The following is a 288358-nucleotide window of genomic DNA, read 5'->3' on the forward strand; positions in this document are numbered from 1 at the left end:
TATCCAGAGCTCAAAAACAAGTACACACGATATGCTTTGTATTTTAATTAATAAAGGGTGTTTTCATTCAGTGTTCGCACGTATGCAGAAGTTAGTGGAAGTTTAGGTATTCGAATAAACCTCAAATTTTGTGATGTAAAAAAAATAACAAGCGTTTATACAATTATAACACAGATGCATATGTTATTTTATGGTTTCTACAAAGTATACATTTTTCTGAAGAACCATTAACATGTTTTGACTTGAAATGATCGCAAACCCTAGTAACATTATTATGGCTTTTATACTGACCGGGCCTTTAAAAGTACGTGTTAGTTTTTGGTCTCACAAATTACCAACTTTTCTCAAACCTTCTGCGGGCCCGGTGTGAGGTATCTTATCCAGTCTATTTATTTCCTTGCTCAGACTTCGTTATTTTAGCTAAGTACAAAATAATTTAATAACATGTCATACTAATATTTTTTATCAAGCATGATGCGTGCTACCACATATTATTCTAGGAAATCAATTTAACCTGATGATACTACATCGATTCATCAAGCTAAACTGTAAGATATGGATTTGTGCATGTTTTGGGTTCGTAGGATCGGTAATCTAAATAAAGATAGATCATGTTGTCCATTACATATTATACTTTATTTCGGACTAGTCTTCAGTTTGATACATTATACGTTACGTATTGCTATCTCAAATAACCGGAAATTTGAATATGAGCTTAGTAGTTAATTAAATTTGTGTTATTTGCCAATAAGATTGATACATACGGTTTATTTTTATAACATAAATATATTTTAAAATAGAAATATAAAATCAATACAATTTATAATAACGGTTATTACTAACAGTTATTACAAATGATGGTTTATATATAACAGTTTTACAAACAGTACTGAATCTTACATATAGTCTGAACTAAATATTTCATCGACGATCCTAGCCTACGACGAGTAACTTAATTCTGAGTTGATATTGTTGCACCTCACTTGAGCTAACGACATCTTACTTTACTAGTCTCAGTTCATTTCTTACTAAAGAAGATATTACACGTTAATCACAGGTATTACTTCCTAGGCCTATAGCATATTGACCGTAGCTGTCCAATACTCACCTCATGATGCGTTACTTTTATATAAGTCACGCTAGCCTCTAGAACCTTTACCAAAGTTCGCTTGGTGACAATGATCCAAAGCGTTTTGTAAATAAATATTGTTGCTTCTCAGTTTCAAGAATTATCGAAAAATTTCGAAAACAGGCGGGACTTGTGCAATAAACAGTCAAGAATGAACGTCATATGTAAAAAAGAAAACTATACAAAAACAGAAGTAGGCACTAAAATAAATGTACAACAGTAAATCTGTTACATATCAGTCGTTATTAATACATATCAGTTTCTATAATTCCACTGACCTTGATAACCACCCTGAAAATATACAAACGATTTTGCACAGAATTAAATATATATATATTTATTATGCGCTAAGTTATAACTTTTCTAATTTGTTAGCGTCAATAACTTGCCAATTTCACGACATCTGTTGGTCATTTGTTGAACTTTATACTTACATGATCATTTTGTCGTTTACACGCTGCATTTAAAAGATGATGACGTGTAGAGAATCAGCTTTTAAATATTTAGAATAATGTTCATTGTGTGTTAAAGGTAATTTTTCGTTGTAAGTTAACGTAAAAAAATAACTATTCAAGAATATTGAAGAAAATTCCTAAGTTAAAAAAAATTGAATTTACCAATGACCTGTATCTGCTATCCAACATGGCAGATGATAATACCCTTAACGAATCATACGAGCTTGTAGTAAGCAGCGACTGTAGCAGTAGTACTAGTAGTAGTATAATCGTCACATCGGCGTGTGTTGGGAGTTTAAACAGTGTAACTGTTAGCTCTAGCGATACGTTAGGAATTAAACATGAGAGTAACCAGGTTCAATCTGAGATTACTGAAGCAGATATTCTGCAACAGGCCTTTCAAGAGGCATCTGGAGAATTTGAACAAATTACCGTAACTTATGAAAATGAACAAAATGTTCTTGGAAATAACCAAGGACAATTTTCAAGAAATGACGAACTCTCTATGATTGCGAGTGTGGCAGATTCTTCAATAAACTCTGACGTGAATGTTAATCAACAGTCTAATGTACATTTACAAGTAGGTTCGATGAGCAGACCAAATTTCAGTACCAATAGTAATAATGCTATTTCTAATATCAGTACTAGTAACACTGGTGACAGTGACAAAAAAGGAACTCCTTTAGACATCCCAGCGTCAGTACTGTCGATTGGAAATAAAAGTGTAAATACGGTATATCCAGAACTAGTTAATCAAATAGTAGCTATTGATGGAAGCTCTGGAGTGAGATTCATTAGTAGCAGTGGTGATATCCTAAATGCAAGCAATGATGTTCATTCTTATGGACTACAGAGCTTTATTGTTACTATTCCTGAGGTATCTGATAGTTTTGTGGACAACCTATCTTTGGTTGCACCTAATTTGTCTGAAAATCATTCCTTCATTAACCAACTGCCTGTAATCACGCAAGGATTTTCTGAAAGTTCAACCACAGAATCTTTGTCCGATGTTTCATATACAACTGTGCCTGTTAGTTCTATATTTTCCACATGTTGTGTTAGCAGTAGGCACACAAATACAATATCAGAAACAACCAGTATACCGCTACCAGTGTCATCCTCAGAAGTTTTTACTATTTTAACTCAGAGTTTGCCAGAGAATACACAGTCATTATCTGGGATTTCTCCAGGATTGACTCAGCCTGTAGGTTTATCAGTGACACAAAAATCATTGTCAGAAGTTGCTCCAAAACAGATTGAAAGTTTTCCCCTTTCAAAAGATGTACATAGAGTGTCTCTACCAGAGGCTTCAGCCATTCAGCAGTTAACTGGCCATGTAGCCTTGCCGTTACAAAATTCTAATAACATTTCAAACACTGTTAGTGCTGACAGTCAAAACTTAACTATAGCTAGTGTATTAAATGGGACATCAAATTTAATAGTAAATCAGGGTGGTACATTGTCAGTTCCACTACCAGTTTTAACAAACAGTAGTAATAGTTTATCTAATGATGTCATTGTAGTCAATACTTCAGATAATGTTGAGAAAATTTTAGTATCATCAGTTAATACAACCACCTCAGCGTTCAAACCTTCGGTAACAACAAAACCAAATGTTCATAAATTAACCTTCACTTCAAAAACCGATTCAAATATATCAGCTACTCAGTCTTTAACAAATAACGTAAAAGTAGTGCAGGGTCTAAATCAGAAATCTCTAACATCCTTAAAACTGAAGGCAAGGAGTGCACCTTTAGGTTCCAGTGAAAATCCAATCCAAATAATTCAGCAGGGGAACACTTATCATTCAACTCAAGTCCTAACACAGGAACAGTTACAACAGATAGCACACGTTTTGCAGCAACAGCACGTCTCGAAAGCTTCGGAAGGTGGTGGAAGTTCGGTTCTTTATAATCCTGCCACAAACACTCGTATTGTATATCGTGTTATTTACCCATCCGAGTTCCAAGAAAAGAGCAGTAACAACAGTAAAGATGTTTCTGTCAGAGGAGGGATAAAAAGAGGAAGAGGAAGACCACGAAAAATATGGAATATTAAAAAAACTCCAGATGCTCCTGATGATGAAACGGAAAGTCAAGAGATTAGCAGGGAAGAAAAAGAAATAAAGAAAAAGCATCGTCCACGAACTAGGTCAGGACGTATTTCCAAACCTCCATCTTACATGGTTCAGGATTATAAGAGGATTCATCATTTGGATTTTAATGAAGACCCTCATGATGACACTGATGGAGGGTATTCTGATTTTCAGATGAGTGATGAAGATCCGGAAATGTGAATCACGGACCCAAATATTTATCCCCAGGTAATAACTTGTACAGTATCAGGAGATTTGATGATCTCTGTTAACACTGAAGTTATTTCATTTGAGTAAGTTAGCTGAATTTTAATTAGATATTAAATTTATGGACAAGTTTAGAAGAGACAAAAAATTGTCATATGAAATTGTCAAATATGATGAAATATAAAGACAAAAGCTGTTGTAAAATTCTATTTTGTCTTTGCAACAGAAACACCTTTATTCTGATATTAACATGAGAGGCTTACCAGGGTGTTATAACAAAAACATACAGGCTAACACGAATAAAACCTTTAATAGTAACAAGGTTGCTCTGAGGTACATGGTATGAATACATGGCTTGAGGTATTCCATTTGATGACCCCACGACTGTATTTATGTAAAATAATCATTATTACAATTCATTTTCTCATTTAATTCACTTTTACAGTTAATTAATACAAAATTTTGTGACAATTAATAATTACAGAAGAATTTTAAAGTTATAATTAAGTTCCACAGCTTTGTGTGCATCTAGAAAACCTGTTCAGATAATGAGATGTAATATAAATAAGTGTATTACAGAATGAAATCCAGATTTACATAAAGGTTAATAATTTTATTTAGGGTTCAGGTCAATGAAGAGAGGATTCATATCAAGACTGACTAAATAAATGTCATTATAAAACCTCAAGTTTCTAACATTATCAGTGAAATCATAGATGTCTTTTACTGTGTAGATATCAGAATCACATTCACTGAGAAACATGGTCACCAATAACGTTTCCCTCTCACAACCGCCCCCCCTGGTACAGTGGTAAGTCTACAATTTACAACACTAAAATCAGGGGTTTGATTTCCCTCTGTGGACTCAGCAGATAGCCCTTTGTGGCTTTGTTACAAGAAAAACACACCCTCTAAGAACTATTCAGGATTACTGCTTAAATTTTTATTTGTAAAAACTGATGAAAAGTAGAAATTAGTAAGCTATGTATCTCATGATCATGAGATATGTGTGACATTATCATTCCTATCCTAACAATTTGCTTCCCTTCGATGTATTTGAAGAGACCTGTAATGTTATGTTTTACATTTTCAGTTTTCAGTTGGCTAATGCCTTTTTTAGGTCTTTTGTGATTCTCTAAGTATGTCATCGTAGCAAACAGTTTAAACTTTAAAAATTTATAAAACATTTCTTTAATTCTGTGACTTATAGTTTTAATGAAGCAACCTAGTCTTTTATGTGCAGCCATGTTTTCTTCTTAAGTAACATGTCTATCTTATATACGTAAATACTTCATTCTGAACATTGTTACCTTTAATTCAGTAACTTGGTTTACAACAGATGTTTAATGTAGATCCTTTCATAGTTTACTTTTGTAACATTTGTGACAAACATCCCTGAGCTACATGTGTGATAAAATATCAATCCTAAGTGAACATTTATCACCCGCTTTCAGATCTTCCCCATTCTCAACTCTTTCCATATTAGAAGTTAAGAGTAAATCTAAAATAGCATTATCTCTGATAAACTTTCTGAGCACTTGATGAAGAAAACTACCCTGATTGTTTCTAAAAAACTATCTATCTCATAGTTCAACCATAAAATATCTCAACCTGTATCCTCAGATTCAAATCCTCTGTAATTGTAACCGGGTTATCACCTGTAATCATTATCTCACCGTAAAGTTTCTCAGCAATTTTTTTCACTTTCATCTGCTGGTCTGCAACAAATTTCAACCAAAAACCTGCTACTCCTGTGCCCACTAGGAGAAACCTAAGTATATTCAACCTCTTTAATATCCTGAACTTTAATAACTTGTAAACTCACACTGTACATTTAAAGTCACACTTCCTTCTTTTTGAAGAATGCATAATTCTTTATTAAAAATTGTCTACATTTAACTAAGTCTTAGTAACATCCATAATATCAACATTTTTCATTGTGATAAGTGTACTTGTTAAAATTAGAATGTTTTTAATTAACACTAAATGCCATAGTTTCACTGAGTAATTTTACCATTTAGCACAAAATAATATCTTCTAAGGGCTTTGTTAGAATATTGAGCAGTTTTAAGCCTACATTGCAGAACTACAGGCATGAGTCAGAAAGGGCCTCCAGAATATGAAGAAACCTTGTGCTGATTTTTAATAGGAAAACAGTTCAATTGGTGCTAAAATGAAAGCTGAATATGTTTGTGTGTGTTGAAAAGGTAAACCAGTTTTGTCCTAATGAAACAGAGTGAGCAGGAATGGTTGAAAGAGATTTTTCAAGTTCAATCTTATTACAAAATTGCTTAAAGTCATGATTTGCATTTGAAATTGTTTTAGTCCAGGAACTTGATTTTGAAAGTCATTTGAAGACTTTTGATATGATTTTGAAATGTTTTTATTTAAAACTACATGAGAACTTGACTAAATCAGTGATATTTCACACTACATATACACAATGCCATAAAATAATAAAAGGCTTGAATAATGACATGAAAAATACTGAATATTTTGTTGCACATTTTATTTATTTTTTAAATTTTTTTCACTTTCCATAAAATTGACAGGTTTGTGTGTTCTTTTAACCCTTAAACAGTGGTAGTGTTGTAGGTAGCAGTATCAATTAATGATGGCTGCCATTTAAGGGTTAACTCATTTCCAGATAATGACTAATGAATCATGGGATGTGTAGAACATCATATTTGTTTATCTTTGACTCGTGCACTTGAAATGATATATTTCATTACTAGTTTCACTAACTGTTATGAGTAAGCTTAGGTTTTGTATATTATAATTTAAAATCCTATTTGAAATTAATTTAAGTTGTTTTTAAAAGTTGAAGGTTTTGTTTTCAGTTGAGACTGATTAAATACCATTGTAAGTGCCCTTTTTGCAACAGTGTCAATAAAAGTATTGCATATCACCTATGATTGCTAAGGAACTCACCTGCTAAATAAACTATTGGATCACAAAGAAAAGAATTCCATATACCCCTTATTATATAAAGAAGTCACTACTGATAGAGTTGTGAAGCAGTTGGATGTATTTGTAAGATATTGTTCCAATATACAAAATCAGGTTACTTGGAAATACCTTTTGATTTTCCTTATTAACCATATCTAAGGAAAGAATATAAGAAAACAAATTTATGCATTTCTTGAAGGAAAAAAATTGTCATCCCTCTGAGGTTTTATAAGTGTATTATGTGTTGGTTTAAATCTGAACAAAGTAATTTGGAATTAGATCACTGGTGTCCCTGAATGAAGATAACTGTACAGGTTTTCTCTCTGTAATTTTCTACAAACTTTGTGGTGTATGATACATCGGGAACTGGCCTAGATGCACTATAGAATTTCATGTGGAAACCTTAATGCTTTTCAATGAGATGAGTTACAAAAATAGAAGATTTCCAAAAAAATTGAACCAAAATTTGATTTGAATCTGTGTCTCTTTATGAGAGGCACGTGAATTGCAGCTGATTGACCACAGTAGAAAATCTGGTGCCTACTATCAAGAAGTGGAATGCCACAAAGGAATATTTCATAGTAAAAGTTCCAGAAGAGGACAGGACAAAGCAAATGCTGTTCAAAAGTGAAAGGTACTAGAATACATGCTTGGCTGTTAGAGATGAAACTGTATTGGTTGATCAGAAATGTTTTATATATAAATGTTCCTCAAACTCTTCCAAAGTGATGCTCCTCTTGTGTTATACTTAGTGAGGTTAAAGAATGTGGGTCAAGTATAATGAAAAAGCTTCTGAAACAAGATATTCTAAGAATAAAAACATGTAGGGGAAATCCTAAAGACTTGAAACAAGAAAATCAAGATTTTCAGTGATATAGTTACAGAACCGTCATCTTTATTCTGTCTATAAAGTATCCACAGAACTGGTTGTCTAGGGCTCCTTACGTTTAGGAGACATGCATAAATATTTCTGAGTGATTGTTAAAGTTGATTCATTAACAAATTTGTCACATTATCAAGTTTTATAATTTCTTTCACTTTATTTTTTGCCAAATGTTATGAGAGGCCTTGAAAGTTGTATTTTAACTACATGTAGGGCTCTGTGGTGGTTGAGGCTGGATCTGAGTATCTAAACATTATTAATTATAATAGTTTGTATACTGCTTGTATTCATTTTATTTTGTTTTGTGAATAAAGTGCTCTGTATGCATTTCAAGTTATATACATGTACCATATATTATTAAACACAATTTCCCTATAATTTACCATAATGTTTGGCCAAAACCTGGTGGGAGATTTTCCAGTGAATGTGTCAGGAGATTTCTGATGTATATTAACCTTGAAACTTGTAACCATTATTGTAGTTCTTCTCTGAACAATGTCCAAGAATGCAATACCTTATTTATAAGGTGTCCAAAGCCTTAATTTCATTTTAATACATGTACTCAGTCCACAACCAAAGATCCTATTTGTTTTATTAGGTACATTGTTTAGGTGGCTTTAAAGATTTTATAATAGCTGTTCATAAGGTATAGGTGTGGGGTTTATGAAATCATTTATAGTCTTAATTTATAGTCTTGTTTTTTACCCTTAGTGAAAAAAGATGTAACCATAAAAACCTACAAAGTTTGATACTGTGTTTGCAACAAAAACTTATATGAACATAATGCAACTGTAGCTTTACTGAAGAAAAGGATAGTGGCATAGCAACTACCACGAACCATCAAAGGTAGTATTTGTTGCTAGTAGCAAAGCTGATAAAACTGTAGAATGTATTTCCTGACATGATGACTATACATCAGAAGAGATACTCATCTCTATGCAAATCAGCAGTTTGACCTTACTTGGAATATTGTAGTCTCCTTGTCTAAAAAAGAATGTAATTGGAAAGGGTTCAGAGGAGATCACTTGGATGATGCCATGGATCTAAAGGTTATCTAAAAGGGATAGGTTAAGGTAATCTATTTTCTCTCTGGAAAAGAAGATTCAGAGGTTGAGCTGGCCAATTAATTGAATTTGTAAACACAGGCTTGTGAATTTAAACTTCATAAAAGTTGTTTTGGCTTCAATAATGGATTTTCCATAATTCTGCTACACAGATTTAAAAATGACATACATTTTTTTTATCATGTAAGGAGTGTTTTTTACAAATCTGGAAGAAAAAAGTCCTTACTTGGATCAAATTATTATTTATTTTAGCACAATGAACATTTTTTACAAGAATGTTTTTTAACAGAAATACAAATAAACTGAATGAAAGGGAAAAACATTCGTTGTGATATTTTTTGTGTGAAATTGACATCTTTTTGTCTCAAAACTGTGTTATGGTCTTTATATATTATGAAAACTCTGTACACGATGGAGAAAAATGGATATTTTTGGATTCAGCATACAGGAATTACTGTTGGACTTGTAAAAACTTTAAGACATAATCAAGTAATTATCAGAAACATTAATTGACCTGAATGACCTTTATTTAATCGAAAATGATAATAAAAATCATAATGGCAGTATTTTCATTACTTAAATAGTTGAAATAATTAAAAAAAGGATAATTTGATGTATTAATTTTCATTAGTTATTTATGTGATATTAAGTGGTACAACTGATGCTTGTAGATAACTGATTAATGGAAGTAATTGTTCATCTAACACTTTTTCTTTTTTGATGGGGGGGGAGGATAAAGGCTTCCTATTTGTTTGTGTTATATTCTGAAGATAATTGACTTTATTGACTTATGGAATAACTTGCCATAGAAATTTAAAGTGTTTACAAGAGTTTAAAAGAGGAATCCATGATTTGGTAAGATGGGTTTCAGTTTTTACTTAAGGGTGGGTGTATACCAATGATAATTTTAAATAGCCAATGGCCCTGTGTTTTTCATGCGTTAGTTATGTTGTACATGCAGATGTAAAATGCATGAACTGCAGACCACAGTGGAATATGGAATACATACTGTTTGCATACATTTTAACATAATGTTTGTACAGGCCAATTTTTTTTCAGAGTTTCAGTTGCAGTGTTGTTTATTTACTGTACCCAAATCAATCTTTTGGTTAGAATTAACAACAGTTGTACTATATTATAAACAAAGATTAATGCTAGCTAAAAAAAATTAAATTTCCATGTTTTTTTTTACAGTGTGGAAAAATTATTCCTTTTATATTAATTACTTTTTACTTTCATTGTAGGTGCAAACACAATCCGCCCAAGAAACCATAAATGTACAAGTTGTGATAAAGCTTACATTGGCCAAGGAGGCTTGGCTCGTCATTATCGACAGTATCCGTCACACGGCAGTCTCCCCGACACAGAAGAGAATAGTGTATACGATGGTAATGTTATAACACTGCCAACTGTTATTAATGTCATTGTATAGTTATTACTTATGTTAAGTACTTTATGATAAAGCTATTTTGCGAGGTATTTCTAAAATGGAATAAGAATATTTGGTAAGTTCCGTCAGAAAACGATTTTTTTATGCAAGCACTTTCATATGATCATAAAATTTTTTTAAAGCATTTGTGATTGAAATGTTCTGTATTAAGCTGAATAGATGCAATACATCTTAATACTAAAAGCAAAATACATAATACAGTGCTGCTCCCTGGTTATTATGAGGGTTTTGGGGGGTGGCATGGCAACCTGTATTATAAGACCTCCAAGGAAATGGACTGGCTGCATTACCTAATACAGTAGTTACGTACAACTTTTTAAAAAAATCCATAATTGCTATAAAGCTCAAAGAAAACTATGTATCGACATAAATATAAAGTCATGTAATAGAAAACTATGTATCGACATAAATATAAAGTCATGTACTTTTTTATCATTTCTTTTTAGTTGTTTTTCACCAGAGAGGTTTTTTTTGTTTTTTGTACAAGACTATTTTTCTTGGAGATTGTTGAAAATTTAGTTTTTTGAGTATACATATACTATATATATGTATAATAAGTTAAATATATAGGTGTGTTGGACTAACCATTTTTCTACACTGTCTGTGACTTGTTGGCAGTAAATTTGATGATAAATGAACAGCATACACTCCACTTATTTTAAGAAAATATATTCAAAACAACTTAAACATATGTACAAAACTTCTTTACATTGTATATCATAGTTGTATTTTAAACAATACAGAGTTGTTTTTGTGTTGTCAAAAGTCCACTTAGGCCAATTCAGTTATTTTAGGGTTCAGTTGAGAGGCTCAATTATATTTCTCTGTTTTTATCTCAAACTTTCAGTGTGTAATTCACTATTCCTTTGTTTCTGTCTCTTTTGTTTCTTTTGTCATGACAGTTTTGGTGTATAATTCACTTATGCTGCTCCTTGAGTTACTACAGTTGTATCCTGAAATTTGATACTCATCTGTTTTTTTCATATTTAGGCCAACTTCCAATAAACGTGCTTTTTGCATATAGGCCTACTTCCAAATGCTTCAGAACACCCTTTGACAAAACATAGTATTTTCATTAACAGTCAGAAAACTGTTAATCTTGGTTTAACATATCAACTATTTGCTCCTATAAGTGTTAACTTTATCTTGTCTAATTTTCATCTGACTGAAGCTCTCTTTCTCTTGGTGTTACTTTTTGCTCTCTTCCCAGTCTGTGATCTCATCTGGTTCCCACTATTTATATCTTTCACTGAGGAGTTCTAGAAATCTCTGTAACCTCAACAAATAACTTACAAATGCAACGTCCAACAGTCATCTGCTTTTCACTCTCTTATTGTAAAAACAAAACTAAACAATTATTAAATATTACCTCAGAAAATTAATTAATTAATACTACCTACACTTTGTACCTGACAAAGATGCTAACTTAAAAAGTTTCACTGACTCAGCTATCTCTTAGTTATACTTACCATCACCCATAAAAGAACTCTAATACCATAGCACAGAATAGTTCTGTAACTGTGAACTTTGGACAATAATCAGACAATCAAAACACTTAAGGCTAAACTAGAGACAAGAAAGCAATGGTGTTGTATGTGGGGAGCACTGCATAATTAGCCATTTTATATTTTTAGAGTAAAGGCCATCACATTTTGAGTATCTTAAATGTTATGTATTACTTTCAGTATAACAATAATCTGAGACTCTTCATGTTAACATAGGTCACTCCTTCACATGTTGAACCACCAAAGACTAATAATATATATAACTATATATGTTACACATTTTAACTCTGGAGAAATGTTGGTTTAAGTAAAAATATATTCTTTTATATTTATTTGGAGTACAAAGATAATTTTTTCTTGACTCTTTATCTGCACATTGGTGATTTTGCTACCACTAGTGTTATGATAGAGAAAGTAAGATATAAAATATAAAATTTTACCTGAAAATGCTTCTGATATTCATTTTGAAAATTCTAGATATTATGCAAATGGAATATGAAAGTCTTAAGACTAAAATAAGTTTGTTCTCCTTATAAAAATCACCTGGTGCTGTGACTGACCTACTGAAAGCTTGTTTGGTTTCACTAAGATTCTTGGTAAATTTAGAGTTATGGCATGTATAGTTTGTTTTCTTCTCTTGAAATGAAGAAAATTGGCACAGTTTGTACTTAGTCTTAAATGTAACATTTAACCAAAGTTAATTTGTTTATATTTTTGGTGTGGTAAACATTATTTTCATTGCAAGTCAGTTGTTAGAAACACAGTGAAACTGGATGTAGTGTTTTTAAATCAAAACGAAGACATATTTACAGTTTCTTGGAGTAGTCACTATTGTATAGCATTACAAGGATCTTATAAAGACACAAAACTCAGTAACTGAAACCTACAAGAAAGATAAGAATTGTATTTCTTAAAAATATTTCACAAAAACATCTTTGTATTTCAAGATAAGTTTAGTGTGTCAAGTCAATGCACCCAGGTATTTAAAAGATATGAAATCCACAAATATGTTGTAATGTCTGTATATATCTCCTTTTGTATGGTTAGTGGTTCAGGAGTAAGTTTGAAGGCTTATAATGATACAAACTGGGTTTCAATACACATGGTAGTCACAACAGGTGTAGCTTTGTTTTATTTTTACTATACTACTACTATTTTATCTTAAATGGGTTTAGTTCTCTTTACTACTTTCTGTTTGTATTAAGTGCTTCACAGTAATAGTAACTGGTGTAAAAAAGGCCTAACACATTGTTTTATTATTTATTACATTCACTCTGAAATGAGTTAAGTTTTAACTTGACCTTTATGATAATTTATGTTTTATAAATATGTTGGGTGCATGAACCACAGTTCTGAAATTAAACACTACTTTGATTTTGTTTTATATGTACAGACTACAGTGATTAAATTGTGTTGTGTATAACATGAAAATATTATATTGTAACTTGTAACTATATAAAGATTAGCTTGATTGTAGTGTAACTTGATTCAGAATAGTGCAAAAATGTTTAATATCAGTATTCAGTTATTATACATCATATCTATCACTTAAAAATATTTCTGTAGGCTTCTGACACGTTTGTTAGATACCTATAGTTCAGGCTAAAATCGTATATTTAGCTCACATAATAAATGTGTTGCCCTAATAAATTTAATATGGGATGAATTTGTCTTCAGGTACAGTTTAAATTCTTTATCTTTTTCACAGATGAATATTCCAACACATCTGCCATTTCTAACAGTACAACACCCAGTGGACAGACTACTTCAATCACCGAAACCATGACCAGTGAAAAACTTGACCCTTTATCAGAAGATAAACCCACTTCATCGAAAACAGAAGCTGAAAATTTGAGCAAGGACCCTCAGAGTTTGTTACACACACAAAGTTCAACCACAAACCCTCAACCGGTGGAGAAACCAAAAAGGCGTGTTAATATTGCAAAAATTAGAAGAAGGAATAAGCTTAAAGATGTATGTGTTATTAAAGATGTGTGTGTTATTCCTGTTTCTTATTTGATCTTTCTCTTCATTTGTAGATGTAAGTTTATAATTTTGTAAATTAAAGATGTTTTTTCTTTTTCTTTTTTGATCTGTCTCTCCATGTACAGTGATGTGTGTATAATATAGTGAATAAAACTGTACAAGAGATCAATTAGTCATTGGGGTTTTTATTTTGCATTCTGCAAGTGTGAAAACATTTATGGTTACTAATGGAGTATGTATAATCGTGAAGTACAGTTACATCAGTGACCTCTGAACTGTCTTCTTTGTCTGTATACGTTATTTTCTCTTTCTATTGAATGAACTTGTACCATATGTACATATGCCGCTTCTTTGTTATTACTTCCTTTGAATGGGGCCCGGCATGGCCAGGTGGGTTAAGGCATTTGACTCGTAGTCTGAGGGTCACGGGGTTTGAATCCCCATTGCACCGAACGTGCTTGTCCTTACAGCCATGGTGGCATAATAATGTGAAGGTCAATCGCATTATTCGATGGTAAAAGAGTAGCCCAAGAGTTAGTGGTGGGTGGTGATGACTAGCTGCCTTCCCTCTAGTCTTACACTACTAAATTAGGGATGGCTAATGCAGATAGCACTTGTGTAGCTTTCCTCAAAATTCAAAAACAAACTTTTTTGAAGATTTGCTTTCTTTATTTATTGTCTGGATTTAACTATTTATGTACATTATTTATTTCTGAACAATGATTAGCCATCTTTTGTTTTAGTTACTTATAATCTTCAGGAATACATAGGTTTTGTTATCATTGCATTTATCAGCATCTTATTCTAATCAACATCCATCTATATATGTAGCTTCTTTGTCATTGCTGTGATTAATATCTCATTGTAATTACCAACCCTCTGTATGTATATATGTAAGTTCTTTGCCATTGCTCTGATTAGCATCTTATTGTAATTACTGTCCCTGTATTTGTGTAGGTTCTTCGTCATTGCACTGATGAAGATTTGTTGGAGATAGTTTTACCACGACTTGTCAGAGTGATCTCTCTGTGGGAATTCCTGTTGAAGAAGTTTCAGAAAGAAGATGCTGGTGAACTGGACATTGTCGAAATGTTTGACCAGCTAACTGCTCTGATCACATATGTTCGCAAGTTAGCACAAGATTGTCTCAAACCTTCATTAGAGGACATCAGTGTAGAAAATAGTAACTCAAGCATCAAGGTAATGTTTACAGTAAATGAAAGAGAACTAAATGCCTTTATTTTTCCTGTTATGAAGCCTAACTCTTTAATTATTATCAAATAAAGAACTTTCCCAGTACCAGATTTATTTTAAGGTGCATAATAAAATCCAAATATACACATGTTGATATTTAATTATGTATCTGACAGTGGTAAACTTGAAAAGGTTGAAAGGGGAATAAATTTTTTCCATGTTGGTACAAAATATCAAATTTTCATGGCACCTTCCTAATGTGAGAACTGAATATTTACTGTTTGAAATGCTTGAACAGTGTAAGTTTTAAACCGATGTAGATGTGTGTGTATATTTTTTTTTGGATGGTATATTTGATTACGTAGTACTGGGAAGTATGTCATAACTGGAAACCCAAATTTAAATTATTTTGATGTTAGGAAACTATTCTGATTTTTAAATTAATTTAAATAAATACTATATAATGCAGTGTTAAAACAAGTGAGATTATCGTAAACAACTGTTGTTTTTCCAGTTGTTAATATGCATGAGTAATGAACTATGTTACGCTGACAAATTGAAAAAACAAATTCAACGTTGTTGTTTCTGATAATGCAAAATTAACGGGTGATAAGATACAATGAAGTTTAATGCCTATACATGAATTACAAATGTCTTACCCCGGCTACACAATAATGCTAAGTTCTTTTTGTTTGTTTGTATGTAAAGCATTAAATTATGACACAGTTTAATGTTATTACTATTATTATCTTTTTTAGCTATGACAGTGTTAGTAGGAACTTGTACATTAAAAGGTTTAACTGATGTCAGATTTTGGTTTTGCACAGAGTTGGGATGATGTAAGAAACTTATAATAAAAATTGTAATTAAGTTTGTAACTTTCCCCTCAGTAATCACACTTGAAATCCTAGTGAAAGACTGACAGAATATGTTAATGGTAACTTCACAGACTGTCAGATTTTGTTTTTGTGTTAATGTTTTCAACCAAGAATTGAACAGTGGTTGTATTATATTCTCTTTCAAGTCAAAATTCACTTTCAGCAAAAAAAATTAGCCTGTTGGTTAAAGCAGTTGATTTGCAATCGGTGGGATTGAAACCCACTGCCTAACTTGCAAGCCATTTGTCCATTGCATCATAATGTGAGTGTCAATTCCTTTATTTGTTGGTAAAAGAATAATTTAAGTGTTGTGGTGGATGTTACTAGCTGGTCAACTTCCCTTGTATTGGCAGTCCAAAATTAGGGATTGTGGCAAATATTCATAGTAACCTTGAGTAAAAACAAAACAGATTAACTTGACATTCAGAATGCTCTGTAGGGTTCTAAAGCCTACACTTACTATGCATTAGGCTTGGCTTGTGAAGTGTACATATTATATAAACATTGTTCTATTATCTCTTTTGGCATCTTAGTGGCTGTTGTAGGAATTTTTTTCTTTAATGCAGTCCAAACTGGGAACTTCTGAAAGCAGGCAAATTTTAAAATTATTAGCTTCTTAGGAGAGCATTCTTTAGGGATTTTTTTATGGCTTTTCAAATGCAGTTTCTATGGTATAAGTATGGTAAAATTCATTTCATGATATTCTATATAGTGTTTGCTATCAATGTTACATCTATCTTCCCATGTTCAGTTTCTTTCAACAGTATAAAACTACAATTTGTCCCATATTTTGCTTTGTAACTTGGATGACAATATAAAAACACAACAGTGAATGAACAGACAGAGATATTCGATGCTATTTAATCTTTAGAATTTATACAATCTACTTCAAATCAAGAAACAAAAAAAAAAAAAGGGTGATATGGTGCAGGTTAGATTTTCAAAGAAAAATTAGAATATTCTCAATTGCACAAGTATTCAGCTCTCTTTTCTGGAGCAACTCTTAATCAATTCAGGTGCAACAAAATTAGTTTCAAAGAATGCAAAATTAATGTAACGGTCTCAGTCTGTGTGTAATTAAAGTGGTTTAATTTGACGTAAGTGTAAATGCATCTGTTTGAGCTACAATTCACACTGTGATACTTTAAACCCACCAAGTAAAGTAGTAGAGAAGCACAAATCAAGAAATGGTTGCAAGAAAATTTCAAAGTCACTGATTATCTCTTTGAATACAATGAAGACCATCATTAAGAAGTGTGATGTACTTCATACTAACCAGTCATTACCCATATCAGGCCATCCTTCCAAATGAAGCAGCCAGACAAGCAGGAAACTGGTTAGGAATGCAACTGTTAAGTCAACAGTGGTTTTGAAAGATCTGCAAAGTTCCATATCTGAGAAATATCTGTGTTCATACATCACCAGTATCCCATTCCCTATCAAAAACTAGTTTGTATAGGTAAGAGGTAAGAAACAAGCCATTACTGAAAAAGAATCATCTTAAATCTTGTATGGAGTTTGAGATAAAACATTTAAATGATACAGCAGACATGCAGCAGAAGGTTTTGCAGTCAGATGAGACAAAAATTGAGCTTTTCAGTTTAAATTCAAGGCATTACATCTGGTGCCAACCAAACAGCACATCACCCAGTCACCATCATTCCCACTGCCAAGCATGGTGGTGGAAGCATCATGTTATGGGATGATTCTCATCAGCAGAGACTTGGATAAAGTCCAGACTTGAATTCAATGTAAAATTTATGACTTGAAGATTGCAGTCCATCAATGATCCCTAATGAACTTGTCAGAATTGGAGAATTTTGCCAGAGAGAATGGGCAAACATTACACCATCCCTTTGTGTAAAGCTGTTAGAGACTTATCCAAAAGATTCACAGTAGTAATTGCTGTCAAAGGAGCTTCCACCTCTAAAGAAAGTACTTTTGGTGGAAGCACCTTTGGCAGCAATTACTGCTGTGAATCTTTTTGGATGCTTCCACCAAGTACTTTGGAGGCTGAATACTTCTGCAATCAGCAAGCTTCAATCTATATATATTCTTTGTATGTGTTGCTGACATTCAACTTCCTTTACACATAACAGTGTTAAGTTTGATCACTAAAGTTCTGAATAAAAACAAGTTAATTAGAATAGAAATTGTTTACATTTTTGTATCTCGCCAAAATGTGACATTGATGGTAGGAGGTAAGTACTTTTGTGAGACATTATATTTTCCAGTATACTTGTAATGAATTTAACGAAAAAGGTTATTTTTTGTTTTTTTACTTCAACATTTGTGTCCAGTTTACTATTGTATATTTGTCAACAGTCATCATATTGTATTCTGCTTTTAAGTATTTATTAATGGTGTTTTGTGTGTTACTTTTCTTTATCAGAAGATTCAAGTTAAAAAGAAGTACACTGTATAGATTTCTTATTGTTTTCTGTCATTCAGTAATGGTTTTTGACACACCAAGATTAATATTATCTTGAATATTTATTTTTACATATTTCATGAATTTTAGAAATTTGTTTTTTACTAGATTCATAGTGAAGAACTTGCTCAATTACTTGGAGTATCAGTGGGAGTCTATCAGACCAAGCCCTGGAAGAACCCTCATCAAACAGAGACTTCTGTCGAAAAAACAAACTTTATTTCTGATCAAAAATGCACAAAAGACTTTGGAGATGCCTCGAATAATCCCAATATTGTTGCTGTTTCTGATTCATGTGATTCAAATCGTGATAGTGCTATATCATCCTGCTTGTTACTACCTAAAAGTAGTTCAAATAACAGCATCACTGTGTGTGCTTCTGAATTAGAAAACACTTCAGTTTCTCTTGCAGACTGTCAACATGCTGATGTTCCAGTCTTTGAACAGTCTACGAGAGACATTTTTGAGGTTGTTGAAGGCAATGTTGCTTCTCCTCCTCATAAGAAACCACGGCTAGAAAATCCCACAGGTTTAAGCAAAGAGGTTAATGTTGTGTCTAGTCTTCCTTATGAGGTTTTAAATGCTAATTGTAGAATCAGTGATGTTACAGATGTTGAGAATAGTGGTAACAAAGACACTGTGAGCATGTTATCTGAAACTGTTTCCTTAAACCTAGAAATAAAAAGTAACCCTTCATGTTCAAGAGAAACTGTAATGAAAGATAGAGTAAGAGACAAAGAAACTTGCCAGAATTTAAGAGAAGTAGGGTTTGGAGTAAACAACTCTAATAAACCTTCTCATCAAGCAAAATTTCACAATAATATAACTAATACTGTAACAAATGACAAACTTACTACATTTGCTAGCAGAGCAGAGCAGTTATGCACCATTTCTGTAAAAAATGTACAACTTCCATCCATGGTTAACCAAGTAATCCCAGTCTCAGAGGGTTGTTTTTCCAAAGAAGGTTATGATAAAAAGAAAGACACTGCTCGTGTGCACCTGACTAGTTCTAAGTCTCAGGAAACCTCTGTACAAGACCTTAAATCAGGTAGTTTTCTTAACATACCAAACAGTAATAAAAGTGAATGTCAGAAAAGCTTGCAACAAGCAAATACTAACGACAATCATCAAAAGACATCAACTTACAATCACCAGCACAATGAAACAATGGTTAATGAAAATCAACACCAGGAAGTTCAAGAAGAAGAACTCATTGGTGAGAGAAGTTACCAGGAAGTTCAAGAAGAAGAACTCATTGGTGAGGGAAGTTACCAGGAAGAGAGACAGAATGAAAATCAACAGCAAGAACTACCAGTACAGGTGTACAGTCCTAATTACCATCAACAGGTTACCAGTAGTATTAATTATCAGTGCTTATTGTTAGAATATATATAGTCTCTCCCTCTTGGATAAGAAATTAATTAAACCAAATTAACAAATCAAGTAAATCAAAAAAATAAAATATTTTAATACCCTTAAGATTTATTATTTAACAGTGAATAGAATGGTCAAAAATCTAGCTACAACTTAATTATGTTAGAGATAACATTTGTTATTACTTAAATGTATTTTGGCTTGTGTAATTTAGCTACTGAATATTTTTTAATTGTGGAATATATGTGGCAATACTTTTTTTTTCATTCCATTCTTCATTATGTTACTGTATAATTTTTTTTCAAATTTTAATATTGGATTTCATTTGGGTTGTTAAAATCTGAGATGAACTAGTTGTAAAAGGCATGGTATAGTGTCAGGTTGAAAACTAATTATGATCTCCTGGTTTTGTATTGAATATTTGAAATCAGACTCATTGCAGGGTTAACAGAAATTTGACATGCACTGTTGGACTTGGTTCAGTTAGAGTCGCTTATCTGTAATGCAGGCTTGTTGACCAATATAAATTGAAAGAAAATGTTTAAATATTTTAAGAAAAAGAACATAATAAGATAAAAAAAACATTCTTCAATTGATTGGTTTGTAGTTTTGGTAGTTTTTAATAATGAAACTAAATTTAAGAAACTATGTTATTAAAGATTGTTGAACTAACATTCTATACTTGTGCCATCAAAAGTAAGTGGTTGGTCTTTAACAGTTAATGTTTTCTTTGATAAGTAGTTTGTAAATTTTTGTTTCTGGTCTAATAGTGTTTAGATGAGATAAGAAGGTTATAATTATAATTAGTTTGACAACTTGTTAAATTGTTTTAATTTGTTGATATAGTGAATGATAACTAGGACTCTGTAGCAGTTTATTCTTATTGTAAGGTAGCAGAAGAGGGTTCGATAAAATGTTTTGTTTTGTTGAACATTTCAGATGAAATGATTGCTGCTAGTATATGTAATACCTTTATCTTTTGCTAAGAGAACTGTTTATGTTTGTTTTTATAGATTGGAAATTCAGGAGAATTGCTGTCCTTGGTCAGTTCACAGAACTCTTCTTCCCTGATCAGACAGGTGATGCTTCCAGATGAACAGGTAGACGAGTTAAACAATAATGAACCAGAAGTAAGAGAAATCGGTGAACATCAAGTGTTACCTGGCAATGTGATAATTGTTCAAAATCCTGATGGAACCACCACATTACAAATCCCTAGTGATCAGGCGATCCCCTTGGAGACATTACAAGCTTTGCTAGCAATGGATCAGAACTTATCAGAATTTCTGGGAGGAAACCTAAAGCAACAAGAACAACAAAGTTCATAAATTATTTAAACTGTGAAATAGCTTTTTTGTCTATATAAGAAAAACAGGTCTATGTATAGCACTAATTTTCTGACATTAATCAGTGTGTATAAACATTTGTTGTTTTATAATTTATGTATGTATTATATTCTTTTGAGGCAAAGTTCTTTTGTACTTCAAAAACAATAGTATATTTCTATTGATTAAAACTTAACTGATCTTCAACTAATACCAAGTTGGTCATTCACTATCTTATTAGAATGTTTTATAGTTAAAAGTAGTGTATATTCATATTAATAACAGAGAACTGACTATTTTTTAGCTCTTACGTTTTGTATGAGGCTGAAGTATCGGTGAATTTAATATTACTAGAGTCTGTGGATGGTGCACCCGAGCTGATGGTTGAATTTTTTTTTATTACTATCTTGTTGCTGTTATGTGTTCCTAGTATTTTATTTTTAAAAAAAAATACTACTTGAAAAAAATAATGTGTGGTATTATTTGTACATGAAACATTGGAAACAGTTATAAAATATTGTGGTTACCAAAACGTTTGGTGACTAGTATGCAAAATACTTGGGGGAAAAAAAAAGGTTTATTTTTATTTTTGCATAGAATAGAAAGAAACTAGGATTTTTTTCACACTTTGGGGGATTTGAATACTTCCAAAGAAGGGTGGTCAAATCCCATCTGCTTCATTACAGCAGTCCACAAGTTGGTAATATGTAATGTTGACTACTTGTTTCACTTTTAGTTTACAACTTCAAAGTTACTGATGGCTAAAACAGGTAGCTCAGTAACATTTAGTTTCTGTAGTGCATGTTAGTGTATATAATACGTTATAATGAAATACCTTATAACACCAAAATGACTGTCAGTTTCATTTGTTTAAGTGAACGTTTCTGAAGAAGCTGTAGGACGAAACGTTGAGTGTTTAATTAAATAAAAACATTTTGGTGTTATAAGGTCGTTTGTTTCTGGTATTAAAAACGATATTTATATATTTTCCCTTTTTAGTTAGCAGTGGATAAAACACCTTTGGTTAAAAAACAATATTTATATGCAAACATAATATGACTGTTAATGTCTTTTTAACATGGTCTGTTTTATCGATATAACAATACTGTTTCCTTTTTCTTGGTGGGTGACAGTGAAGGCACTGTTGATGGAGACCGTGATTTCCTGTTACGCTAAATTATCCACTTGTATCATGTGACAGGATGACTTAATGAACAGCCCCAGTGATAAAATTGGACTGTCAAATTTGGCCGAGGGAAACTCATAGTAAATACATTCAATATACTTTTCACGTCATTAAGATAATACAAACAGAAACTTGGCTTATTCAGACAACTTAATAGGTTAAAAAAGTTAATCCATTTCAATTTTTTTGGCTTCATTTTGATACGTCTGAAGGACCGAGGTTTACATCTCGTGAAAGTATTTTTATAAAGAAGCATGCACGTTGATATTTTCAAGCGAGAGTAGGCCTACAACCTGCGAACACGATTATAGTATCATATCCGAACGTTATTTACATTGTTAAGAGAGAAAAAAACAACAACAATAAAAAGGTGTTTTATCGCTGTAACAATAGCATCATCTTTATATAATTCTATATTGTAAAAGAGCTCAATATTTGTGTTCGTTTATTTTTGTAACTGAAGATTCAAACCTCAATTATCGATTTAATATTCGAGTCCTAACTTACCTGGCACCCTCAAACAACACAAGCTTCTGTAACTTCCTAAACATTTTGTTGAAACTTATTCAACAACTTCCCAGTTTCTATTTACAAAGTAATGTTCCAGTATTAAATTATTTTTATTAAACGGGTGGTGTGTGAATACTAGGATGCTGTTTACATTTCTTGAGGCAGAGGGGGACAAATTTCATCGATTGTGACATCTTTAATTCATTCGACTAAGTACAATGTCGTACTGGTGGTTAATGTTGACATGAAGTATTAAAATAGTGACTGAAACAGAGGGCAGCCGATCTGAGAGAACTTTATACATTTGTGTGTGTTTCTAACTAAATTCAAGATAGATTTTATTTATGGAATTACGTGTAAAACTGCTTGGAGACTATATACGCTTACAGTTCGACATTGTAAAATGTTACACGGATAAAGGCCTGGCATGGCCAGGTGGTAAAAGCACTCGACTCGTAACCTGAGGGTTACGGCTTCGAATCCCCCTCACATCAAACATGCTCGCCCTTTCAGCCGAGGGAGTGTTATAATGTGATGGTAAATCCCACTATTCGTTGGTAAAAGACAAGCCCAAGAGTTGGCGGTGAGTGATGATAACTAGCTGCCTTCCTACTAGTCTAACACTGCTAAATTTTGGACGGCAAGCACATATAGCCCTCGTGTAGCTTTGCGCAAAATTAAAAAAAAAAAAAGAACAAATACACGAATAAAACTGACCAAACATGTTGTGATTACATGACTTAAACATAGAACAGGAATCCTGGTTCTCAATTTTCCAATTGGATGCTGATACACATTTTAATCGATATCAATATGCTATTTCTAACCATTACAATTTACCTGTTTTTCCTAATATTAAATTACACAGAAATAAACTTGTATCGATACACGAATATCAAACGATAAACTATCAATGTTCTTCATCACTTTAAAAATAAATAAATTATCATTTTCAACGTAAAAAACAAGCACGAATTATTTTTCAGGTTACTGTTTTAATAACATTTCTTAGGCCTACAGATGTAAAATATCGTATCGACGTTTATATAACATTGCATGCGTGTGTACGAATCGTTTCCAATTGCAAAAATGAATAAATAAATAAAAACGATCGTGAACTCCAGAGAATTGCGGTTATTTCATATTTATTTCTAATAAAGTATTGTCTGGTAAGTATTACGTAAATAAATAATCTTTGTCTCTCGTCGGCCAGACCAACAGATGAGTTCTGGTATTTAAGGAAATCTTATTAGCATCTATTTTGAGAGAGTCGAAGTATAGATCTGAAATATTTTTTCACGAACTCTTTTAATTTTGAAAAACAATGGACGAAGGAATGCGAAACCCAAAGAAATATCCGCAGTTTGATTTTTATAAAACATTTTAGGCTTATCGATTTCTAATATCTTGTCGACTCAAACACACCAAACAATCTGGCCATGCCGGGCCTATTTCTTTTTGAATAGCTTATTTGCTTTTGTGAATAAAACTACATTGGGCTAACTGTTGTGTTTATCGCGGGGAATCGAATCCTAGATTTTAGCGTTGCAAGTTCGCAAAACTTGCTATTATGTCACGGAGGAAAAATGGTTTTTCCTAAATGGAAAATTTATTTTGCATAAAGTGGACGGTGAAATAAAAATTAACTCAAATTGCTACAGAATAAGCACAATGTGCTTGTTATCCTATTCTCCAACCAGTGTGACCGTAAAATCACCTGTCTGCCCACCCAGGGACTTTTGAATATTTGGTGAGCTTAAACGGGTGATTTGTGGAAAGGTTGCTAGGATTCGAGTCTAAACTAGCCTTGTCATTCTTCATAGAATTATTTTGTAACGGCAGTTGCTGTTTCGAGTAATGATACGTAATCATATTCATCAGATGAATGCAACAGTACGCAACCATCATCACCAGACAGATGCTTGTTTGTTTTTGAATTTCGCGCAAAGCTATACGGGGGCTATCTGTGCTAGCCGTCCTTAATTTAGGAGTGTAAGACTAGAGGGAAGGCATCACCACCTACCGCCAACTCTTGGGCTACTCTTTTACCAACGAATAGTGGGATTACCGTCACATTATAACACCCCCACGCCTGAAAGGGCGAGCATGTTTGGTGCGACAGGGATTCGAACTCACGACCCTCAGATTACGAGTCGAACGCTTTAACCCACCTGGCAATGCCGAGCACAGACAGTATTTAATCATGGACATCTGACCGATGCTGTAATGTTACTATTATTGTTATTGTTACTAGGTGCCCTTAATAGCGCAGTATTCGGTTCCTGAACTCTCTGGCCCAGCTCACTGGGTGTACAAGTAAAGTATTTTATTTTAGTAGAATAAAATTAATAGGAATAATGTAGACACCTTGAGAAAGTGGGTGGTTTGAAAACAATGATATGTTAACATCTAGGTATTGGCAACACGTAGCATATAATTTATTATCAAATATAAAACATTGGCTACCTTTATAGCATAAGCAAGAAACGTTAGGATAGAGTTTACGAGGGTACAGTTATTTCGTATTGTTTTATTGAAATGGATAAGTATACAATTAAAAATATATCTTACAGAAAATTCAGTATTTTGTGAGTATTTCTGTGCATATCATTAATGAGCACAAAATATAACCATTGGTATATCATCAGTGAAAATTTGTTTGAGATCATGTGTGGGGTACTTAACAATTGTATTATTCACCACAATCAACAGATGGCGGCACAGTAGATGTAATTTTTGAATCTGTATTCTTTCTGCAACCTGTCAAAATGAATGTCGATTGAGGCATCACGTTCGATTTTACACCTAATCCATTCCATGTATCTTAAAGCATATGATTCTCAGGTTAACTTACCTTTTATAAAGAACTAATAGTTTCTCACAGTTCAGTGATCAAAAACTTGTCACATCTAACAAAAACCTCTTTTCTGCGCATTTTGCTTTCACGGTTCTATTCCTTTTTCCGTCTGTTACCATGGCGGATTCAACTACTCCATTATGCTCCATGTACTTATAAAAACTTTATCGACAGCTGCTGCGGTCCACATTCGGTATTTCAACTTTTTTTTTCATCCATAAGTACGTATAAAGGAGATTAGGAAAATCTGTTTCATTCACAGCCTTTTTTTTCCCTTTCTTAGAACGGAAGCGCCCTCTTGAGACCTAATACTCATGGTTTAACTTTGATTTATTTACAAAGGCATGAAAACATTCAGATTCTGACCCAGTTAATTTTCCCAGTATCCCCTCCAACATTCTTTTGATTTTTAATCGTATCAGACCCCATTTTTACCTTCTTCATCTGAATGAAAAGTATTAGGAATGTCTGCTCCACCTGTACGACTGGGGAACTTTATTCTCTGTATTGTGATCGTTAGGCTTACGGTATTCCTGTATCTTACTTTTTGAAACTGCATTGAAGTTTTTTGTACCTAAATATATATTTGTGTGATCAGAATTCTTTACTTACTTATTTTGACAAAGGATCATGTTAATTTAAAAAATGTCTTATTAATAATGACGTTTTAGAAAATAGATTATCATTGTCAAATAAATATACCATAAGTTTAAGATGCTGAGACACTATGTATCAACTTTTTACATTTGAAAACAACTACTTTGAAGTACCCAGTATCTAGAACATCTTTACAAAGTGTATTGGATAGGTGGTTAAGGTACTCGATTCGAGGGTCGCGGGCTCGAATCCCCGTCATACTAAACATGCTCGCCATTTCAGCTATGGGGGCGTTATAATATTACGATCAATCCCACTCTTCGTTGATAAAAGAGTAGCCCAAGAGTTGGCGTTGGTTGGTAATGACTAACTGCCTTCCCTCTAGTTTTACACTGCTAAATTAGGGACAACTAGCGCAGCTAGCCCTCGAGTAGCTTTGCGCGAAGTTCAAAACAAACCAAACAAAGCGTATTAGTAGCCATAGCAACATAAAATATCTCATTCCGGATTATTTAGCTCGAATTATCGCATTAAGCATCTAAGCATCCGTTTGGACTTTGTGTGCTAAATTTTCCAATCTAAGAACAAGTAATGGCAGCGCTATTTAAAAGCGTTCTGTCATCCTAATTTTGACTTGACAAGCTAGAGAGAAAGCAAACACTCAACAGCACACACCGTAGGTTCATGTATTGATATTGTCTGGCCGAAAAATGCCGTTTCGCTTTCATTCATGTAGAGCATTCTCGGCCTCATAGTGTAGAGCGAGGGGCCTCGAACGTTGAATCCTCGGATTCACAGTCCAAATACACTAAACCAAAGGATCTGTTCATTTTTCACTTCCTCATAACTTTAATATTGTTTGTATGCCAAAACTATTCAAAAATAGAAATTAAAATTATCTTACAAGTTTTGTTCCAACAATACAAACATCGCTGTTTTGCCCCAATGATATAAATGCGTTTATCTGTTGGCTGAGCATCAGTAGGATACAATTTATACACGGAAAAGTTTAGATGTTATTTTGAGATGTCGATGAAGTTTATTTTTGTTTTATTTTGTTTTCAAGGTGAATATTTGCATTAACTTTTATCCAAAAATAATTATAATTACTGTCAGTGTGGTCCAATTCTGTTTTGAATAATAAATGAATTGACAGAAATTGGTTTAGAGGATTGTTTTCGAGGACTTTGTAGAAACTTGTAATTTCGATGACGAATGTGAAATTATTTGTTTGCTTTTGAATTTTGCGCTAAGCTACTCGAGGGCTATCTGAACTAGCCGTCCTTAATTTTGCAGTGTAAGAATAGAGGGAAGGCAGCTAGTAATCACCACCCACCGCCAACTCTTGGACTACTCTTTTACCAACGAATAGTGGGATTAACCATCACATTATAACGCACCCACGGCTGAAAGGGCGACGATGTTTGGTGCGAGATGCGAACCCGCGACCCTCAGATTACGAGTCGAACGCCTTAACCCACCTGGCCATGCCGCGCTCCAGAGTATGTCCAATATTAGTTCAACTGAATGTTATATGTTATTGAAAACACTTGTAACTGGTAAGTAATGAGACTGCAATCTATGATAGGCCATTTTTACTTGACCCTAAGCTAACCTCTTGCCTTAACCCATCACTTTTGTCTTGGAAGACGAATGGGGATTTTTCAAAATATTTTTGAAGAAAAAAGTGTGTTTTGTAAAGCCTAAAATACGACAGATATTCATATAAAAATGATATAAAAATAGGAAAAATATGTTTATTTTATAGTCTTTCACTGTCTCATTATTGTATACATACAAAAAATCAAACAAGCACACATCAGGCAGATGGCATAACTTCATGCTTTCAAAGATGTACATCAATGTGCAAATTTAAGTTATTTTCTCATTTTATAATAGGCCCGGCATAACCAGGTGGTTCAGGCACTCGACTCGTAATCTAAGAGTCGCGGGTTCGAATCCCCGTCTCATAAAACATGGTCGCCCTTTCAGCTTTGGAGCGTTATAATGTGACGGTCAATCCCACTATTCAATGGTAAAAGAGTAGCTCAAGAGTTGGCGGTGGGTGGTGATGACTAGCTGCCTTCCCTCTAGTCTTACACTGCTAAATTGTGGACGGCTAGCGCAGATAGTCCTCGTGCAGCTTTGCGTGAGATTCAAACTTGTTTTTCCTGTTGTTACTTTTGCAACCGTCGTAAGTTTGTATAACATAGTTCTGTATTAGTTGGCAATAGTTTGAATTATATTTTTACTGAGCTAACACAGGGTGCTAATTAGAATAAGAGTGTGTCATCTACTCTACATGTTATTCGTCACTTCAAGCTTATCAGGTCGCCAGGGTTACAACATAAAAAGGATTTGAAACGTCGTCTGAGGAAGAGAGAACAACTACACAGGAACATTTTATAAAAATAAGACACGAGTGTGCTTTCAGAACTTTACCTTAACCATTTATTGCGCACATTGTGAAAATACAGTGTAAAAAAATAAAATTTTTATATGAATTTCTTACTTAATTAGGGTTGTACTGCACACACACAAAGTGTTTTGGTAAATTAGGGATTATGTACATTACCTAGATGTGACATTGTTCAATTGAGAAACCAACAAAAAATAATTCCGGGGTTTATTGAGACTCTTACATAAGACGCAAGAGCGTGCAGTTACAGAAGTGAAGCATTTGCATGTGCAATAAACAATAAAGATGATTTTATTAACCGTACGTTATAATGTGCAATAAACAATAAAGATAATTTTATTAGCCTACGTTATAATGTGCAATAAACAATAAAGATAATTTTATTAGCCTACGTTATAACGTGCAATAAACAATAAAAATAATTTTATTAGCCTACGTTATAATGTGCAATAAACAATAAAGATAATTTTATTAGCCTACGTTATAATGTGCAATAAACAATAAAGATAATTTTATTAGCCTACGTTATAATGTGCAATAAACAATAAAGATAATTTTATTAGCTGTACGTTACAATGTGCAATAGAATGTTAGCAAAGAATATAAAACCGTAGCTACTTTTTGAAAGATTAACAGTTATGACACATAGTAGCGATAATTACTATAATCATCTTGTGTATCACCTTTTGAAAACTTAGCCGTTACAATGCAATATTACTGGACAGATAAATAGTCCTTAAGTGTTGTATAAAGGTTTCGTATCATTTAAGGCTTACACAGTCCCAGAAACCAACAGGCCTAAAATTTGTTTCATGAATTACGTTAGCTGCATAATTTTTTCAATGTGCATAATTGTATATATAATCTAGTTTACATTAGTCTACAAATAATTCTATTTTATCGCTTGAATCGTCTACATTGTTATAAGCATAAAAATAGTTTCGTTTTGAGTTTACTTACTGATAAAGTTTATTATGACCTTAATATAATACCTAAATTAATTTTCAACCCTGGAATAAAAATTAAACTCATGTTAAGAAAATTGTATGGCGAACCCACCTAACCAGGAAACATTCATAAAATACAATTTAACGGTTGCCCAGACGTAAGCGAAACAGGACGTAATTTGACGATCAGGTTTAAACAACACACACGCACACACACAAAAAAAACTTTCTCAAGTCCGTGAGCATATGCGTAAAAACAAATAGTTTTTTTCTGACAGAACGTCACAGTATCAAAACACGAGCTGAGCACATGCGTAAAAACAAATAGTTTTTTTTCTGACAGAACGTCACAGTATCAAAACACGAGCTGAGCACATGCGTAAAAACAAATAGTTTTTTTTCTGACAGAACGTCACAGTATCAAAACACGAGCTGAGCACATGCGTAAAAATAAATAGTTTTTTCCTGACAGAACGTCACAGTATCAAAACACGAGCTGAGCACATGCGTAAAAACAAATTTATTTTTTTTTCTGACAGAACGCCACAGTATCAAAACACGAGCTGAGCACATGCGTAAAAACAAATAGTTTATTTTCTGACAGAACGTCACAGTATCAAAACACGAGCTGAGCACATGCGTAAAAACAAATAGTTTTTTTTCTGACAGAACGTCACAGTATCAAAACACGAGCTGAGCACATGCGTAAAACAAATAGTTTTTTTCTGACAGAACGTCACAGCATCAAAACACGAGCTGAGCACATGCGTAAAATAAATAGTTTTTTCTGACAGAACGTCACAGTATCAAAACACGAGCTGAGCACATGCGTAAAAACAAATTTTTTTTTTTTTCTGACAGAACGCCACAGTATCAAAACACGAGCTGAGCACATGCGTAAAAACAAATACTTTATTTTCTGACAGAACGTCACAGTATCAAAACACGAGCTGAGCACATGCGTAAAAACAAATAGTTTTTTCTGACAGAACGTCACAGTATCAAAACACGAGCTGAGCACATGCGTAAAAACAAATTTTTTTTTCTGACAGAACGTCACAGTATCAAAACACGAGCTGAGCACACGCGTAAAAACAAATAGTTTTTTTCTGACAGAACGCCACAGTATCAAAACACGAGCTGAACACATGCGTAAAAACAAATAGTTTTTTTCTGACAGAACGTCACAGTATCAAAACACAAGCTGAGCACATGGGTAAAAACAAATAGTTTTTTTCTGACAGAACGTCACAGTATCAAAACACGAGCTGAGTACACGAGTAAAAACAAATAGTTTTTTTCTGACAGAACGTCACAGTATCAAAACACGAGCTGAGCACATGCGTAAAAACAAATAGTTTTTTTCTGACAGAACGTCACAGTATCAAAACACGAGCTGAGCACACGCGTAAAAACAAATAGTTTTTTCTGACAGAACGTCACAGTATCAAAACACGAGTTGAGCACATGCGTAAAAACAAATAGTTTTTTCTGACAGAACGTCACAGTATCAAAACACGAGCTGAGCACATGCGTAAAAACAAATAGTTTGTTTCTGACAGAACGTCACAGTATCAAAACACGAGCTGAGCACATGCGTAAAAACAAATTTTTTTTTTCTGACAGAACGTCACAGTATCAAAACACGAGCTGAGCACATGCGTAAAAACAAATAGTTTTTTTCTGACAGAACGCCACAGTATCAAAACACGAGCTGAGCACACGCGTAAAAACAAATAGTTTTTTTCTGACAGAACGTCACAGTATCAAAACACGAGCTGAACACACGCGTAAAACAAATAGTTTTTTCTGACAGAACGTCACAGTATCAAAACACGAGCTGAGCACATGCGTAAAACAAATAGTTTGTTTCTGACAGAACGTCACAGTATCAAAACACGAGCTGAGCACATGCGTAAAACAAATAGTTTGTTTCTGACAGAACGTCACAGTATCAAAACACGAGCTGAGCACATGCGTAAAAACAAATTTTTTTTTTCTGACAGAACGCCACAGTATCAAAACACGAGCTGAGCACATGCGTAAAAACAAATAGTTTTTTTCTGACAGAACGTCACAGTATCAAAACACGAGCTGAGCACATGCGTAAAACAAATAGTTTGTTTCTGACAGAACGTCACAGTATCAAAACACGAGCTGAGCACATGCGTAAAACAAATAGTTTTTTTTTTCTGACAGAACGTCACAGTATCAAAACACGAGCTGAACACACGCGTAAAACAAATAGTTTTTTCTGACAGAACGTCACAGTATCAAAACACGAGCTGAACACACGCGTAAAAACAAATAGTTTTTTTCTGACAGAACGTCACAGTATCAAAACACGAGCTGAACACACGCGTAAAAACAAATAGTTTTTTCTGACAGAACGTCACAGTATCAAAACACGAGTTGAGCACATGCGTAAAACAAATTTTTTTTTCTGACAGAACGCCACAGTATCAAAACACGAGCTGAGCACATGCGTAAAAACAAATAGTTTTTTTCTGACAGAACGTCACAGTATCAAAACACGAGCTGAGCACATGCGTAAAAACAAATAGTTTGTTTCTGACAGAACGTCACAGTATCAAAACACGAGCTGAGCACATGCGTAAAAACAAATAGTTTTTTCTGACAGAACGTCACAGTATCAAAACACGAGCTGAACACACGCGTAAAAACAAATAGTTTTTTTCTGACAGAACGTCACAGTATCAAAACACGAGCTGAGCACATGCGTAAAAACAAATAGTTTTTTTTCTGACAGAACGTCACAGTATCAAAACACGAGCTGAGCACATGCGTAAAAACAAATTTTTTTTTCTGACAGAACGTCACAGTATCAAAACACGAGCTGAGCACACGCGTAAAAACAAATAGTTTTTTTCTGACAGAACGCCACAGTATCAAAACACGAGCTGAACACATGCGTAAAAACAAATAGTTTTTTTCTGACAGAACGTCACAGTATCAAAACACAAGCTGAGCACATGGGTAAAAACAAATAGTTTTTTTCTGACAGAACGTCACAGTATCAAAACACGAGCTGAGTACACGAGTAAAAACAAATAGTTTTTTTCTGACAGAACGTCACAGTATCAAAACACGAGCTGAGCACATGCGTAAAAACAAATAGTTTTTTCTGACAGAACGTCACAGTATCAAAACACGAGCTGAGCACACGCGTAAAACAAATAGTTTTTCTGACAGAACGTCACAGTATCAAAACACGAGTTGAGCACATGCGTAAAAACAAATAGTTTTTTCTGACAGAACGTCACAGTATCAAAACACGAGCTGAGCACATGCGTAAAAACAAATAGTTTGTTTCTGACAGAACGTCACAGTATCAAAACACGAGCTGAGCACATGCGTAAAACAAATTTTTTTTTCTGACAGAACGTCACAGTATCAAAACACGAGCTGAGCACATGCGTAAAACAAATAGTTTTTTTTTCTGACAGAACGCCACAGTATCAAAACACGAGCTGAGCACACGCGTAAAAACAAATAGTTTTTTTCTGACAGAACGTCACAGTATCAAAACACGAGCTGAACACACGCGTAAAAACAAATAGTTTTTTCTGACAGAACGTCACAGTATCAAAACACGAGCTGAGCACATGCGTAAAAACAAATAGTTTGTTTCTGACAGAACGTCACAGTATCAAAACACGAGCTGAGCACATGCGTAAAAACAAATAGTTTGTTTCTGACAGAACGTCACAGTATCAAAACACGAGCTGAGCACATGCGTAAAAACAAATTTTTTTTTTTCTGACAGAACGCCACAGTATCAAAACACGAGCTGAGCACATGCGTAAAAACAAATAGTTTTTTTCTGACAGAACGTCACAGTATCAAAACACGAGCTGAGCACATGCGTAAAAACAAATAGTTTGTTTCTGACAGAACGTCACAGTATCAAAACACGAGCTGAGCACATGCGTAAAAACAAATAGTTTTTTTCTGACAGAACGTCACAGTATCAAAACACGAGCTGAACACACGCGTAAAAACAAATAGTTTTTTTCTGACAGAACGTCACAGTATCAAAACACGAGCTGAACACACGCGTAAAACAAATAGTTTTTTCTGACAGAACGTCACAGTATCAAAACACGAGCTGAACACACGCGTAAAACAAATAGTTTTTTCTGACAGAACGTCACAGTATCAAAACACGAGTTGAGCACATGCGTAAAACAAATTTTTTTTTTTTCTGACAGAACGCCACAGTATCAAAACACGAGCTGAGCACATGCGTAAAACAAATAGTTTTTTTCTGACAGAACGTCACAGTATCAAAACACGAGCTGAGCACATGCGTAAAACAAATAGTTTGTTTCTGACAGAACGTCACAGTATCAAAACACGAGCTGAGCACATGCGTAAAACAAATAGTTTTTTCTGACAGAACGTCACAGTATCAAAACACGAGCTGAACACACGCGTAAAACAAATAGTTTTTTCTGACAGAACGTCACAGTATCAAAACACGAGCTGAACACACGCGTAAAAACAAATAGTTTTTTTCTGACAGAACGTCACAGTATCAAAACACGAGCTGAACACACGCGTAAAACAAATAGTTTTTTCTGACAGAACGTCACAGTATCAAAACACGAGTTGAGCACATGCGTAAAACAAATAGTTTTTCTGACAGAACGTCACAGTATCAAAACACGAGCTGAGCACATGCGTAAAACAAATAGTTTGTTTCTGACAGAACGTCACAGTATCAAAACACGAGCTGAGCACATGCGTAAAACAAATAGTTTGTTTCTGACAGAACGTCACAGTATCAAAACACGAGCTGAGCACATGCGTAAAAACAAATAGTTTTTTTCTGACAGAACGCCACAGTATCAAAACACGAGCTGAGCACACGCGTAAAAACAAATAGTTTTTTTCTGACAGAACGTCACAGTATCAAAACACGAGCTGAACACACGCGTAAAAACAAATAGTTTTTTTCTGACAGAACGTCACAGTATCAAAACACGAGCTGAGCACATGCGTAAAAACAAATAGTTTGTTTCTGACAGAACGTCACAGTATCAAAACACGAGCTGAGCACATGCGTAAAAACAATTTTTTTTTCTGACAGAACGCCACAGTATCAAAACACGAGCTGAGCACATGCGTAAAAACAAATAGTTTTTTTCTGACAGAACGTCACAGTATCAAAACACGAGCTGAGCACATGCGTAAAAACAAATAGTTTGTTTCTGACAGAACGTCACAGTATCAAAACACGAGCTGAGCACATGCGTAAAAACAAATAGTTTTTTTCTGACAGAACGTCACAGTATCAAAACACGAGCTGAACACACGCGTAAAAACAAATAGTTTTTTTCTGACAGAACGTCACAGTATCAAAACACGAGCTGAACACATGCGTAAAAACAAATAGTTTTTTTCTGACAGAACGTCACAGTATCAAAACACGAGCTGAGCACATGCGTAAAAACAAATAGTTTTTTCTGACAGAACGTCACAGTATCAAAACACAAGCTGATCACATGCGTAAAAACAAATAGTTTTTTTTCTGACAGAACGTCACAGTATCAAAACACGAGCTGAGCACACGCGTAAAAACAAATAGTTTTTTTCTGACAGAACGTCACAGTATCAAAACACGAGCTGAGCACATGCGTAAAAACAAATAGTTTTTTTCTGACAGAACGTCACAGTATCAAAACACGAGCTGAGCACACGCGTAAAAACAAATAGTTTTTTCTGACAGAACGTCACAGTATCAAAACACGAGCTGAGCACACGCGTAAAACAAATAGTTTTTTTCTGACAGAACGCCACAGTATCAAAACACGAGCTGAGCACATGCGTAAAAACAAATAGTTTATTTTCTGACAGAACGTCACAGTATCAAAACACGAGCTGAGCACATGCGTAAAAACAAATAGTTTTTTTCTGACAGAACGTCACAGTATCAAAACACAAGCTGAGCACATGCGTAAAAACAAATAGTTTTTTGACAGAACGTCACAGTATCAAAACACGAGCTGAGCACACGCGTAAAAACAAATAGTTTTTTTCTGACAGAACGTCACAGTATCAAAACACGAGCTGAGCACACGCGTAAAAACAAATAGTTTTTTTCTGACAGAACGTCACAGTATCAAAACACGAGCCTGACACTAAAAGGAGAAGTTTTATTAATAATATCAAACCATTAACAAACGGTCATACAAATTAACATATTTCTATATATCTTTGATAGATTATTTCCCTACACATTCCTAAGTTTACGCAAATACTTTTCATAAATTATTCGGTAGTTTTTTGTTTTTGTTAAATATCTATTCATCTTTGAATCGTTTTTTAATTATACATAAATAATCTGTAAAAATTCACGAGGTCTAATATTTACAAGAATAAGTAACTCCAGTCAGTACTAGAATTTAAATGCATCGTTAGGTTTTCAATGTTAATTTAAATACTACAATGTTATTTACTGTAAAAAAAAAACAAAAATCTTGTATACTTGTCAGTTGTCGCACCAGTAATTGATACGTCGCACGTGTTTTTAAAACTAATCATACCTATTGTAACAGCTGTGAACTGTAATAAAAAATAACTTTAAAATGACAAACAATACGTAATCACAACCGATACTGTTAACTGAAGCGTATTTTCTAGTAGCCTTGCCTGAATTAAAAAAAAACACCAAAAGAAACAAACTTTTATAAAGTTATTAATTTCTTCACAATTATAATTTTTAAAGTGTGAAGATTTATAGTGGGGACTATTGAGTCGTTCTACGAAACGGGCCCGGCATGGCCAAGTGTGTTAAGGCGTTCGACTCGTATCGCGGGTTCGAATCCCGGTCGCACCAAACTTGCTCGCCCTTTCAGCAGTGGGGGCGTTATAATGTTACGGTCAATCCCACTATTCGTTGGTAATAGAGTAGCCCAATAGTTGGCGGTGGGTGGTGATGACTAGCTGCCTTCCCTCTAGTCTTACACTGCTAAATTAGGGACGGCTAACGCAGATAGCTCTTGTGTAGTTTTGCGCGAAATTCAAAACAAACAAACAAACACAATATATTACGCTTTCTTTATTTGTGTTTACTTTTCCTAATTTGTATTATTCACCTGTTCCTACACACGTTGGTCAGAACATAAGTGAAGCAAGTGAATAATTCTCTTCTTTTGTCTAAACGTTCCATCTTCACACAAGTGCGCACATCATATCATATTTACTAGAGAAATTGACGCATTCCCCTGCACGTGCACGGCCTCTCTTTAAACCTTCCTCACCGGATTCAGAATTGAGTGAACCGAAGTCCAACCTGCAATTAAGAAGTGTTTACACTGTCTGAAGAAGGTCACAATTTTGGGTTTTCACTATTATCTTAAAGCTTTACAGGAGCCGCTGGTCCAATTACCAATTACACAAATTGTTAGTGAAAGTTAACCTATGTATATATATGTGTAAGAAATTGTTACAGGTTTCTCCGTAAACAATAATTTAACGTTGTTGAATATTCTAATCAGAAGATTACAAGGATGTTAGCAATAAAACGAATAGTTTTAAAATATATTAATGGAAATTTGACATATAACTCTGTAGGATATGACCAATAGAGAATAAGTAGACACCGTTCTGGTCAACAAATACATCATTTTAACGGTTTTCTTTATTTCACTCAAAAGTGTAAGCTCAACCAATGATACAATTGTCATACAAGTCATTTCAATTATTATGAATCTAAATAAATTACAGTTTTCTCTTTACTAAGATATCAATAATTACATACTAAGTACCCTACAACGATTTATTGAAATTGAAATGACCTACAATAATATCCCAGGTAATAACATCACATATTTTGACATTTTTCGTTCAACTCTCATTGTTATACGAATTTAAAGACATCCCTCTATTGTAAATGGAACCCCGCTAGTACAGCGGTAAGTCTACGGAATTATGATGCTAATATCAGGGGTTCGATTCTCCTCGTTGGGCTCTGCAGATAGCCCGATGTGGCTTTGTCATAAGAACACACACCCACACATTTGTTCTAAATAGTTGTAGATTATTATTTTGTACAAGGTTTAATTGATATCTTTACATTTACACGCGTAAAAAAGAATCAGAAACGTTTTTCACAGAAAACGTGGTATGAAAGGTGAGAGACGAAACGGAAAAACACAAACGAAATGGCGCCATAATTTCAACATTAGTTCAACATTAAATTAGCGATGTGCTGACGAAAACTATCGCTTTTTGTCGCAACTTGAAGAAAGTACTTATTATGTTATTCTTTTAAGTTTTAGATAGTTACTTAATGTTCGAGATCTGATTCAGCCGGAAGAGTTTATGTTACATAAAAATCGTGAGAAGGTAAAATTTCAAAATTGTGTTCTGAGACATAATGGTACAAAAGCATAAAGTGCATAAAAAAATTAGTCATTGTAAATGGAGGGTCGAGCTTGTGTTTCTAAATAATGTCTTTGATACATTTGGTCAAACCACAAAGTAATTCAATAGGAAAGCGGCCCGGCATGGCCTGGTGGTTAAGATACCCGACTTGTAATCCGAGGGTCACGGGTTCAAATCCCCATAACAACCAAACATATTCGCCCTTTCAGTCGTGGGGGCGTTATAATGTGATGGTCAATCCCACTATTCGTTGGTTAAATACTAGCCCAAGAGTTGGAGGTGGGTGGTAATGACTAGCTGCCTTCCCTCTAGATTTACATGGCTAAAGTAGGTGACGGCTAACGCAAATAGCCATCGTGTAGCTTTGCGCAAAATTCAAAATACAAACAACAGAAAAAAAAACACATAAAATGTGTAAAAAAAAATCATTTCAAATAAACTTTAATCTTCAATAATGGGACCTGACTTTGAGATACACATTATTGTTTCGTGATCCTGTGAGGTTTCTCTATTTTGTAAAGTGGACACTAGTATATTGTTTAACTCTTACATGGAAGACAGATCTACCATACATTGTTTCACGATTTTTCGCTTTGCTTCATGTTTTGTCCATATCATTCTATCAGACAACATACCCCGAGGGTGAGGCCCGGCACGGCCAGGTGGGTTAAGGCATTCGTCTCGTAATCTGAGGGTTGCGGATTCGAATTCCCGTCGCATCAAACATGCTAGCCCTTTCAGCCGTGAGGGCGTTATAAAGTGACGGTCAATCTCACTATTCGTTGGTAAAAGAGTAGCCCAAGAGTTGGCGTTGGGTGGTAATGACTAGCTGCCCTCCCTCTAGTCTTACACTGCTGAATTAGGGAGAACTAGCGCAGCTAGCCCTCGAGTAGTTTTGCGCGAAATTAAAAACAAACAAACAAAACAAAAAACCCCGAGGGTACTCACCCAAGTTAAGATTTGAACTCTTCTACCCACCTCTGTTGTTTAGCAACAAGCTATCTTTTTACGGTTCTTAACGTATCGACGATGGGCGTGTTAGTCACTAGCTATCAGTGAGTAATATACAAAGATACAAGAGTGATTAATATTTGTGTACAATATGCCTGAATAATTATAAGGCAAAAACAAATTTATTTGCTTTTAAGCCATTTAGATAAGAACCTAAATTCATCGCAAAGACCCAATTATTTAAGTTAAATATGAAAACTAATATAGATATTCGTGTTATGTCAGTATGGAAATTAGACTTAAGTACATTTAAACTGATTTCTTTCCTCTTTCCCGATCTGCTACCCCTAGTACAGCGGTAAGTCTACGGATTTACAGCGCTAAAATCAGGTGTTTGACTCCCCTCGGTGGGCTCAGCAGATAGCCCGATGTGGTTTTGCTATAAAAAAACACACACATTTCCCGTTCTTAACATTAGCATAAATGGTTAACTTGATGTAAGACAGTTTGGTAATCTTTGTTAGGAATAAGGCAAAAGACAGCTTCTAGAAACTCCCATATAATCGAGGATCGGGGATTTTATTGGCAAGAATTAGTCGAAAAGCTAAAGTGACGAATTACACACTCAGCATTATGAAACACAAAATAAAATACAAGAATTACAAACAAACTAGTACTACCAACAAAAGTTTAATTTTAATAACTAACTGATTTGAACTAAGTAATGTAAGCTGGTGTAATGGAATTTGACAATCACAAGTTAAATAGAGTAAAACGTTTGACCATACATACTGGTCTAGCCGCATTTTGATGACGAGACAATGTATTACTAGGGAAACAGAGAAGAAAGACTAAGTCTAGACAAAGATAAACTCCTGTCAACAACTAAGAGAGATACTGGTTTCACTAGCCAAAACGCAGAAGAATAGCAAATTAGGTCATCCACCCGCGCCTGTCTGGGGAGGGGAAAGTAAAGATAGTATTTCTCCTTCTAGAGACAGACAAGATAATCATACTGTTATATAGAGTAATTCCACTTGAAACATAGAGTAAAAACCTATCGGTAAGAGACTTCAGCAACTAGGAGTCTGGATATTTATAGAACACAGAACTGTATTATACTTTAGGCAAGTTCAAGTACTACAAAGACCTGTTTATTTTTGTATTTCCTCTTTTAAATAACAAACTCCAAGCACAAAATATTAACCACTGGATAAATTAGTAGCATAACAAATAAAGGATATAAGTTATTTAAAAGCTACTAACTACAGCTCGTTTGTTTGTGATCTGTCCTCCTTGAGAAATCGAACCCTGGATTTTAGCGTTGGAAGTTTGTAATTTACCGCTGATCCGCTGGGGGATTTGATTTGGTGTGAATCTCGCGCAAAGCTATACCACCCACCGCCAACTCTTGGGCTACTGTTTTACCAACGAATAGTGCGATTGATTGTCACATTATAACGCCCGACATGGCTGAAAGGGCGAGCATGTTTGGTGTGACGAGGATTCGAACCCGCGACCCTCGGATTACGAGTCGAACGCCTTAACACACTTGGCCATGCCGGGCCGTCACAAAATATGGAGGTTCGGAATGGCCAGGTGGTTAAAAAACTCGACTCGTAATCTGTGGGTCGTGGGTTCGATTCCCCGTCACACCAAACATGCTCGTCCTTTCAGCCGTGGGAGCGTTATAGTGTGACGGTCAATCCCATTATTGACCTAATGGTAGTAGCCTAATAACTTGCGGTGAGTGGTGATGACTAGCTGGCTTCCCTCTAGTTTTACACTGCTGAATTAGGAACGGTTAGCGCAGATAGCCCTCGTGTAGCTTTGCGCGAAATTCAAAACAAACAAACAGTTACAAAATAATCGCAATGTTATAACTAATTAAGATATGTGTTCTTGTATGATAAGTGATTAAAACAAACCCACATACTCGAAAGAAATAAATAGGCAGATAGAATTTGAAATAAGGGAATTGTGTTACAGTATAATTTAATAAATCATTTTTAATTTTTATATTTTTATGCGCTTTTTGCTCGAAAATATGCCCGCCAAACTGCTTTATTATTGAATTCTCAGCTTGCAACGACAATAAAAAAAAAAAAAAAAACACACTCTCTTCACGTTTAGTGCACGTGCCAAGGGGATGCAACTTTACGAGGTTTCGTTTTAACATTTGATCGCACAGCTGCAAGTTGTCGGTTCTGCTAATCGTGAATGCAATTATATAATTTTCTATAAAGGTGTGCGCAGATAGCCAAGTTGCTTTGCGCCATAAAACAACAAACCACCAATCTGTTAAAGTGACCAAACGTCTCGTTTAAGAAAGATAGGTTTTTCTTTAAACGGTATTCTGTTCTCGATAAAGCAAATGCTATTAATTTTGCTTTGATTTACAAGGTTTACGCCCCTTGCGGCTCAGCGGTAAATATGTTGGCGTAAAACAATAAAAACTCGATTTAGATTCCTGTGGTGGACAGAACGTATTCACCCCCCCCCCCGTATAGCTTTGTGCTTAGTGGCAAATAAAGCACGGATAATATAACGGCTTTAGGCTTTTAATGCTCACTGACAGAATGGACACAGAACTTCCTTCTAATTTAAAATTAAAGTTTTTTTCGGTACTTCAAATCTAATCATCATACACTGTATTCTCTATTATCTACATACTGAATTGTTTCAGTTTTAATAACATTTCCTGAAATCAGAACGTGTAAAACAGGTTCGCCTCCTTCAGGAGAATTGAACAACTATCCGTATTTACGAAAACATTGTTTGTTACCTCGCTGAGCCACACAATAAGCTATCTGCGTTCCGTGCACCGCAGGAAGTCGAACCTCGTTTTTAGCGTTGTGAGGCTGTCAACTTACCACTGATCCAACAAGGGACTTACGAACGCATGGTTTTGGAGTCAGAGCTAGTTTTCCCATTTGATTGTACAGTTTTTTTTAAATCTTTAGAGAGGTCGTTTGATACGCTCGGCATGGCCAGGTGGTTAAGGCCCTCGACTCGTAATCTGAAGGTCGCAGGTTCGAGTCCCCACCACACCACGCATGTTCGTTCTGTCAGCTGTGGAGACTTTATAACGTGATGGTCATTCGACTATTCGTTAGTAAAAAAGTTGGCGGTGGGTGGTGATGACTATCTGTCTTCCTTCCAGTCTTACACTGCTGAAATACAGATTTTATTGTTGAGTTTAAACAAGTTATCACTTCTCCAAATTTACAAGTTTCATAACAAGTACGGAACCTTTCTGCTGAAAAATATAAATCGACCTTATTAGTTATAATAAACACTGTGTTATGACAATTAATTAATTTGCATTTGCAGGAAAATTTCATTTCTTCAATATTATCAACATGATATTGAACTAAATATTTTATTACGGGTTCCTATTTATGCTATATCACAACGTATTCTCCGATTTGTAAGTGTGGGTGCATTATAACGCGGACAGTCAATCACTTATTCTTGATGACGAGAAACCCACTTGAAATAAAAAGGATTTTTCTCTGCGTATCAACAAGAGTGTTAATAACCATACCAGATGTTCTGAGATAGTCAATCCTTTAGTGTATATGGAAGAAGGTAGGTGGTGCTGACTGGCTGCCATCCTTCTGAGGGTTTGTTTTTTTAATTTCGCGCAAAGCTACTCGAGGGCTAGCTGCGCTAGCCGTCCCTAAGTTAGCAGTATAAGATTAGATGGAAGGCAGCTAGTCATCACCACCCACCGCCAACTCTTGGGCTATTCTTTTACCAACGAATAGTGGGATTGACAGTCACATTATAACGCCCCGCGGCTGAAAGGGCGAGCATGTTTTGATGCGACCTGGATTCGAACCCGTGATCCTCGGGCCCTACTGAGGGACAGTGACAGATAACAAGTTTAACTTAACGTATAAAACTTAGAAAAATTAATCATATAGATACGTATATACAATAGAAATAAAAGGTAAAGGCATAAAACGTTATTGCCAAGTCAGACTTTAGTGTATTTTGGTAGTTATTAAACTTCTGTAATAAAACAATACAGTGTCGACCAGATGGGGAAGAAGAACATTGGAGTTTGCATGACCATGTGTTAGTTCCTCCAATATGCTAACAATATTCTGTGAATGTCGTCTAATGTGTTGTTGTTGTCTGGTGTGGTGATAAAATCTATAAATTAAGCACTGGCTGATAAAAAAAGCAGGTTGTACTTGCTTGAACAGTCATCTGTCTGACCACGGATGTTGTAACAGCGTTGTTCTTTGATACAAACATTTGGCTATTCGGGTTCCAGCGGAAATGGTCATTGGTTTAGCAACAGAGGCAGAAGTGATATAGACCAGCCAAATGATTGTGTTGTAGCCAGTGTATCACACTTGAGAATGAATGTGCAACTTCCAAGCATCTGAAGTTCCTAATTGACTGTCTAAGCTCAGACAACATTTGAAGTTCCTAATTGACTGTCTAAGCTCAGACAACATCTGAAGTTCCTAATTGACTGTCTAAGCTCAGACAACATCTGAAGTTCCTAATTGACTGTCTAAGCTCAGACAACATCTGAAGTTCCTAGTTGAGGACTGTGCAACCAATCTGAGGTCAGACAATATCTGAAATTCCTAGTTAAGAAGTGTGCAACAAGTCTTAGCTCAGACTACGCCTGAAGTTCATAGTTAAGAACTGTGCAACAAGTCTGAGCTCAGAAAACAATCACACTTCATTATATCGACACATACGACGCATGTCTGATAAAACTATCAACACGCAGAATACAGTCAGTGCTGCAACTAAGTTGATTTGGCACATTGGAATATTTGATCGTCTGCAGTGGTAAAGCTGAAAACATGTTAACGTCCTTTGCTATCTGCCTTAATCATCCTTAATTTAACAGTGATGGACTAGAGGGAAGGCAGATATCCAATACTACCCACCGCCAATTCTTGAATAGTTATTTTACTAACAAATGGTATAATGATTGACCGTCACATATAACGCCCACACGGCTGAAAGTGCTTTTTGTTTTGTTTTTGAATTTCGCACCAAGCTACACGAGGGCTATCTGCTCTAGTCGTCTCTAATTTAGCAGTGCAAGACTAAAAGTTAGGCAGCTAGTCATCACCGCCTACCGCCATCTCTTTTGCTACTCTTTTACCAACCAATAGCAGGACTGACCGTAACTTTATAACGCCCCCACGACTGATTGAGCGAGCATATTTGGGGTGATGGGGATTCGAACCCTAAACTAAGATTACGAGTCGAGTGCCCTCACCATCTGGCCATGCCAGGCCTGCTGAAAGAGCGAGCACATTCGGTGAAGGTGATTCGAAACCACCGCCCCTAAATTGCGAGATCAAAATTTCAGTGTTTATTGTGTTTCATTTCATGAAGTTATTGTAAAGATTTAGAAAGTCTTGAAATTAAATGAATTTTGTATTAAATATTTTGGTAGCAATATTCATCATTCTTTGGACAAAACTATCACTTTTCAGATAGTTTGTCTATTTTTCTTGAAGTTAGGCACAAAGCTATGCAATGGGTTATCTGTGCTCTGTCTACCATAGGTATCGAAACCCGGTTTCTTGTGATTTAAATCCATAGATAAGCCGCTGTGCCACTGGAGGCCGTCATAGATTGAAACGTTTAATGTCTCAAAGAAAACTGCAGTTTTTCTTGCACAGGGCAACACTGTATGATTACAATAAAACTTAACAACTGTTCTAGACAGAACCGAACTACAGTTTCTAGGAGTTTGTTGGATTTACCACTAGGTGTCACTCCAATTGGAATAAAATGTATCTTGTAACCTGGGGTAGCTCATCCCGTTCAAGTTTGATGTAATGTTGTGATTTCGATCTAAAAATTAACTACAGTGAGTAGGTGGAAGAATGGAAACACGTGTAGAATTTTCAAACCAGCAACAGATCAACAAACTGGGAGGTGCTTAATTTATTACGTACTAACAACGGCGTGTTGACAAAAGATCGTATTTTTGATGTAAATATAAAAGCAACGATATGAACGTTAGCGGTCTTTGTTTATTTTAATGGTTTTGTTTGTACATTGGTTGTTTTAAATATTAAACAGTTGTCGTTTATACACAGTATTTTGGTTATGTGAACTACAAAGCCGCTATTGCTTGCATTCGATAAGCGACACGATGTGTTGTTGATTGTGTGAACTACACAACTGTCACGTGTTGAAGATTCAGTGTAGTTCCTCCAGATGATTGGTTGTCAAGCGATAAACTTAAAATTCAAGAGTTAGCTTTTGGTTTCTTCTTTTGGAAGGAAGACAATTGTTTGGCTTTAGTTAGCTAAGCCTTGACGAAAAAGGTTTTATCTCACTGAAGAAAATCTGAGAATACAAACGTTTTTGAAACGAAAATAACTGTTTAATTCTAGCTAAGCCTTGACGAAAGAGGATTTCTCATAGTGAAGGAAATTTGACAACTTGAGAATGGCCAGGTGGTTCCGTAGTTCAACTCGCAAACTGAGGATCGCAGACTCGAATCTCTGTTACACCAAACATGCCCGTTCTTTCAGTGCCTGTCAATCCAATTATTCGTTGGTAAAAGGGTAGCCCCAGAGTTGACGGTTGGTGGTAATGAATAGTTGCCTTTTATTTATTTACTCTTTCACTGATAAATTAGGGACGGCTAGCGCAGGCAGTCCTCGTGTAACTTAGTGCGACATTCAAACCGAACTCGAAATGATAAAGTGGGATTGACCATAACATTATAATGCCCCCACGGCTGAAAGGCAGAGCATGTTTAGTGAGACCCGGATTCGAACCCGCGACCCTCAAATTACGAATTGAACGCCTTAACCCACCTGGCCATGCCGGGCCCGAAATGATAAAAAAAACAGCTTTTGATAATAATGCCTCCTCCGCCAGAGGGCGTCCAATAAGAAGCTCCTGTGAAACTAAAAAAATCAGTATGAAACTCCACCTTTACGTTGAGTGCCTCATATCTACATCACATTTTCAGAGTTTATTTTGCTTATGTAAAGAAATAACATTAAAGGTTCTCAAATATATATAAATAAAGGGGACAGGCAGTGCATGAATAAAAAAAACGTAGTGTACTTTCAAGAGAACGAGATTAATGACGTAATCAGAAAACGTGAAGTAATTTGGAACCGCACTCAAACTGTCATTGTAGAGAACCTTTCACACCCTTTAACGTATAGATTAAGACAAACAACTTTAGAGGCTTGTTTGTACTGATTAATAGTACTTGGAAATGAGAGATAAAATGCCTCACGTATGTATACCAAAATAATGAAAACAGTAGAAGTTGTATTTACGAAATAAAACCAACCGAGGAGTGGTTGATACAAATATAAGTAACATTTCATTTTCCGTTTTTGTCTTTCTTTAAGCGTGAGGTAAAGAAAAAAATCAAATAATTTTATATAGTAGTAGTATTTATATTTCTTGAATATACCTAAATATAAATTGTTTACTATGAATTATGCTTTACACCCATTTGTTTAAATAAACTTTACGGAGGGGATTTTTGTTGTTGTTCTGTTGCTGTCAACACTAAGTGATACTAGTACATAAAGTATTGGATTAGCTGCAACTTTGGAAAGACTTAATGAGAGTTATCATTATATACTTTTGGTTTGTCAAACAAAATATTAGAAAATAAAATAATTCCACCAGGGGGCTGCAAGGATTATTACTGATCATTTTCCTCAAGGTAAGCGAGACTTCTGATACATGACAGTCACTTGACTTATGGAAATGTCGGATTTCGAAATCAACCAAGTAAGTACATCATAGCTACAGGGAACTATTCCGCATTAATGATATATTCACAGATTTAAGCTCATTCTAAAGCACGTGAGTGGAAGAAACGATCAAAGAGTCGGTAGGGGGCAGTGCGTGGTTAGAATCCATGAATGATTCACAAGTTTTCTGGCACCACGTGGGGTCTCAGACGAACCATCAGCGAATGTTTGGTGATTGCAGTTTAAACAACGTTTGAGTAATATGTGACTCAAGCCACCAGAAACAACAACAAAAAAGTCTTTTTAGGCACAGAACTAGTATGCTTCCAAATTGTGTTTTGTTTTTTTCGTCGGTGTTAAACACAAAGCTCCATAATGGGCTATCTTTGCTTTGCTAACCACGTTCTGAGGTATATCTAACAACATTTAGTGTTATTTTGAAGTTTCTTTAGTTGTGATTGGTGTAACGACATTCCTAAAACAGTTGACGCCCAAAACATTGCTACACACTAAGCATCAGATCGACTGGTTATTTTGAATGATGAAGTCACAGCGTGTTTACTTTCATTTCTATAACGGCCAAACATGTAAAATCTCAAACAAGTGGACAACTCGAGCATGATCCTTCATACGAGGTTCTCATTTCACAAAGTTATCAGATATCGTGTGGTTTCACTACTTGCTGATCTCACGTGCTTTCTGGTGATTCTTTTGTTATCGCTTTTTCAATGAGGGCCTGTTGTCTATGAAGTAAAACGTCTTATAGCGATTAATAAAACAAAACAAATAAGTTAGCTAATCATGGAGGTGTTAGCTAAGTTTAGAACAGAAAATCCTTTGAAATGTTTATGGAAATTATATCGTTTTAGCATGTTGTTGTTTGTTTGTTTGTTTGTTGTCAAGTAAAAAGTTACAAAAAGTGCTCTGTCCACCACGGGTATCGAAACCCAGCTTCTAGCAGGATAAGTCCGCAGACACGCCGCTATGTGCGTCTACGTGGGTTATAACACTAACTATTGATCTTCTAGTACGTAAAAAAGACCGTGTGTCTACATGGGTTATAACATTAACTATTGATCTTACACATAAAATAGATCGTGTGTCTACATGGGTTATAACATTAACTATTGATCTTACACATAAAATAGACCGTGTGTCTACGTGGGTTATAATATTAACTATTGATCTTACACATAAAATAGATCGTGTGTCTACATGGGTTATAACATTAACTATTTATCTTACACATAAAATAGACCGTGTGTTTACGTGGGTTGTATTGATCTTTTAACAGACCATATCTTCTATGATGTATTACGTATGTTGCTTATTTCATTAGTAATTTACAAAAACTATTCACGTGTTATATCTCAGAACGGCTAGATGTTTTGTACCTATACTAATTAATGACCTAACATCCAACTACAGTAACGCCCCCTGCAATCCCGTACCCGTTTTTACTTTCGTCACTAAGACATGTGCCCGGCAATGGTCAGTAGCAAACTCTCTCTTTGTTAACCTGAAGAAGACCTAGGAAGGTCGAAACGTTGTTCTCTGCTTTAATAGTAAGTGTTAATGCCCATACCAGCCTTTGTGAGATACATTTTTTTATTTCAAATTGGGATTCTCGTCATCAAGAATTATTCACGTGATGTATGATTTTTGTAAAGGGAGTTTACAACTTGACCAAAAACATCTCTTTTGATCAGTAGGACTCGTCAGAATAGCAGAAGCTATTTAAGACAAGAAAGCCATATAAACGAAGTTTCAGGTTTGATATCTACATAAAACAGTTGTACTTAAATTTTCTACTTATTTTTTTCTTATCTACGGTCCGGCATGGCCAGGTGGATAAATGCGTACGACTCATAATCTGAGAGTCGCGGGTTCGAATCCCCTTCACACCAAACATGCTCGCTCTTTTAGCCGTGGTGGCGTTATAGTGTGACAGTCAATCCCACTATGCGTTGGTAAAAAAGTGCCACAGAGTCAGCGGTGAGTGGTGATGGCTAGCTGCTTTCCCTCTAGTCTTACACTGCTAAATTAGGGACGGCTAGCGCAGATAGCTTTGCGTGAAATTCCAAGCAAAAAAAACAAAAAAACACTTGGAGCGATGACAATAAATTAATACAAATGCTGATAACAAAACTGATATTTAGTCTGCAAATTATTATTTTTGGTGTAAATATTTAAAAAGTAAAAATATTTCAAATGCATTTAATTTATTTTAATATATATATATACATATCTTATTGATTGTTTAACTACAGTTCACAAACGATCCGGAGACATATTTCAGTACTCTCAAACGCAGACGATTATTTACGTTCTGATACCAGGAATGCTTAGAGCAAACAATAATGTGTACTTACAACTTGAACCTAAGTTACTGACTGCGAATTTTCATGTTGCGATAAACTTCCAAATCTGAGAAACAATTGTAAGCTTTTCCTTATGGCTTTTATGTTATTTTGTTGTGAAAATCAAACAAGACGTTGTCTACGACTTTCCTCGGTATGTCAAGTGGTTTACAAATGAAAGCTCTTTCTTTCGAAACGAACTCAAGACAAACTCTATCTCGTTTTACTTGTTAACATAACCATGAAACGTCAGTTAAACATCACTAAACCTACTTTCTCCCCTTCGTCTGTTTTATTAAACCTTATTTATTTTTTTTCCAACTTTATGGGAGTCTCCTTGACTACGCGAATCTAGTAAAACAGGTTGTCGGGTCTGTTTTTAATGGAGCTTTCTTAAGCAGTGTTTAGGTGGTTAAATGTTTTAGTACTTTCTTTGGGTCTCCTGTTGTGGGTTAGTCTATTCAAGAAGAGGGAGGGTATAACTAGGGACGTTTGAACTTTTTTTTTGTATAATGAGGGTATTAAGGGAAACTTTAATTTATATACAATAAAAAAAAATACTAACAAGTCTTTCTTTCTTTAGGAAGAAATGTCTTATGGCTTTTAAAACATAACAAATATTATTTTGTATTTTTAAAGTTCTTAACTGTTTTTGTTTTGTTTTTTGCAAATGCCCCAAAATGTAAAAATGCAATTAAGTTAAATTACAAAATATATAAAAATAAAATTATGAATTGTGTGAATAATCCACCAGAGTTCCACCACAAAGACCCAGGATCGAATCTTGGTCATTTCCAACTTCACCCTTTGTCTTTGTTAAGTGTTATGAGTATTCATTACTAAGCTATCCATTATTAAAGAGGAATGGATTGTTTTCATCTCTTAACAAGCATTGTTTACTCCTCTTACAAGACCCTATGTGGTACTTATCTTCTTTGCATTGTTGGGGATCATACCTGTGTATTTACAGTATCTGAGTTATGTATCAACGTAACCACCACGTCAAAGAATGAGAGTTTATCTTTTTTTATGTTTTTATTGTGAATTGTATCACAGAATGTTATCCATTCAGGTGGTTTATGGATTCTCCAATACTGTCTGTAGCATATGTCCATATTACAAAAGTACCATCATCGTGTCTCAGCCAAATTCTGGGGCGAAGACCAGTTATTCTGAGGGCTGTTAAGATGTTCCATATAGAGATTACTGTTTCAGTAGTTTGTACGATCACATTAAAAATTACACACACACACACACATATAGCTTTAGCTACCAGTTAATAACACCGGTCTACGATTGTTTTATTGTCTTCAAATTTGTGTATGTCGTACAATAATTCCTGTCCAAAAATAACGTCTATTTTTCTGTATCATTACAGATTCTTTACAAAATATCATAACACAAAACATAAAAGAAAGACCACAACACGTAGTATTGACACTAAAAGACAGAAATTTCACAAAAACTGAAGATGAATGGTTTGGTTTGCTATGAATTTTGAGCAAAGCTACACGAGGGCTACGTGTACTATCTAACCCTAATTTAGCAATGAAAGACTAGAGGGAAGGTAACTAGTCATCACCACTCACTTTTGGGCCACTCTTTACCAATGAAAAGTGTGAGTGATAGCTACATTATAACGCCTCACGGTTGAAAATTCGAGCATCTTTGATGTAACATGGATGCGAACCCGCTACCCGTAGATTACGTGTCGAACTCCCTAACCACTTGGTCATAGCGAGCCTTACCGTAAGAACATCTTCTAAGTTTAATGTGGAAGTTGGCTTGGTGGCAGTTTTTCTGTGTAACTCCAAAGCTTTTCTACTCTTTCCATACAAATAAATAGATCCAGAGTCTGTATCTTGGTAAATTGTGATGTGAAAACATTTCCTAAAAGGGAACGACTGGTGACCCTTTTACAAAATAAAGAACTAAAGGACTAGGAAGATGATATATTCTTAAACTTTACTTACGTCACTAGATGATCGTATTGATACAGAGAAAGCCCAACATATGGTTAGAGACTTTCATACAAAAGACACCAAAGCAATAATAACCATTAATTATTACATCTTTATTCACTTGTCGTAACAGTTCTGTTTATACTCTTAAAACTCCAAATTATAGTTTTTCGTCTGAGGTGAGTAAAATATTTTATATGAATCCTTGGACAAGAACAATAAAAATGAACAGTAAATGAATTTATCGTGAATAAGTTCATTCAATTGCACATGGGAGAAAATAGATATCTTATGTCATAATGAATAAAAACAAAATAATCTCCAACTGTAGAGCGGAAAGACCTGGTGGTGGGCATGCAAACTTTTCAGAACATACGATTATTGGACTGGTAAATAAGGAATGCTGGTCTTCATTGACATAAGTGCCCTTTATAAAGGTTCTTTTTCTCTACTCCCCAGAATAAGTTTGTTTAGTTTGTTTAGAATTAAGCACAAAGCTACACAATGGTCTATCTGTACTCTGTCCACCAAGGGTGTCGAAACCCGGTTTTTAGTGTGTAAATCCACAGACATACCACTGTGCCAATGGGGGGGGGGCAGAATAAGACTAAATCTCTGGATCATAACTGTGTCAACAGGATAGAAAACAGAATGCTCAAGTAGTTATTAAAAACTAAAACAACATTCAAGAACAGAATAATACAGTTTGTTCAAAAATACCAATAGATTAGAATAGATAAAAGACATGGGTAAAATGTATATATATTTTCTTTTCCATTACAAATAATTCATCAACTCGAGCATAACAACTGATGATGGAAAATCCCATCGTTCTTGAAACGAGTATGTTAAATCTCTCGAGAAAAAAAACAATAACACGTATATGTAATTACAATTCCTTAATGTGTATGTAATATCCCTTCGGGCGCGGCATGGCCATATGGGATAAGGCATTCGACTCGTAATCTGAGGGTCGCGGGTTCGAATCCCCGTCGCACCAAACATGCTCGCCCTTTAAGCCGCGGAGCGTTCTTATTTCCTATCTACACCAAAGGTAACGTTTGTAGACCATTTCAAGGTTTATTTCCCTATCTACACCTAAGGTAACGTTTCCAGACCATTTGAAGATTTATTTCCATATCTACACCTAAGGTAACGTTTGCAGACCATTTGAAGGTTTATTTCCCTATCTACACCTAAAGTAACGTTTCCAAAGCATTTGAAGGTTTATTTTCCTATCTACACCTAAGGTAACGTTTCCAAAGCATTTGAAGGTTTATTTCCCTATCTACACCTAAGGTAACGTTTCCAGACCATTTGAAGATTTATTTCCTATCTACACCTAAGGTAACGTTTCCAAACCATTTGAAGGTTTATTTCCTTATCTACACCAAAGGTAACGTTTCCAGACCATTTGAAGGTTTATTTCCATATCTACACCTAAGGTAACGTTTGCAGACCATTTGAAGGTTTATTTCCCTATCTACACCTAAGGTAACGTTTTCAGATCATTTGAAGGTTTATTTCCCTATCTGCACCTAAGGTAACGTTTCCAGACCATTTGAAGGTTTATTTCCCTATCTACACCTAAGGTAACGTTTTCAGATCATTTGAAGGTTTATTTCCCTATCTGCACCTAAGGTAACGTTTCCAGACCATTTGAAGGTTTATTTCCCTATCTACACCTAAGGTAACGTTTTCAGATCATTTGAAGGTTTATTTCCCTATCTACACTAAAGGTAACGTTTCCAAACCATTTCAAGGTTTATTTCCCTATCTACACCTAAGGTAACGTTTCCAGACCATTTGAAGATTTATTTCCATATCTACACCTAAGGTAACGTTTGCAGACCATTTGAAGGTTTATTTCTATATCTACACCTAAAGTAACGTTTCCAAAGCATTTGAAGGTTTATTTTCCTATCTACACCTAAGGTAACGTTTCCAAAGCATTTGAAGGTTTATTTCCCTATCTACACCTAAGGTAACGTTTCCAGACCATTTGAAGATTTATTTCCCTATCTACACCTAAGGTAACGTTTCCAAACCATTTGAAGGTTTATTTCCTTATCTACACCAAAGGTAACGTTTCCAGACCATTTGAAGGTTTATTTCCATATCTACACCTAAGGTAACGTTTGCAGACCATTTGAAGGTTTATTTCCCTATCTACACCTAAGGTAACGTTTTCAGATCATTTGAAGGTTTATTTCCCTATCTGCACCTAAGGTAACGTTTCCAGACCATTTGAAGGTTTATTTCCCTATCTACACCTAAGGTAACGTTTTCAGATCATTTGAAGGTTTATTTCCCTATCTACACTAAAGGTAACGTTTCCAAACCATTTGAAGGTTTATTTCCCTATCTACACCAAAAATAACGTTTCCAGACCATTTGAAGGTTTATTTCCCTATCTACACTAAAGGTAACGTTTCCAGACCATTTGAAGATTTATTTCCCTATCTACACCAAAGATAACGTTTCCAGACCATTTGAAGGTTCATTTCCATATCTACACCTAAGGTAACGTTTCCAGATCATTTAAAGATTTATTTCCCTATCTACACCTAAGGTAACGTTTCCAAACCATTTGAAGGTTTATTTCCCTATCTACACCTAAGGTGTTTCCAAAGCATTTGAAGGTTTATTTCCCTATCTACACTTAAGGTAACGTTTCCAAACCATTTGAAGGTTTATTTCCCTATCTACACCTAAGGTAACGTTTGCAGACCATTTTAAGGTTTATTTCCCTATCTACACCAAAAGTAACGTTTCCAAACCATTTGAAGGTTTATTTCCCTATCTACACTAAAGGTAACGTTTGCAGACCATTTGAAGGTTTATTTCCCTATCTACACTAAAGGTAACGTTTGCAGACCATTTGAAGATTTATTTCCCTATCTACACCAAAGGTAACGTTTCCAGGCCAGGATTTATATTCCTGTCATTTCAAAGGTAGAATTTCGAGCTTGCTTTAGGAAACGGAGAACATTTTAATAGGTTGTATACTCTAACTACAGAATTAAACCTAAAAAATAAAATTACAGTATAAACAAATAGTTTAGTCACTTAAGTTTCTTTATATACGTCATGCGCGTGATAATCTGTGCTTTACTACATGTTACATTGTGAAGAACGTGAGTCACGTGCAGCAGTATGGATGGGTTGACCTCGCTTCCTCTCTTTCCTTCAACTTCCTCAACCACATTAGGTCAAAGTTTCTACATTTCTTCACTATAACAAGGAACTTATATTAGTAATTAGGTTTCATTGGATCATAACCAAGCTGACTCATAAACAATATGGTAAGCTTTAGCATGTGACTATAACTCACATATCTCTTCCAGAGAACTAAAAGGCAGTCTGTATATTTCACACGTACAAATACATGCCAAATCTCACCTCAAGCAAACAATATATTATCTCTCCCTGTATGTAAAGATATAAATATTTTTACATTTCTGACCATTTAATATATTTAAAAGTATTTGTTTGAAAAAATGGTCCTCTTCGTTGTATAACGTCGGTCATTTGAGCTAATGAATATTTTTCAACAAGCTCTGAGTATATTCGACTTGTTACAATTTCTTATTTTATTGACTTACCAGTCAGTAGGTTTGTGTTCTCAAGATGGCTGGTATGGGTATTAAAACTTTAATTAAAATAAAGTACAGAACAACGTTTCGATCTTCTTAGGTCATCTTCAGGTTAACAGAAAGAGAGTTTGCCGGTCATTTGCAATCTCTCTTTTAATACCTATGCCAATGGTCTTGAGTAGATTTGGTTTGTGATTCAAAAGCCTGATTAAAAAACAAAAGAAAGACGAGTCAGTTGGTCTAGTTGACTTTAACTGAACACAAATAAATAAATGACCCCTAGCAAAGTTTAAAAGGCCTTTGGCGTATAGAAAGTCTTGTGGAGTGGACTCTGATATTTCAATATAGGATGAATGGATATTAGCAAAATGTATACAGCAGGTTATACATATATAGCTAGAGATATAATAACCTTTAAAGGTCATATCTTAAAGGTCGAGTTCAAAGTCATTGGTATATAGAAAACACATCCCAATCTTGTGGACATTATATTTGAAAACTGAATGGATGGATGGAATTTCATTAACTTACAGAACATATACTATGTAATTAAATTGGAAGGACTTAAAGATATATTATACTATTAGCGGATACATAGTTATACCATAAACACTATTTACACGTGTATATTTTACACCATATAGTTGAACTATATGGACATATCAGGATTGGTAACTTTCATTTCCTTCAACTCCTCTAGAATCATACGTATGCGATAAAGAAGATATTCATGTAATTATGTCGCCTGGTTAGGATAACAAGATTCTGTTCAAACCTGACGAACCCATGCGTTTGTTACTTATAAAACAATAAACAAAATAACTATTTAATTCTTTCATTAATAATATCACATTACAGTATTTCATCTTTCTTTAATATACTCTTATTTCTAGTTGGGTTGTATCTATGCATTCGCGGACCCTACATAATAAAACCTTTTAGTTTACCAGTAAATATATCTTTAACTGCACATGCAGGTGAGGGTAAGAGTGTATATTTGGGATATATGGAGTTTTCACAAGCATTTAAGAAGTTGCTACATGAAAGGTTTATTAAAACATTATATCTATATATGTAGGGGATAAATTAGAAAATTGTATAAAAGAGTGGCCGGATGGAAAAAGCAGAGGGTCGTTACAAATGAAGTTCAGTCAAGCTGTAATAATGCCACATGTGGGTACCTCAGGGCTCAGTCATAAGACCTTTGCCTTTTTTGATTTATATCAATTACACAGATGAAATAAATTACTTAAATTTAAAGATGATATTAAAGTCTTGAGTGATGTTAGCTGTGAAAAGGATCCTAGTGATGTTAGCTGTGAAGAGGATCCTAGTGATGTTAGCTGTGAAGAGGATCCTAGTAATATTAGCTGTGAAAAGGATTCAAGTGATGTTAGCTGTGAAGAGGATCCTAGTGATGTTCGCTGTGAAGAGGATCCTACTGATGTTCGCTGTGAAGAGGATCCTAGTGATATTCGCTGTGAAGAGGATCCTAGTGATGTTCGCTGTGAAGAGGATCCTAGTGATGTTCGCTGTGAAGAGGATCCTACTGATGTTCGCTGTGAAGAGGATCCTAGTGATGTTAGCTGTGAAGAGGATCCTACTGATTTATAAAAGGATTTAGATCATTTAGTGAGTTGAACAAATGAGTGACACACGGGGTTTAATTACATGTGAGTTTTCATAACTTGAATATAAGTATAATTTGGTTTGGAATAACCTTAACAGTGTTACGAAAGAAAAACATATTGATATATTAGTTGATCAGTTTCTGAAGCCATCTGAGCTTAAGTACAACAACAGTACACCTACTGTTGTTAATGCTAGAGCAAACTGAATTTTAAGGTTGTATCCTCAGAAATATTGAAAAGTCTAAAGAGGTTATAATTTCATTGTATATGTCACTGGTTAACCACATTTGGAGTATTTTATCCAGTTTTGGGCTCCTAGCCATAGGAAGGATATTTAATTGTTGGAAACGAGTTCAAAGAAAGATTACTAGAATATTGCTTGGGTAAAGCATTTGTCTTACGAGAAGAAATTAAGATATTTGAGTCTTTTTTCTCTTGATAAAAAAAAAGAAGTGTCATAGAGTATTTGACTGAGATGCTTGAGATCGTAAAGGAGTTAACAATGTTGATGTATCATTTTTCTTCATATTTAACAGCGAGAAGAGTAGGACTATGGTACACAAATATACATTTTGGCAAGGTGTGAATCATCTTCAGCTGAGACAGTTTCATTTCTCTAACAGGGTGGTTAGCCTTTGAAATGAATTACCTTCACATGTTGTGGAGGCAGAAAATTTAAGTGAGTATAAGAGAAAGCCTGACACTATATAAATGGTAAGGGCTCGTCTTAAGATTTCATTTTAATTTATTTATTTACTTAAAAGTATCTATTTGTTTGTTTTAGTTCGATTCAGAGGAGGAAACAGCCGAGATAGGCCAATAGGTCCCTTGTCGTCCTTAAATATTATGCCATGTTAACATATGCAGCAAATTATGCTTTTTGTTTATTCAGTATTCTAGGAGTCTGTGTATTAGTACGATGTATTAGTATTAGTGTATTATTATGATGTATTAGTATTAGGCAGTATGATAAGTCTTGTATTGTATGAAATGATTTATTACGTCATCACTGTTTAATTCAAGTTGAAACGTGTATTCGTTTGTTTGTTTGGAATTGAGCTACACAACTGTTTATCTGTGCTTTACCCACCGCGGGTATCAAAACTCGATGTTTACATTATTGATCTACGCCCACAACTGCAGCATAATCTACTTCGTTAGCTTTCGTAATCACAAGAAACGGTTAACATTTTATCTCCTTATTGATATTTTAAAGTGCATCAGTTTGGCTTTCTCCTTAAAGAATAACCCTGAAAGGAGAACATTTTGCGTATATTCCAATATACTGCCCACCAGTGGCACAGTGGAATGTCTCCTGATTCACAACACTAGAAACAGGGTTTCGATAGCTGTTGTGGTCAGAACACATTGTGTAGCTTTGTGCTTAATTCCAAATAAACCAATAAAAAACCCGATATACTCACAAAACATAAGGTAATTACTTATTCTATTCATCTGGATGGTAACTCTTTGGGGTTCTAAGAATTCCTTTAAAATCCGTTAAAATTTCAGCCAATCCAATGTGTTGCAGGCAAAAGACACTAGGATAGCTTCAAATGATTAAATTCTATAATTTAAAATCATGTTTTTGAAGAAAACGGGATAATAAGTTAATTTGTTACCAATCAGTAGGACATGCGTTATTTGTTTGAATAGTGTAAAACACAGTTACACGTGACAATTTCATTTTTTGTTGGGAGTAACTGATTGAAATGACTAATTTTCGAAGTTCACATTTCTCTTCCTCAGTTCCCTTTATGTACATTGTATGTATTCGTCTTTTCTTTCTCAGATTCTAACAGTTGTAATATTAACTTTGAAACGTTATCAGCTTCCTTTCGCCTATCAAGTGAATATGAAAGGATATTCATCCTTTTTATTACTATGTGTTATCTTGGAATCGTTCACGTCATTAGTCCAATATATCTGATAACAACTTCGTTAACTTCGCTGTAGGAACAGCAGTTGTGGCTTTAATGTTGATAATAACAAACATTCCTACAGCCGATGATTATTTAGAAAGTTCTGGAAGTTCGTCTGTTGCAAGTAACATCTTTTATATTGATTTAAATCGTCAACTGTTGTTTACAAATATCGTTTAGTGTTTCTAGTCAGTAGTTATACAGGGTTCATATCGTTTAGTGTTTCTAATCAGTAGTTATACAGGGTTCATATCGTTTAGTGTTTCTAATCAGTAGTTATACAGGGTTCATATCGTTTAGTGTTTCTAATCAGTAGTTATACAGGGTTCATATCGTTTAGTGTTTTTAGTCAGTAGTTATACAGGGGTCATATCGTTTAGTGTTTCTAGTCAATAGTTATACAGGGCTCATATCGTTTAGTATTTCTAGTCAGTAGTTATACAGGGTTCATATCGTTTAGTGTTTCTAGTCAGTAGTTATACAGGGCTCGTATCGTTTAGTGTTTCTAGTCAGTAGTTAGACAGGGCTCATATCGTTTAGTGTTTCTAATCAGTAGTTATACAGGGCTCATATCGTTTAGTGTTTCTAGTTAGTAGTTATACAGGGTTAATGTGTAAGACTATCTTTTCAAGTTGAATAAATTCTAGTTTATTTAATTAACTTGCTGTTTACCGGAAGCTCTTAATAACCAAGAGTAGCAAAATCAGATCTGAATGTGATAAAGCTCTGTTTACGGTGAATAGATAACTGCTTGTATGTGATAAAGCTCTGTTTATGGTTAATATATAACTGCTTGTATTGATAAAGCTTTGTTTATGGTGAATAGATAACTGCTTGTATTGATAAAGCTTTGTTTATGATGAATAGATAACTGCTTGTATGTGATAAAGCTCTGTTTATGGTGAATATATAACTGCTTGTATTGATAAAGCTTTGTTTATGGTGAATATATAACTGCTTGTATTGATAAAGCTTTGTTTATGGTGAATAGATAACTGCTTGTATTGATAAAGCTTTGTTTATGGTGAATAGATAACTGCTTGTATTGATAAAGCTTTGTTTATGATGAATAGATAACTGATTGTACGTGATAAAGCTCTGTTTATGGTGAATATATAACTGCTTGTATTGATAAAGCTTTGTTTATGGTGAATAGATAACTGCTTGTATTGATAAAGCTTTGTTTATGGTGAATAGATAACTGCTTGTATTGATAAAGCTTTGTTTATGGTGAATAGATAACTGCTTGTATTGATAAAGCTTTGTTTATGGTGAATAGATAACTGCTTGTACGTGATAAAGCTTTGTTTATGGTGAATATATAACTGCTTGTATTGATAAAGCTTTGTTTATGGTGAATAGATAACTGCTTGTATTGATAAAGCTTTGTTTATGGTGAATAGATAACTGCTTGTATGTGATAAAGCTTTGTTTATGGTGAATAGATAACTGCTTGTATTGATAAAGCTTTGTTTATGGTGAATAGATAACTGCTTGTATTGATAAAGCTTTGTTTATGGTGAATAGATAACTGCTTGTACGTGATAAAGCTTTGTTTATGGTGAATAGATAACTGCTTGTATTGATAAAGCTTTGTTTATGGTGAATAGATAACTGCTTGTATTGATAAAGCTTTGTTTATGGTGAATAGATAACTGCTTGTATGTGATAAAGCTTTGTTTATGGTGAATAGATAACTGCTTGTATTGATAAAGGCTTTGTTTATGGTGAATAGATAACTGCTTGTATGTGATAAAGCTTTGTTTATGGTGAATAGATAACTGCTTGTATGTGATAAAGCTTTGTTTATGGTGAATAGATAACTGCTTGTATTGATAAAGCTTTGTTTATGGTGAATAGATAACTGCTTGTATTGATAAAGCTTTGTTTATGGTGAATAGATAACTGCTTGCACGTGATAAAGCCTTGTTTATGGTGAATAGATAACTGCTTGTATTGATAAAGCTTTGTTTATGGTGAATATATAACTGCTTGTATTGATAAAGCTTTGTTTATGGTGAATAGATAACTGCTTGTATTGATAAAGCTTTGTTTATGGTGAATAGATAACTGCTTGTATTGATAAAGCTTTGTTTATGGTGAATAGATAACTGCTTGTATTGATAAAGCTTTGTTTATGGTGAATAGATAACTGCTTGTACGTGATAAAGCTTTGTTTATGGTGAATAGATAACTGCTTGTATTGATAAAGCTTTGTTTATGGTGAATAGATAACTGCTTGTATTGATAAAGCTTTGTTTATGGTGAATAGATAACTGCTTGTATTGATAAAGCTTTGTTTATGGTGAATAGATAACTGCTTGTACGTCATAAAGCTTTGTTTATGGTGAATAGATAACTGCTTGTACGTGATAAAGCTTTGTTTATGGTGAATAGATAACTGCTTGTATTGATAAAGCTTTGTTTATGGTTAATATATAACTGCTTGTATTGATAAAGCTTTGTTTATGGTGAATAGATAACTGCTTGTACGTGATAAAGCTTTGTTTATGGTGAATAGATAACTTCTTGTATCTGATAAAGCTCTGTTTATGGTGAATAGATAACTGCTTGTATTGATAAAGCTTTGTTTATGGTGAATAGATAAATGCTTGTATTGATAAAGCTTTGTTTATGATGAATAGATAACTGCTTGTATTGATAAAGCTTTGTTTATGGTGAATAGATAACTGCTTGTACGTGATAAAGCTTTGTTTATGGTGAATAGATAACTGCTTGTATTGATAAAGCTTTGTTTATGGTGAATATATAACTGCTTGTATGTAACAAAGCTTTGATTATGGTGAATATATAACTGCTTGTATGTGATAAAGCTTTGTTTACGGTGAATATATAACTGCTTCAATGTGATAAAGTCTTGTTTACGTTGAATATATAACTGCTTCAATGTGATAAAGCCTTGTTTACGGTGAATATATAACTACTATTTTTAACGGTGCTTTCATTTTAAGCAGCACACCAAAACAAAATGGTTGCTGACTTTATCATTATATTACAAGACAAACATTAATAAAGTGGCTTAGAACGGAGGAACAAATGACCTCATTTTTACCCCGCCCCATTACCAACAGTTTGAAATACCTCATTCAACCTCAAAGTGAAAGAACATCAGATTTGTAAAAAAAGTACGAATTCTAATGAAAAGTAAAATACACGTTTATTATGAAACAACCCAGCTGAAACTTGTTAGACATATGTATCGTCTTAGGCTTCACATGTGATTGCTTCATTTTATCTAGTGTCACCCGCTAGTTTGCCCAATGAGTTCATGCTGAACACGCGTATTGGTTGCCTTTATAGCGCCCGAGTCGCGCCAAAACATGCTCGCCCTCCCAGCCGTGGGGGCGTTATAATGTGACGGTCAATCCCACTATTCGTTGATAAAAGAGTAGCCCAAAAGTTGGCGGTGGGTGGTGATGATTAGCTGCCTCCCCTCTAGTCTTACACTGCTAAATTAGGGACGGCTAGCACAGATAGCCCTCGAGTTGCTTTGTGCGTAATTCCAAAACAAACAAACAAACAAACAAGCCTTTATAGATCCCATATGTAAAGACATAGATAGCTACGTGCAAGTTTGTTGTTTTTTTTTAGTTTTCGTTTTATCATTAGATATTATAATGAGGTGAGTGGTGTCTAGGTAAAGCTTTTTTTATTCTTAATTATCTGTGGCTATTTTTACAAAAGTAGAAATATTTTACTATCAAGTCTGGACCAGTGGAGCTGTTAGATCACTTGTATTTGTAAATATTAAACACAACTATTTCCGAGATAATTTCAATTTTTTCTGGCATGTCATCACAACTTTATTATTATTATTACTGTAAATTTATCCTGTTCACTTCCCACGGGACGTGTTCCAGAGCATTCTCAGAAACCTTTCAGTAGTGCACTTGGATCCCGGACCGTATATTAAAACGTGTACGTGGGAAGACATTTGGCTGTTCCTCTATGCCGTTAGAGGTATGAGACCGTGACTGTTTCGCTATCAGCAGAGATGTGTTATGTTTTTACAAATTGTTAGCAAAGGACCTATTCGGTTCCCTGTATCTTTTGGACCATGGTTGTTATTGACGCCACGTGATCGAGTGAATCAAAATGTTGAGATATTTAGCGATTTTTTTTAAAGGAACTTATCAAGCAGCACATTTATTTAAACTACTTTGACAAGTTTTCTTCATAACATATTTCTATAGTTATGCCAGCCGTGAGGGCGTTATAATGTGACGGTCAATCCCACTATTCGTTGGTAAAATATTAGCCCAAGAGTTGGCGGTGGGTGGTGATGACTAACTGCCTTCCCTCTAGTCTTACACTGCTAATTAGGGACGGCTAGCACAGATAGCCCTCGAGTAGCTTTGTGCGAAATTCAAAAAACAAACAAACAAAACAAACAAGCTTTGTGCAAAATTCCAAAAACAAACAAACAAAACAAACAAGCTTTGTGCAAAATTCCAAAAACAAACAAACAAATCTATAGTTATTTGTTTTTGTTTACTAGCACAAAATGAACTATTTACGTTTTGTCTTACAATTATTCACAGAGTGACCTATAGGTGTCACTAAAGCGCTTTCGCGTGGATTCTTTAAGTTCCGTGATATTATTCAAATTTAAACACACTAATCCAGACTGAAAGGTTCTGATGATGTGAGCGAAACAAGAAAACAAAAATTTAACACATGACACACAAACGATATGATGATGGAGGAACAGGAAGTTAAAAGCATCTGAAATATGTCATATGTTAAATGATGAAGCAAAGAGGATGTAAAAGGAAGGTAAGAGCATCCGAAATTCAACATGTGAAAGACGATAAGATAATAGAGGAACAGGAAGCTAGGAACATCCGACATATGACAAACAATAAGATGATAGAGGAACAGGAAGCTAAAAACATCCGACATGCGACAAACAATAAGATGATAGAGGAACAGGAAGCTAGGAACATCCGACATATGACAAACAATAAGATGATAGAGGAACAGGAAGCTAGGAACATCCGACATATGACAAACAATAAGATGATAGAGGAACAGGAAGCTAGGAACATCCGACATATGACAAACAATAAGATGATAGAGGAACAGGAAGCTAGAAACATCCGACATGCGACAAACAATAAAATGATAGAGGAACAGGAAGCTAGGAACATCCGGCATATGACAAACAATAAGATGGTGGAAGAACAGGAAGCTAGTAACATCCGGCATATGACAAACAATAAGATAATAGAGGAACAGGAAGCGAGGAACATCCGGCATATGACAAACAATAAGATGGTGGAAGAACAGGAAGCTAGGAACATCCAGAATCTGACATACGTTAAGTTGTGCGGACCTTATTAGCAAATAATAGCATTATTTATTAAAAGCTGACATCAGTAAAATGCCCAGTAAGGTCGTATAGTTTTAAACTGACCTGTTTCATATCTACAGAAATATTAAACACATATGATGTAAATGATGCACTTTGGCCTACCTCTTGGAGAAATTATACAAATAATTTAATACGAATTAAAGTTTTTACCTCCGTCATTGAAGGTGACGAAGGTTATATTTTCACATTTGTGTTCGTGTGTTTGTCAACAATATTTCTCAAAAACGGTTAAATTAATTTGGACAAAAGTAGGCATACATTTGGGTTATAAGCCAACTTAGAATTGATTAACTTTTGAGCGATTAAGGTCACGAAAATCTAAAAACGTTCCTACCTGTTAATAGGAGACAGATTTTTTTCCATTATTTTTATTATATAACTTAGTCAAAAATGACTAGATTTTGATCAAAGTTGGTGAACTTATGTAGAATATTATTCCACATTCTTCTGCCAAACATGATTCATGTTAACGACGGGCATAGGACACATTTTTCTATTTTTGAGGGTCGACCGAATAATACGACCAAGTTCATGGCGGAGGTGTGCTCTCCACTGAGTACTTCGAATGCTCCACTGGTTTTTCACGCAAATGTTCCACAAAAAAATAGGGAAAGCCAATCGTAATCGTTATTTTACTAATTATATTGATTGCTTGTTTGTTTAGAATTAAGCACAGTAGACTATTTGTGATCTGTCCATCAGGAGTGTTGAACTCAGTTTTTAGCGGTGTGAGTCTGCAGACATGCCGCTTTGCTACTGGGGTGCTAGTTATCATAACTGAAGTATACGTGCCGCTTTGCTACTGGGGCGCTAGTTATCATAACTGAAGTATACGTGTGTGTTTTTTTCTTATAGCAAAGCCGCATCAAAATATCTGCTGAGTCCACCGAGGGAAATCAAACCATTGATTCTAGCGTTGTGAGTCTGAAGGCTTAACGCTGTCCCAGCGGGGAACATTATAATTAAATTCTGATCAGAATCAGACCAAACATTATAACTAAAAATAACATAAAAATATGGTATTTAATAAATGAACCTGCCATATCCTAAGAGTTAAGCCGATCGACTCGCAATCTGCGGATTCGAATCCCTTTCACTGAAAGTTCTTCCCCTTTCAGCCGTGGGGGCGTTATAATGTGACTATTATTGTTACTTTTCGTTGACAAAAGAGTACTCTCAGGCTTGGCTGTGGTTCGTGTTGGCTAGCCGCGTTCCCTCTAAGTCTAATCTGTCTCTGCTAAGCTAGGGACGGCTAGCGGGGATAGTCCTCGTGTAGCTTTGTGCGAAATTCCAAATAAACTTTAATAAAGACGTTTCTGTTAAATACATAACATGCATGATCAAAAATAAAAGTCTGATATCTTTTAAGAAAGCACGGATTCACGTTTGATCTTTAAGTGCTAAGGCATAAGATGAAACTATAATAGAGTTTTGGAGTTTGGAGCTGTTGAACTCGGTTCAAGTGCAAGCGATAAACAAAATATTCCACACATTTTAAAAGTTTGGATTCGTCATAAAATGCGACAGCTGATTCCACGTTGCAGGTGGTCAGTGGCAGTGTGCTATTGACAAATTATCTTCTACCTGGTGAAAAATTCAAAAATAGGACCGGCGGCTTTAGTAGCTTTACCCTAAATATAAAATTTGTATTCGTCGTGTAGATGAGCAATAATAAGTTGTTGATTTCTTGTTATTGTTTAATGAATCTACTTGTGTAACAATATTTACCAAGTAGATGTTCGCCACAAGATACTTGTCTGAGTTAAAGCTTTAAATCATTACTGAACTGTTCACTTATTCTGGCTGCGAAATTTCAAAACCCGATTTTGTCGGGTGGTTAGGGCACTCGATTCGTAATTTGCGGTTGGCGGGTTCGAATCCCCCTCGCACCAAACATGCTCGCCTTTCCAGCAGTGAGGATGTTATAATGTACGGTCAATCCCACTATTCGTTGGTAAAAGAGTAGCCTAAGGGTTGAAGGTTGCTGGTGATGATTAGCTGCTTTCCTTCTAGTTTTTTACTGTACATTTAGGACGGTTAGCGCAAATGGATCTCGCATACTCTGCACGAAAATTAAAAAAAATAAAAATAAAATTTTAAAAGGAAGTGGGTGTTTCACATCTTCCGATATGAAATCCTTAAGTGAGTATTATGAAGACATAAGTTTCTTGTGACCTGCGATGTTTAGTTGATCTGAACTGTTGTTGGCACAGTGCTTGTATTTAAGCAACTAAAATAAACTAAAAACTGTTTTGTTTAAAATACGCTTAAGTTGTGACGTCGAATTAACATTTATTACAAGTAAGCGTTGAAATCTATATTGTGCCTTTTATAATAATTTTTTCGCGAATTAAACTTATGTTCAACGTGAAGAGCTTACGTATCATAATTGCTGTACAATACGTGAAGAGCTTATGTATCATAATTGCTATACAATACGTGAAGAGCTTATGTATCATAATTGCTGTGCAATACGTGAAGAGCTTATGTATCATAATTGCTGTACAATACGTGTATAGAATGTCGTTAAATGGATGGACGTTCGTCGTTACTTATATAATTACACAAATCATATTAAATATGTAGTTTTATAAATGAGCATAATAACAAAACATAAATAAAATATACATTTATTACATTTATAAGAAACACGTTTGATCACCAACATTTATGTCATACGATTTTTTCACCCAAAAAATCGGTCAAATGAGTCATAATTGAACTTTAGGCCTATTTTAAAACGGAAATTATTTTGCTATTGACCGAAAATGTTAAGAAAGATACTTATGTAGTAGTCATTGTAAACGTTCGGCAAGTCTAGAGTCAATAAGACCAACCAGTCTCTGCCCACCAGTAACCGTATAAATATGACTGTTTATAACAAATAATTATTACTTTTTTATTTATAGCGAAAGTAAGGACATCGAGTCCTAATTTAAATCTCACAATTGTTCTAAAAATAAATATTTTTCTTAACCACGGAACGAATCGAATCAGCCGTCATTACCAGATCGAAAATGTTCAGTCACCGAAAGAAATATTCTACAGTTAAATGAAATAAACATAAGTTACGTTCACATTATAATAAGTATTCCATAGTCTTGGTTTCACAAAGTAAACCTTATTGACGAAACGTCGGAAGATAAGTAGACAAAAGAAAAAAAAAACACAAATAAACTAGTTAGGGCAGTTGAACTTTATTATGATTGTTATCAGCACCAAGTAGTAGGCCTACAAACTGACATACTACACCATACTTATCGAAAGACATGTTTATTAATTAAAAATTCGTACAGTGCTAACTAAGCGTAGCGTGGTTAACGTACCATACAATAATATTAGTTGGTGTTATAAGTGAATAACATTCTATTAGAGTGGCTGGTTGAGTTAGAGTTTGTAACGAAAAACCAAACACACACAAGACGTACTCACTTACTGTATGGTACTTCGTCAGTCGGGTATAAAAAACAATTAACACATTGTTACTTTGGTTTGGTTTGTTTTGAATTTCGCGCAAAGCTACAAGAGGTCTATCTGCGCTAGCCGTCTCTAATTTAACAGTGTAAGACTAGAGGGAAGGCAGCTAGTCATCACCACCCACCGCCAACTCTTGGGCTACTATTTTACCAACGAATAGTGGGATTGACCGTTACGTTATAACGCCCTCACGGCTGAAAGGGCGAGCATGTTTGGTGTGACGGGGATTCGAGCCCGCGACCCTCGGATTATGAATCGAGTGCCTTAACCACCTGGCCATGCCGGACCCATATTTGAAGAGATTACAGCTGTCAGAGTTTTTCTCTGTTTGTTTGTTTTTGTTTTATTTTGTTTGTGGTTAAACACAAAGCTACACAATAGGCTCATAATCCGAGGGTCGCGAAAAGTCTGCGGTGCTATTGGATGGGGGGTTTTTTCTGGTAGATTTGTTTATTTTAATGGAGTCAGATGTTAGGGTGACAAGAAAAGAAACAATAATAAGTATTACTAAGTTAGCGTTTGAACAAAAATGTAAAAGAAACGAAACGAAAGTAATAAGAAACATTAGAAGGAAACGTAACAAAACTTGATGTGCCATTAACTTCAAACCAGTAGAGAGGCATTATTTAAGGTTCAACGTATCAGCGATTATCGCTTCCTGAACCGCGGCTGGTACTTTGTCATCGGGGTAGAAAGTTCCAGTGTTTATTATTGTCGTAGAGAGTTCCAGAGTCTAGGCTTACGAGGTTTGTTTGTTTTGGTATTAAGCACAAAGCTACACAAAGGGCTATCTGTGCTCTGCTCACCACGAATATGGACATCCAGTTTCTAGCAGTATAAGTTTGTAGAAGTACCACTCTGCCACTGTGAAGGGGGGGGGGTGACAGATTAACGAGGCGAGCATCTGGTGGGCATCATATAAACAAAGTAATTATGAGAAGAGTCCTTCCAAGAATTAATTGAAGGCCTAGAACAATATGATACTAATCGTCTGCTTTATCAGTATATCCAACTAAAGCAGACGATAAACATTTACGCTGTTTTTATGCAGAGGAGATCGCTTTAAATTTTTTTCGGATATTTTAGCAAAGCGCTGAAAGAGAATGCAGCTTACCAACAACACTCAGCGCCAACATTTGGGTTACCCTTGTATTATGGAATAATGAAATTTGACTGTCCTTTTCATAACGCATTCACTACCCCAAAACTGGCAAAGTGAGAAGTGCACTTTTGTTGATGTTTTGTTTGTGGTTACAGGATGCGAACGATAAATTGAATAGAGTTTCGTTAAATGAAAATCTATTTAGATTTGAAACAACAAAAACTCGTCCTGAAAAAACTTTTTAGTAAGGGATCCTACGTAGCAATAGCCATATACAACTGACATAGGGCATGCTTGTACAGCGATAAGTCTACGGATTTAAACACTAAAATCAGGGGTTCGATTCCCCTTGGTGGGCTCAGCAGATAACCCATTGTGGCTTTGCTATAAGAAAAACACACAAACACACGCTTTTACTAAAAGGTTTAAGGTTTTTAGGGGATAAAAATTCTGACAATTAGATATATCCTGTTACAACGATATGTCCTTACTGGAGAAAAATAGTGGTTTCTTGACTCATTTATTCAGTTGGACGTTGTTTTTGCTCAAAGCTTTCTGCGTAAAAATGATTTTCCATCACTGATAACTGATCTTAATCATTGGGATGTTTCTAAACAACGGAAAGAACAAACCAGATTTTAATTCGATCTGAAATCGAACACTAACGAGGCGTCTTGTAGAGACTTAGAGCTACCAGTGCGTTTTCAACTTTGAGAGACTTTATTTAGATGAAAGGTAATTTCCTGAAAATCACTGAAGTTTTATAAATGTTGTAATAAAAGAACAGTTGAGAATTGTGGAAACACTGAAAAAAGAAATGTAAACGGACTCACACACATACTGTGTGAATACGAATTTGTCACTCAGAATAGATGACAATGTTAGTTCCAATTGTTAAAGTAGATTCTTAAACAGATCACAGTGACACTTCTGGAACACATGGCAATGATAGTTTCTATTCTGAAAGTAGGTTCTGGAACAGACGAAAGTGATAGTTCTAGTTGTTAAAGTAGGTTCTGGAACACATGACAATGATATATCGAATTGTTGAAGAATGTCTTTGAACACGCGATAATGACAATTTCAACTGTTAAAGTAGGTTCTGGAACACGTGACAATGATAGTTACGATTGTTAAAGTCGTATCTGGAATTCGTTGAATCAAAAGAATGATAAATAAGGAGACAAGTCTTTAAGAACAAACAAACAAAGCTTAGTTCAGTGGATAAAGTTCTTACACTACAGGAAAATTCATTATACATGCCACTCGGTCAACCTATCTCACAGCAGTAATAATACAACGTTTTTTCTTGAAATGTATATATACATATATACTTTCTTTGAATAATTAAACAATATATATATATATATCCACATATGTTGTTATTCAAAGTGTCTTTTTTATGCCTCCTCACTGTTAAACAATACTCAAACATTCGAAAGACGCGTAGAATAGATGCTGTATTTTTTCTCTCAGGGTACAAAAGTATGTGTTTTTTTTTTTTTTGTAACTATAACGGAACATCCGTCACTTATTGGAGCTCATAGTACAAACAAAACATGTTTGTATCTTAAAGAAGAACCCGAAAACTTCAAATTCGTGTATTGACTGTAATTTTATGTTTCTTTGTTATGATAATGTAATAATATCTTTTGAGACTGTTATAATTGCAATTTCATTTGATTATTTATTAATGTGCTGTACAACGTTATGTTTCTTTGGTGTGGTAACTGACTAACATGTTTTTAGAGTGTTATAATTCTAATTTCATTTGATTATTTATTAATGTGCTGCACAACGTTATGTTTCTTTGGTGTGGTAACTGACTAACATGTTTTTAGACCGTTATAATTCTAATTTCATTCGATTATTTATTAATTGCTGTACAACGTTATGTTTCTTTGGTGTGGTAACTGACTAACATGTTTTTAGACTGTTATAATTCTAATTTCATTTGATTATTTATTAATGTGCTGTACAACGTTATGTTTCTTTGGTGTGGTAACTGACTAACATGTTTTTAGACTGTTATAATTCTAATTTCACTTGATTATTTATTAATTGCTGTACAACGTTATGTTTCTTTGGTGTGGTAACTGACTAACATGTTTTCAGACTGTTATAATTCTAATTTCATTTGATTATTTATTAATGTGCTGTACAACGTTATGTTTCTTTGGTGTGGTAACTGACTAACATGTTTTTAGACTGTTATAATTCTAATTTCAGTTGATTATTTATTAATGTGCTGTACAACGCCACGTTTGTTTAGTTTGTTAAGTCACTAACTTGTTGTACAATATTTGTCACTTTCTAAGTTACATAGTAAAGTCAGTTGCAATTATTTGTCAACATAGGTTTCGATATCGTATAAAGTACCAGTCAGGTGTGGTTATGTATTAACATTTTATACACTTTTTATATATCTCTGATACTACTACTGTACCTGGCCCGGCATGGCCAAGCGTGTTAAGGCGTGCGACTCGTAATCTGAGGATCACGGGTTAGCATCCCCGTCGCGCACCATGCTCGTCCTTTTAGTCGTGGGGGCGTTATAATGTGACGGTCAATCCCACTATTCGTTGGTAAAAGAGTAGCCCAAGAGTTGGCGGTGAGTGGTGATGACAAGCTGCCTTCCCTCTAGTCTTACACTTCTAAATTAGGGACGGCTAGCACAGATAGCCCTCGAGTAGCTTTGTGCGAAATTCAAAAACAAACAATACTACTGTACCACTGTACCGGTCAGATGTGGTTATGTACTAACATTCTATACAATTTTATATAAATCTGATACTACTACTGTACCAGTCAGATAAATCTGATACTACTACTGTCAGATAAATCTGATACTACTACTGTAAATCTGATACTACTGCTGTACCATTCAGATAAATCTGATACTACTACTGTGCCAGTCAGGTGTGGTTATGTACTAACGATTGGTTGTAGATTGTGAATAGCGGTTTGTTGTGGTTTCCAGTGAATGTGTTGTGTTTTTTTTTCAACATTATCAAGAGATGTTGTTCGTCTTTCCTTTTTTCCTTTATGATAAACGCAGAATATGAAAACAGAGAAATCGAACTGGAAACAAAACAATAAATAAATAAACTTTCGAAAACTTTTTTATTTTCAAATGCTTTAGATTACAACTCTTACAGTACATTATCTTAGCACATCTGCCATTTCAAGCAAATCGACAAGTATTATATTGATAAAGACTATAAGTAGCCTATTGCCAGGATAATTTATACGATGAAAATGAACGCATTCGTTTGTTGGACAGAGTTATAACCAACACAATATTAACATTCGTTTGGGTGTTAATTAACTCTCATTTCAATATTCGACGTTGACAGTAAAATATGTCGGGAACAATGGATGGAAGACGTTCAATATGTTTGCCAAACAATGAGAAACTTTGAAGCTATTACAGCTTAACCGCCGTTGTCGTGGTTATCACAAATCGAATATAATTATTAATTAGTAGCTAGACAGATTAGCAATGAGATAAACACGGAGAACAAGCAATAATAAATCCAAATCCAACACCCATGGCAGGTTTTTAGGTTTTGAGGAAAGGCAGCTAGTTATCACCACCCACCGCCAACTCTTTTACCAACGAATTGTGGGATTGGCCGTCACTTTTTAATGTCCCTACAGCTGAAAGGGCGAGCATGTTTGGTGTGATGGAGATTCGAACCCGCGACCAGATTACGAGTCGAGTGTCTTAACTACTTGGCCATGTATTATGGGTATACAAGAGTTGGTAACACATACGTATCCGCAATAACCCCCCATTCTATAGAAGATTATAGATAAACCGGAATAATACTAAAATAATAGAATATGGGATAAAAAATAACCCTTCTCGCTTAGTTCGTTCAAGTTCTGTGGGCAAAACTCATAGTTTTATCGAGAAGACCTACGACTGGTTTCCGAGTGCTACCTACCCAGAAATAGTTGCTCTCCTAACATTCCTAGCAACTAAAGCGTGTTATTAAAAACCACTTAATTATAATCTATTTCTGAAATGTGGGGATGAATTATTGTTTTATAGGCAGAATTGGGTGATCGTACAAGTTACGCACTATGACAACGATTGACATGCAATCTCCACAACTCTTTCCTAAGTACATAATTACTTTAATGAAAGACTCGTTTTCAGGCTAAATATGTTGTTTTGTTATGCGCGGGTAGCAATTTTAAGTGTACTTTTTTTCAGGGTTACCTTAGTTAAATATTGTACGTATACCGTAAGCATTAAAACTATGTCAAAACGTCTAGTGTATAAAATACTATTAGGGTACGCATATAAGAACAAATTACCGCAAGTGCCTATTATCTGTCTGCCAAAGCGGTTATTTAGTAATTACAGAGGTTTAGAGTACGTTACATTAAAACGATTTTGAAACCTCACTATGTCATTAATGTCCACATCGCTACGACTGGTCCTCCTCTGTCTGACGACCTTGCATATTTTTAATAGCCCTGAAGCGTAGTTTTCATTGCAGAATGTTCAGTTATAAGACAAGCTTTCCATGATCAATCAAACATACGAGAACGGTGGTTTCCTAGCGCCCGTTTCAACTGTCCAATCACACAGATATTCAAAGACGAGTTCATCTACGTGTATTCGTATGAAATAGCATAAATATATGTTTTATTCTCCAGTTTATTGAGGTATGTGACGATTGAATATGTCGTGGAAGTACCTTACGCATATGTGACTTGTATAATCATTTATGACTATGTTGTGTACTATTGCCTGGGGCACGTGGACGGCTTTGCCCACTGACATTCGTGTTCGTGGAATTTTCCTGTTACAAGACGTCGCACTGTGATTACTACAGCTGAGATACGACTGGTTGCAGGTCTCTTTTATTGACGGTACTGGAAGCCCAAGTTGATTCACATTGATTTGCTTTCCAATACCACTAGGTAGAAGTGACTCTCCCATTTTAGAAATTATAAATGTCAGATCTGAACACATCTCAATGAACTGACTGTATGGATATCTTGCGTAGTAAAGAGATGTTACATACCATTCCCAAAAGGACGAGCACGTTTGGCGGTGATATTCAAAACCGCGTTTTGCAGGTGGAGGGTCGATAACTGTAAGTACCAGACCTTATATTAAGTGGCCAGGAACGTCTGTGTCTGCACGTCCTATCTATCTTGAAATAATACATCTCTACAGGTAGAGAGCTGAATGCTGAATTCTGAAAATATGACGATACGAGTATTAATGTAGTTAGTTGCAAAATGTGCAAAATATAGGATTACGTAACGTGATGTAATGCGTGGACACGGCCAATAGTGAACAAGGTGAAAACAATTCGGTAAATTTAGGGTAAACAGGCAACGATGAAAAGTTTCTCCCTCGGGACGCACGTGTGTGAAATTGTCAAAACGTTTTCATGTATGAAAACATAAACTTGCGTTAACGTCTATAGCTCACGACATATGAAACATGAGTGTAGAAATCTATAAACTAATTTTTTATCACATGTCTGTCGTGTCGTTTATCATTTTTGGTGTGTTTTTTTCTCTATTTAAACGAATATAAATTATACAAGCTAAAGTCATGGCTGTAAACACACAAGTGATAAAGAAAAAACACTTCAAAACTAAAATTGTTCATCACAGAACTGAAGTTTTACGTTTTCCGTGTCTTCTTGGGTCACGTGAGAATTTAACTTCACAATCTTGAGATGACGTCACATACATAATATTAATCCTCTCGTGAGATGGAACAACTTCAACTAGAAACTGTACGAGTTGTAACTTAGTGGTAAGCAGCTGATATACAATAAACTGATTTTAAAATATCACCAATGAAACAACATGACGCACGTAAATAGGAAAATCAGAATTTCAAATAAAACAGTGTTCTAATGTAAGACTTACATCATACTAAAATACTCCCACTTTTAGTGTAAAAATAATAATGTTTTAATGTTAAGTCATACAGTCACATTAGAATATTTATGTTATTAAAACAGTGTTCTAATGTAAGACATACATTATACTAAAATACTCCCACTTTTAGTGTAAAAATAATAATGTTTTAATGTTAAGTCATACAGTCACATTAGAATATTTATGTTATTAAAACAGTGTTCTAATGTAAGACATACATTATACTAAAATACTCCCACTTTTAGTGTAAAAATAATAATGTTTTAATGTTAAGTCATACAGTCACATTAGAATATTTATGTTATTAAAACAGTGTTCTAATGTAAGACATACATTATACTAAAATACTCCCACTTTTAGTGTAAAAATAATAATGTTTTAATGTTAAGTCATACAGTCACATTAGAATATTTATGTTATTAAAACAGTGTTCTAATGTAAGACATACATTATACTAAAATACTCCCACTTTTAGTGTAAAAATAATAATGTTTTAATGTTAAGTCATACAGTCACATTAGAATATTTATGTTATTAAAACAGTGTTCTAATGTAAGACATACATTATACTAAAATACTCCCACTTTTAGTGTAAAAATAATAATGTTTTAATGTTAAGTCATACAGTCACATTAGAATATTTATGTTATTAAAACAGTGTTCTAATGTAAGACATACATTATACTAAAATACTCCCACTTTTAGTGTAAAAATAATAATGTTTTAATATTAAGTCATACAGTCACATTAGAATATTTATGTTATTAAAACAGTGTTCTAATGTAAGACTTACATTATACTAAAATACTCCCACTTTTAGTGTAAAAATAATAATGTTTTAATGTTAAGTCATACAGTCACATTAGAATATTTATGTTATTAAAACAGTGTTCTAATGTAAGACATACATTATACTAAAATACTCCCACTTTTAGTGTAAAAATAATAATGTTTTAATGTTAAGTCATACAGTCACATTAGAATATTTATGTTATTAAAACAGTGTTCTAATGTAAGACATACATTATACTAAAATACTCCCACTTTTAGTGTAAAAATAATAATGTTTTAATGTTAAGTCATACAGTCACATTAGAATATTTATGTTATTAAAACAGTGTTCTAATGTAAGACTTACATTATACTAAAATACTCCCACTTTTAGTGTAAAAATAATAATGTTTTAATGTTAAGTCATACAGTCACATTAGAATATTTATGTTATTAAAACAGTGTTCTAATGTAAGACATACATTATACTAAAATACTCCCACTTTTAGTGTAAAAATAATAATGTGTAAAAATAATAATGTTTTAATGTTAAGTCATACAGTCACATTAGAATATTTATGTTATTAAAACAGTGTTCTAATGTAAGACATACATTATACTAAAATACTCCCACTTTTAGTGTAAAAATAATAATGTTTTAATGTTAAGTCATACAGTCACATTAGAATATTTATGTTATTAAAACAGTGTTCTAATGTAAGACATACATTATACTAAAATACTCCCACTTTTAGTGTAAAAATAATAATGTTTTAATGTTAAGTCATACAGTCACATTAGAATATTTATGTTATTAAAACAGTGTTCTAATGTAAGACATACATTATACTAAAATACTCCCACTTTTAGTGTAAAAATAATAATGTTTTAATGTTAAGTCATACAGTCACATTAGAATATTTATGTTATTAAAACAGTGTTCTAATGTAAGACATACATTATACTAAAATACTCCCACTTTTAGTGTAAAAATAATAATGTTTTAATGTTAAGTCATACAGTCACATTAGAATATTTATGTTATTAAAACAGTGTTCTAATGTAAGACATACATTATACTAAAATACTCCCACTTTTAGTGTAAAAATAATAATGTTTTAATGTTAAGTCATACAGTCACATTAGAATATTTATGTTATTAAAACAGTGTTCTAATGTAAGACATACATTATACTAAAATACTCCCACTTTTAGTGTAAAAATAATAATGTTTTAATGTTAAGTCATACAGTCACATTAGAATATTTATGTTATTAAAACAGTGTTCTAATGTAAGACATACATTATACTAAAATACTCCCACTTTTAGTGTAAAAATAATAATGTTTTAATGTTAAGTCATACAGTCACATTAGAATATTTATGTTATTAAAACAGTGTTCTAATGTAAGACATACATTATACTAAAATACTCCCACTTTTAGTGTAAAAATAATAATGTTTTAATGTTAAGTCATACAGTCACATTAGAATATTTATGTTATTAAAACAGTGTTCTAATGTAAGACATACATTATACTAAAATACTCCCACTTTTAGTGTAAAAATAATAATGTTTTAATGTTAAGTCATACAGTCACATTAGAATATTTATGTTATTAAAACAGTGTTCTAATGTAAGACATACATTATACTAAAATACTCCCACTTTTAGTGTAAAAATAATAATGTTTTAATGTTAAGTCATACAGTCACATTAGAATATTTATGTTATTAAAACAGTGTTCTAATGTAAGACATACATTATACTAAAATACTCCCACTTTTAGTGTAAAAATAATAATGTTTTAATGTTAAGTCATACAGTCACATTAGAATATTTATGTTATTAAAACAGTGTTCTAATGTAAGACATACATTATACTAAAATACTCCCACTTTTAGTGTAAAAATAATAATGTTTTAATGTTAAGTCATACAGTCACATTAGAATATTTATGTTATTAAAACAGTGTTCTAATGTAAGACATACATTATACTAAAATACTCCCACTTTTAGTGTAAAAATAATAATGTTTTAATGTTAAGTCATACAGTCACATTAGAATATTTATGTTATTAAAACAGTGTTCTAATGTAAGACATACATTATACTAAAATACTCCCACTTTTAGTGTAAAATAATAATGTTTTAATGTTAAGTCATACAGTCACATTAGAATATTTATGTTATTAAAATAGTGTTCTAATGTAAGACATACATTATACTAAAATACTCCCACTTTTAGTGTAAAAATAATAATGTTTTAATGTTAAGTCATACAGTCACATTAGAATATTTATGTTATTAAAACAGTGTTCTAATGTAAGACATACATTATACTAAAATACTCCCACTTTTAGTGTAAAAATAATAATGTTTTAATGTTAAGTCATACAGTCACATTAGAATATTTATGTTATTAAAACAGTGTTCTAATGTAAGACATACATTATACTAAAATACTCCCACTTTTAGTGTAAAAATAATAATGTTTTAATATTAAGTCATACAGTCACATTAGAATATTTGTATTCTTAAAATAGTGTTCTAATGTAAGACTTACATGGTATTAAAATACTCACACTCTTAGTATAAAAGTAATATTCTATAAGCCATACAGTCACATTAAAATAATTGCACTTATAGAATTAGCTAGATAGCATGTAAACAAAAACAGCTGTTTATGCGTTCTTTATCTCTCCTTTTATCGATGCTGCGAGAGGTCCAGCACGTGCCTGTAATAAACAGACTTTTTTTCCCGCCCACATAAGAACCTGTGGGTAAATGATAGAATGACTGTATACTGACCTCTACAGGCCAAGGGCTTTCACAAGGTTTAATCGCTAAGGCTTAAGCTTTCTTATCGCTTGGCCTTGTACTTGGAACTAAGGTTTTCCATTTGCCCCTGCCTCATGATGGAACAGTGCCAGTTTTTCATATATCTAATCTGTCTTACAAAACCCGTCTTTCTTGATATGGTTGTCAGACACAGGGACAATCGATGGTCGTTGTTTATTGACATGTCTTCTGACATTTCAACTCCTTTCCCCCTCTTAGTTTTAGTGTCCATTTTTACAATTTAGTACTATTAACAGAGAGAGTTTTCGCTTCTTATTTTATGTATTTAACATAATAATTGTATTGTAGCTGTTTTATCCTTTATTTATTTGAATAAGAATATATGAAATGTCCCCCCAAATTTCAAAGATTAGTTACTTTACGTTAAAAAAAAACGTCTTTTTTTATTTTCAATATACCCATCAATTCTATGATTAAACTTTTAAAGTCATTTATTTATCTAGATAATACTTGTCACTGGTACATGATGCTTGTATAATCGTGGTCGTATTTTAGTAACAAATTATAATGTATCTATATGTTTATATATATATATATATATAGAGAGAGAGAGAGAGAGAGAATAGTAATACTGAATAAATAAGCAAAATAAACAAAATCCAAAGAACGGCTGAATCGGAAACAGCAATCAAAACCTCTTATTAATGTAGTTTGTTTTACACAAAAACAAAAAAAACACACTACAATCAAAAGGATCCTCAGGGTACAGGCTATAATGCGGGATATAAAATGTATCTTAAATGTTAGAGGTGAATGATGAAAAGAACCCACATTGCGGTGGAGATACACCATCTATGAGTCTTAACTTTGCCAGTCTCACATGACAAATAATCAAATACTAAAATAACCAAATGAATAGGGATAGAAATGAAAGAGAGATATACGTTTCGATAATTAGCTTAAACATTTATCATATAACTTGATTCATTAATAACATCAATAATAAACTTATTTTCAAAAAATAAAACTGTCTTTTTTCCCATTGCGAATCGATTTCGAATAATTTCATTAAGTGACAACTGGTGTTGCAATTTAGAGTTGAGTTTTATTGACAATTCTCTCTACAGAGATGCAAAACGAAACCAAAATTCCCATCCCCGTCGCGAAAAACGGACTCAAATTTAGAAGAAAACAAAATAAAAACGTTAGAGCCATAAAACCGTAATCCAATAATACAATCTAACAAAGAAAAGTTTTGATTCTGATTAAAAATAATATACACATAATTGAAATTTTTAAAATGCCTTGCCAGGAAAGAAAGAGATTGCTTTGTCTTTGACGTTTGTAGATGCTGCTTACCTTTGGATTCATGCTCGAATAAAACATATCATAGTAACTGAAAATGAAGAAATAATGTTGAAAGTAGAGAAGGAAGAGTAATAAGAAGGACAAGTGACCTCAGAGGTCATAATATAATTATATTAGAAGAAAGCAAGGTGTATGATACTGATCATGGAGAATATGGGAACGATGAAACCTCTAAAACCATTACTGCTATACACAGCTGTATATGCTTCATGGATTACAAATCTGAAAAAAAGATTCTGAATGGTTAAGTCAAGAAGTTTATTTCTATCACTAGCGCCTTGTGGGACATAATCTTGACGTGACGCCTAAAGAGGTCGCTTTTTAGTCATCGTTGGACTTAAACCAAGTAAATATGCTGGTGTCGGAAGATAGTGGTAAGAGACGAAGAAACCATTTTGAGGATTCGATTAGTGATATGCCTTTCTATATTTCATTTTAAGACTCCACCTGTTTTTCCCTCAGTGGCACAGTGGTATGTCTGCAGATTTATAATGTCATAAACTGGGTTGCGAAACCAATAAACATTGAAAATGCTTTAGGATAATTCACCAGCTTCTTATCATTGGGCTCTATGGTGATTCGTTAAGGCTTGAGAGCCCTTAAAAACAAAACGAACAAACATACAAAGCATATAAATCATCTTTTATTATCTTCAAGAAATTTGTTTAGTAAATTGAGCGCCTCCAAATAATTCAGCTATAAAAGTAAAGGCTTATAGCGCTAAAAATTGGGTTTTGATACCGTTGTTGTGTAGCTTTGTTCTTAATAACTACCAACCTTTTGTGTTGTTTTTTTTTATAAATGCATGCAGTGAATATTTAAATACACTTCAGAGTTTTAAAACCTTGAATAAAAACACATTTGAATAAAGAAATACATTTATCCATCCATATAATAAATATTCTATTTTAGACACAAATCATTAGATAATAGAAGCATTATTTTAAATAAACATTTAAGGATTGGATATTCTAGATCAAGATATGGGGCTAAGCTCGGAGTTAAATCCTTCGTTAGCTCAGTAGAATAGCTCAAAAAGTCCACAGTATGGAAAAGGTTAAATACTTTGTTAATTTAGGTTGCAAATACTATGAATGTGATGAGTTCGAACGAGATAGTACTTAGCTCGATAATGGTAACACAACAAACGATGTGGTTCAATCGGTTAAAGTATTTCGGCAGATTAGCTCGATGGAAGATTATGGCAGGTATTGAGCACCTAGTGAACTCAGTAGGATGATGTCATACATGATTATCATAGAGGTTAAGAATCTCTTTGATTCTGTAAGGTAACTCAAGACGTGAGGTTATGATGAGCGTTAAGATTCTATTGGATTTCTAAGAACAAAATGACACGAGAATATTATGGAGGCTAACTTTTGTTACTGTATGGTAGTTCAAAATGTGAGGCCGAGACAAGAGATAATTATATCTTTCATTCTATCAGATGATTCAACCATTTTATAGTTACTCGATTCCTCGCTAACTCAACATTGCCGTCCCAAAAGGTTAGGCTATATTAAAAGTTCAACATCTTTTGAACTTTGCAGGCTAATACAAAACGTGGGTTTTATATATTTAGGAACCTTTTATACGAAATGTAACAGTGCCGAAACTCTGCATCCATAAGTCACAAGGGCAAAATGTGGCCCAGTGGTTATCTGATCTATGGTTCGAGTCTTGTTACTGCCCCCATTCTTCCCAAAAAGAAAAAAATCGTACACCTCACTTTTAAGCCATTTCTGTGTTACAAGAGTAACAGGCAAATTCCACTACTTTGTAGGAGAAGAATGACCGAGTAGAAGTGGCATATTGACTAGCTGTCGTCCTTCTAACATATTGACTAGCTGTCGTCCTTCTAATATATTGACTAGCTGCCGTCCTTCTAACATATTGACTAGCTGCCGTCCTTCTAACATATTGACTAGCTGCCGTCCTTCTAACATATTAACTAGCTGCCGTCCTTCTAACATAATAACCAGCTGCAGTCCTTCTAACATATTGACTAGCTCCCGTCCCTCTAATATATCATTTAAAAATTAAGGATGGATATACAGTACTGCGCAAAATGTTAGAACAATAAAATGTTTTGTCATTCTTTCCATTTTATGGACTAATTCTTCCATGGTATTACATAATGTAAATTTCAACACTATGGTAACGCTCTGTTGATCCATGTTGACAACTGAATCAGCCAGGGTGAGAATACTTATCATTATTTAGAATTCCCGTATACTTCTACTAAGGACATGTCATGAGGGTTCTGCTTGAATGAATATACTGATCAAATTTAGGGTCTGAAATAACTGTCGTGGTACCCCATGTTGTGTCTTAACCATATAAAAAGAAGTTATCAAGCAGTTAGTATATGATACCGGTATATGTTAGAAGAAATCAATTTCATAGCACTCCACAAATAAATCTGGTTTGGTTTTTGGAATTTCGCACAAAGCTACTCGAGGGCTATCTGTGCTAGCCGTCCCTAATTTAGCAGTGTAAGACTAGAGGGAAAACAGCTAGTCATCACCACCCACCGCCAACTCTTGGGCTACTCTTTTACCAACGAATAGTGGGATTGACCATCACATTATAACGCCCCCACGGCTGGGAGGGCGAGCATGTTTGGCACGACTCGGAAGGATTATGGAAGGATAAGTCCAAGTCTAAAATATTTGGTTCAAAACGTAGACCGTAAGTCCGGCGGGAGAAAACGTAAAGATACTTATCTCAATGCATAGCACCTACCATGAAGCATAATAGGAACAATAGGGTGATTTGTGGGTGTTTTTCTCCTGAGATGATCGAAGGTATTTGCAAAATAGATGGAATAATGGACCAGCACAAGTACCATGAGATAATGATCCATCATGGTATACCCAGTGGTTTGTGTATTATTAGTAAAGGAATCCACTCCCAAAAAGATAAGAACCCTGTACACTCATCCAACCATTGAAGAAAAAACTGATGGAGTTATTCAAACAATGTAATGACCACAGAGACCCATCATATTCTAAGAGAGACGATATGGGATTTGATAGATTAAAATTTCACAAATAAAAGGTTACTCCCAAAGAAACTTTATGGGAGCTTATTAAATATATTTGGAATAAAATCCCAAAGGACACTTTGATTAAATATGTTGCAACAATATTTAAAAGACTGTCTGCAGTTACGAAAGCAAAAGAAAGACACACAAACTATTAACTGTTTGCTGAACTTAAACACTTCCACTGAGTTTCTATTGTACTAAATATGAAGATTAATAACATGTTGATGTTTCATCTGTTACGTACCTTCCATTGTGCTTTAAAAGTAGCCTTAAACCTAATTTTTGATTTTGTTCTAACCTTTTCGGACCGTACTATATCCCTGCTATAGATTTGTCTAACGTCAGAGAAAGAAGGCATGAGCTACAGTTTAAATAAAAGAGCGTTCCTGTATTTAACTTCTCTGATAACATGCATAACTCGTATATATCTGCTGCTTTCAGTCATTACTGATAGCAAGCTTTTCTGTAGATATTTTACCTTCAGGCTAAAAATAACCTTCAAACGTGTTCTTCCATTTTTCATTACCGTGTGAAATAATATGGCCAAATAAAACACCCTTGACGAAATGTTGCTGTTCGTTTTACGTCACTGTCAATCACGTGATCGGTTATCAACTGACAAGATTTACACCTTTACCTTGTCGTTAGATTAAAAAATACTGTTATCATATTTATATATATCTTTCTGAAAATAAGAGAAAGACATTGAGAAAGGTAACAAAGCAAAACGTTTGTAAAACTATTTGGTTAAATTCATGGAGACGAGGCATTTCCTACGTCTGTCTTCTTGCTTGATTTAGCAGTTAGTCTACGAATTAACAACTCTAAAATCAGAGGTTCGATTTTCCCTCGGTAGCCACAGCAGATAGTTATAAGTAACAAACACTTGAACAGTTTCCTTTAGGTTCTACACCACACATATTTGGTTAAATTCGTGAAGATGTAGCCTTCCACACGTCTGTCGTCTCCCTTGATTTCAACCAGTTTTCCTTCACGTACTTGAAAATAACTTAGACCGTGGTAATAACTACAGTTTTCTTTTTTTAGACTGTGCCACACTGAGCTCGTATAATTTGTTAAATAATGTTCATGGCAGTAGTATACACGTGCACACAATACGAATATATAACATTATAAACGGAAGTTATATGTTAACATTATAAACGGAAGTTATATGTTAACATTATAAACGGAAGTTATATGTTATCTCCTCTAGTACGTTTTTGTTTGTTTTCAGTTAAGTGAAAATTCTAAACAGATGGCTTTCTGCGCTGTGCTCATCATGGGTATCGAATTCCAAATTTTAGAGTTATAAGTCAGACTTACTACTGAGTTATTGGCAAGCTTCATTAATAACAAAGATTATCCATTAAAATGGGAAATCTCATTAGTTGAACACTGGAAAGCTAGGATGACGCCATGAGGTGCCAACTGAAATACAATACCATAGTTTGAAGAAAACCGTAATAAGTAAAGAATGAAAACATACAGATGAGTGAGCGTAAAAGTTACAAAATAAAGAGACCTGAATCGCAGTTTACAGAACTAAGTTGTTGATATAACTGATACACAGAAATATTGTGGTAATGTTGTCAGGCCTCTCTACTTAAAGCTTTTATGTGGCGCTTAACTGATGTATTAATGATAATTTAACACATACCTAAAGAGTAACTTTATGTAACCGGGCCTATAGATTCGTTCTCTCTTTCTTTGTTTGTTTTTTTTAAATTTCGCGCAAAGTCACACGAGGGCTATCTGCGCTAGCCGTCCCTAATTTAGCAGTGTAAGTTTGTTTGTTTTTTTAATTTCGCGCAAAGATACTCGAGAGCTATCTGCGCTAGCCGTCCCTAATTTAGCAGTGTAAGTATGTTTGTTTTTTTTAATTTCGCGCAAAGATACTCGAGAGCTATCTGCGCTAGCCGTCCCTAATTTAGCAGTATAAGACTAGAGGGAAGGCAGCTAGTCATCACCACCCACCGCCAACTCTTGGGCTATTCTTTTACCAACAAATAGTGGTATTGACCGTCACGTTATAACACCCCCACGGTTGGAAGGACGAGCACGGTTGGTGTGATGGGGATTTGAACCCGCGACCTTCGGATTACGAGTCGTGTGCCTTAGCCACCCATACCAATGTCGGGCTCTATCGATTTAGCTACCTGTGAATAGTGAAACGCTACCAAGGTTCTTATACCATTAACTAATTTATTTTTTCTTCCTAAAGAAGACCATTTTGGCATTGAAATCATATTGGGATTTAACCGTAGAAACAGAGTAAAACAAATAAAATGAACACTGTTTCTGAATCCTGTGTTTTGGTGCACACGTATTTCTGATCTCTTGGAATTTAATTAGGTTCACCTACGCATGAGTAATGTATAAAAATAATGATGAATAACACGCAGAATTCAGGAAAAAAATTTTCTGGAAATTTGTTTGTTTTATAGACAGCAGTTCTGCTGAAATTTTTCACCCCTTCGTGATGTTTCAGTGTTGTCTTCAAGGCTGAATACAACCATATGTGCTTAGCATGAATTGCGCAAACTCATTAAAAAAAAAGTGACAGCAAACCAGCAAATTCAATGGCTGAGAAACATTCACATTAACTACACTTGACCTCTGACGAATTTATTCTTTATGAGTCTCGTCTGAACCCAACAGAAACGGGATTTAGGTGGGCCGAAGAAGTGAGATGAATTACCATCCCCACAACCCCATCTTCAGCTATCAAGCTGTTTATCTACACACCGTTAAATTTTACTTCGAATATATTTATAAGTCGCAATATGTCTCGAAAACTACGTGACGAAGATAATAAAAGGCTTAACTTCTGTTTGTTGAAGTAATTTGTTGCTATGCTTAGCAGATATATATTTAACCTACATCCAGGTCAGTTGTTTTTTTTTTCTTAAGTAATAATACTGTCATACAATACAGTTTGTTTTCTTACAAAAAGTAATATTATGGGTTAGGAATGTTTTTTTCTGTTTCAGAATTTCGCGTAAAGTTACATAGGGGTTATTTGCGCATATGTCTTCTTTATTTTAAAATAATAAACTATAAGGAAGGCAACTATTCAACAGCTCCCACCACCAACTTTGAGGAAACTCTGGTCTTATCGAGAGGTGGGAATTGACTGTCACTTTTATAGTGCACCTATGTTCACAAAGTTAGAAGCAGATTTTTTTTTGGGGGGGGGCTACGAGTCGCGAGCCAAGAATCAGACGTTTCACAATCTTGGCACGCTCCTACCACAATCACTCGACTTTTATAATAAACAAAGCAAACTTTTTTTCTAATTTTCTTTGAAACGTTCTGTTTCAGCGAATTTATCTGTACTCAACAGCTTGCTCATGCCGTACTGAACGCAATACCTGAACGATAGCATTTATAAAAATAGTTTTCTAACGATTATTAAAAGAGTTTTAGTAAAAGATAAATGTCGAATGTGTGTATACATGTTTAGCTGTTTCGAAATGCTGCTATCTCGAGACTTGTTGGCAGTTTTCGTTGATCTCAAGAAAACCTTGCCAAAACGTCAGTCAATCTGGAAAGCTGTTGAACAGATCAGTAAATTTAGACTGTTTACCTGCGTTTAAGGTCAAGGGTTATCTTGTGTTCAAGATAAAAAGGTACATTGTATTTGCTATTTTTGTAGTTTCAAATAATATATATATATATATGTATTTTTCTACTACGTTCCTTTTTTTTACCACATAAGATCCTAAATGGCGTTTCCAGTAATACACAATTTAGGCTACTTTGTCTCGTACGTTTTTTACTTATAACTAGATGTGAAGACGTTCGATATATGTCTTCAGTCTCAGGTGAGACTTAGCCTAGCATTGTCTAGAGTTTAGGGTGTCTGAATGTAAGTCCGAAGCTCGCACATTATAAAAGTAAGGGCATAAATCTCAATGTTCGATTTAAAGAATCAGCATTGATTGCTGTCTTCCCTGTAGTCTGACAGCCCAAAATCTGGGACGTGCACATAAGAAGAAATAAAGTGTTGTTTCAAGATATAGACGCCTAACACGTAAGTCAAAAGGGACACGTGTTTCTCCTTTCCATTTTTTCCAATTCAAACGAAGCAAAAATCTGGCTTTAATGGATTCCTACTGCTTGCTTCTGGAGTAGAAGTGTGGCTCAACGTTTCGGCTCCTAAACTGAAGAAGAAATTAGGTACCCGTTTATTGAACACCTGTAGCATTTCTTTTGAAAAAAAGTATGAATTGGAGGGAATATTCTACCAGTATTCACCGGTACTGAATACCACTTGTTATATTTTCTAAGGTGGTACTAGTACTGGCACTTATTTGAGCTGCTTTGACGTTTTTCTATGTTTAAACGTATATATATATTTTTCTCAAAAACAGGTCCATTTCACTCAGTTGGGGACGGTGGTACTTTATTTATACTCAATATTATTTCTTCCTAGATTGTGTTTAGTGACATTTACATTGTCTCCCTTTTCTCCATGGAGCCCAGCATGGCCAGGTGATTAGGGCGCTCGACTGCGTATCCCAGTCACACCCCTAAATTAGAGACGGCTAGCGCAGATAGCCCTTGTAACTTTTCCCGAAATTCAGTAACAAACAAACAAACAAAGTTTTCTTTCTCAGAAGATGTATGAAAAAAGGCCTACAACTGCAAAAACAATTTAACAACAAATACGTTTAATACGCTTCCAAAATCATAGGCCGAGTTAACCTTTTATAGGCGTTAGTATAGTCTATATAGTGAATTTGTAAACTACAAACTAAAGGGTTTCGTTAAGCTCTCGTGTTAGAATAGAAGTTTCCAGGTTGCGTGAACCGTCAGTGCAATAACACGTATACGTGCATTAAGTTCGCATAATAAAGTTTATATGATCGATTAAAGTTAACCAGTTAAGTTATCAGTTGGTGTTTTTACATTGTTATTTACACTTTAGTGTAATCTCGTCGAAAGGTTAATGATGTAGTAGTAAGTTAACGACTGAAGTAATAATACGAGGTCTGTTAAAAAAATACGCGGACTGACGTCATAAAACAAATGTACTTTATTTAGAAGTTACAGGTCTGGGACCCCTTCAAAGTACTCTCCTCCCCAACGCACACACTTATCCCAACGGTGTTTCCACTTGTTGAAACAGTCCTGGTACGCTTCTTTTGTAATGTCCTCCAGCTCCTTCGTCGCATTTGCCTTAATCTCGGGAATCGTCTCAAATATTCTTCCTTTCAAGGGTCTTTTGAGTTTGGGGAACAAGAAAAAATCGCAAGGAGCAAGGTCAAGTGAGTAGGAGGGTGGGGAAGAACAGTGATCGAGTGTTTGGCCAAAAACTCACGAGTTCTGAGGGCTGAATTTCGCAGCAACGCGGTGCATCTTCAATTTATCGGTCAAAATCTCGTAACAAGATCCAACTGATATCCCACACTCTTCAGCAAGCTCTCTGACAGTCAGACGTCGATTTGCCCGCACCAGGGTGTTGATTTTGTCGACGTGTGGGTCGTCAGTTGACGTAAAAGGACGTCCAGGACGCTCATCATCTTCAATGGACTGTCGACCATCCTTAAAACGTTCATGCCACTTGAAACATGCCGTACCCTTCATAGCAACATCACCGTAAGCCGTGTTAAGCATAGCAAAAGTTTTAGTCGCAGATTTTCCAAGTTTAACACAAAATTTCACAGCAAGTCGTTGCTCCTTCAGGTCATTCATTCTGAAATCCGCCAAACGAAAAAATCGCACTTCACTTAAAACCGCGTAGCTAATACACAAATAAAGATATCTGCAATCGTGAAATGGCGTCATAATCAGCTGATCTGTGCGAACCTAGCGACACCAAGCGGATTCCCCTGGAACCAACTGGAGTTACACGCAATTCAATCAGTCCGCGTATTTTTTGAACAACCCTCGTATTTGGTAGAGGATTCAACGGTTTATATTATGGCGTTTGTAGAACGAATGGCTGTATTTCTAATATCTTACAGAAACTACTTACTTGTGTAATCTAGAAATTTAGTGTAGAGTATTAACGTCTACAGAATTGGTGCCCAATAAGGTAATAATAATTACACGATGAAAACGTCTTAGCGCATTGCAGTTATCCATTGAGTGTATTCATAAGTATCTTAATAGGTACAGTCTGTTTGATTGAGAGCACTCATAAGTATCTTAATAGGTACAGTCTGTTTGATTGAGAGCACTCATAAATACCTAAATAGGTACAGTCTGTTTGATTGAGAGCACTCATAAGTATCTTAATATATCAACACTTCGAACAACTTGCCTAACAAAACGTCTAACAAGTAACAGGACATCACTGTTACAATAGACAGAAACTTCCTAAAGCAGGGATTTGGAACCTAAATTAATATATGTGTGTGTTTTTTTTAGGAAAGCCTACCTTATATTCACATTAATATGTCTATAAAAAATTATATGTAAATAAATAATGTATATTCACTGTCAAACAGTTTCGTTTTTCAGGATAAATCAAGTCGAGATATGTTCAATGTATCTACATTCTTCGTATATTTTTGGAAAACAATTTACACATTTGGTCGTTTAGTGATTAATATTGTTACTGAAATAAGTCATAAATGGATGTGTCTTTCTTTTGTTTGTAGATGAAATCATAATAATGGGAATTTTACTTTGAAATTCGAGTTTCATCCAACGTATTATTTATAATTTTAGATACGTTGTGACGAAACGTTTTGTGGACAAAAAACATTAACAGTCAAACTTTTCTTCTTTTGTAACGTTTCTTTTTCGCTCATTTACTTTTTGGTACGGTTAACTCAGGATATGCTTAACAAAGAAATATTATTTGTACAATCCAATGCGTAACTGTATATCCGTTCATTTCAAGGCGTAACTGTATATCCGTTCATTTCAATGCGTAACAATGTGGCTTTATTCGCACTATTCAATGCTTAACACAAAATTGAAAACAATATACAAACTTTATTCTCTGCAAATAATCAAGAGATGAGGTTTTACAAGCTGGTTTTGTTGCTTCATTATCAAGATTAGGAAAGTTCAGGCTGGAAGGTTTCTCATGCGCGCGTGGACTAAACAGCGAAAGTAAAGAAAGGATGATTTGGTACCATCATCCCTAATCTTAAATGATTAACAAAAGATGGAAGTAAACATAAACGCTTTGTTTGGTTTTCTGAACCACTGTTTGTAAGTAGTGATTTCACACTTAAAATATGTGGACAATTTCCCCAAACCATGGACTCCTCGAAACTCAGACCGACATGCTGACCACTAAACCACTTAATGCCTTTTATTACAAATTTTCCTTATGGCTCGATTGACTTGTGCCTCTGTTATGCCTACCTTGACAGTATGGTTTCTTCTTGTTTCCAGTGTTTTTATCCAGTGAATTGCTGGTAGTTTTTATAATCATTTTTTAGTCCGGCATAGCCGGGCACTTGACTCGTAATTTAAGATCGCAGGTTCGAATCACCGTCACACCAAACGTGCTTGCCTTGGGAGAATTATATTTTGTGATGAGCAATCCCATTATTCTTTGGTAAAGGAGTAGCCCAAGAGTTGACGGTGAGTGGTGATGGTTAGGTGCCTTTACTCTAGTCTTACAGTGTTGTATTATGAATGGCAAGCGCAGACAGCTCTCGTGTAGCTTTGTGCGAAAATTAAAAAAAAATCCCTTTTAATAGCATATGAAGTATTTATTTTTGTAAAATAATTCTTATTAAATTAATTCTAATTTCGTTTGTTATCTATATTTTTTCTCCAATTTCCCTCTATTAACTATATAGTAAACTTCATGCCTTATAGCTCTAAGCTTAGATATTCGATACCTGCTAATGCAGCTCATGCAGATGTCTCATTATGCAGCTTTATATTTAAGAATCAAAACAAACACACGAGAACTACAACTGATTCCTTGCCGTGGTCAGAACCCTGACAGCCCATTTCGTAGCTTTCCAATAAAAAAATTGTATAGTAAACGTAGCTCCTTCCTGATGGCTCAACGATAAGGTCCAAAGGTATGGCAGTCAGCCAATAGGACGCAATGCCACAAAGGATTTACTTATCTCTTTGAACCACATAGATCGTCAGGTTTATAATTCGCTCACAGTTGAAGAGACAGAGTGGTTAAAGGGCATTACTTCTGGAATCTTGGACTTATCAGTCTGCAAACCGGCATGCAGTTTAACCACCAGGTCGTGCCCAGTTCATTTAAAGAGGAATGACTCCATCAAGTGTAACGAGCGATTATTTAAGGAAGAAACGTTAAAAATTATTCCCTAATAAACACCTCACGGTATCCAGAAATTTACTTTTAAATATCGAACTGAATGAAAAATTCAAATTTTAAGAGAATATAAACTATGCTTGCATCTAGAATATTAGCATATGCTTCTCAGGAAGATTGTACTTACAATTAATTCTACAGTAAATTAATATTTGTTTTACATTAATTTATGTTTGTTTTTGGTATAAGTTATATCCCGTCTTCAAGGTCCTCAGAATGTTTTTCCCCTCGTAAAATTAGGAAATTAGATTTTTTATTTTGTCTTTGTTGTTGTTTTTGAATTAAGCATAAAACTACACAATGGGATATCTGTGCTCTGCCCACCACGCGTATCGAAACCCGGATTTTAGCGTGTAAGTCCGCAGACATACCGCTGAGCCACTGGAGGGCTTTTATTTCGTCAAGTAATACATACGGAACAAAAGAAATTATTGTTCGTTTATAGCAAATAGAAAAGCTTTGATGTACCCATGAAACTACCTTCTGTTCATTATGATTCTAGCCACTCGTGAAATTTGTTTTCGAACATCGAAATGACCAAAATTTATAACATTAAAAGAATATTAGGTTGTACTCCCAAGTGGTACCGACTTCACTTCTTTTCTTGTTCTTGTTGTTTCTATTCACTAAAACATTATAATAGTACGACATTATAGTATTATTGTACATTATTATTTGAAACTTTACCGTAGCGATATATTCTATAAGCTCTCTAAATCCACAAGTGATAACGATACAAACTAATGGAATAATCGAGTGTAAGGGCTACGTTTAAAATATTCTGATTTGGAAATAAAAATGTTTTGATTATAATTATTTTGTCCACTTCATCAGGTAGAAACTACAAATATAATCCAGCCTTGTTATCGAAGTTGTCATTCTTAACCCAGTGACTTAGTAGATTATGTCTTAATTAATTAAACATAAATTTAAATACAAAATGGGATTCGGCCTAGTCATTTAAGTTATCTTTTAACCCGGTGAATCAGTAGATTATGTCCCAATTAATTAAGTATATATTTAACTACAAAATGGGATTCGGCCTAGTCATTTAAGTTATCTTTTAACCTAGTAAATCAGTAGATTATTTCCCAATTAATTAAACATAAATTTAAATACAAAATGGGATTCAGTCTAGTTATTTAAGTCGTTATCCTTTAACCCAGTGAACTGTGAGACAAGTATAAATGCTTAACTGACCAAGGTCTTGAACCCTTAGAAGTCCAGAACAACCATATAACGTGTGGAATTATGATACGTCAATGTTCACCTTTCTTGCCTATAGCCTGTAACTTCATTCTTCTTACATAAAAGCATAATTTCCTATTTGTATCATCCTTACGCCTGAAATTCAATGATGCTCGTGCAACATAAATAGAAAGAGATATCTAAGATCTTCACATTTACCGTGGAAGTAATGTTTGTTAAGATTAATATGTGCTTCTTAAACACATAATACACGGTCTGAAAGTTACACAATCTAAATACACAGCTTGTTTTAAAATGTCACCTCAAACAGTTGTCCAGACTGAGACTCGTCCAATTTCTTCTTTTTAAAAAAAATATTTGATAGGAATATTTTGCATATGGAAACGTTTTGACTGTTAAAATTTTCAATTTTCGTCTACTCGAAAGATCCGAACTCCGAAAATTTTGCATCTGGAACATGTCTATTGCTAAAGTGTATCCACGTGCGGGAAAAGCATTGTTTTACCCATTATTGTTCAACAACATTATATTGTTCCTGGTTGTTTTTATTAGCTTTTACCACCAGAAAGATATTCTTTGACCTTACATGTCACAGTGGATTTCATATCTCTTTTCTTTGTATGGCTAAAACAAGAGTGACAGTCAGTTCACACAGTTGATGGTGTGTAATGTTGACTACATACCAGTATACCAGTTCAACAGCTGGTTTGTTTAGGACAGAATCCCTTGAAAGAACCATGTTGACATCTTACATACCAGATTGAACCATGTTGATATCTTACATACCAGATTGAACCATGTTGATATCTTACATACCAGATTGAACCATGTTGACATCTTACATACGAGATTGAACCATGTTGATAGCCAATATCTAGTTTTGGAATTTTGTTTGTCATCCATATGAAGTTAGACGATTCTTCCAAAAGTAATTACATCATTGAAGTCACGAATATGTTGGATCTAATTATGAAATCAACGTCTCGTCTCTTACATTAGCTTCTGAAATGTTCATTAAATTTACTTTTGAAACTCGTATTTCCTAAAATACTTTTGAAAGTTTAAGCATGTTTTCTAACATCAAATTAATTACACAATATCGAAAACAGAGGGAGAGATTCATAGTTCGGAATGACAAAAGCTAATACATTTATAGTTAGAGGCGCGTTGTTCCTAAATAATTCTTTAGGTTAAATGTTTTTATTGTGCAAAATTCTAAAACAGTTAAACATTACAATAAAATAAATCAAAGTAAGACAGGGAAAAAATTTAAAATGTAAGTTTAAGATTGTATAGCTTGTGGTACAAAATAATACCCAAAATGAAACTAGTGCAGGAGGAGACACGTTATTCTGACAGTGGACATACGTTATTGTTCTGACAGTGGAAATACATACACGTTGTTCTGACAATAAAAACGTGTACACATTATAATGACAATGGAAATACATACACATCGTTCTGAAAATAAAAATGTGTACATATTCTGACAATGGAAATACATGGACGTCGTTCTGACAATAAAAATGTGTACACATTATAATGACAATGGAAATACTTACACGTCGTTCTGACAATAAAACTGTGTACACATTATAATGACAATGGAACTACATACACATCGTTCTGAAAATAAAAATGTGTACATATTCTGACAATGGAAATACATGGACGTCGTTCTGACAATAAAAATGTGCACACATTATAATGACAATGGAAATACTTACACGTCGTTCTGACAATAAAAATGTGCACACATTATAATGACAGTGGAAATACTTACACGTCGTTCTGACAATAAAACTGTGTACACATTATAATGACAATGGAACTACATGCACATCGTTCTGACAATAAAAATGTGTACACATTATTTTGTTAACAGAAGTATAACAACGTTGTTTTGCCAGTAGAGATGTGTGTGTGTACACATTAGTTTGACAGTGAAGGTATATATATACATCGTTCTGACAGTACAGTAGGGACTTCATGATTAAACGATTCACCGTGAGAGGTTAGATATTTTGTGTTAATCGCGAATATCCGGCAACAAATTTTGCTAACTGATTATTAATTAATTAATTAGGTTTGTAGAGTAAAGGGATATTCGAAACGTAGTTTGAGTTTTTTAGTTCCTGACAACATTTCCTTATAAATCGCTACTTCCGTTTGTGACAACCCTGTCTTTTGTATGGGTTGTAGTCTACACATTAGAGTGAACACGAATGATGAGTCTATGACGCTTTGTTCACAGGAGCTAGAAGCGAGTAAACATGAAGATGGAGGAAAAATACACGTAACGTATTTGAAATATTCTTTCAAAAACGTGGAAATAAAAAATAAACTAAGTGTAGTTAGGGATCGGAAAGTTTATCGTATAGTGGTGAAACCTCTAAGATGTGAAACCACATTGCACATGTGTCATAAAAGTGTATTGCCTTTAACTACGACCCAGCATGGCCAGGTGGTTAAGGCACTCGACTCGTAATCGTAGGGTCGTGTGTTCGAATTAACCGTCACACCAAATATACTCGCCCTTTTAGCCGTGGGGGAGTTATAATATGACAGTCAATCCCATTATTCGTTGGTAAAAGAGTAGTCCAACAGTTGGCGGTGGGTGGCGATGACTAGCTGCTTTCTTTTTAGTCTTACACAGCTACATTAGGGTCTAGCGCGGATAACCACCGCGCAGTTATACGCGAAATTTCGAAACAAACAATCCATCTAAGTAACCGGCAAACCCGACACGATGCTAAAACAAAATTGCTCGATAGAATGCCACAACTATCACAATATTTTATCTGCTGTACACCATATGTACGACGCTAATGAATATTTCATACTGTTCATGGCACGAATAAAAAAAGCGCTAGGTACGTTATATGAATCAACATTTTCTCTAATGATTCCAACATACGTTAACACTGGATTCTAAAATTCTTCATTTGATGTAATTACATCTTGTAAGATGGATGCTACATCGTGTAAGACGGACCTTAATTTTGGAAAGACAACACTAGGAAAAAAATATTTTGACTCACCAACCAACACTTTGATGCAGACTTGGCTTTTTATAAACCTACTGAGTACATACATCATATTATTCACAGTATATCGACAATATCAGTTCAACTGAATGTTTTATGTTATTCAAAATACTTGTAACTGGTAAGTAATGAGATTACAATCTCTATGATAGGTCGTTTTGACTTGACCCTAAGCTAACCTCTTGTCTTAACAAATCACTTTTGTCTTGGAAGACGAATGGGGATTTTTCAAAATATTTTTTTTTAAAAAGTGTGTCTTACAAGGCCTAAAATACGACAGATATTCATATAAAAATGATATAAAAATAGGAATAAATATATTATTGTATATGAACATTATGTTTATTTTATGGTCTTTCACTATCTCTTTATTGTATGTATACAAAAAAATCAGACGAACAAGCACACATAAACAAAACGTTCAGGCAGATGGCATAACTTCATGCCTTCAAAGATGTATATAAATATGTAAATTTAAGTTATTTCTTCGTCTTATAATAGGCCCGGCATAGCCAGGTGGTTCAGGCACTCGACTCTTAATATGGGGGTTGTGGGTTTGAATCCTTGTCACATCAAACATGCTCGGCCTTTCAGCCGTGGTGGCGTTATAATGTGTCGGTCAATCCCACTATTCGTTGATAAAAGAGTAGTCCAAGAGTTGGCGGTGGGTGATGATGACTAGTTGCCTTCCCTCTAGTTTTACACTGCTAAATTAGGGACGGCTAACGTCCTGAAGTAGCTTAGCACGAAATTCAAAACAAACAAACCAAAACCTTATAAAACTATGTAACAAAATTTTTACTTTTTCTTGTTCCTGGACAGAAAGTGTTATTTCCTAGTTGCTTATGCTTAAAGTAAATGTAAAAGACCTATTTTTCTCTTCAAACTTTCCTTTTGTGACCTGGAAGCGAATAACGAAAACATGATGGGAGACTATATTTGGGGCTGATATGTAAAAGTGATTTAAATTACAGTCGCAAATCTCGAAAAACTACTCACTTCTAAACATTTTTGTATAACTTTAGTATAAATACATGTAAATCTTGATTCATATGTTATTTTATTCAGACCTTATGTGAAAGAAAATGAACAAATTTGCTCATTTTTACATAGAAAATTGGTCAATTTCTAAATTTCATTATCCAGGTCACAAAAGCAAAGTTTCAAGGGAATAATGGCCATTTTCTGTACTTTAACAACATAAGCAATTAAAAAATAACACATACTATTCAGGAACAAAATTTGTGTTTCATAGTGTAATAAAACCATAACCTGTAATATACAAAGACTTTAAATAACATTAATTGATGTGTTGTAAGCAACAAATAAAGTAGAGATTAATATATAGGGGTCGCTTTCATTTGATAAGATTTTATTTGAAATGTTGGTTCAAAAATTGAAACTGGTTTTAATATGCTCCATGTGCAAATTATGTTCGCCATTTATTGTGATAGTCAACCAAACCGGAAGTTACCTTGAAAAAAAAAAGGGGAATTCTTAAAGAAAGTAAACCAGATCTAAAATGGATTGTGTATGTAATGAATGAAAGAAAAAAAGTTCGATTAACCGGTCACAATTCGGTTAATGAGCTAACAGGTTATACATGTTACTAATCATACAGAAGTTTGACAATAGATATATATACACAGTCTTCTGTCAATAGGGGGAGATAGAAACATTGTTAGATCAGTGGAGTTCTGTACACATCGTTCTGTAATGTGGGGGGTTGGGGGGTTTGTGAAGCACATTGTTTTTCGCTGGGGTTGTATACGCATCATTCTGTCGGTGGATGTAATCTCATTGTTTTAACAGTGGAAATGTTGTTACAATGATGTATTTGTGTTTAATTACACGTGGATTTGAAAGTGGTTGTCCATGTAGTGACGTATTCTACAGGGTGGCCCGTAAGTCCCTACCCATCCATATGTTATTATGCTATATTCAAGTATGCATCTATTATAAATGATGCGTTGAAGGCAGCTGTTACCGCGGCATTTGGAACAATAACCCCTGCTACGTTGAGGATAATGTCTCACAGAACATGGCGTCGCATAATATTATGCAGGGAGAATGAGGGACAGCACACAGATACACAGATATACATGGATGGGTAGGGACTTACGGGCCACCCTGTAGTTTCTTTTTATCCATTCTTTTACGAACACAGTAATTATTGTACCTGTACATTGCTTATATACTGTTTATCTCTTCGTGGGTGTAGTGACGTCATGAGTGAATCTCGCATACAAGTTTCATGTTACGTTTGATAAATAAAACTATTTATGATGCGCTCATTTACGTCTTAGTTAACGTATATCTAACACAAGCAGTATAACGAACCCCTAAGTAAAACAAATACGCCCCCGCAATTAACAGGTTGACTTACAAACCCATTTTTTCAATAGGTATTTTGATGTTTGAAAACATTAAGATCGTGTAACAACAACAGACGCTGAAAGTACAGAGTGCATATGCAATTTCTATCACGTTCGCTGTAAGCGAGACATTCTCAACCAGCATGTGTTAAGTTCGTCAAAAGACCAGTCTGTGTTTTGGGTCCCTCCTTAAACTTTGATGTTGTGTTTATTTTTTTAAAAGTTTCTTCTCAAAGATATAAAATGACATCTCATTCGCGAAGCTATTCTCTTTTTAAGAAATCTATTGATTTTTTAGCTTATATAAAGACTGGCTTCTTTTTTTCCCTTATCCTTAACTTTAGGGCTACGTGCATATCTCATGAAACGATGTGGTATGTGAATCAGCGATTGTTCTGAAGAGAGTTATTGTTATTGAATGTACTCTTAATAAAGAACGGGTATTGAAAAGAACTTTCGTGATAAGAGTATGTTTCGACTCACACGTAATCATTTTCTAAAAACAGTTAACGTTATTTTTGTAGTATTTTTTGTTTCCGAGAACAAATCCAGCGAAGTTACAGAATGACGATAATCACGTAGACGTTTTTGTTTTGTTTTTCTTGGAACGTTGTTCGTTGTTTTCGTTTTATTGTTGTTTGTTTGTTTTTGAATTTCGCGCAAAGCTACTCAAGGGCTATCTTCGCTAGCCGTCCCGAATTTAGCAGTGTAAGACGAGATGGAAGGCAGCTAGTCATCACCACACACCGCCAACTCTTGGGCTACTCTTTTACCAACAAATAGTGGGATTTACCGTCACATTATAACGCCCCTACGGCTGAAAGGGCGAGCATGTTTAGTGCGACGGGGATTTGAACCCGCGACCCTCAGATTACCCACCTGGCCATGCCGGGCCGTGGAAAATTGTTCATTGTTTTCCTTTTATTGTTGCTGTTGTTTTTGTGGTGCAAAGCTACACAATGGGGTATCTGCACTCTATTCACCATTAGGAATCGAACCTCAAATTTTAACGTTAAGGTTTATAAACTTATCGCTTACCTACGGAGGAACTACCTTCATAGACTCATTCAATTGTGTGTATCTGTTGTTGTTTTTTTCCTGTGCTTTTGTCGGTAAGTCAAAATTTAGCAACAGTTAACTTGAATAAAAAAATTTAAAAGTTTCGTCAGAAATTAGCTTTCTTAGAAAATAGAACGTGACTCACTTTGTTTTGAAAAGTCGCCAGAATATTACCAATTAAGTTGAGAAGACATTTTCGTCTGTTTCTTAGAAGATAGAATCCAAGTCGTTATCTTGATGTATTTCCTATCTAGGATCGCGTGTGGTTTAGTAGCTACCGTGACTAGACTCTTAAACAGAGGATTATAGATTCCCGACTCGTTGTGGCAAAAACACTCGCTCCACTATTTGAAACCATAGGTTGTTTATAAGAGTGAAATTACGTTATTCGATCACACGAAGTCTAAAAGTTGTCGATGAATGTTAACTAGTTTCCTAAGTATTAGTTTATGTTTAAGTATGACAATACGTGGATAATCCTTGGGTAGCTTCATGCGTAATACTGAAACAAAATAATTCACGTCTTGTCAAGTGTTTGTACAAAAACGGTTCTGTACTATCTAGAACTTTCTAGATTTTGTTGAAAGAGCTCGTATTAATCTTAGTTTTGAAAATAAAAGTTTTATTTTTAGAAAAATAAGTTAGACGTATCTAGAAAATAAACTAGATTTATTGTTGATTGGTTTGTTTTAAATTTCGCGCAAAGCTACTCGAGGGCTATCTGTGCTAGCAGTCCCTAATTTAGCAGTGTAAGACTAGAGAGAAGGCAGCTAGTCATCACCATCCACCGCCAACTCTTTGGCTACTCTTTCACTAACGAATAGCGGGATTGACCATCACATTATAACGCCACCACGATTGATAAGGGTGAGCACGTTTGGTGTGATGAGGATTGGAACCCGCGACCCTCGGATTACCAGTCGAATTATTGTTTAGAAACTAGTTAGGTTTACCTGTAAAATACAATCTAGATTTATCGTGGAAAACAAGTTAAGTTTATTTTTAAAATAAACTATTACTCGTTTAGAGAGTTTTTCCGGATATTTTTTTTTCCTATTTGAGTTGGCCCGGTATGGTTAAGTGGTTAAAGCATTCGACTCGTAATCCGAGGGTTCGAATCCCTGTCGCACCAAACATGTTCGCCCTTTCAACTATTCGTTGCTAAAAGAGTAGCCCAAGAGTTGGTGGTGAGTGATGATGACTAGTCGCTTTTCCTCTAGTCTTACACTGCTACATTGTGGACGGCAAGCACATATAGCCCTTGTGTAGCTTTGCGCGAAATTAAAAAAACAAACAAATACACAAATAAAACTGACCAAACATGTTATGATTACATGAGTTAAACATAGAACAGGAATCCTGGTTCTCAATTTTCCAACTACCTGGATGCGGATACACATTTTAATCGATATCAATATACTATTTCTAACCATTACAATTTACCTGTTTTTCCTAATATTAAATTACACATAAATAAACTTGTATCAATACACGAATATCAAACGATAAACTATCAATGTTCCTCATCACATTGTTCAACTTAATAATACTACACTAAACTGTCTTTTACATCTGACAGTACTCAACTTGCAATATGAGGATTGTGGGTTCGAATCCTCATGATCGAACATGTAACGGTCAATCCACTATTAGGTGATAAAAAAAGTTGCCCAAGAGTTAGCAGCGGATTGCTCTTAACTTGTTGTCTTCCCTCTCGTCTGTTATCACTACGAAATTAGGGACCGCTAAAGCAAATAGCTATTGTGTAGTTTTGCTCAAAATTCAAAATATACCAAACTAAACCAACTTGAGTTTCTTATAAAACGACACGACATCGTTAGTATTCTATTTTTATTAGTAAAAACTTACATTTCTGAAATATTTAATGTAAAACATACGCGTCTTTCTCTCTAATATTCTTCAAATGTCCTTCGCTTAGTGGTTGACCATTATAGTTTTAGTAGAACTGTCGTGGCTTCGATTCATATCAGGGAGGCCCGGCATGGCCAAGCGTGTTTAGGCGTGCGACTCGTAATCTGAGGGTCGCGGGTTCGCATCCCGATCGCGCCAAACATGCTCGCCCTTTCAGCCGTGGGGGCGTTATACCGTGACGGTCAGTCCCACTATTCGTTGGTAAAAGAGTAGCCCAAGATTTGGCGGTGGGTGGTGATGACTGGCTGCCTTCCCTCTAGTCTTACACTGCTATATTAGGGACGGCTAGCACAGATGGCCCTCGAGTAGCTTTGTGGGAAATTCTAAAACAAACAAACAAACAAACAAAAGATTCCTATTAGGGATGTCTTTGGTCAACTCAGCCAGCCATCCTTCCCAGATTGGTAAATGAGTATTACGTTTGGTTAGGAAATTTCAAACAGACTAATCTTGTGTGAGCAGAATTATTTATATTTCGTTTTCTTTTATCAGTACGTGTTTATTTCAGAGAGAAATATTGTCTCCTAAATATTTAATGATCGTTTATTTCGATTTCCTAGAACGAACTCCTTGAGCTTACAAAATGGCGATGAATACCAGATTGGTTTCTTGGAATAAAAAAAGAAATGTTTCTTCTTATAGATCATTATATTTGTTCATTTGATCTTTGCGTTGAATAAATGAAAATACATTCTTTCAACGTGTGAAGAAATATATCTTGTTTTCGTGCAGTTTACATATACCTTGTGCTGTATTAGATTTATATTTGAGAAAGTTGGAAAAGAACATTATAGGTGTTGGTGTTTACTTCCAATTAATGTTCTAAAGTAGAAATATTACAAACTTAAAAAAATAAAATAACAGGTTATGACGGTGATACTGTATGTACTGTAGGGGTCCTTTTTCTTGTGTAAATATAGTAGAATCTCCTAGACTAATGAGGAACGTCCTTCTGTTTAGTTTAGTACTTAAAGTCGACCTGAAGGCAAGGATGTTATAGCCCTTAGCCTAATGATTTCCTTGTGAATAAATATATTTTCTTAGTCATCAACTAAAATACAAATTCTTCCATAAAAGCCGGTGAATATTTATTTTTGAACCACGTGTAAGTATTTGTTCGTCATCCAAGAGTGTTTGGTTGTTTGTTGTTAAGCATAAAAAAGCTGTTGTGTGTTAAGATTTCTACATTAGCATCGGCCAGGTTCGCTAATAACAGTAGGTTCGAACGGGAGTTTATTGAGTTTGTAAATTTGACTGAGTTTTACGATGAGCGAGAAATAAACAAACTGTATACGTTTGAAATTAAGTGAAACTCTCTTTATTAGTTGTGTAACAGCAACAACAACAAAAAACAAACATGGTGACTATTTACGTAAACGTTCACCACAAACCCTGGCTGTCTATTAATATAATGCGTAGAACTGAAGTTTTTCTGCTCTTAAGACAAACAACCGCAGATCTAAAAATAAAAAAAATAAAAAGAACTCATCTAGTTAGAAAATAAAACAGTATATACTAGAAAAATAGATTTTCTGATTAAAAGAAAGTTTAGTTTTCTGTCTGTCACTATCACATGACCAGTGACACTTTCTTCACATTCGCTGCCTGGACAAACCTCTGTCTTCAACTCTGGCAACAAAAAGGACGTATTTACATTTTTATGGACAGAGTGGCTGACATCTGATGTGAATAATGCAGAGAGAGGCAAGTACACGAGGTCACGTGAGAACAAAAGTCCCTAACACTTGTCTGGACCAGTGCTTCCATGATGAAACTTCATAAAAACAAGCTAAACGAACATTTTATATGAATAAAAATGATGGAAAAAACACATGATATACAAAAAAAATGATATAGTCATATATCATAAAGCTGAATAAGGTGTGATCTTCCTAACGCGGGTATCGAAACCAGAGTTTATATAGCTACAGGCTCTCCGACTGACAGTTGACCCACTGGGGTGCTCATCCAAGAAGGATAAAGAAGGTAAAGTTGCCTTTACCTCATACCGACATTATGAAGACTTCTATCTCATTTACGTGTTTTGAAAATATACTTGTTTGATACTTAAACATTTATCTTACCTAACAGGAAAAGTATTGAAGTGGCTGCTTAGAGACTGTAGCACTGGATATCTTGTAAATAAAGACATTTCGGAAATTGTTAACGAAGCTTAAATACTGTAACTTTGGAATAATGAATACCAAAAGGTTGTGCTGCAGTTACGTATTATTATATTTTGCAAACTGAGATGGACGGATACTTTATTAATGTTTATCTCTAATTAATTTATTTCTTGTGTTATCGTGACAAGCATCTTATAACATATTAGTGAACCCGTGGGGCTATGACCCACATTTATAGGACCGCTATGATATAGATCTATTGGTTGATCTAATATTTCCAACCTATCAATTTAATTATCAACTTTTAATTTCTTTAAGTAACTTACGAACCATATTTAGTAAGCCTACTTATTTGTATTACCTATTGTAAATCTGATGTTTTATTGTCGCATGTCTATAATGAACTGACTCACTGTCTTATAGTTCAGACAGATGTGTGTCTTATTACAACATGTCTATAATGAACTGACTTACTGTCTTATAGTTCAAACAGATGGTTGTTTTATTGCATGTCTATAACGTAATGACTCACTATCTTATAGTTGAGAAAGATGTGTGTCTTATTACAACATGTCTATAATATAATGACTCACTGTCTTATAGTTGAGATATATGGTTGTTTTATTATAACATGTCTATAACGTAATGACTCACTGTTTTATAGTTGAGACAGATGTGTGTCTTATTACAACATCTCTATAATGAACTGACTCACTGTTTTATAGTTAAGACAGATGGGTGTCTTATCATTACATGTGTATAATATAATGACTCACTATCTTATAGTTGAGAAAGATGTGTGTCTTATTACAACATGTCTATAATATAATGACTCACTGTCTTATAGTTGAGATATATGGTTGTTTTATTATAACATGTCTATAACGTAATGACTCACTGTTTTATACTTGAGACAGATGTGTGTCTTATTACAACATCTCTATAATGAACTGACTCACTGTTTTATAGTTAAGACAGATGGGTGTCTTATCATTACATGTGTATAATATAATGACTCACTATCTTATAGTTGAGAAAGATGTGTGTCTTATTACAACATGTCTATAATGAACTGACTCACTGTCTTATAGTTGAGACAGATGGGTGTCTTGTTACAACATGTCCATAATATAATGACTCACTTTGTTATAGTTGAGATAGATGGTTGTTTTATTATAACATGTCTATAATGAACTGACTCACTGTTTTATAGTTGAGACAGATGTGTGTCTTATTACAACATGTCTATAATGAACTGACTCACTGTCTTATAGTTCAGACAGATGTGTGTCTTATTACAACATGTCTATAATGAACTGACTTACTGTCTTATAGTTCAAACAGATGGTTGTTTTATTGCATGTCTATAACGTAATGACTCACTATCTTATAGTTGAGAAAGATGTGTGTCTTATTACAACATGTCGATAATATAATGACTCACTGTGGTATAGTTGAGATAGATGGTTGTTTTATTATAACATGTCTATAATGAACTGACTCACTGTTTTATAGTTGAGACAGATGTGTGTCTTATTACAACATGTCTATAATGAACTGACTTACTGTCTTATAGTTCAAACAGATGGTTGTTTTATTGCATGTCTATAACGTAATGACTCACTATCTTATAGTTGAGAAAGATGTGTGTCTTATTACAACATGTCTATAATATAATGACTCACTGTCTTATAGTTGAGATATATGGTTGTTTTATTATAACATGTCTATAACGTAATGACTCACTGTTTTATAGTTGAGACAGATGTGTGTCTTATTACAACATCTCTATAATGAACTAACTCACTGTTTTATAGTTAAGACAGATGGGTGTCTTATCATTACATGTGTATAATATAATGACTCACTATCTTATAGTTGAGAAAGATGTGTGTCTTATTACAACATGTCTATAATGAACTGACATGTCTATAACGTAATGACTCATTGTTTTATAGTTGAGACAGATGGTTGCTTTATTATAACATGTTTATAATAATGCAATGACTCACTGTCTTATAGTTCAGATAGATGGGTGTCTTATTACAACATGCCTATAATGTAATGACTCACTGTCTTATAGTTAAGACAGATGGGTGTCTTATTATAACATGTGTATACTGTAATAACTCACTGTTTTATAGTTGAGACTGATGGGTGTCTCATTATAACATGTCTATAATGTAATGACTCACTGTTTTATAGTTAAGACAGATGGGTGTCTCATTATAACATGTCTATACTGTAATGACTCACTGTTTTATAGTTGAGACTGATGGGTGTCTCATTATAACATGTCTATACTGTAATAACTCACTGTTTTATAGTTGAGACTGATGGGTGTCTCATTATAACATGTCTATACTGTAATAACTCACTGTTTTATAGTTGAGACTGATGGGTGTCTCATTATAACATGTCTATACTGTAATAACTCACTGTTTTATAGTTGAGACTGATGGGTATCTCATTATAACATGTCTATAATGTAATGACTCACTGTTTTATAGTTGAGACTGATGGGTATCTCATTATAACATGTCTATACTGTAATAACTCACTGTTTTATAGTTGAGACAGATGGGTGTCTCATTATAACATGTGTATACTGTAATAACTCACTGTTTTATAGTTGAGACTGATGGGTATCTCATTATAACATGTCTATACTGTAATAACTCACTGTTTTATAGTTGAGACTGATGGGTATCTCATTATAACATGTCTATAATGTAATGACTCACTGTTTTATAGTTGAGACTGATGGGTATCTCATTATAACATGTCTATAAAGTAATGACTCACTGTCTTATAGTTAAGACTCATGGGTGTCTCATTATAACATGTCTATACTGTAATGACTCACTGTTTTATAGTTAAGACTGATGGGTGTCTCATTATAACATGTCTATACTGTAATAACTCACTGTTTTATAGTTGAGACTGATATGTCCATCATTATAACATGTCTATACTGTAATAACTCACTGTTTACCTATAGTTGAGACTCATGGGTGTAATAACTCACTGATATATAACATAACTCACTGTCTATACTGTAATAACTCACTGATTTTATAGTTGAGACTGATGGGTGTCTCATTATAACATGTCTATACTGTAATAACTCACTGTTTTATAGTTGAGACTGATGGGTACTGATATACCATCCTATATTATAACATGATATACCATACCTATACTGTAATAACTCACTGATATACTATACTGATATACCATAATGTAATAACTCACTGACTCACTGTTTACTGTAATAACTCACTGATATACCCTACTGATGATATACCATACCTATACTCTGTAATAACTCACTGATCTCATACCTACAACACTGATATACCATACCTATACTGTAATAACTCACTGATATACCATACTGTAATAACTCACTGATATACTGTAATAACTCACTGATATACCATACCTACTCTGTAATAACTCACTGATATACCATACCTACTCTGTAATAACTCACTGATATACCATACCTATACTGTAATAACTCACTGATATACCATACCTACTCTGTAATAACTCACTGATATACCATACCTATACTGTAATAACTCACTGATATACCATACCTATACTGTAATAACTCACTGATTACCATTATAGTTGATATACCATACCTGGGTGTAATCTCACTTATAACATGTCTATAATGTAATAACTCACTGATATACCATACCTATACTCACCGTCTTATTATTCAGAAAGATAAACATCTCATTACTTCATATCTGTAATCCACTATTTGTTTTCTATTGTTTGTTTGTTTGTTGGAAAGACAGGTAGGTATAATAGAAAAAAATGTCGAGAGCCGTTACTCATTTCATTTTTGTTGAGGGAGCCATTTTATGACAGTATATCTCTGACGTAATGGCTCGCTCTCGTCTTCAAACAGTAATCTTATTACGACATATCTCTAACACATTATCTCACCGCCATGTTGAGCCAGGCAGATGTTTTATTACAATTTATCACACTCTTTATATCGTAGTAACGCAAAGCTTCATTACGAGCTATCTGCACTCCATCCACCGCTTATGTACACGTGTAATCGAATCCCGGATCTTGACGCTATAACAAGTTGAACTTAGCGTCATTCTGTCATCAAATAATCCAATGAAGAGTTTCTGAGGGGGTGGATTTTTTTAGTTTTTTTTCAATTTCACGTCACTACTCAACACGTGCTTTTTAATTAAACACACACGGGCGACACCTGTGTCTTCCTTTTCTTCGTTTTTTTTAAATAAATCACAAAAAATAACGGATAAATTCGCCTTACTTTAAGAAAACGAAAAGAGAAAGAATTATGAGCTGTCTATATTCCAAATTACGTGACATTATTCGTATAGTTTTGTAGGAAAAATTACGTAATCATTTCATATATTCCTTCATGAGAATAACATACATTTCGTTAAATGAAAAACAAAAAAGTGTACAACATATATTTTTGGTTAACACTAAATATAAATCTTTCAAGTGAGATTAATAAACAAATGTTATGGTCAAATTAGAAGTTCAATACAAATGTCATTGTGTAACTTCATTTTGTTATGATACTTTGTTGGATTATCAAACATAAAAACTTCTGAATTGTTGCCATGCAGGTGATATTTTTAAGTAGCTGAAATATTCTTTATACAATTTGGGTTAAGGTGTTGTTAGCACAATTTTCAAAAGTAGCAGTTTGGCTCGGCGTGGCCAGATGGTTAAGGCACGCGACTCGTAATCTGAGGGTCGCGAGTTCGAATCCCCCTCACACCAAACATGCTCGCTCTTTCAGCCGTGGGGGCGTTATAATGTTACGGTCAATCCAATATTCGTTGGTAAAAGAGTAGCCCAAGAGTTGGCGTTGGGTGGTAATGACTAGCTGCCTTCCCTCTAGTCTTACACTGCTAAATTAGGTACGGCTAGCGCAGATAGCCCTCGAGGTAGCTGTGCGCGAAATTTAAAGAGAAACAAACAAGTAGCAGTTATTATTGTTAAAGAATTGCAATTGATTTCCACTAGATGGCAGCAGCGAAACCATTGTATCGTGAATTTTCTTCACGGAGTCCAAAAATTATAACAACAACAAAAAAAGCCATTGCATATAGCTGAGTTAGTTGTGTTACTGGTGTAACTCCGCACTAAAAACATAAAAATCCTCTACTTCGTGCGATAAGCTCGAGAACTTATAGCTCTAAAATTTGGGATTTGATCTCTTTGCTAGATACAATACAGTCTAAACCACATAGACGTTTTAGTTTAAGGTTTATGACGTTTTTGCGAAACATTAACCAATATAGTTATTAAATATCACACCAAACAGACAACAAGTGAAACTTAAAATGCTGAGGCAGCATTGTGCACAAACTCACATGGAATCGTCTCTCAGGTAACGGAAGTTAAGTCAATATTAATCTAATGGTGTGTTTATACATATGTGTGTGTGAATATATAGAACAGCCATAAACCTTTGTTAAAGTCTTAAACTGGAAGATACTTATTTATTATATCCCTTCATACCCTTAGTGACACAGCGGTATGTCTTCGGGCTCACATCGCTAGAAACCGGGTTTCGATACCCGTGGTGAGCACATCCCAGATAGCCCATTGCGTAGCTTTATGTTTAATTAAAAACAAAAATAATATCTCTTCATTAAGCAGTTATTCCAAGTTTACTGAATGTTTTAGCCCCATATAGAAAGCTTATTTCGAAGAGTTTTTGTTTTGTTTTTTAATTTCGCACAAAGCAACTCGAGGGCTATCTGTGCTAGCCGTTCCTGATTTAGCAGTGTAAGACTAGAGGGAAGGCAGCTAGTCATCACCACCCACCGCCAACTCTTGGGCTACTCTTTTACCAACGAATAGTGGGATTGAACGTCACATTATAACGCCCCACGGCTGGGAGAGCGAGCATGTTTGGTGCGACCGGGATTTGAACCCGCGACCCTCGGATTACGAGTTAACCCACGTGGCCATGCCGGGTCGTTTTATTCATTTCCTGTAAATGAAAAGGTGTTTTTCTAGTATTTATCCACAGAACTTATCGCTAACAGAATTCATACGTTTATGCAAGCAAAGACCAGTCAACCTCCAGTGTACAGATATCAAATTATCTATGAAATGCTTGATTTTAGAAATTTATTACATTCTTGCTTTTATAACACCGCTGTAGCAAAGTAACAATTGCGTTATGAATACCGAAATAGGTTTTGTTAGAAAAAACAACACATTTCGTTTCTGCAGTTAAATTTAAAACACTTTCATTTACAGTTATTATTTTAAACATAACATTTATCATGACGCGGCAAACAGCGATGCAACAAAACTAACTGGTCACTGTCCACATAAAGTTATGTATAAACTAACTGGTCACTGTCACATTAAGTTATGGAACAACAAACTGGTCACTGCTCGCATAAAGTTATGTATAAACTAACTGGTCACTGTCCACATTAAGTTATGGAACAACAAACTGGTCACTGCCCACATAAAGTTATGTATAAACTAACTGGTCACTGTCCATTAAGTTATGGAAAAACATGGTCAACATTAAGTTATGTATAAACTAACTGGTCACTGTCCACATTAAGTTATGGAACAACAAACTGGTCACTGCCCACATAAAGTTATGTATAAACTAACTGGTCACTGTCACATTAAGTTATGGAAAACAAACTGGTCACTGTCCACATAAAGTTATGTATAAACTAACTGGTCACTGTCCACATTAAGTTATGTATTTCAAAACGCATATAGTTATACAGGATAGAGCATTATCAAGGCACTCAACTCGTAAGCTGAGGGTCGCTGGTTGTAATCCCTGTCACACCAAACATGCTCGCCCTTTCAGCCGTGGAGGTTATAATGTTTCGGTTAGTCCCACTATTCGTTGGTAAAAGAGTAGCCCAAGAGTTGGCGGTGGGTGGTGATGACTAGCTGCCTTCCCTCTAGTCTTACACTGCTAGAGACGGCTAGCCCTTGTATAGCTTTGTGCGAAATTCAAAACAAACCAAACCATACTTAAAGCGAGCGCTACCTGACGAAGCACCTTCAAACTTCAATATACCAGGAAAACCCACGAGTTTAAGGTTTTAATGTTGAATGTAAGGTTACGCTTAGATATAAGATATTATTTATTTCATTGTTGTAAAACAATTTTCATCGTACTTATAAAATTCATTCAATTATGATTTCATTAATATTTCGAAATAGAATTCCACTGAGGCCTACTAACCCACTTGCGATACATTGTGACAGGAGTTTCACTGGCCCATTGATGGAAGCCATGTAACCCCAAGTAACACGTGTAAACAAACACTATAATTATGTTGCAGAGAGAGAGAAATAATACACGTATATAAATACAAACAAACTTCGGAATCAGTTTTCAGGACAGTGACCCCCGACACTGACACGAATTGTCACCACGTGCATGAAATGAGATAACGGCTTGCTGAATTACGAAAAATTATAAGTTAGTAAACAAACCCGTAAAAACCTACTGATTGTTGTTCTTCGGTCAAAACTCGACGAAAACAACCTCATATTCCTTCATAATGAGTTTGTTATCCGGTGACACGTAATAAACACAAAATGTCTTTTCTGTTTTATCCGCAAATTATCAATTTTAGGCTATAAGCTACTAGAGTTTATTTACGTTATCACAAATATTGGTGATTTATTTTTTATTTGAAATAATTAAATATCAGTAAACAAAAACTTATTTGTTTACAATTCAAAGTTACACAGTGTGTTGTCTACCACAGGTATCAAAACTTGATTTGTAGAGTTGTAAACATCGATGACTGTAGCGTATTGTTTTAGTTAGTTTGTTTGTTTTTTTTAAATTTCGCACAAAGCTACTCGAGGGCTATCTGTGCTAGCCCTCCTTAATTTAGCAGTGTAAGAGTAAAGGGAAGGCAGCTAGTCATCACCACCCACCGCCAACTCTTGGGCTACTCTTTTACCAACGAATAGTGGGATTGACTGTCACATTATAACGCCCCCACGGCTGAAAGGGCGAGCATGTTTGGCGCGACGGGGTATTGTTTAAGAAATCATGGGCAAAACATCATTGTGAATTTTAATCTAATGGTGGAATAGGGCTCTCTGTCCCAAATAACAAGAAAACGCAACATGAACACGGCTCTTCTGATTCGCGGATTGGTCACACTGACAACTGGCCACGCCTGGTTCTTTCAGTGTATGTATATGTTTATTTGTAGATGTGCGTGTCACCTTCTTCCGACGTATGTTATTCACTACGTTATTCGATATTTTCAGGACAAAGAGATGTACTTCTAGTTGGTCTCGCAGAATACAAGTTCATTACGGAACATGAAATACTTCCAGATTGGTCGATATTATTATTTAATATTTAATATTACTTATTTAAACATTTCGTGGTCTTAAGCCTAATATTTAAAAAACGGCAGTCATTCAGCAAACGACAACAGTTTTGGCAACAGTCAGATAACATAAAAACTAAAAAAGTCCTTCGAATATTATCTGTTTTTAACACTTAAGATTATGGTAGTTGTAAATTGATTTATGTTTATATATATAAGGCTTATCTGGCAAATTCTTATCTTATTGTAACTATTACCAGTAATTTATTACAAACTAACACGTGCATATAACCCGACTTTTAAAACGTCGCACTTTAACTACTTTCCCGCCCTGATTGACCAGTTACACAGTGTAAGTAACCCGTTACAACACATGAACAATAATTGGTCTAATTAATAACGTAGAAGCTCGGAATCTATCAAGAAATGGTGAATAAACAAAGTGTTAGGAAATGTGATGGTGCAAACATTCTGGTGCTACTAACTTGTTGGTGATAGTTCATTGATACAGGCCCAGTGATATAAAGCTTTGGTACATAGTCAGTGTACAGAGTTTGTACGTAATCTCATCGTGTAAGTTATTGGTACGTAATTGTTGGTACGCAGATATTGTTTCCGATGTTTTTGAATTCCGTGCAAAGCTACTTGAGGGCTCTCTGCACTAGCCGACCCTAATTTAACATTTTAAGACTAAAGACACCGCCAACTCATAGGCTACTCTTTTACCAACGAATAGTGGGATTGACCGTAGTTTATAACGTCCCCACGGCTGTAAGATGGGAGCATGTTTGATGTGACGAGACTTAGAACCAACAGTACTCGCATTCCGAGTCGAGCCCCCAAACTTCTTGGCCATGCTGGGCGGGAAACAGTTCTCATACGTTTGTTTGTTTATTTTAAATTTCGCGCAAAGCTATATGAAGGCTATCTGCGCTAGTCGTCCCTAATTTAGGAGTGTAAGACGAGAGGGAAGACAGCTAGTCATCATCACCCACCGCCAACTATTGGGCTACTTTTTTACAAACGAAGAGTGGGATTGACCGTCACATTATAACGCCACCACGGCTGAAAGGGTGAGCATATCTGGTATGACAGGGATTCGAACCCGCGATCCTTATATCACGAGTCGAGTGCCTTAACCCACCTGGCCATGCCGGGCCGTTCTTATAAAATCAAAAACTATTTAAATCAAACTCTTGGTTTATACTGAAAGAGCTTGGAACACGAATAAGAGATGTTGGATTAATAATATTCACAAAACTGGTGAAAATTAGAAAGGTATCTGAAAGTTGTATAAAATACTAATGTGAACAGACACAACGAGTGATTACAGACAAACTATTAGAAGACTGCTACAGAACTAAGTAATACAGAATGACTGGTGTAGAACTAATACTACAGAATGGTTGGTTTAGAACTATTAGTACAGAATGGCTGGTTTAGAACTATTAGTACAGAATGACTGGTATAATACTATTAGTAGAGAATAACTACTATAGAACTATTAGTACAGAATAACTAGTATAGAACTATTAGTACAGAATGGTTGGTTTAAAACTATTAGTACAAAATAACTGGTATAGAACTATTAGTACAGAATAACTGGTATAGAACTATTAGTACAGAATAACTAGTATAGAATTATTAGTACAAAATAACTAGTATAGAACTATTAGTAACTAGTATAGAACTAATAACTAGTATAGAACTATTAGTACAAAATAACTGGTATAGAACTATTAGTACAGAATAATTGGTATAGAACTATTACTACAAAATAACTAGTATAGAACTATTAGTACAGAATAACTATTAGTACAAAATAACTAGTATAGAACTATTAGTACAAAATAACTAGTATAAAACTATTACAAAATAACTGGTATAGAACTATTAGTACAGAATAATTGGTATAGAACTATTACTACAAAATAACTAGTATAGAACTATTAGTACAAAATAACTGGTATAGAACTATTAGTACAAAATAACTAGTATAGAACTATTAGTACAAGAATAACTAGTATAGAACTATTAGTACAGAATAACTAGTATAGAACTATTAGTACAAAATAACTGGTATAGAACTATTAGTACAAAATAACTAGTATAGAACTATTAGTACAGAATAACTAGTATAGAACTATTAGTACAGAATAACTAGTATAGAACTATTAGTACAAAAATAACTGGTATAGAACTATTAGTACAAAATAACTAGTATAGAACTATTAGTACAAAATAACTAGTATAGAACTATTAGTACAGAATAACTAGTATAGAACTATTAGTACAGAATAACTAGTATAGAACTATTAGTACAAAATAACTAGTATAGAACTATTAGTACAAAATAACTAGTATAGAACTATTAGTACAAAATAACTAGTATAGAACTATTAGTACAGAATAACTAGTATAGAACTATTAGTACAAAATAACTAGTATAGAACTATTAGTACAAAATAACTAGTATAGAACTATTAGTACAGAATAACTAGTATAGAACTATTAGTACAGAATAACTAGTATAGAACTATTAGTACAAAATAACTAGTATAGAACTATTAGTACAAAATAACTAGTATAGAACTATTAGTACAGAATAACTAGTATAGAACTATTAGTACAAAATAACTAGTATAGAACTATTAGTACAAATAAACTAGTATAGAACTATTAGTACAGAATAACTGGTATAGAACTATTAGTACAGAATAACTAGTATAGAACTATTAGTACAGAATAACTAGTATAGAACTATTAGTACAGAAAACTAGTGTAGAACTATTAGTACAAAATAACTAGTAGAACTAAGTACAAAATAACTAGTATAGAACTATTAGTACAAAATAACTGGTATAGAACTATTAGTACAGAATAACTAGTATAGAACTATTAGTACAAAATAACTGGAACTATTAGTACAAAATAACTAGTATAGAACTATTAGTACAGAAATAACTAGTATAGAACTATTAGTACAGAATATAGAACTATTAGTACAGAATAACTAGTATAGAACTATTAGTACAAAATAACTAGTATAGAACTATTAGTACAAAATAACTAGTATAGAACTATTAGTACAAAATAACTAGTATAGAACTATTAGTACAGAATAACTAGTATAGAACTATTAGTACAAAATAACTAGTATAGAACTATTAGTACAAAATAACTAGTATAGAACTATTAGTACAGAATAACTAACTAGTATAGAACTATTAGTACAAAATAACTAGTATAGAACTATTAGTACAAAATAACTAGTATAGAACTATTAGTACAGAATAACTAGTATAGAACTATTAGTACAGAATAACTAGTATAGAACTATTAGTACAGAAATAACTAGTATAGAACTATTAGTACAGAATAACTAGTATAGAACTATTAGTACACTATAGAACTAGTACAAAATAACTAGTATAGAACTATTAGTACAGAATAACTAGTATAGAACTATTAGTACAAAATAACTAGTATAGAACTATTAGTACAGAATAACTAGTATAGAACTATTAGTACAGAATAACTAGTATAGAACTATTAGTACAGAATAACTAGTATAGAACTATTAGTACAAAATAACTAGTATAGAACTATTAGTACAAAATAACTAGTATAGAACTATTAGTACAGAATAACTAGTATAGAACTATTAGTACAAAATAACTAGTATAGAACTATTAGTACAGAATAACTAGTATAGAACTATTAGTACAAAATAACTAGTATAGAACTATTAGTACAAAATAACTAGTATAGAACTATTAGTACAGAATAACTAGTATAGAACTATTAGTACAGAATAACTAGTAGAACTAGAACTATATAGAACTATTAGTAAAAAATAACTGGTATAGAACTATTAGTACAAAATAACTAGTATAGAACTATTAGTACAAAATAACTAGTATAGAACTATTAGTACAAAATAACTAGTATAGAACTATTAGTACAAAATAACTAGTATAGAACTATTAGTACAAAATAACTAGTATAGAACTATTAGTACAGAATAACTAGTATAGAACTATTAGTACAAAATAACTAGTATAGAACTATTAGTACAAAATAACTAGTATAGAACTATTAGTACAAAATAACTAGTATAGAACTATTAGTACAAAATAACTAGTACAAAATAACTAGTATAGAACTATTAGTACAGAATAACTAGTATAGAACTATTAGTACAAAATAACTAGTATAGAACTATTAGTACAGAATAACTAGTATAGAACTATTAGTACAAAATAACTAGTATAGAACTATTAGTACAGAATAACTAGTATAGAACTATTAGTACAAAATAACTAGTATAGAACTATTAGTACAGAATAACTAGTATAGAACTATTAGTACAGAATAACTAGTATAGAACTATTAGTACAAAATAACTAGTATAGAACTATTAGTACAGAATAACTAGTATAGAACTATTAGTACAAAATAACTAGTATAGAACTATTAGTACAAAATAACTAGTATAGAACTATTAGTACAAAATAACTAGTATAGAACTATTAGTACAAAATAACTAGTATAGAACTATTAGTACAAAATAACTAGTATAGAACTATTAGTACAGAATAACTAGTATAGAACTATTAGTACAAAATAACTGGTATAGAACTATTAGTACAAAATAACTAGTATAGAACTATTAGTACAAAATAACTAGTATAGAACTATTAGTACAAAATAACTAGTATAGAACTATTAGTACAAAATAACTAGTATAGAACTATTAGTACAAAATAACTGGTATAGAACTATTAGTACAAAATAACTAGTATAGAACTATTAGTACAAAATAACTAGTATAGAACTATTAGTACAGAATAACTGGTATAGAACTATTAGTACAAAATAACTAGTATAGAACTATTAGTACAAAATAACTAGTATAGAACTATTAGTACAAAATAACTAGTATAGAACTATTAGTACAAAATAACTGGTATAGAACTATTAGTACAAAATAACTAGTATAGAACTATTAATACAAAATAACTAGTATAGAACTATTAGTACAGAATAACTGGTATAGAACTATTAGTACAAAATAACTGGTAAAGAACTATTTGTACAAAATAACTGGTATAGAACTATTTGTACAAAATAACTGGTATAGAACTATTAGTACAAAATAACTGGTATAGAAATATTACTACAAAATAACTAGTATAGATCTATTAGTACAAAATAACTAGTATAGAACTATTAGTACAGAATAACTGGTATAGAACTATTAGTACAAAATAACTGGTATAGAACTATTTGTACAAAATAACTAGTATAGAACTATTAGTACAAAATAACTAGTATAGAACTATTAGTACAGAATAACTATAGAACTATTAGTACAGAATAACTAGTATAGAACTATTAGTACAAAATAACTAGTGTAGAACTATTAGTACGAAATAACTAGTATAGAACTATTAGTACAAAATAACTGGTATAGAACTATTAGTACAAAATAACTAGTATAGAACTATTACTACAAAATAACTAGTATAGAACTATTAGTACAGAATAACTGGTATAGAACTATTAGTACAGAATAACTAGTATAGAACTATTAGTACAGAATAATTTGTATAGAACTATTACTACAAAATAACTAGTATAGAATTATTAGTACAAAATAACTAGTATAGAACTATTAGTACAAAATAACTAGTATAGAACTATTAGTACAGAATAACTAGTATAGAACTATTAGTACAGAATAACTAGTATAGAACTATTAGTACAAAATAACTGGTATAGAACTATTAGTACAAAATAACTAGTATAGAACTATTAGTACAGAATAACTGGTATAGAACTATTAGTACAGAATAACTAGTATAGAACTATTAGTACAGAATAACTAGTATAGAACTATTAGTACAGAATAACTAGTATATAACTATTAGTACAAAATAACTAGTATAGAACTATTAGTACAGAATAACTAGTATAGAACTATTAGTACAAAATAACTAGTATAGAACTATTAGTACAGAATAACTGGTATATAACTATTAGTACAAAATAACTAGTGTAGAACTATTAGTACGAAATAACTAGTATAGAACTATCAGAACAAAATAACTAGTATAGAACTATTAGTACAGAATAACTAGTATAGAACTATTAGTACAAAATAACTAGTATAGAACTATTAGTACAAAATAACTAGTATAGAACTATTAGTACAGAATAACTAGTATAGAACTATTAGTACAAAATAACTAGTATAGAACTATTAGTACAGAATAACTAGTATAGAACTATTAGTACAGAATAACTAGTGTAGAACTATTAGTACAGAATAATTGGTATAGAACTATTAGTACAAAATAACTGGTATAGACTATTAGTACAAAATAACTGGTATAGAACTATTAGTACAAAATAACTGGTGTAGAACTATTAGTACAGAATAACTAGTGTAGAACTATTAGTACAAAATAACTAGTATAGAACTATTAGTACAGAATAACTAGTATAGAACTATTAGTACAAAATAACTAGTATAGAACTATTAGTACAAAATAACTAGTATAGAACTATTTGTACAAAATAACTAGTGTAGAACTATTAGTAGAAAATAACTAGTATAGAACTATTAGTACAGAATAACTGATATAGAACTATTAGTACAAAATAACTGGTATAGAACTATTAGTACAAAATAACTAGTATAGAACTATTAGTACAGAATAACTAGTATATAACTATTAGTACAAAATAACTAGTGTAGAACTATTAGTACGAAATAACTAGTATAGAACTATTAGTACAAAATAACTAGTATAGAACTATTAGTACAGAATAACTAGTATAGAACTATTAGTACAAAATAACTAGTATAGAACTATTAGTACAAAATAACTAGTATAGAACTATTAGTACAGAATAACTGGTATAGAACTATTAGTACAAAATAACTAGTATAGAACTATTAGTACAGAAAAACTAGTGTAGAACTATTAGTACAGAATAACTAGTGTAGAACTATTAGTACAGAATAATTGGTATAGAACTATTAGTACAAAATAACTGGTATAGATTATTAGTACAAAATAACTGGTATAGAACTATTAGTACAAAATAACTAGTGTAGAACTATTAGTACAGAATAACTAGTGTAGAACTATTAGTACAAAATAACTAGTATAGAACTATTAGTACAGAATAACTAGTATAGAACTATTAGTACAAAATAACTAGCATAGAACTATTAGTACAAAATAACTAGTATAGAACTATTTGTACAAAATAACTAGTGTAGAACTATTAGTACAAAATAACTAGTATAGAACTACTAGTACAAAATAACTAGTTTAGAACTATTAGTACAGAATAACTTGTATAGAACTATTAGTACAGAATAACTAGTATAGAACTATTAGTACAGAATAACTAGTATAGAACTATTAGTACAAAATAACTGGTATAAAACTATTTCTACAAAATAACTAGTATAGAACTATTTGTACAAAATAACTGGTATAGAACTATCAGTACAAAATAACTAGTATAGAACTACTAGTACAAAATAACTAGTATAGAACTATTAGTACAGAATAACTGGTATAGAACTATTAGTACAAAATAACTAGTATAGAACTATTAGTACAGAATAACTTGTATAGAACTATTAGTACAGAATAACTAGTATAGAACTATTAGTACAGAATAACTAGTATAGAACTATTAGTACAAAATAACTGGTATAGAACTATTTCTACAAAATAACTAGTATAGAACTATTTGTACAAAATAACTGGTATAGAACTATTAGTACAAAATAACTAGTATAGAACTATTAGTACAGAATAACTGGTATAAAACTATTAGTACAAAATAACTAGTATAGAACTATTATTACAAAATAACTATTATAGAACTATTAGTACAAAATAACTAGTATAGAACTATTAGTACAAAATAACTAGTATAGAACTATTAGTACAGAATAACTGGTATAGAACTATTAGTACAAAATAACTGGTATAGAACTATTAGTACAGAATAACTGGTATAGAACTATTAGTACAAAATAACTGGTATAGAACTATTTGTACAAAATAACTGGTATAGAACTATTTGTACAAAATAACTGGTATAGAACTATTTGTACAAAATAACTGGTATAGAACTATTAGTAAAAAATAACTGGTATAGAACTATTAGTACAAAATAACTAGTATAGAACTATTAGTACAAAATAACTAGTATAGAACTATTAGTACAGAATAACTGGTATAGAACTATTAGTACAAAATAACTGGTATAGAACTATTTGTACAAAATAACTAGTATAGAACTATTTGTACAAAATAACTAGTGTAGAACTATTAGTACAGAATAACTGGTATAGAACTATTAGTACAGAATAACTAGTATAGAACTATTAGTACAAAATAACTAGTGTAGAACTATTAGTAGAACTATTAGTACAAAATAACTAGTATAGAACTATTAGTACAAAATAACTAGTATAGAACTATTAGTACAAAATAACTGGTATAGAACTATTAGTACAAAATAACTAGTATAGAACTATTAGTACAAAATAACTAGTATAGAACTATTAGTACAAAATAACTGGTATAGAACTATTTGTACAAAATAACTAGTGTAGAACTATATGTACAAAATAACTAGTGTAGAACTATTAGTACAAAATAACTAGTATAGAACTATTAGTACAAAATAACTAGTGTATTACTATTAGTACAAAATAACTGGTATAGAACTATTAGTACAAAATAACTGGTATGGAACTATTAGTACAGAATAACTAGTATAGAACTATTAGTACAAAATAACTAGTATAGAACTATTAGTACAAAATAACTGGTATAGAACTATTAGTACAAAATAACTGGTATAGAACTATTAGTACAAAATAACTAGTATAGAACTATTAGTACAAAATAACTAGTATAGAACTATTAGTACAGAATAACTGGTATAGAACTATTAGTACAAAATAACTGGTATAGAACTATTTGTACAAAATAACTAGTGTAGAACTATTAGTACAGAATAACTGGTATAGAACTATTAGTACAGAATAACTAGTATAGAACTATTAGTACAAAATAACTAGTGTAGAACTATTAGTACAAAATAACTAGTATAGAACTATTAGTACAAAATAACTAGTATAGAACTATTAGTACAAAATAACTGGTATAGAACTATTAGTACAAAATAACTGGTATAGAACTATTAGTACAAAATAACTAGTATAGAACTATTAGTACAAAATAACTAGTATAGAACTATTAGTACAGAATAACTGGTATAGAACTATTAGTACAAAATAACTGGTATAGAACTATTTGTACAAAATAACTAGTATAGAACTATTTGTACAAAATAACTAGTGTAGAACTATTAGTACAGAATAACTGGTATAGAACTATTAGTACAGAATAACTAGTATAGAACTATTAGTACAAAATAACTAGTGTAGAACTATTAGTAGAACTATTAGTACAAAATAACTAGTATAGAACTATTAGTACAAAATAACTAGTATAGAACTATTAGTACAAAATAACTGGTATAGAACTATTAGTACAAAATAACTAGTATAGAACTATTAGTACAAAATAACTAGTATAGAACTATTAGTACAAAATAACTGGTATAGAACTATTTGTACAAAATAACTAGTGTAGAACTATATGTACAAAATAACTAGTGTAGAACTATTAGTACAAAATAACTAGTATAGAACTATTAGTACAAAATAACTAGTGTATTACTATTAGTACAAAATAACTGGTATAGAACTATTAGTACAAAATAACTGGTATAGAACTATTAGTACAGAATAACTAGTATAGAACTATTAGTACAAAATAACTAGTATAGAACTATTAGTACAAAATAACTGGTATAGAACTATTAGTACAAAATAACTAGTATAGAACTATTAGTACAGAATAACTAGTGTAGAACTATTAGTACAAAATAACTAGTATAGAACTATTAGTACAAAATAACTAGTATAGAACTATTTGTACAAAATAACTAGTGTAGAACTATTAGTACAGAATAACTAGTATAGAACTATTAGTACAAAATAACTAGTATAGAACTATTAGTACAAAATAACTGGTATAGAACTATTAGTACAAAATAACTAGTATAGAACTATTAGTACAGAATAACTAGTATAGAACTATTAGTACAAAATAACTAGTATAGAACTATTAGTACAAAATAACTAGTATAGAACTATTAGTACAGAATAACTAGTGTAGAACTATTAGTACAAAATAACTAGTATAGAACTATTAGTACAGAATAACTAGTATAGAACTATTAGTACAGAATAACTAGTATAGAACTATTAGTACAGAATAACTAGTATAGAACTATTAATATAGAATGGTTGGTTTAGAACTATTAGTACAAAATGACCGGTATAGAATTATTGATTCAGAGTTAATAATGCAGAATGACTGGTATAAAGCTTCCAGTAAAGACTTACTAGTATTTCCTGAGTGATATATAGCTACTGGGGTATACTTACTAGTAGAGAGTGGCTGGTATATCACTACTAGTGTAGACTTGCAGGATGAGAGTGGCTGGTTTATCACTACTAGTGTAGACTTGCAGGATGAGAGTGGCTGGTACATCACTACTAGTTTAGACTTGCAGGATGAGAGTGGCTGGTATATCACTACTAGTTTAGACTTGCAGGATGAGAGTGGCTGGTATATCACTACTAGTTTAGACTTGCTGGATGAGAGTGGCTGGTACATCACTACTAGTTTAGACTTGCTGGATGAGAGTGGCTGGTATATCACTACTAGTTTAGACTTACTGGTAGAGAGTAGTAGGTATATAACTATTAGCACCACTGACTGATGCAGAGCCAAGATTGTAATATTATTTCCAATCAATAATCTCTTTGTTCTACTTGACAAACGTTGTGAGAAAGTGACCAGTCACGTGGTGTTTGTATCGAGAAAAAACCCACAAACAAAACGAGTTTTCCTGGAAAATGAATTATTTTATTTCTGTCAGTTTTAATTGGCTTTCATCTGTTCAACAGATATTCATCTGGGAACTGACATCTGGATATATATCTGGTAGAAGCGATCGTCCACTTGTGTACGTCTATGTTGTGTCATAAGTAAAGTTCGTTTTCACTGCCATGAGGTGTGTCCAATCTGTTTATTTCTCATGCAATTTAAAATACATCGAATATTTTGATTCATGTTATTTACAGATTTTTTACTCAACTCTCCCTGAAAACACACTTATTCAATACCTGCTAGGAAGTCAGTTACACAGGAATCACATCAGTGGTGGCTGCATGGAAAAGATCAATCTATTAGAAGTCAAATAAAAGTTCAAGTTGGATTGTCTTCGGCCTCTCGTCTTCAGACGAAAGACTTTCGAAATGTTGTCCTCTACATTTGTGCCTCCACAACAGGAAGTTACTGTCCATTGTAAAAGTTTTATCATGAATACCCTGCCTAAACAATCTATCAAAGAATAAGCTGGATAGGATTTACAACGCCAGATTCCCTTTATTTCATGTCTCTCTCATCCAAGCCCAAAGGGTGGTTAGGGCAGAAGCCCAAAGGGTAGTCAGGGCACAAGACCAAAGGGTGGTTAAGGCACAAGACCAAAGGGTGGTTAGGGCACTCGACTTCAATCTGAAGATCACCGATTCGAATCCCTGTAGCATCGAACATGATCGCCCTTTCAGACATGGAGTGTAATAATGTGACGATCAATCCCACTAGTCGTTAGTAAATGAGTAGCCCGAGAATTAACAGTCAATAATGTTGGCCAGTTGACTTTCCTCTAGTCTACCACTGCTAAATTACAGCCTCTGGTGCAAATAGCCCTCGTTTAGCTTTGCACGAAGTTTTAAACAAACCAAATCAAAATCAAGCCAGACGTAACATTCATGTCAAAGAACCTCTGAGAATCCTTGTTAAGTCGTTGAGAAAAAAAAACAAAATCAAGCCAGATGTAGCAAGATGACTTGCTTGTGAACACTAATAATAAATTGTAACACTTATTTCTCTGGTTTTGTGAATATTACGGGAAAAAAATTATTGTTTCTTTGAATTTCACGCAAAGCAACACGAGGGCTATCTGCGCTAGCCGTCCCTAATTTAGTAGTGTAAGACTAGAGGGAAGGCAGCTAGCCATCATCAGCCAGTGCCAGCTTGTGGATTATTTTCTTACAAACGAATAATTACTTTATAACGCCCCTATGTCCAAAAGGACGAACATAGCTGGTGGGACAAAGATTCTAACTCACGACTCGCTGTTTGTGAGCTCTAACTACTTGGGCATGCCAGACCTAAGTGTCTAATGTGTATGTGTGTATTCTGTTCACTGATAGAAAGACACTAGCCAAGGTTAAAATGTAAATGTCTATTAAACTCATAGAAGTGAGAACTTAGGGATTTTATAATCCCAATATGGCATGCCAAAAGACCTATGAAAGTCATTCGCGACGTTAAAGCGGTATATCGAAATGGCTACCAAAACTCGAACCGATTAAACTTGATCTTTGGGACGTCCATCTAAGTTCGTTTGCAAAACTTGGTCAAAATTGTTTAAGCCAGCTCCGAATACTTGTTTTTATTAAACAGATAGATGGACATGCATCTCCCTACATAGATATTTCTTAACTTCCTAGAAGGTATTCAAACTTCTGCCCTAACGTCAGTAGCAGACTTTGTCTTTGGTGATAGTTCAAAAGGACTGAGGCGAAACTACGAACAGCTTTTTAAGTCAACAATAAATGTTAACATGCTGAGTACCTGTATATTTAACCTAGATGTTTCAAACCTCTTTCGAATGTTCGTACTAAAAATTCAACTCATCATTTTCTATTATGCTCGTAATGTATTCCTACATTTTTTTTTCAAAGATAAAACTATATATTTGATCAGTCTCCTATGTACATTATAGATATTGTCTATGTTTACTTCCCTTGATACAATAAGAAGTTAATTAAATCATGATTCACACGATTATTCTAAGAAATACTCATATAATTACACCCCTGTACGCATGCTTACTGGTCTGGTCAAATGCTGCAGAGAAAGATATAAAGACGTTTTCTGAGAAATATCATGTTTCTGATGCTTAAAAATACATCAAAAGAGGTATATATCTGACAGATAAAGTGGCTTAGAAAATGTTGAAATTTTCTCTTCTATGGCCATGGAACTTCTATTATTTCGCCTGTTGTCTCCTAACCTTAATGATGTTTATTTTGAAGGAATTACCACCAGATCACTGAAATTAATGGAAATAACTGGTTCGGAACCTGTTTTTCCAGCCTAATACGTAAACGTCAAGTTTCTAGATATACAGAAACCGGCGTGATATTTTATATTGTGACTGGACAGTATGAATACATGATAAAGTTTTTCTCTTTCAGATCAAACAGTGGAACACCATTTTATCTTATAGATTGCACAGCCATGCTAGGCTGGATATTAAACGTACTTGGTACGAGCTCTTTTCTTAGGATCAAACAGTGGAACACCAATCTATCTTATAGATTACACAGCGTTGCTAGGCTGGATATTAAACGTACTTGGTAAGAGCTCTTTTCTTAGATCAAACAGTGGAACACCAATCTATCTTATAGATTACACAGCGTTGCTAGGCTGATATTAAACGTACTTGGTACGAGCTCTTTTCTTAGGATCAAACAGTGGAACACCAATCTATCTTATAGATTACACAGCGTTGCTAGGCTGGATATTAAACGTACTTGGTAAGAGCTCTTTTCTTAGGATCAAACAGTGGAACACCAATCTATCTTATAGATTACACAGCGTTGCTAGGCTGGATATTAAACGTACTTGGTAAGAGCTCTTTTCTTAGGATCAAACAGTGGAACACCATTCTATCTTATAGATTACACATCCATTCTAGGCTGGATATTAAACGTACTTGGTAAGAGCTCTTTTCTTAGGATCAAACAGTGGAACACCATCCTGCCTTATAGAATACACAAGCCAACAATATTAAGTAAATTTATTCGTCAACATTTTCATTTGTTCTAACTACTAAAACCATTACCTAACAAGTTTTTGTAAGCACAAAAACAGAAATATTTAAACTATGTGCTCGTATGATGAGTGAATATAACAATGGTTAAACTGCTGTGTTTATATGGATACTGAAAATAACAAAGTGTTAGCTGCATTCATCTATACGGATATTTTGATAAACACCACAACAATGTTAAACTTTTCTAAAGAATATACCAAATAATTTGATAAACACCACAACAATGTTAAACTTTTCTAAAGAATATACCAAATACTTTGATAAACACCACAACAATGTTAAACTTTTCTAAAGAATATACCAAATAATTTGATAAACACCACAACAATGTTAAACTTTTCTGAAGAATATATCAAATAATTTGATAAACACCACAACAATGTTAAACTTTTCTAAAGAATATACCAAATAATTTGATAAACACCACAACAATGTTAAACATTTTTAAAGAATATACCAAATAATTTGATAAACACCACAACAATGTTAAACTTTCTAAAGAATGTAAATAGATATTTTGAAAAACACCGCAACAATGTAAAACGTATGCATAAGATATAGTAAATATTTTGATAAACATACAACAATGTTAATCTTTCTAAAGGATATACTAAATATTTTGATAAATACTGCAACAATGTTAAACTTTTCTGAAGGATGTACTAAATATTTTGATAAATACCGCAACAATGTCAAACTTTTCTGAAGGATATACTAAATATTTTGATAAATACTGCAACAATGTTAAACTTTTCTGAAGGATGTACTAAATATTTAGATAAATACCGCAACAATGTTAAACTTTTCTAAAGAATATACCAAATAATTTGATAAACACCACAACAATGTTAAACATTTTTAAAGAATATACCAAATAATGTGATAAACACCACAACAATGTTAAGCTTTCTAAAGAATGTAAATAGATATTTTGAAAAACACCGCAACAATGTAAAACGTATGCATAAGATATAGTAAATATTTTGATAAACATACGACAATGTTAATCTTTCTAAAGGATATACTAAATATTTTGATAAATACTGCAACAATGTTAAACTTTTCTGAAGGATATACTAAATATTTTGATAAATACCGCAACAATGTTAAACTTTTCTGAAGGATATACTAAATATTTTGATAAATACTGCAACAATGTTAAACTTTTCTGAAGGATACTAAATATGTAGATAAATACCGCAACAATGTTAAACATTTCTGAAGGATATACTAAATATTTAGATAAATACCGCAACAATGTTAAACTTTTCTGAAGGATATATTAAATATTTAGATAATACCGCAACAATGTTAAACTTTTCTGAAGGATATACTAAATATTTTGATAAATACCGCAACAATGTTAAACTTTTCTGAAGGATATACTAAATATTTTGATAAATACCGCAACAATGTTAAATTTTTCTGAAGGATATACTAAATATTTTGATAAATACCGTGTAACAATATATTCATAGGAAATACTAAACATTTTGATAAATACCGCAACAATGTTAAACTTTTCCGTGGGTTATATTAAATATTTTGATGAACACCGCAACAATGTTAAACGTTTCTGAAAGATATACTAAATAGTTTGATAAATACCGTGTAGCAATGTTAACTATATGCATAGGATATACTTAATATTTTAATGACCACCACAACAATGTTAAACTTTTCTAAAGAATATACCAAATAATTTGATAAACACCACAACAATGTTAAACATTTTTAAAGAATATACCAAATAATTTGATAAACACCACAACAATGTTAAACTTTCTAAAGAATGTAAATAGATATTTTGAAAAACACCGCAACAATGTAAAACGTATGCATAAGATATAGTAAATATTTTGATAAACATACGACAATGTTAATCTTTCTAAAGGATATACTAAATATTTTGATAAATACTGCAACAATGTTAAACTTTTCTGAAGGATATACTAAATATTTTGATAAATACCGCAACAATGTTAAACTTTTCTGAAGGATATACTAAATATTTTGATAAATACTGCAACAATGTTAAACTTTTCTGAAGGATGTACTAAATATTTAGATAAATACCGCAACAATGTTAAACTTTTCTAAAGAATATACCAAATAATTTGATAAACACCACAACAATGTTAAACATTTTTAAAGAATATACCAAATAATTTGATAAACACCACAACAATGTTAAACTTTCTAAAGAATATAAATAGATATTTTGAAAAACACCGCAACAATGTAAAACGTATGCATAAGATATAGTAAATATTTTGATAAACATACGACAATGTTAATCTTTCTAAAGGATATACTAAATATTTTGATAAATACTGCAACAATGTTAAACTTTTCTGAAGGATATACTAAATATTTTGATAAATACCGCAACAATGTTAAATTTTTCTGAAGGATATACTAAATATTTTGATAAATACTGCAACAATGTTAAACTTTTCTGAAGGGTATACTAAATATGTAGATAAATACCGCAACAATGTTAAACTTTTCTGAAGGATATACTAAATATTTAGATAAATACCGCAACAATGTTAAACTTTTCTGAAGGATATACTTAATATTTTGATAAATACCGTGTAACAATGTTAAATATATTCATAGGAAATATTAAACATTTTGATGAATACCGCAACAATGTTAAACTTTTCCGTGGGATATATTAAATATTTTGATGAACACCGCAACAATGTTAAACTTTTCTGAAAGATATACTAAATAGTTTGATAAATACCGTGTAGCAATGTTAACTATATGCATAGGATATACTTAATATTTTAATGACCACCGCAGAAATGTTAAACTTTTCTAAAGGATATACCAAATATTTTGATAAACACCGCAACAATGTTAAACTTTTCCGTGGGATATATTAAATATTCTGGTAAACATTGACCCAGTTTTTAACCTTTTTTATGAAAGGTAATTCAAGGATCTTGTGTCATTAAAGCTCACAGGTTTCAGTTTTGTTATCACTGGAAGTAGTAACATTTGTTTCCCTAATCATCAGACATCACAACTATTAACTTATGTTTCGTTATTCTTACAAAATATCCTACGTTAATGTTTGACGCGAGTGTTTCTAAAGCATTAATCAAGGTAGTGTCTTAACAGGAAACGCACCATAAATTTGACGATTGCACAGACTGCACTACATGTAAGAAATGGAATTGGTTCTAAGTGCAGAGTCATCTACTGGAACTTTCAGCGCGACCAAAGTAACTTATCTCCATGGGCTACCACACCAATAGCAGAAAAGTATTATATAGCTGAGAAATCTAAGTCTTGGTGGAAACCACAGGGGATCTGAAACGAAGAGGGGTACCACATTTACTTGCTTACCTAAAACGACAGAACGATATTCGTGGTAAACTTGTTTATCAGATTGGCCTATGGGCGCCAAAGCAATGTCCACTGAAGTGTTTTGACTAAACTTACCAAACCACATGGAGAAAAGTTTTGTTCCAAGTATCTTTGTTTTGGCCAAGGATATTACTATCTGCCAGATTTCCCAAGGCTTTACATTGGCGCAGCCGTAGTTTAAATTAAAACAGGAATTTCTGGTTGTCCAATTCTTGCTTCTAAAAGTAATTATTTTGTTAAATTTCCTGATTAAACAGAACGATCATGGCCTTAAAATTAAACATTCAACTCATAGGTGAGCACTTTGGTTTGTGGTTCGCTCGTTTTCCATCACAAACAAATGAACCTCTGATGAAAGAGCTGGACGATAATAGCACTATTTGATTATTCTGTTTAACCGATAAAGGTTTTCACTATGACATTTTTGTTTCGTTTTTCTAGTTTAACTGTTAAACTGATAACAAGAAGCAGGTCCGAAAACATTGAAGGAAAAGTGTAGGGTACTGCCGGCTCGGTTTACATCAAGTAACCGCACAGTTTAAAATTCCAAACTGATATAAAAGTTGAAAGCAAGTCCTTAATAAAATACAAATAAAATATTGAAAATTAAAAACTGGTCTCGTTATTTCTGTAAAATGTTTAAAATTGAATATGTACATACAGCCGCGTCTTTCGATAGGACAGAGTAAAGTGTACATACATTTACAATACTACACTAAGGGGGATTCGATTCCCCTCGCTGAACATAGCAGGTAACCCAAGTTGGCTTTTATTATTAAAAAAAAAACACAATAGCACCCGTTAGTTTGTTTGTTTCGAATTTTACGAGGGCTATCTGCACTAGCCTTCCCTAATGTAGCAGTATAAGACTAGAGGGAAGACTGCTAGTCATCAGTACCCACCGCCAACTTTTGGGCTGCTCTTTCACCAATTAATAGTGGGATTGACCGTCACTTTATAACGCTCCCACAACTTAAAAGACGAACACGTTTGGTGTGACGGGGATTCGGACCCGCAACCCTCGAATTACGAGTCGAGTGTCTTAACCACTTGGCCATGCCGGGGCCCACTCGTTAGTAAAACTCTTTGTAGAAACCTGTTAATCGTGGTTAGCGCCATTTCGTAACCTGCACATTTCGAGGCTATATTCCAGCGCCAATCCGCAATACCACTAATCACATTAGTGTTGTTAATAGGCACAAATCCAAGCTCTTTCATTTCTGTTAAGTTTCATGTGCCCAACAGACTTTTTATTTATGTGTTCGTAAGAGTAAATGCATTTGGTAATTTACAGTTGCTTTAAAACTAATAGGTGGAAAATCATTAAGACTACGTGAATTAGATGATTTATATATAAATACATTTGTTTGTGGAAGTTGTACGGTCAGTTGACAGTATGCATTAAATTTACACTAATCACTTGACGATAGTTGATCACTTCATTCGCTAGAGGGCCTACTACTAATAATAATAGCTTAAAAGAAAATAAAAACTCTCTCGAGAAGGTTTGTTTGTTTAGAATTAAGCACAAAGCTATACAATGGGCTATAGTGCTCTGCCCACCACGAGTATCGAACCCCGGCTTTTAGCGTTGTATCGTCCTCTGTATGATGTGCTGACTCTCCGTCTCTTTATTTCTGTGTTTATTGGTATTCATTTATTCGTGTTCCCTCTCTTGTAGCACAACGGGACATCTGCGGACTTACAATGCTAGAAGTAGAGTTTCGATACCCGTAGTAAGCAGACAGATAGCTCACTGTGCAACTTTGAGGTTAACTGCAAACAAATGGATCTTTGTTTATTGTTTTTAACGTATTTCCCTGTTTATTGCGACCACAATGAATACGAATGAGTTAGTTGCTTTAGATTAACCTTTCCCAGAATGCACCACTCTCCTCTCTTAATTAGTGGGTGCCTCTCTATAGCTAGACCTTACTAAAACATGAAAAATAAAAACATAATTCACTGGCTAATTCTTCCTTTAGAAATATGAGTGTGCGTGTGTGTTTTCTTACAGCAAAACCACATCACGCCATCTGCTGAGTCCACCGAGGGGAATTAGAAATGCGAGCCAAGCACCGTATTTGTATTTTGTACTTGTATTTTCTGTTCGTGACAAAGCTGCTTAGTTTATATTCCCTTCTTCCTAATTTTCGACCACTAATTAGAAGGAAGGCAGCAACTTATCAGCACTCCAGTACTTACCATGCTGATGCTATTAACGTACACGCAGAATTTAACATAGGGACAACGCACTTCCTATCAAGAGTTAAGTTATATATCTTATAGTTCAACGAGATAAGCTCTAATCACAGATGTAAAGAACTATAAGTATTTAGAAACATGTCCTAAAATCAAAAGTATTAAGGGCAAAATCAACGCTGATTCATATCTTGATAAGTAATAAAAAACAGCACTATTTAAACTTTGATAACACCTTACGTAAGGTGTGGAAATCGTTAGTTTGAAACTGGGACTGGCCGCTTATGGTGACATTTGTTATAAGTTGTCATAACTCATGTGTCTAACGTAATTATGACATTACTTTTTTTAACCTCAGTGAAATCTTGTATACATGTTAATTGCTCGCCACAAGCAGATAAAATTGCGCATGTTACGACTTTTATACCGAATACTGCGAAAACACGAAATCTATGAACTGGTTGAAGTGTAGCGACAGATCTTGTTAAAAGTATTCTATACACGTAATAAGTCTGCTTGTTTGTAGCCAAGCACAAAGCCACACAACAACAGGTCATCTGTTCTTTACCCACCACGAGTATCGAAACCCGGTTTTTTAGCGATATAAGTCTGCAGACATACCGCTGTGCCATTTGGAGTATTCAAGCTTGTCTCGAATGCTCAATTGACACTTTACCAGTTTGTAAGGAAGGAACGTTCTAGACTTTCTAAGTTAAGCCCGTTGGCTAAAGCCCAAAATCCGGTTGTTGCCATTCGTTGTTGCTTGGAAGTCTTTACATACAAACACTAAGATATCCTTAGGTGTTGGCATCTTGACAACGATTCTATGAAAAAAATTCTGTTTACCTTTTTGTAATTCAAATGAGATGAAATTGCGCAAAATAAGTCACCTTCCTAATAAATTTTATCTCGAATTTTAATGATTTGGTAACAAATGCTACACTGCGCCCGTTTTTATTTTGTTGTTTTTTTCAGCCATACAACAGGTTTGACAACTTCGACAGTCGGATGTTTTTAATGATAGAATTGGAGCTCCAAAGTTTTACAAACGACAAGGATAGACCTGCTCTACATTCTAACTTATACGCAACGTTATTACAGACATTTATTACTTTTATAACAGGTTTACCAAGTATTTACTGCAAAAAAAGAAAGAAAGAAACCTATTATTATATGTTTATTACGGATATTTTCCCTTACCGACGTTTCACAAATAGTTCGAGACAGTATTTAAATTAGGTGAATAGCTACTTAGCATAAGAGGAAGCAACATATATGTGGGTTTTATTTTCAGAAGACAGGACCTACAACTTACAACTCTAAAGTTTACCGTTTCTACCCTTACTTAGAACTTATAGTACTAGAATTTGATTTTTGTTTTTAATTTAGGGTACTCATTCTGACATATGGTACTCAGCCTAATCAATACATATTAGTCCTTAAGTTAACCTCTTGCATTTCTTAATCCTACCAAGACACACCACATCTAAACTTTAAGGTTCTCAATATTACCATTCCAGTTCATGTGTAAGGTTTAAAGCAGTTGAATGTATTGACATAACCTAGAACTCTTAAACTGTTTACTGCATCAGACCTTCCTATCTAAATCCATTCAAAAGGCTTAGGACATTCAAAAAACACATCAAAATAAATCTAGGGCTTGTAGCATTCAAACTAAATTACTTAAATCGCACGTAAAACTTACGGCACTCAATCCTAACAATACAATCTATATCCCAGGTTTATATCGCCCAATCATACCAAATAAATCATACTCAAAACCCTGGGACACTCAACCATAACAATACAATCCATATCCCAGGTTTATATCGCCCAATCATACCAAATAAATCACAGTCAAAAACTTGAGGCACTCAAGATTACCAAATAAAATCAGTCGAATCCTAAAATTTGCAACATTAAACCTTTCTAATTAGTTTATACCACTCAACCTTGCTAACTCAAACCATATCTAAAGCTTCCAGCATCGTCCAGCTTTCCTAGCTCAATTTATATAGAAAAGCTAAAACACTCATTCAGGCCAACTCAGAAGAAATATAAAGATCGAAGCGTTCAAACTAATGAACGCAATTCGTAATTTAATCAAACGGAATTCAGTCTAAAAAAACTCCAACCATGACTAAAAACTCAATCGCATCAGTTAAGCGACATATAAAATTCGTGACATTAGACCTAACCAACTGAAACTATGTCAATACTTATAACCTTATCAAGCTCAGCCAGAGAATATAACTTATTTATTGTTACTTTTATTAACAGTATTGATTATACTATTTAGTACACCAGATGTCATTAACTTATATTGATTTATGTTTTATCACTTCCTCAAAAGGAGTGACCTACTTTAACCACTCGCACCACTATACAGTAATATGTTGTCTGTTAGTCAGCAGACAAAAAAAAAAGCGTCACATAAGGGACGCTTAACGTTGCAATTTGTACTATCGTGACGTCAGTAAAATGTGCTTATGATACGAATCACGAGGAGAATTATTCACTCTGTGGGCCACAAAACAGCATGACATATGAAGTTCAAAAGTAAGAAATAAGAATATTTGTTAGTCTTAATTTTGGTTTAATTTATTCTTGAAACAGAACATTTTCAGGGACCCTGTGGAAGTACAGCAACTTCTAATTATATTATGGATATTATTTTTCATTGTTAGCTATTACTGAGATATTACTGGGATTATGGGCGAAAATATTGTTAACTGCAAAGTTACCCAACTAATGAAAACAACGTAGATAGTCTTGCCCTGATTAAAAACAACAAATAGACACTACGTATGTAAAACGATCCTCTATATTTTCTAAAATGTGTTGTCCGGTTTTAACTGAGCCTTCAATAATTGAAGTAAACAATAATAATTAACACCACCTTAATACCAACTACCGTAGAATAACTTCATACAATCGTATGTATATTAATGGCCCGACATAGCTAGGTGGTTAAGGCACACGACTCGTGATCAGAGAATAGCGGATTCGAATCCCAAATATGCTCGCCCTTTCAGCCGTGAGAGCATTATGTGACGGTCAATTCCACTATTCATTGATAAAATAGTAGCCCATAAGTTGGCTGTAGTTGATGATGACTCGCTGCCTTCCCTCTAGTCTCACACTGCTAAATTAAGAACGGCCAGCGCAGATAGCCCTCGTGTAGCTTTACGCGAAATTCAAAACAAACCACACCAGACACGTAAAGAAGATTCACAGTGTTTGACATCAGAATAGCCGTGTATTCTACACGAGTTTTAACAAATCAAAACACAGCCTAAAACTTCTTGCTATGTGATATTTATCGTCAAATGCGTCGTCATTTAAGTTCTGTATTTACGTATTTCAAAATACTACATAAAACAATGCTTGTGTATGGAAAGACATTGTGTTAGTGTAATAGTAAATTGACAAACAACGTATAAACATAATAAAGTCATACTGGTGGGGGTGGCATAGTACATGTTTGTCCAGACCAACGTTCTGTCAAAACATGTGGTATGTTCCCCAAAACAAAAATCTTTCAAAACAGACCAATGTTCTAACGAATGACGTAAATTGTTCTACCTAATAAAACCCCTGTATTATAAACAGTTGTTAGTTTCGACTGTTATTAGTTTCTATCGGGATGTTTTAAAACTTATTTCTGCCTCTTGCTTTTATTTGGTAGTGATTTTGATTTTGGTTTAAAGTTTCTCAACAAGTGAAAAAAACACGAGGGTGTTCAGAAACTTGTGTTTCTCTTCATTCCGTTCGTGAAAAAAATGGATATAATTAATAATTCTTATTATATTTTTCAGTTTGAAACTTAAATTTTAATTCGGGGCAAAGATTGACTAGGTTTATGACAAGCTTTAACACTTAAGAGAAAGGCAGTTTTATGTACTCATGAGGGTTTTCATGGTTGTGGTCTTTAAAAGAAAAAGCCTCATACATTGTTTTTACAACAGAAATTAGGGTCAAGTTGTGGAACTGTTGACTCCCTTCCTCGTTCCTCCTGAGTCACTTCAAACATATGGTTCTAAAGCTGATCACTGAAGACCAAACAAAGTCGGGTTTATGGTGATGACTTTACCCTACTTCACCACTAGCCACAGTCCACCATCAAGCTTAACATCATTCACTGTAGAAAATGGTGTTTATACTAACCTTTGACCTCAAAGTCTTTTATCTGGTTCATCTTCTTTACGCGAGGTTCTTGTTCCTGTGAATATATATTTATATTTGAGAAACACGTGCTGTGCTCGTTGTCGGCCAGTTTTGTCAGTAAAACAATTTTTAGAATGCCAAACTAGTATTCACTTTCATTTTAAGTAAATTACCTCTAAGTAACTCTCGTAAAAAAAAATATATTTTTTCATAAGCCATTACGAAATTGATTACCTTTGACAAATCATGCTTTAAGAGCCAAACTGCTGATAATATATATATATATACGTATAAACATACAACATAAATATTCACGAAAAAAATTGGTAAAATTATTCTTGCTTCCATGATAAAGTTAACGACAAAAAAATAGGATGTACCATAAACATTAGAATAGAAACGTCGTTATTGTTAGAGCACAAAATATTGTTGGGGAAGATGAAGGGTTCAAAGTATTACAATAGTGAAATCATATTCAGACACAACCTAAAGGTTTTAGCGAATATATTTTCCACTGTATGTGTACAATGAGACAGGAGAAGAAATACTCATAATTCATGAGACAGGAGAAGAAGAGAAGTACATAGTACTCTAAAGAGAGGAGAAAATACAGACAACTCATTAGCTGGGGTAAAATGAACCCCTCTACTCTACTATTACAATAAACACAGAAAAAGTAGAGACATCTTGTGTGAAATGAGATAAGACCTCTAACCTACGAAAATGCAGACAAGAGAAGAAATAGAAATGTTACATAAACAGTGATAGGTACTAGGTCCACCTTACAATGAAATGTAATGTCAACAGTAGAAGAAACAGAAGGCAATTCATAAAGCCTCAAATGAGCCCCGAAAAGAAATTGTTGATTATTTAATAACACTGATGATACCCCTTCCAAAGAAAATATTTGGTTGATTATAAAATTATGCCAAAAAGAAAAAAAAAAAAAAAAGGAATAGAAGATGTCTTATGGTCTATTTTGGAGCTTGAAAAAGATTTGAGGTGTAGTTTACAACAAAAATGAAATCAGTAGTAGAACCTGATATACATCTATAAGGCAGCTGAGAACAGAATTAACAATAATAATCGTTGATAGAGACCTTTGAGGAAATAGATGAAGACAGCCAAACAATTCCAAAACAAAATCGAAACAGCAAGAGGTGATTATTATGTTGTTGTGGTTAAATAAAAACTGTACTTTCACTGATATGTAATATGAACCCCACAGAGAAATAGAAATATGACCATAAAACATCTGAGATTAAGTGAATGAAGAAAAACGGTAATATTTCTTCTTGATGACAGAGTTCATCAAGATACCATGACTCTAATGTAGCATTTCGCTGGGTAATAAGGAAGACTGTTATATAAATACGCAATGTTTTATTAGCAAAAAAACCCAGAAACATAGGTATGAATTGTTGGGTATCCTTCATTACTAGGACTAAAGAAATCTACTATAGGAATGAGTTGTTGAGTGTCCTTCTTTACTAGGAATAAAGAAATCTACTATAGGAATGAGTTGTATGTTTTTTACTAGGACTAAAGAAATCTGCTATAGAAATAAATTGTTGAGTATCCTTCTTTAATAGGACTAAAGAAATCTGCTATAAAAAAAGTTGTTGAATGTCCTTCTTCACCTAGGCCCGGCATGGCCAGGTGGGTTAAGGCGTTTGACTCGTAATCTGAGGGTCGCGGGTTCGAATCCCGGTCGCACCAAACATGCTCGCCCTTTCAGCCGTGGGGCGTTATAATGTTACGGTCAATCCCATTATTCATTGGTAAAAGAGTAACCCAAGAGTTGGCAGTGGGTGGTGATGACTAGCTGCCTTCCCTCAAGTCTAACACTGCTGAATAAGGGACAACTAGCACAGATAGCCCTCGAGTAGCTTTGTACGAAATTCAAAAACAAACAAACAAACAAAACTTCTTCACTAGAAATATAGAAATCTGCTATAGGAATGAGTTGTTGAGTATCCTTCTTCACTAGAAATAAAGAAATCTGCTATAGGAATGAGTTGTATCCTTCATTACTGGGACTAAAAAACGGAATCTGCTATAGGGAGTTCTTTCCTCATACATCCAGCTACAATCGCTCAGACAGGAATAATAATAATAAAATAATAACAGAACCACGATTGTTTAGGACAAACAAAGTGTATATGGTAAGTATAAAATTTTAAAATAGTGCATTTATATGTGAACCGAACCAAATAAAAATGAATACTGTTCTATATTATTCTCATACGCGTGCATAGTTTGATATAAAATTCCAGAACCACTGCGTAATTTGACATAATATTCTAGAATCAGTGCGTAATTTGATATAATATTCTCATATAAGTAAATAATTTGAGATAATATTCTGGTATTAGCGTACAGTTTGATATGAGGGCACATTTTGTTTGTTTGTTTCATAGGTTAGCACAAAAGTACTCAATGAGATATCGGGCCACCACTGTTATCGAAACCCGGTTTGTAGCATTGTGACAATAAGGGGCATTCACAAGTTGAGATATCCCGATGTGAGTGCACCATATGATATAATCTGCATTGTGACAATAAGGGCATTCACAAGTTGAGATATCCGATGTGAGTGCACCATATGATATAATCTGCATTGTGACAATAAGGGGCATTCACAAGAGATATCCCGATGTGAGTGCACCATATGATATAATCTTCTGATATGAGTATATAATTTAATATAATATTCTGAAATGAGAACATAATGTGATATAATGTTCTGATATTATTGCATAATGTGATGTAATATTCTCGTGTGACTGCATAACGTATTGCTTTTGCACGTGATGCATTATGATATAAGGTCGTCGTTCAGTGAACACCATTTATGTCAATATATGGCAGATTGTAGTCATGGACAGCTTACTTCCATTTTATCTTGCAACAAACACTAAATAACAGCCCACCACTAATGGCAGTCATACAAAGTTTCATGATATGAATCAGGGTTAGCTGCTCGTTAGAGTGCGCTGTTGGTAGTACAACATTTTTTACGGTAAGCAGGTTTAAATTGTTAAAGAGATCGAATACAAGTAGGGGTTTAATTCACTGCATTTCCAGCTTAGTGAGCAAATAAAAAATGAGGTATTCGTGGCTACCTTGAATTGAGGAACAGTGACGTAATTGATATACGTTTTAATGTTGTGAACCATTACTTGAATCTGAGAAAGTTTGAGACCAACAGTCAAACATGAAAACAATAAAGAACAGGAAGGAATTCTTGGAAGAATAACCGAAAATTATAAACTTGTGGTCATTTTTTTTTTTAGACGGAGGAGGGAAGATGGTTCAAATGAGTCGGTCGTAGCTTAGTGGTTACAGTGCAGACTTTAGATTCAAGAATTCGTGGTTCGCGTTCTGTTGTAACATGATCGAGCTCCGCTCTTTGGAGCTATGAATGCGTTATAATAGTGACTTTCATTTCCCACTACTTGATGAGAGTAGTCCAAAAGTTGGCGGAAGATGCTGCTAATTAGCTTTATTCTCTCTCTGTCGTCTACCTGTTAGCTCAAATTAGGAACGTCTGGAGCGGATAGCCCTCCTGTAGTGGTGTTGGAATATTCGAAACAAACACACACAACGAACACATTTAGCTATTGTTCGATTTAGTTATTACTTTTAGAACAGAAAAGTGTTTAACTGTTGTAAAAACTTAACTGTTTTGTTTATGCGTTCTCATTGTAAGCATGCGTAATATTTATATTGTTTTACCAACAAGTTGTACCCATAGCGAGCCCAAGTACATAGAAGAGATGTGTAACTTATAAAAGCATGGCGTCTTCTGACAGAAGGTAACCTGCTATCTTGATCAACTGAATTCAAACTGAAGTTATTTACGTTAAGAGCGAGTTAAAAGCAGTATCAAAGTCCTGTGAAGTCAATATGAGTATGTTTATGATAACTGTAACATGTCAAGACACGATAGCATAGTTTAGTAACATTTCCTGAGCTTCGATAGTTTTTCATTCACAATCACTAGGTTTTAATAAAGGGGTAGTTGGGCTAACACGCCAGTTTCATAGGATAAATACCCCCTCCCCCCAAAGCCCAGTGTCTCAGAGGGTAAGTCTGAAAGCTTAGAACGCTCACTAAAAGTGGTCTTCGATACCCGTGATGGACACAACATAGATGGCCCATTACGTAGCTTCAGAACAAACAAACAATCACGGTAGAAATAAGGTTTTGCTATCGTCTCAATCTTCTGTTTTTGTTTTTTTCTCCCTCTTCCGTAACTTGTTTGCAGACGATGAATTATGAGATATGGAAAACTGGGGGTGGGCTTAATTATCCATAACTACTTCTAATTTGCAAGTTTTAGTTTATTTGACACGTGGTGCTTACATACAAAACTTTATTATAATAATACTCTATTTTTGTTTGTAATGAGAATGCGCGCCGTTGTAAACATAATAACGCGGATGTGAATGTACTTAAATAGACATTTCAATCAACAACATATTAGACGCTTATTAAAGCTTTTTAGAAAGGTCTAACGTTCGGTCGTAGAATACCATTATACATTTATTTATTGGTGGTATTAAGTGCGGTAAAGTTTAGCCACAACTGAATTAAAGCAAGAAACGCAAAAAGTAACATAGTTAATTTATTTCATTATTGAAAATATATATTGTACTTAATAAAGGCTTAACTAACGTTAGGCTTAAGACTCTTATCTTAAACCTAACTTTACTTAAGCCTTTATCGGTGTCGGCAATTAGAAATATTTTGTATCATTCTGAAGATCCTGTATTTAAAGAAATAATGTTACAATAAAAATACTAGTTTGATTGCAAATGTCTTGCATGTCTCTGCACAATTTGTAATTTGTGTTTCAATTTGTTCTTCGGACCTGTGTGTTTAAACTTGACAAATATGTGATCCTAATGAAGCCAATCTCACCCAAGACTATAATTTTATAATCAGTTTTTTAACATAACATCAAATTTCTTTGAAGTTTTTGTTTTCTTAAAATTATGTTTAAAAATAACGTAATAGGCATAATTCGTCTTTAATCTAACCTTATTTATAAAATTGTCATTTTTCGGGCACCTTTTACGAAGAAAAGGCTTAAAAATACACGAAAGTAAAACACTATTTCTCCATAATGTCAACAAACAAGTTCTGACTCATCGTAAAATTATTTATGAACTCCATCCACTTCACGCTCTGATCCCAAAACTAAAACAAAACTGAAACCTGTGGACACTGAATACAAATAAAACAATTATGTCTACTGTAGTTTATATAAATCTGCTTTTATTTTTAAATCAGTATTCATTTGCACAACTCACGTTTCTATCGAAAGATCGTCAAATAACGTAACCAGTTGAAACAAATAAAAACCAGTTTCTTACTAAGGGTAGTAATCAAAATCACTGAACCCTTTGAATATATATATTATTTACCTATTTAGGAATGTACACCTTTCTAAGGCATCCTCCTGGAAGAACTGATTAAAATCCTTCTCTCTATTGTTTAAACATTCAAGACTTTCTTTCGGCATATGCACACAGATAAATTCATAAGCTTAATTATCATTGTTTTGTTTGATTCCACTTAGTTTGAAATGCATAATCTAGCGTTAGTTTCAATCTTTTTTTCAAGCCCATAAATTGCTCTTTGGTACTGTTCTCGTTGCTTGCTATATTTCTGAAAGAAAAACTGCTGTCGTCTGTGTAGCCAGAGAGAGATCAGGTCAGACCCTCTACATTTCGGTTCGGCACATACTGCCAAGCGATCACCAGGTGTATTATCCCCCCCCCCTCTCTGATTCGAGTTTGGTATGTTGTGGACTTTAGATTATAGCTAGTTTTGGGTTAGTGTGTCGGTCGTTGTACCGCGCGTGTTTGTGTGTAAAAGTACTTACGACGCTTCTCAAACATGCACGTCTGATACGAACCAATTCCTTCATCCTCAGTCATGCTACTGGTCAATCGATTATTTAGATCTGATCCGTAAATTAACATCCTGTTTATGTGAATTATGTTTAGAATTCCTAATTCTGTTCATCTTTATTTAACACTAAGAAATAATTTCCTTCTTCAGTTATTCTCATTTACACAACATTCACAAACACAACACTAAACGTGTTCTTTGGTCTAATTATCAACAGTAATTTTGTTCGTTTGTTTTGAATTTCGCACAAAGCTACTCGAGGGCTATCTGCGCTAGCCGTCCCTAATTTAGCAGTGTAAGGCTAGAGGGAAGGCAGCTAGTCATCACCACCCACCGCCAACTCTTGGGCTACTCTTTTACCAACGAATAGTGAGATTGACCGTACCATTATAACGCCCCCACGGCTGAAAGGGCGAGCATGTTTGGCTCGACGGGGATGCGAACTCGCGGCCCTCAAATTACGAGTCGCACGCCTTAACAGGCTTGGCCATGCCGGGCCTATCAACAATGACACAATACTAAAAACACAACAATAAACATGCTCTTTAGTCTAATTATCAACAATGAAACAATACTAAAAAACAACAATAAACATGTTATTTAGTCTAATTATAAACAATGAAACAATACTAAAAACATGACAATAAACATGTTCTTTAGTCTAATTATAAACAATGAAACAATACTAAAAACACGACAATAAACATGTTCTTTAGTCTAATTATCAACAATGAAACAATACTAAAAACATGACAATAAACATGTTCTTTAGTCTAATTATGAACAATGAAACAATACTAAAAACACAACAATAAACATGCTCTTTAGTCTAATTATCAACAATGAAACAATACTAAAAAACAACAATAAACATGTTATTTAGTCTAATAATCGATAATAAAATAAAAAAGACAAATAAATGTGATCGAGTTGGCCTCTGTTTTAAATGCAAATAGATTTCTAAGTTATACGTTAGCACGAAGAATCCAGCTGCTTTCTTCATCCAACATTCATGAAGATATATTTATGAAAAATTCATAGGCGGCATTTTCAGCCATTGGTCTAGTTAAGCAGATCAGAACTGATGTTGCTGAAGTCTGTAGCTTCGTTTCACTTGTTGGAAAATATATTTCATTAAGAAATAACTAACTGCAATAGTCATCAAATGATGAACCTTATGTAAAACCTGGAATTCTCTGAACAAAACTAAGCAGTCTTATTTTGCCGACAAATCAAAGATAAACCTACAGCCTTACGAGGGCTATAAATGACTCAATGCATTCTGTAGGAGAAATTAGAAGTTTGATTTTTCTTTGTTCACTTCTTCATACATCAAACAACTAAATAAAAGACGTGAAAATTTTCAAAATACTTCACGATTCGAAATTGTCTGCTATATGTTAGCTGTAACTAGTTGATACCTATGCAATTAAAATATTACACCGTTATATTTAATCAAATCTTTTGGTGCAAATTAGTAAGTACATTGGCTCTAGTTTATGCATTGCTAGGTCACCATTTTTATTTTGAAGCAAAATTCAATTATTGTTTTCAAACTGCATTTGCTCTTTAGTTATTTAAATGTTAGCCTTTCTGTCAAAGGATTGTTTGTTTGTTTGTTTATATTTTGAATTTCGCACAAAGCTACTAGAGGACTATCTGCGCTGACCGTCCCTAATTTAGCAGTGTAAGACTAGAGGGAAGGTAGCTAGTCATCAACACCAACCGCCAACTCTTGGGCTACTCTTTTACCAATGAACAGTGGGATTGCTCATAACATTATAACGTCCTCACGGCTGAAAGGACGAGCACATTTGGTGCAATGGAGATTCAAATTCGCGACCCTCAGATTACAAGTCGAACGCCTTAACCCACTTGGCCATACCGGACCTCTGTAAAAGGAAAGTTTACGTCTAAATCTTATAAAATTAGGGTTAGCTTACTTGCCAGTCCTATAACGTGTAAACTGGTATAGTGTCATAAAATACAGTCATCTACTCAATGTTATTTTTGATACAGACTTTAATACGTTTCACCTGTTGACGGGCCTAACTGAAGGCCTGATATTGAGTGAGATCGGTAACCAAGATATTCGTCACGTCACCATGTTTTATGAGAGTACAGTGTTCTAAGTCATAGCTGAAACGACTTGTTAGACCCTAAGATGAAGTGACTCGGAAAACAACTCGAAATATAGTTTCGACACTAAACCAAGATAGATAAAAATCCATACGACACTGTCCACAACATTCTACAGACCACCCAATTAGCAATGACTGCGTTCATTGGTGCAACATTTTATCTTTGAAAGGTGTTGATTGATTATTACAGATTGTCTCATCTGCCGTCACAACGGTTACCGATAACAGGTTTAAGTATTGATACGACCCGGTGTAGCCAGATGGTTAAGGTGCTCGACTCGTAATCTGAGGGTCGCGAGTTCGAATCCCCGTCATACCAAACATGCTCGCCTTTTCAGCCGTGGGAGCGTTAAAATGTCACGGTCAATCCCACTATTAGTTGGTAAAAAGAGCAGTACAAGAGTTGACGGTGGTCGGTGATGACTAGCTGACTTTCCTATAATCTTACACTACTAAATTAGAGACAACTAACGCAGATAGCCCTCGTGTAGCTTTGTACAAAATTCAAAACAAACAAGTACTGATACCAGCAGTTCTGTTAACACCAATGTTGCCTGGACTGTTTTCGATCTTTCACATTAAATTATCACAGTCTAAAGATATATAATATATAGATCAGTTTAATACTTAGAGATGAACGTAAACGTCATTCTTTCACAGCATATACACAGATATCAACATGCGTAAATAAGATTCTATGCTAACTCTGTGTGTGTGCTAGGGATAGAAAGAGGTGTGATATTCCATTTTTACAGTAGGTAGGAACCTATAAATATCACTGTCTCTTATGACGTCTATTGAGAGATCATTGTAAAGGTATATCATTGAATGCTAAGGTGTATTCGTAGATATCAATACACAAATATATATATATATATACACACCATTATCGCTTCAATCACATGAACGTTGATACACCCATTTTAGACGCTTATTAACACCAATCCTTTGTAAGTAAAAAGTTGAACTTGTAACCAACAGTAATACGTTTACTTAATACGCTGTCAGTCTCTATGTCTTTTCAACTTGAAGTACATTAAAACTAAATATGTAATTTAACTTCTAATGTATTTAAGTGTTCCATTGCAATGTGTTTCAGAGGCATTCTCTTGATTGTTTTTCTTTATTTGACATACGCAGGGCCTAAAGTTTAACTGACACGCCTTAGAACACTAAAACATCACACGTAAATTTTAAACACTTGAAAAATTGAACTTACATCCAGAGAGGTCCGAGTATAGAGGCAAACCTACCACAAAAATATCACTAGACGCTTTATTAAAAAAATAACAAAAAAATACGTAGCTATAATAACAAAAAGAATACCTCTTAGATCCAAGTGTTTATTTCTATTCATAAAATTAAGGATGGCACAGTAACATTTGCAGTGCGCGTGCGTAAAATATAAGTGGAGCATATAAGGAGAATATAATGATATATTTTGTTTTGTTAGAATGTGAGAGTACAGTAGATGAAGAAGAGATTCTATTGTAATTACCACGTCGTAAAAATATGTCTACAAGAGATTGTTTTGTAATTATTACGTCGTGGAAATATGTTTACTAGAGATTGTATTGTAATTACCACGTCGTGGATATTCGTTTACTAGAGATTGTATAGTAATTACCACGTCGTGGAAATATGTTTACTAGAGATTGTATTGTAATTACCACGTCGTGGAAATATGTTTACTAGAGATTGTATTGTAATTACCACGTCATGGAAATATGTTTACTAGAGATTGTATTGTAATTACCACGTCGTGGATATTCTTTTACTAGAGATTGTATTGTAATTACCACGTCATGGAAATATGTTTACTTAAGATTGTATTGTAATTACCACGTCGTGGAAATATGTCTACAAGAGATTGTACTGTAATTACCACGTCGTGGAAATATGTTTACTAGAGATTGTATTGTAATTACCACGTCGTGGAAATATGTTTACTAGAGATTGTATTGTAATTACCACGTCGTGGATATTCGTTTACTAGAGATTGTATTGTAATTACCACGTCGTGGAAATATGTTTACTAGAGATTGTATTGTAATTACCACGTCGTGGAAATATGTTTATTAGAGATTGTATTGTAATTATCACGTCGTGGAAATATGTTTACTAGAGATTGTATTGTAATTACCACGTCATGGATATTCGTTTACTAAAGATTGTTTTGTAATTACCACGTCGTGGAAATATGTTTACTAGAGATTATTTTGTAATTACCACGTCGTGGAAATATGTTTACTAGAGATTATATTGTAATTACCACGTCATGGATATTCATTTACTAGAGTTTGTATTGTAATTACCACGTCGTGGAAATATGTTTACTAGAGATTGTATTGTAATTATCACGTCGTGGAAATATGTTTACTAGAGATTGTATTGTAATTACCACGTCGTGGAAATATGTCTACAAGAGATTGTACTGTAATTACCACGTCGTGGAAATATGTTTACTAGAGATTGTATTGTAATTACCACGTCGTGGAAATATGTTTACTAGAGATTGTATTGTAATTACCACGTCGTGGATATTCGTTTACTAGAGATTGTATTGTAATTACCACGTCGTGGAAATATGTTTACTAGAGATTGTATTGTAATTACCACGTCGTGGAAATATGTTTACTAGAGATTGTATTGTAATTACCACGTCGTGGAAATATGTTTACTAGAGATTGTATTGTAATTACCACGTCGTGGAAATATGTTTATTAGAGATTGTATTGTAATTATCACGTCGTGGAAATATGTTTACTAGAGATTGTATTGTAATTACCACGTCATGGATATTCGTTTACTAAAGATTGTTTTGTAATTACCACGTCGTGGAAATATGTTTACTAGAGATTATTTTGTAATTACCACGTCGTGGAAATATGTTTACTAGAGATTATATTGTAATTACCACGTCATGGATATTCATTTACTAGAGATTGTATTGTAATTATCACGTCGTGAAAATTTGTTTACTAGAGATTGTATTGTAATTACCACGTCGTGGAAATATGTTTACTAGAGATTGTATTGTAATTACCACGTCGTGGAAATATGTTTACTAGAGATTGTATTGTAATTACCACGTCGTGGAAATATGTTTACTAGAGATTGTATTGTAATTACCACGTCATGGAAATATGTTTACTAGAGATTGTATTGTAATTACCACGTCGTGGATATTCTTTTACTAGAGATTGTATTGTAATTACCACGTCATGGAAATATGTTTACTTAAGATTGTATTGTAATTACCACGTCGTGGAAATATGTTTACTAGAGATTGTATTGTAATTACCACGTCGTGGAAATATGTTTACTGGAGATTGTATTGTAATTACCACGTCGTGGAAATATGTTTACTAGAGATTGTATTGTAATTACCACGTCGTGGATATTCGTTTACTAGAGATTGTATTGTAATTACCACGTCGTGGAAATATGTTTACTAGAGATTGTATTGTAATTACCACGTCGTGGAAATATGTTTACTAGAGATTGTATTGTAATTACCACGTCGTGGAAATATGTTTACTAGAGATTGTATTGTAATTACCACGTCGTGGATATTCTTTTACTAGAGATTGTATTGTAATTACCACGTCGTGGATATTCGTTTACTAGAGATTGTATTGTAATTACCACGTCGTGGAAATATGTTTACTAGAGATTGTATTGTAATTACCACGTCGTGGAAATATGTTTACTAAAGATTGTATTTTAATTACCACGTCGTGGAAATTTGTTTACTAGAGATTGTATTGTAATTACCACGTCGTGGAAATATGTTTACTAGAGATTGTATTGTAATTACCACGTCGTGGAAATATGTTTACTAGAGATTATATTGTAATTACCACGTCGTGGAAATATGTTTACTAGAGATTGTATTGTAATTACCACGTCGTGGAAATATGTTTACTAGAGATTGTATTGTAATTACCACGTCGTGGAAATTTGTTTACTAGAGATTGTATTGTAATTACCACGTCGTGGAAATATGTTTACTATATTTTCTTTTAATATAAGAGTGACTTAAAACACATTCAAGTCTCTCTAGACCAAATAGATTTTTTATTTATCACAAGTAATTAATAAATAATGTTTTTCTAAAATTTGCTCATTTGTGAACCTGACGATGACCGAAGATGGTCGAAACGTTGTTCGATCCTCTAGACAGAGCTTTCTCTACTCATACCAGTCCTTTTTACATCATAATTTGCTCATTGCCTGTTGTTGTTTTTTTTAATACGAGTCACAAATCTGTCCGACAATTTACAGTTGGAAAGTCAAAAGTTTAGATTAATTATGGGTTCAGTAACTCACCACCAATTACAATAACCACGTGCTATATTTTTGTTTTTTTTTGTTTTTTACTGGATCGTTGGATTGTAAAAACCAGCACAAGAACTGAGAAATGTCTGGTGAGTTATTTTAGAACGCATTCGTTGTATGTGTGTGTAAGAAGTGGATCCGTCTCGATGAAAGTTCTGCTTTCGGTTTTTAAAAGTTACATGTGCATTGAAGATGGATTTGTCTCGAATAAGGTTATTTTAAGTTTTTAAAAGCTACATATGCATTGGAGGTGGATCTGTCTCGATGAAGGTCATTCTAGATTTTTAAAAGTTAAAGCTTGTTCCTTCCACTGATTCAAATTATTTTCTTAATTTCAACTTTTACTAAAGACATTTTCTTGTTTCCTATAGTATTGTATTTGTCTTGACTACATAACTAAAGGATTACTTAAGAAAGTAGATCAAATGACGACATTAGCTGTAACCTCTGTTTTCTATGGTTTTATCCGATACAATTCACAGACAATAGATGTGAGAAATGTGTTAAAACAGTCTACTAATGGATAGTCAAATTATAGCTTAAAGTCATACTTTTGTAAAATTAAAGTGGTTACTCTTGTATTATATGCTATTGTATAATACATTCTATTATAACTATGAAATTGATCGAATTATCATTCATTCGATGATTTAAGTACCAGTAAAGAATCCATTGAAAGTTGATTGGAAAACAAAGCTAACATGAGCAGACAAAAGCGTAACGTGTCCGTATTAATGATGAATATAGTTTTATTTTATATTATTATTGAACTCTGAAAGGACCTTAATTCGTATAAACTTCGTCTTAAAAAACAAAAAAATAAACAAAATTACGGTATGTATTTTGCTCGAGTATTCTAGGCTAAAGTTCCTGATGGGTTTTTCCCCCCTTAGCTTTAATGTGACTTCATATAAATAAATAACTAATTGGCATTTATAAGAGGTGTATTTATCCTCAGTGTCTCACAAATTATATCTCAATAAAATATAACTTATCTGTCATGATTTTTGAGCCCTGGTTTATTATGCTAGGTGTAACAAGTTCTAGAGTTTTACTGGTGTAAACTCTGATACCTGAAATAGCTGTATGTTTCAGTTATTGCTTACATAGGTCATTATATAAATATATACATATCCCAAAGAAGGTTAGAGTATCAGTGATTCCAGATCAGAGGAAGTTTATTGTAAAGTTTGTAACTACTATTAATTAATTCAATAAATTAGCGCTAAAACTGAGAGTTGCCCTTTTAAAATCGTGACAAATTTGTGTTAGAAGAATGTTACTAAAATTATAAACATGGGTAAAGAGTAGAATCAAAACATTTACGGAAAACTGAAATACAAAGAACGTCTTCAAACTTAGGAAAGCAACAGAAAAACATAGCATAAAAATTTATTAATCAGACGAGAAAACAAACACGTACCACAAAAACAAATATACCAGTGGAACAAACAGACAAGACCATACCAGAAAATTTTGAAAAGGTGAAAAAAATAGCAAATCATTTAAATAGCCAATCAGAAGTTTAGAAAGCCGTTTAAAAAAATGTTTGTAAATGAACAAAAACTCAAAAAAGTGATAATAGAACGTAAAAGAAAATTAAAAACATAATCTAGAATGTAATTGTAAGATGATAGAAGTAATGGAAAAAGTGTTCACCAATAAACGATTATGATGGATGTAATGGAAGAAGTGTTCACCAATAAACGATTATGATGGATGTAATGGAAGAAGTGTTCACCAATAAACGATTATGATGGATGTAATGGAAGAAGTGTTCACCAATAAACGATTACGATAGATGGAATGGAAAAAAACGTTTTCACCAATAAAGGATTATGATTGACTTGAGCATTTCATTAGTATATTCATACAGCGCTGAAACTATATGTTTACGTCCCCCTACGAACACGTGTACTCAGTGAATTACATAACAGGCGTTTTCTGCCACTTTAATAACCTAAAAAGGTGAGTTTATGTGCTGTCGGTTGTTTGCCAGTTTTCTTATACTTTGAAAAATTCCCACACTAGAAGCCGGGTTTCGATATCCGTGGTGGGCAGAGCACAGATAGCCCTTTGTGTAGCTTTGTGCTTGCTGCAAACAAACCTACACTAAATGCCCTCCCTCCCCTCAGTGATCCAAAGGTAAGTCTGAAGGTTTATAACGCTAACTTCGCATTTCGATACCTACAGCGGGCACAGCAACAGACAACCTATTGCGTAGCTTTGTGTTTAACAACAAACAGACTTCGATAAATAAATTTTGTTGATTAAGCTGCAGATAAAAATTATTAATCAATAAACTGTTTAACGTAAAATGTCAGTTAAAAATAGCGGCCTCAGAAATCAAAACTGAAACTGAAAAAATCAATATTTACTCTTCATTATTTGTAGCCGCCCCCCTTAGTGGCACAGTGGAATGTCTACAAACTTACAACACCAGAAACCGAGTTTCGAACACGTGTTGGGAAGAGCACAGACGTGTACCTTTGTGCTTAACTTCAAAACAAACAAACGAATATTATTTTCATATAAGAAAGTTCACTGTTCTTCCTTCTTGCTGCCAAGGAGATTACGTTTCATATCATGCCGTTGCTATCAATGACGTTTGGAAACTTTCATTTCGTGTCCTTAATTCTGATTGGGCCAAGCGTGTTAAGGCGTTCGACTCGTAATCCGAGGGTCGCGGGTTCGAATCTCGGTCCCACAAAACATGCTCGCCCTCCCAGCCGTGAGGGCGTTATAATGTTACGATCAATCCCACTATTTGTTGGTAAAAGAGTAGCCCAAGATTGGTTTATTTCGATTGTTATAAAACAATATGATTATCCTCTATAAACCTGAGGGTCGCGGGTTTGAATCTCCGTCGCACCAAATATGCTCGCACTTTCAACCGTTGCGACGTTACAATATAACGTTCAATCCCACTATTCTTTGGTAAAAATGTAGCCCAAGAATTGACGGTCGGTGGTGATGACTAGCTGCCTTCCCTCTAGTCCTACGCTGCTAAATTAGGGACGGCTAGCGCAAATGATCCTCGTGCAGATTTACGCGAACTTTAAAACCAATCATGACCACGTAACTTAAACTGCATAATAGCTTCTACCCTTCTAAAATGTACGTGTGCAGTTGGCATATTTTATTTTTAGCCTATGCATAAAATGGGAAGGTTCACTGAAAACTGTCATAAGGATGTCCATTACTGCATTTATTTGTTTCACCTAATATAAAATAAAAGCACTACCGCGTTCTCTGATAACCATTTTAAAACATGCTGATTCGTGAGAGCCCCACATTAATAACGAATCTGGCAAGTTTTCTACCCCCCCCTCCAGTACCGCGTTCTCTGATAACCATGTTAAAACATGCTGATTCGTGAGAGCCCCACATTAATAACGAATCTGGCAAGTTTTCACCTCCAGTACCGCGTTCTCTGATAACCATGTTAAAACATGCTGATTCGTGAGAGCCCCACATTAATAACGAATCTGGCAAGTTTTCTACCCCCCCCCCTCCAGTACCGCGTTCTCTGATAACCATGTTAAAACATGCTGATTCGTGAGAGCCCCACATTAATAACGAATCTGGCAAGTTTTCTACCCCCCCCTCCAGTACCGCGTTCTCTGATAACCATGTTAAAACATGCTGATTCGTGAGAGCCCCACATTAATAACGAATCTGGCAAGTTTTCTACCCCCCCTCCAGTACCGCGTTCTCTGATAACCATGTTAAAACATGCTGATTCGTGAGAGCCCCACATTAATAACGAATCTGGCAAGTTTTCTACCCCCCCTCCAGTTTAGAAACAGCTACTTTCTACCATTTCCATTTTGTAACACCAAACTGGCTGTAAAATAGCCGTAACAGCAAACTGGCTGTAAAATAGCCTTTTTTGTATATCGAAAACACACAGTTTCCTATTAAACAAAATATTTTAGACACCGCTGATGTCTAGATTTCCAACCATCAATAGAGTAGAGAGCTTCTGATAATTATATCCTTTACCAGCTACCCTCCAAGTATCAACCATCTCTTAAGACTACAAAGACTCTTTTAAAAGCTCTCAGTTCCTAAACCATATAAAACAGTTTATCAGAAACCAGCTCCTTTCCTTCAAAATACTCCAGTTTTTCGTACGTTGTATGTAAACACACCTTAAGATAACTTTAAACGTCATCAGTAAACTCTTAAAGTCTGAACCTTCACAACTGTAAATGTTCATTTACAACACAGTTCTAGACGACACTCAACGTCATCAGGAAACTTAAAGTTTCAACCCTTACAACTATAAATGTTCCTTTAAAAGACAGTTTTAGACAACACTAAACGTAATCACGAAACTCTGAAAGTCCAAACCTCACAACTTTAAATGCACCTGTAAGACACAATTTTAGATAACACTAAACATTATCAGAGTATGAATACCTCGTGCTTTATAAAGTCTCTGATATTTACAGATTCGGGAAACATCGTTGTTTATTACGACCTCAAAGCTGTTTGAAAACATGCAACCTATTCAACATCAGGAAATTTCTGCTTGGCTGAAAAACTTTAATTTCATAATCTGTCAATGAAACACACAAACCTGAGAGCACAAACCTTCCCCAGAAGCACCAGGCTGTGCGAACATCTCTGTTCATCTAGTCTATCAGTACAGTACACAAGCACCATAGACTCAAAGATCTTTCTTAATATTCAATATTCCAAAACGTAAGAAACGTATCAACAATCATGTGGTTATGATAAACCCTTTCGTCTTACAGTTTATCTACAAAGTAGCACAGCTTCGAAGTACACTATGTCTATCATGAGTACACTATGTCTATCATGAAAAGTTTAATCTGTCTGCTAGCTTCTCGTATCTTTATCTATCGATTAAAACCCATAGTTTGAAGAAGATGGTAACCCCACTAATATCTCGTGCAATCTGTCCTTTCTAATTTCTCTGTGAAACTTATAGTTTCAGATCATATTTTCCTTCATCAGAAATACCTCAAGAAGGTCTAGATGTCTTCGTGCCTGTTATAAACAGATATGTCGAATAGCTCGTCTCGTCATAAACTTCCTCGTCGTCGTCATCAGAAGCACCTTCAAAACACAGACGTTAAATTTGTGCCATTCTACTTAAGAGATAACAAGCTACCTAAAATATCTTTCACTTCCACATCTACTCATAAAAACATGATTGTAGTAAATACGCCTATTATCAGGAAAGCAGGTTGTCCGAGAAGCAAAATAAAGAAATAATAATAATAACACCTTAATCTCATTTTCGAAGTTTTTACTGAAACTATAACTATTACTTTATACACAGGGGGTTTGTTTGTTTGTTTTTAATTTCGCGCAAAGCTACACGAGGGCTATCTGCGTTAGCCGTCCATAATTTTGCAGTGTAAGACTAGAGGGAAGGCAGCTAGTCATCACCACCTACCGCCAACTGTTGGGCTACTCTTTTACCAACGAATAGTGGGATTGACCGTCACGTTATAAAGCCCCCATGGCTGAAAGGACAAGTATGTGTTGATGTAAGTGGGATTCGAACCCGCGATCATTCAGATTACGAGTCGAGAGCCCTAACCACGTGGCCATCCCGGGCCTTACACACAGGGTAAGGAGAAATTTCTACAATGTATTTTAGTAATTTCTTCACTTAGGTAGTTTTATTACATTCTTGTATTCAGTGATAGGAGCTGACATAAGTATTCACATGATACTTCTGTTAATGTACAAAAATTGTCAGTGAAAATTACATGGAAGAAAAGGTAGCACAGATCTTAAAAGGATCCAGCGTTTAACGGCAAACAATAAATATTTAAAAACAAAACTGTCCCCCAGTCTCAAGATACGTTAAAACATTCACTCAATAATTTACTGTATAAAGATAAAAACTCCAAGACTGGGCACTGTCTCATTCTCTCCAGTATACGCGTTTCAACGTCTTACTTTGTCACCCCTTGTGGTAAACAACAAAGTAACGGACCCACGAGCAATCTTTCGGATAAATAGTTTTAGAAAAACGCGTTGAAGGTTAATGGTGTTACTTATGGCCGGGAGACAAATCGGTTCTGTGGTTATTTAGTGTCTGCAGTGCATTCATTTTCCTATTATGGGCCGTAGTACCTCTCATGCACCCAATGTGACTGATGTGGTATTAACTGTTATTCCGGTCCATCAGGTTAAGAGATAAAGGTTTTACTAAGATGTCAGTATAGTCCAGCAGATAAAAAAATAAAAACTGTTTATTTGGTGTGTTTTTTTTACTAAGAAAATGTTTTTTTTATATAAAATTTGTCTAGCTATTTGGCTATTTAACTATCTTTTCATCGCCTATACATTCACCTGACTATAAATAATATGTTGTCAAACCTTTATTTTTAATATACCTTTTAATGTTCTATATCAAAGAACACACCATTTGTGAAACGTTATCCGAGAGATATGTGATTCATGATTCGCCTCTAAACGATTATAATAAAAAAAATCTTATTTCAAACAGGTCTCAGAACTACTAAAGTCACGAAAACTTGCCACAGTTATAATAAAAGAGCGGGCCAGCGTAGCCGAAACAATCAGTCAGGCCCGGCATGGCTAGGTGGGTTAAAGCGTTCGACTCATAATCTGAGGGTCGCGGGTTCGTATCTCCGTCGCACCAAACATACTCACTCTTTCAGGCGCGGGGGCATTTTAATGGTATGGTCAATCCAACTATTCGTTGGTAAAAGAGTTGTCCAAGAGTTGGTGGTGGGTGGTGATGACTAGCTGCCTTCCCTCCAGTCTTACACTGCTGAATAACGGATAGTTAGTGCAGATAGTCCTGGAATAGCTTTGCGCAAAATTCAAAAAGCAAAAACAAAAAAACAATCAGCGAACTGTCTTTTAACTTTCATGAGTTTTACCTGCACATGTCTGCAACTTCCACTTTTGACAAAATTCTCACGTAAATCGATGAAGCCGCAGTTGTTTCAATGAAAAGCGTTCATATCGATCTCTGACGAATCAAAAAACAATGAATTTCATGTGTAACATTTTTTCTTTCTCTGTCTTTTGTCCTCAGACATTGTCTTCGCTGGATAAAAAGAGATGAATAATTGAGAAGCAGCTGGTTTTCTCTACCGACTCTGTCGAAATCGGAGCACAGACACTAACTACTAAATATCCCCCGCTGGTACAGTGATAAGTCTACGGATTTACAGTGCTAAAATCAGGGGTTCGATTTCCCTCGGTGGAGTCAGCAGATAGCCCGATGTGACTTTGCTCTAAGAAAAAAACACACACTATTAAACAAATCATTTCGAAACTGGCTAGACTTTTCAACTGAATAAAAAAAAAGCAAATCCATTGATATGAAAAATACTTTTTCTTAGGCCTACAGTCACAAGTCTTGCGATGTATCCTATTTAAAATGTTGTTTATAGTGTTATATTCGGATTATTACAGACACAGAAAGGAGGACTTAAATAATTACTGTTTTCCTTAATTAAGAGCCTTTGTTTTAAGAGTATTCCAGGCAGTGTAGACACTACAGAGCAATGTTTCGGTTTCAGGTTAAAACTTGTTGTTTCTGTTATCTAAGTTTGCAACAAGAATGTTTTTTTTTTCTATTTTATATATATATATATATATATTTCGCTTATACGTGTATAGGATATAAATTTATATTTTCAACTCGGATTAAAACAGTACAATATGTAGGTTACTAGGCAGCCATGCCACGAAGCACCCTTCCTCTAATGTCGCGCACGTGCCTGAATCACAAATCAGAGGTTATTAACCTCAAACTTCATCTGATCGAAAGTTGGTTGAATTTAACTAAGCTGAAAACATAGCTACTGCTGTTCTCTATATTTTGTTTGTGTGTGTGTTTTTAATATGGCGGCGATGATTTTACGTGCACACTTTACATTGCATTTTTAAAGCTATATATATATATATATATATTTTGTTGAAAAGATAAACTAGATTCCTTTTATCGAAGAACTCAACATTATAGTATGTGCTTTCCTACACTTAAAACTATGTTTCTATTTATGTTATTCATACATTTAATTTAATTGTAAACTTTTGCTGAAATGAAGCCAAGAATGTCATGTTAACGTACCAGCCACCAATTATGTATACTTCCGCCACGAAAAAAAAAGTTTTTTTGGAACAAATGCTTATTAAATTTATACCAAGGTCTACCTAGGGCGGATGTATATTTCAAAATAATGTTATTTTTTGTGTAATTTTGTATTTTTATTCATTTTGTTATCAACCCGTTTTGTGTTGATTAAACATTTGTTGTTTAGCAAATATCACGCGACTTCTTGTTGGCCCGGCATGGCCAGGTGTTTAAGATTCGTAATATGAGAGTCGGAGGTTCGAATCTCCGTCACACCAAACGTGCCAGCCCTTTCAGCTATGGGAGCGTTATAATGTGACGGTCAGTCCCACTATTCATTGGTAAAATAGTAGCCCAAAGGTTAGCTGTAAACATGCTAAATTAGGGTCGGCTAGCGTCCCTCGTGTAGCTTTGCGCGAAATTCAAACCAATTTTCTTGTTAGTTGTATTCTTAAATCTACCTCTTTATCGAATATTTTTTCTGTATGTAATATTTTAAAATTACTGATTGCATCTGATCGAAGAAAGTTACTTAGATCAGAACTAACAATTAGCTCAATTATTGATATATCTAGTTCAACCTATCGGTATAGCTAGGGATGTGCAATTTTGTAAGACAAAAACACAATGATTAGAATACACTCATTCATTAAATTGGTATCCTTGCTGTTCGCGACATTCCTGGCCGTAATCCAAATAATATCATACGGCGCTTTGAATATTACAGTAGTCCAAAATCCATATGTCAAACTATGAATTCCGCAGATAGCCCGATGTGGCTTTGCTGTAAGAAAAACACAAATACACACAAACTATCAATACAAAATAATATTCGTAAGTGTAAAAATTAATAATAATAATAAATAATAATATTGCAAATCATTTTGAACAATATGACCAATAATATTAATAACACTAAATTTAGTGTTATTTAGTGAAATTTACTGGACGCATTATTTGCCAATTGTGGTTCTACTAGTTAGATACTTATAAAATATTTTCCCAATAAAAATACGTAAAAACTCTGAAAGAACCAAGAATATGTGCCAGAAGTGTTTGTTTGTCCTAATTTTTTTTACGAAATAATTGTGTGAAATGAACTGTGTACACTTGTCATACAAGACCGACTTAAAAATAAAACTAACTTTCATATATATATGCATGTAACTTTTTGCCCTAATGGCTGACGTATGGAGGTGTGAAATATGTAAATAGCAATATTAACAAGTGCATCTACAGGCCAACTGCTATTTAGTGACGTGCCTAGTGGAAAATTACGGTCATTTGTTTGTAGGGTAATGAACTGGTGTTCTGTGTTGCAAGACTAATCTTTGATCGTTTTGTCGCCCTCTGGATCTTTCTGAATTTCAATATTAAAAATGAAAAAGGCGACATCTGGTGTGTGATGTTTTTTATTGTTGTTAAGTTAGAGCATGATGGTTTTTATTTGTTTTTGTCTTGAAATATGTCGAATTTAAAATGTATGTTATTAGTTAACACTTAAGAGAAAACAGTGTGTTCAAATAACAGAATGATTTCAGGTTTTTTCGTTCAGAATCTTGATGGGGGGATAAGGAACAGCGATGCTCTCTTCCCCCCTTTTCAAGGAATAGATGTTTGGTTTGAGTTTTGCACGAGAGCTACCCGTGTTTGGTGTCCCTAACATAGCAGTGATAAACTAGAGAGAAAATAGCTTATCAACACCGCCCACCACTAACTTGAAATGCTCTTTTACCAACGAAAAGTGACATTGACCGCAGTATTATAAAGCTCCCACGGCCAAAAGGGCGAGAATATTCGGTATAACAAGAGTTCGAACCCACGACCCATAGATTGCTAGTCGAGCGCCCTAACTAGCGGGCCAAGCCTCGACTGATGAAATAGGGAGCATCTAATTATTAAACACAACACGACTACTTGGCAAATAACATGAAAGATTCAGCAGGTCATTGAAAAAACTTTTCACGATTCACCTTTAAACGTTAGCGTTTTTGAAATCATGAAAATAAGTGTGCGTCATCACTTCTCCTCATCTGAAGCCCGACATGGCCAGGTGGTTAAGACACTCAATTCGTAATCTGAGGGTGGCGGGTTCGAATCCCCGCCATACCAAACATGCTCGCCCTTTCAGACGTGGGGGCGTTACAGTGTGACGATCAATCCCAATATTCGTTGCTAAAAGAGTAGCCCAGGAGTTGGTGGTGGGTGGTGATGACTAGCTGCCTTCCCTGCTAAATTAGAGACGGCTAGAGCAGATATCCCTCGTGTAGTTTTGCGCGAAAATCTAAACAAACTCCTTATCTAACCTCGAGCGTAAGTATGCACCCCCTGCATGGATAAATGCAAGTAAAAACTAGTACAAGCCAAACTACAAACAATACAAAATACACTACTTACAACAGCTTATAAAGTACCCACAACAACATCATAAGAATTCATGGATAAATACGCACACATAGAAATAATAGCAGATGGACTCCGACATAGTACAAAAAAAATTAGTTTGACAAAAATTGGAGAAAAACCAAACTAATAAGCGAACTAGACAGATACTGCATACGTGATGAGAATAGTACTAAACACCTTTCCCTAATAAATATATATTTTCAAAATAAAACAAAATGGCCACCTATAAACTGTACTCCACATTAGTTTAGTAATTAACTGATAATCATTGAAAGGAATTTATGTGAATATTTTATGGTTAATACCTATCTAATGATAGAGCAAATTATTATGGAATTATAAAGAGATATAATATATTTGCACCAAGTGTATATGTGGATAGTACATGGACATTGTCCTGTAGGGGCCTCAGTAAGTGCGGGTTACTCTGGGCCTCGTGTGAAAGGTATAAATACACTTGACAGTTGCTAAAACAAATACAAAGAAAGAAAGAAGAGGTTGACGAAACCTGACCCTCCCGGGTATATAAACACAAATACCCAAATAACCATAAGAGAGAGAGACCCAGGGCGCATGAACATTTTTGTGGGAGTTACTCGCCAGCAGAACGTACCCACGTGCGTGAAACATTCCTTGATTTGCAGATTTCTGAATTTCAGTAAAGTTTTATCTATTGTCCCCCCCACCCCAACCCCCAGCGGCACAGTGGAATGTCTGCGGACTTATATCGTTAAAATCTGAGTTTGTATAGCCATGGTGGGCAGAGCACAGATAGCTCATTGTGTAACTTCAAACAATACTGTCACCATAAAAATATGTCCACAATATATGTGGATTAATATTATGAAATATCTAAAATTACAAAAGATATTTTGTAGTTTACTGTTATTTTAAATGTTTGTTTATTTTTTGGAATTTTCACGAGGGCTATTTGTACTAGCCTCCCCTAATTTAACAGTGTAAGACTAGAGGGAAGACAGCTAGTTATCACCACCCACCGCCATCTCTTGGGCTACTCTTTTTCCAACGAATAGTGGGATAGGCCGTAACTCTGTAACGCCCTCACTGCTGAAAGAGCAAGCATGTTTGGTGTGACGAGGATTCGAACCTGCGACCCTCAGATTACGAGTCGAGCGCCCTAACCACCTGGCCATTGCCGGTCCCTATTTTAAGTGAAGGCTAATGATATATATATATCTTATTATAATTAGGAATAAGTACACTGTATTAAAATGATTTTGAAAATATGCAAATCAGAAAGTCAACTGATAACCACAGCCAATTTAAAGTCCCTGTGGTACGACATGTATCAGGACTACATTGTGATGTTATTTCGCATTTCATAGATAATATGATGCCTTTAAAAATTTGTTTCTTTGGTGATGGATATACATGTAACATTCTCTTCTAATAGAAAATATCCATGCACTGAAATAATAAAAAAAATGTATTCAGATGAAGGATTTATAACTTCCAACACAGCATTATCCTTTATCTTTATCTTTATTGCAACAGTACGCAATATAATAAAGAAGGATATCCTTCTGCAAAAGCAACCCAAATTACTTCCATGACATATCAGTCCAACTGTCGCATAACGTAAGCAGCCGGAAAAGGGAATATCATTAATGTTACTCGAAGTTATAACTTGTCTTGTCATCTATGTATTTGCCTGTTATGGGTCTATTGAAACAGGCACTATTCAAGTATAATAATAGTATTCCAACCACATTATATATGCCATAGCTACTGCCGACAATAATTTGCACTCTGGTTTAGCAGACCGGATTGAGATAACTGCTATGGGCCTGTTAAAACTGGTACTGAGAAACCGTTGACGCCTTACGCCAGATGGATTATGGAAACGTTGCAGGTAGGTAGGGTGTACTTTGAACGTGACATCCTTATGACGAACCCTTCCTTATAAAAACGATGTTGCATGTATAGTATCGAGACACACTATCTTGTGAACATGAACATGAACGGATGTGGCAACACGGACTTAAAAGGGAGCTTCAAACTTTAATATCAGGTAGTTTTATTTTAACATTGCTTGAGTTGCTCTTAAGTTTAGAAAGGTAAGTTACAAAAAGGAAAAATATTTAAAATAGATTAGTTTTGTTTGTTTTGGAATTTCGCACAAAGCTACTCGAGGGCTATCTGTGCTAGCCGTCCCTAATTTAGCAGTGTAAGACTAGAGGGAAGGCAGCTAGTCATCACCACCCACCGCCAACTCTTGGGCTACTCTTTTACCAACGAATAGTAGGATTGACCGTCACATTATAACGTCCCCACGGCTGGGAGGGCGAGCATGTTTAGCGCGACGCGGGCGCGAACCCGCGACCCTCGGATTACGAGTCGCACGCCTTACGCGCTAGGCAATAGATTAGTGATGTAATACTTAAAGATAGGTGTTTAATGGTAGGTGTTCAGTTTTCGTTCTTTTTAATATATGTTAAGATATACATTCCACACACACACACATATTCTAAGTTAATAGAGGTTTGATAAAAATCTTCTAATGTGTTTTGCCCTTTTCCCGACCCAATGGCTCAGCGGTAAGTCAGTAGATTTATAGCGTTATAAACTTGGTTTCAATACCCGTAATGGGCAAAGCACAAATAGCCCATTCTGTAATTTTCGTTTTTAACAGAAATAAAAATGTTGTTTTTAATTACAGTATTTTTTTGTCTTTTTTAAGACATTTAAATGGCTTAGAATCCTGTTTCCAGCATTTCATAATGGTGTGAAAACCTTTCCCAAGCCGACACAGCATGAATATGATAAATTATATTTGCCATGAGATGTCTACTATATTTTTAACACTGCATTATTTATGTATACTCATAATATTACAGCCATAATATGTTTGTCATATCTATTGCCAATGATACAAGTCGGCTGGCTGTTGTGAGCTCGAATTCGATAATAAAGCACGCTTGAAAATCCCTAATGTCTTAGATGAAGAATGCAGTGTTAAGAAATATTATAGGTATAATACTGAGTTCTTATGACAAGAATAATTAATAATAATCATGTTTCGCTAACTTGGAAAAGTATTTCACACCTTAGCAACTGCTGTTAAAAAGAATGACTTTAAACAGACTTTAGTGTTGTGTAAACTTTTGTGTTTATCCTATCCCAGTCGGCCTGATAAACTCGAGCGAAACGTTGTTGGTAATGGATGTACGGTTGGAATACTATTTTTAGATACTTTTGTAATTTTTGAAAATCCTTAAGGTACAATATGAGGAATGTAGTGTTAAAAAATACAATAGGCCTAATAATGACATGTAATGTCAAGGATAACTACCGTTTCCCAATCGTCGGGTTTCTTGACTGTTTTATTTCAAAACACAAAACGAAACTGATTTGTTTTAATCCTGTTGTGATTTTGGGAAAGACAACCAGTGTGTATGTATGTAAAGAAAACAAATTATATCATATGTTGTCCAGTTTCTCATTTTTCTGTTTAGACAGCTTCACATTTAAATATGCCCGGCATGGCCAGGTGGGTTAAGGCGTTCGACTCGTAATCTGAGGGTCGAGGGTTCGAATCCCCGTCGCACCAAACATGCTCGCCCTTTCAGCCGTGGGGGCGTTATAATGTGACGGTCAATCTCACTATTCTTTCGTAAAAGAGTAGCCCAAGAGTTGTCAGTGGGTGATGATGACTAGCTGCCTTCCCTCTAGTCTTACACTGCTAAATAAGGGACGGTTAGCGCAGATAGCCCTCGAGTAGCTTTGCGCGAAATTCAAAAACAAACAAACAAACAGTCACATTTAAAGGGGAAAGGTTAGGAAAGTGTTTTATTGATAAATTAATTAATATTGAATAAATTATGTCGAGATTTATTTCTGTTATGTTATTTGTGGCGAACGCGTATTAAATAACTATCAATAATTAAATAAAAACTACAACTAAATGCTTGTCAAGGAAACACGAAACGTGGCCTTGTTTTTCTCCCCCTTGTCGAGATGGGTGTGCGCATGCGTAGTTCACACAGTTGCACGTTCGTTTGGTACAACAAGTTGTGTAAAATGTTGTTATTAAGATTGGCAAATCTTTTTTGAATGAATTCACGTGAAACCACTAACGACGTGTGATCAGCGACTTAGTAATAGAATTTCACAGAGTTACTCCTACCAGGGTAATAGTACCGGTTTTATTACTTGTCCTGTATCGGTTGTAAATATTATGCGAGGTGACACTGAACAACTCTTGCCTGTTTAAAAAACTTGTCGATTTATAGCTGCTATAAGTTATATTATCATTATAAATATATATTGTTTTGAATTATTGAAATTCTTGTTCCGTCAAAACTGTAATATGGAGAGACATTTGTGATAAATAAAGTATGTACATGAATATTAACAGGCGAAATATTTATATCTCATTTTAAAACCGTTCCTGACTCAATACCCCACATTTCAGAACCAGAATGAAATGAATGATTATCAAACAAGGCTATCCAAGGTAATACGTTTCCGGTTTTAAGCCCAACGTATATCTTTTTTTCTCTCTCTCTCTCTTTAGCTATTAGTAAATTGATTCCACACGTGCTCTGCTGGCAAATTCGTGAGCAAAGGTCAACTGTCAACTTTGTAAGCAGGTCACGTGCTTGAAATGCACTCCACCCAAGTCCTCATGATAGAGGGAGGGATTTCTCACAATGAGACCATTGTTTCTGGCGAATGACGAGTGGGAAACAGCCTAGACTGAACACAGACAACAACGGTTATCTGATCCATTTATCCTATTGTGATAAGTAGGGGTTTGACATCCGGGCCCCTAGTTCATCATATATTGTTATCCTCACTTTCTAGATTAATAGGAACTGACTAATTTATCATCCCAACATATATTACATAGACATCTGGGTGGTGTTCTTTTCCGTATTTTTTTTTTTCTTGTGCGTAAGGAAATTACGTGTAAAAATGCTGAATACAAAATTAAATGTTATAAAGCTAAGTATATACAATTATGACTAAAATTAAATTTACTAAAGAAGGTGTTAATACAAGTATAAAGGTTTTTCGAATGAACTAAACGTGCGGTCAAGTTGTTCTATAAGTAAAACATTTATTTTATTTGATAGTTAAACGTAATTATAAAGGGAAAGATGATTTTCATATTCGTTCAAAGGAACTCCACAATTTGTAAGTAAAGTGTCTTTAGATCACGTCCCCAAATGGAACAACAGTAGGTTTATGGACTAACTACCCTAACATCTGGACTTCAATTCCCCGCGGTTGGCACGGTAGACAGCCCAATTTTCTCTAGAACAAACAAATACTATTTTTAGATTATTTGGGCCATAAAACCACTAAAAAGTAATAAAGAGTGAGATCGTATGTAAGTAAAAACCCTTTGCAAGAAGCAATGAAACAAATCGATTTTATTTCTTTTCACACGAGAGATGTTTGGGGAATAATTTCTAAAACGTGCTTTTACTTCTCGTTCAAAATAAATGTTGAATATCTATGGTGATCAACTCCCACCTCTATCAAAGATAAATATTAGTTAATATTCAGTGATCTATTGAAAATAAAATCAGATGCAGAATAAAGATTTAAAACGAACCTGTCCAGTGTCTCAAAATACAATAAATTGTTTTAGTTGGTAATTTGTCTCTGTATACAGACGAAATAAACTACTGTGAGACTAGAAAAGTCCCATACACTCGACTCGGCATGTGGGACAAGGCATTCGACTCGTAACCTGAGGGTCGCGAGTTCGAATCCCTGTCGCACTAAACATGCTCGTTCTTTCAGCCGTGGGAGCTTTATAATTTGACGGTCGATCTCACTGTTCGTTGGTAAAAGAGTAGCTCAAGAGTTGGCGGTGGGTGGTGATGACTAGCTGCCTCCCCTCTAATCTTACACTGTTAAATTAGAGACAGCAATGATTGTCACGTGAATTACCGATTTGAATATTCAAGGTTGTTTTCATATAAGGTACCCAATCCTCGATTTTGTTTTGTGTTTGTTTTTTTTTAATTTCGCACAAAACTACTCGAAGGCTATGTGCATTAGTCGTCCCTAATTTAGCAGTGTAAGACTAGAGGAAAGGCAGCTAGTCATCACCACCCACCGCCAACTCTTGGGCTACTCTTTTACCAAAGAATAGTGGGATTGACCGTCACATTATAACGCTCCCACGGCTGAAAGGCGCGATGGGGATGCGAACCCGCGACCCTCAGATTACGAGTCGCACGCCTTTAACACGCTTGGCCATGCCAGGCCGTGGAAACAATGTTGAAGAGCTTACGTAGCATGATTTTAACATTAGTGTCTCATATTACACTACTCATATATGTATTTGCAGTTTCTCTGTCTTAATGTTCAACATTTTTACCTGAAAATTACGCTTGTAAGATAATGAATAAAATCTGTATTCTAGTGGTAATTAAGTATACTTTGTGACATTACAACTGCCTGAAAATAGCTGAAAAAAAGTAATAAATAACCATCCATAAAACAAACGCTGCGAGATTGAATATACATATATTGTGTATATTCATGTACATACATGTGTATGTGTATAAATCATATAGGTAAACTGAATGTTGTTACTTGGAATATTTGATGTGTGTCGTCCAAATACGGACAATTAGATTAATAATAACTCACGATAACATCCACATACGAACAAAGAGACATATAAAAATCTACGATGACATCAGAATAAATATGGATGAAATAGATTTATAATAACCCAAGACGACATGAAACTGTGATATGTAAAGATTATAAGTGAATGCATTTGCAAACATATATATAATGCTCAACCAAGTAACCTAAATGTATTGAAAACAAATCTGTACAGAAAAGTGAAAGGATTGTTTGTTTGTTTTTGAATTTCGCGGAAAGCTACACGAGAGCTATCTGCGCTAGCCGTCCCTAATTTAGCAGTGTAAGACTAGAGGGAAGGCAGGTAGTCTTCACCACCCACCGCCAAGTCTTGGGCTACTCTGTTACCAACGAATAATGGAATTGACCGTCACATTATAACGCCCCCACGGCTGAAAGGGCGAACATGTTTGGTGCGACGGGGATTCGAACCAGCAACCCTCGGATTATGAGTGGAGTACCTTAACCACCTGGCCATACCGGATCATAAACAGAACGTAGGGTAAAGTATATACATACTGACAACACATTATAACGCCCACACGGCTGACAGGGCGAGCATGTTTGGTGCGACGGGAATTCGAATCCGCGACCCTCAGATTACGAGTCGAACGCCTTAACCCACTTGGCCATGCCGAGCCAAAACTGAAAAGAAACCAACTTCAGTGAATAATTAACTAAACGAGATTCACATTTCTTCTTTGACTTCATTTTTCATGAACGTGGCATTTTTAGACACTACACCTTAAATACTATACTTTCAGTTACGTCTCCATAAAACATCACTTAGCAGTTAACTGAAAACCTACAGGTTCGTGTAAGATATTATTTTGTGAAATTTCGGGTTATTATAATTCAAAACATAAAGACGAAAATGTGTGAACTGTGTAGTCGTTTGCGCTCGGATTATAAACGCAAACAGTTAGTTAATTGGAAGATCTAACGTATTAAATATTCCTTTCGGGTTTTCACTTTAACCTGATTTTAAAACAAAAGGATCATGGGAAAGAGCAAGTTTGTTTTTTAATATGTTCTGAATCATTAATACAAACACGTCTTATTTGTCCATTTTACATCATATATAAACCACTAGTGGTAAAAGTAGATAGAAGACTGGTAATAAAACACTGTAATGATTTTAATTAACATTACTAAGTGCAGACTGGAAGCACGTGTACAGATCTTAATAAACAGGGCATGGCTCTTTTGTAGATGGCGGTAATGACCATTAACAAAATTAGACACAAAGTACACTTGTAATATTTTGTCAGATAATAGCCAATTCGCCTATCTGTTCACTCCATAACCTATTTTAAGGCTCGTTACGCAATACATAGGGAGAATATTTCTAAGGGGCAATAAAAAGTGTTTTTTTGTACGCTTTAGAAACCATTTTAACTGTTCAGAGACAAAAGAGATAAGAACTCTATAAAAATAGTTACTCTAATTAGAGGTTTTTTTTTTCTTTCTTTAATGACAGAATTATTTTGGCCTCGTCTCTCTAAACACGAAGTGACTAAACCAAGAAAGGAAAAGTGCCTTTTATTTTGAAATCGATTTATAAGAACGAAGTATATTTTGTAAAAGTTAAAGAACCTGACCTGACCGTGTATCACTCTTTAGTTACAAGAATTAGCCCTGTGTCACTTTTTGAGATAGGAGAGGTAACCCTTTTATAATTTTTTGTGGGTGTTAAAGTTTCATTCGTGGCACGACCTTGACGTAATTATTTTGTACTGTTTCTTTGGTTTTGCTTTAATTTCGCGCAAAGCTACACGAGGTCTATCTGCGCTAGCCGTCCCTAATTTAGCAGTGTAAGACAAGAGGGAAGGCAGCAAGTCATCACCACCCAACGCCAACTCTTGAGCTATTCTTTTACCAACGAATAGTGGGATTGACTGTTACATTATAACACTCCCACGACTAAAAGGGCGAGCATGTTGCGGTAAATCTGCAAATTTTTCAACGTCAAAATAAGGGAGTTCGATACTCCCTCGGTGAATACAACAAATAACCGGATGTGGCTTTACTATAAAACCAAACACAAACTGCACATAATTTATTACATGTAAAATTTCCTACAAAAAACGAAAAAAAAAAAAAAATCAGAACATCTTTATTGCTTCGTTCGAGCCCCTTCCCCCAGTGGCACAGCGGTATATCAGTTGACTACCACCGCTAAAATCCGGGTTTCGATACCCGGGGTGATCAGAACACGGATAGTCTATTGTTTTGTTCTGTGCTTACGTTCAAAAGAACAAGCTTCATTCGGTGGTTGTTTTTTTTTGTATTAGGTTTACACACTGGTTCACTGATTTACTTTCCATAACACTGAGCAAAACTGCGCAGCGATTGATGTGTTTATTTTGTGGTTTTGTGAGGTCTTTGCCGGGAAAATTTTCATGCAGTAACATTTGTGTAGTTTTTGTTACGTGTTTCTCTTTACAACAAAGCAATATCGGACCATCTGCTATATCCTAGAGAGGAATCGATTTTGGCGTTGTAAATCCGAAGACTTACTGTTGTCCTACAGATAACCCTTGTAACTAGTCCAAACTTTGTTTAGTGTTATATCATATTTGTAAACAATATTGCTAATGAATTAACTCTTAACTTTATATTTATATATCATGATTGACAAACAGTCTTTTTTAAGTATTCCCACCCATTTCTCAAATCACACACAACAACGTTTTTTTAAGTATTCCCACCCATTTCTCAAATCACACACAACAACGTTTTTTTAAGTATTCCCACCCATTTCTCAAATCACACACAACAACGTTTTTTAAGTATTCCCACCCATTTCTCAAATCACACACAACAACGTTTTTTTAAGTATTCCCACCCATTTCTCAAATCACACACAACAACGTTTTTTTAAGTATTCCCACCCATTTCTCAAATCACACACAACAACGTTTTTTTAAGTATTCCCACCCATTTCTCAAATCACACACAACAACGTTTTTTAAGTATTCCCACCCATTTCTCAAATCACACACAACAACGTTTTTTAAGTATTCCACCCATTTCTCAAATCACACACAACAACGTTTTTAAGTATTCCCACCCATTTCTCAAATCACAGACAACAACGTTTTTTTAAGTATTCCCACCCATTTCTCAAATCACAGACAACAACGTTTTTTTAAGTATTCCCACCCCTTTCTCAAATCACACACAACAACGTTTTTTTAAGTATTCCCACCCCTTTCTCAAATCACACACAACAACTTTTTTAAGTATTCCCACCCATTTCTCAAATCACACACAACAACGTTTTTTTAAGTATTCCCACCCATTTCTCAAATCACACACAACAACGTTTTTTAAGTATTCCCACCCATTTCTCAAATCACACACAACAACTTTTTAAGTATTCCCACCCATTTCTCAAATCACACACAACAACTTTTTAAGTATTCCCACCCATTTCTCAAATCAAACACAACTTTTGTTTTAAGCATTCCCACCTACTTTTCAAATCAGACACAATTTTCAAAGTATCTTCAAACCCTAAATTAATCCAGTCTTCCACTAATTCGTTTCTTAACAAATGGATAAATAAAATAATGTCTTGGAATACGGTATTAAACAAGAGATGGAACAAGATCAGTTGTAACAGCCCGGATGTAACGACACTTTTAAAGAGTCATTAAGCACACACATTTCTATAAGACTGCTTACTTACTACTGAGACATCCGAGTGAAAGTAGAAGAAAGTAATGACACGTTTACCACACTAATTTTGCTGTGTTAACTCTATACGAGGCATTTCTCTCAATAGGACAGATGTGGTAGCGGTTAAAACGCCGTTTTTGTTACCAAACTGTTTAACAACAACTGTTTCAGTGTGAATTGGATCAAGTTGGTGAAGGATACATTTTAGCCACTTTTATGTATGTTACAACACGTCAGAATTAGGCTAAGGATTTCTTAACACGATGATTACGTCTTAGTCATTACAACTGTTATTACTACCAATTACTACTTTACCTTTACAAAAGTGTTTTTATTGGACCATGAATTGAGGCAGTTCGTTTCATGGAATATATAGGTTTTCCACTATATATTTCACATATAAATTTATACCTTCAATTTCCGTTTCTCACTTAACTTCAGAATGTATTCTTTCTTAGACCTGGCAAAAGTTATCCATTTTAACAATACATCAGAGTTATATTTTAACTTTCAACTGCAATGTTGTCAAAATTGGATGCAGATTTTCTAAATACAACCTTCAATACAAACAAAAGCAGCCAGAGTAGCTTTTCAGTCGTAAACTACCATCATTATGACATGGAATTATATTTTGCGTATTAAGTAGTTTAGCGAAAATAATTTTTATCTTATACCTATTGTTAAGTTTAGTTTGAATATTCTCATATTAGTGTCTATTATTTAAAACTAAGTTGTCAGAATGTATATACATTTTGTTTATGACCCTGGCATGGCCAGGTGGTTAAGGTACTCCACTCATAATCCGAGGGTCGCTGGTTCGAATCCTCGTCGTACCAAACATGCTCGCCCTTTCAGCTGTGAAGACGTTATAATGTTATGGTAAATCCCATAATTCGTTGGTGAAAGGGTAGCCTAAGAGTTGGCGGTGGGTGGTGATGACTAGCTGCCTTTCCTCTAATCTTACGTTGCTAAATTAGGGACGGCTAGCGCAGATAGCCCACGTATAGCTTTGCCGCGAAATACGAAACCAAACAATTCTGTTTATTTCATTAAACAACTTTATTCATAATACCAATGTTTACATCCATACGTACATCGGCATTTTACATGTTCGCTTTTCAGTCGTGGGGGCGTTATAATGTTACGACCAATCCCATTATTCGTTGGTAAAATAGTAGCTCAAGAGTTGGCGGTGGTTGGTGACGACTAGTTGCCTTCACCCTATTTTTCCACACTGCTAAAATAGGAATGGCTAGCGCAGATAGCTCTCGTGTAACTTTACGCGAAATTCAAACCAAAGAGACAAACATCATCTTTTATTACGAACTTTAAAACGACCTTGAGTGGACTGTTTATAAAACACATTTTAACTACATCTCTAATGTAGACCATTTAATTTTAACGCAGCTCTAATTCCCACCGTTAATTAGTTTTACTACAACGTACGTACAATTATTTTTCAACTACGTCGCCAATTTCGACCGTTTAGTAGGCCTAAATAACACGATAATACAACTGTTCTTTAACTGTCTAATAATAAGTTCGAATGAATCATGTTACGCTTCCTTAAACTCGGTGTCAAGAAAGAGAACACGTTGATACTCATATTGGGATTAAAACTAAAGAAATTAATTATCCAATTAAATTTAAGTAGCTGTTAGTTCCATGTTTAAGTATGTTTAAACATAAGCCTGTTTATCTTACAGGTTTGTTTTCATTCTATTATTACCTTCCGTATATATATGAACATTTGACATTAAAGGGATTTTTTTTTTAATTTCCCGCAAAACGACACGAGGGCTATTTATGCTAGCCGTCCCTAATTTAGCAGTGTAAGACTAGAGGGAAGGCAACTAGTCATCACCACCCAACCGCCAACTATTGGGCTACTCTTTTATCAACGAATAGTGGGATTGACCGTCACATTATAACGCCCCCACGGCTGAAAGGTCGAGCATGTTTGGTGCGACGGGGATTCGAACCAGCGACCCTCGGATTACGAGTCGAACGCCTTAACCTACCTGGCCATGCCGAGTCTGTCATTATAGGCTGTTTTTCTTTCGTTATTACTTGTTATTCCTTCATTTTAAAAATGACTCCGTTTTTTTTTTTGCTCTTCATGAACAATTGTTTTGTTTTTTCATTGCTACATTTACCTGTACATTTAACTTTAAAGGGAAGTATGTTATTTCCCGTTTATTATTAAGGGGTCTTGTTTTGCATTATTCGTTTTTTAGCAGAAGAAAATACAGTGGAAACAAGTATATATTTGCCACGAAATTTAGATATCGTGTCTGATAAGCATTATCATGAATATTTAGAAATCATCTTTGACAACAAATGGCAGGGTGTAAACGTTCTGAAAGGTTAAAAGTGACAAGAAATGACTAGAATGTGAACATCTGAAAGGTTAAAAGTGACAACAAATGGCCAGGGTGTAAACGTTCTGAAATATTAAAACCGAAAAGAAATGACTAGAATGTGAACATTTGAAAGGTTAAAAGTGACAACAAATGGCCAGGGTGTAAACGTTCTGAAAGATTAAAACTGACAACAAATGGCCAGGGTGTAAACGTTCTAAAAGGTTAAAACTGACAACAAATGGCTAGGGTGTAAACGTTCTAAAAGGTTAAAACTGACAACAAATGGCTAGGGTGTAAACGTTCTAAAAGGTTAAAACTGACAACGAATGACAGGGTGTAAACGTTCTGAAAGGTTAAAACTGACAAGAAATGACTAGAATGTGAACATCTGAAAGGTTAAAAGTGACAACAAATAGCCAGGGTGTAAACGTTCTGAAAGGTTAAAAGTGACAACAAATGGCCAGGGTGTAAACGTTCTGAAATATTAAAACCGACAAGAAATGACTAGAATGTGAACATTTGAAAGGTTAAAAGTGACAACAAATGGCCAGGGTGTAAACGTTCTGAAAGGTTAAAACTGACAACAAATGTCCAGGAGGTAAACATTCTAAAATGTTAAAACTGTTTGTGTAAATCATTTTCTAGGCTCTCTTGTATACTTTGGGTGCTATAGATGGCAATGGTTTCGTTATGTTTTTATTTTTCTAATTATGGTTCTAGTATCAAACCTGCGTGACTCTAACAATGTCCAACACGCCAAATTCCATATTATCCTTAACGTTCTACACTGTTAATGTTTTGCAAGCATAGATTCTCTAACCTCTCTTGTTACATTCTCTCTAGTTACGGATATTTGTTCCAAGACTTTAACACAAACACACATATATATATTTATAAAACTGATCACTAGGCTTTCCATCACTGGATAGATCATTTTTACTGTGTTTAAAGATGTAACTGGGATAGAGTGGGTTATATGTACTGTATTATTCTAACAATCTGGAGTAGAGTGGGCAATATGTATTGTGTTATTCTAACAATCTGGAATAGAGTGGGCAATATGTATTGTGTTATTCTAACAATCTGGAATAGAGTGGGCAATATGTATTGTGTTATTCTAACAATCTGGAATAGAGTGGGCAATATGTATTGTGTTATTCTAACAATCTGGAATAGAGTGGGCAATATGTATTGTGTTATTCTAACAATCTGGAGTAGAGTGGGCAATATGTATTGTGTTATTCTAACAATCTGGAGTAGAGTGGGCAATATGTATTGTGTTATTCTAACAATCTGGAGTAGAGTGGGCAATATGTATTGTGTTATTCTAACAATCTGGAGTAGAGTGGGCAATATGTATTGTGTTATTCTAACAATCTGGAATAGAGTAGGTTATACGTAGTGTGCTATTTTAAGGCTATGGTATACACTAAGTTACATGTATTGTTATTTTTGCTAAACATTTGTTATAACAGTTAAAACTCTTCCTGATAGTTTACACATAATTCGAGGAGCACAGAGGTTCTGCTCAAAGTCAAACTTTCCTTCTTTATTTATTTGAATAGCTTGAGAATGTCCAATTTTCTCCAGGTTCTAAACATTATAGAAAGTGTAAATCTGAGATTTTAGCCTCGATTCTTTTCGCTAACTAGCGTGCTTTAAAACAAAACTTGTCTTTCAGGTAATCCTAATAACTCTCGTTTCTCAATTTACTATTGGTTTTCATTTAGTACAACATGAACGGTTGGTAGACTTTATTGAAAATGCCAGATGAACCTATCGCCAACTGAAGCCTACCAGTCCAACAGTATTTTCATACAATAACCAACTTTGTTTTTGTAAATGAACACAGAGATAACCAAAAACCTAAGTAGAGGTTCTTTATTCTAGTCTAGGAAACTAACAACAAAAACAATGTCAATGTCATATTTTTATCGAATAATTATGGGATTTTGTTACAGTTAAAATTTATTAAATACTTTGATGGTTATTAAAACACATTATATGTCGTTATCTGGAAAGCTGTAGTTCATTTGTTTGTTTCTTTGCAGTTAAGCACAAGGCTACACATGGGACTATCTGGGTCCTGGCCATCACGGGTATCGAAATCTGGTTTGAGCGATGTAAATCCACAAGCACACCGCTGTGTGGGGTATAGTTGATTTCTATTCATTCTGATTCTGCTACATACAATTTAGACTACAATTTGTTTTCTGGTTCCAAGGAATTCTCTGGCTAGTAATTATATTAGTACACTGCTCCTGGATATTTGAAGAACATCCCGGCATGGCGAGGTGGTAAAAGCGCTCGACTCGTAATCCTAGGGTCGCGGGTTCGAATCCCCGTCGCACCAAACATGCTCCCCCTTTCAGCCGTGGGAGCGTCACAATGTGACGGTCAATACCATTGGTCGTTGGTAAAAGAGTAGTCCAAGAGTTGGCGGTGAGTGGTGATGACTAGCTGCCTTCCCTCCAATCTTACACTGCAAAATTAGGGATGGCTAGTGCAGATAGCCCTCGTGTAGTTTTGCGCGAAATACAAAAACAAAAAACAAACAATTTGAAGAATACCTCAATCACAGTGTGTACGTGTGCAAAATAGGTTACACGTTTGCTGAGTCAAAACCTGTTAAAACCCTACAAATAAAAAGGTATAGTCACATCAGAGTAAGTCAGCAAAACAATGTAATATTGGATGAAAATTAGTTAGGTAAAGGAAATCTTAATAAGTAGAACTTGTCAGCAGAAATCTGATGTAAAAATATTGATAATTTTAAAGCCTAGTTTGTTTAAACATTCTTTTCTGTGTAGTTCTTCACTCGTACGATCATTTTCTAGAATATCCGCTTCAACTCTCGCTGAACAGAGATAGTTTGTAGTGTGTCTTTGTTTGTTTTTTTTGCCCTAGTGGTTCAGCCGTAACTCTGTAGGCTTACGACGCTAAACGTCGATACCCATGGTGGGCAGAGCACAAATAGCCCATTGTGTAGTTTTGTGTTTACCAACAAGCACATACATTTTTTTTAGTTTGATTGTGCTTAACATAATAGTTCTTTTTACTAGTAATTCTTATAAATGTCGTTGCCATAGTTACTAAGTATCCCATACAATCATCAAGTATAATTATTAATTAGTTATTTTTTAGTTTCCAGACACTAATTAATTCTGTCCTATATTTCAGTTGCTAACTTGTTATCATCTTCAGAAAAGTACTAAAAAGGACTATTTCGGTGATGGCCAGGGCTCGATCCTGAGTCAACTTGATAAACATGTCGGCTAGATATTTATTCATTTGTCTGTGGTTTCTCCTAACCATAACAACGATTCATACCTGATCGTCACAACGTTACTGTAAGAACTTCCTATAAATATTTGAATATGTGACCTTTGGCCTTTTTAATGTTTTTAGTATTGAAACTAAGATAATTTCTAACTATGTTTAAATATATTTTAGGACCCATCAGGTAGCAGGACTTTGGGAATGATACAGCAGTGTCAATTGATAGGAAAAATGCTGTGTAATAGGAAGAGCCAATAGATCTAGATATGGAGTGACGCTTTGATAACACCAGTTACAGATAACTCAGCACTCTCTGTCACCACTAACCAGAAACAACTCAGTACTCTCAAATAACACCGCCCCGGCATGGCCGTGTGGTTAAGGCACTCGCTTCATAATCCGAGAGGCGCGGTTCAAATCCTCATCATAACGCCCCTTTTATCCGTTATAATGTGATGGCCAATCCTACTATTCGTTGGTAAGAGAGTAGCACAAGAGTTGGCGGTGAATGGTGATGACTACCTTCCTTCTCTCTAGTCTTACACTGCTATATTAGGGGCGGCTAGCGCAGATACCTCTCGTGCAGCTTTGCGCGAAATTCAAAACAAGCCAAATAACACTAGTTAGAGAAAACTGATTAATAATTTCTATGTGATTCTCCTGGACGTGCCTTAGTTACTGAAATCCAGCTTCATATTCTATACTGCGGCTAACAAGTTGACCTTTACAAATAATGAAATGGTAAACATTTGTTTTACAATATACAGTCAGTAACGAGAAGTAATATTATAGCATAACAACAGCGATAAAAACACAATCATTTTAAACTCTTCGATGATAATTCTGAGCGAGCTATATTTTGGTAACCACAGATCTAAGTGTCAACACTATAACAAATACTGTGAAACATAATAGGCAAATAGTAATCACGAATATTGATTAGGCCCATAGGGCCTCACATCTGCGATCAATGGCCATCTAGTAATAAACAAACTAATTTGAAAGTTTCCAGATGTGTAAATGGTCCCTAAGCTCGAGGTGCACCTTTTTCCACCAAAGTTATGTGGACATTTGTAGCTAACGTTCTACCTGTAAACAGTTAACGTTCCATTGTTCCAAGATTTGTTTACATTTATGTTACAATAACAATAACGTTTAACCTACTTCATCCAATACGACTGTGAAAAGACACCCCAAAATGTTACAACGAATGATATGGGTTATGCATATCTATTTCCAACTCGGTTTGTCTCCCGCTGAGACAACGGTAAGTTTACAGGCGTACAACGCTAAGATTCAGGGTGCGATTTCTCGAGGTGGACACAACGGATAGCTCAATGTGGCTTAGTCAAACAAACAAACCCATTTGGTTTTACGTGTATAAATTATCCTCACAGACTAAGAGGGGCCAGTCTTCTTTCAGATCAATAAAGGTTTTTCTAATTGTCTCGGAAAAGCGTTTTTAGGTAAATTGCCCATTTTGTTCAAGGTCTCAGAACCACCTAAGGCAGTGCCGTAAGAGACGCCAACGCCCCACCCCCTTTTAAAATGGTAACTAGGGTACTATGAGAGGTACTAGTTTTTCTTATTTTTCTTTGCATCTTGTTGCTTGTTTAGTTGAAATACAGTACCGGTAGTTGTTTTGTTATGGTTTTACGAGTACAGCGTGTAATGAAAAATGGCAGTGTGCCATGGTGTGTCGTCATCGTTTTCTAGTCACATGGTACGATAGTGTCACTTCCCTACGGACTCGTAGGGGGAGCTTCTCTATCCAAAAGGGAGATAGGAGTGTTTGGTCTTGGGTGCAGGACCTCCAGTGCACTAAAAGTGATGTAGTTAATTATATAAAAAATAACTGAATAATCATTACTACATTCTATTTCGTCTATTCATAAGCACCACCTAGCGGTAGAGAAATATAAAGATTGATGTGATTGAATCCTTATCACGTGTTTTATTTTAGGTACGGAACACGTTTGTTTTTTTATTTTTTAAAGGTTTCTACCAATATTCAATTTCGTATGACTGATTACGATATATTGCCATTTCTCTTTCGAACATAATTTTATATGTATTTTCCTAAATGTTAATAACTCTTGTGACAATCTTGTTCGTGGTTGTAATGTAAAAAAAAAAAAACAGATTGGTAAATCAGATTTAAAAAACATAATGTTGTTTTTAAATTTTTGTTATTATCATTGAAAGTTAACTATACTTATACTATATACGTTCTCTCAATGTCAGTTCCAGCTTTCTTTTCTTTTTACTTTAGACAAATCAGTTGTTTAGATTGAGTAAATCAACATATACAAGGTCCTGGTTAGCTTTATACTATATGTGGACCCAGTATGGCTAGGTGGTTAAGGCGCGAGACTCATAATCCCCGTCCCACCAAACATTCCCGCCCTTTCAGCCGTGAGGGCGTTATAACGTGACGTTGGTAAAAGAGTAGTCCAAGAGTTGGCGGTGAGTGGTGATGACTAGCTTTCTTTCCCTCTAGTCTTACATTGCTAAATTAGGGACGGCTAACGCAGATAGCCTTCATGTAGTTTTGCGCGAAATTGAAAAAGAAACAAACAATGCTACAGGTGTGAGTATGAATACATCATGAAAATAGTCCAATACATCTTTCCCCGATTAACATTTCTTTTGAAGAACGAAAACAAATAAAATAAATAAATAATAATAACAAATATAAATATGACGGAGAAAAAGCAATAAAGAGGCCACCATCAAACTAGACTTTCCAATCGAATCCCCGTCGCACCAAACATGCTCGCCCTCTCAGCCCTGGGGGCGTCACAATGTGAAGGCTAATCTTACTGGTCGTTGGTAAAAGAGTAGTCCAAGAGTTAGCGGCGAGTGGTGATGACTAGCTACCTTCCCTCTAGTCTCACACTGCTAAATTAGGGACGGCTAGCGCAGATAGCCCTCGTGTAGCTTTGCGCGAAATCAAAACAAATAAAACAAAACTAGCGCGTGGAAACTCTTGTGTATAATAACTTAGATTAAGGTTTAGAATCTTCCTGATACTATAAGCACTAGCACGATGTAGAACTTCATAACATTAGTAATAAGTCTATCTCCAGTTTGGTCCCTCATGTTGTAGAGTCCAGATAGGGATCTTTATGTTATTGTGATAGAGTTACGATTATTTTGTGAAGATTATTTGCGTGATTCACCAAACTTATGCTAAGGGATCTTTGTAGAAAAACCGTTTTTGGCGGGAAAAACGCTTCCAGTAGATTTTTGTTGCTGTTTAGCTTTTTGATTTCGTGTAGCTTTGCGCGAAATTCAAAACAAATCAAAACAATCGTATTGATAGGGCAAATAATATCTATATATGTACGAAATTAGTACATGGACATTGCCCTGAAAATAGTCGGAGTAAACTCAGACCACTCTGACCCTAAAGCAGTAGCCATTCCAACCTACACTGCATGATCATGTAAGTAGAGGACGGAGGAAGAGGTCAAAGCACACCACGGTACATATGATTACCCAAATCCCGAGAGAGAGATGTGTCAGTAGTGTTTTATATCAAATCTGCCAATTACATTTTTTTAGAAGTGTTTATTTCTACGATAACTTATCGCACTCTAGCAACTGCACAACCTTCCGAAATGCTTATACAACTGATGAGGTTTTATTCGTGTGGGCCTGGCATGGCCAAGCGTGTTAAGGCGTGAGACTCGTAATCTGAGGGTCGCGGGTTCGCATCCCTGTCGCGCCAAACATGCTCGCCCTTTCAGCCGTGAGGGCGTTATAATGTGACGGTCAATTCCACTATTCGGTGGTAAAAGAGTAGCCCAAGAGTTGGCAGTGGGTGGTGATGACTAGCTGCCTTCCTCTAGTCTTACACTGCTAAATTAGGGACGGCTAGCGCAGATAGCCCTCGAGTAGCTTTGTGCGAAATTCAAAAAACAAACAAAACAAACAATTTACTCGTGTGATGTAACATTAACCTCTCCTGGCGTTGTCAGGCAACAACAAATGATGAATCTTCCTTTTCTTATATTCGAGGTCACAGTGGGTCAGCAATAAGATTACATAGTTATAACTGGTGTTAATATGTTAATTGTACCTTAAAGAAATAAAGTGCGTGTTACTCATATTCAAAATACAAAAAAAAAAAAAACCAAAACCAAATTCTCATACGAAGTGTTTCAGTTGCTCTTTCAAAAGGTAATTCGGTCTTTGTTTTTGTTTCTTTTCTTTTTTTAAAAAATCGAGTTTGTTTCATTAAGTATGCAGAATACTGTGGACGTTTAAGCTTCATGGTTCGTTTGCTTTGTTTCAAACACGCCGTATAAAATCGTGACAAGTAAAACATTTAATTTTCAGCTTTTATTTTCTATTTTTACTTTACTGTATTCATTCATTATTCCATAACTACGTTCTCTCTTATAGTTACAGCAACACGCACCGCCTGAGGTGCACTCGCTCTATGAAAGATTCAAACAAACTGCTTTACGAGAACAAAACACTAAATAATTAATTTGGACTTTTACATTAAACCATTATTTAGAAAAATAGAACAGGTGCTTACCTCATTCTACAGGTTTCCAAGGTATGTAAGTATTGTAATAAGTTGTAATGGCATGAAACCAAGGAAAGAATCGGATGCGAGTAGAAAATATACAGTTTGTTTAATTTTCTATACAGTAAAAGTCCTTATTTAAGATTTTTTAAGCTTTAGTGTTTAACTTCTGTACCTATTATTAAAAAAAAAAACCAACTTTCCAAACAGGTCTTTTAAGGCTAGATGTTTTTAATGATTTTTACTTGTTAGACAACGAAGAGTTTCACTCATTCCAAACAAACAACCCCTGGTGGAAAATGAATTTAAACATAGCATTCAAACTGAATTCTTGTGTATGTTCCCAAATTTGGAAAGAAGTTATTCCAGTTTTTTTAATTCTTTATTTTATGCGAAGAATAATAGAATGATAACTTGAAATTCCGTTTTCTTTAGCATAACATTAATGGATATTACGAATATTTTAAAAGTGAATGGTAGTTATTAATATTTAATTGCATTTGAAGTCATAAAATTGCGTAATTATAAATAAAAGCTAAAACAGTGAGAAAATGGCATTGCTAGTTTATCATTTCGTTAACGGTCATGAGATTTAAAGATATCATACGGATGTCTATAAAGTATCTTGTTTACATTTATGATCAGTGATGTCGAGAAAACCCACTTGTAAAGAAAAATATATATTTAAAAACGACTCGTTTGGGTTGAGAACATTTTTTTACGTAAAGGAGCGAACAACGTTTCGACCTTCTTCGGTCATCGACAGGTTCACAAAGAAAGAAAGAGGTAACTGACCAGAAGCTGACCACATGTTTGAAAGGGGTTGTGTAACTGAGTGTCGGAATGTAGAGGGCGTGCTTAGATGTTTGAATATATAATTTTATATTATTTTGTTGTTCGCTCCTACGTAAAACATTTTCTCAACCCAAACGAGCCGTTTTCACATATATATTGTTTTCATTTAGTTTCTCTAATTTGAAAAAAACACATGCTATACTTTAAATATTACTTTTTTAAATTTCCCTGACTTAAGGAACAGTTGTTGTTTGTTGGAAATTAAGCACAAAGCTACACAATGGGCTATCTACACTGCCTACCACGGGTATCGAACCCGGTTTCTACTAGCGTGAGTCCGCAGACATATCGCTGTGGTGCTGGTGGGGGGGGGCTTTAGGAGCCCCTATTATATAGTACTAAATTTTGGCTTTCATTTAATATCCCTAACTTAATAAACACAGATGATATTGTGCCAAAACATTGTTTGTTTTAATTTAAAAATTATTGTAATAAAATGCTACTTTATTTTAATTTCTCCGATTTAAGGAGTGTGCGTGTTTTGTAATAGCAAAGTCACATTATCTGCCGAGTCCACCGAGGGGAGCTGAACAACATATTTTAGCGCTATAAATCCGGAGAGTTACCGATGTATCAGCAGGGAACTGATTTAAGGAGGGCAGATTATATTGTTATCCTGCGTTATTAGCCCTCCCTCACCTGATAAGTGTAGAACATTGGACATTGAAACATAATCTCTCTCGCCTGCTTAATTCCAGCAGACTGTTTATACTAGATTACAAAGGGTTAAAATTTAATTCGTCCGATATAAAAGTCGTTTACAGAAAGTAATCTAACGTATTAAGGGAATTCTTTTACACCGATACATATTACAAACTATACTACACGTGTTTTTAATAGCAAGTAATTTTTCTACCAGTGTGTATGTATCTGTTTTTCTTACAGCAAAGCCACATTCGGCTGTCTACTGAGTCCACCGAGGGGAATCGAACCGCTGATTTTAGCGTTGTAAATCTGCAGACTTAGCGCTGTACAAGTGAGGGACATCCTTCTACGACCGTACCAAAATAGTTTCATTTTGCGAGCTTCGCACAGAAAGTTTCGTCATTTCACATGTGTTTCCTGGTAGATTAAACCAATTTATCTGAAAAACACACAACAAAAACTATTTATATACAGCTTTGCAGTTATCCAGAGTCAGTGGTTGGACACAGAAGCGATAACAAAGCTTTGTTATATCTGGGTTGGAACAGATAACACAAGAAATGATTTCATTTCCTGCTGGTAATAGACGTTAGCACTGTACCTGCAGGAAACATAGCCCGAAGGTTTTTATGATTTATTGGTAGAAGTCTAAGCATTGATGTAGGATAGTCATGTGCTTGTTAAGGAAGCGGAACTTTCGCAAATCATTTGCACACTTTTAAATTGATCGAGTTGAGCTCCAATGAATCAGGTTTTGAAAGACATCTGACAACTATTATTAATCTCTTCCTTCCGACCTTTTGTAGCCAAACTTTTGTAAACAATAACTATAATAATCATCGACAAGGTTTGTCAATTTCTCAGTGGTGCACTAGCTAGGCAGTGCTTCCCACGCGCAACATGTCTATTTCCACCTACGTGCTTTTCGGTCAGTCGTTTATTTAAGTCTTATAATGACAATTCCTTGGCGTGTCCAACAACAAACTATGAAACCTGTTCTTCTGGAGAAATCACACTTAATAGTATTAATAGAATGTTATTTAGTTTTATTTATCAGCTACACGTTAGAACTAATGAATACAAATAATATGACAAACGAATCGACAGCCTGGAAAGGCCAAGTGGTTAAGGAATTCGACTCGTAATCTGAGGGTCACGGGTTCCAATCCATGTCACACTAAACATGCTCGCCCTTTTAGCGTGATGGTAAATCCCAGTATTCGTTAGTAAAAGAGTAGCCCCAGAGTTGGCGATGGGTGGTGATGACTAGCTGCCTCACTCTAGTCTTACACTGCTAAATTATAGACGGATAGCGCAGATAGCCCTCATGTAGTTTTACGCGAAATTCAAATCACAAATTGTCCTCGAATGAAGTACTCTATTATTACGAGCAAATTAAAAATATACACATAACGATATTTCTATCCTTATGAACTGGATTAATTATATAAACTGAAAAAAAAAAGCTGTTTTCACTGTTATTCAAGAATATATTCTGTCTACAACTGTCTTGCATTCCTGTGAAGTTTACGAGCTTTTCATTAGACAATTGTAAATAGATTTCTGATTTAAAACTTTCTTTATAATTTATTCTTACTTTCAACTTATTCAGAAATAATTATTTCATAAAAAAAGAGCAATCATATTATAATTATCTTTTAATTACATAATTACATGTATGACATTGTATGTTCAGTGGTATCCATACAGAAGGTTTGCAGTTGTGGCAGTTAGATACTTTGATATCCAGCAGATAAGTTTAAAGTATTCGCCAAAATACAGATTCGTGAGTGTTAAACGAAGGAAAAATCGAACGATGACAACAAAGGGAAACAAACTAATAATTAAAATATTTTTCTGTAATGATAATAGTTATGAATTTACCAAAATGGCTAACTTGTGTCTGATTATAGTAACTGCTGAAATGGACAGAAGCTTTCCTAATACATCTACACAACACAAGGAGATATAATTAACATTAGCACAGACCCGCTAAACACTTGCAGCCAAATTATTATCTTTATCGTAACAGTACTTTTTAAAATACAAAATATTTAGAATAATACAAAAGAATTCTAATCACAAACACCAAAATCTCTAAATTCATTATCCTTAGGCCTAACATTAGTTAAGCCTTTTTTAAATACAGCCTATATTCGATAATGAAATAAATTAACACCGTACTTAATATTATCAATAAATAAACTTACTTGGTTATTCTACGACATAACGTTAGACTTTTCTAAATATGTTCTTCTACAAAATGTCTACTCAAGTATTTTTGCATCCGCCTATTTTTTATATACATTGAAATCAAGTGGGTGTTAGTTTACTAGATACAGTACACTCGAATCAGTCGTCAAAAAATCTAAATGAAATATCCCACAATGAAAATATACACACCTTACCCACTATTTCGAGGCACTGACATTTATGGTATATTCTAATTAATTCCAACAGTGCTGAGTAGTTAGCTTATTGCCAGACTTTAAGGTATGGAGAACCCTTGTAAATTCCAGGGGTGAAAGGGTATTTGTTGTTGACTCAGATAAAATAAGCTATAAAAATATACACAGAATAAACGGTTGAAAATCTTTTAATGGTCATGTATTAAGGTGATGTATAGGAAGTGAAAGCTAAGTAACTAACATTAGCATGGCCAAGTAGTTAGGATGCTCGCGGGTTCGAATTCCCGCCCTATCAAACATGTTCGTCCTTTCAGATGTAGTAGCGTTATAAAGGTACAGTCAATTCCACTGTTCTTTGGTAAAAGAGTTACCCAAGAGTTGGCAGTGGGTGATGATGACTAGCTGCCTTCCCTCTTGTCTTACACTGCTAAATTAGGGACGGATAACTCAGATAGCCCTCATGTAGCTTTGTATGAAATGCAAAAACAAACAAACATTCTAGTGTTGGAAACAATTGTTGAAACGATGTGAGAAAATGGTTATAAGAGATAAACACTACACAAATCCCACGCTTCTATTTTTTAAAAAAGTAGCTACACCTAAGTAGAGTCACGAGTTCATTGATAGCTTACTACGTAATTGACTGTAACCCAACTAACTAGTAAGTACCACACCAGTATAAACATTTTAGACAGGCATAATGCACCCAGTAATAGTAATGTATTTAGAGTCATTCTTTATAGGCCTAAAATATAGCATTACAAGCGTGTAAAAAAAATCAACGTTTTGGCTAGTGAATGATACTAGCCTAAAAGCCTAAAGCCTAAGCCTAAAATTGTGGCAAGACCCAAACTTCCGTAGAAACTCCACATAAGATTTTGAAGAAAGAACATACAACTGGCACTGTAAACGTTACCTCAAAAATAATAAGACACATGTTAGCACAAAATGGTCTCAGTGGACATGTAGCTACTTGAAAACTGTTGCTGAGAAGAGATATCAAACCATTAAAACATGAGTAGTGGAAGAATCAAAGCTATTTGTAAATTAATCCAAATACATATTTCTCTGCAAAAATCAACGACAGTTTGTTCTATGGCAAAGGTAAGGATAGTATTACAGCCAGTGTATAACATTTAGAGTGAAACATGAAGAGAATTCAATAAATCGAGTCTTTGTTTCAGCCAACAATTTTTGTTAGCTACACTTTTGTGATGGCACCTTGACTGTTGAAAAGTATAGGCGAATTCTAATTCATTATGCCATTCCATGAATAACGCGACCCATCAGGTTGGTATTCATATTCCGGCAAAACAATGATCCTAGAATTTAAGTAAATGTGATTAAGAGATATATTGACCTAAAGGAGTTGATGGAACATTTGAAATAATAAATTATCCTCCTAAGTTCCCAATATACGAATTTTTAAGCTGTGTGGGCTTATGTAAAAATATTTCGGCTGAATTGTGGAGAGTAATATAGGGAACGTTTGGAACAGTGTTCCATAATCTTACATTGGTAAAAAGGGAGGATTTATTATGGTCTATCTAAAGCAGAAAACAAAATACTAACCGAATTTTTGGAAACAAAACACTGGTGCACTAAAATTATTTACTATAATAATGTTTTGTATCATTAGTAAGTTCGCTACCTAGTTTAAAACTCCCGGATGCACATCGCTTGCCTGTTTCCTTAGTTATTTCGTTACTTAATATTTCATAAACTCAGATTTTTAATATGTTTGGTTGCGAATGAAAAGTGAACAGTAAGCTTCTTGGATTTTACTGTCTTGCGCCAGTTTCGATCTCGATTCTTAACACAAACCTAGTGGCTGTTCAAAGCTGTTTTCCTCTTGCAATAACAAATAAAAAGTAGGAATTATATTCTTTATCGTTTATTGTTAAGAGCAAATCAACATAATATATTTCCTGTGCTCTGCCAATCACCAGTATCGGAACCCGAATTTTAGCATTATAAGCCTCCAGACTTAGAGGTGAGCCACAGGAAGGGCACGCTAAAGATTAATTAGCCTCCAGACTTAGAGGTGAGCCACAGGAAGGGCACGCTAAAGATTACTCATCAAGAAACTCTATTACAAATTTAATAAAAATAAAACGGAGCTTTTGTTTTACTTTTAACGTACTTATCTCAAAATGTTAACAAAAGTCTTGCTTCTTTGAAAACAGTCCCCCGCTGGTACAGCGGTCTGTCTCCGGATTTACAACGCTAAAATCAGCGGTTCGCTTCCCCTCGGTGGGCTGAGCAGATAGCCCGATGTCGCTTTGCTATAAGAAAAACACAAACTTTAAAAACAATAAAATTAATTACATGCCTACCAATAGGGGGCAAGTCTTAGTTATTGATAAATAAAAGTTATAAGCGATACCTTCAGTAGAGGATATATTTATTAATTAATATGCTAAAATTAAGTGGTTAATTGTTGGAGTGAGCTTTGTTATGCAATTGATAACTGAAATAAAGTACATGTTAATTTAATCATATTAAATAAATAACATTTATTACAGGAAGGCGCCTTAACTGGTCGACGTCACCACCAGTCTAACCAGCCGTTTAAAAACTTTTATACATAACATACAAGATAACAACCAACTTATTGAATCTTTGTTAAGCTGTTTTTAACAAAAGTTGTAATCGATGTAACAATTTTTGCTATTAGTATACTTTTATTATGACCTATGGTAGGCTCTAACATAAGAACGGAGTACTGAAACTCAGTTTTGCCATAAGTTATTTTCAATTGTTAACGTTCTTTGCGGCGTACGGTTCTCGAATGTAAATATTCTGTTAAAAGTCTCGTTCTATTTGGCGCGTTAATAGGGAGAATCAGTCCTGCCCTTTTAATTAAGGGGTCAATCCAATAATACGAACGAATTTCGTTCATACACGACACGTATGTATAAGTTAAGAAACTACAAGAGTTGATATAGATAGTTTTTTTTTTTTTGTTCGTACCACGAATGTTCAAAATAAAGCAAAACGAAGTAATGCATAAACCCCAGTCATATTTAACACGCAAATAATAAGTTGTTTGGGGAAACTGAAAATGTATATCTGTAATATAAAAAGAAAACTAAAAAAAAATATTGTTTGTCCTACATATCCATCATACCATACACAAAATCGTGCTCTGGACTCGAGAGAAACAAAAGTTCTGCCCCAAAGCAACGTAATAACAATATCACGCTTCGACAACAAAGAAACGGAAAAGAAGGACACTGGAACGATGGCGGTAAAGTAAGACTCACAAAATATTGGTGGAAAATAAAATTATTGTAGAAAATAGAAACAAATGAAACGATAGTGGCGTCATTGAGTACTTTGGAAAGTTGGCCACATTGCGCGAGACAAAAGTGTTTATACAAATAAAATGAGTTGAGGAGATTTAAGAAAGTTAGTAAGCGCGTATTTAAGTTTAATGTACACGTGTTTAACAAAAAAAAGTTGCTTCAAGCTGTTTAGTTTTTAAATATATCCTCTTTATTATATATATATGTATATTTTATTTAGTAAATAGATAAGCACATAAAGAAAAAAAACCAAATGAAATCGCTATATAGACTAAAAGCCGAGAAGGATATAATTGTATCCGAGAAGGAGGTAAAGAGTGTGAGCATGCATCATCTATGAGGGTCAGACACTTTGTAATACTAATAAACAGAATTTATGTTTAATCTCAGAGAAAGAGTATCCCATTTTAAACTATAATTTACCATATGCAATCAGTTGTAGCAAGAAAGGCTATTCTTAATGAAACACGCTCACAAGAATATTAAAAACAAACTGTTGGAAGTGATAAGTGAAACTCATCCACTGATTTTCGTGTTTCAACCCTCATAATAAACACGAATTTATGCTGTAAGTACTAGCGCTGGGTGTCCGAAAGTGTTCTGTTTCACGAATACATAAGACCAAAATTAAAATAAGAAAATATTTCTATTTCTTATTTTCGAAATTTACATGTCATGTTGGGTCATAATCTACAGTGTACATACTTCTCGTGATTCTTGGCATGCGCACGTTTTACTGACAGTATAAATGGCAAAGTTATGGACGTCACTCTAGTTTGTATTAACTGGCTGACAGACAACACACCATTGTATAATGTTACGAATAGTTAAAACAGGTGACCCCTACAAGCCGCTTTCGGCAGTCGTTCGGGAAACAAATAATATAATAAAAATTATACGTTCTGGCTAACATCATATATCGGAGTACATTCGTAAAGAATCGAAAAACTCTGCTATATAAACATTTTCTACTTACTTCCTCTCTCTGTGTATATATATAGATTAATACACTGCTATCTTTCCTTTTCTGTTTCCTCTGTATATATGGTTTCCTGTTTGCCTTCTTTGATTTGAAGATGTCTAAGGTCTAAAAAGTACTTTATATTTAATGCATTCTATAGTATTATGTTAGCACGTGGTAATGAAACGTTATATACGTATAGGTAATAAAATATATTGTATACTTTACGGAGTATTATTCGTTGTTTCTTGTTTCCGAGTAAAGATACGTGAGGACTATATGAGTGAGCTGTCCCTAACTTTCCACTGACAGACTAGAGGAAAACAGTCAACATCACTCACCGCCAATTCTTAAACTTCTCTTTTACCAACGAATAGTGGGATTGATCGTCAACTGTAACGTCTCTATGGTCAGAACTGAGATCATGTTCAGTAATTGTATTCGAATCTATGAAACATAAAATAAGAATCGAGTGCTCTAACCAATAAGCCATGCTAGGCCTATGCAGTATATTTTTACCAAGGGAACATATGTTTTTTTTTTAGTCTTTATTCATATCAGGGGAAAAAGGTTATACTATATCTCCATACAGATGCAGACAAAACACACACATACATATAAGTGACTTTTGTGATAGAGTTTCTTTTCTATATTAATGTATATAATGTGACGGTCAATCTCACTATTCGTTGGTAAAAGAGTAGCCCAAGAGTTGGCGGTGGGTGGTGATGACTAGCTGCCTTCCCTCTAGTTTTACACTGCTAAATTAGGGACGGCTAGCACAGATAGCCCTCGAGTAGCTTTGTGCGAAATTCCAAAAAACAAACAAACAAACAATAGTACCTTACTGCTTAACAATATATATACACCTTCTCACTTAAAAGGTAGTTTAATTAATTAAATCAAGAGAGTTCTTTTTTAATGCTCGGTAATTACACAAAGGCTGTCGTTTATCAATTAACAAATACTTATGTGTAAAAAGTAATTCCTCGAATAAGTTCTTTCTCTATGCATACTGTCCAACCGCCCACACTATCTCTTCAAGGTCATATTTAAAATTATTCAAGTCTAAAAAATATATATATATACGCTTTTAAATCACCAAGCAGTCTTTCGCCAGTGGGATAACCCAACACACATTCGTTTGATGTTTAACATGTGGAGTGAATTTGATCACGTACTCTTTAGTGTAGCAATATCCAGTTTCCTTTAATTGCACTGTGGTGTTCCTATTTTGTTTACATTATTAATTATATCAGTTACTGGTTTAGAATGTTGAAATATGATTTTACAACTGAGAATCTTCCTAATAACACATATAAATATCGTTTTTGGCTTTTTTTTTGTTAGATTAGCATCATACGAGATGATTACATGACTTGGAAAACACTCTTTATACTGATAAAGGAAGGTCAAAATCTGTTACTATTTATCTCAGAGCTATTTTTCAATAGAAAATACAAATACTGCGATTTTATTAGTTTCGGCTTGGTTATTTTTCTTTTTGGTGTTGCATAGACATATTAAACCTGAAGATGGCCTAAGAAGGTCGAAATGCTGTTCTCTATTTTATTTTAATAAAAGTTTTAATACTAATACCGGCCTTCTTGAGATACATTTTTACTTCAAGTGGGTTTTTAGTCATCGCGTATTAAGCCATTAATTTATTACACCTGGACGACGAAAAACCGTAGAAATATTTTAGTTTCTTCTTACTAAGTGTAATTTTTACAAATTCTTCATACTTAGTTCACACCATTACAAGTCAACAACGTTGTTAAAGCAGATGGTGATATTAATGACGTCACAAACACTTCTATGTCTGATGAGTCCTGGTATTAGACGAAAGGTCTCATCGGTAATAGATGTAAAATACTATAATAAGTTCCTATATTTCATTATTAATAGATAGGTTTAAGAGTGTTTCGACCTGACCTTTTTCTTTACACTACATGACTAAGTCACTAAGACTTCCTTCCACCAGTTGTTATGTAGGATACCATTTTCTCTGACACCCTTGTTTTTAATATAAATACCTGAACAAAGCGTTTGTTTGTTACTATTAAGCATACAGCTACAAAATGAGCTGTCTCTTCTGTGCCCAATGCGGGTATTGAAACCTTAATTTGAGCATTATAAGACCTTATATTTACTAGTGCATCGTAACAAAGACAACAAAAGATGCCGAAAGAATATGGTTTACCACGACTGACACCTGGGTTGTGTTGTGATATGACCAGAGGCTTTCTTTTTTTCAGGATCATAACGTAATGCTGTGGGGTGAACTAAGTTTAATTAAGTTATGAATATTGTTCTTTTTTTAATGTAATTCGGAGGATAAACCACTACGACAAAAGCCTTCCTTACACCACTGCCAGGGCTGACTCTAGGGGAGTGAGGAGTGGAAAAATGGGGAGGGCAGACTCCCCTGAAATGTCTCCTAACCTAATGCTGCTCATTAGTCAAATGTAGAGGTATTTTAAATTTGGTCCCATTATATATCCTACTGGCACCCCAGTTAACAATAACTGTAGTCAGAACTGACTGTTACGTGCTCATCACTAGTAGCTTAAAGTTAGCCAACTAAACAGAATACAATATGTATTTCACGCAGCTTACTTCTCATTTTACATAACCATCAGTGAAGAAGTAATATTAAACGTGATTGTGCAGGCTGTTCTGTTGTCCATTGTTCAGAGTCGATAATATAAAGAATACTGAAGTGTTTTTTTTCTGTCATAACATTTGAGATGGACGAATTGATATTTGGCTCTCGGCTGCCACGTGATGATTCACATTTTAGTAACGTTCTTTACATGAAACAGTATAACGAGAGTTCATCGCGTTCGGGTCCTGCATAGCCAGGTGGTTAAAGCGCTAGACTCGTAATCCGAGGTTTACAGGTTCGAATCTCCGTCGCACCAAACATGCTTGTCCTTTTAGCCGTGAGAACGTTATAATGTGACAGTCAATTTCACTATTCGTTGGTAAAAGAGTAGCCCAAGAGTTGGCGGTGAGTGGTGATAACTAGCTATCATCCCTCTAGTCTTTCACTGCTGAATAAAGGACGGCTAGCGTAGATAGCTCTCGTGTAGCTTTGCACGAAATTCAAACCCAAACCAAACCATCGTTTTTGAAGGGGATCGATCTATAGGAAGTACGGTTTAGCGTGCACTGACTTTTCAAGCCTGTCCAAAGTGTTTTTTCACTTAGCTAGCAACTACGGTTTTTCTCGCTACAGAAGTATACTGTTATGATTAGCACTGAGAGCAGATATGCTTGTGAATACTTGGTTAACAAACGGTCTTTAATAATGTCACATCTACTTATTATACTTCAACAATAATCATTATTTGAGAGCTGTAAGGATCCTTACTTTGAAAACTAACTATGAGGTAAGTATACCTCTGTATTAAGAGTACAAATGACTACCTGACAAATTTAGTTTGGATATGCAAACAAAATCACTTTTACACAGAATTTATACGGGAACTGGAGAAACAGCAGAAAGTCATTAGGTTGCCTAAGTCAACAAATTTAAGGGTTACTTAGTAAATAAACACACTTGATAATTTTGAAAGAAAAGTGGTAATTTGAAGAATATTTATTGAGTTATTGTTCACGTAGTGTCGAATTCGTGGCCATTTTGGATACTTACTTTTAGTTAGAAGAGAAATTTCTGTAAACGCTTTTGTTTGGAAGCCTACATGTTGCCACATTCTGTTGGTGAATAACCGTTAAGTTTTATTTCTTAAACTTCACTGTTTTATCAGGGTCTGGTGTGGTTCAGATCCAAGACTCTAACCGCGATGAGCCACTGACTACGCTATACGTTCATCTGCGAATGGTGGATGATAGATTGCTGACGACCGTCAACCATCCGCCTAGTTAGTAGTTCAAAATTATAAATGGCGGCAGGTAGGCCTAACAGCTTTATCGTAAATACAAAATATACATAAAACATATTGTCTAAATATGCTGAATAACATACTGTAAAATTTCTTGAAACGATTTTTAAATATAAACTAACAAATTCCAAACCATTTTAACATAAAGATGTCGCTTAGAAGATAGGCTTAATAAAAATCGAATGACGATATTTTAATCGTGCGTTACAAATAATGTATCAATTTCATAACAACCAATTATATACTAACAAGCCCTGTTATAGAAAGTAAGATCCGGGTACGAATTCTCTTGAAATAGAAACTTGATAACTTAAAGAAAAGAAAAACTCCAACAAATAAAGCCATCTGGTGGGATAAACTGTTTTGCTTTCAGCTTATGGAGTTCCGCACAATTTTTTTAAACAACTTCACCGACAGATCAGCGGTAAGTTTACGGATTTATAATGCTTATCCGATTCCTCGCTGTGGATAGTACTCACATATTCTATTGTGTAATATTGCGCTAAAATAACAACAATAACAACGAAACAACTTTTACGGGCCCGGTATGGCCAAGCGTGTCAAAGCGTGCGACTCGTAACCTGAGGGTTGCGATTTCGCATCTCCGTCGCGCCAAACATGCTAGCCCTTTCAGCCCTGGGGGCGTTATAATGTGACAGTCAATCCCACTATTCGTTGGTAAAAGAGTAGCCCAAGAGTTGGTGGTGGGTGGTGATGACTAGCTGTCTTCCCTCTGGTCTTACACTGCTAAATTAGGGACGGCTAACACAGATAACCCTCGCGTAGCTTTGTGCGAAATTCAAAAACAAAAATAAACAACTTTGTACAGGCATGTTAACAGGTGTCGTGGTTCTAGTGTATAATTCGGCCCTTTTTATGATCACATTTTAACCAATCATGGTTAAATTCATGTGTTTCCATTCAGATGTTGCTCAGCTTGTCAAGAAGATAGACAGCTCAACCAATTGAGAAATATTATGAGTAATTATAATAGTGTACAACAACGTTCGTCTGGTCAATAAAAGTTAGAAAGAAGAGTAGTTAATTTCTGAACAGTTCAGTTATAATTAGGAGTACAATATATTACATATTAAGAATACATAATATAATTCATCATCGGTAAAACCAGAGGAAAGACCTGGCATATAATAATTATTTTTTATATGAATTCAAATTAAACATTGAGTGAAGTCTTTATAAAAACAAACTGATTTATGGGCGTAACAAGATAGTAAACCGTGCATAAAGCTTTCGTGGAATATACTTATAATCGTGTATGCCATGTCAAAATAAGTTAAAATATATGATGACTGTGGTTCTGTCATAAGTTGGGATTTTTTTATAGCTGCTCTTTTTATTTTTCCTGTTGTTTGTAATTAAGCACAAAATTACACAATGGGTTATCTGTGTTTCCCATTGAGAAACATATTTCTGTTATTTCTAGAAAATATTTCATTTGAACTAGCAAGAAAGACTGACAAACTACTTTCGAGGATGTTCTTAAATAGAAGTCAGCATTTATACGTTTACAAATCTTAAAGGAAAAAAATAATTAACAGTGCAAGCATTTTAGGTGTCGTTCTCTTAACACATTATAAGTTAGAAATACCCTTTTAGCAAAAATTGGAAATCTTAAGTATCGGTAAGGTTGTGTGTTCTCGATTGGAGTAAACGTTTTTGTAAGTTTCTTAAACAGTTTAAAAATTTTCGTTGATACGTTGCATAACATTATTAATCTATAAGTAATTTGTTGTTAAGTGTTTTAAAAAGTGTTTATCTATGGTTCACGTATTTGAACATTAACGTTTGAGATAGAACATGTAAAAAAAATCATGGTGGAATGTTATCGAGTTCTCAAAAACTGGTCTATTCAAAGAGAGTGAATTCTAGAAAGAAATTATGACATAATATAAAGAGGTTGTTAAAGAATGATTGACAAGCTAAGTGAAGTTTTAGATAAGGCCTAAATAGTTTTAAATAAACAGACTGCCAATGGTTGTTGTATTTGTACATACGTATATACTATTTAGGTTTATGTTGTATTTGTAGGTATACTGTTTAGGTTTAGTGAATCAAGTTAGAACGTTAGGCCTCTCTTAGTATTCAGGAAACTAACTAGTAGTGCCGTCTGGAAAGATTCAGCGTAGTTGTAATTGAGAGAAATAGTGTGTTGTAATTTCTAAAATAAATAAACTTTTTTAATGTTTATCGAATTTTGGGACTTGTGACATATCACTTGTTAAGATGGATTGTCTTAAACATCTCCAATCAACTAACTTTATTTTATTTTTGTAAGCATGTAATCTGTCGCTTCCACAATAATGCAGCCTGATGTTTCGTGCACAAATGTTAAGGAATCGTCACAAGTTTGAGAAGCCTCACATAAAACGGAAGTTTCTGAAATTTTATAACAACGGTATTTACATCAGCAAAGAAGAGTACGACAAGAAAACTGTGAAAACTATGAGAAAACGTCACGAATATTTACAACAACAACAAGAAAGGCATAATTTAAAAGTAAAATAAATGAACTAAAAATATCCCACATATTCAGAGGAACAACAGAAGGGCTAAGTTAAAAAAAGAAATCACCGTGAAGTTTCTAGAAGATATCATCCATATTCAGTTAAATTTCATTCAACAGAGTGAATAAAGTTCCGTGAAGAAGCCAGGGAAAGGATTGAAAACAAGTTTGCGTGACTTCATCGTTCGATCAAAGCCAGTGACATTAGGGTTTAATACATCTTAAATGTCAAACATGAACATGGTACAAAGTAATAACAGTGGTATCATTTTCAAGTTTGTTTTAGCTTTAATCAATTCGTCAGTTGTTTTGTCTGGCCTCTTAACACATGGCTATAATATGTAGAACATCCCGAGGCTCGTATAAGTATAGCGTTGAAAAGTATTTATACTGTAGAACAGGATACCAAATCAACTTATCTTACAACACCATTATGATATATCAACTTCTCTGGCTTTGTTTTGTTTTCGAAAGAATTTCACCTAGACGACTCACAGAAAAACAGAAATAGGACAACGAACACCGTCCGTGTGAAGCATGACAAACTTATTTAAATAAACTAAATGGAATACAGAGTAAGCCATCTTGTAACCCACCAAAAACGATCAGCTTTACAAATCATTACTCAACTATTTGCAAGTAACGCTTCAAAGTGTGACGTCAGTTGTCAGGAATAAAACAAAGAGAAGCGGCCTCTGTGGAATTATTGACCATGTAAAAAAAAAACTCTTCAAGTGAGTTTTACTATTTAAAGGCTTTACTAGAATCGTCACAATTGTTGAAATACGACTCGCAACACTTGCTATCAACTCCAGAGTCAACCATTAACACAGTAACATTTATTAATCATCCGATTACGATTCATATACGTGGAAATAATTGCTTGGTTATTTTAACGTGTAAAACTATAATTAGTAAAATCACCGTTCTAGAAATGTTTGAACACAGGAAACGAGAAAAGAGGATTCGCTAAACTTTAGCTTCCAACCATTCATTTTGGACGATTCTTTTTTCGGTGTTATGCACGACTATTTAACAGCGAATTTTTATTTTTACATCAACTGCACGTCTCATCAATGGTTTACCAATGTTCTTAAGATTACCATTTTGAAAAGTTATCACTCTAATAATTTAATTTAATTTTCGTATCAATATTTAATCATGTTTCTATAAGCCTTATGATTGTGTTCTTCATCCTAACTCCTTTTATTAATTTTTGTAAATGGTACTCAACTTCCTTCTATAATCTGTCGAATTAAAGATATTTATGATCAGTGATTTTAATATCAAACATTCACTTCCGCGATTTGTTTTAATTTGTATTTTAGTTATTTTAATCTGTTTAAAAATTATTCAGATTTTCTACTAATACACCTCTGTTTTGTTTCTTTTAAATATTTTTCACTTCATCCAAATTATTTGTAAGATATCTTATTTTCATTTATATACTTTTGCTGTTTATGGATTCTAAATCAGCATGTAGACAATAAAAACAATATTTGTCAAATTCCATTTTATAATATAACTAACTACGTTTTCAATACCACCTTTTCTTACAGTTTCATAATTCAAACATCTTTTCAACTTATATTTGTAAGATACATTTTGTATTTTAAAATATAATTTCAAAAAATCTGAGGTGTGTTTGAAATACGTTAAACTTGGTTTATTTTAATACTGTTGTTATACCACTACATTTATGTAGTTCTCTAGATTTAATATATGAATTATATTATTCAATGGTATTTCTTTTTCTGTTATCCATATTTAGTGATAACTAAAGTATCAGGTTTCAAATAAGTTTATAAACATCAAATAATTATCAACACTAGTTTCGTATTTCTTACGGTCTCTTTAATAACTTAAATAGTTATATCAATTATAATTGATCTTAACATCAGCATTCTATTTTTATACTGTATTTATTATAGATTTATTTTATTTGCATGAAATATTACCAGTTCTATGCATTAATATTTATATTGTTTTCAACGTGTTTAAATACAGCAAAAAAAAAAAAAAAAATACTGAAGTCAAGAGTGGGTTCAAACATTTCCTTACTTAATGAAATCAAAAAGCTAAACAGCAACAAAAATCTACTGAAGGCGTTTTTCCCGCCAAAAACGGTTTTTCTACAAAGATCCCTTAGCATAAGTTTGGCGAATCACGCAAATAATCTTCACAAAATAATCGTAACTCTATCACAATAACATAAAGATCCCTTTCTGGACTCTACAACATCAGGGACCAAACTGGAGATAGACTTATTACTAATGTTATGAAGTTCTACATCGTGCTAGTGCTTATAGTAATTTTTATTATTTTCTAACACCCAAGTATCAGGAAGATTCTAAACCTTAATCTAGGTTATTATACACAAGAGTTTTCACGCGCTAGTTTTGTTTTATTTGTTTTGATTTCGCGCAAAGCTACACGAGGGCTATCTGCGCTAGCCGTCCCTAATTTAGCAGTGTAAGACTAGAGGGAAGGCAGCTAGTCATCACCACTCACCGCCAACTCTTGGTCTACTCTTTTACCAACGACCAGTAGGATTGACCGTCACATTGTGACGCCCCCATATTTCTGTCCCATATTACCGATAACACTACTTGGTTCTACGTATCAGACTCTTCTTTACAACGGGTTTAACATTAAAGGAAAAAGGAAGTAGAATAATACCGGTATCAGTTCAAAACTTTTTATTTGTTCCAAAAACGACTTCCCCTTCAATCAGTGGCGCCTGCAAACTTGGTTTTGAGCTGCACCGAAATATCGTAACTTGGAACTTGAATTTGAAATGCTAAAGAAGGAAAGTAAATAAAGAAAACCGGTTAGATTATTAAAATAATAGCACGAATACAGATCCGATAAGAATCTACGATCAGTTATAAAGATAGTACGAACAACTTTAAACATCGTCATGTGATTTTCAGAGTAGGTGGCCTTGCATGTTAATATGGTAGTCTACAAAACCATCTATCTCAGCTTAACCACAACAATCTTGCTAAAATTATTGTCTATACAACCATACCTCCTGACTCGACTACAACCACATTATTAATATTATCGTCTATACAACCATACCTCCTGACTCGACTACAACTACTTTATTAATCTTATCGTCTATACAACCATACCTCCTGACTCGACTACAACAACTTTATTAATCTTATCGTCTGTACAACCATACCTCCTGACTCGACTACAACCACTTTATTAATCTTATAGTGTGTACAACCATACCTCCTGACTCGACTACAACCACTTTATTAATCTTATCGTGTGTACAACCATACCTCCTGACTCGACTACAACCACTTTATTAATCTTATCGTCTATACAACCATACTTCCTGACTCGACTACAACCACTTTATTAATCTTATCGTTTGTACAACCATACCTCCTGACTCGACTACAACCACTTTATTAATATTATCGTCTATACAACCATACCTCCTGACTCGACTACAACCACTTTATTAATCTTATCGTCTATACAACCATACCTCCTGACTCGACTACAACCACTTTATTAATCTTATCGTCTGTACAACCATACCTCCTGACTCGACTACAACCACTTTATTAATCTTATCGTCTGTACAACCATACCTCCTGACTCGACTACAACCACTTTATTAATCTTATCGTCTATACAACCATACCTCCTGACTCGACTACAACTACTTTATTAATCTTATCGTCTATACAACCATACCTCCTGACTCGACTACAACCACTTTATTAATCTTATCGTCTATACAACCATACCTCCTGACTCGACTACAACCACTTTATTAATCTTATCGTCTATACAACCATACCTCCTGACTCGACTACAACCACTTTATTAATCTTATCGTCTATACAACCATACTTCCTGACTCGACTACAACCACTTTATTAATCTTATCGTCCGTACAACCATACCTCCTGACTCGACTACAACCACTTTATTAATATTATCGTCTGTACAACCATACCTCCTGACTCGACTACAACCACTTTATTAATCTTATCGTCTATACAACCATACCTCCTGACTCGACTACAACCACTTTATTAATCTTATCGTCTGTACAACCATACCTCCTGACTCGACTACAACCACTTTATTAATCTTATCGTCTATACAACCATACCTCCTGACTCGACTACAACCACTTTATTAATCTTATCGTCTATACAACCATACCTCCTGACTCGACTACAACCACTTTATTAATCTTATCGTCTGTACAACCATACCTCCTGGTTCGGCTACAACCACTTAATTAATTTTATCGTCTATACAACCATCCCTCCAGACTCGACTACAACCACTTTATTAATCTTATCGTCTGTACAACCATACCTCCTGACTCGACTACAACCACTTTATTAATCTTATCGTCTATACAACCATACCTCCTGACTCGACTACAACCACTTTATTAATCTTATCGTCTATACAACCATACCTCCTGACTCGACTACAACTACTTTATTAATCTTATCGTCTGTACAACCATACCTCCTGACTCGACTACAACCACTTTATTAATCTTATCGTCTATACAACCATACCTCCTGACTCGACTACAACCACTTTATTAATATTATCGTCTATACAACCATACCTCCTGACTCGACTACAACCACTTTATTAATCTTATCGTCTATACAACCATACCTCCTGACTCGACTACAACTACTTTATTAATCTTATCGTCTATACAACCATACCTCCTGACTCGACTACAACCACTTTATTAATCTTATCGTCTGTACAACCATACCTCCTGGTTCGGCTACAACCACTTAATTAATTTTATCGTCTATACAACCATCCCTCCAGACTCGACTACAACCACTTTGTTAATCTTATCGTCTGTACAACCATACCTCCTGACTCGACTACAACTACTTTATTAACCTTATCGTCTGTACAACCATACCTCCTGACTCGACTACAACTACTTTATTAATCTTATCGTCTATACAACCATACCTCCTGACTCGACTACAACTACTTTATTAATCTTATCGTCTATACAACCATACCTCATGACTCGACTACAACCACTTTATTAATCTTATCGTCTGTACAACCATACCTCCTGACTCGACTACAACTACTTTATTAATCTTATCGTCTGTACAACCATACCTCTTGACTCGACTACAACCACTTTATTAATCTTATCGTCTGTACAACCATACCTCCTGACTCGACTACAACCACTTTATTAATCTTATCGTCTGTACAACCATACTTCTTGACTCGACTACAACTACTTTATTAATCTTATCGTCTATACAACCATACCTCCTGACTCGACTACAACCACTTTATTAATCTTATCGTCTGTACAACCATACCTCCTGACTCGACTACAACCACTTTATTAATCTTATCGTCTATACAACCATACCTCCTGACTCGACTACAACTACTTTATTAATCTTATCGTCTGTACAACCATACCTCCTGGTTCGGCTACAACCACTTTATTAATCTTATCGTCTGTACAACCATACCTCCTGACTCGACTACAACTACTTTATTAACCTTATCGTCTGTACAACCATACCTCCTGACTCGACTACAACTACTTTATTAATCTTATCGTCTATACAACCATACCTCCTGACTCGACTACAACCACTTTATTAATCTTATCGTCTGTACAACCATACCTCCTGACTCGACTACAACCACTTTATTAATCTTATCGTCTATACAACCATACCTCCTGACTCGACTACAACCACTTTATTAATCTTAACGTCTATACAACCATACCTCCTGACTCGACTACAACCACTTTATTAATCTTATCGTCTATACAACCATACCTCCTGGTTCGGCTACAACCACTTTATTAATCTTATCGTCTGTACAACCATACCTCCTGGTTCGGCTACAACCACTTTATTAATCTTATCGTCTATACAACCATACCTCCTGACTCGACTACAACCACTTTATTAATATTATCGTCTATACAACCATACCTCCTGACTCGACTACAACCACTTTATTAATCTTATCGTCTGTACAACCATACCTCCTGGTTTGGCTACAACCACTTAATTAATTTTATCGTCTATACAACCATCCCTCCAGACTCGACTACAACCACTTTGTTAATCTTATCGTCTGTACAACCATACCTCCTGACTCGACTACAACCACTTTATTAATCTTATCGTCTGTACAACCATACCTCCTGACTCGACTACAACTACTTTATTAACCTTATCGTCTGTACAACCATACCTCCTGACTCGACTACAACTACTTTATTAATCTTATCGTCTATACAACCATACCTCCTGACTCGACTACAACTACTTTATTAATCTTATGGTCTATACAACCATACCTCCTGACTCGACTGCAACCACTTAATTAATTTTATCGTCTATAAAACCATCCCTCCAGACTCGACTACAACCACTTTATTAATCTTATGTCTGTACAACCATCCCTCCAGACTCGACTACAACCACTTAATTAATTTTATCGTCTATACAACCGTCCCTCCAGATTCGACTACAACCACCTAATTAAACTGATTGCTATATAATAACCTTCACTATAATCATGTGCGTTTAGTTGTACATGCGTGAACAAGTGAATATAATGATACGTGGACGCGTAGGTGCCTATAATGGTATATGCACGCGCATGAGGGTATATTAGTAAGTGCGCGCGCAAGTACGTTTAATGGTACATGATCGCTCAGGTTCTTATGTGGGTAACATACATGCATATATTTATGTATTTTTGTACAAGAATAATAAAGGTTTTTTTTCACGTATTATGTGAACTCTGTTTATACGTGTGCTGTGCATGTGTAGATTTAATTTTGCCCTGTATAAATTACACATGTGTGGTATTTATTGTTACATATATGCTGTTTTCTACATCAGGCTAGTTTATTGTATTATAAAAGTATTAGCTGTAAAATGTTAATCGAAACTTTGTAAGTACGGTTTACGAATGTCAAGCTGTGATAAGTCACCGTGTGTGTGTGTATTCACTTATAGCAAAGCCACATCGAGCTGATCCCATCGAGAGGAATCGAACCCCTTATTTTAGCGTTGTAAACCCGTAGACTTACCGCTGTACTATCGGGAGGGGGGGGTAATAAGTCACCGCACTTGCAAGCATTAGAGCCACCTGCGACACATTTAGCACATATATAATTTCCAAACATTCGACAGCGTAATACTGGCAAGAGTAGACTTATGACTGGAGTGTGTTTTCGCATATTTTTTTCCGAGAAAGTGAAGTAGGTAGGTTTGGGATTATGCGAGAAAGTTAAAAAAAACTCACAAAGCATTTAGGGGTAACAATGGATTCCGAAATCACACTCCAAGATAGACTAGCGTAGCCCTCTGGTGTGCAAAACAGAACCACTGTGGTGAAGGTGATCTCATTATCTCCTTTAATCGCTAATGAATTTCTCAAATTGACAAAGAATTTGGAGCCAAAAGTTCATAAGTAAATATCAGAAACAAAACATTCACGAGAGATTTTGTTGGGTAAATGAACAGGGCAATTATTTTGCTTGTCTGTTTTTAAACACGAAGCTTCACGATGGGCTTTTTGTGTCTCGCCAACTGCAGGCATCTAAACTATATATTTAGTATTATAAGCCTTCAGACTTACTGTTCAACAACCGGGAAGAAGAGGGTTATGGTTTATAAACATTGAACTTATAGCTATAATTACTTTAGACTCAGTGACTTATAATTCATGTTTATAACGACGTACGTCTTATTATGATGCATTTTTGTCATTTGGCTTCTTCAAATCATTCATGACGTTAAGTCTGTTCATATGTGTTCCTCACATTAGCACGAAAACGTGTGCTTTCTCCCACCCCCTTCCTCAATGGGTCAGTGACAACTATACGTTCTTCCAATGTTAGAGTACGTGGTTAGATTTCCAAAAGTAGATAGTCCAGTTTGTATCTTTGCATTAAGTTAACAATACCTGAAATGCGTAACAAAATATTAAAAAATCGATATTATTCAAAACACTATCTTAGAAAATGTTAATGAAAATATGTTTAAAACCACGCGTAACTGCTATCGCAACACAACGATAAGTCTTCGGATTTACAACGCTGAAATTAGGGGTTCGATTCTCCTCGGTGGACTCTGCAGAGAGTCGGATGTGTTAATAACAAACAAAATACACGCACTGTCGCGACTGAAGATGGACCTCTGATCGTCAATTTGTTGGACACGGTGTGCTCAGGTTTCCCCTTTTTACTGTTAGGTATAAAATAGAAGCCAGGACTAGCAGGAGATAAAACTGGTCTACGACTCTTCACAAAGAATATAAGAAGAAGGGGGGGGGGGAAAAAAGACTTGCGTCCACTTTCAAACTCTATATTCAAACACAGATACGGCCCGGCATGGCCAAGTATGTTAAGGCGTTCGACTCGTAATTCCAGCGTCGCGGGTTCGAATCCCAGTCGCACCAAAACATGCTCGCTTTTTCAGCCGTGGGGGCGTTACAATGTGACGGTCAATCCCAATATTCGTTGGTAAAAGAGTAGTCCAAGAGTTGGCGGTGGGTGGTGATGACTAGCTGCCTTTTTTTCTAGTCTTACACTGCTAAATTAGGGACGGCTAGTGCAAATAGCCCTTGAGTAGCTTTGTGCGAAATTCGAAAACAAACAAAATAAACAAACAATCGTAGATGGAGCGACTCACTCAACCAAAGCAAGCAACACTCAAGTTTATTTCTTTGAGGGCGTTGAAAGGGAACTTTATATTTTGAAAGACAATTATTAAAGGCCCTTATCTGAATTAGATATTAGAGGATTTCGACACGTCATTAAAAAAAACATGACAAAAAATTCAGTTGTGCCAATTTAGATGATTCACATTAATTTAAATGGGCTTATATCTGTGCAAGAATTGTGTGGTATTAGTGGTGTTTGAAGTTAAGAGCTTCAGTTTAGGTCAGCGGTAACTTTATTTATATATAACGCTAGAAACTGGGGATCGATTCTCTCTCAGTGAGCAGAGTACAGATAATATAGCCGTTGTCTAGCAGTGGTTTAAAAAGATAGGATAATGAAACAGTTTGTATTCAAAATACACACAGTGTCTTTGATTGGTCTATTTAAAAACAAACAAACAACATTGTTAGTTACAATATTACCTTTATAAATGATTTGAAAATGAGTTTTCTGTAATTTGGTTTTATAACCAGTGAAGGAATATATTAACATTGCTTGCCATATCTTTTGGTGTTCGAGGGTTTTTATATTCTGTTGAATCGGTGATAACGGCTACACTTGTTTTCATGTTATTTCATAATCTGGCACAGATCTTGGGTTTAAAGTTTAAATATATTGTTGTTTGTTAATATATTGGATGGTTAGTGATCGATGGATTAGCAAATCAGTCTGTTCGTATTCAGTTATTTCTTAATAGGTTAGTTAGAATAGGTTGTCTCAAGTTAGTTTACCAAAAGGTTAGTTATGTATTACTATGTTATATGTGCTTGGCTGTTTTATTCTATGATATAATATAATTAGTTAGATTTATTTACGTGTTGGTCTACTTTATTTTAGGGTAGACTATAATTACCTAACGTAATTAGTGAATCAGAGACAATACGGTTTAATATAAACATTGTAGTTATATAATTTTTTTGCCGGTGCGTATATTTTTTTTCTATATAAAGTTGTTTTGCAGACCAGTATTTAACATGATACCTTTGCTCTTTTGATGTGTATTCAGTGGTATTGACATGCATGCTACTTTGTCGTCTGGTTGTTTGTTGTCAGAGAGTGTATTTGGCGATACATCCGATCTGATGTTGTTGGCTTACAATTTAATGATTGTTGTGTTCGTTTTATAACTCTGATGGAAACAGATGGTCGAGAGATGAGTTTGTGTCCCGCTGAGAGGGAGAGTTGATATTCTGCCATTATGTGACGTCACATGTTTGCCAGCTTGCACCTTTTTTTATCACATGCGTTCGACTTTTGGAATGACAAATGAAGTATTGGAGGTGAGAACATTATATTAAAACGGGCGCCGCCACTCCGTTACAGTCCATATCGTTTCTTTCGGTTATGCTCTATTTGACGACTGTGTCGTGACAATAGATCTGCAACATAGTTTCAGTTGCAAAATACTCTATAATAAGGTCGTCATGTCCAAAGCAACCACTTCTTTAGTAGGCTTTCTATAATCCATCTGCACTAAGAGAACGACGATTTCTCACCGCACTTTTCCATAACCCAGTGGAGACTTATCTGATACTACAGGATTGTAATTCCGATATCTGATTTGGTGTACATTAGTGAAACCACTTCATAGTTTTATTGTACGTTTGTAAGTGATTTAATTGCCATCTTATGTATCAACTTGGTTGAGCTACACGAAGTTTTCTTAACAAATGAACAACAACAACACAAGCATCACGAGTGGCGTCATTTGTGTTGTTGAAATGTATTGTGACTTTGTTCAGGAACATTTGATTCAGTCTGTAACTTGTATACAAGAGATTACTTCCTGTCTTTGTCTTGGAATTAGTGAATAGTTTGCCTTACTGTGCGTTGAACTATAGATGTGAATACCACGTGTTTTTGTACCTTGAGCCTCATTCTGTATTCTTAATCTCTTCAACGTTTATATCATCAACTACAAGCTTACTAGTCATCAAACATGTTCATCATCAGCTTCTATATTGTTTACTATATCTTGCACTTACATATGCCATTTTATAACTCTCTTCCACAGTGAACAAACAGAATTTGTTCTTTTCATATAAAGATTTACTTTACCTTACCAAATGCAAACAGTTTCTAAAAAAAAATTAAAAATTGAAGATTTGGTTTTAGTGGATAGTTCGTGTTACTGTGCCTTGATCTACAGATGTGAATACCACTTGTACAGTAGAAAAAACATGTTAGTGTGATTCTGTTTACATCATTAATACTTTTACTTCGTGTTTTATACTGTCAAAACATTTTAGTGTTTATTCATTATATAATATAGTATCATATCCTCTAATTCTACATCATAAGGCACCTAATATGTATATGTGTGGCCCGCCACGGCCAAGTGGGTTAAGGCGTTCGACTCGTAATCTGAGGGTCGCAAATTCGAATCCACGTCGCACCGAACATGCCCTCTCAGTCGTGGGGGCGTTATAATGTGACGATCAATTCTACTATTCTTTGGTAAAAGAGTAGCCCAAGAGTTGGCGGTGGGTGGTGATGACTAGCTGCCTTCCCTCTATTCTTACACTGCTAAATTAGGGACGGCTAGCGCAGATAGCCCTCGAGTATCTTTGCGCGAAATTCAAAACAAACAAACATGTGTATATACACAATAAAGCCTTTTCTAATGTTGCAGTCATATAGCCATTATTAGATATTCCCTTCTGGTGTTAACACGTACATGCCTTATCAAGGCCCTTTTAACGTGGACGTGAAAACAGGGTGCAACATCTCTTCAAATGTAGCACTTGTATGCACACGCCACACCTAGTTTGATCTTGGGTAGCTTGGTATGTAGGAACAGATCTTTAAAGCGTCTTCCTACAATACCATCTTGGACTGTGTTCCTGTGTATAGATTACTACATTATTTGTAATTTCTCTAGCTGAATACCGCTAAAATAACATTTATTGAAATGACCAATTTCTTTAATTTCATATATTTTATTTTATTTTTCAAAGAGTACATCGCTGAAGACTAATTGACAAAACTGAAATGAAATTATATTGCGCATTTGATGGATGTTAGACATTCTAGTAAAGTTGTTAGACATTCTAGTAAATCGAAATAATACCGTAACTAGAAAAATCGATGTTAACTCTTATTCGTCGACTATTGATCTCTCAAATAAAACTTGCGCTACGACTTCGTGTACCTCAGTGGTGGAAGTGGTAATAGACTAATCATGCTATGTTTGTAAAAAAAACCTGTTTGCGAACTTGTAAGAGTTGAATACTAAACTCACTTTTGATGTGCCAATTTCGTTTTAAAAATGATGAAACATTTCTCTTATTCAACTGATACAATCCTTTAATTTTCATAACGTAGTTACTCAGGGCAACTTTACATTTGCCCTCCAGTAGTAGAATAATGACATGGGAGGACAAATAGCATGCCACAAATAAGGTTTACCAGATCTAAAAAGCTATTCAAATAAATTCGTGTGTGTGTGCCATTTTCTTTGTTCTGTTTGTTCGGCAGAGGGCATCGGCCTTCCAGCAATAACAACCATATAAAGACTAAATGGGGAGTTCAGAAAATGTTAGGGTACAACTAAACAAACCCGGTTCTTGGTTATGACTTTAAGATTTCAAAGAATCTGATTGGAGATTCCGCTCCAAATGTGTAGCGTTATATTACTCAATAAAATTTCGGCCGTAGTATATAGTCAGAGAACCTGACTGTAAACTCCGCTCCATAGATGTGGCGTCTTATTAACTGATGTAATTTTGAATTTAAGATATAAAATAGTCAGAGAACCTGACTGTAAACTCCGCTCCATAGATGTGGCGTCTTATTAACTGATGTAATTTTGAATTTAAGATGTAAAATAGTCAGAGAACCTGAAGGTAAACTCCGCTCCATAGATGTGGCGTCTTATTAAGTGATGTAATTTTGAACTTAAGATATAAAATAGTCAGAGAACCTGACTGTAAACTCCGCTCCATAGATGTGGCGTCTTATTAACTGATGTAATTTTGAATTTAAGATATAAAATAGTCAGAGAACCTGACTGTAAACTCCGCTCCATAGATGTGGCGTCTTATTAAGTGATGTAATTTTGAACTTAAGATATAAAATAGTCAGAGAACCTGACTGTAAGCTCCGCTCCATAGATGTGGCGTCTTATTAACTGATGTAATTTTGAATTTAAGATATAAAATAGTCAGAGAACCTGACTGTAAACTCCGCTCCATAGATGTGGCGTCTTATTAAGTGATGTAATTTTGAATTTAAGATATAAAATAGTCAGAGAACCTGACTGTAAACTCCGCTCCATAGATGTGGCGTCTTATTAACTGATGTAATTTTGAATTTAAGATATAAAATAGTCATAAAATTGACTGTAAACTCCACTTTATAGATGTGGCGTGTCATTAATTGATGTAATTTCGACCTTTTTGAAAGCATGAAGAAACTACAATTTTTAACAAAGGTTAATAAAATGACTCATTAACTGCATGTACAAATGGTTTCTCCGACAAGAAGCCTTTATGCTCTTTTTGGTTTATTCTACCGCCATCACTAAACCTGTACGTCTTTTTCGTTTAAGTATTCCATGTGTTACGTTTGAATTATTAATTTAAACCATTCTTAAATGATTTATCTTTAGAACTAGATACATTTGAAGATGGTTCTTATTGACAGTCACGATGGATATATTTTAAGGTTTAGAAATTTTGATTTTCAATCCTCTATAAAGACGTTTCATTTTATCAGATGAACTTGTTTTTGGTTTTCAGAATAATCAGACATGTCTTAGTCATTGAAGGGACTTTTTTATTTTTATTTTAACAGCCATCACAATCACGTACTTCCAAAATTACCCAGAAAGATATATTTATTTACTTGTTTTTGGATTTTCGCATAATGCTACACGAGGTTCATATCTAATTTAAAAGTGAGAGATAGGAGAGAAGGCAGCTAGTAAACACCACCCACCGCAAACCATGACATTATAACAGCTGAATGGGTGTGCAGATTCAGTGACACGCAAGTTGCTGGTCTAGCATTATACCAGGCCTTTCATTCAGAAAGACTGTTCATGCAGGCCATGCCAGGCCTTTCATTCAGAAAGACTGTTCATGCAGGCCATGCCAGGCCTTTCATTCAGAAAGACTGTTCACACAGGCTACGCCAGGCAATTCATTCAGAAAGACTGTGCACACAGGCTACGCCAGGCAATTCATTCAGAAAGACTGTTCACACAGGCTACGCCAGGCAATTCATTCAGAAGGGGTCTGGCCCAGCCAGATGGTTAGTGCGCAAGACTCATAATCTGAAGGTCGTGAGTTCGAATCCCCGTCACACCAAACATGCTCGTCCTTTCAATCGTGGAATGTTATAATGTGACGGTCAATCCTACTATTCATTGGTAAAAGAGTAGCCCAAACGTTGGCGGTGGGTGGTGATTACTACCTGCCTTCTCTCTAGTCTTACACTGCTATATTAGGGGCGGCTAGCGCAGATAGCACTCGTGCAGGTTTGCGAGAAATCCAAAAAAACAAACAGACAAATCAGTTAGGACTGCTCAAACATGTCATGCCAAGTCTTCCATTCGGAAGGACTGTACATATAAGCCCCAGGATGGAAAATCTTTGTTGGACTTTTTTTTTTCAATTGAGCAAGAAAAGACGAATGAATATGATTTGCATATATTTTGTCACCTGTGTCACCCGTATCTTTTTTTTTTTTACATGATAATTCTGGATACGGTAGAGTGACGAGCATTGTAACAAAACAAAGGTAGCATGTTCTACATGTTCCATTCCAATTAATGCTTGTACCAACTGTTTTCGTTAAGACTAGTTTCACACGTGTTTCATTTACACTATATACTTGTATTTTAATATTTCACGGCACACTTGAATTCTGGGAAACCACCTTGGCAGAATAAAGTATTAACCATAAATTATGTCATTTCAACTCGTGTAGCTAACGTGTGTTTCATCTAACTTTCCATCTCTAGTGTAAACAGTATTAACGTAGAAAGTTTCCTGAAATTATATTTTATCTGCATTTCGTTTAGATTTGTTTTTAATATGAATTTTTCTGTTCTCCTTTGTTTGTTTTGTTGTTTTTAAAGTTTAACAAATGGCAAAATATATGAGATTATTAATTATCTTCAGAACCAAACAAGCAATTTTAATGAAGACTGGATAGCCTGTTATATTTTCTCCTTACGTTTTATCTGTTTAATGTTAAGCAGAAATCTACACCGTGAGCTATGTGTGCTGTGCCCACCACAGGTATTGAAACCCATTTTTTAGCGTTACAAGCCTTCCGATTTACTGCTGAGCTACTAGAAAGAGAGGTATGAAGGCTTCCTTTTCCTTCCTGCACTCCATATCTTCATTTGATAAAAACAAACAGTTAAACTTTTCTGCAAAGATTTTGTTAAATGCATGAATGTCAAATTATTTTCATTTCAGAGAAGGCATTAATATAAATCCTTCCTAGTAAATATCATGTATGTGTTTTCTTAGAGCAAAGCCACATTGGGCTGTCTGCCGAGCCCACCGAGGAGAATCGAACCCATTATTTTAGTGTTGTAGACTTACCGCTCTACTAGCGAGAGGCTAGTAAATATCATGCTCAGGTGGTCCGATTAGAATAACCAATAAATTCCTACATAGCAAAGACAGGATCTTCTAGAGACGTATCAGAAAACCTAGAAACGAACGTTTCCAGTCCGAAAGTTTACGTGGTATCTCTCCCCAGCACACAGGATTTCACGAGCTCCTAATCACAGCTCCCCTTCCCCGTTTTGGGTTTCTACGTTGACAAACAACCTCGTTGGAAGTGTTTATGTCTTGGACCTAGTTGTTCTGTTACTCTTGTCCGACAGGGATTTGGACGTCACTTTCACAGAGGCCTCAAAGTGCGGAAAGCGTTTTTGCAGTTATGGAACAGGAATTGCGAAAGTTCGCCAACTCTGAGACATGTAGACTACGATTCTGCTGTGTTCTGACAGTGTATGTTATTACACATCACTTGATGGTCCTTACAGACACGATAACCTAAAAATACAAGAGTCGAATGTTGTATTTCTAACTGTAGTCATTAGTACACTACTGTACATCTTGCACGTACATATAAAAATACAATCAGGAAAACACGTCAGAGTGATTTTACGATCTTGCTTATTAAATAATGAAGCAATATTAAGTCCATACTATGTTTTAAATGTAGGAGTAATTAGATCTAAATAAGGTAAGTTGGACAACGAGTGAATAAAAAGTTATGTAATGTGGATTTACGTCACGTTTTCCGATTTATGAACACATTAGACGATTCCAGCCAAAACGAAAAAGCTTTATCAACGGTTTGTTTCGACCGTTGCATTTATCTATGTTTATGTGCAACGTATTTACTTACTAGATTACATAACATTCTATTTTCATTATGAAACTTACAGTATCTCGAATTTCGGAAAAAAAAAATGAGGAAAGATAAACAGTGCGTAAGGAAAGAATTATGAATAGCACCACTAGCAGTCAGAGACCTCACAATATATTCACAACGTGGCGAACACTCGATAACAACGTGCTATCGCGAACAGAGAAATAAATAAAACCGGAAGTGTTTCCGTACAATAAATTATTTGTAAAAAATGAGGCATATGTTAAGCAGCTAAAGAGAGGGCCAAACCCAAAATATAAGACACGTAAATATCTGAGATAATTTGTGATTGTGTGTGACAAAATAACGTATCTTATTTTAGTACATTAAGTTAAGCTAGAAAGTTGAACAATAGCTTAAGTTTTAGGAAGCAAAATTAATTTGGATTTGAGTAATTGTGTGATATTATCTTATTTATTGCACAATAAAAAAACAACAACAGAAAAAGACTGAACTGAAACCTGTTCTTATATACTATATACTAATTACAGCTAATCCCGTTTGACATTTTGTTTACGTGGAGTGGAAGATAAATAAGTGAAGTTTGGAGTGGATGTTATCTTGTATACTGCACTCGCTGGCGATAACCAACAGCCAGGATTTACATTATGTTATTTCAGCTAAAGGATGTACATGTGTACTTCCGGTCTTGTCCAATGAAACGTTGAAACATATGACTAATATTAACACTTTGGTGCGATAATCATTATTTACACTGGCCACTGTTTACAGGGAAAGCAGAGGAAGAGCACGTGATATTGTTGATTGATTGGGTTGTTGACGATTGCGAAACTCCAGTCCAGACAGGCGCCCTGAATCAAACTCGGGTCAGCGATTGTTTTTATTATACTCATTAGTTGATTTTCAGATATGATTTAATAAAGTTCTTTAATCTTTCTTATATGTCCGATATCCTAGGAAGATGATCTTCAATGAATGACCAGTCATTTGGTATACATTTCATATATCTTTCCTTCATTGTATCACGAATGAATTGTGTTTATCTTATATCAAAACCACATCGGGCTATCTGCTGAGCCCACCGAGAGGAATCGAACCGCTGATTTTAGCGTTGTAAATCCGTAGACTTACCGCTGTACTAGCGGGAGTCTTCATGAACGAAAGTAATATACACATATATATTTATTTATATATGTGTTCGTTTCTGTTTCAGTTTCTTGGATCATCCCATCTCTGGTGGTGAGATTAATGCGTTCACTTGTGTGTATTTTCCGTTCCTTCTAAACTTAATTAATCAAAGCTTGGGTTAATCTTGAACCCAGATGTTGTGAAACTAAAACTGAATTCCAAGGCCTCTTTTATCTGTAATAAAACAAACAAACTTGTGGTTCTAAGTAGTACAATCCAAATATAGCTACAATGTTTTTAACATGTGAATACACAGGTAAATAAGTCAAATAATAAACGTCTTTTTAATTACTAATGTCATATGTCTTCAGTTTCATTTAATGGCGGTGCATTTTCAACTAAATCATCACCAGTTTAAGGTTTACCTTCATCGAAAGCTAAAGGCGAATAATTAAATAGGCCATCAGAAATACTAACACGTGTGTGTTTTCTTACAGCAAAGCCACATCGGGCTATCTGCTGAGCCCACCGAGGGGAATCGACCCCATACTTTTAGCGTTGTAAATCCGTAGACATACCGCTGTACTAGCGGGGGGCTACCAATACGTATCAAAATATTAGTTAAATTTATGATTTTGTTTTACGTAATGATTTTTTTTCAGTTTCGAGATCTAATCATTCATATACCTATAAATGAAGAAAAAACAGTTATGACGTCTAGTGTTGACTTCAGATTTCAGGAAGTGAGATTAGCAACTGGAAGACTTTTAATAAATCATCCTCATTCGATTTATCTGATAAACAGAAGAAAGTTTATTCCAATTTTAAAAAAATATTTGGTTCTAAGTATGTTGTAACATATTTTTTATTACATACATGTAATTAAACTTGTAACAGAAGTTTCTGGCTTTGTAACTACTAGTTAAACTCGTATTTTCTGAAGTTTGCTTCATTTACATTTCAATACAGTGTTGTAACTGAACAAGTTTTATGGTTTACTCATTTTATTTAGCTCATTTGAAGACAAATATACGTAGTGACGTCACTGAAATCGGCATTCCAGTTGTCAATCAAAATCGTTGTTATGAGACCTCAGCTGAACACACACGCTAATGGAAGTTGTCTAGTAACTTCAAGCATTGGGCTCATACTGGAATCAATTCCTTTCAGCCACGATAACACAGGAAACGTGCAGTCACTGCGCAGGTCACTGTACTGCTATGCCTACAGTAACTGGCACTCTAACCTAGCCTCGTTCCACTTTCACAGTCTCAGTCAATTTCATTTAGAGACACCCCCCCCTTCCCAAGGGACTCTCGATGTGTTGTGTCTGTAGAATATCGTACACTATTTAGTTATGTACCTTGACATCGGCACCTGTACAAATATTCAGCAGATGAATCTCTCTTATTGTTTATTACTTTACGTAAACTTAAATAAAAGTTGTTGGATCAACTCCACAATCCACCTGTTAACAGAAATTATAACATACTCGTGACTAGTAGCCACAAAGAGACGACATTCTAATATTTGGGATAATGTGAAAGAAAGGCTGTTTTAGCCCCCAAAACAGGTGCCAATCTTATCTAAAGTGTGGAAAGTAAACAGGTGTTTTTATTTTATCGTGCTGGTCGTTTCCATCACCTGTGGTCAAAATAACTTGATGGATTGTGCAAAATATTCATGTTGAGTATACCAGAAGAGACGGCAACTGCATTTGTAAAAAAAAAGAAAAAACACCAACAACAACAAAAAAACCACAAGTGTAGAGGACGACGTTTCGAAAGTCTTCCATTTTTTATTTTTACAACAGGCAGTTGCCGTCCATTCCAATCTACTCAACTACAGACCTCGTGAGGCGAGCTGGTATTCTGCTCCCAAGTTTTGTTTTTAAATTGAAATAATGTTCTCCTATTGACTTTATGTGACATGTAAATGTATTAGATGATTCCACAAGAGTGTATACGTAGGAGGGCGTATATAATAACTGAGAACTTTCCTAAATAATTATCCAGTTCTACCAGTCTACCTTTGTACTTGTAATCACAAAAATGTGTTATGTGTCTGGTTCAAAAAAGGCTCTACCTTAAAAATAATCTCTTCATAAACTCTCTACCTTAAATGTAGATTAAATTCGTGTATCCGGCTGTATGTGTTTATTTGTCTTTCTGTTTATTTCTTGTAAGTTAAGAACCTTGAAAATGAACAGTAACGTTATTCCTGTTAACCTGAAGATGACCTAAGAAGGTCGAAACGTTGTTCTGTGCTTTAATATTAAAGTTTTAATACCCATACCGGCCGTCTTAAGAATGCAACAACACAATCACACGAAAGTTAATACTAGTAAAAGTTAAAGTTCTCTTCTAAGAACAGATAATGGTTAACGAACAACAACATGCTCTCTACCCACTGTAAGGAATGTGAAGAAATATTGGTTAACAACAATTAACTGAACCAATTGTTGAACAAATACGGTTCATCTTTCTATTCCTTCTCTCCACATGGGATATGCGTACAGTCCTTTAACTCCGTGTCAACATGTACAACAAATGGTTGATTTCATGTTTTATCAGCGAATTTCTTACAGTATAAACGATTAACAAATTGTGGTCGAAATTATGTTAGAAATCATTGAAATCAATTAGAAAAGTTCGGGTTTAATAGTCTTGTTTAAGTTTGTTTTGTTGTTAGTCTTGTTTACGTTTGTTTTGTTGTTAGTCTTGTTTAAGTTTGTTTTTGTTGTTAGTCTTTTTTTAAGCTTGTTTTTGAATTTCGCGCAAAGCTACTCGAGGGCTATCTGCGCTAGCCGTCCCTAATTTAGCAGTGTAAGACTAGAGGGAAGGCAGCTAGTCATCACCACCCACCGCCAACTGTTGGGCTACTCTTTTACCAACGAATAGTGGGATTGACCGTAACTTTATAACGCCCCCACGGCTGGGAGAGCGAGCATGTTTGGTGCGACCGGGATTCGAACCCGCCACCCTCGTATTACGAGTCGAACGCCTTAACAGTCTTGGCCATGCAGGGCCTCTTGTTTAAGAAAGCGTTGTATTTAACACGGCATTGTTTTTGTAAATTAAATAAAGAAATTATTAAACTTTTCCTTTTAGCTTTTCGACAGTAGTTACTGACGATATATCTGATTCATATAACCTGATGTTTGGGCACAGCATAAATAGACATTGCGTATCTTTGCATTTAACAACGGTCTGGAGGCCCGGCGTGGCCATATGCTGCTTGGTCTCGGTGTTGGACCAAGTAATGTGTTAAGGCATTCGACTCGTAATCCGAGGCTCGCAGGTTCGAATCCCCGTCACACCAAACATGCTCGCCCTTTCAGCCGTAGGGGGGGGCGTTATGATGGTGCGATCAATCCCACTATTCGTTGGTAAAAGAGTAGCCCAAGAGTTTTCGGTGGGTGGTGATGACTAGCTGCCTTCTCTCTAGTCTTACACTGCTAAATTAGGGACGGCTAGCGCAGATAGCCCTCGAGTAGCTTTGTGCGAAATTCAAACCAAACAAACAAACAACAGTCTGGATATATATAAAACAGTAAACATGCAGCGCCAATGTGGAATTTCAAGTAAAACGTTAATTTGTGTAGGCGATCTTCGGTTCACAACCCCGGTATTGATGGATACCAAAACCATACAAGTGTATAGAATGAATTCAACAACCAATGATTTTTTATTAAGAAGATAGATTGTGTCTCTTAAAGTAATAAGTCGTATCTTAATATCTATTTAATGTATCTTAGTTGTAAGAAATTTACATTTTTTCTAAACATATTTAATGCTTGTTATTGTGACAGTTATAAACGGCTTCATGGTTAATGTATCGGGCTCCATATCGGAAAGTCCAAGCCATATGCTGCTGAAAACCTTTAGCATTTTCAACTTAGTGTGTCTTATGAAAGTGACGGTCTATTTTGGTGAGAATTAGCGAGTGCTTATAACTGGTTTCCTTTCCTTTGTTAAATTGTTTTAAGTTATAAACAGCTTTGTCTGATCTGATATTTGTGATTTATGATGGTCTGGCTGTTTAGTCCATGATTTTGCATGAATTATCGTTTAGAATGAAAATATTTAAAATCTCGGGAGAGTTTGACTGAAGCAAAACCATGAACATTTTCAGTTAAATAAAGTCTGTGTTTGTAATGTTATTTCTTCTCTGTTAGCACACACAAATGATAAGAATCTAAAAACGTCCTTATTACTCCATCGTCACCAATCAAGTAAAATGAATATAGAGAGGGCGTTGTATAAAACAAAACAAAGAACACTTGACAGTAAAACAAATACTTTAATAACCAGGGTTTCCTGCAAATATTCTATATTACTTATCTCACCTGTGATCACATGACTTTTTAACTTTGTCAACAGCTCGTGAATCCTAAACCAATGACTGTGTGTACATTTTTGATAAATTAGTCTGAATTTTTTTTTTACTAATCCTTGACATATTTAGATCAAAACCTTTCGTTATATACATTGTCTTGATGAAATATAGGGTGAATTTTCACTTGATATCTCAACGGTAGTAAAGTGTAAATAACTAGTGTTATTGGTCTTTCCGTTTCAGTTTTCTTTTTATATCTTGACGTTTCTTCTGTAATAGGTTTTCCTTCTTTCTTCTGTAATAGGTTTTCCTTCTTTCTTCTCTCACACCTTATAAACGATTCTATCTATTTTCTGAGGCAATATTTTACAGTTTTACTTCTAAATTATTTAAAATTTGTCATGAAGGTTGAAAGCAAAAGGCACGTGGATATCCACTGCTCACGTGAATTTACCTGCGCCAATCAAAATTTGATTTTAATCGATTGTTTTTTCTATCATACAAATCCATAATAGATAAAATCACCCCTGTGACTTTTATTTGCTTCCTTAGCTGAAATAAGTATTCATAGTCAGAGCTTTTAAGAAACAAAAGTGATGTTTTGATTGGTGAGCTACTTAAGTGTTGGACCAAGGAAGAGTTTCGGGTTATTACAGCTTTCTGGGTGTTGGACCAAGGAAGAGTTTCGGGTTATTACAACAGTATGAGTGTTGAACCAAGAAAAAAAATTGTTATTACAACTTTTTGACGGTTGGATCACGGAATAACTTCAGATTATGACATCTGCAGACACTTAATTACGAGTTTCTTTTTAGCTGAAAATATGTCAAGGACAATATAATCCCTACAAACTGTCTCTGAAGACGTTTGTTTGTTTGTTTGGAAATTTCGCACAAAGCTACTCGAGGGCTATCTGTGCTAGCCGTCCCTAATTTAGCAGTGTAAGACTAGAGGGAAGGCAGCTAGTCATCACCACCCACCGCCAACTCTTGGGCTACTCTTTTACCAACGAATAGTGGGATTGACCGTTACTTATAACGCCCCCACGGCTTAAAGGGCAAGCATGTTTGGCGCGACGGGGATGCAAACCCGCGACCCTCAGATTACGAGTCGCACGCCTGACGCGCTAGGGTCAAAAAATGTCATCATCACCCCTCTGAAGACGACTAGAAGACATTCGAATTGTCAAAGATCATAGCGAAGCTGATTGAAATGTAACATAATATCTATAGACAAATTTTATTTAAGAGGGAAATGTTTTAATCATCCAAACCAGACTGTGATATACCTATCTCCACACTTAATAAGCCAGCTGATTTTGGAGTGTGATATCAGTACTCATACTCATGACACCAGCTAACTTTAAAGTGCGATATAAGCATTTCTATACTCACAATGTCAACTAACTTTAGAGTCGTACAGGCCGCCCCTATATTCACAACATCAGCTAACACTAAGTCAATCAGTGTTGTAGTAAAAATGTTTACTCACTTTATCAGTTTCTACGTTTTCGAGTATATAAAAGTTTCTATGATCAAATCTTCAACATGCAACGCAAATTAGATAAAAATTACAAAGATAGAGAGAGATAACACAAAGCGGGAGTGTTGGCGTTAGTAACTAAGGGCAATGCTACACGGTGGACTGTAAGTGCTCTCTCTGCCCACCAGGGGTATCGAAACTCAGATTAGAACGTTTAAAATCCGCAGACATATCACTGGGCCACTGAGGGCGAACAGAAATGAATGATTAACACCTTAATAAAAGTTATTGCAGCCTTGTGAAAGTAATTAGACTAATAGCTAAGCCTAACGCTGATATTCCTACACCTTTGTAAATATATGCTCCAATTCATTTCAGTGATGAAACTTTTAAGTAAAGCACCCAAGGCGATGATTGGCTTAACTGGTTGCCCTAATTTGTTTGGCTACTTAGCAAACCATTGGAATGTGCTTGGAATTAATAAGTGTGTAGAAAGTACAAACCATGAAAGCAGAAGGAAACCACCACTGATCTTCTAGTCTTTGACCAATAAGCACAGAACGGTGGTTGTGCTACCCAAAACGTGACTAGATGTATGCTAAGGAACTGTCACAGTGAGAGTAGCTACTGCTACCTAGCGTAAACATTATTCACAGGATATCACGTTATGGTTCTTGTTTCTTACATATGGGGCCCGACATGGCCAAGCGTGTTAAAGCGTGCGACTCGTAATCTGAGGGTCGCGGGTTCGCATCCCTGTCGCGCCAAACATGCTCGCCCTATCAGCCGTGGGGGCGTTATAATGTGACGGTCAATCTCACTATTCGTTGGTAAAAGAGTAGCCCAAGTGTTGGCGGTGGGTGGCGATGACTAGCTGCCTTCCCTCTAGTCTTACACTGCTAAATTAGGGACGGCTAGCACAGATAGCCCTTGAGCAGCTTTGTGCGAAATTTAAAAACAAACAAACAATTCTTACACCTGCTTACAACTCTTATTTAAAACAGCTCTGACGCACAATCTTCAAAACTTTAGCACCTCATTGAAACTTGAAGCCATTTTCTGACTTATTCTTCCCAGTACCCCATAGGTAAATAGTTAATAAATAACACATACTAGCTAGATTAAATAAAACAGTACCCTATACATAAACAGTTAATATCATATACAAATCAGAATAATTAGCACAACGGTGTGTCTGCAGATTTACAACGCTTGAAATCAGGTTTCAATACCTGTAGTTGGCAGAGTACAGATAGGTAACAACAAGGTAACGTATAAAGATCCTTTACATAATTTACTGTTGCTTGTAATAGCATGTAATATTCCGTCTATTTAATCTGCAAAGAACAATCCAACAAGATATTTTAGCATAAAGAGAAACCTATTGGTTTTACCAAAGAATAATGGGATTGACCGTCACATTATAATGCCCACATGGATGAAAGGGCGAAATGTCATTGATTACCAACTTCAAGTCACATCACGAGGGCAAAGACGAATAGCTAGAACATAAGATTAAGGTATGAATAGATAAGGTTACAGCTATAACATAAGATTAAGGTATAAATAGGTAAGGTTACAGCTAGAACATAAGATTAAGGTATAAATAGGTAAGGTTACAGCTATAGCATAAGATTAAGGTATAAATAGGTAAGGTTACAGCTATAATATAAGATTAAGGTATAAATAGGTAAGGTTACAGCTATAACATAAGATTAAGGTATAAATAGGTGAGGTTACAGCTAGAACATAAGATTAAGGTATAAATAGGTGAGGTTACAGCTAGAACATAAGATTAAGGTATAAATAGGTAAGGTTACAGCTAGAACATAAGATTAAGGTATAAATAGGTAAGGTTACAGCTAGAACATAAGATTAAGGTATAAATAGGTAAGGTTACAGCTAGAACATAAGATTAAGGTATAAATAGGTAAGGTTACAGCTAGAACATAAGATTAAGGTATAAATAGGTAAGGTTACAGCTAGAACATAAGATTAAGGTATGAACAGGTATAAATAGTTAAAGGTTTTGATATTTAATGTTACCTTTCTTACATTGTTATTTTAATTTGTTTGTTGTTTTTGAAATTCGTACAAAGCTGCACGAGGGCTATCTGCGCTAGCCGTCCCTAATTTATCAGTGTAAGACTAGAGGGAAGGCAGCTAGTCATCACCACCCACTACCAACACTTAGGCTACTCTTTTACCAAATAATAATGGGATTGACCGTCACATTATAATGCCCACATGTCTGAAAGGGCGAGCATGTTTGATATGACAAGGATTCGAAGCCGAGACCCTCAGATTACGAGTCGAGCGCTCTAATCACCTGGTCAAGCCTAGCCTTTGTTGTTTTAAGACTTCGGTCATCTGAGCTTTGATAGTGGTCTCATACACGCACGTGAAGGTTTGAAGATCTTTTTAGACAATTAAAGGTCGCTACATTATTAACATAAACCAGGCCTAAGTAGCATATATATAGATCCTCTGTAGCAGATGTCTTTGGACTGTTAGATTATCAAACTAAGTGGTTCCAGCATTACTTTTGACTTCTAGATAACCAGAGGGATGGTAAAGATACAGAGTAACAGTAGTAGCCACCCCACAATAGGCCACAATGGTACTAGAACGTAGTTATGGTCAAATTGTTCACCTGTTTGCTTCTTGAGCCATGTTCAGCTAACACTTCAAAACTTGGTTGAATGTTTCTGTTTTCTTTAAATTGTTGTTCCAAACAACTTTAAGAATGAGCAAACTTTAACCAACATTCTCTTAAAGAGAAAAACAAAAAAACATTTGTTTTATTCACCATTTCAAGAATTGGCCTGATAATGGTTCTTTTTTTTTCTTTTGTTCTTCTCGTAATTTCTCAAGTTTAAAACCTTTCGGAGCGCTCTATTAGAATCCACATGTTGTTTGTTTTGTTATTTTGAGGGGGAGGTTCCATTTTGTTTCCCATATTTATTTCTTAATATTTTTTGTAACTTTACCATTTCTTTGCCCCCACCAGTGTCACAGTAATATGTTTGCGGACTTACAACATTAGAAACCGAATTTCGATACCTGTGGTGGACAAACCACAGATGGATTTTTATGTAGCTTTGTGCTTTGTAACTACAAACTGTTTTGTTGTTGTTGTTGTTTGGTGTCAAGAGAAAAAATGTTTATTTGGCTTTATTTTTTCTTTCTGCCTATGGGCGGGCATAGCATGCTCACTCATTCAGCCGTGGGGTCGTTATAATTGTACAGTCAATCCTAATATATGTTCGTGAAAGAGTGGGGGGGGGTGTTCACTAGTTGTCTTGTATCTACTCTATCACCTTACAATTGGGGGTAGTTTTACAAAAAAAAAAAATCAAAAGAAAAACAAGAAAAATGTTTTTTCTTACCGAATTATTGAACTTCCTATTATTTGTAGGACTTTTTCTACGTACTCTTTTCTTTAGCCAGAAATACCATAATCATGTCCATGGTTCATGTTTTAAGAACTGTGACCACTTCACATGTGACCTTCAACTTTCAGCAGCCTGAATCCAATCCTTTCTCTAAAAAAAACAACAACAAAAAACATCTCATTCATAACGTTTTGGCTTTCTTCCACTATTGAATTGCTTTGTCTCTATGTTAATACGTAAGTTATTTTACAGAGCATGTCGCGCGTTCAAGGTATGTTTTGGTCTAGTTTGGCAGCTTAGTGCGTATCTCAAAATAGATAGACAGGTAGAAAGATAAACTTACAAATTCACGCATAAAGGGTTTCATTTTAAGACATTTCTTGTGCCATAATTCAACGTAATAAACATGTTTTACGAATCAACAGCCTACTGCATGACTTGGTGGTTAAAACATTCTATTCACAATCTTTGGATGACGGATTTCAATCCCTACAAAGGATATGCTTGCCATTTCAGTTGTATAGAGGCGTTATAATGTGACGGTCGCTCCCACTTTTCGTTGTTAAAATAGTTCTCCAAGAATTGGCGGTGGATGGCGTTGACTAGCTGCCTTCTTTTCAGTTAATCTCTTCTACAGGCGTGCACAAGGAAGACAAGCATGGGCTACACCCCCACCCCGTCCTAATAACTCGCTCAGTCTGTGAGTGTAATGTTGTTTACTTCTATGCATATAAGGTAGGTGTGTTTTCTATATGTATGTAATATACACAAGGTGTATGTGTTCAACTCGCCCGATAACGGAAACAAATACAAATTCCTGCGCATGGCTTTTTCACTCGAAATTAGGGATAGGTTGCTCATTTGTTCAAATTTCAACAAAGTAAATCAAACTATTGGATGTTTAATGGAGATTACTTTTATATTTTATATTTGTGATGTTTATCATAAAACAACAAAGAACAGAAGTTGTAAATATACATAACAAATATTCATTTTCAATCAATCTTTATTTTTTTTGGTGAATGTCTACAAGTCCTATACATTATACCTATACAATAAATGTCTACAAGTCCTGTACGTTATACCTATACAGTAAATGTCTACATCTGCTGCACATTATACCTATACATTAAATGTCTACAAGTCCTATACTTTATACCTATACAGTAAATGTCTACATCTGCTGTACATTATACCTATACAGTAAATGTCTACAAGTCCTATACTTTATACCTATACAGTAAATGTCTACAAGCCCTATACATTATACCTATACAATAAATATCTGTAAGCTCTATACATTATACCTATACAATAAATGTCTGTAAGTTCTATACATTATACCTATACAATAAATATCTGTAAGTTCTATACATTATACCTATACAATAAATGTCTGTAAGTTCTATACATTATACCTATACAATAAATATCTGTAAGCTCTATACATTATACCTATACAATAAATATCTGTAAGTTCTATACATTATACCTATACAATAAATATCTGTAAGTTCTATACATTATACCTATACAATAAATGTCTGTAAGTTCTATACATTATACCTATACAATAAATATCTGTAAGTTCTATACATTATACCTATACAATAAATATCTGTAAGTTCTATACATTATACCTATACAATAAATGTCTGTAAGTTCTATACATTATACCTATACAATAAATATATGTAAGCTCTATACATTATACCTATACAATAAATATCTGTAAGTTCTATACATTATACCTATACAATAAATATCTGTAAGTTCTATACATTATACCTATACAATAAATATCTGTAAGTTCTATACATTATACCTATACAGTAAATATCTGTAAGTTCTATACATTATACCTATACAGTAAATGTCTACAAGTTCTATACATTATACCTATACAGTAAATGTCTACAAGTTCTATACATTATACCTATACAGTAAATGTCTACAAGTTCTATACATTATACCTATACAATAAATATCTGTAAGTTCTATACATTATACCTATACAATAAATATCTGTAAGTTCTATACATTATACCTATACAATAAATATCTGTAAGTTCTATACATTATACCTATACAGTAAATGTCTACAAGTTCTATACATTATACCTACACAATAAATATCTGTAAGTTCTATACATTATACCTATACAATAAATATCTGTAAGTTCTATACATTATACCTATACAATAAATGTCTGTAAGTTCTATACATTATACCTATACAATAAATATCTGTAAGTTCTATACATTATACCTATACAATAAATGTCTGTAAGTTCTATACATTATACCTATACAATAAATATCTGTAAGTTCTATACATTATACCTATACAATAAATATCTGTAAGTTCTATACATTATACCTATACAGTAAATGTCTACAAGTTCTATACATTATACCTATACAATAAATATCTGTAAGTTCTATACATTATACCTATACAGTAAATATCTGTAAGTTCTATACATTATACCTATACAGTAAATGTCTACAAGTTCTATACATTATACCTACACAATAAATATCTGTAAGTTCTATACATTATACCTATACAATAAATATCTGTAAGTTCTATACATTATACCTATACAGTAAATATCTGTAAGTTCTATACATTATACCTATACAATAAATATCTGTAAGTTCTATACATTATACCTATACAGTAAATGTCTGTAAGTTCTATACATTATACCTATACAGTAAATATCTGTAAGTTCTATACATTATACCTATACATTAAATATCTGTAAGTTCTATACATTATACCTATACAATAAATATCTGTAAGTTCTATACATTATACCTATACATTAAATATCTGTAAGTTCTATACATTATACCTATACAATAAATGTCTGTAAGTTCTATACATTATACCTATACAATAAATATCTGTAAGTTCTATACATTATACCTATACAGTAAATATCTGTAAGTTCTATACATTATACCTATACAGTAAATGTCTACAAGTTCTATACATTATACCTATACAGTAAATGTCTACAAGTTCTATACATTATACCTACACAATAAATATCTGTAAGTTCTATACATTATACCTATACAGTAAATGTCTGTAAGTTCTATACATTATACCTATACAATAAATGTCTGTAAGTTCTATACATTATACCTATACAATAAATATCTGTAAGTTCTATACATTATACCTATACAGTAAATATCTGTAAGTTCTATACATTATACCTATACAATAAATATCTGTAAGTTCTATACATTATACCTATACAGTAAATATCTGTAAGTTCTATACATTATACCTATACAATAAATGTCTGTAAGTTCTATACATTATACCTATACAATAAATATCTGTAAGTTCTATACATTATACCTATACAGTAAATATCTGTAAGTTCTATACATTATACCTATACAGTAAATGTCTGTAAGTCCTATACATTATACCTATACAGTAAATGTCTACAAGTTCTATACATTATACCTATACAATAAATATCTGTAAGTTCTATACATTATACCTATACAGTAAATGTCTGTAAGTTCTATACATTATACCTATACAGTAAATGTCTACAAGTTCTATACATTATACCTATACAATAAATATCTGTAAGTTCTATACATTATACCTATACAGTAAATGTCTAAAAGTTCTATACATTATACCTACACAATAAATATCTGTAAGTCCTATACATTATACCTATACAATAAATATCTGTAAGTTCTATACATTATACCTATACAATAAATATCTGTAAGTTCTATACATTATACCTATACAGTAAATATCTGTAAGTTCTATACATTATACCTATACAGTAAATATCTGTAAGTTCTATACATTATACCTATACAGTAAATGTCTACAAGTTCTATACATTATACCTATACAGTAAATGTCTACAAGTTCTATACATTATACCTACACAATAAATATCTGTAAGTTCTATACATTATACCTATACAGTAAATGTCTACAAGTTCTATACATTATACCTATACAGTAAATGTCTACAAGTTCTATACATTATACCTACACAATAAATATCTGTAAGTCCTATACATTATACCTATACAATAAATGTCTACAAGTTCTATACATTATACCTATACAGTAAATATCTGTAAGTTCTATACATTATACCTATACAATAAATACCTGTAAGTTCTATACATTATACCTATACAGTAAATGTCTACAAGTTCTATACATTATACCTATACAGTAAATGTCTACAAGTTCTATACATTATACCTACACAATAAATATCTGTAAGTTCTGTACATTATACCTACACAGTAAATATCTGTAAGTTCTATACATTATACCTATACAATAAATATCTGTAAGTTCTGTACATTATACCTATACAGTAAATATCTGTAAGTTCTATACATTATACCTATACAATAAATATCTGTAAGTTCTATACATTATACCTATACAATAAATATCTGTAAGTTCTGTACATTATACCTACACAGTAAATATCTGTAAGTTCTATACATTATACCTACACAGTAAATATCTGTAAGTTCTATACATTATACCTATACATTGAATATCTGTAGGTTCTATACATTATACCTATACAATAAATATCTGTAAGTTCTGTACATTATACCTACACAGTAAATATCTGTAAGTTCTATACATTATACCTACACAGTAAATATCTGTAAGTTCTGTACATTATACCTACACAGTAAATGTCTGTACGTTCTGTACATTATACCTTTACAGTGTTAAATGTATAAATAACAAACGCTAAGTGACTGAGGCATTCGACTCACAATACGTTGGTCGCGGGTTCGTATTCTGTCAGTGAATATGCTCGCCTTCTTAGTCTTGAGGACGTTATGATATAACGGTCAACCTCACTAACCGTTGTGAAAGTGTAGTCTAAGAGTTGCCGGTAGGTGGTGTTGACTAGTTCTTTTCTCTATGGTCTGTCATTTCAAAATCAGGGACTGTTAGCGTACACAGCCCTTGTATAACTTTGCACAAAATTTCACAAGCAAATCAACATTAACTTAAGGGCTCATTAAATGCCACAAACCACTAATGAGCGAAAAGTATTCAAATGCTATTATCGTGTTTTTCCAAATTGAGGACAAAGTTTAATATTAGTATGAATTTTTTTGTTTATAAGTAGTGAAATACAGACAGTTATAAAACGATGAATAGAATCAAAATGTTTATTCAAAACTGCTGTATCAATATATGTTACAGTGCAGTATATGCTATACAGCACATCACCTCATAATTTGATACTCTTTAAATTGGCTATTTTCTTTGGATAAAAATTTACCCCACTTCTATTCTTATAGATTTTTAAGTTACGTTTTAGTTTTAACCACTAGCAAGCTCAACACAAACGCCCTCTCATGTGAAGTTTACACTAATCGTCAAAATGAAATACACTAACTAAACGCAAACATTGACATACTCCCTTTCAAATTCCTGATAACATTGCGCATGCGTTTACGGTGCGCCTAGCAACAAGTTCAAACGAAAACATCTCTCATCTAACTAGTGAGCACAAAAGCCCAACTAGAAAGTGAGCTAAAAATACGTGAACAGTGTTTGGAATAAGAAAGGCAACACGTGGTATGTGTTCCACGTGTGTGTACAGTTCACATCTGCAAAGAAACAACTTTAACTGCGTGTCAAAATTCTAAATACAGTTCCTATCGAAAACCGGTTTGAAAACTGTTGTTCCCCCACACTTTAGATCAATCAGATTGGTTAAAAAAAACAAACTAAAATTGCTTATCCTGCTATTTTTAAGCGTTACGAAAACAACTGAGCAAAAATATTTTGTTTACAATACGATATGAAGGTTTGTGTAACAGACTACCAACTTCTTGTAAGATCGTCATAAGGTAAAAATAATTACACGGCTACCATTTTGGCCAAAGGACCTTCATTGTAGTCCTGACGCAGGCCATTTAGCCGAAACATTAATTTAATAATAATTTTAACCATCCTTGTAGATGTTATTACAATGTATCTGAGTGTATTTATTGTTCCTAAAACTAAGTTAAACTAATATACTCGAGACTTAATGACTGAGTAAAGTTATATTGAATCTATGAATGATAATTAATAAATTTAGGAGCAGGCATACGGTTAAATATGGAGTTATTAATGACTGTCACTTATTAACATGTATATCTGTGTGGGAAATATTTATAACAGTGCTTTAGTATAATACCCCTAACAAAGCAACATATAAACATATAAATGTAAAGAAGTCACATAATGAGTTTATATAGATATACAGTTACACTTGAATCTGGAATTTTCTAAACTTGAACGACACGTTATGTACAGGCACCTTTGGGTTTGGGTATTGCTGTCTGTAATTTTTAACTACAGACTAGAGAGAAAGTAATCAACTAACACCACCTGCCGCCACAAGTGATTTATCAGGCTGTTTGAACCGAATAATGGAAGTGATTGTCACTTTTATTTTGCGCATATCAGCGAAGGTTCGGGGTGTTCAAAGGCATCCCGTTTCGAATAAGCGAAGGATATATTAACTATATTGTCCTGTATCACTATTTACATGTAAGTCAAGTCAAACCAAAACTGTGAGTATTGCATCAGTCCTTTTTCCTTTTTCTACCAGGTGTCGTTTGTACAAACTTGCTTTATAATTGGAATCACTGTCTTGCTGAAAGTTCAAGATCTTGTTTTTGATATAATGGCGACATCGATAAGAAATCGCTTGTGCCAGTCAGTAGTTAGGGTGCCATCAGTATTTTGTAAGCTTCAACATCACAAGCCGAGATGCATCTTCACACTTCTGTTTGTCTATCAGCATGCTGCCCTGTCGACGTTGTACAGTGGTCGAGATAATGTTCTCTTCTTTACCATCTAATAAACTGTCGTTAATTAATTCCAAATAACTTAAATTTAGCTTCATTTGTGAATAGTATATATCTCTTCCACCTATGTACATTTCATGGTCTTTTTCCGTTGCTCACTCCAACCGTTTGTTTTAGTTATATATTCTCATAAGCCATTTTTGATTAGATACATGTCCATTGAAACCTCTTCTTGCTAATGTGTACCTTACTATTTTTAGAGGTAACGTTATAGCCAGGTTATTCGCAATATTTCCACTAGATTATCGTGTATTAAATAAAGATTACATCCTGAGTTACTTAACACTGTTTCTAATGAGTTCTGCCTTTCTAGCTCGTTCACTTTTCTTATAACTGGAATTACGTTTACATACGCTATTCAAAATTTTCTTACAACTCCTACTGAAAGATGAAATCTTGCCACAATTTGTTGTACAGAATATTCTACACCAGCCAAAACCTTTATATCTACTTGTGTGTGTGATGAAATTTATCTTCTGAGAATAATAACTGCATTCACCACAGTACTACTGGGAACAGTACAACTGTTTATGCTTTGAGTGGCATTTTGGTGTGGTACTGCATGACTGGTTGAACGTCCACTAATCACACTGAAGCTATCAACACGTATCTATATTCTGGTATAGTTCATTTCCTTATAATACAGTGATTTGGGGGCCTCAGTATAATGTTACAGTCCATGTCACCACGTCTGTTCTAGTTTTTTGTAGTGACCTTTATATAGGAGTATTATATTATTATTTTTCAGAGAAAAGGTACTAAACTTATCAAGTTAAAAGGGTGGGCCAGATTTCTCAAAAGGCATGTTTGTGAGTGAACGTTTAGTTGGGTTCTCAGTGCCACGAACACCTAAAATAATTGACGTGTCCTGAAGAATATTTGTAAAAACTGTTGTCAGAAGTGGTGATGAAAAATAAAACCACAGCAAATATAACAGTGGTCGAAGAACTAAGGTCATGACAGACGATCATTGACATGTGTATTGAGACCTCTGTCAAAACAACCCTAGGAGATAAGAAGAATACATACTACCATGGTAAGTCTGCAAAAACAACCATAGGAGATAAGAAGAATACATGCTACCATGGTAGCTTTGCAATTCAGAAGCCTATAATTACATCAAAAAGGAAAAATAAAATGAATCTAAAAGTTGGAGTGAAACAGTGCCGAGAACTTAAAGATTGAAGATCGCGTATCACCCTTCGTACTTTTCTCATAAAACTGCTTTGTTTATGTGTGGTGAAACCAACAGACGCTTACAACCTTGAACGTCTGCTGTCAATCAATCCTGGTGGAGGTTCTGTGAGGATGTTGGCAGTTTTTGTTGAGATAGTTTAGGGTCAATGACATCATTGGAAGGCAAAGTTATATAACATTATTTCGGATTACGTCCTCTATGTGATCAACATTGTATTCCCAAACAGACAACAATCCATATTTCTGAGGACGTTAAAGAGAACACGAGAAAGAGTCTGGACGCCTAGTTCGACTACTGACCATTATAATCACCAGATTTAAAAGTTATAGAGTTTCTTTGGCCAGTTTTTGAAACTAGTCTTCTAAAGCAGATGCCCATCACCAACCAACATCACGTGAGGAGTTAAAAGAAGCTTTGCCCGACAAATGGTCAAAATTATCACTGCCTGATTAGCCAACACTTTGTTTAACCACGTTCATTTCATTTTAAAACTATTACCTTCTCGTGGAGGACCAACTCCACATTATTAAATAAAAGTTAGAAATAAAGAGGTCTCAAAATTACTTTGTCCAACCCTTGTATTTACAGTACGTCTTTACAAGTAATTGATTTGGTTGTTGTTAAGCGAAACGTTAATAAATAGTGGGCACAGCACAAATAGCCCTGAGGCTCAGTGGCAAAGGGAATTATTGGCCCTGTGGTCTTTTCTAGAATTGTCTGGCAGTTCTACAACATGAGAAAATGATTTTAATTTAAGAACGAGCTGTTATCACAGCATCACATCAGAGTGGATTTTATTGAAGTCTTTCTTTTAATCATGAGATTTTAATAAAGAGAAACAATTAAATTATTTTAAGTTTCTTTTTGGATTGTTTTAATATTTGAAACTTACTTCTATTTTTGTAATTTATTATACTAGTTAAGCCTGTAACTGATCATTTTTGTGGAAATTTCAATTGTTTTATTTATTGCTCAGCAATAAAAATACTGCATAGTTATAAAAATATTACTCAGTTATGAAGATCACTGTGGTGGTTTTCGAGTTCCTAGTTTTCAACGTACACATCTCAAAGTGCATTATAACATGAAATTGAGTCTTTGTGGAGAACATTACATTATAAGAGAGAGCTGTACTGTATTAGTATGGAAGTTCACGAGGTTAAAGACAGAGTATTATTAGATTAAGTGCACACTTACGCGGTTAAATAGCAACATCCAACGAAGGATGTCCGTTCTAGCAACGTGTGAGAACGCCCCAAGTGCACGTGTATTTTGCTACGTATCGTTCACTTATCATCCATCCCTCAGCAATCTTATACACTGGCATGCCATGTATAGGTGTACTGTATGCGTTGTTATTATTTATACATTCATGCATTAATTAGTAGCGAGTTTGCCTCCACGAAGTCGTTCAGTAAGATGCACAAATACACGCACATACACTATAGATAACTCTTCAACACTTCCATTTCTGTGCGTCACTAGTGTACTTCCGGTAGTTACTGCGTTTGTTAGACTTTAGACACAGTAAAGAAAAACAAAAGAAAAAAAAAGTTTATTCTAGCGAATATTTGGCGGTTAAACCAGTTTCTATTTTCATTGGAATGTACGGGTTGTTCAGCAAATACGTTATATTTTTTGCCATTCTGACCTTGAAAATCATCAGTTCTGTATACCCTCGTATAATCCTAGCAAACGTCCATGACGTCATTAGACGTTTTCCGAAACGTGATCCATAATGACAGAGGAAAGTTGGGAAAAACGTTTCCTCTATAAGAAACGTTTTATTATAAGAAAGAAAACTTAGTTATGACGAAGTTGCTTAAAGTTATGGTATTCTGTTGCTATATTTATAAAATATTGGGTAAATGACATATTGAATTGTGACCAATAAAACTTGAGCAATGTGATGACCTTGTTTATAAAATTTCCTTTTAAGGTAACTCATATTTAAGCTATCATACCAATATTATAGAAACTTTAAAAAAATCCTATTATTAGCAATAAATGTGATGCAGTTTTATCATAGTTTTAAACACCTGTAGTTTTAGTCTTCTTTTCAGACAAAAGTTCTCTTTTACATAAGAAATGTAATAAGTCTGCAAGCTTATAACGCCAAAAGTCGGGTTTCGATACCTGTCATTGGTAGAGCATAAATAGCTTCTTGTCGAGATTTGTACTTAACAACAACGAATCCGAAATTCTCTCTTTGCACCTTTTACAAACTATTTGACATCTTAACAGCTGATCCAGCTTTCATCTGTGTATATTTTACAAACTATTTGTCTCTTCTTAACAGCTGATCCAGTTTTCATCTGTGTATATTTAACAAACTATTTGACTCTTCTTAACAGCTGATCCAGCTTTCATCTGTGTATATTTTACAAACTATTTGACTTCTTAACAGCTGATCCAGCTTTCATCTGTGTATATTTTACAAACTATTTGACTTCTTAACAGTTGATCCAGCTTTCATCTGTGTATATTTTACAAACTATTTGACTCTTCTTAACAGCTGATCCAGCTTTCATCTGTGTATATTTTACAAACTATTTGACTCTTCTTAATAGCTGATCCAGCTTTCATCTGTGTATATTTTACAAACTATTTGACTTCTTAACAGCTGATCCAGTTTTCATCTGTGTATATTTTACGAACTATTTGACTCTTCTTAACAGCTGATCCAGCTTTCATCTGTGTATTTTACGAACTATTTGTCTCTTCTTAACAGCTGATCCAGCTTTCATCTGTGTATATTTTACAAACTATTTGACTTCTTAACAGCTGATCCAGTTTTCATCTGTGTATATTTTACGAACTATTTGACTCTTCTTAACAGCTGATCCAGCTTTCATCTGTGTATTTTACGAACTATTTGTCTCTTCTTAACAGCTGATCCAGCTTTCATCTGTGTATATTTTACAGACTATTTGACTTCTTAACAGCTGATCCAGCTTTCATCTGTGTATATTTTACAAACTATTTGACTCTCCTTAACAGCTGATCCAGCTTTCATCTGTGTATATTTTACAAACTATTTGACTTCTTAACTGCTGATCCAGCTTTCATCTGTGTATATTTTACAAACTATTTGACTTCTTAACAGCTGATCCCGCTTTCATCTGTGTATATTTTACAAACTATTTGACTTCTTAACTGCTGATCCAGCTTTCATCTGTGTATATTTTACAAACTATTTGACTCTTCTTAATAGCTGATCCAGCTTTCATCTGTGTATATTTTACAAACTATTTGACTTCTTAACAGCTGATCCAGTTTTCATCTGTGTATATTTTACGAACTATTTGACTCTTCTTAACAGCTGATCCAGCTTTCATCTGTGTATATTTTACAAACTATTTGACTTCTTAACTGCTGATCCAGCTTTCATCTGTGTATATTTTACAAACTATTTGACTTCTTAACAGCTGATCCCGCTTTCATCTGTGTATATTTTACAAACTATTTGACTCTTCTTAACAGCTGATCCAGCTTTCATCTGTGTATATTTTACAAACTATTTGACTCTTCTTAATAGCTGATCCAGCTTTCATCTGTGTATATTTTACAAACTATTTGACTTCTTAACAGCTGATCCAGTTTTCATCTGTGTATATTTTACGAACTATTTGACTCTTCTTAACAGCTGATCCAGCTTTCATCTGTGTATATTTTACAAACTATTTGACTTCTTAACAGCTGATCCAGTTTTCATCTGTGTATATTTTACGAACTATTTGACTCTTCTTAACAGCTGATCCAGCTTTCATCTGTGTATTTTACGAACTATTTGTCTCTTCTTAACAGCTGATCCAGCTTTCATCTGTGTATATTTTACAGACTATTTGACTTCTTAACAGCTGATCCAGCTTTCATCTGTGTATATTTTACAAACTATTTGACTCTCCTTAACAGCTGATCCAGCTTTCATCTGTGTATATTTTACAAACTATTTGACTTCTTAACTGCTGATCCAGCTTTCATCTGTGTATATTTTACAAACTATTTGACTTCTTAACAGCTGATCCCGCTTTCATCTGTGTATATTTTACAAACTATTTGACTTCTTAACTGCTGATCCAGCTTTCATCTGTGTATATTTTACAAACTATTTGACTTCTTAACAGCTGATCCAGTTTTCATCTGTGTATATTTTACAAACTATTTGACTCTTCTTAACAGCTGATAGGGCTTTCCTTTGTGCACCTTTTGTATATACACATCTTACGGTATTTTTCAATCTATTATTGGATTTCCTTTGAAATCTCATCTGTGGAGAAAATGTTTTATTTTCCTAACATTAAACGCCAGTCATTTGCATTTTAACCTAATGGTCTACATATTTTCTTCCACGCAGCACACAGACAAATTTTCACTTTCAGTTATGTGAATTAATGAACCAAACCTAAAATTTATAAAAAATGTTGACATATTGTTGAAATCCTGAAAACTATTCGGAAAGAAATGCAAACATATTTATAGTTTTATATAAGACTCATTTGTCGTTAATGTTCTATAAAGATAGCTTTTTCTTATTACTTCCGTGTACATTAATATATGACTCTATATATAAGGATATTATAGGTGAATAACCTTCGCTTTCCCGTAACTCTGTTAAAACACGTAATAACTCCCCGTCTCCATATACAGGTCATGGCCTGCATCTGTTTTCCAGTGTTTGGAGTCAATCTCTACTAGATGTCGCCACCTATCCCATCTTATTCTTACTCTAACAGTGACCTACATACATTAATTTCACTGCTCTTTCTGCTAATATTAATGTAAGATAATTTGAATATAGTGTGGGATTCCTGTCAACATCTGTCATGTCCAGTTGTGCTAAGGGTTACAAAGCTAATATTCTTATTCGTTATAAAACGAGTAATTTTTAGTATTTTGATGAAACGTGTGTTTTCAAGTGTTAAAAGTTTATCTTGATTCACTTATCTTCGATGAGTTTTTTTCTTAAACGCATTATATGCGACTTATTTCGTTGTTAAGCGCAAACGTGCACAAGGGGCTATTTTTACTCTTCTGACCTCGAGTATCGAAACCCGAATTTGAACTTACCGACGAGCCACTGGAAGAGTATATGTAAGAAAAGTGTTGTTGTTCAAACCTTGTAACTATAATAGAGGAATGTAATATCTGGGCAATAAAGTTAGATAAAAAACGAACTTTATAATAAAATTAGCCCTGGTGTCGCAAATGTGAAACGTTGATTGAAGTAGAAAGGTTAATAGTACATATCGTGTTGTTTTTTTTTTCTGTAAGTTTATATAGGAAAGTGATCTATGTGTACACTGAACGTGTAAAACTAGAACAAATACTGAACCTACACCAGCACCACCAATAAGAGGGGGACAACGGTACGTTTACGGACACAGCAAACGGCTAGATGTGGCTTTGTTCGGAAAATGTACAAATGCCGTACATATGTTATTAAAAATCCCTTTTTATGTGTGCTATTTTTAGTTAATTATAAATGATGAATAAACGGAATACTCTCTGGAGGTCAGAAATACATTTCTACGGACCAGATGAATTTCCCTCTGCATTTTACTTAGGTAATCTGGTCCAACAAATGTATATTCACAAGTATGATTTCAATATTCACTTTAAATGTGTTTAACCAACAGTTTGCTGGCATTCTTTTTCTTCATCTATATACAACATAATTCGAAATTCTTGAATTTTTCAGTAAAAGGTTCATGATAAGTACAGTAAAAATAAGTTGTTCTGAAACATAACGCTAGATAGGGTATAAACGTGTTTACCCGCCTGAAAATAGCCTCTTCGACATCAGAAAGAAGGTAACAACAAACAACGCCTTCTGCCTCTTGAACGGTGCAAGTTTTTTTTCTTCTTTTGGAAAACGACAGGAGGCCTCTTAATGAAAACTTACGATTTCTCTGTTGGTTTGAGTTTTAATTTATGATGATTTGTCATTTTGAATAACCTTCTTACAATAAAATGTTATGTAGATATATTTAATATAAAACTCAGTCACTAGTAAGATTTTTCAAATATTATTTCAACGATCAGAAATTTATTTAATACATTCTACAGCTATATATATTGTTTACGAAAAACACGAGTACAAATAACTCGTTAAAGATAACGATTCTTTTTTTACGGAATGCGTCCTTTGTCCCCCTAACCAGTTTCAAATGAAAACAAACTTTACTCAAACCTTGACAATGTCTTTTTAATTTAATACAACATTCGACCCACTCAACAAACACGGGAAGACTAAACAGTTAAGGCACTTCTTTATGCACTATATTCAATAAAATATCTTCACAAAATATTGTGCGATTAAAAACATTTAAGGCTTGAAATAGAAGAAAACTCAAGCAATTCCGTTATTTTTGTCGTACGTTACCAAAATAACTTACTCTTCGTCACGTAGAAGTAGCATACGATATATTTTTGTCCATATTAATGAGCATTTATAAAATCTTAAATGACTGCCCTAGGCATATTTTTTTTAAAATAAATAAGTTACTTAAATACATGAATTCTAAGACGCGCCCTAAGGCTTAAACCTACTGCACAAAAACAATGATTTAGGCTTAACTGGATTAACGTTCAAACTGTTTCGAATGACAGCATCTTGTATTAAAATGAAGATAAATTTGATCGTACTTTTAATCATTGCGTACGATAAACAATTCATTTCTATGTCTATTAATATATTTAAAATAGGGGATAATAGGAAATAATGATATTTAAACATAAATTGAATCGTTACAATCAAAATGGTTTCACCACCCATAACGGTGAATGCCCTGTGACACAATAAAGTTACATGGTGAAAACCACTGAGGGAGGCTACAATACAATCGCTTTACAAATAAATATATACTGGTATAATTAGGTTTTTGTGCAAAACGTAGCATCATAAGCAGCCTAAATTACTAACACATACAAAAATCATAACTTAATACTAATTATTATGATACAAATGTCACGTACATCTATTGTCGTTGGTTGGTCCCAAGCATTGAGCACATTCGTTATTATTTTACCACAAATTGAAATGACAGAAGCTTAGTCCGAATCGAAAACAGACAACTTGCTGAAAATAGGCAGCCGGGGAATATTGTAATTCATATCAAAGGCAGAGCTCGGGTTCTCCTGGTCAGAGTTCAACGAATTGGCTGGGGACGGTGGAGCATGGACAGGTGAATACAAAGGATCAGAGCATAGGGCATTTTCTCCTGCCATATCACCACCCAAAGTGCTTATGATGAAAGGATTAAGGCTTGGCTGGGAACCACCGAACGTTGACAGACAGGCTTGCTGTTTCGCAGGAGACATCAAAAGGGCAAAATCCTGACAGAAAGGAAAAGATGCAGAACGATGTGTAGAACCTGCGGCATGGGGCGTCGAGAAGAATGTCCCAAAATTATCGTCTGGAAAAAAGCTGTTCAGAGAAGTTGGGCTGGCACTAAGACTGGAGGGTGGAGATATTTCTCCAGCGGACCCTAAGCTAAAGCTGCCTAGAGAAAGAGTCTTGGGTCGGCTAGCACCAAGACCTGCTCTAGGCGGTTCTGACAGACCTTCTTGGTATTGTTGCGGGTTCAGACCAGCGTGAAGGTTACTGAGCATATGTTTTTTTAACTCTTCACTGTTGTGTATGAAATGACATCTTGGTCCATATGGACATAGACCCGTGGTGTGAAAGGTACGACAAAGCTCGGTTTTATATTTTGGATGTCGAGCCAACGTACGCAATTCCTGAACGCCGTGAGCAAACTGACATTTATCCCCGTACTTACACGTTCCATTTTCCTCGAATGGTCTACATAGCTCCGTTTTATAACGACTGGAGTTTGCTTGAGTAGGTTTAGCGGCAGGTTCACTCAAGCTTCGGTCGAGCTTTCGATGATCCTTTACAACACAGCTAACGTTGTCTACTGGCGAACTGATCGATTGCTGCATTCCTGCTACATTAAGAGGCTTCTGGAACGTCAACACTGACTTGGATGTTGGTGGGATCACACTAGACGCGGCACTGACAGAACCTCGCCTGGAACCTGCTACGTTAAGCGGCGGCGAAATCAGAGGCCTCCTGTCCAGCGGGTATGGCCTTTTGTGCGTTGAAACATTGTTCTAGAGAAAGAAAAAAGAAAGCAGATTTCGGTTTAAAACTATTTATATACACATGCTAGATTAACTAACACCTTCTATAACATATTTTCCGACATGTGCTCGAATACCAACAAACGGGCAACGCCTACCACTTGTTGATAAGTGCTACTTCTAGTAAATTATTCTCATATTCAATTCGTATTAGAAACAACTACTCAACTACAAAAATAAAATTTAAAGTCTGCTGTATTGAAATTTAAACACGGGATTTACTTACTTTAGAAAATGTGTCGTTCCACTCACAACATGAGACTAACGCCGTTGACATTTTAAATTTTACATCGAAAATCTTCCTTCTCTCACGCCAACCACGTTACGGTTACGAATAGTTGTTACACCAGGCGAACAGTCTTTTCTACATTCGCGGGCCAATTATTGTAGAATTACGTAATGAGGAGGCAGAGTGCGCTTTGAAATCGACCAATCAGCATAAGAGCGGGAGACAGCATGTGACTGCATGAACGTGTGAAGCACCAACTCGCTTCCAGTAAAAATTACGCTAGCTGGGAATAGTGACAAAGTTAAAAGTTTGTTATACGGATACCACATTTAAGCAATAAATCAGATGATTTAACTAAATAAATATAAGTAATATTTTAATATAATGTTTATTCTTAGATCTTGTTATTGGAGAACTTACAGCGGGGTAAACCAGGTTTCGCTATCCGTGGTGAGCAAGCATACTATACATAATCAGTGATGTCGAGAAACCCACTTGTTGAGAAATTTATATGCAAAAACGGCTCGTTTGGGTTGAGAAAATATTTTACATAGAAGAGCAAACAACGTTTCGACCTTCTTCGGTCATACTATACATAGTTTCATTGTAAGCTTTGTGTTTTTAATTGAAATCTCACTACATAAGATTTTCGTTAAAATATGGAAAAATATTGCCTGTATAATATGCGTTCGTGCACGATTGTGTGTCTACTTTTTCGTAACAGAACACATTTAAAAGAAAATAATGTGTCTGAGGGACGTAGTTAACAAGAGGCCAACTTAGGTGTCTGCTATGGGACGTTTTCCCATACGTTATCACGACGTATAAAGATAAATCATCGTCTATGATATACCTTACTAACAAACCATTCGTTTGTCTAATACACAAATATGATTATACCTTACTAACAACCATTCATTTGTCTAATGCACAATATGATATACCTTACTAACAACCATTCGTTTGTCTAATACACACATGATATGATTATAACAACCTTAATATTCACACAAATACACTAACCGTTCATTTGTATAATGCACACGATATGATATACCTTACTAACAACCATTCATTTGTCTAATACACACAATATGATATACCTTACTAACAACCGTTCATTTGTCTAATACACAAATATGATATACCTTACTAACAACCTATTCACACACATTTGTATAATGCACAAATACACAAATATGATATACCTTACTAACAACCATTCATTTATCTAATACACAAATATGATATACCTTACTAACAACTATTCATTTGTCTAATACACACAATATGATATACCTTACTAACAGCCGTTCATTTGTCTAATACACACAATATGATATACCTTACTAACAACCATTCATTTGTCTAATACACAAATATGATATACCTTACTAACAGCCGTTCATTTGTATAATGCACACGATATGATATACCTTACTAACAACCATTCATTTGTCTAATACACACAATATGATATACCTTACTAACAACCATTCATTTGTCTAATACACAAATATGATATACCTTACTAACAACCGTTCATTTGTCTAATACACAAATATGATATACCTTACTAACAACCATTCGTTTTGTCTAATACCTTACTAACAACTATTCATTTGTCTAATGATATGATACCTTACTAACAGCCGTTCATTTGTATAATGCATATGATATACCTTACTAACAACCGTTCATTTGTCTAATAATGCCTTACACAATATGATTTGTATAATCTATACTAACAACCATTCATTTATCTAATACACAAATATGATATACCTTACTAACAACTATTCATTTGTCTAATACACACGATATGATATACCTTACTAACAGCTGTTCATTTGTCTAACAACCTTACTAACAACCGTTCATTTGTCTAATACACAATATGATATACCTTACTAACAACTATTCATTTGTCTATTACACACCTCACTACAATATGATATACCTTACTAACAGCCGTTCATTTGTATAATGCACACAATATGATATACCTTACTAACAACCATTCATTTATCTAATACACAAATATGATATACCTTACTAACAACTATTCATTTGTCTATATACCTTACACGTTATGATATACCTCACTAACAACCATTCATTTGTATAATACACACAATATGATATACCTTACTAACAACCATTCACTTTATCTAATACACAAATATGATATACCTTACTAACAGCCGTTCATTTGTCTAATACACAAATATGATATACCTTACTAACAACTATTCATTTGTCTAATACACAAATATGATATATACTAACTTACTAACAATATACCTACTTCATTTGTCTAATACACAAATATGATATACCTTACTAACAGCCGTTCATTTGTCTAATACACACAATATGATATACCTTACTAACAACCATTCATTTATCTAATACACAAATATGATATACCTTACTAACAACTATTCATTTGTCTAATACACACTATGATATACCTTACTAACAACCGTTCTATTTGTATACACACAAATATGATATACCTTACTAACAACTAACTAATACAACTAACAACTATTCATTCTAATACACACGATATGATATACCTTACTAACAACCATTCTAATACACACAATATGATATACCTTACTAACAACCATTCATTTGTCTAATACACACAATATGATATACCTTACTAACAACCGTTCATTTGTCTAATACACAAATATGATATACCTTACTAACAACCGTTCATTTGTCTAATACACAAATATGATATACCTTACTAACAACTATTCATTTGTCTAATACACACGATATGATATACCTTACTAACAACTATTCATTTGTCTAATACACACGATATGATATACCTTACTAACAACTATTCATTTGTCTAATACACAAATATGATATACCTTACAAACAACCGTTCATTTGTCTAATGCACACGATATGATATACCTTACTAACAACCATTCATTTATCTAATACACAAATATGATATACCTTACTAACAACTATTCATTTGTCTAATACACACGATATGATACACCTTACTACTAACAACCAATATGTTCGTTTGTAACAATACACACAATATGATATACCTTACTAACAACCATTCATTTATCTAATACACAAATATGATATACCTTACTAACAACTATTCATTTGTCTAATACACAAATATGATATACCTTACTAACAACTATTCATTTGTCTAATACACAAATATGATATACCTTACTAACAACCGTTCATTTGTCTAATGCACACGATATGATATACCTTACTAACAACCATTCTAATACACACAGTTTTATTTAATACACAAATATGATATACCTTACTAACAACTATTCATTTGTCTAATACACAAATATGATATACCTTACTAACAACCGTTCATTTGTCTAATACACACAATATGATATACCTTACTAACAACCATTCATTTATCTAATACACAAATATGATATACCTTACTAACAACTATTCATTTGTCTAATACACACGATATGATACACCTTACTAACAGCCGTTCATTTGTATAATGCACACAATATGATATACCTTACTAACAACCATTCATTTATTTAATACACAAATATGATATACCTACTAACAACTATTCATTTGTCTAATACACACGATATGATACACCTCACTAACAGCCGTTCATTTGTATAATGCACACAATATGATATACCTTACTAACAACCATTCATTTGTATGATACACACGATATGATACATCTTACTAACAACCATTCATTTGTCTAATACACAAATATGATATACCTTACTAACAACCATTCATTTGTCTAATACACACAATATGATATACCTTACTAACAGCCGTTCATTTGTCTAATACACAAATATGATATACCTTACTAACAGCCGTTCATTTGTCTGAATACACACGATATGATATACCTTACTAACAACTATTCATTTGTCTAATACACACAATATGATATACCTTACTAACAGCCGTTCATTTGTATAATGCACACGATATGATATACCTTACTAACAACCATTCATTTATTTAATACACAAATATGATATACCTTACTAACAACTATTCATTTGTCTAATACACACGATATGATATACCTTACTAACAGCCGTTCATTTGTATAATGCACACAATATGATATACCTTACTAACAACCATTCATTTATCTAATACACAAATATGATATACCTTACTAACAGCCGTTCATTTGTATAATGCACACGATATGATATACCTTACTAACAACCATTCATTTATCTAATACACAAATATGATATACCTTACTAACAACTATTCATTTGTCTAATACACACATATGATATACCTTACTAACAGCCGTTCATTTGTTTAATGTATGATATACCTTACTAACAGCCGTTCATTTGCTTAATACACAAATATGATATACCTTACTAACAACCATTCATTTGTCTAATACACACGATATGATACACCTTACTAACAACCATTCTAATACACACACTATGATACACCTTACTAACAACCATTCTAATACACACAATATGATATACCTTACTAACAACCATTCTAATACACACAATATGATACACCTTACTAACAGTTGTTCATTTGTCTAATACACACAAGCAATAAATTGTTGAATGTGCAGAGTGTTTATGTGCTACTGACCAAAACACAAATTACCCCCTAATGATGAATAAGCGTAAACACTTAGCAACATGCACACTTAACAACAGCAACAGGTAAAGTTACCAAGCCTAATGTTTTATTTTTTGTGCCATTAACCTTACACCTTTACAACTAATAAAGGACAGCAACATGATCCGTGCACATGTTTATAAACAACGCAACATTTGAATGCTAAACGTATTGTGATGTTTGCCAACGATACACACATTGTGGATATGTTTGTTTGTCATTAAAGGGATTGAGACGTGGCTCGGAAATGTAAAACACCAGATTATTAAAATTACTGGGCCTAAATGACACTGGTCTTCAAACCCTTTTTATATGCATTTACAGAGAAGGCTAACACTAGCCTTGTGTGTGGGATTGATAAAACAAAAGCACTGAGCACTGAAGCACCTCATGGAAGTTGATTGTAGCCCCTTAGCACAGTGCGGAAAATCAACTGAGCGTGCGTTGGAAAATAACATCCACTATCAGAAATCTTCTGGTGCAGATATATATCAGAGGAGGATATTCGTTCATGGCAGAATTACTCTTTATGAGTGAAAAGTCGGAAGATCTAAGATGTCTCGCGCCTAAGGAGAACTCATTAATAACTCTTTTAACAGCTCTTGTCCAGAAACGAACTCACAGAACAAAGTTGCACATACATTCTGTGTTTTACTAACTTTGTATTTTCCAGCAAAATTAGGGAAACCTTCAAACAAATTTTATTTTACATTAAAAAAGTTACAGTATTCACACAGACACAACTGTCTCGATATTAGATCGCATACAAGTGCCTCCTGTTGTTACGATATTAGGGCAAATACAAGTGCCTACTGTTCTTACGATATAAGAGCGCTTACAAGTGCCTCTTGTTGTTACGATACTAGAACGCATACAAGTGCCTACTGTTCTTATGATATTAGAAGAGATACAAGTGCCTTCTGTTGCTGTTATAATCGGACATATTTGACTGGCAGCGTTTTCAACTAGCAAAATTTCCTTCGAAGGAATGAATACAGATGTCTAATAAATAAAACACAAGAACTAGGTTTGTACTAACGCCAGCCCAAAGTTACGTGATTGGCGTCACTAAATGGATGTACTTGGATGTCGTGTGCTATTGTTCTGAGTAGCTGATGTTAACTGTGGTGAAACACGTTACCATGTTAACATGGCTTCTAAATTATTATTTTTGATATTCCCCTCTAACAGTTTATAGTTCCGACCTCCTGACTCGCACCGCTAAGAACCGGGCTTCGATACTCGTGGTAGAAAGAGCACAGATAGCCAACCGTCTGGTTTTGTGCTTCATTCTGAACAATCAATCAAAACTTTATAACTTCTTCATACGAACTAATCTGATATCAACATAATTCTGACGTAAGTGGCTGATATTTTAACACACAGTATTCCAGGCGTCAACACGGCGTCATTAACTTCTTACGTCCATGATCTTCAGACACTAAAATTTGAAAACGTTTTCGAAAGAAGAACGAACAAGGCATGATTGGCAGTTACAGAACCACTGTGCCTCATTAGATATATTATTTTCGCTTTTCCTGGCTGTTATTATTTTATCACTCTGCAGTGTGAGCGTAGACCATGGATTTACGGCTAAATTAAGCATCCTAAGCTGACTGAATCTCATAATGTATTTTTTGTTTGTTTTTTAATTTCGCGCAAAGCTACACGAGAGCTATCTGCGTTAGCCGTCCCTAATTTAGAAATGAAAGACTAAAGGGAAGGTAACTAGTTATCACCACCCACCACCAACACTCAGGTTACTCTTTTACCAAAGTGATAATGGGATTGACCATACCGTTATACCGCCTCAACGGCTGAAAGGGCGAGCATGTTTGGTGCGACGGGGAATTCAAAATCGTTTTATTAACGAAAATATCAATAATAGCGGAAGGACATAACTAATGGAACAAGGCACTTTAATCATTATAACTAATATAGATCGATGGTTATATTGAAATAACAAACTATATGTTGTAGCACAAGTAGAACTTAAATCAATACAAATAGTATTCTTTAATCAGGAGTTAATACTGATCATACATAGCACTGAAACATGTCATATTTAATGCGAAATTTCCCATGACAAAAATTAATACGAATGGAGAATTTCTAAAGACACCGAAGGAGATTGATTTACACTGACAGGAGGGTTAAGAGGTTGTGAAGACACTAAATAAGATTGATTTACAGTAACAGGAGGATTGAAAGGTTGTGAAGACACTGAAGAAGATTGTTTTACAGTGACAGGAGGGTTGAGAGGTTGTGAAGACATTAAATAAGATTGACTTACAGTGAAAGGAGAATTGAGAGGTTGTATGGACACTGATGAAGATTGATTTACAGTGACAGGAGGGTTGAGAGGTTGTGAAGACACTAAAGAAGATTGATATACACTGACAGGAGGGTTGAGAGGTTGTATGGACACTGATGAAGATTGATTTACACTGACAGGAGGGTTGAGAGGTTGTATGGACACTGATGAAGATTGATTTACAGTGACAGGAGGGCTGAGAGGTTGGGAGGACACTGTAGAAGATTGATTTACACTGACAGAAGGGTTGAAAGGTTGTGAAGACACTAAAGAAGATTGATTTACACTGACAGAAGGGTTGAGAGGTTGTATGGACACTGATGAAGATTGATTTACAGTGACAGGAGGGTTGAGAGGTTGTGAAGACACTGAAGAAGATTGATTTACAGTGACAGGAAAGTTGAGAGGTTGTATGAACGCTGAAGAAAATTGATTTACAGTGAGAGGAGGATTGAGAGGTTGTATGGACACTGAAGAAAATTGATTTACAGTGAGAGGAGGATTGAGAGGTTGTATGGACACTAAAGAAGATTGATTTCTGGTGACAGGAGGGTTGAGAGGTTGTGAAGACACTGAAGAAGATTGATTTACAGTGACAGGAGGGTTGAGATATTGTAAAAACACTGAAGAAAATTGATTTACAGTGACAGGAGGGTTGAGAGATTGTGAGGACTCTGAAAAAGATTGATTTACAGTGACAGGAGGGTTGAGAGGTTGTGAGGGCACTGAATAAGATTGTTTTACAGTGATAGGAGGGTTGAGAGGTTGTATGGACACTGATGAAAATTGATTTACAGTGACAGGAGGGTTGAGAGGTTGGGAGGACACTGTAGAAGATTGATTTACAGTGACAGGAGGGTTGAGAGGTTGTGAAGACACTGTAGAAGATTGATTTACAGTGACAGGAGGGTTGAGAGGTTGTATGGACACTGATGAAGATTGATTTCCGGTGAAAGGAGAATTGAGAGGTTGTATGAACGCTGAAGAAAATTGATTTACAGTGACAGGAAGGTTGAAAGGTTCTATGAACACTGAATAAAATTGATTTACAGTGACAGGAGGGTTGAGATATTGTAAAAACACTGAAGAAAATTGATTTACAGTGACAGGAGGGTTGAGAGATTGTGAGGACTCTGAAGAAGATTGATTTACAGTGACAGGAGGGTTGAGAGGTTGTGAGGGCACTGAAGAAGATTGATTTACAGTGACAGGAGGGTTGAGAGGTTGGGAGGACACTGAAGAAGTTTGATTTACAGTGACAGGAGGGTTGAGAGGTTGGGAGGACACTGAAGAAGATTGATTTACAGTGACAGGAGGGTTGAGAGGTTGGGAGGACACTGAAGAAGATGAACATATATGTTATATATATATATGTTATTTGTCACTAGCGTGAACGTTCTATCATTACTTTAGATATATATGTTATTTGTCACTAACGTGAACGTTCAATCATTAATGTAGATATATATGTTATTTGTCACTATCGTGAACGTTCAATCATTACTGTAGATATAAACTATTTATTATACTCTTAGACCACTCATATCGTCTACGAAGAAAATAAATACTTTAAGTTACATAAACTGATGTGACAATTCGTGATCTGCGTCTCAATGTTATTTGTTTTATTCTTATAGGTGGTTCTACATTAACTGAATGTTAGATGTATTGAGACTTAAAATAATTTTTAATAAAAAGTTGTACCAGATTCTGAAGTAATATATCGAGAATATTAGTATTCATCTGTATACCAATCGAGTATGTTATTCGAACATACATGTTTGTACATGTACACCACTAAGTCGATATTATCTCTACATTATCTGATTTGAATAAATAAATAAAATGTTTTGAAATATCGTTTGTTTCTATTCCAACATGGCTGGCGACCTACAATTTTAGAGATGTTATCAGTATCTGGCAAGACCTCTAGTTGTTTTAGAAATAAGTGTAATTACTGTCACGTGATTCCTATTCCCACGACAATTTGGCATGTCACGTGGTTTGGTTTGGTTTATTCTGAATTTCACTAAAACCCACAAGAGGGCTAGCTGCGCTAGTTGTTCCTAATTTAGCGGTTTAAGACTAGAGGGAAGACAGCTGGTATCACCACCGACAGCCAACTCCTGGGCTACTCTTTTACCAACAAGTAGTGGGATTGGCCGTCATATTCTATAACGCCCCCACGGCCGAAAGGGCGAGCATGTTTGATGCGACGAGTATTCGAACCCGCGACCGTCAGATTACGAGTCGAACCCCTTAACCCACCTGGCCATACCGGGCTATAGGGTGTAGATACCTGCAGTGGGCAGATCACAGTTTTGTACTTAACACCACAATAACATGATACAAATCAGTGCAAGTCTTTGGATTTACAACACTAAAACCAGGGTTTCGATTCCCATCGGAGGACACAGCAGATAGACCGATGTGATTTTGCTATAAGAAAACACACACACACATCTTGTTGCTTTTCCATTATTAAGCAGTTTTGTAAAGAATGAATAAAACCTTGTTCACAGGCTAGAAGATAAAGCGTTGTACATAGATTAGAAGATAAAGCATTGTACATAGATTAGAAGATAAAGCATTGTATACAGGTTGAAAGATAAAATATTGTACACAGGTTAAAAGATAACACATTGTACATAGGTTAAAAGATAAAACATTGTACAGAGGTTAAAGATAAAACATTGTACACAGGTTAAAAGATAAAACATTGTACATAGGTTAAAAGATAAAACATTGTACACAGGTTAAAAGATAAAATAACAAAAAGATAAAACATTGTACATAGGTTAAAAGATAAAACATTGTACATAGGTTAAAAGATAAAACATTGTACACAGGTTAAAAGATAAAACATTGTACACAGGTTAAAAGATAAAACATTGTACATAGGTTAAAAGATAAAACATTGTACACAGGTTAAAAGATAACACATTGTACATAGGTTAAAAGATAAAACATTGTACACAGGTTAAAAGATAAAACATTGTACACAGGTTAAAAGATAACACATTGTACAGAGGTAAGAAGATAAAACATTGTACATAGGTTAAAAGGTAAAACATTGTACATAGGTTAAAAGATAACACATTGTACAGAGGTAAGAAGATAAAACATTGTACATAGGTTAAAAGGTAAAACATTGTACATAGGTTAAAAGATAAAACATTGTACACAGGTGAAAAGATAAAACATTGTACACAGGTTAAAAGATAAACCAAAGTAAACAGGTTAGCACGTCAAGCAATATTCGCATTTTCTTACATCAACCAACGTTAACAGACGAACAAGTAAATTGTTAGAAAATGTTTAAATCAGTGAAGGTTAACGTACAGTAACAATAAAATTGTTTAAGATAAGTATTTAAAAAAACTCCTATTTATTTTTATTTACTTATATTTTATGTTTACATATATGTGTGACACCTGGTGGTCTAGGTAAGTTTGAGAATTTTTTATGCTAAAAATTGGATACTGATATCCGTGGTTGGTGTTGTAAACCACAAACAAACAGGTATGTGTGTATTAATTAATACATGCACATTATATTTAATGGCATTCGGTAGAAAATGTTAGTCTGAACAACATTTACTTCAGAATATGTTATTTTATAACACCTTAAAAATCTAGCATCAGTAATAAACATTTTGCTGTCAAGTGGCTCAAAATTTTGTAAATAAAACCCAAGGTTTTAAAGTTTCTTAGGTGGACAAAATAATAATAATACGTTTTGTAAAAAAATTTGAAACCCTGGAAATAAATATAATATAAAACAATTGTTACTTATAACTTCCATTCGATGTTACATATTATGAATAAAATCTTGTCTTTGATGAAAATAGTTTACTTCTGAACTTAAATAATATGAAAAGTAAAGAATAATCGTATCACAGTCCTTAAACCTTACGTTAAAAGGTTTTTTAGATACGTCATTGTTCTGGATGCAAGTACACAGTGAAGCAATTAGAATAATTGAGGGCATTCGTTCACGAATTTAAATACCTGAACGAATTGTATTAGAATTACATTACAGCAGTGAAGTATAATATTAAATCATCATAACAAAACGGAATATTAAGATGTGATTTCTGTCCAACTTCTGAACGATAGATTTGATAAGAAAAAATATTTTAACGAACTTCTGATTTGTATTCTGTCACCTAGTGGCAGCAATTAGCATTAAACTTTATAAGTGCGAAATGAATTAACCATACGTTGTTTTAATACGAAATTAAATGTTACTAATCAGACCTGTAAAGCATACCAAAGAAAGGACGCACGTGAAATTATTTTCTAGGATTTAATACAATGGTCAGAGAACATTTAATGTTTCATGTTCACATAATATATAATAAAAAAAAAAAAAAAAACACACACCTTAATGATCTACCAAAGTCTGAAAAACTCATTAAAATGTTACTGTGTCCTCGGTTTTTCCAAACAACTCTGAATAAATCTTTACCTTTTATACTCTTTTACGACATTTATTGATAAGAGTCTGACTGAAAACAAACAAACTATTTTTTTTATTAACATATTTCTATTAATTGTGTAGAAATAATTCCTAAAGAACAATCTTACAGATCTAAATCCAGATGAAGTAGTTATTAGATTATTACTTTGTTGCAAATATAGTTTCAACATCATTTCTTTAGTGTGTTTCGTAAGCCTTACCTATAATAAATGAAATGCATGTTTCAGCATATCAAAGCATTATTATTCACTTGGCCCGGCATGGTCAGGTGGGAAAAGAAGTTTGACTCGTAATCTTAGGGTCGAGAGTTCGAATCTCAATCACACCAAACATGGTCGCACTTTCAGCAGTGCGGACGTAAAAATATGACGGTCAATCCTGCTATTCGTTGGTAAAATAGTAGCCCAAGAGTTGGCAGTGAGTGGTGATGATTAGCTGCCTTTCCTATAGTATTACACTCCTAAATTAGGAACGGCTAGCGCAGATAGTCCCTCGTGAAGCTTTGCACAAAATTACAAAAAACAAACAGTTTCTCACTTACTACTCAACAGTTGCGTATGCTTAGCTATAATGCGTGCAAACGGAGTTTGAATATCTTTTTTGCAACAAGCGCCATCTCTCGACAAGTGTAGTACCTTAATTTTGAATTAATAAATTTTGTCACACAGATCTGTTCCCACAAGTTACCTCTTTTAATTATAATAACTCCTAGCCAAAGTGTGATCAGTTACGAAAACCTTAAAAAAATCTGTACAACTGAATTTCATGATATCATTAGAGTTGTTTTTTTAATGAATGAAATAATTTACCAAATTTAACTTAAGTGATTAAACTGAGGTATCTAATAGTTAATATTTGCAAAACCACTTTAGTAACTAAATTATAACACATTAGAAAAGATGAAGATAAGTAATATATATATATACTGAGTCAGTCTAACAAGCTTATAGTTCTTAGCCATTGCATGTCTGTATGGCACTGTTTATGTACACTGGTAGGTTCATAAAGAACGTATGAATTCAAATCTTCTAATAATTAATTTGATTAGAGTAACTTAAGTTTAAAATTATGATGCAGATTAAATCTCAAGGCTCTATGTCCTTGTACGATGGAAATTAAACTTTTTATTCAAAGTTATGAACATGTAATTGTATTACATGAAGAAAAGTTTATGAAGAACAGGTAACTTTGTAGATTTCATCTTGTAATTTTAACCAATGTCATTGAACTAAATACTAAACAGTGTCAGCTGTAATGATTTAAAAATACAAATAAAAATCTATATTGATTAAAGTAATGATACGCTCAATTTCCGTGGGTTTTATCGTCTGCTGTGAATAATGGGCAGTGTGAGGATCGTTTTGACATGAACAACAGGTAAGACAATTACTGTAGTTTTAACAATAACGTCAACATAGCCTCTATTTTTCTGCTATTAATATTATAGCTGAAATTAAAAATTATAATCACAAAACGGTTAATAATTACATTGATAACAATGAAATTATTATGTGTTTTTTTATAGCAAAACCACAGGGAGGTACGTGAGGAGCCCACCGAGAAGAATCGAACCCCTGATATTAATGTTGTAAATCCGTAAACTTACGGCTGTATAACCGGAGAGGCGATATTTTACTTTTAATACCTGGTACAAAACAACATGGGGAGGTACTGGGATCGAACCGGGGGCCTTTCACCTACAAAGCAAACGCTTTTTTTTTAATTACCCTCATCAAAGACGAGAGGTAACAACCAATACATATTTAAATATATACGACAAAACGTACATACAGACCTTTGACTTTATCAAGAAATTTTCATTTTACAAAAACATTTTTACTCTTACATGAAAACAACAACAACAATATTGATTCATGGTAACGTAATTTGCATTTGATCTCCATTCAAATTTGCTACCCCTGTTTCCATATACCAAGCGCTAAACTTTTGTAGTTGGTCTTTAAGTTTAAATCTCAGCCAATGAAAATATATTTTATTCTTAAGTTTGGCTTTGTAATACGCAAAAAGATTTGGCTTTGATTTGCTATTTCCAATTAGTTTCCTGGATATTAATACGATTCATTTGACTAATGAGATTCCATAACACATAAGTGGTTGGAATAGGTTTTATATATTACAATATCCAGATATTAGGGTTAGTTTAAATTGTTTATCATCAACAGGCTTCTTTGTTAAATATTCAAAAAGAGTCTTAACATAAGTGACATCGCTTCTTCGCACTCAAGAGTTTCACTAAATTTGCTACAAAGACAACAAGCGTCATCATGAACTGGGGTCATATTTGTTAAAAGCCATTAGATTTTCTTTATACTTCGAATACACGTTCTTCCACATAGATCGCCATTGAGGAACATACCATTGAAAAGTGGATCCCAACCAAGTTTAACCCTATTCTTACTTGGGTGATTTTCACGATGTTTACAAATACATTTTAAGGAAATACTAGCGACATCTATTAACTTATTATTAACAAGGGCATAAATATTATGAGGTAATGCTTTCATAGGATTTGCGACAGAATACGTAAGGTTTCTTTGTTTGTTTGTTTTTTGGAATTTCGCACAAAGCTACACGAGGGCTATCTGTGCTAGCCGTCCCTAATTTAGCAGTGTAAGACAAGAGGGAAAGCAGCTAGTCATCACCACCCACCGCCAACTCTTGGGCTACTCTTTTACCAACGAATAGTGAGATTGACCGTCACATTATAACGCTCCCACGGCTGGGAGGGCGAACATGTTTGGCGCGACGGGATGCGAACCCGCGACCCTCAGATTACGAGTCGTACGCCTCAACACGCTTGGACATGCCGGGTCAAATTCACGACAATCCACGTAATTTTTACGTCATTTAACACGTTCCGGATTAGCCATCTATAAACTTGAAGAGAAGTAAATGTGTAAAAACCATTAAACGACACTTTTATTAATGATATCGGCATTAAATGGACGATGATTTATTTCTCTGTGTCAGTTCCACAGTAACAGTAGACACCCACGTAAGTAATCTTTTTTAATCTATAATCTTCCATTACATTACTGGCAAGAAGAATAGTTCATTATAGCACGGGTCTTGCTATTGTATTGTTAGTTCATATACGAATTTAAAATGGACTTCTTCACGAGCTTTCTTAGTATCTTCGTATATTTTCACTTGTGTATTTCTTTTTACCACTTCGGATCTTTTACCAGCTGGCGGTAAAGATGAGTTTAGTAGAATTAAATGATTGTGTTGTGTAAACTGGTCTTGACAATTACGTTAAGTGTTAAAAACCATTTGCTGCTTAACATATTTCTCCTCTCAAATTTGGCTCTATTCACTTTAATGGCGTTTACAGAAATGAAAAACACACCAAAATAAAATGAAAAATATCTTTTTGTACTTATGAACTGTATAAATATCGTGTTCACGAAATTCTTCGTAACATATACTGTAAAACATTTGAAAAAATCCTACTTAAAATGCTTGTAGGAAACACGAGAAACATACAAAGCGAAAGCAATTACAATCCTAGGTAAGACTGATCGGTATCTTTCATGCTTTTCTATAATAGGTTTTTTACCATTTGTAATTTTAAATACCGGATATGAGTTTATTCTCCTAAATCTCTTCCTAATGTATTATTGCTTGGAGAAGAAAAATAAAACATACAAAAATTTGGATTTTGAAGAACATACGTAAAACAACTGTAGGCTCCACCGAGATTTGAACTCGGATCGCAGGATTCAAAGTCCAGAGTGCTAACCATTACACCATGGAACCCATTAATTGTTTATTCTAATGCAAAGCAATTGTACTATATAAAACAGAGAAAATTAATCTACACCTTATGGATTACGAAACACTCAATATATTATTATTCAATAATTATGAACAATATATTGTTTCTTTTGGAATTTCGCACAAACCTACTCGAGGTCTATCTGCGCTAGCCGTCCCTAATTTTGCAGTAAAAGACTAGAGGAAAGGCAGCTAGTCATCACCACCCACCGCCAACTCTTGGGCTACTCTTTTACGAACGAATAGTGCAATTCACTATTACGCCACCAAGGCTAGGAGGGTGGAGCATATTTGGCGCGACGCGGATGCGAACCCGCGACCCTCAGACTACGAGTCGAATGTTTTAACCCACCTGGCAATGTCATGCTCTACAGAACGTTAAAGCTGATTTTCTTTAACAATATAAAATGAAACATATGAAAAAACGAATATTTCTTTCGCATTAACCACATCTGCCTTCTCATTGCAAATCTCCGAAATCTTAAAACTCTAGATTCCGTTTTAAATACCCGTGATGGGCAATTTTGTTGCTTTGTGTTTCATAGCGAACAATCAAATCAACAACATCTGCATACGTGCAACATTCCATCTCGAAACACATAGGTTGTTTCCTGACTTCACTCTCATAATTTGCAATTATTTCTTAAGCCTACGCCACTGCTGGAAGGTTCAATAAAATTAGAGAAACAAGAGTAAATACCACTTATGTTATTATCTAACATAAATTATATAAAGACAAAAGAGAGAACGTCCATTATATCAGTTTTTGTTGGTTTATATTTCTATATACAACAGATTCTTTCATTTTACGATCTAACAAACTGATGCCTCTACTGAGTACTTTACACGTAACTGGGCAATACGTCTTTTACATGTCACAATTCTCGTTGTCATTTATTGCACGTGTGCTTTGTCTATATCCTGCAAATATTCAATGATAAGTTTTTCAAAGGGTCTCCCAGATTCTACATTGCAGATAACATTATATTCTACGTATTCTAAAGAGTATATGATTTACTTTGTTAAATACTTTCCTCTCGTATTTGACGAGTTAACAAAACCCAAGTCTCTAACTCTGACATTTCACACTTCCTTTTTATTCCCGTTTATCTCCTTAGAAGAACGGTCAGCCGACTAAAGCAGATTATTTTATGTCTAGTTTAGCATTTACGAATTCTTTGTTTTTAGGTATCACAAAAAATAACTCTTCAACGTTTACGTGATTTTCTCAATACATTTAGATTCAGTCATTTGTGTTTCGTAAACAAACGGGGATATTGATCTGTTATTAGCGAAATGAAACCAATAATAAAATACGTTTCTGTAAATGTAACTTGAATTTATTGAAAAATTACACACAAACAAACATCAACTGTCCTGCATTCACGACAATCCACGTAATTTTTACGTCATTTAACACGTTCCGGATTAGCCATCTATAAACTTGAAGAGAAGTAAATGTGTAAAAACCATTAAACGACACTTTTATTAATGATATCGGCATTAAATGGACGATGATTTATTTCTCTGTGTCAGTTCCACAGTAACAGTAGAGACTCACGTAAGTAATCTTTTTTAATCTGTAATCTTCCATTACATTACTGACAAGAAGAATAGTTCATTATAGCACTGGTCTTGCTATTGTATTATCAGTTCATATACGAATTTAAAATGGACTTCTTCACGAGCTTTCTAAGTATATTCGAATATTTTCACTTGTGTATTTCTTTTTACCACTTCGGATCTTTTACCAGCTGGCGGTAAAGATGAGTTTAGTAAAATTAAATGATTGTGTTGTGTAAACGTGTCTTGACAATTACGTTAAGTGTTAAAAACCTTTTGCTGCTTAACATATTTCTCCTCTCAAATTTGGCTCTATTCAATTTAATGGCGTTTACAGAAATGAGAAACACACCAAAATAAAATGAAAATATCTTTTCGTACTTACCAACTGTATAAATATCGTTTTAACGAGATTCTTCGTAAAATATACTGTAAAACGTTTGAAAAATCCTTTTTAAAATGCTTGTAGGAAACACGAGAAACATACAAAGCGAAAGCAATTACAATCCTAGGTAAGACTGGTCGGTATCTTTCATGCTTTTCTATAATGGGTTTTCACCATTTGTAATTTTAAATACCGGATTTGAGTTAATTCTCCTAAATCTCTTCCTAAAGTATTATTGCTTGGAGAAGAAAAATAAAACATACCAAAATTTGGATATTGAAGACATACGTAAAATAACTGTAGGTTCCACCGAGATTTGAACTCGGATCGCTGGATTCAAAGTCCAGAGTGCTAACCATTACACCATGGAACCCATTAATTGTTTATTCTAATGCAAAACAATTGTACTATATAAAGCAGAGAAAATTAATCTACATCTTGTGGATTACGAAACAGTCAATCTATTGTTATTCAATAATTATGAACAATATATTGTTTCTTTTGGAATTTCGCACAAAGCTACTCGAGGGCTATCTGTGCTAGCCGTCCCTAATTTTCCAGTAAAAGACTAGAAGGAAGGCAGCTAGTCATCACCACCCACCGCCAACTCTTGGGCTACTCTTTTACGAACGAATATTGTAATTCACTATTATGCCCTCAAGGCTAGGAGGGTGGAGCATATTTGAGGCGACGCGGATGCGAACCCGCGACCCTCAGACTACGAGTGGAATGATTTAACCCACCTGGCCATGTCATGTTTTACAAAACGTTAAAGCTGATTTTCTTTAACAATATAAAATGAAACATATGAAAAACGAATATTTCTTTCGCATTAACCACATCTGCCTCCTGATTGCAAATCTCCGAAATCTTAAAACTCTAGATTCCGTTTTACATACCCGTCGTGGGCAATTTTGTTGCTTTGTGCTTCATAGCGAACAATCAAATGAACAACATCTGCATACGTGCAACATTCCATCTCGAAACACATAGGTTGTTTCCTGACTTCACTGTCATAATTTGCAATTATTTCTTAAGCCTACGCCACTGCTGGAAGGTTCAATAAAATTAGAGAAACAAGAGTAAATACCACTTATGTTATTATCTAACATAAATTATATAAAGACAAAAGAGAGAACGTCCATTATATCAGTTTTTGTTGGTTTATATTTCTATATACAACAGATTCTTTCATTTTACGATCTAAGAAACTGATGCCTCTACTGAGTACTTTACACGTAACTGGGCAATCCGTCTTTCGTATATCACAATTCTCGTTGTCATTTATTGCACGTCTGCTTTGTCTATATCCTGCAAATATTCAATGATAAGTTTTTCCAAGGGTCTCCCAGATTCTACATTGCAGATAACATTATATTCTACGTATTCTAAAGAGTATATATATCTTTGTTAAACACTTTCCTGTCGTATTTGACTAGTTAACAAAACCCAAGTCTCCAACTCTGACATTTCACACTTCCTTTTTATTCCCGTTTATCTCCTTAGAAGAACGGTCAGCCGACTAAAGCAGATTATTTTATGTCTAGTTTAGCATTTACGAATTCTTTGTTTTTAGGTATCACAAAAAATAACTCTTCAACGTTTACGTGATTTTCTCAATACATTTAGATTCAATCATTTGTGTTTCGTAAACAAACGGGGATATTGATCTGTTATTAGCGAAATGAAACCAATAATAAAATACGTTTCTGTAAATGTAACTTGAATTTATTGAAAAATTACACACAAACAAACATCAACTGTCCTGCATTCACGACAATCCACGTAATTTTTTACGTCATTTAACACGTTCCGGATTAGCCATCTATAAACTTGAATAGAAGTAAATGTGTAAAAACCATTAAACGACACTTTTATTAATGATATCGGCATTAAATGGACGATGATTTATTTCTCTGTGTCAGTTCCACAGTAACAGTAGAGACTCACGTAAGTAATCTTTTTTAATCTGTAATCTTCCATTACATTACTGACAAGAAGAATAGTTCATTATAGCACTGGTCTTGCTATTGTATTATCAGTTCATATACGAATTTAAAATGGACTTCTTCACGAGCTTTCTAAGTATATTCGAATATTTTCACTTGTGTATTTCTTTTTACCACTTCGGATCTTTTACCAGCTGGCGGTAAAGATGAGTTTAGTAGAATTAAATGATTGTGTTGTGTAAACGTGTCTTGACAATTACGTTAAGTGTTAAAAACCTTTTGCTGCTTAACATATTTCTCCTCTCAAATTTGGCTCTATTCAATTTAATGGCGTTTACAGAAATGAGAAACACACCAAAATAAAATGAAAATATCTTTTCGTACTTACCAACTGTATAAATATCGTTTTAACGAGATTCTTCGTAAAATATACTGTAAAACGTTTGAAAAATCCTTTTTAAAATGCTTGTAGGAAACACGAGAAACATACAAAGCGAAAGCAATTACAATCCTAGGTAAGACTGGTCGGTATCTTTCATGCTTTTCTATAATGGGTTTTCACCAGTTGTAATTTTAAATACCGGATTTGAGTTTATTCTCCTAAATCCCTTCCTGAAGTATTATTGCTTAGAGAAGAAAAATAAAACACACCAAAATTCGGACAATGAAGACATACGTAAAATCACTGTAGGTTCCACCGAGATTTAAACTCGGATCGATGGATTCAAAGTCCAGAGTGCTAACCATTACACCATGGAACCCATTAATTGTTTTTTCTAATGCAAAACAATTGTACTATATAAAGCAGAGAAAAATAATATACATCTTGTGGATTACCAAACAGTGAGTCTATTGTTATTCAATAATTATGAACAATATATTGTTTCTTTTGGAATTTCGCACAAAGCTACTCGAGGGCTATCTGTGCTAGCCGTCCCTAATTTTGCAGTAAAAGACTAGAAGGTAGGCAGCTAGTCATCACCACCCAGCGCCAACTCTTGAGCTACTCTTTTACGAACGAATAGTGGAATTCACTATTACGCCCCCAAGACTAGGAGGGTGGAGCATATTTGGCGCGACGCAGATGCGAATCCGCGTCCCTCAGACTACGAGTCGAATGTTTTAACCCACCTGGCCATGTCATGCTCTACAGAACGTTAAAGCTGATTTTCTTTAACAATATAAAATGAAACATATGAAAAACGAATATTTCTTTCGCATTAACCACATCTGCCTCCTGATTGCAAATCTCCGAAATCTTAAAACTCTAGATTCCGTTTTACATACCCGTCGTGGGCAGAACAAAGACAATCAATTTTGTTGCTTTGTGCTTCATAGCGAACAATCAAATGAACAACATCTGCATACGTGCAACATTCCATCTCGAAACACATAGGTTGTTTCCTGACTTCACTGTCATGATTTGCAATTATTTCTTAAGCCTACGCCACTGCTGGAAGGTTCAATAAAATTAGAGAAACAATAGTAAATACCACTTATGTTATTATCTAACATAAATTATAAAAAGACAAAAGAGAGAACGTCCATTATATCAGTTTTTGTTGGTTTATATTTCTACATACAACAGATTCTTTCATTTTACTATCTAAGAAACTGATGCCTCTACTGAATACTTTACACGTAACTGGGCACTCCGTCTTTCGTATATCACAATTCTCGTTGTCATTTATTGCACGTCTGCTTTGTCTATATCCTGCAAATATTCAATGATAAATTTTTCAAAGGGTCTCCCAGATTCTACATTGCAGATAACATTATATTCTACGTATTCTAAAGAGTATATATCCTTTGTTAAACACTTTCCTGTCGTATTTGACTAGTTAACAAAACCCAAGTCTCCAACTCTGACATTTCACACTTCCTTTTTATTCCCGTTTATCTCCTTAGAAGAACGGTCAGCCGACTAAAGCAGATTATTTTATGTCTAGTTTAGCATTTACGAATTCTTTGTTTTTAGGTATCACAAAAAATAACTCTTCAACGTTTACGTGATTTTCTCAATACATTTAGATTCAGTCATTTGTGTTTCGTAAACAAACGGGGATATTGATCTGTTATTAGCGAAATGAAACCAATAATAAAATACGTTTCTCTAAATGTAACTTGAATTTATTGAAAAATTACACACAAACAAACATCAACTGTCCTGCATTCACGACAATCCACGTAATTTTTACGTCATTTAACACGTTCCGGATTAGCCATCTATAAACTTGAAGAGAAGTAAATGTGGAAAAACCATTAAACGACACTTTTATTAATGATATCGGCATTGAATGGACGATGATTTATTTCTCTGTGTCAGTTCCACAGTAACAGTAGAGACTCACGTAAGTAATCATTTTTAATCTGTAATCTTCCATTACATTACTGACAAGAAGAATAGTTCATTATAGCACTGGTCTTGCTATTGTATTATTAGTTCATATACGAATTTAAAATGGACTTCTTCACGAGATTTCAAAGTATATTCGTATATTTTCACTGGTGTATTTCTTTTTACCACTTCGGATCTTTTACCAGCTGGCGGTAAAGATGAGTTTAGTAGAATTAAATGATTGTGTTGTGTAAACGTGTCTTGACAATTACGTTAAGTGTTAAAAACCTTTTGCTGCTTAACATATTTCTCCTCTCAAATTTGGCTCTATTCACTTTAATGGCGTTTACAGAAATGAAAAACACACCAAAATAAAATGAAAATATCTTTTCGTACTTATGAACTGTATAAATATCGTGTTCACGAGATTCTTCGTAACATATATTGTAAAACGTTTGAAAAACCCTACTTAAAATGCTTGTAGGAAACACGAGAAACATACAAAGCGAAAGCAATTACAATCCTAGGTAAGACTGGTCGGTATCTTTCATGCTTTTCTATAATGGGTTTTCACCATTTGTAATTTTAAATACCGGATTTGAGTTAATTCTCCTAAATCTCTTCCTAAAGTATTATTGCTTGGAGAAGAAAAATAAAACATACCAAAATTTGGATATTGAAGACATACGTTAAATAACTGTAGGTTCCACCGAGATTTGAACTCGGATCGCTGGATTCAAAGTCCAGAGTGCTAACCATTACACCATGGAACCCATTGATTGTCTTATCTAATGCAAAACAATTGTACTATATAAAGCAGAGAAAATTAATCTACATCTTGTGGATTACGAAACAGTCAATCTATTGTTATTCATTAATTATGAACAATATATTGTTTCTTTTGGAATTTCGCACAAAGCTACTCGAGGGCTATCTGTGCTAGCCGTCCCTAATTTTCCAGTAAAAGACTAGAGGGAAGGCAGCTAGTCATCACCACCCACCGCCAAGACTTGGTCTACTCTTTTACGAACGAATATTGTAATTCACTATTATGCCCTCAAGTCTAGGAGGGTGGAGCATATTTGGCGCGACGCGGATGCGAACCCGCGACCCTCAGACTACGAGTCGAATGTTTTAACCCACCTGGCCATGTCATGCTCTACAGAACGTTAAAGCTGATTTTCTTTAACAATATAAAATGAAACATATGAAAAACGAATATTTCTTTCGCATTAACCACATCTGCCTCCTGATTGCAAATCTCCGAAATCTTAAAACTCTAGATTCCGTTTTACATACCCGTCGTGGGCAGAACAAAGACAATCAATTTTGTTGCTTTGTGCTTCATAGCGAACAATCAAATGAACAACATCTGCATACGTGCAACATTCCATCTCGAAACACATAGGTTGTTTCCTGACTTCACTGTCATAATTTGCAATTATTTCTTAAGCCTACGCCACTGCTGGAAGGTTCAATAAAATTAGAGAAACAATAGTAAATACCACTTATGTTATTATCTAACATAAATTATAAAAAGACAAAAGAGAGAACGTCCATTATATCAGTTTTTGTTGGTTTATATTTCTACATACAACAGATTCTTTCATTTTACTATCTAAGAAACTGATGCCTCTACCGAATACTTTACACGTAACTGGGCAATCCGTCTTTCGTATATCACAATTTTCGTTGTCATTTATTGCACGTCTGCTTTGTCTATATCCTGCAAATATTCAATGATAAGTTTTTCAAAGGGTCTCCCAGATTCTACATTGCAGATAACATTATATTCTACGTATTCTAAAGAGTATATATCCTTTGTTAAACACTTTCCTGTCGTATTTGACTAGTTAACAAAACCCAAGTCTCCAACTCTGACATTTCACACTTCCTTTTTATTCCCGTTTATCTCCTTAGAAGAACGGTCAGCCGACTAAAGCAGATTATTTTATGTCTACTTTAGCATTTACGTATTCTTTGTTTTTAGGTATCACAAAAAATAACTCTTCAACGTTTACGTGATTTTCTCAATACATTTAGATTCAGTCATTTGTGTTTCGTAAACAAACGGGGATATTGATCTGTTATTAGCGAAATCATACCAATAATAAAATACGTTACTGTAAATGTAACTTGAATTTATTGAAAAATTACACACAAACAAACATCAACTGTCCTGCATTCACGACAATCCACGTAATTTTTACGTCATTTAACACGTTCCGGATTAGCCATCTATAAACTTGAAGAGAAGTAAATGTGGAAAAAACCATTAAACGACACTTTTATTAATGATATCGGCATTAAATGGACGATGATTTATTTCTCTGTGTCAGTTCCACAGTAACAGTAGAGACTCACGTAAGTAATCTTTTTTAATCTATAATCTTCCATTACATTACTGGCAAGAAGAATAGTTCATTATAGCACTGGTCTTGCTATATGTATTATCAGTTGATATACGAATTTAAAATGGACTTCTTCACGAGCTTTCTAAGTATATTCGTATATTTTCACTTGTGTATTTCTTTTACCACTTCGGATCTTTTACCAGCTGGCGGTAAAGATGAGTTTAGTAGAATTAAATGATTGTGTTGTGTAAACGTGTCTTGACAATTACGTTAAGTGTTAAAAACCTTTTGCTGCTTAACATATTTCTCCTCTCAAATTTGGCTCTATTCAATTTAATGGCGTTTACAGAAATGAGAAACACACCAAAATAAAATGAAAATATCTTTTCGTACTTACCAACTGTATAAATATCGTTTTAACGAGATTCTTCGTAAAATATACTGTAAAACGTTTGAAAAATCCTTTTTAAAATGCTTGTAGGAAACACGAGAAACATACAAAGCGAAAGCAATTACAATCCTAGGTAAGACTGGTCGGTATCTTTCATGCTTTTCTATAATGGGTTTTCACCATTTGTAATTTTAAATACCGGATTTGAGTTAATTCTCCTAAATCTCTTTTTAAAGTATTATTGCTTGGAGAAGAAAAATAAAACATACCAAAATTTGGATATTGCAGACATACGTTAAATACCTGTAGGTTCCACCGAGATTTGAACTCGGATCGCTGGATTCAAAGTCCAGAGTGCTAACCATTACACCATGGAACCCATTAATTGTTTTTTCTAATGCAAAACAATTGTACTATATAAAGCAGAGAAAATTAATCTACATCTTGTGGATTACGAAACAGTCAATCTATTGTTATTCAATAATTATGAACAATATATTGTTTCTTTTCGAATTTCGCACAAAACTTCTCGAGGGCTATCTGTGCTAGCCGTCCCTAATTTCCCAGTAAAAGACTAGAAAGAAGGCAGCTAGTCATCACCACCCACCGCAAACTCTTGGGCTACTCTTTTACGAACGAATAGTGGAATTCACTATTACGCCCCCAAGGCTAGGAGGGTGGAGCATATTTGGGCGACGCGGATGCGAACCCGCGACCCTCAGACTACGAGTGGAATGATTTAACCCACCTGGCCATGTCATGTTTTACAAAACGTTAAAGCTGATTTTCTTTAACAATATAAAATGAAACATATGAAAAACGAATATTTCTTTCGCATTAACCACATCTGCCTCCTGATTGCAAATCTCCGAAATCTTAAAACTAGATTCCGTTTTACATACCCGTCGTGGGCAATTTTGTTGCTTTGTGCTTCATAGCGAACAATCAAATGAACAACATCTGCATACGTGCAACATTCCATCTCGAAACACATAGGTTGTTTCCTGACTTCACTGTCATAATTTGCAATTATTTCTTAAGCCTACGCCACTGCTGGAAGGTTCAATAAAATTAGAGAAACAAGAGTAAATACCACTTATGTTATTATCTAACATAAATTATAAAAAGACAAAAGAGAGAACGTCCATTATATCAGTTTTTGTTGGTTTATATTTCTACATACAACAGATTCTTTCATTTTACTATCTAAGAAACTGATGCCTCTACCGAATACTTTACACGTAACTGGGCAATCCGTCTTTCGTATATCACAATTTTCGTTGTCATTTATTGCACGTCTGCTTTGTCTATATCCTGCAAATATTCAATGATAAGTTTTTCAAAGGGTCTCCCAGATTCTACATTGCAGATAACATTATATTCTATGTATTCTAAAGAGTATATGATATACTTTGTTAAACACTTTCCTCTCGTATTTGACTAGTTAACAAAACCCAAGTCTCTAACTCTGACATTTCACACTTCCTTTTTATTCCCGTTTATCTCCTTAGAAGAACGGTCAGCCGACTAAAGCAGATTATTTTATGTCTAGTTTAGCATTTACGAATTCTTTGTTTTTAGGTATCACAAAAATAACTCTTCAACGTTTACGTGATTTTCTCAATACATTTAGATTCAATCATTTGTGTTTCGTAAACAAACGGGGATATTGATCTGTTATTAGCGAAATGAAACCAATAATAAAATACGTTTCTGTAAATGTAACTTGAATTTATTGAAAAATTACACACAAACAAACATCAACTGTCCTGCATTCACGACAATCCACGTAATTTTTACGTCATTTAACACGTTCCGGATTAGCCATCTATAAACTTGAAGAGAAGTAAATGTGTAAAAACCATTAAACGACACTTTTATTAATGATATCGGCATTAAATGGACGATGATTTATTTCTCTGTGTCAGTTCCACAGTAACAGTAGAGACTCACGTAAGTAATCTTTTTTAATCTATAATCTTCCATTACATTACTGACAAGAAGAATAGTTCATTATAGCACTGGTCTTGCTATATGTATTATCAGTTGATATACGAATTTAAAATGGACTTCTTCACGAGATTTCTAAGTATATTCGTATATTTTCACTGGTGTATTTCTTTTTACCACTTCGGATCTTTTACCAGCTGGCGGTAAAGATGAGTTTAGTAGAATTAAATGATTGTGTTGTGTAAACGTGTCTTGACAATTACGTTAAGTGTTAAAAAACCTTTTGCTGCTTAACATATTTCTCCTCTCAAATTTGGCTCTATTCAATTTAATGGCGTTTACAGAAATGAGAAACACACCAAAATAAAATGAAAATATCTTTTCGTACTTACCAACTGTATAAATATCGTTTTAACGAGATTCTTCGTAAAATATACTGTAAAACGTTTGAAAAATCCTTTTTAAAATGCTTGTAGGAAACACGAGAAACATACAAAGCGAAAGCAATTACAATCCTAGGTAAGACTGGTCGGTATCTTTCATGCTTTTCTATAATGGGTTTTCACCATTTGTAATTTTAAATACCGGATTTGAGTTTATTCTCCTAAATCTGTTCCTAAAGTATTATTGCTTGGAGAAGAAAAATAAAACATACCAAAATTTGGATATTGAAGACATACGTAAAATAACTGTAGGTTCCACCGAGATTTGAACTCGGATCGCTGGATTCAGAGTCCAGAGTGCTAACCATTACACCATGGAACCCATTGATTGTTTTATCTAATGCAAATCAATTGTACTATATAAAGCAGAGAAACTTAATCTACATCTTGTGGATTACGAAACAGTCAATCTATTGTTATTCATTAATTATGAACAATATATTGTTTCTTTTCGAATTTCGCACAAAGCTACTCGAGGTCTATCTGTGCTAGCCGTCCCTAATTTTCCAGTAAAAGACTAGAGGGAAGGCAGCTAGTCATCACCACCCACCGCCAAGACTTGGTCTACTCTTTTACGAACGAATATTGTAATTCACTATTATGCCCTCAAGTCTAGGAGGGTGGAGCATATTTGGCGCGACGCGGATGCGAACCCGCGACCCTCAGACTACGAGTCGAATGTTTTAACCAACCTGGCCATGTCATGCTCTACAGAACGTTAAAGCTGATTTTCTTTAACAATATAAAATGAAACATATGAAAAAACGAATATTTCTTTCGCATTAACCACATCTGCCTCCTGATTGCAAATCTCCGAAATCTTAAAACTAGATTCCGTTTTACATACCCGTCGTGGGCAATTTTGTTGCTTTGTGCTTCATAGCGGACAATCAAATGAACAGCATCTGCATACGTGCAACATTCCATCTCGAAACACATAGGTTGTTTCCTGACTTCACTGTCATAATTTGCAATTATTTCTTAAGCCTACGCCACTGCTGGAAGGTTCAATAAAATTAGAGAAACAAGAGTAAATACCACTTATGTTATTATCTAACATAAATTATATAAAGACAAAAGAGAGAACGTCCATTATATCAGTTTTTGTTGGTTTATATTTCTACATACAACAGATTCTTTCATTTTACTATCTAAGAAACTGATGCCTCTACCGAATACTTTACACGTAACTGGGCAATCCGTCTTTCGTATATCACAATTTTCGTTGTCATTTATTGCACGTCTGCTTTGTCTATATCCTGCAAATATTCAATGATAAGTTTTTCAAAGGGTCTCCCAGATTCTACATTGCAGATAACATTATATTCTACGTATTCTGAAGAGTATATATCCTTTGTTAAACACTTTCCTGTCGTATTTGACTAGTTAACAAAACCCAAGTCTCCAACTCTGACATTTCACACTTCCTTTTTATTCCCGTTTATCTCCTTAGAAGAACGGTCAGCCGACTAAAGCAGATTATTTTATGTCTAGTTTAGCATTTACGAATTCTTTGTTTTTAGGTATCACAAAAAATAACTCTTCAACGTTTACGTGATTTTCTCAATACATTTAGATTCAGTCATTTGTGTTTCGTAAACAAACGGGGATATTGATCTGTTATTAGCGAAATCATACCAATAATAAAATACGTTACTGTAAATGTAACTTGAATTTATTGAAAAATTACACACAAACAAACATCAACTGTCCTGCATTCACGACAATCCACGTAATTTTTACGTCATTTAACACGTTCCGGATTAGCCATCTATAAACTTGAATAGAAGTAAATGTGTAAAAAACCATTAAACGACACTTTTATTAATGATATCGGCATTAAATGGACGATGATTTATTTCTCTGTGTCAGTTCCACAGTAACAGTAGAGACTCACGTAAGTAATCTTTTTTAATCTGTAATCTTCCATTACATTACTGACAAGAAGAATAGTTCATTATAGCACTGGTCTTGCTATATGTATTATCAGTTGATATACGAATTTAAAATGGACTTCTTCACGAGATTTCTAAGTATATTCGTATATTTTCACTTGTGTATTTCTTTTTACCACTTCGGATCTTTTACCAGCTGGCGGTAAAGATGAGTTTAGTAGAATTAAATGATTGTGTTGTGTAAACGTGTCTTGACAATTACGTTAAGTGTTAAAAAACCTTTTGCTGCTTAACATATTTCTCCTCTCAAATTTGGCTCTATTCACTTTAATGGCGTTTACAGAAATGAAAAACACACCAAAATAAAATGAAAAATATCTTTTCGTACTTATGAACTGTATAAATATCGTGTTCACGAGATTCTTCGTAACATATATTGTAAAACGTTTGAAAAACCCTACTTAAAATGCTTGTAGGAAACACGAGAAACATACAAAGCGAAAGCAATTACAATCCTAGGTAAGACTGGTCGGTATCTTTCATGCTTTTCTATAATGGGTTTTCACCATTTGTAATTTTAAATACCGGATTTGAGTTTATTCTCCTAAATCTGTTCCTAAAGTATTATTGCTTGGAGAAGAAAAATAAAACATACCAAAATTTGGATATTGAAGACATACGTAAAATAACTGTAGGTTCCACCGAGATTTGAACTCGGATCGCTGGATTCAGAGTCCAGAGTGCTAACCATTACACCATGGAACCCATTGATTGTTTTATCTAATGCAAATCAATTGTACTATATAAAGCAGAGAAACTTAATCTACATCTTGTGGATTACGAAACAGTCAATCTATTGTTATTCATTAATTATGAACAATATATTGTTTCTTTTCGAATTTCGCACAAAACTTCTCGAGGGCTATCTGTGCTAGCCGTCCCTAATTTTCCAGTAAAAGACTAGAGGGAAGGCAGCTAGTCATCACCACCCACCGCCAACTCTTGGGCTACTCTTTTACGAACGAATAGTGGAATTCACTATTACGCCCCAAGGCTAGGAGGGTGGAGCATATTTGGCGCGACGCGGATGCGAACCCGCGACCCTCAGACTACGAGTCGAATGTTTTAACCCACCTGGCCATGTCATGCTTTACAGAACGTTAAAGCTGATTTTCTTTAACAATATAAAATGAAACATATGAAAAACGAATATTTCTTTCGCATTAACCACATCTGCCTCCTGATTGCAAATCTCCGAAATCTTAAAACTCTAGATTCCGTTTTACATACCCGTCGTGGGCAATTTTGTTGCTTTGTGCTTCATAGCGAACAATCAAATGAACAACATCTGCATACGTGCAACATTCCATCTCGAAACACATAGGTTGTTTCCTGACTTCACTGTCATAATTTGCAATTATTTCTTAAGCCTACGCCACTGCTGGAAGGTTCAATAAAATTAGAGAAACAAGAGTAAATACCACTTATGTTATTATCTAACATAAATTATATAAAGACAAAAGAGAGAACGTCCATTATATCAGTTTTTGTTGGTTTATATTTCTATATACAACAGATTCTTTCATTTTACGATCTAAGAAACTGATGTCTCTACTGAGTACTTTACACGTAACTGGGCAATCCGTCTTTCGTATATCACAATTCTCGTTGTCATTTATTGCACGTCTGCTTTGTCTATATCCTGCAAATATTCAATGATAAGTTTTTCAAAGGGTCTCCCAGATTCTACATTGCAGATGACATTATATTCTACGTATTCTAAAGAGTATATATCCTTTGTTGAACACTTTCCTCTCGTATTTGACTAGTTAACAAAACCCAAGTCTCTAACTCTGACATTTCACACTTTCTTTTTATTCCCGTTTATTTCCTTAGAAGAACGGTCAGCCGACTAAAGCAGATTATTTTATGTCTAGTTTAGCATTTACGAATTCTTTGTTTTAGGTATCACAAAAAATAACTCTTCAACGTTTACGTGATTTTCTCAATACATTTAGATTCAGTCATTTGTGTTTCGTAAACAAACGGGGATATTGATCTGTTATTAGCGAAATGAAACCAATAATAAAATACGTTTCTGTAAATGTAACTTGAATTTATTGAAAAATTACACACAAACAAACATCAACTGTCCTGCATTCACGACAATCCACGTAATTTTTACGTCATTTAACACGTTCCGGATTAGCCATCTATAAACTTGAAGAGAAGTAAATGTGTAAAAACCATTAAACGACACTTTTATTAATGATATCGGCATTAAATGGACGATGATTTATTTCTCTGTGTCAGTTCCACAGTAACAGTAGAGACTCACGTAAGTAATCTTTTTTAATCTGTAATCTTCCATTACATTACTGACAAGAAGAATAGTTCATTATAGCACTGGTCTTGCTATATGTATTATTAGTTCATATACGAATTTAAAATGGACTTCTTCACGAGATTTCAAAGTATATTCGTATATTTTCACTTGTGTATTTCTTTTTACCACTTCGGATCTTTTACCAGCTGGCGGTAAAGATGAGTTTAGTAGAATTAAATGATTGTGTTGTGTAAACGTGTCTTGACAATTACGTTAAGTGTTAAAAACCTTTTGCTGCTTAACATATTTCTCCTCTCAAATTTGGCTCTATTCACTTTAATGGCGTTTACAGAAATGAAAAACACACCAAAATAAAATGAAAAATATCTTTTCGTACTTATGAACTGTATAAATATCGTGTTCACGAGATTCTTCGTAACATATATTGTAAAACGTTTGAAAAACCCTACTTAAAATGCTTGTAGGAAACACGAGAAACATACAAAGCGAAAGCAATTACAATCCTAGGTAAGACTGGTCGGTATCTTTCATGCTTTTCTATAATGGGTTTTCACCATTTGTAATTTTAAATACCGGATTTGAGTTTATTCTCCTAAATCTGTTCCTAAAGTATTATTGCTTGGAGAAGAAAAATAAAACATACCAAAATTTGGATATTGAAGACATACGTAAAATAACTGTAGGTTCCACCGAGATTTGAACTCGGATCGCTGGATTCAGAGTCCAGAGTGCTAACCATTACACCATGGAACCCATTGATTGTCTAATCTAATGCAAATCAATTGTACTATATAAAGCAGAGAAAATAATCTACATCTTGTGGATTACGAAACAGTCAATCTATTGTTATTCAATAATTATGAACAATATATTGTTTCTTTTGGAATTTCGCACAAAGCTACTCGAGGGCTATCTGTGCTAGCCGTCCCTAATTTTCCAGTAAAGACTAGAAAGAAGGCAGCTAGTCATCACCAAACACCGCCAACTCTTGGGCTACTCTTTTACGAACGAATAGTGGAATTCACTATTACGCCCCCAAGGCTAGGAGGGTGGAGCATATTTGGCGCGACGCGGATGCGAACCAGCGACCCTCAGACTACGAGTCGAATGTTTTAACCCACCTGGCCATGTCATGCTCTACAGAACGTTAAAGCTGATTTTCTTTAACAATATAAAATGAAACATATGAAAAACGAATATTTCTTTCGCATTAACCACATCTGCCTCCTGATTGCAAATCTCCGAAATCTTAAAACTCTAGATTCCGTTTTACATACCCGTCGTGGGCAATTTTGTTGCTTTGTGCTTCATAGCGAACAATCAAATGAACAACATCTGCATACGTGCAACATTCCATCTCGAAACACATAGGTTGTTTCCTGACTTCACTGTCATAATTTGCAATTATTTCTTAAGCCTACGCCACTGCTGGAAGGTTCAATAAAATTAGAGAAACAAGAGTAAATACCACTTATGTTATTATCTAACATAAATTATATAAAGAGAAAAGAGAGAACGTCCATTATATCAGTTTTTGTTGGTTTATATTTCTATATACAACAGATTCTTTCATTTTACGATCTAAGAAACTGATGTCTCTACTGAGTACTTTACACGTAACTGGGCAATACGTCTTTCGTATATCACAATTCTCTTTGTCATTTACTGCACGTCTGCTTTGTCTATATCCTGCAAATATTCAATGATAAGTTTTTCAAAGGGTCTCCCAGATTCTACATTGCAGATAACATTATATTCTACGTATTCTAAAGAGTATATATCCTTTGTTAAACACTTTCCTCTCGTATTTGACTAGTTAACAAAACCCAAGTCTCCAACTCTGACATTTCACACTTCCTTTTATTCCCGTTTATCTCCTTAGAAGAACGGTCAGCCGACTAAAGCAGATTATTTTATGTCTAGTTTAGCATTTACGAATTCTTTGTTTTAGGTATCACAAAAAATAACTCTTCAACGTTTACGTGATTTTCTCAATACATTTAGATTCAGTCATTTGTGTTTCGTAAACAAACGGGGATATTGATCTGTTATTAGCGAAATGAAACCAATAATAAAATACGTTTCTGTAAATGTAACTTGAATTTATTGAAAAATTACACACAAACAAACATCAACTGTCCTGCATTCACGACAATCCACGTAATTTTTACGTCATTTAACACGTTCCGGATTAGCCATCTATAAACTTGAAGAGAAGTAAATGTGTAAAAACCATTAAACGACACTTTTATTAATGATATCGGCATTAAATGGACGATGATTTATTTCTCTGTGTCAGTTCCACAGTAACAGTAGAGACTCACGTAAGTAATCTTTTTTAATCTGTAATCTTCCATTACATTACTGACAAGAAGAATAGTTCATTATAGCACTGGTCTTGCTATTGTATTATTAGTTCATATACGAATTTAAAATGGACTTCTTCACGAGATTTCAAAGTATATTCGTATATTTTCACTTGTGTATTTCTTTTTACCACTTCGGATCTTTTACCAGCTGGCGGTAAAGATGAGTTTAGTAGAATTAAATGATTGTGTTGTGTAAACGTGTCTTGACAATTACGTTAAGTGTTAAAAACCTTTTGCTGCTTAACATATTTCTCCTCTCAAATTTGGCTCTATTCACTTTAATGGCGTTTACAGAAATGAAAAACACACCAAAATAAAATGAAAAATATCTTTTCGTACTTATGAACTGTATAAATATCGTTTTAACGAGATTCTTCGTAAAATATATTGTAAAACGTTTGAAAAACCCTACTTAAAATGCTTGTAGGAAACACGAGAAACATACAAAGCGAAAGCAATTACAATCCTAGGTAAGACTGGTCGGTATCTTTCATGCTTTTCTATAATGGGTTTTCACCATTTGTAATTTTAAATACCGGATTTGAGTTTATTCTCCTAAATCTCTTCCTAAAGTATTATTGCTTGGAGAAGAAAAATAAAACATACCAAAATTTGGATATTGAAGACATACGTTAAATAACTGTAGGTTCCACCGAGATTTGAACTCGGATCGCTGGATTCAAAGTCCAGAGTGCTAACCATTACACCATGGAACCCATTTATTGTTTTTCTAATGCAAAACAATTGTACTATATAAAGCAGAGAAAATAATCTACATCTTGTGGATTACGAAACAGTCAATCTATTGTTATTCAATAATTATGAACAATATATTGTTTCTTTTGAATTTCGCACAAAGCTTCTCGAGGGCTATCTGTGCTAGCCGTCCCTAATTTCCCAGTAAAGACTAGAAAGAAGGCAGCTAGTCATCACCACCCACCGCAAACTCTTGGGCTACTCTTTTACGAAAGAATAGTGGAATTCACCATTACGCCCCAAGGCTAAAGGGTGGAGCATATTTGGCGCGACGCGGATGCGAACCCGCGACCCTCAGACTACGAGTCGAATGTTTTAACCCACCTGGCCATGTCATGCTTTACAGAACGTTAAAGCTGATTTTCTTTAACAATATAAAATGAAACATATGAAAACGAATATTTCTTTCGCATTAACCACATCTGCCTCCTGATTGCAAATCTCCGAAATCTTAAAACTCTAGATTCCGTTTTACATACCCGTCGTGGGCAATTTTGTTGCTTTGTGCTTCATAGCGAACAATCAAATGAACAACATCTGCATACGTGCAACATTCCATCTCGAAACACATAGGTTGTTTCCTGACTTCACTTTCATAATTTGCAATTATTTCTTAAGCCTACGCCACTGCTGGAAGGTTCAATAAAATTAGAGAAACAAGAGTAAATACCACTTATGTTATTATCTAACATAAATTATATAAAGAGAAAAGAGAGAACGTCCATTATATCAGTTTTTGTTGGTTTATATTTCTATATACAACAGATTCTTTCATTTTACGATCTAAGAAACTGATGTCTCTACTGAGTACTTTACACGTAACTGGGCAATACGTCTTTCGTATATCACAATTCTCTTTGTCATTTACTGCACGTCTGCTTTGTCTATATCCTGCAAATATTCAATGATAAGTTTTTCAAAAGGTTTCCCAGATTCTACATTGCAGATAACATTATATTCTACGTATTCTAAAGAGTATATATCCTTTGTTAAACACTTTCCTCTCGTATTTGACTAGTTAACAAAACCCAAGTCTCCAACTCTGACATTTCACACTTCCTTTTTATTCCCGTTTATCTCCTTAGAAGAACGGTCAGCCGACTAAAGCAGATTATTTTATGTCTAGTTTAGCATTTACGAATTCTTTGTTTTAGGTATCACAAAAAATAACTCTTCAACGTTTACGTGATTTTCTCAATACATTTAGATTCAATCATTTGTGTTTCGTAAACAAATGGGGATATTGATCTGTTATTAGCGAAATGAAACCAATAATAAAATAAGTTTCTGTAAATGTAACTTGAATTTATTGAAAAATTACACACAAACAAACATCAACTGTCCTGCATTCACGACAATCCACGTAATTTTTACGTCATTTAACACGTTCCGGATTAGCCATCTATAAACTTGAATAGAAGTAAATGTGTAAAAACCATTAAACGACACTTTTATTAATGATATCGGCATTAAATGGACGATGATTTATTTCTCTGTGTCAGTTCCACAGTAACAGTAGAGACTCACGTAAGTAATCTTTTTTAATCTGTAATCTTCCATTACATTACTGACAAGAAGAATAGTTCATTATAGCACTGGTCTTGCTATATGTATTATTAGTTCATATACGAATTTAAAATGGACTTCTTCACGAGATTTCTAAGTATATTCGAATATTTTCACTTGTGTATTTCTTTTTACCACTTCGGATCTTTTACCAGCTGGCGGTAAAGATGAGTTTAGTAGAATTAAATGATTGTGTTGTGTAAACGTGTCTGGAAAATTACGTTAAGTGTTAAAAACCTTTTGCTGCTTAACATATTTCTCCTCTCAAATTTGGCTCTATTCACGTTAATGGCGTTTACAGAAATGAAAAACACACCAAAATAAAATGAAAAATATCTTTTCGTACTTATGAACTGTATAAATATCGTTTTAACGAGATTCTTCGTAACATATATTGTAAAACGTTTGAAAAACCCTACTTAAAATGCTTGTAGGAAACACGAGAAACATACAAAGCGAAAGCAATTACAATCCTAGTTAAGACTGGTCGGTATCTTTCATGCTTTTCTATAATGGGTTTTCACCATTTGTAATTTTAAATACCGGATTTGAGTTTATTCTCCTAAATCTTTCCTAAAGTATTATTGCTTGGAGAAAAAAATAAAACATACCAAAATTTGGATATTGAAGACATACGTAAAATAACTGTAGGTTCCACCGAGATTTGAACTCGGATCGCTGGATTCAAAGTCCAGAGTGCTAACCATTACACCATGGAACCCATTAATTGTTTTTCTAATGCAAAACAATTGTACTATATAAAGCAGAGAAAATAATCTACATCTTGTGGATTACGAAACAGTCAATCTATTGTTATTCAATAATTATGAACAATATATTGTTTCTTTTAGAATTTCGCACAAAGCTTCTCGAGGGCTATCTGTGCTAGCCGTCCCTAATTTCCCAGTAAAGACTAGAAAGAAGGCAGCTAGTCATCACCACCCACCGCAAACTCTTGGGCTACTCTTTTACCAAAGAATAGTGGAATTCACCATTACGCCCCAAGGCTAAAAGGGTGGAGCATATTTGGCGCGACGCGGATGCGAACCCGCGACCCTCAGACTACGAGTCGAATGTTTTAACCCACCTGGCCATGTCATGCTCTACAGAACGTTAAAGCTGATTTTCTTTAACAATATAAAATGAAACATATGAAAACGAATATTTCTTTCGCATTAACCACATCTGCCTCCTGATTGCAAATCTCCGAAATCTTAAAACTCTAGATTCCGTTTTACATACCCGTCGTGGGCAATTTTGTTGCTTTGTGCTTCATAGCGAACAATCAAATGAACAACATCTGCATACGTGCAACATTCCATCTCGAAACACGTAGGTTGTTTCCTGACTTCACTTTCATAATTTGCAATTATTTCTTAAGCCTACGCCACTGCTGGAAAGTTCAATAAAATTAGAGAAACAAGAGTAAATACCACTTATGTTATTATCTAACATAAATTATATAAAGAGAAAGAGAGAACGTCCATTATATCAGTTTTGTTGGTTTATATTTCTATATACAACAGATTCTTTCATTTTACGATCTAAGAAACTGATGTCTCTACTGAGTACTTTACACGTAACTGGGCAATACGTCTTTCGTATATCACAATTCTCTTTGTCATTTACTGCACGTCTGCTTTGTCTATATCCTGCAAATATTCAATGATAAGTTTTTCAAAGGGTCTCCCAGATTCTACATTGCAGATAACATTATATTCTACGTATTCTAAAGAGTATATATCCTTTGTTAAACACTTTCCTCTCGTATTTGACTAGTTAACAAAACCCAAGTCTCCAACTCTGACATTTCACACTTCCTTTTATTCCCGTTTATCTCCTTAGAAGAACGGTCAGCCGACTAAAGCAGATTATTTTATGTCTAGTTTAGCATTTACGAATTCTTTGTTTTAGGTATCACAAAAAATAACTCTTCAACGTTTACGTGATTTTCTCAATACATTTAGATTCAATCATTTGTGTTTCGTAAACAAATGGGGATATTGATCTGTTATTAGCGAAATGAAACCAATAATAAAATAAGTTTCTGTAAATGTAACTTGAATTTATTGAAAAAATACACACAAACAAACATCAACTGTCCTGCATTCACGACAATCCACGTAATTTTACGTCATTTAACACGTTCCGGATTAGCCATCTATAAACTTGAAGAGAAGTAAATGTGTAAAAACCATTAAACGACACTTTTATTAATGATATCGGCATTAAATGGACGATGATTTATTTCTCTGTCTCAGTTCCACATTAACAGTAGAGACTCACGTAAGTAATCTTTTTTAATCTGTAATCTTCCATTACATTACTGACAAGAAGAATAGTTCATTATAGCACTGGTCTTGCTATATGTATTATCAGTTGATATACGAATTTAAAATGGACTTCTTCACGAGATTTCTAAGTATATTCGAATATTTTCACTTCTGTATTTCTTTTTACCACTTCGGATCTTTTACCAGCTGGCGGTAAAGATGAGTTTAGTAGAATTAAATGATTGTGTTGTGTAAACGTGTCTTGAAAATTACGTTAAGTGTTAAAAACCTTTTGCTGCTTAACATATTTCTCCTCTCAAATTTGGCTCTATTCACTTTAATGGCGTTTACAGAAATGAAAAACACACCAAAATAAAATGAAAAATATCTTTTCGTACTTATGAACTGTATAAATATCGTGTTCACGAGATTCTTCGTAACATATATTGTAAAACGTTTGAAAAACCCTACTTAAAATGCTTGTAGGAAACACGAGAAACATACAAAGCGAAAGCAATTACAATCCTAGGTAAGACTGGTCGGTATCTTTCATGCTTTTCTATAATGGGTTTTCACCATTTGTAATTTTAAATACCGGATTTGAGTTTATTCTCCTAAATCTCTTTCTAAAGTATTATTGCTTGGAGAAGAAAAATAAAACATACCAAAATTTGGATATTGAAGACATACGTAAAATAACTGTAGGTTCCACCGAGATTTGAACTCGGATCGCTGGATTCAAAGTCCAGAGTGCTAACCATTACACCATGGAACCCATTAATTGTTTTTTCTAATGCAAAACAATTGTACTATATAAAGCAGAGAAAAATAATATACATCTTGTGGATTACCAAACAGTGAGTCTATTGTTATTCAATAATTATGAACAATATATTGTTTCTTTTGGAATTTCGCAAAAACTTCTCGAGGGCTATCTGTGCTAGCCGTCCCTAATTTCCCAGTAAAAGACTAGAAAGAAGGCAGCTAGTCATCACCACCCACCGCAAACTCTTGGGCTACTCTTTTACCAAAGAATAGTGGAATTCACCATTACGCCCCAAGGCTAAAGGGTGGAGCATATTTGGCGCGACGCGGATGCGAACCCGCGACCCTCAGACTACGAGTCGAATGTTTTAACCCACCTGGCCATGTCATGCTCTACAGAACGTTAAAGCTGATTTTCTTTAACAATATAAAATGAAACATATGAAAACGAATATTTCTTTCGCATTAACCACATCTGCCTCCTGATTGCAAATCTCCGAAATCTTAAAACTCTAGATTCCGTTTTACATACCCGTCGTGGGCAATTTTGTTGCTTTGTGCTTCATAGCGAACAATCAAATGAACAACATCTGCATACGTGCAACATTCCATCTCGAAACACGTAGGTTGTTTCCTGACTTCACTTTCATAATTTGCAATTATTTCTTAAGCCTACGCCACTGCTGGAAAGTTCAATAAAATTAGAGAAACAAGAGTAAATACCACTTATGTTATTATCTAACATAAATTATATAAAGAGAAAAGAGAGAACGTCCATTATATCAGTTTTTGTTGGTTTATATTTCTATATACAACAGATTCTTTCATTTTACGATCTAAGAAACTGATGTCTCTACTGAGTACTTTACACGTAACTGGGCAATACGTCTTTCGTATATCACAATTCTCTTTGTCATTTACTGCACGTCTGCTTTGTCTATATCCTGCAAATATTCAATGATAAGTTTTTCAAAGGGTCTCCCAGATTCTACATTGCAGATAACATTATATTCTACGTATTCTAAAGAGTATATATCCTTTGTTAAACACTTTCCTCTCGTATTTGACTAGTTAACAAAACCCAAGTCTCCAACTCTGACATTTCACACTTCCTTTTATTCCCGTTTATCTCCTTAGAAGAACGGTCAGCCGACTAAAGCAGATTATTTTATGTCTAGTTTAGCATTTAAGAATTCTTTGTTTTAGGTATCACAAAAAATAACTCTTCAACGTTTACGTGATTTTCTCAATACATTTAGATTCAATCATTTGTGTTTCGTAAACAAATGGGGATATTGAACTGTTATTAGCGAAATGAAACCAATAATAAAATAAGTTTCTGTAAATGTAACTTGAATTTATTGAAAAATACACACAAACAAACATCAACTGTCCTGCATTCACAACAATCCACGTAATTTTACGTCATTTAACACGTTCCGGATTAGCCATCTATAAACTTGAAGAGAAGTAAATGTGTAAAACCATTAAACGACACTTTTATTAATGATATCGGCATTAAATGTACGATGATTTATTCCTCTGTGTCAGTTCCACAGTAACAGTAGAGACTCACGTAAGTAATCTTTTTTAATCTGTAATCTTCCATTACATTACTGACAAGAAGAATAGTTCATTATAGCACTGGTCTTGCTATATGTATTATCAGTTGATATACGAATTTAAAATGGACTTCTTCACGAGATTTCTAAGTATATTCGAATATTTTCACTTCTGTATTTCTTTTTACCACTTCGGATCTTTTACCAGCTGGCGGTAAAGATGAGTTTAGTAGAATTAAATGATTGTGTTGCGTAAACGTGTCTTGAAAATTACGTGAAGTGTTAAAAACCTTTTGCTGCTTAACATATTTCTCCTCTCAAATTTGGCTCTATTCACTTTAATGGCGTTTACAGAAATGAAAAACACACCAAAATAAAATGAAAAATATCTTTTCGTACTTACAAACTGTATAAATATCGTTTTAACGAGATTCTTCGTAGATATATTGTAAAACGTTTGAAAAACCCTACTTAAAATGCTTGTAGGAAACACGAGAAACATACAAAGCGAAAGCAATTACAATCCTAGGTAAGACTGGTCGGTATCTTTCATGCTTTTCTATAATGGGTTTTCACCATTTGTAATTTTAAATACCGGATTTGAGTTTATTCTCCTAAATCTTTGCCTAAAGTATTATTGCTTGGAGAAGAAAAATAAAACATACCAAAATTTGGATATTGAAGACATACGTTAAAACAACTGTAGGTTCCACCGAGATTTGAACTCGGATCGCTGGATTCAAAGTCCAGAGTGCTAACCATTACACCATGGAACCCATTTATTGTTTTTCTAATGCAAAACAATTGTACTATATAAAGCAGAGAAAATAATCTACATCTTGTGGATTACGAAACAGTCAATCTATTTTTATTCAATAATTATGAACAATATATTGTTTCTTTTAGAATTTCGCACAAAGCTTCTCGAGGGCTATCTGTGCTAGCCGTCCCTAATTTCCCAGTAAAAGACTAGAAAGAAGGCAGCTAGTCATCACCACCCACCGCAAACTCTTGGGCTACTCTTTTACCAAAGAATAGTGGAATTCACCATTACGCCCCCAAGGCTAAAAGGGTGGAGCATATTTGGCGCGACGCGGATGCGAACCCGCGACCCTCAGACTACGAGTGGAATGATTTAACCCACCTGGCCATGTTATGCTTTACAAAACGTTAAAGCTGATTTTCTTTAACAATATAAAATGAAACATATGAAAACGAATATTTCTTTCGCATTAACCACATCTGCCTCCTGATTGCAAATCTCCGAAATCTTAAAACTCTAGATTCCGTTTTACATACCCGTCGTGGGCAATTTTGTTGCTTTGTGCTTCATAGCGAACAATCAAATGAACAACATCTGCATACGTGCAACATTCCATCTCGAAACACGTAGGTTGTTTCCTGACTTCACTTTCATAATTTGCAATTATTTCTTAAGCCTACGCCACTGCTGGAAAGTTCAATAAAATTAGAGAAACAAGAGTAAATACCACTTATGTTATTATCTAACATAAATTATATAAAGAGAAAAGAGAGAACGTCCATTATATCAGTTTTTGTTGGTTTATATTTCTATATACAACAGATTCTTTCATTTTACGATCTAAGAAACTGATGTCTCTACTGAGTACTTTACACGTAACTGGGCAATACGTCTTTCGTATATCACAATTCTCTTTGTCATTTACTGCACGTCTGCTTTGTCTATATCCTGCAAATATTCAATGATAAGTTTTTCAAAGGGTCTCCCAGATTCTACATTGCAGATAACATTATATTCTACGTATTCTAAAGAGTATATATCCTTTGTTAAACACTTTCCTCTCGTATTTGACTAGTTAACAAAACCCAAGTCTCCAACTCTGACATTTCACACTTCCTTTTTATTCCCGTTTATCTCCTCAGAAGAACGGTCAGCCGACTAAAGCAGATTATTTTATGTCTAGTTTAGCATTTAAGAATTCTTTGTTTTAGGTATCACAAAAAATAACTCTTCAACGTTTACGTGATTTTCTCAATACATTTAGATTCAATCATTTGTGTTTCGTAAACAAATGGGGATATTGAACTGTTATTAGCGAAATGAAACCAATAATAAAATAAGTTTCTGTAAATGTAACTTGAATTTATTGAAAAATACACACAAACAAACATCAACTGTCCTGCATTCACAACAATCCACGTAATTTTACGTCATTTAACACGTTCCGGATTAGCCATCTATAAACTTGAAGAGAAGTAAATGTGTAAAACCATTAAACGACACTTTTATTAATGATATCGGCATTAAATGGACGATGATTTATTCCTCTGTGTCAGTTCCACAGTAACAGTAGAGACTCACGTAAGTAATCTTTTTTAATCTGTAATCTTCCATTACATTACTGACAAGAAGAATAGTTCATTATAGCACTGGTCTTGCTATATGTATTATCAGTTGATATACGAATTTAAAATGGACTTCTTCACGAGATTTCTAAGTATATTCGAATATTTTCACTTCTGTATTTCTTTTTACCACTTCGGATCTTTTACCAGCTGGCGGTAAAGATGAGTTTAGTAGAATTAAATGATTGTGTTGTGTAAACGTGTCTTGAAAATTACGTGAAGTGTTAAAACCTTTTGCTGCTTAACATATTTCTCCTCTCAAATTTGGCTCTATTCACTTTAATGGCGTTTACAGAAATGAAAAACACACCAAAATAAAATGAAAAATATCTTTTCGTACTTATGAACTGTATAAATATCGTTTTAACGAGATTCTTCGTAACATATATTGTAAAACGTTTGAAAAACCCTACTTAAAATGCTTGTAGGAAACACGAGAAACATACAAAGCGAAAGCAATTACAATCCTAGGTAAGACTGGTCGGTATCTTTCATGCTTTTCTATAATGGGTTTTCACCATTTGTAATTTTAAATACCGGATTTGAGTTTATTCTCCTAAATCTCTTCCTAAAGTATTATTGCTTGGAGAAGAAAAATAAAACATACCAAAATTTGGATATTGAAGACATACGTAAAACAACTGTAGGTTCCACCGAGATTTGAACTCGGATCGCTGGATTCAGAGTCCAGAGTGCTAACCATTACACCATGGAACCCATTAATTGTTTTTCTAATGCAAAACAATTGTACTATATAAAGCAGAGAAAATAATCTACATCTTGTGGATTACGAAACAGTCAATCTATTTTTATTCAATAATTATGAACAATATATTGTTTCTTTTGAATTTCGCACAAAGCTTCTCGAGGGCTATCTGTGCTAGCCGTCCCTAATTTCCCAGTAAAGACTAGAAAGAAGGCAGCTAGTCATCACCACCCACCGCAAACTCTTGGGCTACTCTTTTACCAAAGAATAGTGGAATTCACCATTACGCCCCAAGGCTAAAGGGTGGAGCATATTTGGCGCGACGCGGATGCGAACCCGCGACCCTCAGACTACGAGTCGAATGTTTTAACCCACCTGGCCATGTCATGCTCTACAGAACGTTAAAGCTGATTTTCTTTAACAATATAAAATGAAACATATGAAAACGAATATTTCTTTCGCATTAACCACATCTGCCTCCTGATTGCAAATCTCCGAAATCTTAAAACTCTAGATTCCGTTTTACATACCCGTCGTGGGCAATTTTGTTGCTTTGTGCTTCATAGCGAACAATCAAATGAACAACATCTGCATACGTGCAACATTCCATCTCGAAACACGTAGGTTGTTTCCTGACTTCACTTTCATAATTTGCAATTATTTCTTAAGCCTACGCCACTGCTGGAAAGTTCAATAAAATTAGAGAAACAAGAGTAAATACCACTTATGTTATTATCTAACATAAATTATATAAAGAGAAAAGAGAGAACGTCCATTATATCAGTTTTTGTTGGTTTATATTTCTATATACAACAGATTCTTTCATTTTACGATCTAAGAAACTGATGTCTCTACTGAGTACTTTACACGTAACTGGGCAATACGTCTTTCGTATATCACAATTCTCTTTGTCATTTACTGCACGTCTGCTTTGTCTATATCCTGCAAATATTCAATGATAAGTTTTTCAAAGGGTCTCCCAGATTCTACATTGCAGATAACATTATATTCTACGTATTCTAAAGAGTATATATCCTTTGTTAAACACTTTCCTCTCGTATTTGACTAGTTAACAAAACCCAAGTCTCCAACTCTGACATTTCACACTTCCTTTTTTATTCCCGTTTATCTCCTTAGAAGAACGGTCAGCCGACTAAAGCAGATTATTTTATGTCTAGTTTAGCATTTAAGAATTCTTTGTTTTAGGTATCACAAAAAATAACTCTTCAACGTTTACGTGATTTTCTCAATACATTTAGATTCAATCATTTGTGTTTCGTAAACAAATGGGGATATTGAACTGTTATTAGCGAAATGAAACCAATAATAAAATAAGTTTCTGTAAATGTAACTTGAATTTATTGAAAAATACACACAAACAAACATCAACTGTCCTGCATTCACAACAATCCACGTAATTTTACGTCATTTAACACGTTCCGGATTAGCCATCTATAAACTTGAAGAGAAGTAAATGTGTAAAACCATTAAACGACACTTTTATTAATGATATCGGCATTAAATGTACGATGATTTATTCCTCTGTGTCAGTTCCCAGTAACAGTAGAGACTCACGTAAGTAATCTTTTTTAATCTGTAATCTTCCATTACATTACTGACAAGAAGAATAGTTCATTATAGCACTGGTCTTGCTATATGTATTATCAGTTGATATACGAATTTAAAATGGACTTCTTCACGAGATTTCTAAGTATATTCGAATATTTTCACTTCTGTATTTCTTTTACCACTTCGGATCTTTTACCAGCTGGCGGTAAAGATGAGTTTAGTAGAATTAAATGATTGTGTTGCGTAAACGTGTCTTGAAAATTACGTGAAGTGTTAAAAACCTTTTGCTGCTTAACATATTTCTCCTCTCAAATTTGGCTCTATTCACTTTAATGGCGTTTACAGAAATGAAAAACACACCAAAATAAAATGAAAAATATCTTTTCGTACTTACAAACTGTATAAATATCGTTTTAACGAGATTCTTCGTAGATATATTGTAAAACGTTTGAAAAACCCTACTTAAAATGCTTGTAGGAAACACGAGAAACATACAAAGCGAAAGCAATTACAATCCTAGGTAAGACTGGTCGGTATCTTTCATGCTTTTCTATAATGGGTTTTCACCATTTGTAATTTTAAATACCGGATTTGAGTTTATTCTCCTAAATCTCTTTTTAAAGTATTATTGCTTGGAGAAGAAAAATAAAACATACCAAAATTTGGATATTGAAGACATACGTTAAATAACTGTAGGTTCCACCGAGATTTGAACTCGGATCGCTGGATTCAAAGTCCAGAGTGCTAACCATTACACCATGGAACCCATTAATTGTTTTTTCTAATGCAAAACAATTGTACTATATAAAGCAGAGAAAATAATCTACATCTTGTGGATTACGAAACAGTCAATCTATTTTTATTCAATAATTATGAACAATATATTGTTTCTTTTAGAATTTCGCACAAACTTCTCGAGGGCTATCTGTGCTAGCCGTCCCTAATTTCCCAGTAAAAGACTAGAAAGAAGGCAGCTAGTCATCACCACCCACCGCAAACTCTTGGGCTACTCTTTTACCAAAGAATAGTGGAATTCACCATTACGCCCCAAGGCTAAAAGGGTGGAGCATATTTGGCGCGACGCGGATGCGAACCCGCGACCCTCAGACTACGAGTCGAATGTTTTAACCCACCTGGCCATGTAATGCTCTACAGAACGTTAAAGCTGATTTTCTTTAACAATATAAAATGAAACATATGAAAAACGAATATTTCTTTCGCATTAACCACATCTGCCTCCTGATTGCAAATCTCCGAAATCTTAAAACTCTAGATTCCGTTTTACATACCCGTCGTGGGCAATTTTGTTGCTTTGTGCTTCATAGCGAACAATCAAATGAACAACATCTGCATACGTGCAACATTCCATCTCGAAACACGTAGGTTGTTTCCTGACTTCACTTTCATAATTTGCAATTATTTCTTAAGCCTACGCCACTGCTGGAAAGTTCAATAAAATTAGAGAAACAAGAGTAAATACCACTTATGTTATTATCTAACATAAATTATATAAAGAGAAAAGAGAGAACGTCCATTATATCAGTTTTTTGTTGGTTTATATTTCTATATACAACAGATTCTTTCATTTTACGATCTAAGAAACTGATGTCTCTACTGAGTACTTTACACGTAACTGGGCAATACGTCTTTCGTATATCACAATTCTCTTTGTCATTTACTGCACGTCTGCTTTGTCTATATCCTGCAAATATTCAATGATAAGTTTTTCAAAGGGTCTCCCAGATTCTACATTGCAGATAACATTATATTCTACGTATTCTAAAGAGTATATATCCTTTGTTAAACACTTTCCTCTCGTATTTGACTAGTTAACAAAACCCAAGTCTCCAACTCTGACATTTCACACTTCCTTTTATTCCCGTTTATCTCCTTAGAAGAACGGTCAGCCGACTAAAGCAGATTATTTTATGTCTAGTTTAGCATTTAAGAATTCTTTGTTTTAGGTATCACAAAAAATAACTCTTCAACGTTTACGTGATTTTCTCAATACATTTAGATTCAATCATTTATGTTTCGTAAACAAATGGGGATATTGAACTGTTATTAGCGAAATGAAACCAATAATAAAATAAGTTTCTGTAAATGTAACTTGAATTTATTGAAAAATACACACAAACAAACATCAACTGTCCTGCATTCACAACAATCCACGTAATTTTACGTCATTTAACACGTTCCGGATTAGCCATCTATAAACTTGAAGAGAAGTAAATGTGTAAAAACCATTAAACGACACTTTTATTAATGATATCGGCATTAAATGTACGATGATTTATTCCTCTGTGTCAGTTCCCAAGTAACAGTAGAGACTCACGTAAGTAATCTTTTTTAATCTGTAATCTTCCATTACATTACTGACAAGAAGAATAGTTCATTATAGCACTGGTCTTGCTATATGTATTATCAGTTGATATACGAATTTAAAATGGACTTCTTCACGAGATTTCTAAGTATATTCGAATATTTTCACTTCTGTATTTCTTTTTACCACTTCGGATCTTTTACCAGCTGGCGGTAAAGATGAGTTTAGTAGAATTAAATGATTGTGTTGCGTAAACGTGTCTTGAAAATTACGTGAAGTGTTAAAAACCTTTTGCTGCTTAACATATTTCTCCTCTCAAATTTGGCTCTATTCACTTTAATGGCGTTTACAGAAATGAAAACACACCAAAATAAAATGAAAAATATCTTTTCGTACTTATGAACTGTATAAATATCGTTTTAACAAGATTCTTCGTAGATATATTGTAAAACGTTTGAAAACCCTACTTAAAATGCTTGTAGGAAACACGAGAAACATACAAAGCGAAAGCAATTACAATCCTAGGTAAGACTGGTCGGTATCTTTCATGCTTTTCTATAATGGGTTTTCACCATTTGTAATTTTAAATACCGGATTTGAGTTTATTCTCCTAAATCTCTTCCTAAAGTATTATTGCTTGGAGAAGAAAAATAAAACATACCAAAATTTGGATATTGAAGACATACGTAAAACAACTGTAGGTTCCACCGAGATTTGAACTCGGATCGCTGGATTCAAAGTCCAGAGTGCTAACCATTACACCATGGAACCCATTAATTGTTTTTTCTAATGCAAAACAATTGTACTATATAAAGCAGAGAAAATAATCTACATCTTGTGGATTACGAAACAGTCAATCTATTTTTATTCAATAATTATGAACAATATATTGTTTCTTTTAGAATTTCGCACAAAGCTTCTCGAGGGCTATCTGTGCTAGCCGTCCCTAATTTCCCAGTAAAGACTAGAAAGAAGGCAGCTAGTCATCACCACCCACCGCAAACTCTTGGGCTACTCTTTTACCAAAGAATAGTGGAATTCACCATTACGCCCCAAGGCTAAAGGGTGGAGCATATTTGGCGCGACGCGGATGCGAACCCGCGACCCTCAGACTACGAGTCGAATGTTTTAACCCACCTGGCCATGTAATGCTCTACAGAACGTTAAAGCTGATTTTCTTTAACAATATAAAATGAAACATATGAAAAACGAATATTTCTTTCGCATTAACCACATCTGCCTCCTGATTGCAAATCTCCGAAATCTTAAAACTCTAGATTCCGTTTTACATACCCGTCGTGGGCAATTTTGTTGCTTTGTGCTTCATAGCGAACAATCAAATGAACAACATCTGCATACGTGCAACATTCCATCTCGAAACACGTAGGTTGTTTCCTGACTTCACTTTCATAATTTGCAATTATTTCTTAAGCCTACGCCACTGCTGGAAAGTTCAATAAAATTAGAGAAACAAGAGTAAATACCACTTATGTTATTATCTAACATAAATTATATAAAGAGAAAAGAGAGAACGTCCATTATATCAGTTTTTGTTGGTTTATATTTCTATATACAACAGATTCTTTCATTTTACGATCTAAGAAACTGATGTCTCTACTGAGTACTTTACACGTAACTGGGCAATACGTCTTTCGTATATCACAATTCTCTTTGTCATTTACTGCACGTCTGCTTTGTCTATATCCTGCAAATATTCAATGATAAGTTTTTCAAAGGGTCTCCCAGATTCTACATTGCAGATAACATTATATTCTACGTATTCTAAAGAGTATATATCCTTTGTTAAACACTTTCCTCTCGTATTTGACTAGTTAACAAAACCCAAGTCTCCAACTCTGACATTTCACACTTCCTTTTTATTCCCGTTTATCTCCTTAGAAGAACGGTCAGCCGACTAAAGCAGATTATTTTATGTCTAGTTTAGCATTTAAGAATTCTTTGTTTTAGGTATCACAAAAAATAACTCTTCAACGTTTACGTGATTTTCTCAATACATTTAGATTCAATCATTTATGTTTCGTAAACAAATGGGGATATTGAACTGTTATTAGCGAAATGAAACCAATAATAAAATAAGTTTCTGTAAATGTAACTTGAATTTATTGAAAAATACACACAAACAAACATCAACTGTCCTGCATTCACAACAATCCACGTAATTTTACGTCATTTAACACGTTCCGGATTAGCCATCTATAAACTTGAAGAGAAGTAAATGTGTAAAAACCATTAAACGACACTTTTATTAATGATATCGGCATTAAATGTACGATGATTTATTCCTCTGTGTCAGTTCCCAAGTAACAGTAGAGACTCACGTAAGTAATCTTTTTTAATCTGTAATCTTCCATTACATTACTGACAAGAAGAATAGTTCATTATAGCACTGGTCTTGCTATATGTATTATCAGTTGATATACGAATTTAAAATGGACTTCTTCACGAGATTTCTAAGTATATTCGAATATTTTCACTTCTGTATTTCTTTTACCACTTCGGATCTTTTACCAGCTGGCGGTAAAGATGAGTTTAGTAGAATTAAATGATTGTGTTGCGTAAACGTGTCTTGAAAATTACGTGAAGTGTTAAAAACCTTTTGCTGCTTAACATATTTCTCCTCTCAAATTTGGCTCTCTTCACTTTAATGGCGTTTACAGAAATGAAAAACACACCAAAATAAAATGAAAAATATCTTTTCGTACTTATGAACTGTATAAATATCGTTTTACAAGATTCTTCGTAGATATATTGTAAAACGTTTGAAAAATCCTACTTAAAATGCTTGTAGGAAACACGAGAAACATACAAAGCGAAAGCAATTACAATCCTAGGTAAGACTGGTCGGTATCTTTCATGCTTTTCTATAATGGGTTTTCACCATTTGTAATTTTAAATACCGGATTTGAGTTAATTCTCCTAAATCTTTCCTAATGTATTATTGCTTGGAGAAGAAAAATAAAACATACCAAAATTTGGATATTGAAGACATACGTAAAACAACTGTAGGTTCCACCGAGATTTGAACTCGGATCGCTGGATTCAAAGTCCAGAGTGCTAACCATTACACCATGGAACCCATTAATTGTTTTTTCTAATGCAAAACAATTGTACTATATAAAGCAGAGAAAATAATCTACATCTTGTGGATTACGAAACAGTCAATCTATTTTTATTCAATAATTATGAACAATATATTGTTTCTTTTAGAATTTCGCACAAAGCTTCTCGAGGGCTATCTGTGCTAGCCGTCCCTAATTTCCCAGTAAAAGACTAGAAAGAAGGCAGCTAGTCATCACCACCCACCGCAAACTCTTGGGCTACTCTTTTACCAAAGAATAGTGGAATTCACCATTACGCCCCCAAGGCTAAAAGGGTGGAGCATATTTGGCGCGACGCGGATGCGAACCCGCGACCCTCAGACTACGAGTCGAATGTTTTAACCCACCTGGCCATGTAATGCTCTACAGAACGTTAAAGCTGATTTTCTTTAACAATATAAAATGAAACATATGAAAACGAATATTTCTTTCGCATTAACCACATCTGCCTCCTGATTGCAAATCTCCGAAATCTTAAAACTCTAGATTCCGTTTTACATACCCGTCGTGGGCAATTTTGTTGCTTTGTGCTTCATAGCGAACAATCAAATGAACAACATCTGCATACGTGCAACATTCCATCTCGAAACACGTAGGTTGTTTCCTGACTTCACTTTCATAATTTGCAATTATTTCTTAAGCCTACGCCACTGCTGGAAAGTTCAATAAAATTAGAGAAACAAGAGTAAATACCACTTATGTTATTATCTAACATAAATTATATAAAGAGAAAAGAGAGAACGTCCATTATATCAGTTTTTGTTGGTTTATATTTCTATATACAACAGATTCTTTCATTTTACGATCTAAGAAACTGATGTCTCTACTGAGTACTTTACACGTAACTGGGCAATACGTCTTTCGTATATCACAATTCTCTTTGTCATTTACTGCACGTCTGCTTTGTCTATATCCTGCAAATATTCAATGATAAGTTTTTCAAAGGGTCTCCCAGATTCTACATTGCAGATAACATTATATTCTACGTATTCTAAAGAGTATATATCCTTTGTTAAACACTTTCCTCTCGTATTTGACTAGTTAACAAAACCCAAGTCTCCAACTCTGACATTTCACACTTCCTTTTTATTCCCGTTTATCTCCTTAGAAGAACGGTCAGCCGACTAAAGCAGATTATTTTATGTCTAGTTTAGCATTTAAGAATTCTTTGTTTTAGGTATCACAAAAAATAACTCTTCAACGTTTACGTGATTTTCTCAATACATTTAGATTCAATCATTTATGTTTCGTAAACAAATGGGGATATTGAACTGTTATTAGCGAAATGAAACCAATAATAAAATAAGTTTCTGTAAATGTAACTTGAATTTATTGAAAAATACACACAAACAAACATCAACTGTCCTGCATTCACAACAATCCACGTAATTTTTACGTCATTTAACACGTTCCGGATTAGCCATCTATAAACTTGAAGAGAAGTAAATGTGTAAAAACCATTAAACGACACTTTTATTAATGATATCGGCATTAAATGTACGATGATTTATTCCTCTGTGTCAGTTCCCAAGTAACAGTAGAGACTCACGTAAGTAATCTTTTTTAATCTGTAATCTTCCATTACATTACTGACAAGAAGAATAGTTCATTATAGCACTGGTCTTGCTATATGTATTATCAGTTGATATACGAATTTAAAATGGACTTCTTCACGAGATTTCTAAGTATATTCGAATATTTTCACTTCTGTATTTCTTTTACCACTTCGGATCTTTTACCAGCTGGCGGTAAAGATGAGTTTAGTAGAATTAAATGATTGTGTTGCGTAAACGTGTCTTGAAAATTACGTGAAGTGTTAAAAACCTTTTGCTGCTTAACATATTTCTCCTCTCAAATTTGGCTCTATTCACTTTAATGGCGTTTACAGAAATGAAAACACACCAAAATAAAATGAAAAATATCTTTTCGTACTTATGAACTGTATAAATATCGTTTTAACGAGATTCTTCGTAACATATATTGTAAAACGTTTGAAAAATCCCTACTTAAAATGCTTGTAGGAAACACGAGAAACATACAAAGCGAAAGCAATTACAATCCTAGGTAAGACTGGTCGGTATCTTTCATGCTTTTCTATAATGGGTTTTCACCATTTGTATATTTAAATACCGGATTTGAGTTAATTCTCCTAAATCTCTTCCTAAAGTATTATTGCTTGGAGAAGAAAAATAAAACATACCAAAATTTGGATATTGAAGACATACGTTAAATAACTGTAGGTTCCACCGAGATTTGAACTCGGATCGCTGGATTCAAAGTCCAGAGTGCTAACCATTACACCATGGAACCCATTAATTGTTTTTTCTAATGCAAAACAATTGTACTATATAAAGCAGAGAAAATAATCTACATCTTGTGGATTACGAAACAGTCAATCTATTTTTATTCAATAATTATGAACAATATATTGTTTCTTTTAGAATTTCGCACAAAGCTTCTCGAGGGCTATCTGTGCTAGCCGTCCCTAATTTCCCAGTAAAGACTAGAAGAAGGCAGCTAGTCATCACCACCCACCGCAAACTCTTGGGCTACTCTTTTACCAAAGAATAGTGGAATTCACCATTACGCCCCAAGGCTAAAGGGTGGAGCATATTTGGCGCGACGCGGATGCGAACCCGCGACCCTCAGACTACGAGTCGAATGTTTTAACCCACCTGGCCATGTCATGCTCTACAGAACGTTAAAGCTGATTTTCTTTAACAATATAAAATGAAACATATGAAAAACGAATATTTCTTTCGCATTAACCACATCTGCCTCCTGATTGCAAATCTCCGAAATCTTAAAACTCTAGATTCCGTTTTACATACCCGTCGTGGGCAATTTTGTTGCTTTGTGCTTCATAGCGAACAATCAAATGAACAACATCTGCATACGTGCAACATTCCATCTCGAAACACGTAGGTTGTTTCCTGACTTCACTTTCATAATTTGCAATTATTTCTTAAGCCTACGCCACTGCTGGAAAGTTCAATAAAATTAGAGAAACAAG

General features: G+C 34.3%; 2 protein-coding genes, 2 long non-coding RNA genes and 17 other non-coding genes across 24 annotated transcripts; 1 reads left to right on the plus strand and 20 right to left on the minus strand.

Moving 5' to 3' along the window:
- The first annotated feature begins 1542 nt into the window (after positions 1 to 1542).
- LOC143233432 (uncharacterized) lies at positions 1543 to 21073 on the plus strand. The gene is made up of 7 exons (XM_076469649.1): positions 1543 to 3876; positions 8638 to 8714; positions 10027 to 10170; positions 13446 to 13711; positions 14681 to 14923; positions 18335 to 19576; positions 20617 to 21073. The coding sequence occupies exons 1-7, from the start codon at positions 1772 to 1774 to the stop codon at positions 20929 to 20931; spliced, it is 4392 nt and encodes a 1463-aa protein (XP_076325764.1). The 5' UTR covers positions 1543 to 1771; the 3' UTR covers positions 20932 to 21073.
- A 79899-nt stretch (positions 21074 to 100972) lies between these two features.
- On the minus strand, positions 100973 to 121356 carry LOC143256704 (uncharacterized). Its single transcript, XR_013031445.1, has 2 exons — positions 120830 to 121356; positions 100973 to 101238 (listed from the first exon to the last, which is right to left on the minus strand). It is a non-coding gene; the product is annotated as an uncharacterized LOC143256704 (long non-coding RNA).
- An 11912-nt stretch (positions 121357 to 133268) lies between these two features.
- LOC143229785 (uncharacterized) lies at positions 133269 to 219293 on the minus strand. 4 transcript variants are annotated; one of them, XR_013016076.1, is made up of 6 exons: positions 218920 to 219058; positions 218571 to 218726; positions 207432 to 207890; positions 183568 to 183709; positions 153407 to 153764; positions 133269 to 134161 (listed from the first exon to the last, which is right to left on the minus strand). It is a non-coding gene; the product is annotated as an uncharacterized LOC143229785 (long non-coding RNA). The 4 variants fall into 4 exon arrangements; XR_013016077.1 differs by lacking the exon at positions 183568 to 183709 and having other exon boundaries at positions 218920 to 219293; XR_013016075.1 differs by lacking the exons at positions 133269 to 134161; positions 153407 to 153764; positions 183568 to 183709 and adding an exon at positions 208287 to 209595 and having other exon boundaries at positions 201573 to 207890.
- Positions 219294 to 232698: 13405 nt separating this feature from the next.
- Positions 232699 to 235900, minus strand: LOC143229794 (uncharacterized). The gene is made up of 2 exons (XM_076462585.1): positions 235055 to 235900; positions 232699 to 234798 (listed from the first exon to the last, which is right to left on the minus strand). The coding sequence occupies exons 1-2, from the start codon at positions 235103 to 235105 to the stop codon at positions 233734 to 233736; spliced, it is 1116 nt and encodes a 371-aa protein (XP_076318700.1). The 5' UTR covers positions 235106 to 235900; the 3' UTR covers positions 232699 to 233733.
- Positions 235901 to 250244: 14344 nt separating this feature from the next.
- TRNAQ-UUG (transfer RNA glutamine (anticodon UUG)) lies at positions 250245 to 250316 on the minus strand. The gene has a single exon. It is a non-coding gene; the product is annotated as a tRNA-Gln (tRNA).
- A 2267-nt stretch (positions 250317 to 252583) lies between these two features.
- Positions 252584 to 252655, minus strand: TRNAQ-UUG (transfer RNA glutamine (anticodon UUG)). Its single transcript has one exon. It is a non-coding gene; the product is annotated as a tRNA-Gln (tRNA).
- Positions 252656 to 254920: 2265 nt separating this feature from the next.
- TRNAQ-UUG (transfer RNA glutamine (anticodon UUG)) lies at positions 254921 to 254992 on the minus strand. The gene has a single exon. It is a non-coding gene; the product is annotated as a tRNA-Gln (tRNA).
- Positions 254993 to 257270: 2278 nt separating this feature from the next.
- On the minus strand, positions 257271 to 257342 carry TRNAQ-UUG (transfer RNA glutamine (anticodon UUG)). Its single transcript has one exon. It is a non-coding gene; the product is annotated as a tRNA-Gln (tRNA).
- A 2279-nt stretch (positions 257343 to 259621) lies between these two features.
- TRNAQ-UUG (transfer RNA glutamine (anticodon UUG)) lies at positions 259622 to 259693 on the minus strand. Its single transcript has one exon. It is a non-coding gene; the product is annotated as a tRNA-Gln (tRNA).
- Positions 259694 to 261957: 2264 nt separating this feature from the next.
- On the minus strand, positions 261958 to 262029 carry TRNAQ-CUG (transfer RNA glutamine (anticodon CUG)). Its single transcript has one exon. It is a non-coding gene; the product is annotated as a tRNA-Gln (tRNA).
- A 2266-nt stretch (positions 262030 to 264295) lies between these two features.
- TRNAQ-CUG (transfer RNA glutamine (anticodon CUG)) lies at positions 264296 to 264367 on the minus strand. Its single transcript has one exon. It is a non-coding gene; the product is annotated as a tRNA-Gln (tRNA).
- A 2263-nt stretch (positions 264368 to 266630) lies between these two features.
- Positions 266631 to 266702, minus strand: TRNAQ-CUG (transfer RNA glutamine (anticodon CUG)). The gene has a single exon. It is a non-coding gene; the product is annotated as a tRNA-Gln (tRNA).
- A 2260-nt stretch (positions 266703 to 268962) lies between these two features.
- On the minus strand, positions 268963 to 269034 carry TRNAQ-UUG (transfer RNA glutamine (anticodon UUG)). The gene has a single exon. It is a non-coding gene; the product is annotated as a tRNA-Gln (tRNA).
- Positions 269035 to 271289: 2255 nt separating this feature from the next.
- Positions 271290 to 271361, minus strand: TRNAQ-UUG (transfer RNA glutamine (anticodon UUG)). Its single transcript has one exon. It is a non-coding gene; the product is annotated as a tRNA-Gln (tRNA).
- A 2255-nt stretch (positions 271362 to 273616) lies between these two features.
- Positions 273617 to 273688, minus strand: TRNAQ-UUG (transfer RNA glutamine (anticodon UUG)). The gene has a single exon. It is a non-coding gene; the product is annotated as a tRNA-Gln (tRNA).
- A 2256-nt stretch (positions 273689 to 275944) lies between these two features.
- TRNAQ-UUG (transfer RNA glutamine (anticodon UUG)) lies at positions 275945 to 276016 on the minus strand. The gene has a single exon. It is a non-coding gene; the product is annotated as a tRNA-Gln (tRNA).
- A 2257-nt stretch (positions 276017 to 278273) lies between these two features.
- TRNAQ-CUG (transfer RNA glutamine (anticodon CUG)) lies at positions 278274 to 278345 on the minus strand. The gene has a single exon. It is a non-coding gene; the product is annotated as a tRNA-Gln (tRNA).
- A 2252-nt stretch (positions 278346 to 280597) lies between these two features.
- TRNAQ-UUG (transfer RNA glutamine (anticodon UUG)) lies at positions 280598 to 280669 on the minus strand. Its single transcript has one exon. It is a non-coding gene; the product is annotated as a tRNA-Gln (tRNA).
- A 2256-nt stretch (positions 280670 to 282925) lies between these two features.
- On the minus strand, positions 282926 to 282997 carry TRNAQ-UUG (transfer RNA glutamine (anticodon UUG)). The gene has a single exon. It is a non-coding gene; the product is annotated as a tRNA-Gln (tRNA).
- A 2254-nt stretch (positions 282998 to 285251) lies between these two features.
- TRNAQ-UUG (transfer RNA glutamine (anticodon UUG)) lies at positions 285252 to 285323 on the minus strand. Its single transcript has one exon. It is a non-coding gene; the product is annotated as a tRNA-Gln (tRNA).
- Positions 285324 to 287583: 2260 nt separating this feature from the next.
- On the minus strand, positions 287584 to 287655 carry TRNAQ-UUG (transfer RNA glutamine (anticodon UUG)). The gene has a single exon. It is a non-coding gene; the product is annotated as a tRNA-Gln (tRNA).
- Between the last annotated feature and the right edge of the window lie 703 nt (positions 287656 to 288358).

The sequence above is a fragment of the Tachypleus tridentatus genome, chromosome 1 (assembly GCF_004210375.1).
Source record: "Tachypleus tridentatus isolate NWPU-2018 chromosome 1, ASM421037v1, whole genome shotgun sequence".
Lineage (NCBI taxonomy): Eukaryota > Metazoa > Arthropoda > Merostomata > Xiphosura > Limulidae > Tachypleus > Tachypleus tridentatus.

Bases quoted from the DNA above. Each gene is read 5' to 3' on its own strand.
- LOC143233432 (XM_076469649.1), top strand. From the start codon at position 1,772: ATGGCAGATGATAATACCCTTAACGAATCATACGAGCTTGTAGTAAGC. The intron at 10,171-13,445 runs GTAATGTTATAA...TCTTTTTCACAG, and splicing joins AGAGAATAGTGTATACGATG to ATGAATATTCCAACACATCT. The intron at 13,712-14,680 runs GTATGTGTTATT...GTATTTGTGTAG, and splicing joins GAAGGAATAAGCTTAAAGAT to GTTCTTCGTCATTGCACTGA.
- LOC143229794 (XM_076462585.1), bottom strand. From the start codon at position 235,105: ATGTCAACGGCGTTAGTCTCATGTTGTGAGTGGAACGACACATTTTCT. The intron at 234,799-235,054 runs GTAAGTAAATCC...TTCTTTCTCTAG, and splicing joins GGAACGACACATTTTCTAAA to AACAATGTTTCAACGCACAA.